The 288,358-nt window shown below is 45.6% G+C and overlaps 2 protein-coding genes and 1 pseudogene across 5 annotated transcripts in view; 2 read left to right on the top strand and 1 right to left on the bottom strand.

The window, feature by feature from the left end:
- Nucleotides 1-26,534, top strand: part of Pard3b (par-3 family cell polarity regulator beta) — a 1,086,921-nt gene extending 1,060,387 nt beyond the window's left edge. Inside the window, exon 23 of the mRNA XM_045147062.1 lies at nt 25,023-26,534. Within this exon, the coding sequence (XP_045002997.1) occupies nt 25,023-25,380 (358 nt within the window). The 3' untranslated portion in view covers nt 25,381-26,534. The remainder of the gene's footprint in view (nt 1-25,022) is intronic.
- Nucleotides 26,535-84,531: 57,997 nt separating this feature from the next.
- Nucleotides 84,532-208,046, top strand: Nrp2 (neuropilin 2). 4 transcript variants are annotated; one of them, XM_004653555.2, is made up of 17 exons: nt 84,533-85,322; nt 101,547-101,724; nt 121,417-121,598; nt 127,952-128,182; nt 129,042-129,197; nt 130,792-130,961; nt 133,436-133,591; nt 146,943-147,087; nt 150,056-150,405; nt 153,007-153,151; nt 157,010-157,126; nt 160,340-160,480; nt 170,418-170,680; nt 172,272-172,368; nt 173,488-173,508; nt 202,077-202,127; nt 204,685-208,046. In XM_004653555.2, exons 1-17 carry the CDS (start codon nt 85,250-85,252, stop codon nt 204,987-204,989), a joined length of 2,781 nt encoding a protein of 926 aa, XP_004653612.1. In that variant the 5' UTR covers nt 84,533-85,249; the 3' UTR covers nt 204,990-208,046. The 4 variants fall into 4 exon arrangements, with proteins under 4 accessions (XP_004653615.1, XP_004653612.1, XP_004653611.1 ...); XM_004653554.2 differs by having other exon boundaries at nt 173,488-173,523; XM_004653558.3 differs by lacking the exons at nt 202,077-202,127; nt 204,685-208,046 and adding an exon at nt 183,369-186,942 and having other exon boundaries at nt 84,532-85,322; nt 173,488-173,523.
- A 29,069-nt stretch (nt 208,047-237,115) lies between these two features.
- Nucleotides 237,116-237,242, bottom strand: LOC123460310 (annotated as a pseudogene).
- Between the last annotated feature and the right edge of the window lie 51,116 nt (nt 237,243-288,358).

The following is a 288,358-nucleotide window of genomic DNA, read 5'->3' as shown; positions in this document are numbered from 1 at the left end:
TCATTACAATGCTGGTAATTAAAGAAGACAATATAAAATTGAATAAGTAATCATGTTTCATCTATTTTAATAATTGTGCTTGAGGAAAAGCAGGTTCAATCAGAGAAGGAGGAGGAAGTAGCTGGAAGCTGTGTTTGAGGATCTCAACAAGGCATCTGGCCTCTGTCCATGTTGATGACTTTAGCTCCTTTGGGATATTCTTTTTCTTTAATAATTCCGTAGACTTGCCTAGATTATTGCCTTTTCCTCGGGTTGTTTTTGGCACTGGAACAAAGAGCAGATGGAACCAAGAGAAACAAGTAGAGGTTTTCTGGAGGTATATAGGGAAGTGGGAGAGGTAGGGAGGAAGGAGGGATTTGGGGGGGAAAAAAAGTGGCTTTGCCTCTGATGGAATTAGCTGAAGGACTTTATTTGTGACACTGTAGAAAATTAACCATGCTCTGCTCTCTGGCCAATGCGGGTGAGGTGAAAGAGGCAAAAAGATGGGGTGAGAGAAGCACTGCAGCTGGGGGAAGGGGTACTGAATCCAGGAGGACTGGGGGGTTGAACTGACCACTGCCAGGGGAGGAGGAGGCGAAGGAGTGAAGTGTGGCTGGAGGGGGCTGTGGAAGTTCATAATCTAAGCGTATAGAAGAATGATGTTATTATTAAGGAAGGTGGGGGATTCGGTTCCTTAATTTGTGTAGGAAAGAAAATGCACCCAGAACCTTCTCTCCGTGGATTGTTTCCCTTTGAGGAATGAAAATGAGAGCGTTACAAGGGCTTTGAGTCTACATTTGACCAATTCTAGAGCAATGTCTGTGTCATGAGTCTTCTGGGAGTAGATGGGAGACTCGAAGACGACTTACCTGAACAGAAGGCGCTGGTGACTGAGAATTAGATGATACTAGGGACCAAATGCGAAGAAGCCAGTCATCTCCCTCCTCCTAAAGTGTATGTGGGTGTGTGTGTGCATGCGCCTGCACAGCATAGACTATTCTAGAAGAGCTTGAGGACAGACATCATGATGATGGGAACAGGGAGGAGGAGGAGGACAGCTTGTAACTGCTCTTTATACGCAAAGCCCTATTCCAAAGCTTCAAGCCAATAGAGTTGGTTCTGTCATTTCTTCATTTTATGGCTGAGAAAAGATGTCCTCTTTAGTTTCTTGTCAAATTGTCACTCAGTAATCCCAAATGCAACCAAGGAATCATGCCTTCTGATAAAAGCGTGCAAAGCTGCAATCAGTGGATCAATTTGAGCCACCATGAAGTAGACAGAGACGGTAGAGCCGAGGTCTGCTGCAGCCTTGAGTACATTCTCTCTTCTTTCCGATTCCCTCTACCACTGCCACTTTCTAACCCCAGCTTCCTCTCTTCCAGCTGGTACTCCTCAGAACCCATACTGCACTGGTAGGAGCAGATTGCCAACCTTCTCCTATATCTTGCTTCAAATGAAGAACCACATTACCCTTGATAATCCTAAGACACCAAAGGACATTTTCAAAAGTTATATCTTTTAACTATTAAATAAATTAATATTAAATATTAATATTAAATAAATATTTTGGATATTAGAAAATATAAATCTAATTTTTGGAATATTGAGATATGCAAATTGTTTTGACTGCAGGTTCACGTGTTGATATGTTAAATACGACGGGTTAAGTAACACATTGAAATTAGCTTTGCTTTTCTTTCGAATGTGAGCACGAGAAGCACTGAGGTTAAATGTGTGGCCTCCTGGTTTGTTACTGGGCAGAAAGGCTCAAAGGGCAGAAACAATGAGGCTTCAGATATGCATGGCACTGGCATCGTGCTGAAAGCTTGAAGGGCACGTGTTCAACCTGAGCCTTCTTTGGGAAAAACACTTTTTCTCCCTTAAATAGTACATAATACCAGGCACACCTGGGTTTCTGGATAATTGCACCCACAAGCAGCTACATGCAGGCACAATTAGGTGCTTGCAACTTGTGTGAAGGCACAGGTGTCTAATTGCACCCACAAGAGGCCATTTGGCAGGCTCTACTCATTGTGCTCACCACTGATGATAGGCAGAAAATGGCAACAACCAAAAAGGAGGGCCAGGGCAGGAGAGGCATGGGGAGAGGTCATGAGTGACTCCACGGTCTTGGTAAGGGAAGCTTCCTTTCTGGATCAGTATTGTGTGTGTGTGTGTGTGTGTGTGAAAGAGAGAGAGAGAGATGTCCACAAAGGTATTTATGGTAAGAGATGTATTTGCAATGAACAGGCTGGAAGATGAAAATGTGTGTGCATGCCCTACCTCACAAAATAAATGCTATCCTGGGCTCTTAAGTAAATTGGGGGCTAACAAAACCCACATTGTCAACGTGAGTAGCCTCAAAAGTGGCTTCCGTCCTGCTGGGACTGCCTGTTTATAATGACTAAAAATGACGGAGTGTGTAAAAGAATCCCCAGGGTCCCTTTGGTAAATAGTAGATTTTAAAGGGTTAATCCAACTTAATGAATCACTTAGTGGGGATGGGAAGGCCAGAATGGTAGCCTCAGAAAGAATCACAAGCATTTATTTAAATGCGGAGCCCTGAGAAAAGGCTGAGGGGAATGGCCAGCCAGGAGCTAAGGTGGAGGTCAACATCCCCAGGCGAGGAGTAATTGATATCCCCAGCTTGGCCCACAGCTGAAACAACAAGGCTGGACATGGAAACGCACTCACGTACACAGATCCCAGTGCCCAGAGGAAATGTGGGCAGACACCGGGTCCTGCTTCCTGGACTTCAGGGCAAGTGTGGGGAGCAAGGAGTCAGCTCTTCTCCCGGTCCTGCCCAGAAAGGTCTCTGAGCTAGGTTTCAGCAGCTGTGTGGTCTCTCCCAGGAAGAAAGCCTGGCCAGCGCTGTCGACTGTAAGCAGTGTCACCCTGCAAACAACAGCAGCTTTGGTGACCATGGAAACCCTTGCTTTCCCAAAGCTGTCCCCCTGCGCCATCACCAATGTTCTGGGCATTGGTTACCCATCCAGGAAAGCCATGAATTCCTTGGACAGTGTTGGGAAATGCAAGCCATGACACTTGGGCTTGGTTTTTTCCAGGATGCAGAGATGTTTCTCCTAAAGAGTGATTTCTTTTAGCAGTGTGTATTTATTTGCAATATAAGTAAGTGCGTTGTTTACCCACCTTGACAAATTCTCTCTCTTAGTTCTTCATATCCGCTCATGTCTACTTTTTTTAAGCAAATAATTTTTACATGCAACAATTATTTTCTCTTTTTTAAAATTGTTTACTTTTATTTATTTATTTGAGAGCGACAGAGAGAGAGAAGCAGAGAGAGAGAGAGGAGAGAATGGGCATGCCATGACCTCCAGTTACTGCGAGTGAACTCCAGATGTATGTGTCCCCTTGTGCATCTGGCTAACGTGGGTCCTGGGGAATCGAGCCTCAAACCAGGATCCTTAGGCTACACAGGAAAGTGCTTAACCACTAAGCCATCTCTCCAGCCCTTAGGTTTACTTTTTATTTATGATATCTGCCTATTCTTGAATGTAATAAATCTCCATAAAAAGCCAATTTTCAGTTCACATCACTGCAGGCTGAATATAAGGAAGACAGACTGAAAATACATACTGATTGTCTTTCTTTAGAAGCTCCATGACAGGCTCAACTCAAAATTTCTTTCAGTTTGACTGGACTTCAACTCAACCTAATGTCAACTTACCATAATTCCTTTCTGTGGGTGACTATTATTCTATTATGATTTTTCTCTCTTGTCACCTAATATCCCAGGAGGGTTCTGTTGGTCAGAGATTACTGGAGAACTTTCTTCATCTTACATACTTCACCATCAATTCTTCTTTCCTTCTCCATTGTAAAGAGGCATTGGAAACTGTTCTGATTCTCATCGTTAACCTTCTTTATGTGTAGCCTTAAAATATGCATGAAATACCCATGATTTATTTAGGAGTTTGGCACAAGAATAAAAATGATTTAGATTTCACAATTTTATAAATTTTAAGCCACAGTTTTCTTCCATTGGACATGTTGCCTGGTATTTGATGCATAGTTATTGGAGTAATTTAGCCCTGGAAGGAACTACCATGGGACAATAGTTCTGTGTTGTACAGATGCAGTTGCCAATTTTCAATCTGGACCAAGCACCCCTGTACTTTATTATTATGGAAATATTTTTTTCACAAGTTATAAACTCTGACACCAAGTATTTCGTGTCAATTGTCCATCTGAGCCCTTATCAGTCTCAAATTTCTTAAATCTTTCTTCCAAGAAGTCAAAAGCAATGTGCTTCGGTACCAACATATTCCCCTCCATCCTTGGATCTCAAGAGGAGACCTCGCAGAGTTAAGCAGAAAGCTGATGGGACTGTTGGGTGACTGTGGAACCTGGTCATTAATACAGAACCTGTAGGTCTCAAAGGCCCAGAGTGGCCTTGGTGCAATCCACTGTGTATGGAAGATGCACAGAAGTGACTGTCCGAGAAATAAATGTGCATGCAAGCTCGTAGGAATTGTTTCCATTCCTTTACAAACCACAGTCATGCATGTGCTGATGGTTTGCATCTACAACTTTGATGAAAATGATTCAAAAAGCCTATTCTTCCTACTCCAAATGAGCATTAGAGTATATCGGATTTACATTTGGTGGTTAACCATCAGCATACCTGCATCTGTACTTAGTAGCCATCCACTCCCATGTTCTGGATAGCAGTCATGGACATCTGAAAGTCTGTACTTATCTCCAGATCTGTGGCATGTGAGAAATGTAGTCATTAGTGGGAGCTACTGGCACTTTACTGGGTTGGCATTGACCGATTTCCCCCTGTGGTTTTTTTTTCCCCTCATGTAGCAAGAACTGCTAAGGGAGGTCTCTCTTTTGCAGACAAGAGCTCAGGCACTGGGCTGATCTAGTTAGTTAGGTTGGCTCATTTGGTTGGTTGGTTGGGTGGGTGGGTGGGTGGGTGGTTGTTTTTAAGGAGGGGGTTGGCTTTTTTGATTTTTAAAATTAATCTTACTCAATCATGAGCCCCAGCCTTAAAATGATGGAAAATAAGTAGACGTGTCAATCTTCATCAAATGGAAAAAAATTACTGAGATACTGTTCTCCCTCCTTCTGGTTCCTTGTCTTTTCTCAGCTTCTCATTCACAGTCCTACTCTGCAAGGAGAATGACAGCTACTCTGGAAGTGTAGTGAGAGAGGGGTGAGTTTATGACCACAGAGCAGAGGGCATGCTCCTTAATTAAGGGCAGGACCTTGAAAGCAGGACTTTGCCTTATCACCTTTACGTCCTCAGCCTTGCATAACACCTGGCACATGGTGAGAACTCAACTAAATTTTTAAAAAGAAAAGCAAAAACACAGGAATGAACATGCAAGTGATGAGAAAAGTCCCAGAATTTCCACAGTAAAGGTATGAGAGAGAACTCTTGATCTATAGTCATATTGGGTGGACATGCCATTCTTATTAAGCTTCGTGGGCTTTCTTATTGAGCACTGAAAATTCTTTCAATAAAAGCAAATTCTTTGGGGGATTTTGTATTTTTGTCATTTAAAAAACACATAAAGTAATAGAATAATTGTGACTGAAATGACATGGCATGTTTTCTTTCCAAGGTTCAACTTTCAATAGTTTGTATCTGTCCCAGAGAATTCCTTCTAAGAGCTCAAATTTCTAATTTTTGTTATGCATCCAGACCTGGATTCCTAAAAATACATTTAGCAATTTTTATCAAACATGAGTGACTGGAGTTTTTCCAGACACATGTTTTTTTGAATTTTTTTGTTTGTTTTTATTTTTATTTATTTATTTGAGAGTGATAGATAGAGAGAAAGAGGCAGAGAGAGAGAGAATGAGCACGCCAGGGCCTCCAGCCACTGCAAATGAACTCCAGACGCATGCCCCCTCTTGTGCATCTGGCTAACTTGGGGTCCTAGGGAATCGAGCCTCAAAACAGGGTCCTTAGACTTCACAGGCAAGCACTTAACCACTAAGCCATCTCTCCAGCCCATGTTGTTTTTCTTGTGTGTGGGATTTTTCTTGTGCTCATGTCTTCTATTGAGCCATGGATGCAAGTCTTAAGGGTTGGCAAAGAAATAGGAGCAACAAGCAAAGCAGTAGTAAGAGCCTCTTGTCCATGGCTCTGCTGCTGGCTCAGCTGTGTGCAGTTGGAGACCTCAGGACTGAACACCTCAGTCGCCTGCATCCATTGTCTGTGGGCTATCTTTTCATGTTTACTAGAGATGAGAAAATGAAAGAGAGGTCGCTATTTCTGTGGGCTGTACTTGTCAGGGCATGTCGCAGTTGGGCTCAGGCCCTTTGGAAATCCTCCATTGCTGTGACCCTGGAGAACTCCCTCCCACTCTTGGATATCCCCAGAAAGCCCCGGTCCTGGAATGCACACAGCACAGAGCCCAAGCAAGCTGGATCCTTCTGCCACTCCTTAGAAACAACGTGCCACGTTTTAGGCAGCAGAGTAGTCTACTTACTAGTCAAATAAACATCATGAGTCTTAGTACCCCTCTTATAAAATCGGTAACACAAGATGCGATTAGGATCTCAAGCAAGTCAAGCTTAACAGACCTCCACTCCCCCAGCACCTCCAGACCCATGACCATGTCACATGGGGTGCATCAACAGCAGTCAGACAAAGGGGAGGAACTGATTCGGGATGCATGGGTCTGCCGCTCAAAAGGTGGGTGCAAGAGAAAGGTCATTTCACTAACTTCCTGGATCTGAGTTAAGTAGAAACCTTCCCTGACATGTTTTAAAGTTCCACACCAAATTGTGAAATATTTATACACTCCCATTCCTGTCACCTACATCGGATTTACTAACTGACTAGCATTTAAGAATATTCATTTCTTTCTTTTAGAAGTAGACTAATATAATTTCTTATGTTATGAAACTTCATTATTGGCACAGGCATATAAACCTAAATAAATTTGGTTAAGAACCAAAAACTCCACCAGGCGGGTACCCTTTTATACTCCAGGCCTCTTGTATTTCTCTATGCTCAAGACCCTACTTACCACAGGGAGGGGGAAAAAAAGTGATTCTAGGCCTCTTGCTTTTCACTCTTTCCTCTCTGGAGACGTGGGAGCTGAGTCCTGTGGAACCAGTATGAGCTACATGGAAGTTTTCCCTCCCCACATGGTTTCCAAATTGAATGACCATCTGCTCTAAGTAGCTCAAACCATGGTACTTGTATTCATATCAGTCGGTCCCCTTCTCTACATGAACAATTAAACAGTATTATTTGACCTTCATTCATGTTATACAGATATTATTATCCAGCTAACACTGGGGCAAACGTACCGTAAGTACAGCTTTTAAATAAGTATAAGAACAGATTGCCTTAGACTAGGCTCCTTAGAAGCACAGAGAAAGCCATCGGCACTTGGCTTCTTCCTCCTTACCCTGTGACTCTTCTCTATTGTATTGGCTCCAATCTCAGACCAGCTCTTCCGCCTTGGTGTCAACACCATGGCTCACAGAACCAAGCTTATCTCTTACCTTCTCAAGGACTCCACAAAATGGATTTTCTCATTTTACTATATCCAACAAAAGCCAAGGCCTTTTGTTTTAATGGGGGTATGTATGAAACCACCAACAATCACTGTGCCTAAGGGAATGAGAAGCTGTGATTCCTCAGGTTTGTGTCGCATGTCAGCTGTGCCGTGTGAGGTGGTGTAACTCCACCGGAACCTCCTAGACTGAGAATGTATGTGCATGGCTTGACTCCAAATAGAACCAAATGCTATCACCAGGATAAAGCAGGGCAGATGCAAGAAAAGCAAAACAGCAATTTTCTACCATCCAAACTCTGGTCACAAGGGGGAAAAGGAAAGGTGGTGGCAAGGATGAAGGGGGAAAGCCAAAGTTCTTTATTACTTACGAGCTTGTCACATAGTCACTAAAACCAGGATGAGCACCAGCCCTTCTACCTCCCTTCCCCCCACCCCCCCCAAAAAAGACACTCTGTCAGATTACTGAACACCCTCCTCTGCTTTCAGGTCTGATTGTCATATGACCCACAGACATAAGCCTACTTCCTCCATGTGTCATCCATGCAGATAATCCCACATAAAGGAGAAGACAAAAGAGACAAGGAATGTTATGTCTCTTCTGAGACCATGCCTGATGGTCTTTTGGCTGCTGGCCAACTTCCTCTGGGTTTGGACATATGCACCCATAACTCACTTTATAGCTGCACATGTAATTTTGTTTTCCTTTCCCTGAGAATGTGAGCAATCACAAACTCAAGTCCATCAGCAATTCTCTAAGATAGTGATATCAGTGTGAACCCACACATAAATAGTAATTAGAAATATAGCATATAAGTAAGACAAGGAAAAAAAAGAACAACTGTTTAATGTATACTTCTTAGTGTATTTTGTATACATTTTGTGAAAGAACACAGTCCATAAATTTTGGGAAAGTGGTGATAACTTGCCTCGTTTCCATCTGGAGGAAACAGATTTTTGGAGAAGAAAAAGACTTCTGAACATATGAGGATATTTGAAAGACTGAAAAAGCACCCAAGTTATGGAATCAGGAATAAATAAGTTAAAGGAGGTAGAATAATAATAGTAATGGCAGTCAACCTTATCAGTTGCTTGCCATGCCCAGACACTGTGGTGAGTGATTTCTACACATCCTCATTGATCCCTCCTAATCACCCGTGGAAGCACACAGCCTCACTTTCCCCATGTTAAATGAGGAAACTGAGGCCACGGTTTCGACTCTATGGCATAGAAGACTCACATACAGACGTGGAAGGATAGGATCAGCAGAGGTATGTCAAAATGAGATAAAACTAGCTATAGTGACTGAGGTCATGAGAGAAAGGGAAGTGAATCCAGTTTGAACTAAACTAAGGTCAGCTAGCAAAGAGGACTGCAATTTGAGAGGCAGTTTTTAAAAGACAAAGTTTCTTTTGGCATCTGGAAGGTCCCTCAGCAAATTAAGGTACCTTGCCATGGACATTAAGGCTCAAAGATAGGGCCTTGTTACTTGAAGGATGTCATTGAGTAAGACAGACTCTCAGGCCTAGAGAAAGTGGAGGGTTAATATTAGTAATACCCATTTCCTATAGCTGAACAGGGCTTGATGGGCTACACAGTGCTTTTCCATACTTGTCTAATTTGATCTTCTTCCAACAAAGGTTGTGAACCTGGCTTTATAATCTCCAGATTTTCTTTTCTTCTTCTTTTTTTTTTTTTTTTTTTTTTTGAGACAGGGTCTTGCTAAATAGCCTGGTAGCTGCAAATGCACAGCAATACTCATCCCTCATCCTCCCAAGGGTTGAAATTACAGATATAGCCATAATGCCTGGCTTAATATCACTTCACAGTTAAAAAATGGACACAGAGAAATGTCATTTTCAAAGCCAGTGGCAGGACTTGAACCCAGGTGTTTTGACTCCTGGCCTACTGCTCTTATTTACTATGGAGCTCTGAGCAGAGCATCAACTCTGTGTCATTTGCTGGAACAGGTATCTGTGGTGGAAATTTGGTCACTAGGCAACAAGCAGGATGCTGGATGTGGGGGAAGAAAGGTGTAGGGCTGCAATCCAGTGAGTGTTCAGATGAAAGAAAAGAGAAGCCTTTTTGCTACAACAGGACCCTCCAGACAATATTCATTGCTAATTACTATACTGAGTGATGCTATGTGCCAGCACTGGGGAGGCAACAGTGAACTCAGAGGCAGCCCTTACCTTCACAAAACCCACAGTTTACTAGGAACACACAAGAAAACAGATTCATATAGTGACTAATGATTTCACTGAAGCAGAAAGAAATTTTCCTCAACAAACACAATGACTACATCATGTTAGAGAGCTTGTATGATCTGATAGAATCTTAACATTTATTCTATCTGCACATCCAACCAATGGGGCTACAGGTACTATGAATGTGTCCCAACACCAAAATGTAAACTTAAAATGGTATGAAATTTGTATGTGCATGAGAGTTTTCTGATAACCCAGTTGTGAGGTTTTTGAGCATGTAATTTGTAGTTGACAATGGCCCAATGCATTTCAAATATTTCTTTATTTATGTATTTATTTTCAAGCAAAGAGAAAGAGAGAGAATGGGCAGGCCAGGACATCTAACAGCTGCAAACAAACTCCAGGTGCATGTGCCACTTTGTACATCTGGCTTTACATTGGTACTAGGGAATCAAATCCAGGTCATTAGACTTTGCAGGCAAGCTCCTTAACTACTGAGCCATCTCTCCAGCCCCATCATATTTTAAAAGGATGGATGAACCTGGATCATAACTTAATTTTCTAACATTAGTTACATGGCTCAATGAACTTATAGGAGGTGCATTTGGGAGAGAAATAAAAGATCTTGAACAGGTCACATTTGACAAAAACAAACAAAAAATCCCACTTCTCTTAGTGTATGACATTTACCCCCAGTATCAACTTTTCAGTTCGTCCTTTGTAGGGCCATCATCCCCCAGGTGTCTCTTCTCTCTATGCACAGTCAACAGATCCTTCATCAGATCTTATCTATAGTAGGTTTTCTATGGCACAAACTCAGCTTTGAGCATATGCACCCTGTTTTGCACTCACCCCTTTGTCTTTCTGCCCAGGTATGCAGCATGGTTCTCTGGGGTCGATTCTTGCTAATATTTGGATATTGGTTTATCACTGCGACCAATCAAGGAGTAAGATGGCCTTCTATGACAGGGTAACACGATGAGTTTCATCTGTTCAGATTTAGAACCACAAAGGAACAATGAGAGGATTATCCTTTACATAAACATGGGACTTCTAAAAGCAATTCTGACCACCTAACCCTGACAAATGAAGTAGGGCTTCCCTGAAACCACGTCTTTCTACCAGGAAAGGCACCAGAGAAGGTTCAAATTTAGTTATTTCTTCCATTCGGATTTTTCCCTATTAATTTTTAAATGTTTGTATTATGAATATTTTTTTAACCTCAACTAAATGTGTTCCACATTTACAAATGGCTTTAAGACTACCAAACTTCAGGTGGGTATTTTCAGCTTTTGATTGTACCATTGTAGTTCACTAAACCAGTCTTAAATTAATCAACTAAGTAGAGAAATTCCCCAATGAGATGTTAGTGAGGCATAAATATGTTGTAAATAAAACAATTAAAGAGCTAGTTCACACCTCATCAAATTGCTTAACAACCTGATAACAGTTAACTGCATACATTCCTCATAAAATCATGGAACAAGGAGGTAAATTAGAGCCCACCTTCTCAGAAGTGGGACACATTTGCCCTTTACTCAGGTCTGGTATTACCCTGCTGAGAGCAAGAGTGAAAATGCTCTAGTTATTACCTTGTTGGCTGTTAAGATAACCTGCATGAGGCCTCTCAATGGAGACTGTGAATTCTGATCTAGTAATCCCATTAGGCAAGGTAGGTTCCCTTCATAATTACACAAGTGTATTTAAGATCTTGGATATGCTTTAACCTCAGTTCCCTCCATTATGCTTTTACCCAAATCATTTCATTTGCTCTCCTAAGAAGAAAAGTGCATATTACTTTACAGATGGAGAAACCAAGGCACAGATAAGTGAAGAGGTCCAGTCAGGGTGGCCATTGCAAGGGTCAGGCTAAAAGGCAGCAACGTGAGCTGAGGTCATTTTGCACTGATGTCTATGTGGTTCCTGGCGGGGTTATGGGGTCAGGAAATGGTAATCCCTAACAACTTTTCAGAGGCCACCTATTCTACTGCCCTCTCACTTTACAGAGCTGAAGATAAGGCCTGAGAAAGTAAAGTGCCTTGTCTGAAACTCCCTGGATAAATGACTAAGTCTTTGAAGTTATGTGAAGAATGAATGGGGAATTTATTTCTAGTGATTTAAGGGTAGACTGGGTAAAATGATAGAATTTTAGTCTACCTCCCAGAACCCTCACTCCTTAAAGTGGAAAATTTGGATAGGACCCACCTTCAAATGGAGTAGGCAAACTTTATTTTATGATGTGGGAATGTGGAGTATGAACTTGAGTCATGTGGGCAGGGACTGCAAACCTAAATAGCAATAGAGGCAGGAGGGAAATACAGCAGCAGGCAGAAACAGGCCTGAGAAACATTAAGTCCCCACCTAGAGAGGAGGTAGAAAGGCAAGTCCTGAGTTTATAGAAAAGAAGAATTGTTACATTGAAAGGCCCTAATTTTTATTTACATGAAAGCCCTTGAATTTAAAATATTAGCAACTAGCTGAAAAAAAGTTAATCATATGGGCCTTTTGGTGGTGGTTGCATGTGTTTGTGTGTGTGTGTGTGTGTGTGTGTGTGTGTGTGTGTGTGTGTGTATAAAATGGACCTGCAGTTTGCAAAGTCTTATAAGATTTTCCTTGCTGACACATATTAATATGCAGAAGATATATAGAGTCTGTGCCACTTGGCCTTAAGAATTGGATTTGTTAACAAATTTGTTTGTTATTCTGTCTTTGGGCAATAACCTTAGACTCCAAATACAAGATCAAACTTTAGTATTTTTTAAATGAATGTGACTTTACATTCCACAAATACTGAAAATCTCAGTGTGACTGGTCTTTTTGCTTGCTTTTCCTTGGTCAGTTCCCATCACAGCCTTGCAAGGGGAGGAAAGGCATTCTCAGTGGCCCCATGTCCACACGAGGTGCTGAGGCCCAGGAAAAGCTAAGTGGGTTGCATCACACTCTGTTCAGTGCCTGACACAATCCTCTGCTCCCCTCCCACCACTGCATGGACATGTCCTGAAGTCCTTCAGACATTAGCTCTGAGAGTACCTGCCCACACCACAGGGCAAAAGAGCCCTAGTTCCCAATAAGCTAGTGAGTTTGGAAGCTTGAAGAAAAGCAAAGAACCCTATCTCACTGCAGCCAAAACACAAGCTGACATAGGGCAAATAACAAATAACATTTTATTTGGTAATGGCTCTTTAGTTTTAAATCACTCCATCATTTACTTTTAATTAATTTCTTTAAATTAGATGACTCATCCTTGTAAATATTTGCTTTCCTATGATAAGCTTTTATTTAAATTATTCAAACTGCAGTTTCATGGCTGATTTTAAGAACTGCAATTGCTACCGCACACATAGAGTGCATGTAATATAAAAGGGGGGCGGGAATCGTGTCACACTGGTACGTAGACCAACCCCAAATATGGCCAGGAGCAAAGCAATAGAAGGCAGGGTGAATTTTCAGGGTTTTTCTTAATTGTTCAAGGGATAAATCAATAAATCAGGGAGTTGGAGAACAAATGTAGGACAAAGTGACATAAAAGCTTGTCTTGCTGTCTCACTTTTGAAAGCACTCATCAGTGGTTCTGCACCTACATATTAGTTTTGCTGTAGGGATTGAAGGTGGAGTGTAGTGGTGGTTGGGGTGGGGGAGGCTTGACGAAAGACTCAGGGCAGTAAGTAACTGAACAAGAACATCAGAGACAAAGAGGAAGGAGTAATGATGAGTGCAGGGTAATTGTACAGGCTATCAATCAGTTTGGGTGATTATAAGCCTTGATTTGCTAGCTGCTCCAATTTGCCAGCATCTAAGAAAAGGATGGAACCTGAAGAAGCGAAGCTGATGGGTTGTATTATAGCAGAGGGAAAAATTGACAAAGAGAGCTCTAATTTCAATAAAGGAAGAATAGAAAGTAAAAGGTTGGTAACGATGTTAATAACTAGCCTGTACCGGTCATGCAGCAACGAGCCAGAGGATAGAGACGGTGGCAGGATGGGGGAGAGCGGTACAAGTCACAGGTACCTATGAATCTCTCAATAACCTTTATTATTTGTTGAAAATCATCCCAACAATTTAGTTCACTAACCTTTGTGCCATAAATCCATTTCATCTGCAGAGAGGAAGGATGAATAGAATGTAACATAATACAGAATCTCTCATACTGATGCTACCTCAATAGCACTATGCTAAGCTATGAGCTAGATTCTGAATGATAGAGCTGAGTTAGGTGTGTCCACGGGGATCCTGGATCTGGCTTAACATGGATGGGAAATGAAGGCTGAAAACTAAGCTCTATATTATGGTGAAATGATCAGGAGATACTCAAATTCCACATCACAAAATTAACAGAGACCAAACATGCTTCCATTTTTCCTAGTGCTTGTTGGAGGATAGGCCCACTGCTTTGATGACTGTTAGATTAAGGATCCCGAAATTCACCGAACTATGTTTGGGGCAGAATAAGGTATCAAAATCTAAACTCCTCCCAGGTGACACTGTGGGCCAGGTTGTGCCTCTTCAAATGCCTTGGGCCTACTGCTGAGTGTAGAATTGAGGTGTTTAGGTCACTATTGAGAGGAGAATTCTGGGAGCCCACTCCAGGAGAAACATGCAAAGAAGTGATATGGAAACAGTACTGGGAGATGTTAGTGTCAAATCCTGACTACCTAGAAGTCACCTGCACTCTTATTTTTCCATAGTTCCCTCCCTGACCCATTGGCTTTCAACTACTTTATCCCCATTAAACTAGTTGTCATACTGACATACTCATTTATTAGGACAGAGAAGGAGCCAAGGGCTTGTGAAATAATGTTATTGTAAACCTCACTTGGTCTTATAAATTTACGGGAAACAGACTATCACTAGATGTAAAAGGGGATGAGCTTCTTAGCAATGAAACTGCCAGCATTTAAATCTGTGCACACAACACATCAAAAACTGTACATTTTCACACAGAGACCAAAATAAGCTCAAACTCACCCATCTTAGAGGTCATACCACATTCTCATGCAAGAGTGCAGTGTGATCAAATTTCTTCAGAGCTTATGGCAACTGGCTAGATGGTTATAATATCCAACTGACCTTCAGGCTAACAGGCACTCACTCTACAGTCTGCATGGCTAAATTGCTCTCTCTAAAGTGGACCCACAACTTTGCCTGTCTGTGAATCCTAATACACTAACTAGTGCTATTACAATGGTGCAGCCAAAAAGAGATTTGAACATAAAATAGAACCACAGCAACAAGGCACAAATACTTAAGAGGACATTTGTTAAAACCTGATGTCTAGCTGGAGTTGGGGGTTGTGGGGGTACTGGGAAGGAGAGAATAGTCTGGATTTCTGGTGGTCTATTATGTCAATCATGTCATTATCCAAAGGAATTTTTGGAGGAGGCAGCATGTCTTTCAAACCTCACAGTGACAGTGAGATTCCTTGAGTCATTGGTGCCCACTCTATCTGCATCAGAACAGCCAGATCTCCTCTGTGGTCAAATCCATAGCATCTGCTTGATTTTGGAGGAGGAGTGTGTTTGTTTAGCAAAGACATCATTGTTGGGATGGAGAGATGACTTAGCAGTTAAGGCACTTGCCTGTGAAGCCTAAGGACTTATGTTTGACTCTCCAGGTCCCATGTAAGCCAGACACACAGGGACACAAACACACAAGGTCACACATGCACACAAGGGAGTTCACACATCTGGAGTTCAATTGCAGTGGCTGAAGGCCCTGATGTGCCAATTCTTTCTCTCCCCACCCCCTCTCATATAAAAAGGCAATCTGTTGGGCTCGGCTTAAATGAAAAAGACATCATTGTTATTATAACATCATTTTTCAAGGCGTTGGATCTTGAACATAGGCCTTACCAACAGAGCCATACAAATATACGTGTTGACTTTCATAAAAAGACTCTGCTTTCCTGTGACATAGGCAGCTAGGGACCCTGGGTGAGACTCCCACGTGGAATTCTGAGTGTGCTCTTCGGTGTTTCACTAGCACATCTAGGAGCTGCAACTTCTTGAGCTCCTAAATGCCAAAGCACACACTGGAAACAATCTCCTTTGTGTTTTCACACATTCGATTCGTTTTTTTAAGTGTGTCCAAGTCTAAACCATCTTCTCTCTCCTAGTGCTAGAACATCAGGAGCAGATGTGAAACAAAAGGGAGGTGCAAGGCTGCCTTGTCTAGCTCGGTGGTCAAGCGAGTGTCAAGGGTCTGTCTGTAAGGCAACCTGGGCCTTCCATCCCCCTGTGTGATTTTTGATCAAGTTACTTAACACCTTTGTTCCTCCATCTCCTCATCCAAAAACCAGGAATGACGCATTGTTATGAGAAATAAATAGGTTAATGTACAAAAAGTGCTTAGGATGGAGTTCAGCTTTCCTTAGACACTCAGGAAACAGCAATGTGCTCAGTGGGCTTTGAATCTTTGAAATTCTAAACCCACCACTTGGTGTGTGTTACTGAGCCCGTCAAACACAGTAGCATTAAGCCCAGTATTTACATTTCTGCTTCTAAATGTTGGAGGAAGACATTTGCAGTGCCACAATTTTCCTGTGTCCCAATGAAACCTTGGAATACAAGACCTCCCCAGTCTCTTCACTGATACAGCATACAGGAATTCTGGGGTGTCCTCTTTCAATACACTGATATATACCAATAATTCTGGGTGTCTCCATATTCTTGTCTTATGAATTTGAAGATTGAAACCCACAGACCAGAGGATAGGGTTTAGAAAATTTTAATATAGCTTAAAGCTTTAGGAGGGAGAATTTTAAAGGAAGTGGAACTTAAGGGAAGGAAGGAAGACATAGCTCTTGCTGGAGGAGGGCAAACAGGGCTTGAGAAGCCCAGAATTTAAGAGAAAGAAAGAAGGCAGAGCTCTTGCCTAGGGTTTTAAGAGGGGACTTGATAAGGCCACCTAGAGATTCAGGTTGAGGATTTTCTTTGTTGTTCTTTTGTTTTGTTATTTTTATTTATTTATTTGCCAGAGAAAGAAAGAGAGAGAGAGAGAGAGAGACAGAGAATGGGCACACCAGGGTCTCCAGCCACTGCAAACAAAATCCAGACACGTGTGCCCCTTTATGCATCTGGCTAACGTGGGTCCTGGGGAATCGGCCCTGGGTCCTTTGGGTTTGCAGGCAAACGCCTTGACTGCTAAGCCATCTCTCCAGCCCAGGTTAAGGTTTCTAATGAGCCCCATGGATGGGTGGTTGGTTTAGCCAATCCAGTCCTGACCTCAGGTATCTGGATTTCTGGAAAAGGGCAATCTTTCCAGAGATCTTAATTCTGTAGGAAGGGCCTTATCAGAAGGGCGTGGGAGATCAGACCCTCTAACATTTCTGACCTGTGGTAAAATGTAATGACCTAGATTTTCCACTTCCCACATTTAGTCAAGGAGAAAGCTATTCACTCTGGGGCCGTCACTGCTGAGCTACCTCCTCACCACACATGTGAAGCTAGAATTCCATACGCCACCTTCACTGTACCCCTTGCCCTTGCTGAGAAGGGATTAAAATGAATGCAGATCACTTACATCAGAATCTTTAGGGCTTTGGAAACTAATGGGAAGGGAAAGGAAGAAGTGGTATGTGCTTTATTTAATTTACCCTGATTTAAAACTTAATTGGAGGGATAATTATGTAGATGTATTAGTGACATAGTAATCTTTTCTCCAAAATATAAATTCTCCAAAATAAAAATTATAAATATAAATATATAAATTTATATATAATCTAAAATAGGTTAAGGGAACAGCCTTTGTAGTAGTGTATTTTGTATCTGGAATATTCTATCTCCAGGCAATGACCTTGGGCTGAAGCGATGTTGGGCTTCTCCTAAGGGGCAGCAAAATCAGCCTTTATAATTCAAGACCTTCCACTCCCCAACCTGTCAACCCCTAAGTCTGCCCTTGGACTGGAACCATTACCTCTTGCATGGCAATCAGATGAAATCCACAATGTTTAGATATTGAAATTCCAGGACCTCTCTTACAATAGAAAGAAGATGAGAGAGCGAGGACCTTGAACTTCAGTGGCTGATCAAGTTTTGATTTGTTCCTTTGGTTGCCATTCTGTTTAAATAAATCTCTCCTGTGGTTAAAAAGACCACAGAATAATTATCTAGCTGAATCATTCTCTCAATGGCAGTGGTTTTTCATGGCTGTTTTTGCAGCCCTTCGGGACAGCTCCTGGTTTCCACAAGATTTCCTCCTCTACCTGCGCTCCTCTCATGCTTGTTCTCTCTAGCTGTGCTAGGCACTAATGTTAGACAACTCTCACTCCCTCATAAAGGAAATTATCTTAACAGGACCAGAGGAGACTTTCCACCACCTGACAGGATGAAGCAATCTGAAAAGCCATTTTCCAAATCTTTTCTACCAAACCGTAACGTACAGCCTGAAGCGCAGCGTGCATGCAGCTCATCAGTGACGGGATGCTTCTGCCCGCAGTCGCTGCAGAAAGGCACCGAATAAGGAAGCAGATAGGGGGCAAGCGCAGCTCTGTTGTTTCAGAAATGTCCTTGGAGCCCTTGGTCATTGTCAGTTCTTCACTTTGACTGGAGACATTGGCTCAGTGTTAACAAGGATCACAAGCATCTGCCAGTACGTGCTCTTCCCATGCCAGTTCTTTGCGCAGAGCAGCACGGGCCTCCCTTCATAATGCACTGGGAGATGTGAGTGATGAAAGGAGGATTTTTTTTTCCCATAACCATTTCTATAGCATAGGCCATCAAATGATCATTATATTTTATGGTTCTGTAAAATGTGCCGAAATCAAAACTCTATAAATATACATTGCAGAGGGCTCTGTTAATCCCGACCAACCACAGTCGTGCCTGGACCTAGGATGAAGTCCTGGTAACTGGAAACCTGACCCTGAAGGAATTCCAAACACACACTAAAAGCATCTCTGTCCACATAGCATGGGTTGGGGAGCTCATGTGCTTAAGCTCATATGCTTAAGCATATTAGTCCACACTGCTGTTGTTTTTTAAGCTTTGTAATAGTTTAGGAATGGTAGGGGTAGGGGTGGCATGTTTTCCCATATCCATATTCTACCAATGGGGACAAGTACCTTTAATAAGCAACACCAAGAGGTTTGCACCAGTTTAATTGACTTCATTCTAACCCCAAATTTGGTTACAGTCAATTATTACCAAAAAAGGAAACCCATAAAGGCTACTTTGGAGGTTTAAAAAAATGCCTTTGCTTTGACTGCTAACAACACACACAGTATCTTACAGGAATTAAGAGGAACAAGACTTTGGTCTTTGGAAGTTTTTCCAAAACTGCAAAGGCAATGCTTGTGTTTAAGTTCGAATCCTCCTTTGCTCATAAGTGCCTTATGACTCTCACAGGTCCTCCTGCCAACCTTCCCTCTCTACCTGCTAGGCGCACCCCTGCTCAGAGCCAGCTACATTCACGGCCTTGTTCCTGTCTTGCTTACTTTCCCTTTCTGCGACTCCAGAATCGGTGATCCTTCTTCCCCCTGTGCCAAGCTCATTGGATGAAATACAGCCACAGGTCCCAAACCTGTCTTGAGACAAGTGCCTCGTGAGTAGCTCTGTATTGCAAAGATTTTGTCCATGACGTATGAGGAACTGAAGGTTACCAATATTTCTCTTAATGCATTGCAGCAGACTCAAGTCTTCCCCCCTCAATAACGCAGCTGTCACTCACACAAACCCTCTTGTTCTTTCTCTGTGGGAGGAAAGACTGTTGAATCACACCAAGTGCTAGACAGGTTTGCATAACCCTAGTTTCTGCCTCTCTTGGACACATGTGGTTGATAGGAAAGTCATCCATCATGTGCAGTCTCATGGAGGAAAGGGGAGTTGGAGATGGGACTGAGGGGTTCGACCCCACCTCCACCTCTTGTTTGTGTTCATCAACCAGACCTCAAGCTCAGGCCTTGATACAGTGGTAACTGTATGTTGGAATCCTACAGTGTACTGTATTTTGAGGCACATTCATCAAGATATTCCTATGTTTTTGTATTTATGACAGAAGCAAAGAACTTTCTTTGCCAAAATATCTAAAAAACATTCCTTAACTGATTCTTAAGTAAATATACATAACCTGCACTTGGTAACCCAGTCTATAGTTCATCCTGAGTCAAGATTGTTCTCAATTTTCTACATAGCATTGTGTTATGCTGACCTCACTGGTATGTCTAGGCAGTTAACTTCCAGTCCAAGATTTATTGAATACCTACTATGCTTCAAGTACTCTACAAGACAACAGAGATAAAACAATATAATCTTATTCTTGGAAAACAAAACAAATAACCTCTACCCTGATTATCTTTACAGTCTTGCTGTGTTGGACCCAATCCAGTGTTTTACTCAGGCCCCTGTTTTCCCCTACTCCCTTTGCCCTGGAAAAATTAGGAATCAATCTTACTTCAGCCATCATCAATCTCTAGCTCCCATTGTGTTTTCTCTCAGTCTTCGGCCCAGACCCTAGCCTTATGTAACCCTAGATGGCTACTGTGGAAATACATGCACTGCCTCTAGAAAAACATTCAGCACATATTCAATGTTCTGTAGACACTTGTGGAGCACCTATGATGTACCGAGCCCTGCGTGGAGCCAGGAGACTTGGGGCTGCCTTCCCAGATGTCCATACTCCAGTGCAGTATATGAGATACACTATGCTGGGTGAAAGAGAGATACAGCAAGAGTGATGGATTGTGGGACCACAGAGGAATGGTATCTCCTCTGGGAAGGAGGTGCAGAGATGGAAGGCCTGAAGCTCACTCATGCCCTTCTATACTTCGTGAATGTAGTATGCTATTTTCTCGTAAAAGGACAGGGATTCTGTCCTTCTAACACTGAGCTCTTTGCCCAAGTGGGATGGTGTCAGCAAACCTAGGAGCAAATCTTCCCCCCTTCCATGATGTGAAGAGAGTCAGGTCCCAGGGGCTGGCTTGCTGACCAGCTTAGGTTCTCATTTCCAGCTCCTTTTTGCTTAATGAAAAATAGTGATATCGGGCTGGAGAGATGGCTTAGTAGTTAAGCACTTGCCTGTGAAGCCTAAGGACCCTGGTATGAGGCTCAATTCCCCAGAATCCACGTTAGCCACATGCACAAGGGGGCACACGCGACTGAAGTTCGTTTGCATTGGCTGGAGGCCCTGGCATGCCCATTCTCTCTCTTTCTCTCGCGTGCGCTCTCTCTCTCTCTCTCTCTCCTTCTTTCTGTCTGCCACTCTCAAATAAGCAAATAAAAATAAACAAAAAAAATTTTTTAAGAAAATAGTGATATACTAAGGTGTTATAAAGAAGCAATCTTTGCCGGGCATGGTGGCACATGCCTTTAATCCCAGCACTTGGGAGGCAGAGGTAGGTGGATCGCCGTGAGTTCGAGGCCACCCTGCGACTACATAGCAAATTCCAGGTCAGCCTGGGCTAGAGTGAGACCCTAACTCAAAACAACAACAACAAAAAAAAGAAGCAATCTTCATGGAAAGAAAGTGATCTTTTGGGTTGTTTACATGTTAATAACCAGGCTTTGTCATGTTTGAGCATAATGGTTAACATTCATTATTTTTGTTATTATATGTGTCAGTGGGGGGGGGGGTAAGTGTGCCTCAGACCATTCTTAGTTTTCTAAATAAAACCTAAATCCTTCTGGTGTTTAGCAATAAGCCTACCCAGAAGTAAAACAAAGCAAAAGTTTAAAAAGGAATTTTCTCAAAAGTTCACTCAAAGTTACAAAGAAAATAAACATAGGCATGTTTCACTTTCCTTAGGAAAATATGGTTTCTGTGTAAGGTTTTTATATTGGAAAGGAAAGGACTTTTCTTTTAAGAAAAGTAATCACACGTACAAAGACTCATGAGGTCGTATGAAAAATGAAGGGTCTTGAAGTACTGATACATTTGTGATTTGGGTCCTTGTTTTAATCAGAGTCTCTTGAGGAAATGGCCCTGTATGTCTGTGCTTGGCTCATAGCAAGTAGCATCAGTCACTCTGATAGACTCCTGGTGGACTCTCCTTACCAACATTAAATTTCACACGCAGACACTGTGAGAGAAAACACTGAAAATTAAAAACAACTAAATCTCATTTCCTTCTTCTGCCTTCACTCAGTTCTGTGGCTAATGAGGAAGCTTAAAATTAAGATATCCCCCTCAGACTTAAGTGTTAGGACACTTGCCTCACAGCTGGTAGCCCTGGTTGCGGGGTTATAGAAACTAGGATATGTGGCCTAGCTAGAGGACATGGGTTGTGGGCAGCTGGCCTTAAAGGTGATGTCCACTTTGGGCTGACACCGAAGCTCCTTCCTGATGTCCTAGACAAATGAACTAAGCCACACACCTGTGGTGTTCTGACTAACTTCCCCACTGTAATGGATGGTGCCCTTTGATACTGTGAGCCACGATAAACTTTCCCCCCTGAAGTGGCTTCACCAGGTATTTTGTCCCTGCAATGATAAAGGTGACTAAAACAGGATAGCTTGTTCTCCCCTGCTTAAAACGCAAATATGTTTGTCTGAGCAGATTCATATGTACACACGTGCATAGACATCCATGGCATGATATTTACAAGACTTAGATGTTCGGGCAGAACGTGTCTGTAGGAAACGATTAGTTTTTAGCAGAAAAAAAAAAAAAAAGAAGCTACAACCAACAGCAACACATCAACCCCTAAAATAAGAGTTCTTCAAGTTCTTTGAACTTTCAATCGTGTTTTTGCAGGCCCACTCATTGTTTTTCTTTTCTCTGAAAAATTACAAACAATAACTGCCATGATGAGTTCTCTAGAAAAAGACAATTTCCATGGCATCATCTCTTGACAAAGAGCAGCCAGCTCCTTTGGTTTCGGCCACACATAAGCAAACTCCCTGACATAAAGTCTTCCCACAGTGGAAACCCTCTGGGACCACAGAGTTATCTTGAGGTCACCTCCTCCACTTGTTGTAACCCTCCCTCGCTCTCTTGGGAGGTGTAGAAGAAGAGATAGCAGCCGCCCCCCACACGTTCACTGGGGAGTCACTCAAGGTGGCTTCTGCCCCATCACCACTTGCTCTGGGTTGTCTCTCCAGATTTTTTTAAAAAAAAGTTAAAGAAAAAAGAAAAGAAAAGAAAAAACAAAGTGTGTCTGTCTTCTATAATGTTCTGTTTAAAAAAAAATGAGAAATCTCTAGAGAAAGAACAGGACCCTAGAAATCCAAGGCCTGGAATTCCTCCTTTCTCTCTTCCCATTTTAAACAGGAAACATTCACGCTAAGAGAGTCCAGAGGGAATGTTGGTTGTGTGTTCATTTTAAAGCAGATAATGTTTGTGTGTTGCAAATGTCAATGATTTATCCTGAGGGCTTAAAATGAGTGCAGAGAAACCACATGTTTCACTTCATGCAGAGAAATATCTCCAGTAGGTTGGAGAGAAAGCACAGGTTAAGGAGTTTTTTTTTTTTTGTTTTTTTTTTTCTTGAGTGTTTCTCAGCCAAAGGAAATAGAAATGAACATAGTGGTGTGTGGGGGGGCAACCTTTAATATTTTTTACAATACAAGGTATAATTAGTGCTGGAAGTTTTCTAAATCAAAAATGAAATTCGCAAGGAAAGGTATGGTGAAACCTAAATTCTTTACTTTGCAGGGCTGGAGTGACAGATGATAAGCAATGCATTTGTGCTCTATTTGTCATGGGCAATTTAAAACAGAGCAACACAAACTGCACTGAATAATAGCAGCTGATGCTATAATAACTTGTACACAAACAATTTAATTTTTTTTATCTGAAAACTCTCACTAACTAAATTACCCCAAGCTCGTGGATCTATCTTTCATTATTATACATAGCAAAATTAAGACCCAGGAAAAAAAAAAATACAGTGCAAAAGCTATTGTTCATTCTTATGGATGTGTTCACAGGCAGTTTCCCACGTGCCCCTGAGCGCGGGGCTTGTCAAATCTTCATTGATTTGGGGAGTGTGCAGAAGCTATTTTAACATCCGACTCTGCAGATTACAGGGTGATTTGACCCTCGTTGACAGTGCCTGATTAACCATGGGCACTGTGTTCTTACAGCCCTGTCATTTCTTTTCAAGTGTCCTAGCAGTCCGTACCCTGACATTGGAGAGCTTTTCAGTAATTATTATTGTTACTGTTTTTCTTTTTGAAAAAAATATAAAAGGTGGAGGGATAAGAAGGGAAAGGCTCTAGGAACATGAAGGTGTTGGTGACTATGTGCGCAGAAAGTTGATGGGTTTTAAGAGCTACAAACAGAAGTCACACATCTCACCCCAGGCTAGACAAGATGCCATCATCACCTGCACACCGTCTAGAGACACGCTGCCTCTGTGATGGCAAATGCATTAGACCACGCTGCTTGTCAGCGACAGTCTGGCAGGCTCGCTTCCTGTTACCGTTTGCTCCTGCCCTCGTCCTTCCGGTGTGCCAGGCCATTACCCAAGGCAACTTGCAGCTAGCTTCATTTCCCCCACACTGCTAATGACTATGTGATAAAAATAATTAATGGGGGCTGGAGAGATGGCTTAGCGGTTAAGCGCTTGCCTGTGAAGCCTAAGGACCCCGGTTCGAGGCTCGGTTCCCCAGGTCCCACGTTAGCCAGATGCACAAGGGGGCGCACGCGTCTGGAGTTCGTTTGCAGAGGCTGGAAGCTCTGGCGCACCCATTCTCTCTCTCCCTCTATCTGTCTTTCTCTCTGTGTCTGTAGCTCTCAAATAAATAAATAAAGAAATAATAATTAATGAACATTGGTGTTCTGGATGAGTAATTCACAGCCCTCCGCTGGGCACACGGTCCCACACCGGGGAGACTCAGGCCAAGACCCGCATCCACTGAAAGACCACCTCCCAGGTCTAGGAGGGAAGAGAGTGCAATGTCTGGGGACCGTGACGCTGAGGACCCTCAGCATTGCTGCTACCATATCTAGGATAAGTTTCCGAGACACAAAAGGGGGAGAAGGTCTAACAACCAGCTTAATTCATCACCTCATTAAGAAAACTAATTTGGCTACTGTAACAAGGCACACTATACTGAGGTGTAAGCAAGATAGAAATACATTGCTTCTCCTGTGTCAATCTGAGCGTAACAAGCCCCAGCGGATATAATGGCTCAGTGGTCTCAAGAGCCCAGGTCTTTGCACTCTTGCTATTCTGCTTGCCTCGCCTTGTGGTCTAAGATGGCCCCTCCACTGTCCAACAAGGATGGAAGGGAAGAAGAGGTTCCCTTTCTGGGGTTTAAAGGCACTGCTCCCATCTACTCATATCCAGGCTTCCAATTGGTGGCCGCAGAAAACTGCAGGGTAGCAGAAGCCTGGGGTCTCCACCTGGGGAGTCAGCGCGGTACCTTCTAATGCGCGTCTCTGCTCTTCTTCTCAGGGGAGGACCAGCAGACCCTGCAGACTACCTGACAGCAGCAGCCCGAGGCCTCTACAAGGAGCGGGAGCTTCCCTTCTACTCGGGGGCTCACCCTGTACAACCCCCAAGAGGGGGCTACCCCCGCCCCCCAGATCTGAGGATGGCAGATCTCCGCTATCCACAGTACTACCCACCTCCGCCTGCACCCCAGCACAAAGGACCCTTCAGACAAGATGTCCCACCTTCCCCTCCTCAGCACCAGAGGGTACCGGCCTATCAGGAGATGGGCAGAGCAGGCCCCCGAGGGGGCAGCCCTGATCAGTATCCCTACCACACCCAGGATCCCAGGCAAAAGAACCCCATGACTGCAGCCGTATAGCCGCTCATCACTGAGATCTGCCAAGGAAGGCACCGCCCACCACCTTGCCAGACCCTCGGGCCTTCTCCACGCTCAGATTCTCCTCAGTACAAGAGTAGCTTTTTCTCACTGAGGATGCAGCACTACACTGCTACTCAGAGGGGAAAAGAAAGGGTGGAAGTTTGGGGGTATGGATTCCAAAGAAAGAGGAAGGATTGGGGTCATAAAAACAGTATTTCCTCATACTTGAAAGGCTTGCAGGATTGAAGAATCGGATGAGTGTCAATTGAGTAATAGTCAATGCAGCTGTGCTACATGGTGCCCCTGGCTGGGTAGCACATGCTGGTGTGTAACCACCCTCCCACACAAGTCCCCATAGACACGCAGTACAGAGGAGGTCCCTACCAGGCCTGGTCACACATTCACTCAGAGGCTCTGCCTCAGCCCCTTCCTTGGAACTTGTAGGCCAGCAGAGTGGTAGAGTAGAGAGGCTGCAGGGACCGGTAGCTTCGGAAGCACAGTGTTTTCACAGAGGAAAACATCAATGGTGAACATGCCTCGTGTGACCTCCTTGAAACTCTGTGGACCCAAATGAAGACTGTGTTTCTTTATAATCTTTGTTGGGCTTCTGATACCACTCATATGATGTAAGCATTGCACATTTCCTTGCTTTTGCTACAGAAGTCAGTAAGATGTAAATGCAGTACTAGTATCCTGGGAGCATGGGCAAAGCTCATCCTCAGAGCTTCCAGAAGGAACATATTCCAAGGACCACAGTGAGCGGACAAGGAGAGTTGGCACTCCTGTGGTTCCCACCTTCCTCCATCCTATGCCCCAGGCAGAATCACTTGAAGATCTCTGGTTTCAGAGTCCTCCCTAAATGCCTGTAATTATTTTCACTTTAAGACTCCCACTAAAGTGTACTTGAAAACAAAATAGGAGGCCTGCTGGTCAGGCTGTCCGGAAAGCAATGCCCTAGGGATGTCAATTCCAGACTCAGTGCCAAACAGTACCCATCTGCATTTGAGGACAGTGAGGAGCTGGCCATGACCTTTAGGAAGTGATTGCTAGCAAGTAAGAGATAGAAGTGAGAGAGAGAGGGAAAGGGAGAGAGAGAGAGAGAGAGAGAGGGAGGGAGAGAGAAAGAGAGAGAGAGGGTGTGTGTGTGTGTGTGTGTGTGTGTGTGTGTGTGTGTGTTGAAATACATGTGATTACCAGTTGAGAATGGGAGATAAATGCTTTCTGGAAGTTGGACAAGGAAGGAGGCAGAGGAAGGGAAGGGAGAAGATGCATATGATTGAATCAGTCTGCAGCTGCTACGGGTCATTAACAAATGTCAGGCAAAGCCAACTCCACCTGCTTAAAAAAAATTAGTCTTATGGTTTGAGAAGCTAAAAACTCATCCTCAATTTCTTTGGAGCTTTGCAGCTATTTTCTACAAAAACAGACCATCTAAAACTTCCAACCTGACTCAAATGAGAAGACAAGAAAAAGACTGAGGAATAGCAAAACCCAGGCCCTACAGTCTGAATTTTTCAGTGGCTGTTAAAATACTCTAAGCTTTTCCACATTCCTTCGTTATTCGCTCCCCACAAAAAATATTAAGTTCAATTTAGACGTAAATTATAGGATGGCATTCTAGTGTCCTAGGCTGCATAGAGTAACCATCTGGCCCAGTTTAGTATTTTTATTATTTAAAATAGAATTTTGTTACCAAGAATGACGTCACCATTGGTTTTAGACATAAACAGGGTTGTTTGCTGGACTTCAAGAGAGATCATTATCTAAACCACAATTACTGTGGTCCTCTGAAAAATAGACTACCAAGTGGTTCTTGGTCCTCTGCCCTCACGCGTGAGCTGGCCACCTGTAGGTCATGGCATTTGTGCAGCCATGTTGAGGATCTCAGCCTCTGCTCACCAGGATAGAGCACAAGTAAGCACTAGGGTCTCCTGCCAACTTGCCGAATGCTGCCTCTCCCTAAAGCCAAATGCACTTGAAAGAAGGAGATAAAATGAGGGAAAAATTGGAACTTGTTTGAGAGCATTAACGATTCACTCTTAAGATGAGTGTGGTAGTATATGCCTATAATCCCAGCACTTTGGAAGCTGAGGCATGGGGAGCCAAAGTTAAGGCCAGCCTGGACGACATAGCAAAAGCCTACCTCAAAATAAATAATAAATAAGAAAAGAAAAAGAAAGATTTGACTCTTCAGTGCGTTCCATATTGTAATCAAATTTCTGGAAAATGCTGGCCATAACTAAGCCAGGGGCAACATAAAGTCATAAGTGTGCAGTAGAAAAGTGGCCCTTTGAGATGATTGCTCATGGTTTTATCACCGGTGTTGCCACCTTGGTGCACAATACTCCTGTGTGCAGGCTCCGGATAAACTGTTCCTGGCCATGGCTTTGTGTTGTAGACCCAGTCAATAAAACAGTTGCTAATCCTGAGAGGCACTCAGAGGTGTGAAGGTACTATTAAGGTGAACAAAAACTAGATTATAACAGCTTTCATTTCTTGCTTAAAGTATAGCACTTGCTCCATTTGAACCTGCCCTAAAATAACTGACAGATTTGTGACAGAGGCTCCAGCAAGCCAAGCAACAAGGAAGTACAAGTCAGATGTGAGCCCCACAAATGCCTGTGTACTCACCCTCCAACCAAGGTTACGGGACACTCTCCCAGCACTCAGGAGAGCTGGCTGTTTAGGGCATTTGGAAGTTCAGGCCATCATAAGCCAGTGCTCAGGCAGAGGAAACAGCTTTCTGTGTATTTATGGCTTTGGAAAAACTCAGCCAGGTGCCTTCTTATAGCTCAGAACCTGAAAACCCCCTGGAACGGAATGGCATAGCAAGGGAGCTACAAACCCATCACTACACACACCTTCATACAGACCTGATGGCTGGGTCACTGGAGACTCAAATGATGTTTGATCTCAAATCACTGGATAGCTCAAAGAGCCCTTTTTGCATGGATAAAAAGATGAAAGCGAGCCGGGCATGGTGCCACATGCAGGAGGCAGAGGTAGGATCACCATGAATTTAAGGCCACCCTGAGATTACACAGTGAATTCCAGGTCAGCCTGAGCTAAAGTGAGAGCCTACCTCAAAAACAAACAAACAAAAAAAAGGTGAAAGAGAGCAGACCACTGAAAATCTTTAGACTCAGGAGAACTCAGTCTTGAGAGAGAGAAACTTTGTTAGTCCATCACACCACTAGGCTGAGGCACTGTCCTGGGCTTAATACTGTTTCCCTACAATGCCAAACCAGTGGCTGGAAGGCAAGATCAAAAATGAGAACATTTTCCCAAATCATGGTTTAGTAGCAAACAAAGCTTGGAAAATTTTTCTCTGAAGCTCTTCTAGGTACATCCATTGATCTCACAGGACAGCATGGAGCAAAGGCCTTACAGACAAAAGTGTGGTAGAGAAACAAAGACCTGTAAGGCTTTTTTATGTTTGTACCATTAAATAAAATTAAAACCGGATCCATTACTTCTTTTAAGGAATCATGAAATTACTGAACTAAACCTGCATTGTTAAGGAAATTCTGACATTAGAAGGATCGCAAAGATTGTTTTTCTTTTCCCAGTATGCATAGAGATCAAGAATATTAAAAAAAAAAAAAATGGTGACTTGCTGGAACTATGGCATTTTGTTTGTTTGTTGGGTTTAATTGGAGGGATGTTGTAGCACTGTAAAATTCCCACCAGCATTAAACACTGAGACCCACAATGAATGGTTTTTTCAAACCAGCATTAAATTGGGTAGACATCCCACTGCTTCCTGAGTCCATGTGAACAGAAAGTCCAAGTTTTGTGCAATTAGGCAGGAAGAAGCTGGATTCAGAAAAGACCACACTAATGTTTCTCTGCTCTCTCAGTTCTTACCAGCTGTGAGAAATGATGCTACAATGAAACCGGGAAGGGGAGTTTCCGTAAGAAATCCTACAAAGTCACCTCTCTGATAAGAAGGAGAAATAAAAAGATACCTAAAATACTAAAATAAGCTGAGACTTTCACATTTAACTGACTTCTAAGTGAAACTCTTTCTGTCCCATGTCCTTAAATAGCCATACAGTCCCACCTGACTTATAAAGGCAAGCTCAGATACTGAGCTTAGAGAGAGAAGTGAACCAGCCCTGAAGACACTAGCCCATCTACCAACTTGGCTCTTCAGAAAGTAGTCTTAGCCATCTGTAGTGCTGTTTACTACTGGACATAAAACAAAACCTGTTGTTTATACCCTTGCTTTTTCTAGTCTTTCCTATGCTTTTACGATACCAAGTCTGTTCATATGTTCTAAAGATAAACTATGTGAAATCGTATTTTGGCATATGGGGATGGAGAGTGAGCTCCTTACAAACTTTTTAAGATGATCCCATTTATACCACAGAAAACATTTGGGATGTTGTTATATATGAGAATATAAATTTTTCATGTTTTATTTTGCATTAAAATAAAGCTTTATTCAGTCAGTAGGGTACCAGAGTCTTTCTTGGTGGTCACTGGTTTGGGGAATCGGATGAATGAGTAGGTAGACCTGGGCCTGGTCACCCTGGAGAAGCAGCCTTCAGTAGTCCAGTAGCTCCAGAGCTACATCCAACAGCAGCAGCAGAGTAGAACAAGAGGAAAGAGCATATGCTGCATGCTGGGCTCTCCAAGAAGCAGGAATTGCCCAAGCAGGCTACTGGGGCATACACTTGGATTCAACGCAAGATTGGGTGGAGAGAAGCTGAGCAGCCCAATACACTCCAAACATAGGCCTCAACCAATTATGCAGTAGAACTCTAGACAGCCATGGCGTTCAGAGGTGGCCCAAGTTGGGATGAGAGAGCTGGGTCATTATACTGCAGAGTTCTTCCCCTAAGAAAGACATAGGGTCAGGCAATTTTCTTCAGCTGAGGCAAACCTCAAATAGGACTGAAACCAGAACCCTATTTGGTTGATGTTCACAGCAGTTGGAAAATATCCTTTAATGAAGCAGCATCCAACATCCCCCCACAGCAGCCCTTCAGCATCCAACACAGTCGACCTCCTCCATTCCGAAGCCACCACCCCTGTAGCTATAGAAAGTTATCCTCCATGCCAATCATATCTTTCTCAAGTTTCTTTATTTCCCTGGCTTTTTCTCAGCCCTCTCCATTGTCCTGGTAAGTTCACACACAGCCAAGATTTCAGCTTCCACCTCTAGGCTGATGGCTTTAGCTCAATATTGTTTCTGAGTTCATAATTTCTGTTTCTCTTCTGCAACTGCATATAGGGATATTCTGTAGGCCTTTTAAAATAAACATACCTGAGCGTTCTGCAAAAACTACTTATTTTCACAATTCTGTCTTTGTCAATGGTACCACCATGTCCACAATCACAACCCCCCCCCAAAAAACCCAACTTTCCATTTGTAAAGGTCTTACTCACACCCACAATGAAATGAGAAGGGAGAAAACCAGTCTGTAGATGCTGTACAGAAATCTTCTCAAGCAGGCCCACACTCCCTGCTGCTGGGACATGCCTCATTGCTTGGCCTCATCAGCCCCCCCATCACCTTTTGTAAGATCTCCCCATTTCTCTCTGGACTTATCCCTCCAACCTGCCTGTGTACTCTCAGACTGCATTTATTCTCATTCATTTATATAATTGCCTAGAACTCTCTCATGCTATAATAGCAATCTACTCCAGCCAGAGGAATTTTGCTGAAATGGAGAACTGACAAGATTACCCTTCTGGACACAACACAGTCTTTTAAAATGAATATTCACTTGGAAATCTGGCAGACATAAATTTAAAACACTGATGTCAGCCATTGATTTATTGAGCAACCGTGGGTGAGATACTTGCAAAAAGAATTGCTCTGCATCTTCAGTGGTGGCTTGGGTGACAGAAGAGGCAGTTGTGTGGATCTCTTCCCAACATCACACTCGATGCTATCATGCTGGAGACTTGAAATGGGAGTATTTACATCACAAGAATTGGTACGTGTAACACATCCAACTGCCTTCTGTTCTGAAGAGGAAGTTACCAGATACTCATCAGCGCCCCATGGTAAGAGCCATCAAGAAAAATTAATCTGTTCCCATTCATATACATGGCCACATACCACATACATACTCCTACTTCCAGGCTTGAGTCAGAAGTCCCAAACCCTTCGTAATCAGCCCCCTGTGCCTTTCCTTCTTCATCTCTTATCGTTCCTGACTTTTTATTTGAGCTAATAATAAGTCAAATGTCTGTTATGGACTTCATTGGAACACACGTTTTCCCAGCTCTGGACCATGGCAGTAGCAAGAACTATAACTGTGTCTGCTTAAAATATCCTGTTATCGACTCTTTCACAGCCCAAGTCCTACTTCCACCAACTCTTTCTCCAAGAAGGCTCAAAGTCGTATTGGAGACCGACTTCCATCTTCTGAAAGCAGAGCTTCCTCCTGACTCGAAGACCACATTCTCCCGATGTCCACACAACCTGGGTTCCACATAAGGCCTCACGCTGACCAACCACTGAAAGACAGAGCTGAGGGCTAACCTTGCTTCTGCTGTACACATGGTCCCAGGTGGTTGGCTCTGCTAGAAAAATGCTCAGGCTGCAGCTTCCTGAAGCTCAAGAGGCTGTGTGATGATTGTCCACTGGGTTAACACATTGATCAAGAGTAGTCATCCCCTTCAGTGGGCCAGAACTGTGATGGTGTAGGGAACCTTAGTCCTAGAAGGAGCACCTAACACTCCCGTCAGCCCTTCTAAGAATCCAGTGAACACCTAACTTCCCATGTCCAACCCCCTTCAGTTTCAGCTAACTAAAAGAGCCTCGGCTGTCTGCAACTAAACCAAGCAAGGCATTTTCTACACCAGAGTTGGTAATTCCACGCTGTATGTTACCAGAATACTTTCTGCAGATCCTCAATAAAAGTTTTACTACCCATATTACAGTGATTAGTTTCCATGTCTGTGTGGCCTTCTGAGGTATATTTGTAGCACATTGCCTGGCTCCAACTATATGCTCAAGAAATATTTGTTGAATTCATTGGAATGAAGAAATGAGGTGTGAGGATTCTTTCTCTGAATTGCTGAGCTGCTGACATTCCACCTCCAAGCCTGTGTACTGTAAATCTCAAAAGTCATCTTGTTAAGAGATCGCCTGGTGTTACTCTTGAGGTGAAAGGTGTTAGCTCACGTGGGCAGGCCAGAGTCTAATTTAAAACACACACACACACACACAAAAGCAGGCCAGGAGATTGTAAATGCAATAGGTAATGCATTATTTAGAGGGTAAAGAGAGACTTAAGTAAAGAGAAAGTGTATTACTTACAACCCCCTAAGATGGAAATACTTTCAGTCACAGATGATTACTATTATTACTGTGTAATTCCTTGGGTTTTAGGCAAGTGCTTTGCAATCACTTGCATTACCTGTTCCTTTCAACAACTGTAGATGGTGAGCTGGAACAACGCGCTGACTTTCCATAAAGAAACTGAATAGTACATACAATGATAGTAAAAGATGTAATGAACACTGTTTAGACATATCCAAAGAAACTATAGGTTACTTTGTGTGTTGGAAATTGAAATTTTGCTTTGAATGCCATGGTTGTTTTTTTTTCTGACTAATTATTGTTTACCTACATGCTGAATATTTCATGATGACAGTGATTTGGGCTTCTCATACAAAGAACAGCAGGTTCATACTTACTTTGTATTTGAAGAAACTGAGGCATGAAGAAGCCAGTGTGTGGTAAGTCGGATCTGCACAAGGAGGAGAGTAAGCTGAATTCCTTTGTTCGGTAAGTGACTTTGAGAGCCTTCTGTGCCTCTGCCAGGATCGCTCGCCAGCATGAGTGGGTACTCTACTAGACTGTGCTACAAAATTCTCTGTCGTTTGAGGCCAATAAGATTCATACATGTGGCCTCCTAATCAGCTGGATTCACAGAGACCACTGGACATGGCTAAAGATGGCTCCTCTACCAATATTTCAAAGACCATTCCTATTAGTGACTCTTCTTGTTGCTGTGATAAAATCCCTGACCACAGCAACGTAAGGAGGAGAGGGTGTATTGTGGATCATGGTTTGAGGGAACACAGCGAGTCCATTATGGTGGCAGCTGGTCATGTTGTGTCTATAATCAGGAGGCAGAGAAAGATGAACGGTGGTGCTCAGATCCTTTGTCCACTTTATTCAGTCGAGGACTGCAGCCAGTGGGGTGGTGCTTCTGTTATTCAGGATGCATCTTCCCTCCTCAGTTAAACCTCTCTGGAAACAGTCTTATAGACAGGGCCAGAGGTGTGTCTAAGTGATTCCAAATCCAGTCAAGTTGATAATGAAGATGAACCACCACAACATATTATTTATTTATTTATTTATTTTGAGAGAGAAGGAGAGAGAGAATGGGCATGGCAAGGCCTCTGGCCACTGCAAATGAACTCCAGACACATGTGCCTCCATGCATCTAGCTTACACGGGTACTGGGGAATTAAACCAGGGTCCTTAGGCTTTGCAGGCAAATGCCTTAATCGCTAAGCCATCTCTCTAGCTCAGCATTTTAAATTCCATCCTTTGAACTCAAATCTTTATTTGGCTGGTTGTGCCTAATGTTCCCTACACAAGCCCAAAGTGTGTAATTTTGCTGCATAATAATGAATGTGTGACATTAGGAAAAAATAGTTTTAACTGAATCCTATCAGTCCTTGACTTTTGAGTTCTTGTGACTACACAATCTTATAAGAAATGTTAAGTAAGATGACAATTACAGCCCAATAGATCCCAGGTGTAGGCAGGCCTTGAATTCTATCCTCCAGGTGATGGGAGTTGAGTAGTAAAGAAAACCCTGCTCACAAACAGCAGAGACTCCCAGGAAGCAACACTTTACTCAGAAAACCTGGGAGAGGAAGGTTGACTTCATGCCTAGATAGTCAGGAAGTTCTTATGGAAGATGTAGCATCTAAAATAGCCTTCAAGACTCCACATGCTTGGGATGCAGATCACTGAGAAATCCAGCTGGCACTGAGCTGGAAGCTTCCTCCCTGTTGACTAGCTGTCAGGATACTGGGAAGACCTATGCAGCCTGCTGGGGAAGAACAGTCATCAACAATGTTAACCAGCTGTGGAATCTACCAGCTTCAGAGCTGGCCAGCTAGGCTAAATACACCAACCAGTGCAATGGCAGCATGTCTATTGCGGGGAAACCAACTGCTCTCTGATAGGACTTGAAGCTCACTCCATAGGAGTACTAGAAACCTGATGAAAAGCCTATGGCTGGAGTGGTAATAAGCCTAAAGGTGAAGTATTATTGTTATCTGGCTGTTCCTAAGAAACTGACCTCTAAATACTCACATTTATGCCCATATGTTAATGCTACTCTAATACTGGGTTCGAGAAACTCCTCTTTTCAAATGATGGTGTCCACTAGTGTAACTCCAAACTTGCCATAGTGCTAAGAGTGACAGTGGAGTGTTCAGCACTAAGTGAGATGTCTCTATTATTATTATCTAGTATTACCTATTAGACCCTAAGGCTCAGGGACCACTGTGGCTGAGGTGGCAGAAAGAACGTAAGATCAAAGGAAGGGGAGGAGTGCTTAATGACTGTCTTCTGGACACAAGTGGCCTTGATACTCACGACCTCACAGTGGCTGATGCTACCTACGCAAGACCTGCCTAACAGGAGGGAAAAAAACGACATTAAAATGAAACAGAAAGTAGTTGGAAAGAAAGGATACAGAGAAGGGGGGATTTGGGAGTGGGGAAAAAGAAGGTGATAGGAGGGGATTATGATCATGGCCTATTGTTTATATTTATGGTAGTTGTCAATAAAAAATTTTTAAAAATAGCCTACAAGGATAGGAGGAAGGTAAACAACATAAGCAAAAAAAAAAAAAGTTTTGGCTTTCCAGGACACAAGAGACTGGTTAGAAACAGGAGATCCAAAATGTATGTTCCAGGTGAGTACAGGGACGTTTGTAGGTTAGTAGTAACCACAGCTAATATCTTTTCAGTGCTCAATTAGTGAAAGAGACTGGCCTAAATGTGTCCTTTGCTTTAGCCCATTGACTCCTCAATTTGATGGGAAAAAAATAAATAAATAAAAGGCAGAAATGAATTAAGCAACTTGCCCTTGGGACTTCAGATCCAACGAAAGCAAGTTATTTAGGTACTTGAAATAACCCTTCATACAAATAGGCGCACCAATGAAATTGGTCTTGTGAAGGCACCATGCACATCGATCTGAAGGGCCTGGAAATCAGCTAAGCCTAGACAGAGGAGGGGGCGATGTACACTAAGTGGACAGGAGAGATGCCGGTATTTCCTCCACTTTATATATCTGGTTTTTGTGTCAACAGAAAAAAAATATAGAAAGGATCCATGGACTGTAGAACAAGCCATGGCTAGTGCAAATGGCCATGTTGGCTTCAAGTCCAGCTGCAACCCACGGTCCTCTGCGCCAATGGACGGTGGAGATTAAAATAAATCTGCGTCGCTGCTCTTAATTTTTCAAAGCTTACATCACAATTACCACTTAAGGTGTGTGCAATGTTGAAGATAATTCAGAACATGTAAATGCAGATTTTGACATTTCAGACTGGGGGAAACAGTCAGCCTTGTGTTAGTCCCACTATATATTAAATTATGATCTATGTAGACAGCAGTTTTGAAAGGTATCCAGGCAAAGAAGTTGTACTTCTGGCTGAAGTCAGACAGGTAGATGAAACTCTGATGACTTAATTCCCTCTAACGATTTAAAGGTATAAGCAGCCCAGGACCTGAGCTGGAAAGAGGCTGCCAGAAAATTTATTAAGAGCCCGTAAAGTGCAGGGCCATAATTTCAACAGGTTATCTGCTTCCCTGGCTAATTGTTTTCCAAGGTTTCTCAGCTCAGAACCATTCAGCATTCTTATCACCTGGGAAATGCGTGCAGTCTTTAAGATATTTTCCAGCCTGCAGCCACCTCTGTCCTGCAGTCACGGCTGTATTTTTGCTCAAAGAGCTGTCGATGAGATTTAAGGGCTGCTCCAGCCCCACAATGCGCAGTCTCGCTGATCTTCAGAGAGCGCGGTGGTGCAGCCCTTTGATTTATGGAGAGTACTGCTCAAACCCAGCCCTGTGCTTTATTAAAGCAGCTTTTACTCCTATTATGCCTCTCCCACCCCGAGGCTCCCAGGAGTTTTCTCCACCACCCAGCAATCAAAGTCCTTTGATAGCAGCATTCAGGCGACTTTGTTTTGGGCCTGCCCACCATCTTGCCTTGGTGACCTTCCAGATGTGAAATGGCCAGGGAGGGACGGAGCAAGACACGCAGGCACAGCCCTTCTCTGCAAGTGGCCTTTCAATATCGGTCCTCTGACCCCCGTGACCCTTTCAGTGTGGCAGTGTTTAGCCTGAGGCTGTACCTCTTCCCCGGCGCTTTTTTTTTTTTTCCATTCAAGCTTTAAAGGGAAGAGCTCACATTCACTAGACTGTGTTCCACAAAACCAAGTGACAGGATAGAGAACCCCAAGATCAAAAGACATTTACATATCTGCAAGGGAACTGCCTGTCACGTACAGAAACCAAGTGTGCAAACCAGGTTTTGTGTGACAGTATGGATCCTGCCTGTCTGTGCTGATTTCTCCTTCCCTCTCTCAACACACAACTCAGGCCCAAACGGGTGAGGCTGGGCTGGGGGAAGGACTGCTCCCTGCAGGTGCCAAGCCAGAGTTGGCTGAGAAGTGGCCAGGGAGGTCCTTCCCAGAATCTGTCATCAGGGCTTTCCCATCTGTCCTTACTGGTGTCCCCAGCTTTTTCTGAGAGGGACCTTCACCAAAATTTTCCTCCTATCAGTCAGATCCTGCAGGGAACGCCTTGGATTGGGTTGGATAAGCAGAGCCACCTTAGACCAAGTCAAGGCTTAGATGCCCCACAGAAGCAGCCTCCTCGGATGTCAACCATCCATCCAGAGTAGGCGCTGTGCTGGATGGCTTACAAGTTGGTCCTGGTATGGACAAGAGGAGTGACCCAGCTAGTGACTGAACATCTGTCAACCTCAGCTACCTACTCATCTTTAAAGTAGTGTTAGCCATGCTGACCTTATGATGGTGGGGTGAAGGCTACACAGAGCAATTAGTACATTAATTAGCTCATGAGCCCTGGGTGTTATTTACCATCATTAGCCTGGATGTTCAGGAAGAATCTGATCAAAGGTGATTAACACATACAATCACCGCGAGAAAGCTATTTCCTTTCAATTTTCTTCTTGTAGCAACTTGATGAGTAGTGGCCAAACTAATCTGGCCTTACCACCAACTTCTATGAAAGACTTAAATGCTAGGACATTTTCAACACCCATCTAAAACTTGCTGGTCTCTTCTATAACGGAGAGAGGGGATAGTACTTCTGTAGGCTCTTTTTTGAGTTTGGTAACACCACTTTGCCTTTATTGTATTAACTTAAATGATGCTATTATCTTCTACTTTGAACAAAAAAAATCTGGGTTTTTTTTTTTCCAGTTGCTATTGTAAGTTTCCATTAAAACTAAAATTATTTAGGTAAATATTAAATAAATAACAGTACAAACTGATATGATTATGACTGTGGTGTAGTCAATGAGTCTAAAAATGGTGCTGGAGAATTGGCTTAGTGGATAAGATGCTTGCCTACAAAGCTGAAGAACCCAGGTCCAATTCCCCAGGACCCATGAAAGCCAGATGCACAAGGTGGCGCAGGCATCTGGAGTTGCAGTATCCAGAGGCCTGGCATGCCCATTGTCTCTTCTCTCTCTCTCACATAAGTAAATAAAAATGTCTTAATGTGCTATGCCATGAAACATGCCTCAGACATCTCTGAAGCTTCCAGAAGATATGGTGGCTTCTAAGAGATGCAAGTTGTGGCTGAATTCTAGCATTCCAAGGGAGGGGCTAGGTGTGGGGGAGGAAGATAAAATGAGGCAAGAATGTTCTAAGGTGGTGGTGCTGCTTTCCACCTTTCTTGCTCTTATTTCCTAGCAATGACTGTTGGCAGAAACATTGGCTGATTCTCCTGGAGGAGCCAGAGAAGATAAGCTAAACTGTACCCAACAATACGGAGCATCCAATGGGGCCTTTTCCCTGGTCACCCTTCAACAGCCCAAAGCCAGAGACCACATTAGCATTAGAACAGGCCTCAAAGGTCATCTTCTCTACTTCTTCCAAGCATGCTTTGACCTTGGCCCATATTTAGACATACAGTCCACAGCTCAACCTATTGCATATATCCATTCATGCATAAAAATAGAGATGTTAAAATGGTATTGATGTATATGTAATATGCATACTGTATTTCATTTTTATCAAAAAGTGCCATAAAATTATTTTTGTGACCCATGCAGACTGAAACTTAGAAGTGAGACCAAAAAAGTGACTTGACCTGCTAAAAGTCACCCAGTAATGAACATGACAATTTTCAAGTACTTCCATGGTAAAGTATCATAAACTAGGTAGCTTAAAATGAAACAAATGTACTGGCTCATATACCTGGAGGCTGGAAGTCAGAAATCAGGTGTCATCAGCTGTGATTTCTTCTGGGCCCTCATAGGGCAAACCATTCTATGTATCCCTTCTAGATTTGGTCATGCCAACACCTGGCACTCCTTGATGAAAAAAGCTATGCCGCTCCAATCCCTGCCTCTGTTGTCACATGACATTCTGGGTGCCTGAATGTCTAAAATCTCTTCTTATTAAGATGCTAAGCATAGTCAGGAATGGTGGTATATGCCTTGCTATAGTCAGCTTCACATTGCTGGCAGAAAACACCCACCCAAGAGCAGCTTGTAGGAGGAAAGGGTTTATTTTGGTTTATAGACTCAAGCTCCATAATGGCAAAGGAAGCGATGGCATGGGCAGAGGGTGGACATCACCTTTTGGCCAGCATCAGGTAGAAAACAGCAGCAAGAGAGTGTGCCCAACACTAAAAAAAGGAAGCAGGCTAAACACCCATAAGCCTGCCCCCAATAATAAATACATCACCTCCAAGAGGCTCCAATTCCCAAATTGCCACCAACTGGGGACCTAGCATTCAGAGCAAATATGGGAGACATTTGAATCAAATGACCACATACTTGAAATCCTAGCACGTGGGATGTAGAGACAGAGGAGAGTCAGGAGTTCAAGACCAACCTAGGTTATATGAGATCATGTCTCTAAAATACAAAAGAAGCTAGACTTTCGCTTAGGGCTCACCCTAGTCAAATACAATCTCATTTTAACTAAATTATATTTCATATAATGTCACATTCACAGGTACCAGGAGTTAGGATTTAAGCATGCCTTTTGGGACAAAGCTATCCAACACAAGCATCTAACAACCAGAACATCTCTCCTGACGTCTGTATCCCCCATCAGTCGAACCTCCATCAATATCTGCACAGCATGCAGCAAAGACTCGACTTACTGACCTTGCCAATGCCTTCACATATTCCTCAAGGGCTTTGTTTGTTTGTTTTCCTTATGTGGTAAAAACTTTGCCATTTTCCTGTGGTGAGAGTGCTGGAGAAAAGTGAGTAAAGGGTGAGGACAATGTATGTCTGTCCATCCAGATTCTCCATCGTATGAAAACAAATCATCTTCTTCCCCTTCTGGACAGCATGGAAGGCTTAGAAGTGCCTGAGACTTTCTAGAAAGTGTTTTTCCTCCTGGTACAGGTAGAACACCTGCTTTCTGCTCTGCTATCTCTCCTGCCTAGAACCCACATATGACAGCTGCAAGCAAAACAGCCACCCGTGTAATGTCAAACAAAGCTACCAGGCCAAAGCCAACATGCTAAGCATGATGAAACAAAAATAACATTTAAAATAGTCAATATGGAGCATTTAATATGCATAAGTGCAGTTATGGGTATAGCAAACATATTAAGCCTATTAGCTGAGTATATTATTATGTCCATCTGTGGAGGATAAAACTTTTCATGAGGGCTGGAGAGATGGCTTAGCGGTTAAGCGCTTGCCTGTGAAGCCTAAGGACCCTGGTTCGAGGCTCGGTTCCCCAGGTCCCACGTTAGCCAGATGCATAAGGGGGCGCACGCATCTGGAGTTCGTTTGCAGAGGCTTGAAAGCCCTGGCGCGCCCATTCTGTCTCTCTCCCGCTATCTGTCTTTCTCTCTGTGTCTATCGCTCTCAAATAAATAAATAAAAAATTTAAAAAAAAAAAAAAACTTTTCATGAACCATGAACCCAGCTAATGCCTTTGGGGCCCAGGCTATTATTCACTAAGGAAAGTCTGTTGTCCTGGTGGCATCATTTAAGTGCTAGGTGGTTCGTTATTATTTTCAAAAAAAATCAGAGAAAATACAGGTTATGGATGGAGGAAAGCAACAACAATCAGTCAATGGCATCTAAATCACAGCAGTTCTCAGTGAACAACTGGGTTTAATGCTTAGCCATTTCAAGACGCAGAGTAATTAAATCAGTAATGTGGCAGGCAGGATAGATAGCCATTCCCTACGACAGACATGACCATCCTAATCCCAGGAAACTGTGACTATGTCATGTTAACCTTGAAAGGGGGACCTTGCATTTATGACTAAGATTATCGACCATGAGATAAGGAGATAAACTTGGATTAGCCAGGTGGCCCAATCCAGTCACAGGGGGCCTTAATGCCAGGAAACTTCCCCAGCACACAATTCCCATGCTCCAGTGAGAGTCAACAGCAGAAGGTCAGTGAGATAGCAGCAAGAGAAACATTCGGGGCTTGCCAGTTGGTTCTGAGCTGTAGGAATGTATGTGTGAAGACCAGAGGGAGGCCTCAGGAGCAGACAGCAAATGAGAAAACAGAGTCCATTCTGCTGCTTCCTGGAACTGAGCTCTGCCAACACCTGACAGAAAGGAGCTCTCCCCTGGAACTTATGGAGAGGTGGACCCCCTCAGAGCCATGCTGGACTTCTGACCTACAGAATGGGGTATAAGGCATCTCCAGTATTTAAGCTGCTAAGTATGTGATCATTTGTCATAGCAGCAATTAAAAGATCATGACATCAAAATAAAAGAGAGACTGATTGAGAGGGGGAGGGGATATAATGGAGTCTTAAAGGGGAAAGTGGGAGAAGGGAGGGAATGACCATAGGTTATTGTTTACAATTATGGAATTGTCAAAAAAAAAAAAAACTCCCTGAGGGTCAAAGAAGATGGTGCATTTGATAAAAAACAAAAAAAAACAAAAACAAAAACAAAAAAAAACACTTCTGGCACAATCACAAAAACCTAAGTACAATTCTCACATAAAAGCCAGATATGGTGGCACATACCTACAATCCCAGTAATGGGGAGGCAGAAACAGAAGGATCCCTGGGCTTCCTGCCAGGATAGTCTAGCCAAATTGTTGAGTACCGGGCCCAGTGTGAGATCCTGACTCAAAAAGTAAGGTTGAGGGCTGGAAAAATGGCTTAGCAGTTAAGTGCTTGCCTGCAAAGCCTAAGGACCTCAGTTCGAGGCTCGATTCCCCAGAACCCACGTTAGCCAGATGCATAAGGGAGTGCACACATCTGGAGTTCATTTGCAGTGGCTGGACGCCTTGGCATGCCCATTCTCTCTCTCTCCCTCTCTCTTTCTCTCTCTCTCTGTCACTCTCAAATAAATAAAAATGAACAACAAAAACAAAGTAAGGTTGAAAGTGATTGAGGAAGATAGCCTAAGTCAACTTCTGGCCTCTACATGCACACACACACACACACACACACACACACACACAAGCACTTGTATTGTGCATACACATGTGCACATACACATGAACATGCATATACATATGCACACACGTATACCACACCACATACCCACACCACAGGCACATAAAAAAGCTAGACACATAACAGAATGTCAGACATCGTTCAGAAAGTTACCTTAGGAAGCTTTCAAGAAGTGGAGGAGCCAGTTCTCAGACGACAGAGACTCGCACCAGGGCCTGGACCCACAAAGTTTCTTGGCATGAACTTTTCTTGTCTGATGTGATAACTAATCTTGCTCTACAGTAACGGGTAGGATTGCTCTAATATCCCATTTACTTAGCCCCAGGGGGTCATTCATACAGAACAGAATATGAATAGTGCCTCCTCAATGGGCCATGCAAAGGCTCCGCCAATTAGCAAGGGTGTGAGATCATAGTGAGGAATTGGCTGGAGCTAGGAGGACCCGGGTTAAACAGGGCAGCTGTCTGCGCCAGTATTGCACTGGAGCCTCTTAGAAAGCACCTGGCTTGCAGTCCAGTGATGTTGGTATTTGATAATGAGCACAAAATGCCACCTTCTAATGTCAAAAACTCCATTTAAAAGAGAAGCAGGGGAAAAGCTTCGTGGGATTCCCCCTCCGACTCAAGCTGCAGTCAGATAAGCCGGGGTCACTGCAGTCCTCGTGTGGCCCACTTGCTGTCTGTGTCGTGGCTAATGAGCTCACAATTTTATCAAGCCAGTCAGGTTTCAGTCTGAAGGTTAAATTGAGGACAAAGTTGACTCTGAGGTGACAAAGGTCTGTTTGTATTTTGAATCAAAATTTGGTACAGAAAACAAAAAAAGTTCCAGATCTTGAGAAACCCTTGTCCATTTTAAACATTCTTAGGGTAGGAATACTCTCCTAATTAGAGATTTGGAAAGCTGCTGAAGCCCATGACCTGCAGGGATACAGATTACAGTGCTGGCTTGTCAAACACACCTACATCTGCTGACAAAAGAAAAGAAAAAAAAAAAAGTTCTGTAAAGATGCGAGAAATGGAGATGCTGCACCAATTTTCCAGAACCAAATCTGCCTCTAAAAAGGTGTAACTTCATGCAAAATATTCTTGCTTCATCATTTGAATAACAAAATAAGATATGCAAAAAAATGATTCCTCATAGAGAGCTGTATTCATGTTGCGATGGGTACAAGCCACGGCATGAATACTGCTGGTGCTATATTTAAAAGGTTTTGTGAGAAAATAATGTGTTTTAGAAATGGAGCCGAGATAATACCAGAAACTGCTTTAGTGACTAGAAAGTAGGTTTGCAGGTAGGGTTTTTATTTATTAAATTTTTTTTTTTGGCCATTTTATTTTTGTTTCTTATAGATTCCTGGAGGTACTAGCAAAAGCTTCCATTAAAATTCATTAGATGAAAAGTAAAACTTATGTTGCAATCGATAGTGTTCTCCCCTAAATTGTTAGCCCTGTTAGTGAGACACCTCTTGTCAGCCAAACTAGGCCTGGTGTCTGTTGCTTCCTCAACAGTCTCTTGCATTTGAATCTAAGGAATGTTGTTCAGTGTTCACTTTCTTTCATGCACCAGCTATCACCCAGGGCATTCTGTGAGCTAACCCTCAAGAATCTTTTAGAAACATAATGCTGAGGTGGCAAGGAAGTTCCTCTGTTCTGAGCATCAAGGTTGGAGAAATTACTTAAGGATGACAGGAAAGGGTTTTTTATATGTGGCCAGTTATTAAGGACTAAAAATGGTAATTCATTCAGCTGAGAAGAATCTGCAAGCTTCCCTCAAGGTCCATCACATGGTCATCTGCAAGACTGCTCTTGAGGGCAAAGTAACTCCCAGTGCAGAGGTGGAGGTGAACCTCTGTTCCTGCGTGTGTTATTTTCAGGTACTGCTCTCGGACGACCAGGCACCTTCCTGCCACATCTTGTCCGGGACAAGAAAGTGCCACTTTGTATGCTGGCTTTAAAAAAACACATATACAAAAGTTCCAGCAAGTCTCCCAACCTCTGCTCCTCTGTCCCTCCCTTCTGGCTTCTCTCAACAATAACTAGGCAGAAGGTGGCATGTGGTATCTTCCTGTATTCCCAACAGTCATTCCCTAGAGCCATCTCCCCTGAGGAAGAAGCAAATGTCACTTGGTGGTACAGTCATAAGAGGGCATCCTGGTTCCATTGTCCTCAGATTTAGCTCTGGAGAAATCAATGTGAGACATTCTATATAAAAGGAACAAGAGTTGGTCAAGCCAGCCCCGGGTATGATGGTACACATGTGTAATCAGCACTCCAGAAACTGAGCAAAAGGATTGGCCATTTAAGGACAGGCTGAGCTATATATAAAGATGCTGCAATAGATAAATAGATGATATATGATAGCTGGATAGATAGATAGATAGATAGATAGATAGATAGATAGATAGATAAGAAAGAATTGATCAAACCAACTGACAGTGAAACCTGATGAGCTCAGAGTTGTTCTGTATTTGGAAAACAGTAAGTTGGATATAGATGAATCATTCCCACAAATCAGAACTTAAAGATAGTAAGTACTGTACTGGAGAGATTGCTCAGTGGTTAAACTCCCTGTGCAAAGATGATGGCCTGAGGAGGCATAGAGAGCACTCAAGTTTGATTCTAGCACCCACATCAACAGTTAGAAATGGTCACATGCATCTGTAACTTCAGTGCCTTAGGGGGGAGCAGAGACCAGAGAATCAGCAGAACTCATGGGGGGAAAAAAAGAACCAGCAAGCTCTGGGATCTGTAAGAGACTCTGGCTCAAACAAGAATGGGCATAAGAATGATGGAGCAGGGCATCAGGCATTCAGCTCCAGCCACCGCAGGGGAGCTCACCCTGCCACAGCACACGGGGCGCTGCATGGGCACATGCACTCACACACACCGCATTATCCAGATGCATAGGAGCAAAAAAAAAAAAAAAAAAAAAAAAAAACCACAAATAAACAATATAGTAAGTATTTTCTCCCCAGTGACACAGTAGAGAAATGTGGGCCTTTAACATCAACTTCATAGTGGAAATGAAATTGATTTAACATCTATTCATAACCCAGCTCTGAATCTCATCCTCTCAGAACTTCTAGCAATAAAAATAATAATAGTAAAAGCTAGAGAAGGAAGAGGAAGCAACCCAACTTATTTCATTACCTTGGAGTTTATACTTCTTGTTTGCTAGCTTGATGAGGGTTGCTACAATCTTTTATGATATCAATCTTTTATGATATCCTTTTTATTGCACTAGATGGCAGGGGAATTGCCCCAAATTAATAAAAACCATATGCTGGATTTTGATTAGAGATCACTTTGGAATAATGATTGATCTGGCTTGGGAATGAGACAGGTACTTTCCCTTCCTATTTTAATCATGTGCCTTTCAGAGTCCCTCTGGCATCTTTTCCACTAACCTGCCCCCCACCTTCGCCTTTACATACAAAACCAAGATAATGAAAGGTCTTACAAATCTCTAGTGTGTATATTTGTACTGTAATCTGAACCACTGGCCCATCCAATGCTGTCTCTCTTGCACTGGGGATTGCTTTCACAGCAGCACTGTATCTAGACAGATGACACACATGATGAGATCAGTCCCCTGAGCGTGTGGCATGTGACATTGGCAGGGACCGCTCCTCCAGTGTCCAGGCAAAGTGAGAAACTCTTCTATGGGAAGAATAAATGTCCTTAACTGCCATACCCTATTCTCCAAGCACAAGTGAGTCTCCCTTCTTGTGGGCCCCAACCCAGCTGGGAGGTGGTTTGCAACGTTTAACAATGCTCCTTTCAACAAGATGACTAACTGAAACCCAGCAAGATGGCCCATCTTTGCATAACCTTTCTTTTATTCCTACTTCAGAGTTGATCCAGTGAAAAAGATCACCTGGAAAGTAAGTTTAAAATGATGATTCCTGGGCCTCTGTCTCCAGAAAGACTCAGATTTGCTAGGGTTGGGGTTGGGCCGAGGAATCTTCTCTTGCATCAAGTGTGATTGAGGTCATTGTGTTTGGAATCAAAATCTAAGTTCAAATCCCAGCTTTACCATGCTCAAGCTATATGATTCTGGACGATTTATTTAACTGCTAACAGGGCTCAGTTTCTTAACTTAGAGAATATAATGGCCACATTACATGCTGGTCATGAGTATTAGACGGAATATCATATAAGTAATGTCCAGTACTTCAACTGCTAATTATAAGCATTCCACACCTAGCTAGGTAACTAGTCCTGAGGAGAAAAGGCTTCAAGGGAGTGTTTATGGTTTACATCTAAGTGCCCCCGACAGGCTCACGTGTTTGAACACCTGGTCCCCAGGTGGATGTGCTATTCCGAGAACTTATGCAACTTCCGGAATGCGGGGCCTAGCTGGTGCAAGTATGTCACTAGAATTAGGCCTCTGAAGGTTATACTTCTTCCTGGTTCTGGCTGGATTTTTCTTCTACTTCCTGGTTCATGGACACAACTTTCCCCACAAGCTCTTGCTGCCTTTGAGCTACTCCACCATGCCTTCTCCACCGTAATGGAGCAAATCCTCTGAAATCGTCGACCAGAATAAATCTTTCTTCAGTTGTTTCTGTCAGGAATTTTTCTAATCGATGAGATAAGTAGCTAATATAGAAATCATCAAGAAGTTGGCTTCTGTCTATACTTGGGTTGGTTTTCTATAACAAAAACAATGGAAACAAACCAAAAGGAAGCTTGAACAGATTAGAACTAGAAATCTGATTAAAACGAAGATTAGCAAATTATGTGCTATTAATAACAAAAGCAGGTAAGGATGGTAGAGCACAAAAATGATAAAGTGGATAGGGAAAAACTTCCTAACTTCAACTGAGTTCTGGACAAGCATATCAGGTAAAGTAGAAATATACTCTTGTCATTGTCATTTGGAGAATGTGGTTGTTTGAATTAGATTTCCCCTGTGGTAGTTTGATTCAGGTGTCCCCATAAACTTAAATGTTCTGAATGCTAGTCCCCCAGCCGGTGGAAATTTGGGAATTGGAGACTCCTGGAGGTGATGTATTATTGGGGGTGGGCTTATGGGTGTTACGAGCCAGCTTCCCTTTGCCAGTGGCATATTCTCCTGCTGTGGTTGTCTTCCTGATGTTGGCCAGGAGATGATGTCTACCCTCTGCTTATGCCATCGTTTTCCTCTGGCAACATGGAGCTGCCCCTCAAGTCTGTAAGTCAAAATAAACCCTTCCCTCTCACAAGCTGCTCTTGGTCTGGTGTTTTCTACCAGCAACATAAAGCTGACTGCAGCATTCCCCATGAACTCCTGTGTTCCGAATGCTTTCTTCCCAGCTGAAAGCAATTTGGGAGGTGGAGCCTTGCTAGAGGAAGTATGTTCCTAGGAGTGGACCTCAAAATTTATTAGCAACCAGTTTGCCAGTGTTGGGCTGCTGTTTTCAGCCTGCTGTGGGAGAGGTGATGTCCAGCTTCTGCTTATGCCATGCTTTCCCCTGCCATTACAGAGTTTCCCCTGGAGACTAAGCCAAAATAAAAGAAAAAGAAAATTCCCCCTATCAGCTACTTTTGGTTAGGTGCTTTAACCCAGCAATGTGAACTTAACTGCAACAGAGGCCACATGTGATTTAAGAGATGTGAAGTGGGGGGCTGGAGAAATATCTTAGCAGTTAAGCACTTGCCTGTGAAGCTTAAGGATCCTGGTTCAAGGCTCAATAACTCAGGACCCACAGAAGCCAGATGCACAAGGGGGCGCATGCGTCTGGAGCTCATTTGCAGTGGCTGGAGGCCCTGATTCTCCTATTCTCTATCCCTATCTCTCTCTCCTGCCTCTTTATCTTTATCTGTCTGTCGCTCTCAAATAAATAAATAAAAATATACAAAACAAAACAAAAAGATGTGAAGGGTGCTAAGCTGACAAGGAGAAGACTGTGGTGACACTGTGATGTGCTGACTTGGCTACACTACAGCCTCTAGTTACTCCGCTGCTGCTGTGTAATGGAACTGGCAAATAGAACTCAGCTGACCTAGGCTTAGAGCTATCTTGGTAGACCTGGGTTAGCACACTGGTAAAGCATGGAGCTTTCCTTAGAATAAGAGATTCCAGGTTGTGGACCACAGCTTCAAGCCTATCCCTGTGGGTTCCAACCTGCTTGTGATCGTCTTTTCCGATGGCCTGTACACAGATTTTGAACTTGCTTATCCATTTCAAAGTGTCTGTCTGTCTTCTAGATATGCATGCTTGCTTCTCTGCCTAGGCTTGAGTAACACATTTTCACCTGGTTCATGGGACAGGAGTCTCATGTAATGTGCAATTGAATTATATGACATTACTAGGCACCCTCTGTTCTCTGCTCTTTCACAGCCAATGTTATGCCAGTGTCAGAGGAAAGACAAGAAACATGTCTTTGCAAAAGCAAAGGGACAATGTTTAGGACATTCTACCTTCACCTTTAAAGTGGCCATTTTTTAAATATCCTTATACAATCATTTGAGACTCTGTGTCAAGTACTAAGGAAATAACAATGCTGCCTCAGAAATTTTTTATCATTCTATCAGTACTTCAGAGAATTGTACAGATTTTATTCTAATATCAGTCTGGAAAGATCTCTGCCAGTGAGTTGACAGGTGTAAATGGTCTCATCTTAGGTGAAGAACTGAAAGTCTAAGGGGGCCTGAGCTGTTCTTCTGACACTAAGCAAGTTACCATATGATACAAAAGAGGGGAGTGTGAATCCTAAACCTCTCACACCTGATTTTCACCTGTTTTGTAAAAGTAAAGGTTAAAAAAAGGGAGGAAAAGAGGAAGCTTTTGCATTACTTGAAGAAGCAAAAAAAAAAAGGGGGGGGATGTTCATGAACAGCAGATTTTAGAAGAAGGATACAAGAGACCCTCATTAAAATGTATGTTGAAGAATCTTAAGAGTTTTTCAATGCACTATGGACTTTAAAAAGATTTAACATCTGCTTTCTTCTTTAGGCTAGGAGGAGGATAAGGTACAACTTTCTTTTGAATCCAGGTTCATTTGACACCAGCCACCTCCACAATGCTGCCAAGTTCAATTTCCACTCCAATGAGATCGAAGTCATGTATCTCAGGTGCATTAGAGGGGAAGTAGGTGCCACATCTGCCTTAGCCCTCAAGATCAGTCCCCTGGGTCTGTCTCAAAAAGGGGGGGGGGGGGGGCTGGTGATGATGACATTGCCAAGATAACCAGTGATTGGAAGGGTCTGAGGATTACAGTGAAACTGACCATTCTGAACAGGCAGACTCAGATTGAAGTGGTACCTCTGCTTCTGCCCAGTCATCAAAGCCCTCAAGGAGCCAACAAGAGACAGAAAGAAGCAGAAAAGCACTAAACACAATGGCAGTATTTCTTGCAATGAGATTGTCTATCATAACCCAACAGATGCTGCACCAGTCTTTGGCCAGAGAACTTTCTGGAACTATCAAAGAGATCCTGGACGCTGCACAGTCTGTGGTGTACTTATGTATGGCCCCACCTACATGTCATGGTAGATGACTTCAACAGTGGTGCAGTGGAAGACTCAGCTAGCTAAGAAGCATAAGAAAGAAAATGTATTTCAATAAACGATGACAAGAAAGAAAAAGAAATTAACATTTAATTGCAATTATGTTCCACTTCCGTTTCTAAAATGCACAGGGAAATGTCTAAAGAACATATACCAAAATACTCACAGTAAATCCTCATTGAAGCCCACCCTGGTTTTACTTCTGTCTTTTCTCAGTTTCTCTATTGGAATATGTATTGCTTGTAGTTTTTCTGTTGTTTGTTTTTCTGTTTAAAATAAATTGAAGGGCGGAGGACATAGCTCAGTGGCTAAAGGCACTTGCTTGCAAAGCCTTCCAGACAGACACAATTCCTCACTATGATGGGGACATGCATCTTGAATTTGTCTACAGTGGAAAGAAGTCCTGACACACCTATGTGTTCTCTCTCTAATAAATAAATGTAAAAATAATTAAAATAATATTTTAACTTATTTATTTGAGAGAGAGAGAATGGGCATGCCAGGGGCTCTAGTCACTGTGAACAAACTCCAGATGCGTGCACCACCTTGTGCCTCTGGCTTACCTGGGTTCTGGGGAATAGAACCTGGGTCCTTTGGCTTTGCAGGCAAACTCCTTAACCACTAAGCCATCTCTCCAGCCCCTAAAAATAATTTTTAAGTAAATTAAATTATTTTCTTGTGGTGATTGTTGATATTCCAGAAAACAATGGGACCTGAGGACCAAAATACTTCAGCCACTGCAGTGACCCCAGGAACCCTCTGGGGAACTTAAACAGTGCCAAGTCACACCTACCCCCAACCTCTTCTGTCTGAGCAAAACTTGGGAGAATCTCAGAATCCACATCTCTAACAAGCCCCCAAGAAGACACTTTCACAACCAATCCAGGGACAACTCTTTGAGGAGCCATCTGACCAGAACTGCTCCTCACTGATGCTCAATGTATTGAATATTGGCAACCACAGAAAACAGTGTAATGCAGTAATAGAGGAGAATTTTGATATCTAAATGCAAAGTATGTGATTACTGATAATAATATACTGAACATTTCAAAAAGCTAGAAGAATGTTTAAAGGCTTCCCCATAAAGGTATGATAAATATTAGAGGATATAGGCATATTGGACTAGATTTAAACATTACCCTGTGTACACATGGATTAAAACCTCACAGTATACCAGGAACATGCGCAATTTTGATGTTGTTGTGTACCAGTCAAAATTAAGTTAATAAAAGTTAGAGGGAAAAAAAAAAGAAAACCAAGCACTACTTTCAGCCGCCTCCAAAGAACTGAAAGGTTTTTTATCTTTTTTCTTTGCTTTTCTTTTTACATTAACACTGCAGAACAAAGCTTGCCCTCCCTGCCAAGGCCTCGGGCTCCTGCTTTTCACTCCTCACTTCTGCTTTTGTGCTAAGCACATTTGCCATCCGAAGTGTCGTCACCCCACCCTCCCCCAGACCCCAACCCCCCACCCCCACCCCGCAGCAGCAACCTCTGAGCCCGTTGGAAATGGGGACTGCAGCTCCCAGCCCAGATCTGCACTGTACCAAGGTCGGGAGGCATCGACCAAGTCTCCCAGTTACTGTAATTCCCACATGCAAACAGACAGGACTTCCCTATGAGGACTGTCACCTCCTCACCCCGGGGCGAGCTGCGGGACTGGAGGGAGACCTCCTGTGGTCTGGGACCTGTAGGCCAGGTCAAGGCCACCCTTCCTGTGTGGAAGGGTCTATTGTCTTTGTCTCAGACCAGTGACGTCCTCCAGTGGCTTCCCTCACCCAACCAGCCAAAGAACACAGCCTAGAGACCCTCTTCAAAGCGCAGCCCTGTGTCTGAGCAGAGGGCCGGCTGGGCCCATTCATTTCCCAGGGCTTTTCCGCCAGCATCCTGGATCAAGCCAGACAGGTTAAGTCATCTTTATCACCACATTAGCAAATGCGGCAGCGACAGCATGAGGACTGAAAGACAGGAAAAGGCCAAGACAAAAAGGGAAAAAGCGAAAACTAATACACCCCGCCCTCCAGCCTCTGCGAAGCCGGATGTGCTTTTTTCTTGCCTAACAGGATGTAACGTCTCCAGCATATTTCTTCCCCTCCTATTTGTGCTCGTTTCTCTTTTTCCTTTTTCAAATGTCAGTGGGTGATAGTGAGGCCAAGTCAAATGGGAGGAGACCAAACAGCTAAAGGGTTTGATCTTTGCAGCGTTTCTTCAAGAGAGGCTGGGGAGCCCACCCTGTGTACAGAACTCCTGAACAACTCAAGTGGGTATTTGTTGTATTAACTCGGGCTTCCTCTCTGGTTAATCTTTATTTACAGACTTGAACCAAAATGGTGACAGGCTGAAAAGGAAAGCAAGCTTTCCCCTTCTCCCCCTTCCCCTGTCCCCAGAAGGCATGGGGGTGCAGCATGGCATAGGTTAAGTGAGGGAGACAATAAAACAAGGAGAATTCCTATCTAAAACCTGAGTGACTGACACCAAGGGGCAGCTCTGTGGCCCATTTTCATTTCTTTATGCCTTACTCCAGCAGTCCCTAAGAGACAAACTTAACCAAACCTGTCCCCAACTTTCCAAGCCAGCCAAATGGAAATCAGACTCCAAGCATCTCCTTGTCCCCAAAGGGTCCAAGGCTACTCAGGTATCCTCTCAGAGGCCCTGAATGTCCAGAAACATCCCATATTTTAGCCAAGTAATTCAGTCTTACTTGCCTAATGCCTTACTGAATCTTGTCATCACAGCAGCCAAGTAAAAATTATGTCTGCATGCTGTGTGGAGCCATAAATCCTGGGGCTGCGTTCTTAGTCATTCCATATTTCAAGGCAGGGAAGCTTATTTCTACAAGGCTGTTAATAACAAAAGTGAGTTGACAAGAAAGAGTAAAATTTGTTTCTACCACAAGCCCCTCATGGACCCAGCCCAGAGCCAGGGATTTGAGCCACTGTGTTTACGTGGGATTCCCAGTGGGCGTGAGACTGCTCTACCAGAATCACACAGGTTAGTGGGTACCTGGCTGGCTGGGAACAGGAGCTGCATGGCCCTCTGGTTTTAAGATGATCCTGGAATCACGTAAGCCTGGTGGCAAAGTGGAATGGCATGGAAACTATAGTGAAGGAGAGGGAAAGAAAACAGGGCTAGGTTTATCAAAGGAGACAAACCTGGAACTGAGAAGACACTGGGTCTAATGAAAAGACAGACACTTTTGAGTGAAATAGTGGGTAAGTCCAGGTAAGCCAGACCCGAATCTTGGACAAGAAGGGTCTGGCGTGACTTTCTAGTGTTCCCCAGGTCCCCTGTGGAAACCAGGGCCTCCTGCACCTGACTAGATTCCAATACTACTTGCTGTCCATGAAGTCTCTCCCTCCCTCCCTCCTAGATCCAAACACCCATTCATTCTACAAGATACTCGTTATATTCTTCCACCCCTTCAAAATTTCTCCCCACACAAGCTGATTTTGCTCTCCTCTGTATTCCCAAGGCCTCTTGTTAAATTCACCCCAGGGAGGCGGTCTAGGACCAACAGACCAAGAGAAGGAGCACACTGGAACTGCCGGGTCCAGTTTCCAGCTCTGGCTAGCCACTTACAAGGTGCACTGACGGGGGCAAGTATTGTAGCTTGCACCACTGTGCAATGGGACCCCAGTACTCTACCTCACAGGGTCGTTGTGAGGAAAAAAGGAATTAGTGTTTATGAAGAGTCTAGAAGAATGCTTTGTGTATAGCAAGCACTCAAGAAACATCCACCACAATCCTGTCTTGTGTTGTCCACCGTAACAGTAATGCACTCCTCAGTGGTAGGAGCTCTATTCAGCACCGCAATAATTGACACACAGTGGGAAATGAACATATGTGACTGGATGGTACCATGACACTCTGCTCCCTATTGCACATAGAAGAGTAATTGTGTTGCAGTAAAGATAAAATAGTGTTGTGCTAGTACATTTTAAGATGCCGGTCTGAATCCATGATCTCTTAATGTCTTACCAAGAGGAAGAGTACGGGTGATAGGAGACAACTGGGGAAAAGGATGGAGTGGGGACCACAACAAACAAGGTCCCACAGAGATTCACCAGCCACACCTGGACCCTCTTCTTCCTGGGAATGGGTGACTCAAAGGAGCAGTCGGGATGATGGTCTACCAATGGCTCTACCAAGCCATTTCTTGTTAAATCAATTCTAAGAATGAAGTTTCTATTGCCCACTTCAACATCCCCCAAACTGCTGATCAAAATGGGTTGACTTAGTCTTCATCTGTGCCATGTTGTCAGAAACTCTGCATTTCTCTAGTGCTGGAGATTCCTGTGCTGATGAAGAGAAGGAACTGAAAAGGCAGAAAATAAATGCTGTATTTTGTTCTCCTCTCCACACCTGGTGATTCGCAATGATAAAGTTTCTGATGTCAAAGAAGAAGGGAAGGGAGGAAGGAAAGAGAGAAATAATGAAAATTGAGAAAGAGAAAGAAGAAAGAGGAGGAAGAAGAACAGGGAGGGAGAGGGGATAGTGACAGAAACAGAGAACAGTAGAGGAAGAAAAACAAACCATGAGATCATTTTCCCCCTTGTAAGATCTATAACCATTCCGTTGAACTATGTGAGGTTCCAAGGAACACACATCAAAATCCATATTTTTCTCCCATTTGTTCTTAAAAACCATATTGGAATGTGTCAATTTTATTTTGAAGAGTATGAACATGTGTGTCTGTGTGTATGTGTGCCACAGGTTGCCTAGCTCAATTTCTCACAGTATCATGTCAAATGTTCCCATAACTGCTCAGTCATTTCAAGAACTGACTAGTTTATATGAAGGAATGAAACACATCAATTTATGTTAAGTTTACAACTCATTAATTAGTGATCCTGAATGCCCCATTTAACTTGTACATAGGCTGTTTTTTTTTTAAGCTAAATGTTTAATTAAAGATTTCTATCTTGACCAGAGGTATACCTAGGTCAGATATATTCTTAGCCTGGGATGGCAGACATTGACAGCTGGGACCTGGCTTCTTCCTGTGGGACCTCCCCTGGACTCCACCCCTCACTGAGATGAGAGCCTTGAGCACAGTCCCCTCTAGGGCCTATCCAGCATCAACAGTTAAACATTTCAAAACCCTTGCCATAGCCAACCTCACTTGCTATGATCTAAATATTTGACTTGTAAAAACGTGAACAGATTTCATTTACTAAAAGCCTCTAATCAAGACCAAAACCTTTTACTTAAACAATTAGAAAACAATTAGCCGGAGAAATAAAAACAATTTTAATTTGCTAAATGGGCTTCCTCCCTCCTAATAGATATGGACAAGACCCTAACGAATGCTTCTGACCACATGGAAACCACCCAGGCATCGCTGAGTCTGAGGAATAAGGTGCGGGTTGGCTCGATTTCCTATTAGGAAAGTGAAAGGCGCTCACATTAACCTCCAGCTTTCACAGTGATTCATGTTTAAACATGGGCGTAATGCTTGCAATGCTTAGTGCTCTCCCATCATTGATCTATTCCCATGCTGAGGCAAAGATGGATCCTGCACAAGCACAACATCAGACTCACCTTTGTCCTCACACCTCTTGCATGGCCAGGGATTGATGAGCCTCTTGTCCTGGAGACAAGATCCCCCTGAGCACAGTTTGAAAGCCTGTGTGGGGTTACCCAACCAGAGTCCCTCCTAATGACACATGAGAGCAGCTAGCCCAAACTCCATTAGATTCTACCTAGAAAATGTCTCCATTTTACAAGATGCTCAAGGAGATCAATAAGCAAGTCTTCCATTGTCACTGTTCCACACGAGCAGTCTGTAGACTACATTTAATAGATTGCTTTGATTTCATGGAAAGCACCCCTCTTCTTTGATAGCACAAAAATGGAGTACCCTCCATTCTAGGAATTCTTATAGCCAGATTCGTTTTAAAGTTCTCTTTTTCTTATCCTCTGACACATTTTAATCTTGAGCCAATTATTTCATTCCACTGCGTCTTAGTTTTGCATTCATCCTTGGCAGGTGCCTCGGCTAGCTTGCTTTCTTATGAAATGGAGCTGATTCTCTCAGAGTCCTTCGTGTGCTCTCTGAGTATACTAGAATGACTTTGGGGGTAGGTGTTGATCCTCAAGGACTCAAATAATGTAGTACCATGCTGGGTGATTTATTTTCTCACCGTTCTGTGGGCTAGAAGTCCAAAATCAAGGTGTTGGCACGTGGGCTCCTTCTGAGGGTGCTCTCCTTGGCGTTCAGATAGCTATCTCTCGTGCTTTGATCTGTGTTCTGCATGTCCTGAGCTCTCCTTATGAGGAAACCAGTTCTATTGGATTCCATCCAGCCCACAAACCCTAATTTTACCTTAATTATCTCTTCAAAGGTCCTGTCTCCAAATGTAATTATCACAACTTTAAGGCACTGGCAGATGGAACTTCAATATAGGAATTTAGGGGGTCATAATTCGGCATATTACACCAATTTATGGTTCTCTTTTCTCTTTTTGTCTTCTATCCTTTTCAGCTTCTGCTCAATTTTCCTCACCTTCTCTCCTCGCCCCTCTCCTACGTTATTTGTTCAGAAGTCAACACAAGGAGGGTGGAAAGGGTCTGCAAGACCCAGACCACCTGGATCTGAAAGCAGCTCTGTGGCTGACACCAAAGCCATTGAGCCATTTTCTTCCTCTTAAAATAGCAACGCCTATCCCACAGCACTCATGGGAGGATGCTGTGGTCCCTCAGGTGAAGAGGGCAGAACCATATCCTGCTCAATAAACACTGGCTTTTTATCATGCAGGTTTTCTGACTACTGGGCTGGCCATTCAGGAGTTAACGTGCATGAGTTAAGATTCATGACACATTCTGGTTGAGAGAGGCTGGGATGGGGCAAGAGGAGGTCTCTGAGGTAGGAAGAAAGCCACATGTCAGTACCAAAAGGATTCCCTCCATCAGCACCAAAGAAACCTATGGCAAGAGAGGATACAGCCAGCAATATATATGAGAATACATGGTTACCCCGTGAGGTTTCTTTGACTTAAGAGAAAGAATGTTTCACTGTGTTAAAGTACTGATTCATTCAGGAAAGAGACATGGACCAGTGAAACCTGGGTGATTAAACTTTGTGGTCCTGGGGTGCTGATGAACTTTAGGAAGCACATCAACACATACTTGATATCCATAGCAATCACCTTTCCTAAGCCAAATACAAGGATTATTGATGGATGACTGACAAAGTCAAATAAAGAATGGGGCTTTAAAACTGTGCCCCAGTCCGCTGGCTACAACTCCACCCTTGATCTAGGTGTGAGCAGTGGTAAGGTGTGGATATGGTAATGTGTTGAAGGCTTAGTCCCCAGAACTGCTGGGAGGTGATTGAATCACAAGGGTGCTAATATCATCAATGGATTGGTCCATTGATCAGTTCCTATGGGGATGAGCTATGAAGAGATAAGGATTGGCTAGAGGAAGTAAGTCACTGGAGATGTATCTTTGAAGGATGCATCTTTTTTTATTAAGTAGAGAGTTGTATGGATACATCATATGTTACTATCATTTCCCTCGCTGCCCCCATTCTGCTGAGGGCCATCCTCAGTGTGATTGCTGGTATTCACCATGGGGTTGTGGGTTATGAGATGTAAGAGCAGCAGTCATTGTAAGAGGTGGGAGCAATGACGCTGGACATTCCCTTCCACCCTATGGCTCTTACATTCTCTCTACACTTTCTTCAGCAAAATTCCCTGAGCCATGGTAGGTCTGTTTTAAGTCTACTTTAGTGTTGAGCTCTCAGCAGCCTCTGGATTCTGCTACAGTATGTTTTGAGTGTCCTCAGAGTCTGTCTCCATGACCCTGACACTGGTTGTCAGGCTCGCTATTGAAGCACACTCTTGCTCATCTCACCAATTCCTCTATGGTTACACCTGGGCCCTGGCTGATGTGTAAGGGGTGGTGGTTTATCTCCTCATTCTAGTTACCTTCTGAAAAAGAAAAACAAATTATCCAAAGGAGACTGCTGTCAGCTTAGGTTCAATGGCATAAACATTGTTAATTAAGAGAGATTTAGTTGGGTGTAGCCTCTCTTTATGATAAAGACTAGTGGGAGTTTCTTGTTGGAGTCTATGATTTTGGTCTCCTTAGGATTCTGACTTGGTTCCAAGTTCCAGCTAAGGACTCCTTTCCACTGAGTGGATCTCTTAGCCAGTTAGAGAGCCATCTTGTCAGGCTGGTTTCTTTTGTATAGCAGTGTCCCCTATTGTCACACAAGGCTGATGGACACTTTCCCTCATGTGCTTTCCAGCACTCTGCGGGCAGACCATCTGGGGACTGGCTTTGAAGGACATATCCTGACCCTGGCTCTTTCTTGTCATTCCCTCTCTGCTTCCTAGCCACCATGAAGTAAGCAGCTTAGCTCCACTGCACAAATCTACCGTGACATTTTGCCTTACCACAAGCACACAAGCTAAATGACCATGGAATGACAACTCTAAACTCATAAGCCAAATAAATTTTGCCATAGTAATGAAAACTGACTAATACAAGGAGGAATGGATAACTTGAGTGATGGCATGTAGAGAGACCCCTCGCATCTAGGCTAGAGCAGGGCAGATATATTAGTACAGGCAGTCAAGACTGAAGATGGAGAAGCTAAGATGAACACTCCTGAGTCCTTTCAAATCCTAAGTTAGGGACAAATGGAGGCCAGGAATATTACTCACATGAAACTTTCCCCACATGAAAGGGAAGAGATGAGGTGCTCCCCTCACAAAACCTCATCTAAGATTACAAACTGTAATGCTTTGGGGGTAACTGGATGACTATGGGTAGTGGACCAGATTATAAGAAGGTCAAGAGTCACAGAGACTTGAGAGTCTGGGACATGACGGATGGAGTGCCGAGGACAGAGGTTATAATCAGAGCGCGCGCGCGCGCGCACACACACACACACACACACACACACACGCACACACAAATGTTCCTGCCTCATCCAAAGGTGTAAACTCAACTCCTGCCAATAATTTCAGGACTGTGGAGCTGGGTGCTGGCCAAGATCCTGAATTATAATTCTTTTAGAAATGGGAAATGTGATTATTAAGTGACACATGGGGCAAGATGGCAGCTCAGCAGTAGAGAGCATTTACCTGACATGAGCAAAGTCCTAAGCGTAGTACCCAGCACTGCACAAAGCCAGTGCACCCCCCCCCACCCCAACATCCTATGAGGATGACTGATGAGCAGAACTGTGGTTGTGGAGATGGGGAACATTGTAGATTCAGAGCCAAATTATCTTGGGCTATTTTAGTAGCCATTTATGGGCCAGCTCTGTGCCTGACCTAGTTTTAATTCTTGTGACTCGTGGGTAAGCAGGGAAAACGTTTTTGGAATGTACTAACAGACCACTGCTTGGACCACCCCAAAGGTTCAGAAATGCCATCAGATAGCAAAGATCTCCCTGCTTAACTATAACCTGCCCACTTGGTGTTTCCACCAAAAGACTTGAAACGTGCCCTTTATTATTGTTCTCTAACTATAAAAACTTCATGAAAGTGTTAACATGGAATTTCGGGCAACCCAAATCTGTGTTCTTGGGCCACGGTCACTCATATTTGGCTCCAAAATAAATTATCGCTTATTCCCTTTGAAGTGAGAGCTGTGTGTTTTGCAATCGACACAAATAAATGATGTCACAGAATTCCACACCAAACAGCATGTGAACATCACCCAGAACTGCCTGAAGGCCACCAATTGTCACCCTATTGTCTAATAACCAAGTAAAGGTCTGAGAAGAACTGGATCGCCAAGATAATGGACAGCCCAGAACCACGGCCTTTGCTGCCTTACTTAAGGGCCAAGGACTACCTGGGAAGTTTTCCTTAATACTCCACAAAGGAGAGTCCCAGGGCTGGGGATCAAAGGTGCGGGAGGGGTTTGAGAGAATGCTTTTAACCCCAACTAGGGAATCACAGACCTTTCTCCATAAATACAAAAAGATAAATGGGTTCTCCTCTGGGGAAGAGGGCGATCCTGCCAGAAATGTGCCAGGTTCTCAGAGCTCACACCCTCTGTTAGCCCGCACCCTGTTCAAAGGCCTTAGGGTGGGCAGTCTGGAGCTGAGTCTCGCAGTCTGGGAGGTAGCTCTTCCCTCTTCCTCTTCCTGTCCTTAGGTCCGTCTGGGCTCACGGCATTGTTTGCAGGGCCCGTGCTGGGGACTGACTTGTCCAAAAGCCTGCTCTGTTCTTTCGCCACCGCCTCTTGAGCTTAATACCCATTCATCTGGAACTGGCTGTCCAAGGCCTACTAAAAGGGCCTTTCATCCACTCGTTACCCTGCCACCCAAGCCTCAGACGGGAAGAGACTTCAAAGTGCCACGGCCGGGTTTGATTTCCAGCGTGCGGCAAATCTCCCGACAGGAAAGGCAGGAAAGAGAGTGCACCCCGCCGTCCTCAGACGCCTCCAGTTCTGCTTCTGCCCACGGAGTTGTCATCTGCGCAGAGTGACACCTCGTCTGCCACGAGCCTTCCCTTTCTGGACCCCTGCATTCCTGTGACGGAGAGAGAAACCAAGGCTCGGGAGGAGGGCTCTCCCACATTTCTTGAACACCCTCCTGTGCTTTAAGAATCCCTTTGTGTGACATAAGCAGCAAGCTGTCTTGAGCTCCTGGTGGGTTGGGTCTTAAAACCCAGAAATCCCTGGCATCACTCCTGGCTCTTCCCATCTTACGATTTCACTTCCGATTAGAACCACATTTCTAAGAGCATACCTAATGAGGTACTTCTCAGCATGTAGGATGTCAAAATTGCATTTCCTCCTCTGAGACTTAGGTCATGCTAAAGCTACCTGGTCTTTTCTTTAAAAAAAAAAAAAAATGTGTGATTTTCCAAATTAAGGTTTTGAGATGAACTTTCATAGTTTATGAAAATTTAAACAATTTGGGATTTGGCCCTCAAGTCTCACCACAACCAAAGATTGAGGTTATTCCTTCTTCCCCCCACCACCTCATTTTCTTGAAAAATGCCCAGTTCATTGGGTAGAATCCATAAGTAAAAGTGTATCTTAAACCTGCCCAGACTAAGCATGAATGAAAAGCAGTAGTGACCAACTTCTGATCCATTCGCCCCCCCCACACACACACACTCTCCCATTAGTAATCGGAGAGCTGAGGGTAATCAATCGTTAGGGAGCTTATCATCTGCTCCCTGAACCAACGAGAGAATGAAGAATAAGTGCTTACCTTACTTGGCATTTTTGCTGTTTTTCCTGCCTTAAGTCTAGCCCTTACCATTTCCTCTTGGGAAAACAGCGTAATTGAGCAGCATGGCATGGCACCTCCTTGCCACTCCAACTATTAACTTCCAAAGGACCAAGATATCAAATTCCTATTTCTTGCCCTTGCCTCTCCCTTCCCCACTCCACCCACGTGTGTATTGAGCAAGGCCATGTAGTGGACACTTTGGCATATATGACATGACTTCATGTCATCTTTGTAACTTCAAGCGCTTTGTATTCACAAACTATGAAAGTTTACCCTGACCTCAGTACCAGCTCAAGTCCATATACTTTCCAATCTTCCACCCTTAATTGCAAAAATAAGAGCATTGACCTGAGGGGAGCCTGAGCTTCCACTGGTGATTAGTATATATATCCATCTCTTTACCACATGAGCCCAGTATTTCACCTCTAAAACACAGATGGTAGCCAGGCATGGTGGCACACACCTTTAATACCAGCACTCGGGAGGCAGAGGTAGGAGGATCACCGTGAGTTCAAGGCCACCTGAGACTACAGAGTGAATTCCAAGTCAGCCTGAGCTAGAGGGAGACCCTGCCTTGAAAAATAAATAAATAAATAAAAATCATAAAATAAAATACAGATGGTAAGTCTGATGTTTAGTGAGGGCTATAATTTTCCAAGGTCCTGCTACATGGAGCTTATTAGATACCTCTGTTGGTGGGCAGAATCCCCTGTAGTGGTAGGGGTATTGGTATTGGAGGCTAGCTGTTAAAGCTAAGCTATGGTGGACAGCTCTATGGCCAGCAAGCCTGCTCTGGCCTCCCTGATCCCCCTGCCTTGCCTTTGCTGAGAGAAGCCACCCTTGCATTGCAGCACTTGACAATGACTTCCTCGTTGGAAACAGCACTATGTCACCAGCCCTGGCTGCCCTCCCTCTCTGTTTTTCAACGTACAGCACATTAGAATTACGTGGGGAGCCTGCAGGAAATATCACTGTCTAGATCCCACCTCCCATTAGGGAAATCAAAGTCTCTGGAGCTTGGACATGAGTAGTTTTTAGAATCTCCTTTGCTCACATGAATGGGCAGCAGGCTTAGGAACTCCTGCTATGGTGATTAAGAGCTCGGTCTTTGAAATTGGACAGATTCATAGACTGTAAGGTGATGGGCAAGTCAGTTGAGTGTTTCTTGCTCTGTTTTAGATTTATTCATCTGGCGCCCAAGCAACAGAATAGCAAGCACTTCCCACCATTTGTCATGTCATGATACATGGAGAAAATACAAATATTTCTAGAGTATCCAAGAGTAAACAAATGAGGGCGGAGGACTCCCAGGTACAGAGCGGATCTATGCACTCTTGTATGTCTTTCAAGGCCTGCTGGTCAGGGGTTTTGCAAAGAGGGAGGAGCAGGGGAATTTATACCAAGCCAACCCATCATTGGCTAGAGGAGCTGACAGAGTCCCTAGGAAATGTCTCAATCTTCTCATTGCACAGGGGAAGCTGAGGCTAGCTAGGTAGAGTGACTCACTCAAAGAATGTGCCAGATTGGTATCAGCAGTTGCCTTAGGTTAGAACCAAATGCCAGGCCAGAAGGCTGTTCGCCTTCCTTTTGATCGGAGGTGGCCTTGAGAAAGCACTCTCGCCCCTCCTCGGGGGGTCTTGTGTCTACCCCAGGGGACAGCATATTGATTCATGGGCTCCCACACACTTGCAGCTCAGCAAGCTGGGCCGAAAGACAGCTGCCTTGGAGCCCGGGCACCAGTGGGGAGTGACAGCCAGCAAGTTTCTTTTCCTTTTCAATCTGGAAAGCTGCAGTGAGAAAAAGTGTGTGCAGAATTAAAGCCAGGATATGTGATCAGAGGCATCACTGGAGCGCCACTGAAGACCGACAGGCCGACCACTCGGCATGTTGAAGTCATTTGTCAGACGGAGGATCGTCTTTCCCCTCTAGGTCTACTTCAGTTGCAGAGTGGTTGGGGTTTCAGGCAGTGGTTTGGGTCCTCACACTCGGGCTGCTTCTGCATTGCCGATTTAGAACAGACCCTTCCTTCGTGCAGAAAGCGCTGGTGTCTTGTTTGTATGCAACCCAGACTCCATCCTTATCCACCCCCTCAATTCCATTTCCCCAGTGTTGCGTGGAGATAAAAAAAAAAAAAAACAGAATGTAAAATATAAAAATGTGCTGGTGACAAAGAAGGGCCAGGAAGCCACTGGTTCCATGGGTTTGAAAGTGGAAGCCAGGTGCATTCTCTCCAGTAAGGCTGCAGACCGTCTTTGAAACAGATGTCACCCACTCCCCAGCCATTCTCTTTGCATAGAGGAGGCTCAGAGTTCCAGAATGGGAGACAATAAGCATTAATATCCATTGGAATGACAGCTGTTTATGACTTGCTTTGCTCAGGACACGTGTCCCCCAAGCAAAATGATTAGTGTTCCAGCAGAATACGATATTTGTTGGTAATCAAAAGCGAATAGCAGATCATCCGGACTAATGGGAAGCAGGGTTCACATCAGCCTTTCTGGAAGTTCTCACTAAAAATAAATATTAAAGTGAGTTCTTAGCAGTAGCCGCCCTCCCACTCATAATGTGGTGAATTTGTTTAGTGTGTCCTGGGAAAACTTACCTGCCTTGCTAGGGTGTTATGAGGATTAATTAATGTTTGTAAAGTGCTTGGAATTCCACTGAAGAAATGTACCTTGTCGATGCAAATTATTATCATTATATAGTGCCTTTCATCCCAGAATCTCAAAGTGCTTCCCCAACAATTAATTAAGCCTCACTACACCCCTGTGAGACTGGAGAGCATCATCCCAGCCGCACTAACACAGCCGAGCTTGTACACCTCACTCGCAGAGTCTAATGTTCAAGTCGCCCTCCAGGTGGGAGAGAGACTCCATTAGCCAGCATCCCTAAGTGCTTCATAATGCATGAGTCACTAACAATGCGAAGCAAAGCACCATACTCTGATACCTATGGCCATAAGGACTTGTTGAATTGTGTTTGGTCTCTAATTGTTTGCTAGTTTTATTTTCCTCCCTCCCCTGTAGAGCAATAAGGTGCTTGTCAGATGAGAGCCCAATTAGCAGCTGTAACCAGTTATAGTCTACCGATGAGGACACCTTCTAATCCTCCTCCTGATCCTCTGTAATTCCAAACACAGATCACACCCTTCCACCACTCACAACCTCCCAAAGAAGTTAACTTTAACCAGGCTGCAGGGATGGCTTAGCAGTTAAGGCATTTGCCTGCAAAGCTCAAGGATCCAGGTTCGATTCCCCAGGACCCACGTTAGCCAGATGCACAAGGGACGCATGAGATCTGGAGTTCGTTTGCAGTAGCTGGAAGCCCTGGCGCGCCCATTGTCTGTCTCTCCCTATCTGCCTCTTTCTCTCTCTCTCTCTTTCTCTCTCTCTGTCACTCTCAAATAAATAAATAAAAAGTGGCCAGTAAGTTAACAAGGAGACATAAAGGGAAGAAAAAGGAAGGGAGGAGGGTACTTAATAGGTTGATATTGTAAATATCTAAGTACAATGATTGAGATGGGGAGGTAATATGATGGAGAATGGAATTTCAAAAGAGAAAGTGTGGGGGGGGGAGGGAATTACCATGGGATTTTTTTTATAATCATGGAAAATGCTAATAAAAATTTTAAATAAATAAATAAAAATAAAAAAGTTGGGCCAGGCTTGGTGCCTTTAATCCCAGACGTAGGAGGATTGCCGTGAATTCGAGGCCACCCTGAGACTACATAGTAAATTCCAGGTCGGCCTGGGCCAGAGTGAGACTACCTCAAAAAAAAAAAAAAAAAAAAAATGCTGATGGCATCACAAACTCTGGAGTATGCATGCTTGCCTCACACATGAACATCTCACTCATGTATTATCATTCTCTTTCCATGACTAGTTCAGTAATTCATAAGCACAAATCTTGTATTGAGAAGGAGCCTGAGAATCAAGTGAGCATGTGCAGCATTCCCATGGCACAATGTGCCCTGGAGACAAATCAGCACTTTGAAACAGAACTTTTTGGCATCTCTTCTGGACAGGTTTTAAGACAGGAATTTCCTTTTAAGACCAAATTTCTCATCATGAAAATCTGGGAGGAAAATCACGATCTCCAACTAATCCTATCTCAAGGGTTGAGTCACAGTGTGACCTCAGAATCATGTCCTAAGCTCCCATGAAGCTTCCTCTTGCTCATGTGTGTGTGGGGGGGGGGTATTCTTGGAGCTAGAAACAGAAGCAATAGGTTCCCATTTGGGTTGACTACTTGCCATTCATGTCACCTGGAGAAACCACTAACTCTTTAAGGTCCCATCTCTTCACCTATAAGATGGGAATGATGATGGCTGCCTTATATACTTTCCATGTTCCTGTACACATGGAGTATAATAATTTTTTATGTGGGAGTGCTTTGTAAATCATAAAAGCTATTCAGATGTAAGTGGTTGCTAATAGTAGGAGTCATGTCACCATGAGAACCCTGCAGTTATTGGAAGTCAGACTTCCTCATAGGCATAAATCACACTGAAGTAGACACCTGTAAGGTGTGGCATGCTTCTAATCTAGACTAAGAAGCCCTGATAAGGGAAGATGAAGAGCTAAGATTGAGAAGCTTAATTACCAGCTATGGTTTTGTAGGTCTAGCTGCTCCCCACCCCACCCCTTCTAGTCTCCTAATTCCTTTAAGAAATTCTTCCCTAATGTGCTTTAATCTTGGTTAGGCTTTTATGAATGGAGTTTCACCCACTTCCCCCAGATAGAGTAAGCATGTGACCAAGATTAGCCAATCAGAATGTTCCATTCTTTGGCCTAAGAGTATTAACTCAAGCCTGGCAGTTTGGAATCTTTTCAAAGACTTACATATGGATATTAGAAAGAAGTCTCATTCCCACTGAAATTGCTAAACTGAGAGAATGTAAGCTGCTTGCTACTTGACCGCAACCTGCTTAGGAATGTCACGGAGCAGAGACAAGCCAAGGCAGAAGCGATGATTACTCTGAGTGCGTGCCTACTGTGGAGCCCTGACTTAATGCTTTGACAGAACTATTTGTGTTCCTAGATCAAGCTGTGCCTGATTACGAGTCAGTGAGCTCTCCTGTTACATAAGCTAATTTGAGTTGCACATCTATTCCTCCCAATAGTGAAGGGCCTAACTAACACTGTCACAAACCAATGAACAGCAGATAAGATGTATCAGTTTCCTCTGGGGCAATGTAAATCACAGAACCCCAGTCCCCATGACTGGATGAGGCAGCTGCCCCGTGAAGCTTTCACCATCACCTGTGACACAGATAGAAAGTGATTTGAGACGTGCCTGCTTTTCAAAGGCAATATACAGTTGGCCTCCTCACATTCTGGGGCAACGTTAGAAGTCTCGAATACATTCCTTCAGCCTTCTTCTTATACTTAACCCACATTGTCACTTAGTAACTATTCTGACATTAGGTCACCTGCTCCAGCTTCTCCTTTTCTGCCCCCATCCCATTAGAAGTCTTTATTTACATCTCATCTCTCTGCCTCTTGCTCCATATGATTCTCAGTAACGTTGGCTGCCATCCCACAGATCGGATGGAAGCTCTTCAAAGACTATAGTTCTGAACTTTCAGAACTCTTTTTAAAAATATTTTAATGTGCCGGGCATGGTAACACATGCCTTTAATCCCAGCACTCAGGAGGCAGAGGTAAGAGGATCACTGTGAGTCTGAGGCCACCCTGAGACTCCATAGTGGATTCCAGGTCAGCCTGGGCTAGAGTGAGACCCTACCCCAAAAAACCAATATATATATATATATATATATATATATATATATATATATATATATATATATATGTTTTTATGATATATATACACACACACACACACATCATTTATTTGCAAGCAGAGAGAGAGAATGTGTGTGTCAGGGCCTGTTGCCATTGCAAATGAACTCCAGATATATGTGCCACTCTGTGCATCTGGCTTAACATAGGTACTGGAGAATCAAACCTAAACCATCAGGTTTTGCAAGAGAACACTTTTAATGATTGAGCCATGTCTCCTGCCCCAGAATTCTTGAATATTTAGCACCCCGATTATGTAAGTCGGTTTCTATTACTGTGAGAAAACACCTGAGGAGAGCGACTTAAAGGAGGACAGCTTGATTTTGACTCAGTTTTAGAGATTTTAGTTCCTGGTCAGCTGGCTCCACCAGGCTTTGGCCTGTGCCAAGGAACACTCATCATGGCAGACGATGAAAGCTGCTTACCTCCTGGAATCCAGGAAGCAGGCAAAGAGAGGAAAGGTTTGGGCACAAGGTACATTTGTCAAAGGCACAGCCTCAACCAGGCCATGCCTCCTAGTAGTCTACTTAGCCTTGAACGTATGTACAGATGAATCCACTGATGAGGCTGGCATTCTCATGACCCAGTCTCCTTCCCGTGGCGCCACGAGCTGAAGCCTAAGCCTCCAAAAGCTTTTGGGGACATCTGGTAACTAAACCATAGCACTGATCCATTGTGGGAACCTTACATTTGCTGTATTGGTATTGGTCGTGACATGCTGCTCACAAGACTTACGGGAAAGCTAAACTCTGAGAGAATAAACTTTTATTCTGAGGTAAATCTGGTTGGTTAGGACAACCAAAGCTCTCAAGTGTAACTGGTGTGTGTGTGTGTGTGTGTGTGTGTGTGTGTGTGTGTGTGTGTGATGTTTTAAGTCACAGTTTCTTTGTTGACTGCATTGGGGTACAGAAACAATAAAGTATATGGTTATAAGCTCCATGTACCCAGTGGCTTGGTGTGTGTTGTTTTAAGTCACAGTTTCTTTGTTGACTGCATTGGGGTACAGAAACAATAAAGTATATGGTTATAAGCTCCATGTACCCAGTGGCTTGGGTTTTAATCCTGTCATGTGTGTGTAGCTTTGGACTAACTATTACTTCTCTGTTTCATTCTTCTTATCTGTTAAAAAAAAGGGGGGGGGCAGGGTAAAGGCAAAAAAATAGGCTTTAAACATTATTGTAAAAACTAAACTTACACCAGTAGAATTCTTGGAGTGGTGCCTAAGTTGTAACAAATTTACAAAAGCTATATGCTGCTGTAATTATGAATGACATCTAGCCTACCAGACTCATTTAACTGTGGCCACGTAGCCACAGCCTTGATCAGCTCCTTGCTACTCACAAGGCACATTTCATATTTGTCTCCATTCTTCTGCTGGAGATCCTCGGGTGTCGTTTCTCCATACTGAATCACCGTCCCATGGGGTTGGGGGGTTGGGCAGTAGGTGGAATGCTCATGAGAGCCTATGGTTTTGTGTGACCACCATGGCAAGTCACACGTGGTGGCCTGAGATACCTGATGGGAGCCATCAAGGTGAGGCAGGGACATTGCTCACTCACCTTCGGTGAAGGACCACATCGCTCTCCTTTCTTTGCCTGTCAACAATGTTCTCCATCTTGTTACTTTGGGGAACGTTCACTTTTCCTTATCAAGTCCCAATGGCAGGTGTACAGGTTGTATTTTCAAGCATATACCTTTTTAATTTTCATCCAATTTCCTTCCCCCATCAGCCTTCATTTGATCTTCATTCACTTTCTTTTGCTTGACATGAGTGGCGCATAGAGGAAACGTCCCTCCTCACAAGGCAAGCTGATGTGTCTCCAACCCTCTCCCACAAGGTACCTACATGCTCTTCGTTCAGATAGCTTTGAAATCTGTTCAGCTTGCTAACAAGTCAGAGAGTATTTACAGAGCAGAGATGAGTCAAATGGGGAACATGAACAGATGGAGAAGAGCCCTTTGTTATGCTTCAAGTGCATTTCCCACGTTGGAATGTGTCAAAGCCTGGCGGTATACACTGCATGCAAGTCACCCAGATAGTATAAAACTGATTTAATTTACTACCAAGTGCCTTTGTTTTGCCATTACATAATCATAAATGTGCCCCAAAGAGGCACTATTAGTATGTAAGCCAGGGCAAGGAGCCAGCCAGGCGTGAGTTCTAGTCCTATAATACATCTTCCATGATCCTGCAAATCCACAGTGGCCTTTCAGATCCGTAACAGGGACACGCCGTGACGCCACTCTTGCCTGTTGGCTTGTCTTTGCCTCTCTGGTGAGCCATATTCCTACACATGCTGAGGAGACGAAGGAGGAGAACCGACGTTGGTGCCCTGAAGTGCTCAAGCAACTCTCAGCCCCACCCCAGCTCCTGAACCCTGCCTCCTCTAGTGAGATTGCCGCTCTGAAGACAGAACTCTGAACGAACAGCCTGAGAAGGGCCTGGAGAGGAGCTCTCACCCCATTGCTGGCCAAGGCCTCGCTCTTAATCTCCCACGAGCTCGAAGAGCAAATTGTCAGTGATCCACTTAGCCAGCTCTAAACACCTCAGCTGCATCCATCCAGATGCAGGAAATTGCTTTCAGGGATAGATGCATCTCAAGAAAGTTGGCTACAAAATGGATTTCTATAAAGAGAATTCCATTTTCTCCTGGCTTCCATTACAAAATTGGAAAATTTGTCACACTGGGGGGGAAAGAATCCTCTCAGGAAACAAAACAAAACAAAAAAAGTGAGCATTTGGGATGAAAACGAAATTAACATGAAGCCACAGCACTGGCAAGCTCTCAGTGGAAGGTGCCCGAGGCCGCGGGGAAGCCCGGGTGGCTCGCCGTGGTCTCCAGCATGTGGTAGGAAGTACGGGGACTCGCGGAGACACCTCCGGTCATTTTCCCTCTTCCCTCACAGGAGCTAGACCTTCCCTCCTGATCGAAAGTCTTCCTGCGATGTCCTCACACCTCACAAGCTTTCTACCGCGCACTCACAGGGATCTCACGCAGGACTGGACTCCCACATAACATCTCCTCCACTCACTTATTTATACCTCACTTCGTTTCTATAGAGGATTTGATGTTATTTACAGGAATAAACGAGATAAAATGGAGTGTATTTTAGACTTAATTCTAGTTGTTTCATTTTTACTTGTATTTCAGGTTTAATCCTAGTTTGCCTTAACTAAGTTGATTTTGACATCTTAATGCCGTGAGCCATAACATTAAACAATAAATATTAATCTCCTTGTGTTGCAAGAGTTTGAGAGGTCAGCAGCCCTACCTCCCACCACTTTCTGTTCCTACCATTCCTGGCTAGTACAATGGAGAACTATGTCTGCTTCAGCTCTGTAATGAACTACTGGGACAATGGAGAGGGGGGAGATCCTTTGTTTCATGTCATGGCTCATTAGAAGTCCCTGTTGGTGGCACAAACCTTGGTGAGTCTCCCAGTAGGTTTGAAACAAGTTCAGGTCTCTTCCAGAATCCTGTCATTTGTTACCTGGATACTCCCCTACTTAGCAGGATCAGAGGAAAAGTTTATTCTCTTGCAAGCAAGACCTTGGGCATCTATAGTTTATCTCTCAGTTTTTCTCTACAAGGTAAAAGCAGGAAACGCTGCCGTCGGAATCTCAGACCAGTATTATGCCGCTTCCCCACCTTCACGTGAAACCTGCTTATTCTGTTGTTAGCCACACTTTGAGTCAGTGGATTTCTTGTTTACAGAATGCCTCTGTCCTCAAACTTCCTTTCCTGTTGGTCCATGTCTGGTCATTTCTCCTTTTCAAAGACTTGGTGACCGTGAATAAGGCAATAGGCCCATCAAAAGGTGACCTTAGTTCTCCTTAGGGGAGGGGAAAAAACATGACCAAGGACACTGCTGGGAGCTTAGCTTAGCTTAGCTGACAGTCTGAACAGACTTCTGATCGCTATGGATCGAGGCCACTTCCTTCTCTGCCGAGGATACATTCTTCCTCAGAACTACAGCCAGTGTCACCAGCTTAGGCGGATGGGACCTCAAATCTCAGAGCACAGACGTCTCGGTCTCCCAGCGCATAGCAGCTCACCTGCCACCTGGTCCTGCTTCTAGCCACTTTTTTAGACTGCGGTCCCAGCAGGCGGGGCATCTCTCCTCATCACAAGCTTTGGTTACATGCAAATTACCTTTCTCTTATCCTTGGAAGATCCCTCTCCTCATCTCTTGCTTTCCTTCCCCAGCAAGTGGGTGAAGTCAGCTCTCACACGTGAAGACAATGGAATCCTCTACAGCTGTGCCATCCCCACCTCCAGCATTTCCCCTCACGTTTTCTCCTCTCTTCCCAAAGTGCTGCTATTTTTTCGTAATGCTGGGAACCACCCACCTACCTGTTCAGGATTGTGCCCATTCAGGTGAGCATTCCTATGCGCATCTCCCAGCATTACAGCCCTCCTCGGTTTGGACCTATGAGTTTTGTATAAGCTTCCATATATCTCAGGGCTCAAAGTCACTTGCCTGTGAGGCTATTGAATGACAGTCTTGTTTGCTAAGCCCCCCTCCTTGAGCTTAGCATAGTAATTTACTTTTTATTCCAGGAGATAACAGCCCACAACAAGATATTTGAAATATTCTGATTTTGAGAGTGATACACAACAAATAATGACATCTCCACCACCCCATTCAGCTAAGAGTTGGTTTATTGAACTTAGCTCCCATGAGACGTAGTAGAAATAACAGTTAGTGGTTCTCCACACTTGAGTACACCCTATCTGCTTGATCTTGGACAAGATCTGTGATGCCAATAGACTTGCTATCACTCAGGAGGGTGACCTTGCTGTTTCTTGTATACTGTGCCAGGGCCTGTCCCTCTCGTGCTCCCTGGTGTGCCTCTGAAGTATCTATGCTCACAGATTAACTAAAAGAGGAGATATCGCCTTGCATGGCCCAAAGTATGCCCATGAGCAATTAGGTGCTTAGTAAATGCTATTATAGAGTGACATGTTTATACTATGGTAGTGATAACTTTTGTTTCTTTTCTTTTTAAATCAGCAACCTAGTGACAGACCCCGGTTGGGCCATCTGATGCTAATTTGTGGTATGTTGCAAGACTTCTTCTGGAATCTATTACCAAGGTCTTTTACAGGCATGTGAGTAAATACACATGTAGGGAAATGTAAGTGGAGGTGGAGTTAGAGTCTGAATATTGCCCTGTGGTGAGAGAATAGAACTTGGTGTCAGAAGTTTAGAGTTTAATTTCCTGCTCAGCCAACAACTTCTTGTGTGATAAATAAACTGACATCCTTGTACCCATGGCCAGAAAAACTGTCTAAACAACTCCAGAGCATGGGGATCTGTTTATTTTGCAATTAGCAAAAGGGAAAAGGTCTTTTCTGAAACTTTTAGTTAAGACTCCTGACTTCATACTCCTTCCACTGAGTGTATGTGCCTTCAAACAAACCTGCTACCACCACCTTTTAGAAGGTTCTGAGATATTTTTAAGATTTTTCTAACAAATGCCACAGCTGTGTTTGTTCAATTCGACTTTCTGAAATAATTTTCATTGGATTTGAGGTCCCTTCCAACATATCATCTTTAAACACAAGGATAAAATAAGAAATCTATCATAACATTATTCTGATGGAATTACCCTTCTGAGTATTTTAAAAATAGTAGGAAGAGAAGCTTTGATTTTTCCATCACAAAGTTGTATAAGCCTAAATACAGCTTTGCATTTGTTTAACTGAGAGCTGCCATCACTCAGTGTTGGTTGATGTTGAGCTCAGAGTGATGAGCACAGTTAAGTTTAGCTACACCCCCCCCAATTCTTTTAAATTATGAGTCTTAGCATATCGTCACCAGTGTCATTATTAATATGATCCTCTAAGAGATTCTGCAGTGAGAGGTCTAAAAAGCTGGAGTGACTTATGGAGGTGAATGGGATAGGTTTGAATTTGACATGCATTAGATTTGGAAATGCAAGGAAAAGTATGACTGCATAAAAATTCTGATTAGTAAATCTTCACTCTAACAGGAGTAATAACAATCAAAATGATGACTGTAAGATGATACAAAGACCTTTCATGAGTTTTACATGTTTTTTGTCAGCAGTGGTTCAGAACCAATTCTTAGGAAACTTGTTTTGCTAGTTCCATGTCAATCTAATCTTACAGAACTGATCAGCTACAGACTATATTCACCTTAAAAACATGGGCTTCAAGCCGGGAATGGTGGCGCATGCCTTTAATCCCAGCACTCAGGCGGTAGAGGTAGGAGGATTGCCGTGAGTTCAAGGCCACCCTGAGACTCCATAGAGAATACCAGGCCAGCCTGGGCTAGAGTGAGACCCTACCTTGAAAAGCCAAACAAACAAACAAACAAATATATATATGGGCTTCCTTTCAGCAATGTCTTCTTTTAGATTATTTTTTGGTAATATTTTTTGATATATATCAACGTGATCTTCTACGTTAAATCTCAAGTGTGCATGCATTTATGCATGAACCAAGGTGTCATTTAATGGAAACATGACCTTGGCCATTGGCATATGCTGTGTGAGCAGCTATAAAGTGAATGAAAGCTAGCTGCCCAAGGTGTTTTCATGGTATATGTGTGTGTGCCCAGATTTAGAGAAGGCAGGAGAACATGATTACATAAGGTTGGCTACAGCAATCCTAACTCTGAGTCAATTTGCCTGACCATGGATTTTCAGGCAATTAAGGAAATGGACTTGAAAATTAACTCACAGGCATGTGCGTTGGGCTCTGGCAGGGGTCCATTGACTCCTGCCTTTCCTGAGGTGATGTATCATTGGCTCCTCAATGGGATCTCCAGGGTCCAGTTCTCCCTTCGCAACAGAGTCAACAAGGGTTCTCAGGATGGAGAGATGGAAGATTTGGGTCATCTAGTTCTAATCAAATGCATAATTTAAAAAATGATTCTGAGAAGGAGACGCTTAGCTATGGAGAAGCCAAACTAAGAGGCGAAAAGTTTGTGTGAATGTGAGATCACAACTCATGAGGCCAGGAGACTTTTTCAGAAGGCAGAATTATTTGGGTCCCAAGGACAAGAAATAGAAAAAAAAAAAATCCCTACTAATTCTTTTCTTTCTTTAAACAGTCTAAAGGGTTTAATAGATTATAGTTATAAGGAAGAAGAAGGTAATTTGCTTTACTTGAAGAAAAAGAACATTTTAAGTGCTTTATTTTTCTTCTAATCTTAACTGAGTTCCTGAGAATTCCAAAGAAAAGGTAACTTCTATCGTAAAAAGAAAGGTGAAAGTAATTGTGAATCTGGTTGGTAAGACTGGCATTTGGAAAAATATAATAAATTATTTTGATACATTGACTGGTATATTTTTTGATGATTCATGTAGGACGGCTGGGTTTATTATAAGACCTAGTCTATAAATCTCATTTCCATTAATATCAACAGCATTTATCAAGCATCAATCATGGTGTCTGAAACCAAGTTAAACAGTTGGCTTATCCGATGAGCAATACCATTTATTTAATAGTAAGAAAAATCAGACAAAAATAATGCTATTTTGGGCTCTTGCTATAAAAAATTAATAGAGGCCAGGTGTGGTGGCACATGCCTTTAATCTTAGCACTCAGGAAGTAGGGGTAGGAGGATTGCTGTGAGTTTAAGGCCAGCCTGGGACTACAGAGTGAGTTCCAGGTCAGCCTGGGCTAGAGTACGACCCTACCTCAAAAAAAAAATTTTTTTAATAGAATCCCGTAGAGTAGCTCTTGGCAGCTAATGGCTGCTGGGGAGAGGAACTCATGTTTTTCAGCAGTGTAGCCATTAGTAAAGATTCACCTAGCCCATGTTCATGCAAGAATCCCTAATTTAATTCAGTGGGTCACACACACAGGAAAAAAAAAAGACATGAAAGTAGGAAGGGGATTCATTAGGAAGAAGATGTTTAGTGGGAATTGGCAGTGGATATAAGAGGGCAATGTGCGGTAAAACATAGAAAATTGTCAAAAAATTTAAAAACATAATAATTTAAATTTAAAAATAGAGCCAGACGTGGTGGCGCACACTAATCCCAGCACTCGGGAGGCAGAGGTAGGAGGATTGCAGAGAGTTCGAGGCCACCCTGAGACTCCATAGTGAATTCCAGGTCAGCCTGGGCTAGAGTGAGACCCTACCTCGAAAAACAAAAAACAAAAACAAATTAAAAATAGAAGCAGAGTTTAAATCTTAAACGCATCTTAGAAGTTATGTAACCCATGGCAATCCATAAAAAGACCCAGAATTTATGAGTTTATGTGTATTGAGACATGTGTGTGTTTCCATATATCTTTAAACAAGTTCCATGGAAAAATACATACTCTGATTCTGAAGAGCTATGTTTTTAAGGTGAATCCTAATCCTCCAACTTGATTTTATAATCCACTAATGGATGTCAGTTCAAACGTTGACAAAACCATTGCTGCGTAAACCCTTATCGTCCTTGTTTATCTTCGGGGAGCCTTGGCTAGGAGAGGAGTTCAACCGGCTTTCCTATCTGCTGCTCTGCTCATCTCTGTCACATCCTCTTCTGTGATTTTCTCTCTAAGAACTCACTCTCCCTATCTGAAGTAATCCTGCTCATGGTTGCCTTGATTACTACCTGTCTCTTATCCTAGGAGGAGCAGCCCTTGACAACAGCTGTCATCTTTAATCTGCTTCCAGCATCGTGCTCCACCTGCGCAAGGCTTGGGATAAAGTACCCACTCAGTAAACACTTCCGAGCGAGTGAAAGCTAAGCTGGCCGCTGCCCTCCGCCGAGCGCAGGCTCACCCGAGCAGTGTGGAAGGGCCACTGCTGAAGAAGGACAGCATGCCGGTGAGGACCCAGAGCCTCGGAGAGAAGAAAGGCTTTGACGAAGGGCATGGCAGCGTCAGCATGGAAAACAGAAGCAGCCACTAGATGTAGAGACCTCTGGGATCTCACTCCATATTCTTAACCTAAGTCGCCCTGTAGAACGCTCCCTTTCCCCTAAAATGTAACTCTCCCATTTTCTGCTTTTTTTTTTTCTTTCCTTTCCTTTTTTTTTTTGTGGGGGGGGGGGCCTTCAGCATGTAATGTGTGTGTGTGTGTGTGTGTGTGTGTCTATGGGGGGGGTGAGGATGTTTGCAAATGTGTGTGTCCATGTGACAGCCCGTGCACTCGACTTGCAGTGGTCTGAGGGAAATGTTGGAGGTCCGGTTCCATCGCTCGTCCACGCATGGTTATTTGAGCCAGAGTCTCTTACTGACCCCCCCGAGCTTGCCATTTTTTATTTTTCACAAGTTCTGGGGATTCTTGAGGCCTTTGCTCCCCGACAAAACTGGGGTTACAGGCATGTGTGGCCATGCCCAGCAATGATGTGGGTCCTGGGGATGATTGAACTCAAGCAGTCTCCCGGTCCCCTCGTGCTCATACAGGACGCGCTCTTAACTGCCGAGCCGCCCCTCCAGCGCCGCTTTCCCATGTCCAAAGGGCTGGGAGGGCTCAGCGTTGCAGAAGCCGCGTATTTCTAACACCGTCAGTCAATGTAGCCTGAGGAAAACATACTTCCAGTTGTGCTCCAAGGTCAAACCTACACTTCTAAATTATGACCACATGGGAAATCAAATAGGTGCTCGGTTTGCATACTCCATCCAAAGTCTAACAAAGAAATAAAAAGTCAAGTAAATTTGTAATTAAATGTATGGGTACTTACTTTAATTTTTTTTTTTTTTTTTTGAGATAGGCGTCTCGCTCTAGCCCAGGCTGACCTGGAATTCACTATGTAGTCTCAGGCTAGCCTCAAAACCACAGTAATCCTCCTACCTCTGCCCTCCCCCCAGTGCTTGGATTGAAGGTATACACAACCAAGCCCAGCAAAAAAAAAAAAAAAAATGTTTTTTGGTTTGGTCAAGGTTACAGTACGAATTTGAAAACTCCTTAGAAACTAAATTCTAAGAATTTATGCCATAGTAAAAGAGAACTGCAAGGGCTTCTCACTTTAGGCTTTAGGCTTTTGGGATAATCCCCAAATTCTGAAAGAGGACCATTGTTTTTAAAAACTTACTTTGGAACTCACCTAATTCATCAGAACTGCAGTGTCCACTTGAGAAAACCCGAGCTTTATCTGGCACAAGGTTTGGGGTCCCTCATGACAGGTATATCACTGTCCTTGGATTCCAAGGTAACCCTCGCACCAGCTATGAAGGTGACTGAGAACAAGTGACTGGTTATCTGGGTTTTGAAGAACGGCACTGGGTGGAGAGTGGAAGGAGATCTTCAGCGTGTTCCGCCTTCCAAATCGCATGTAGCAAACCATAAACAGAGGAGACCCAAACAGTGTAACTTCCAATTTGGTGATGTTAGACTAGGCTTTCTCAAAGATTTTTGTATGGGGGAGAGCAAGTTTGGATTAAAGACAAGAAGACATTAACTAAAGTGATGGTATTTATTGCACTCTAGAAGCAAGTTTCTATTTAATATCATCCCGGCATAAATGTTGCCCCTGCATTGCATTCACAATGCAAAACATCAGGGTATCCAACTCCCATGAGGGCTTGTTTCCACTTAATGTGTCCTGGGAGTGGGACTAGAAAACATTAAAGCAGTAGCTAGGAGCTTTAATGAAGTTGACCTACTGAAACCCAGAGTTGGCCCAGAGTGCACCTGAAAGCACTCTGATTATAGCATCAGCTTCAAAAGAGACCGCGCCATCCTTTCTGATCTCTGCTGCACTGAGAAATAGAATTGCACCTTTATATTTGAGCTAACTTCACTGTCTTGCTAATGGCTGAAAGCATTTAGAAGCATTCTGAAGATGTGAGGGAAGGGGTGCTTCCCAAACCCTAGCACAAGCCCAAGTGGACAGTGGACAGAAGGTGCTCAGAACCCTTCAGTTTGAAACAGCTCTTGATAATTTAAGTCCAGCTCAGAGAAAGGTAAGCCCCCACTTTATGCTAAGGCTGAACCAATTCAGGTTCCACAGGTTTATTTTAAATACACACACACGCACGCACGCACGCACGCACGCACATACCTTGCATAATCCTCTTTCCTAACATTCATAGATATCCTTTAGCTTTTTAATTATCTCATTCTCCATTTCCTTTGATTTAGTAATGCTTTGTGTTTATTTACTTCTCTTTCTCTGTGACATTCTTTTCCTTTCCTTTTTGCATCTCTTCCTCTAAGATTTTAGATTTAGTTCATTTTTGTTTGTGGTTTTCTTTTTTGGTCACAGCTGCCCCCTAATGGTTGTTAAGATCATTACTGCTACCACTGGAGAAGGAGAGCCAGAAGAGGGGAAAGAGCCAGGGAAAGAAAACCAAAGAGAAACATCAAAGTGTCTTTGCTTTTCACTTGGAATATCGTCTCTGCAAAGATGACAGTAACCTGCACCAATGGGCGATGGCAGACGTGGCAAAAGTGTGGGGTTAGGTATCGAGTCTTCATTAAATGCCTCTTTGTGCTACTTGAGCTTGTTTTAAAATGTACATGTGCAACTTATTCGTTCTTCTGTAAATTTAGAAAAGAATGGAGTCTGATTCTAAAGGCTGAAAGGGAGCTTGCCCCTCTCTAAATTATTCTGCGGTCCCTGCCGAAAGCATGTTTCAAGCTCCCCCTGTCAGTGCGCTCATCCGGACACTAAGAGTTGATTGGCAGCTCAGTAAACTGTGTAGGAGTAAATATGAAGGAGGAGAGTGAGAACTAATGACTATGGTGGGTGTGAATTAACCCACCCTGGAGTACCTTCAATAGGAAAAGGTCAGCTCCCTGACTCCTGCCTTTCCCACATGACTTTCATGCTAAAATTAGCAGCTCTTGCCATCTTAATGTAACAGTCACCTGACATGTAGATGGCTAATTAAGGCACCTAAGTCACAGGTTACAAATCTGAAAACAGCAATACCAAACAGCAACAACAACAACAACAACAAAAAAAAACCCTTACAAACCTGTGGGGGTTTGAATAGAATATGTGTGCATGCCAATAAAAGAAAGAAAAAGTGCTCACAGGGATGCTAGGGTCAGTTTCTAAGAAAATTACCCTGTGAATTTACTATGAGAACTTTCAGCTCAAAATAGGATTTTCTTGATTGATAAAATTTTCATATTATGGGCTGGAGGGATGGCTTTGAGGTTAAAGCATTTGCCTGCAAAGCTAAAGGACCCAGGTTCGATTCCCCAGGACCCACGTTAGATAGATACACAAGAGGGTGCATGCATCTGGAGTTCATTTGCAGGGGCTGGAGGCTCTGGTGTGCCTATTCTCTCTCTCTCTCTCTCTCTCCCTTTTTCTCTGTCAAATAAACAAATATAAAATATTTTAAAACCAAAATAAATTAAAAAATAAAACAAAAAAAATAGCTGGGCATGATGGCGCACGCCTTTAATCCCAGCACTCAGGAAGCAGAGGTAGGAGGATCGCTGTGAGTTCAAGGCTACCCTGAGACTCCATAGTGAATTCCAGGTCAGTCTGGGCCAGAGTGAGACCCTACCTCGAAAAACCAAAATAAATAAATTTCATGTTGTAACCCTAAATTCTCTAATTACATAACATGCATGCTGCAGGATTCCAAGTTGATTTTTTTTGAAGGCCTAGGAAAAGCCTTTTTTGGGGGGGAACTCCTCTGAAAGCCTTGTAGACACACCTGACATGCTCACTGTTACCCACAGAGAACAGGTACCCAGTGCAAATACTGTACTGTTGGGATAGACCCGTTCACATATCAATGTATTAGAAATAAGTGATTATTAACTTCAGATCACTTAAGGTGGCCCATGGAATTTGAACTAAAGCCAGTTTTAAATTCATGAGTGAAGACAGGATTATGGAAGAGCTCTAGCTCAAATCCAAAACTGTATCAGAAAGTTTACAAGTCCTTCAAACCAATACCTCATTGGATAGGTGAAGAAACTGGTCCCAAACTGTTTAACATACTTTTAAAAGCCACCCAAAGCAAAGATCTCTGATCTCAAGGTTTCTGCGACCTTCTCCTGCTTCTCTGTGGTGGTCTCCACAAACAGGAACCCCAGAGAACCCTAGGAAGGCCCTCATTTCTCATGAGTACTCTGGAAAGGCCATCTAAGAGAGCAGAGAAAGGGCACAGGATGATAAGACAATACAAGCAGGACTTCTCTTCCCTAGCCAAAGGCACAGCGGTGTTTTCAACCCATACCTTTGCAGCCAGAGCTTCCACTGATGCCAGCCTTTCCTTCGTGGTAGCCCCAGATTCAGAAGGATGTGGAGTTCCATGCGTTTCTATGACAAATATCCATTCTGGGGCTTTTGGTTTTCAAAAGCTGGCCTGTCCAACATGTTAGGCAACATGAGCTAGTTTTTTTTTTGTTTTTTTGTACAACTTAAACATGGTAGCTCATGTGCACAATTTAAATTGAGATGCGTGAAATACAATATGCCATCCAAGCACTTGGTCAAACTAACCACATTTCTGAAAAGCATAGATTCTCCATCAGTGCAGGAAGTTGCAGTGGAAAACTGCTCAACACCAACTGGTTGGCTGGGCCTTCTCTTTTTTTCTTTTTTTTCTGGTGGGCAAAAATATGTAGATTGGTATAGCAGAAGGATTTTGGCCTCTTGCTGAAGCTGAGTAGAGGGAGAGATAAAACCTCTTGTGTGTCCTTTCCAACAATTATGGTTACAGGAAAGTTTGAACACATGTGACGCTTTTTTGCTGCTGCTTTTTTGTCGTTTTTATTAATGAGGTTCCACCCAGTTAGATTAAAGGCTGTGACTGGGGAATAGCTGGGACACATACACACAACTTGGAGTGCAAGAGAGTTCAGTACTGACGGAGATAGCCAAGGACTTGGGGAAGTCACCAAAGGTGATATCACATGGGCATTACTAGCCCGTGTTCAAGAATATTGGGAAAAAGTGTTGTTGTTGTTTTTCAAAGTGAGTGGTGGAGTTGGGGGTGGGAGGGTGAATTTTATTGGTCAGGACCTAAACTTCAGTGTCAAACAAAAGAGAGAATAAAAAAATGAGCACTTACTACATTTTAACTGAAAGTTTGCTTCTGAGACAGATGTAGCTAAACATTAACGAGGGCAGGGCGGTAAATTACAGATGAAGCCGCAATGATACTTTCTCTCTCTTTTCAGGGTGAGAACTTGTAGATGTCGGTGCTTCAATAAGGGAGGGAGGCACCGTATGGCAGGAGGCATCCATTGCGGAAGCATGAAACTTCTGGAGCTTTTAGAATCCGTGTTTCCAGGAGGCAAGACCTCCATGTCTGTCTTGCTTCTAAAACCTCGTGCATAGTCACGCACCCATGAACATGGACTAAGTTGAACACAGTGAGTGTGGGGGGGAAGAGGGGGTGCGGGAAGGGCTGCGTCCAGACGCACAAATTCTGCCAACACTGGTCCTTTGAACGTGTTGCTACAAACCTTCTGTATCATGAGGTGAGCTTTCAGGTGTTTTCAAACAGGCTCTGAGGCATTGCTGCGAAATGTCACAAGGGAATGCCGGGAAGCCTATTTGGTCCTTGAATGGATGTGTTCTTGGTAGTTTTCTCCAGAACCCTGACACATTTGCTCCCATTTGGAAAAATAAAGAAAAAAAAAAGAGCTATAAAGGAATATTTGTCCAGATGTTCTTCAGTGGAAGAGCATTACTGAAGTATGTGAGGAAATGTAATACAAAAGAATTAACATGCAATTGGCCTGGGGGGGTGTGCATCAGAATCACCTTAAGTGTGTGTGTGTGTGTGTGTGTTTAAGATTCCCAGACACCACTTGAGACCTTAAGAACCTCAGCTGAAGGAAGTTGTGTCCCCCCTCCCCGGGGGTGGGGTGGGGGGCTTGGATTCTTAGCATGATTCTGATGCCCCTCAAGTTTGGGATCATCTAACTGGGAGCACCCAAACTTTCCACTGGGGCGAGGCTGAGGAACGGCTTTCTATTAGCATCATTTACAAACTTGTTTTATGTTCCTCCACGTCCTTTCTTGTCAAAGGAATGGAATGTAGGATGTGATTATCCATTATTATTTCACAATTAATGATAATGACATGAGACATCCTAGGTGTGTGAGTGATGTGGTTAGGAATCCAAGCCTCCCTTGTTAGCTGTTTTCTGGCTAGTTCAGTAGCCCATTGTTTCTGGAACTGATTCTGGTCTTTCAGAAGGTGGGCTTCCCCAAAGGTCAAGGATGTGGAGCTTACACAATACGGTGAAGTATGGTGCCGATCTCTTCACCACCACACCTCTGGTTAAAACCAAACCAACACTCTCAGCTTCCAGTCTAGAAAAAAAAAAAAAAAAAACAAGGTGAGCACGTCTGAGCCAGCCCCAGTCTGGACAATCTCCCTAAAGATTCCTTTTCCATGTGGCACATATGGGATTTGTGTTTCGTTCCCACGAGTCCTTGGAAGTCCTGAGTTAAAGCGGTGCTCCTGAGGCCACTGCGGAGGTGTGCCGAGGGGACAGGAGTTAAGGAGCCGGTTCTGAATCTCCCCTGGTTTGCTGAAGCCCTCTGAGCTCTCGGCAAAGGGCACCGACCAGTGCCTGCTCTTCGACGCTGTAGGCATTATTTATTGAGTGCTGCCCCCTAGAGGGCTGGAAATTGCTCTGGCTGCTTGGAATTCCCTAGGCTCAGGCCAGCTGCAGGAAAGGCCTTTACCCCAGCGGACCGCTGAGAAGTCTTGCTGGCAGGGGTGGAGGCAGAGGCTCCCAGGAAGCAAGTTAGCTCCCCCTTTAGGACACCTATTAAATACAAAAATCTATAATGCCGGAAGCAGGATCCAAGAACACCAAAATTCACTCTGCCTTCTCCCAGCAGCACAGAGGCCCTGATGAGGTCCTCAACCCTGAAAACCCCAAGGCCAGCTGGCCAGAGTTGTCACTCTTGTAACTTCCCAGTGGGCTTTGCTTTCCTTTTTTTCCCCCTCCCCTCTCATGTCTTTGCTGTGCCCTTCACCTAAACTCTGGTTGTAGTATTTCCAGAAGCTTCTCCTAGATCTGGCCCTTCCTGCTATGCCTACAATGGCCAGGAGAGCGGTGGGGGATGGTACACTGAATAACCCTTTCGGGGCAGGGACTGTAAATGCAGATAGCATTATTTGTCCTTAGATTACCATTTTTGACAAATTTGTGCTTGAGGGTCTGAAATCCAGCCCGCCTTCATCAAATATTTGGGACTGAGAGTCGTTCTTTACAATTGAACTTTTAAACAGGAAAAATATGTCTGGAGTTTTTTGTAATATGGATGTGCTCTTAAACCTAGAAAAGAAAGAGGGAGGGAAAGAGGGGAACGGAAAATGAGCAGAATGAAAGGTAGGTAGTGTGTATGTGTGTGTGTGTCTGTGTGTGTGTATGTGTGTGTGGAGAGAGAGAGAAGAAAAAGGGAGAAGGGAGGGAGGGAGAGAGGGAGGGAAGGAAGTTGGGAGAAGGGGAGGAAGAGAGGGAAAGAGATGTTCTCTGGAAGAACTCCTGAGGACTCTTGACACCTGCCTTTTGCAGCTAGGCATCTGAGATTAACCATGTGATAGCCTGAGGGTCCCCACTGTAAAATCCCTCTATGGCTTGGCTCAAGCAGTTGCAAATCACTTCTGATTCGGTTTTGTTTTGGTTATCTCCGTGTAAATAACAGTTAAGTGGGAGTCACAGATATTCCAAGCACTAACAGTGATAGGCAAAGCTAATGGCGAGTGCAGATAAGGGGGACCACCGCCCAGAAGAGTCCACAAGTTCAAAACAACAACAACAAGAAAAAAAGGTATGGTAATCAGACGTGTGTGTCACTTATCACCCAAACTTTATTTTTCTTCTGCCGACGGACAGAAAAAGAATCAGCCTGAGTGTCAGTGGGTCTCGATCACAGCCAAGTAAGAGGTGCCTAGTGTAGCAGGCATCCACAAAACCATCCTCAGAAACAAAGATTTGTCTCCCCAACTGTTAGCTGACAGATTCTTTAAGCAGTTTTCAAGCTTCCACTTCCAAAGGAGTTGGCATAATGCTGTTTTCTTTCTGTCAACGTTGTGACCACATTTCCGTGGGGGTATAATGTGACCAGAAGTGGTTACAGCAGCATTCCAAAGAGAAGCTTTCAGGTACCTATACTTGGGCGGAGAATCTTGGCAGGGCGCGGGGAAATGGGGGGGGGGCATTTAATTAAGTACCTGGATTTTTTTTTTTTCACTGAATAAAACCTTTTCCTCAGTCTTAGGATAGTTGTAAGAGCGCAGGGCTAAGTGAATCCTCCCCCAGAGAGCAGAGGAGGCTGTTTGGGACACAACAAAAGATCTGAGTTGTAAATGCTGGGAGTATTGGGGGGTGCTATTCAGCCCCGGGCTGACGCGGTGTGTCTCCGCCACGCACTGTCGCCCCTGCGCACACATGGCCTAGCTACCGCCCTGCAACCTGCCCCCAAGTCCTCTCGCCACGCCATTGCGCGTGGCATTGTGTCGGCTTCTGCGTGTGCGGCATCGGAATCACGGGATTGCAGGGGAACTAGGATTTCCCCACTCCTCCCCCCCCACACACACTCATACACCCCGATTCCGTGGAGTTCCCCTCTGGCAGCGGAGCAGCGGCCAAGGGCAGCGCGCCGCCCGGGGAGGTGCCAGGGGCGCACCCTGGCAGCCCTCCCCCCCACCCCCAGGCTCACGGCGGGGAGTGGGCGAGGGGCGGCGGGGCTCCGGCTCGAGACGCCTGAACTTGGCTCGGGGAACCGCCGCCCGGGTGCGGGGATAGCCAGGGCCGCCCCCGCCCGAGCTGGGAGGCGCGGGGCCGGGGGCTTGTGCGCCGCGCTCCTCCGCGGCTGCCTCTTTAATCAGGAACACAGAAGGGGCGGGCCCAGAGCCGGCGCGTAATCGGATCGCGGTGCCGCGGCTCTGACATCCACATGCTGCTCGGCCTGAAAAGGCGACGGGGGGAGCCCGAGGGGAGGCAGAGCCGGCGAGCGAGGCAGCAGCAGCCCGCAGCCCGCCCCCGGCACGTCCGCAGACGCGCGCACACACTCGCCGGCCGCTGGGCGAGGTGGAGGTGAGGGCGGGCGCCGCGAACTCGGACTGGGGGCTCGCTCGCTCGCTCGCGCCGGATCCCGGCCGCCGCGCCCGCAGCAGCCGCCGCCTCCACCGCCGCAGTTTCCTGCCTCGTACTCCCCTCCCGAGGCTGGCCGAGCGGGTGTAGCCGTTTCCCCCCCACACACACCCGCCTCCCCCGGGGTGGGGAGGCTCTGGCCAGGGGAACCCGAGCCGGACCACAGCAGAGCCACCGCCGCCGCCTCCCGCTGCCGGCTGTCCAGCGGTTGGTGCCTCTGCCTCCGCCCGCGTGTGCGTCCCGAGTGCCGGGAGGGGAGGATGTGTGACAGTTTGCGCCTCTGAGATCACACCGCTGCCTAGGGGCTCTGTGATGCCCACGGCAAGTCTTGCTTTGATTTTGATTATTACTATTATTTTAAGCTTGGCTTTCGGGAAATCCGCGTGATGTGTTGTGGGATAAAGGAAATGACACTTTGAGGAACTGGAGAGAACATAGATGCGTTTGGGTTTGGAGAGGAAACCAGTCCCCTCTCCTCGTGCCTGGTTTCAAGAGCTCTCCTCCCAGTGAGCTGGGGGATTCCAGCCAGAATAAAGGTGAAGACGGAGCCGCCGGGACCCAGGAGGGAGACGCTCACCATTTAGAGACCTTTGCAGAAGACACTGAAGGAAGAAAAAAAAAAATAATAAGAGAGAGAGGAAAAACACAAAGACTTATAATTATCCAAGAATCCTACGAACCCAGCCCTGGAGTGAGCCTCTCTCTCCACCATGGATACGTGCCCGCTCACCTGGGTTTTCTTAGCTCTCTACTTCTCAGGACATGAAGTGAAAAGCCAGCCAGGTAAGCCTTTCAAAGTTTTTTTTTTCTTCTTCTTCTTTCTATTCATTTAAACGTGGTTTCCCCTTTAAAGGCGGCTTCTAAGGCTAGAAAGCCTCGAAGACCAACTCAGGAGGAGGGTCTCTCAATAATTTAAAGAGAGATCTCAGGCAGTCCCCCCTACATCACCAGGGCTGCTAAACCCAACTTTTCTCTCCTGCTAGGGTGTGTGTGTATGTGTGTGTGTGTCTTGTAACAGAATTTGGCGGTGTTCAGATGTCACATATGGACTGAATCAAAGGTTTAAAAATACTACAAAGCCTTTGCATTACAGTTTTTTGGGGATTTTTTTCCCCCTGTCTTGAAGCAGAACACATCTCCCTTGAGTTTCTTCAACCTAGCCAGTGAAATATAAATCATTTGCATTCCCTCCGCTTAGCTACATTGAGCAATGTTAAGTGAAGGGCTTGGGAAAAACAAGAGTGTCGTTTTGGCTTTCACAAGCTGTGGGTTCTTTGCAGGATGGGTGGGTATGCCTCGCAGCGATGGGGCCGCGGCTGGTGGAGCAAGTTGGCTAGGGGCAGAGACGGGGCTTTCTGCTGGAAACCCAGGCAGCCCAGCCCCTGCGTGGTCCTTGCTCTTTCCTGCTTCCATGTGTTTTCTGGGAAAGTAAATCATACGGTCCTTTGGAAAATTATTATGAGATAAACTGCCTGGCTCCCGAAGGCCTCTCACTCTTGTGAAGTGGTTAGAAACTTTTGAGTGGAATTTGTTCTCTGTGACTGCCAAGGAGGGTGTGTGGACACACACTGCAGAGATAGATGAGCGCGGGCTGGGGCCAGCTTGGGTGCAAAACAGGCAAAGGAGAGCCCTGAAGGGGGCTCTGAGGTCTCAGGGAATCCTGTTCCGTGGGGCTTCTCCTTCCTTTCCGAGACGTCTCTCCTGGGTGAGCCCCCCTCTGCTAGGACAGTGATTGGACTCTGACAAAACTTAGCGGCTGCTACAGGTGACGGGAAGGTGGGAAACCATCCACGGAGGGAAGGGGAGAGGAGGAGGAGGAAAACCCCCTTCCAGAAAGACACTTGGAGGGTGACAGCCGCAGTGGTGGGCTCAGTTTCCGCAGTCGCCCAGGCGTCGCTGCGCAGAGGCTGGTGGGTCCTGGGCAGGAAGGAAGCTTCGCCGGTTCGTTCCCCTTCTGCAGTGCACACCCCGCGCCGCTTCAAGCGGGGTGGATAGTCGGGGACAACCCGCGGGGGTTCGGTGGTGGTTGTTTGAGGGGAAGATTGAGGAATGCCCTTGGCCACCTGAATCCAACCATTCACTGTGGCTACGGGCGGTTCCATATCTTATTCAAGCGATGAGTTGCAGGTCCATCCATAGCGAGGAGACGTTCTCGACCTCCCCCCCTTTCCTCCCTGCCTTAATTCTAAACTCCCATCTTGAAGCGGAATTCAATTACCTCCCGTGGATCTGAATGCCGCGTGAATTATGCATGTCTGTGTGGTTTGCAGTGTGTGCGTGCGCGCGCTCGCGCCGGGAGAATGCCCACCGTACGTTCCGTGTGCCGGCGCGGACTCCCGCGGGCCCCGGCGTGCGAGCGCGCACCCCGGCCCACACGCCGCACACCCGCCCCGGCGCGTCCGCGTGCAACTTCAGGTTCCGTGCGCTGTGCCGATAGGAGGGCTTGTGAACACTCTGGGACCAGCTACTCTCCCAGCTGTTCGCACATCTGTCCCCGAGAGCTGCGTGCAGGGTGTGTAACTGTGTGTGTGTGTGTGTGTGTGTGCGCGCGCGCGTGTGTGCGCGCTCGGACCCACTCCCGCGCTGCCACCTGCCTCCGGGCTCTCTGCAGAGCCCCCTCCCATCCCAACCTCTGCTCGCGCTGCGTCACTTCCAGAGAAGCTACGAGGCTCGGAGATCGAGGCAAGTCACCCGCTGCTACGAGGCCGCGGGCAGCTTCGAACCCGGGGTGGGACCTGCCCAGAACTGATAATTCTCCAGCTACCCGCCAAAGGCGATCGCCAGCCACGACTTTCAGGCTCTCTGCCAGAGCAACTGACTGGCACCAGGGGAGCTGGCCGGGGTGGCAAAGGGCGAGGCCAAGCTAGACCTCTGACTCACCCAGTGTGCGCCCTCCTGGAGGTTAGAAGTGGGATTGGATTGGCTGGCCTAGACACTCACGGCGATTCCGAGAAGGAATCGGTGATCCGAAGGCGGATAGTTTTAACGTGGCGAGCAACCTAGCAAACACCCGCACTGGCACAGCGCGCGACTCCGAGGGTCCTCCGTAGCTAGCTGGGAGGCCGCGTGGGCGCCGCACACCAGGCTCCCCCACCCAGCCACCCACCCCCGCCCCCCAGCCTCGCCGCCCTGCAGAATCTCAGCATGGTCCCCACTCTCCCCCACCCCCCCCCCCGACCCTGGGGTTTCCCCCCCCCCCCCCCCGGGCTCTCGGCTTCGGGCCGGCGCGGCTGACCCTGCTGGAAGGCTGTAAGCGGCCCCTCCCGTCCCCGCGCGCTCAGCTCGGCGCCGCAGGATTGCCGCTGTCCGGGGGGGAGGGGGGAGCTGGCCGTGAAGAGCTACCCCACCCCGCGCCGGGGCCTGGAGAAGATCCCGGAGCTCGCCGGGCTGGGTGGCAGAAAGCCCCGGGTGGCTCTGAGAGCGCTCAGGGCGGAGAGCGGAGGTCGGGAGCCGCGGGGATGCGCAGCTCGGCCCGCGCCCCGAGCAGGTGAAGAGCACGCGGCGCTCGGGCATCCACGTGGCGAAGACGCGGGCACCCCACCCCCCACCCCCAGCTCCCCTCCCCGCCCCCCAGCGCCGTCTCTAACGCCGCATCGATTTGTTTGGGCGACGCAGCAGAAACAGAGCCGGGCGATCCATAAACATTCTATTAGGCAAAAATATTCCCAGAGAAAGCAAGAGGGTAAAGCGTCCGCGAAGTTGGCCGCCTTGGACTCCTTCAGGCTTGTCCCCTCCTCCTCCTCCCGGCGAAGGACACCCCCACCAGGATGCCTGCGGCATTTCCTTGAAGCGGCCCCAAGCCAGAAAGTTCAGCGGAGCCTGCGGTTCGCCTCGCCCGCAGCCTCTGCAGTAATGCGCGGATCGCACCCCCCTCCCCCGCAGCTCGGCTCTTCACGAGTACACGGGAGAAAAAGAAATGAAATACGCTATTCACGGCCGCTGCTTCATTTTCACTGATTGATTTCTTTTTAATATCAACAAGAGTTAAAGGAGGCCAGGAGCGCTGTGATTAAAGGGCTGCCCCCACCCTTCGCCTCCGGCGGTCTGCTCCCGGAGACCAGCCTTTCCCACCACATCCCAGCGAGCCCGGGATGGGTGATGGGGTGGGGGGTGGAGGAGACGACACCCGCAGAGCTAGTGTCCTGAGGTGGACGTTGGAGGGGGTGGGAAGGATGGTCTGGTCGACCCTCTGGGAATCTCCTGGAGCTAGGAGTCAGGGAATCAGCTTTGCAGACCAAGCTTAACGGATCCCTCTGGGCCGCTACTGCGGCTGGGTTGAATTTCTTCTGCAAGGATAGAGGCTCCACGCGGGTTTATTGGCGTGTGTTCTGCTGGGCTCCCTCCCTCCAGCTCCCTGCCTTGCAGTTTCTGACTGAGAGGAGAGCCCCCTGGCGCTGGCCATTCCCCCAAGCAGCGCCGGGCCACTAAATTCCCTTTTGCTACAGTTAATCATCGTGATCCGTGGTGTGTGTGTGAGGAGAGGTGAGGGGGATTTAGGGGTTCCTGGCAGTGGGTTCTTCATAAGGTGGCAACTATCAGGTTAAGCACTCCCCCCACTCCGCTGCTTCACCACCACCCCCCCCCCCCAGCCAGACCTCCTAACATCTCCCATCTTCCCCCCTTCCTCCCTTCTCTCCAGGAGTGCTTTGATCTGTGCGGGGCTTTAACACCATTGCCATGGACACGGACTGACTAGGTCAATTCAACCTTCCGTCGGGGTTGGGTGATCAGATAAGAGGTGTAAATTGGTTGTGGGGGACAGGTCCTCGTTCAAACCAATCCTGAAAGAGTGGCCGTGATGCTTAAGTGCCAGATAGGGATTTGATGAGTGTTTTAGACTGTCTCCCCAAAATGTGAGATGGCCATGGGTGAGGACGGTAATTTAAAAGTAAAATTGCATTACAGCTCATCAGTGCTGTACAGACAGACTGCCCTGGGCTCTGGGGACTAGTCTCATGCCCACATTAAATAAGTGCCCAGTCACCTTTTCCCCAGAAGCAGGCGCTGGAGGTGGAGGTGGAGGCGGTGAGGCTGTTACTAGTTGCCAACCAAGCACCCAGTGCCAAACAGTGGAAAGGGGAGAGCGCCCCGCAGGGCTCCAAAGCAGGCCCCTACTTGTCCAGGGTATGCCAGGTAGAATTGAGAATGCCCAGCAGCTCTTGGGTTTGAAGTTTCATGTCATCCCATGGAGCCCTCAGAGCGCTCAACTGGCAAAGTGCAACATTAGAAAGCGGCAGGAACAGCAGCCTAAGCTCTCCAGGCAGGACTCCTGCTGTCCACCAAATGGCACTGATCCCCTGCTGTTGAATGGAAAGTCCACATTCTTCAACAGTAAGACAAGCCCCTATCTCAAAGGCATAGGAAAAGTGAAGAGTCCAAACACTAGTTCCTATGCAATGAGGCATTGAATGCAAATAATTTAAGGATGGGGGGGAGAGGGTCAATGGGGAAAGAGGCCTAGACCTGGTGATTCCAAGGCTCATGGAGCTCTTCTCAGCCAACTGTTCATTAAAACAACCCAGAATGAACTAACTTGTGGTTTCCTTGGCGTGAGGCATTTCTAAGTCAACAGAGTTCAGCAGCCAGTAGTGCCTCTCCGGTCCCTCCCCCCCCTAGTTTTCAGAATATGTCTCCCAAAGATGAGGAAGGAAAAAGGTTGGAGATCAGAAGTGAGATGTGCATTTGTAGAAAGACAGAGCAAGGGATGTTAAGTAAAATTGATAGACCATTGTTTCCAGCTAGCCCCAGCCTGTACTGAACCCCAGAAGACCAGACCAAACCAGAATGTATAGGCCCTTATGCTAGGGGCTGGGCACCATGTTATCAAACTGAACTTTGAACTGATTCAGTTTTCCCAAAAACAAAACATCAGAAGAACCACAACAGCCAATGGGGAGCCGGCTACCTAAGCCAGCACAATAGGAAGTTGCCTCTGCTTTAACCAGATAAGGAAAGTAACTCTCTTTTCTGTTTCCTGGGCCCTCATCTGTCTGTAACAGCCCCCTCCTCTGCTTAGCTTATGAGAACCTCATCTAATTTTAGTAAATGCCACATTGAAAAGAAAACAATTAAACCTATAACTAAGTGTGCTTTGTTTTGTTTTGTTTTCTGGTTTTGTGATGGACATAACACACCTGACTTTTATTATTATTATTAGTTCTGTACATAGTATATATACAGCCATGTCAGTACCATCATTACCTCCTCCCCTCTCCTAAGGGACCCTCATTGGGGAATGTGGGTCATGCATTGTGGGGTAAACCATCAGTTATGGGGAAGAGGCAATGTCTCTGTGCATAATGTCCCAATTTGTGGCTCTAACAATCTTTCCACCCCCTCTTCCGTGAATTTCCCTGAGCCATGTTGGGTTTGTTTTAGGTCTACTTCAGTGATGAGGTCTTGGGAGCCTCTGTGTCTCTGGATCTCTGGTTTAGTAGGAGTTGAGTGTTCTCTGTGTCGATCTCCTTCACCCTTGTGCTGGTACCAGGCTCACCAAGAAAGTAACCCCAGCTAAAATTTCTTGAACTACGAAGACAGGACTAGAACAGCACCCTGTGAGCAGAGGTTCATGGCATCATGAACATACCTGAGGGCTCATCTGACCACACCCTGTCAGATGACACATTCACCTTGAGTGGCAGATGCATGTTTTGATCCCAAAAGCTAGTCTCTGTACAGTTTCTTCCAGGCAAGGACTCCAACCAGTTGGTGGCTTCCAATGTTTAACCTATTTCTGAAAGATACAGAAGTCAGAGGGTTTCTTTTTGCCTGTTTTGCTTGTCTGTTTTCTGACGTTCCTACAACAAGGCTCTACCTGCCTTGATGAGAAAGGGCCCAGTGCTTAAGGGCTTCATTGCCTAACAACCTAACAAGGTTCAGTGAATTGGATTCCAGGACATACCGGCCATGTCCTGTGGCTGGCCCAGGAGAAAGCTTCCAAAGGTTTAGGAAGCTGTCAGGTTTAGATAAGACTGAGCTCCTATCCTATGGGACCTTGGCTGTATTAATAAGGAGAAATTAATTTTTAACCACTGGGAACATTGCCAAATTATGTGACCTTTGACAGACCAGCTGTGCTATAAAAATAAATCCCCCATTTCTGAAAATACTGCTCCTCTCCAGTAGAACAATAACAATGTGGCATTTAGGACAAGGAAGAGCAGCTTGAGAATAAAGGAGAGAAATGGGTGTTGACAAGAAAAAAGAAAAAAAAAAAACAACTCTGATGCTGTGATACGTGATTTCAGACTTGAACACTCTCCCCACCTTCCCCCAAACCTCACTCAGGCTTTCCAGTACATAGGAAAAAGGAGCCCAAGTGACAGGGAGCCAGTGTCTGTGTGTGCAGGCAACGGAGAAGGTGTTAAGTGCTTCCAGCTTGCCCACACCCCAGCCTTGAACACATCCCTCATTGTTCACACTGGGCAGATTACTGGCATGGACAGGGAACAGGGAGTATTTAAGTGGACAAAATATTTGTTTCCTTAAATGCCACCAAGTAAGTGTGTCAAAGAAGTTTGAGGGCTTCGTTACTTCTACCTTCTGAATAATAGGAGCCAGACTTGCTCTGGGGTTTAAGATCCAGCTCAGGGAGTCACCAGCTCTGTGATTTAAGTACTCTGTGCCTCAGTTTCCTTATCTGTAAAATGTGCGTGATAACCACAGTACCTACCCCTGAGGCAACTGTGCTATGTCAAATTCCAAAGTAGTGATTGAGCCTGTTCTGAGCCAACAGCTCCAGCAGGCTTAACCATCTCTATCATAGAAAGCACTCTCTAACCATTATGGTGAGTTTATTTTATTTTTATGAGACGTATTCATTCTCAGCGGCTCCCTCCCTAACCCTTTGTCTGCGCTTTAGAAGCGCCAGGCTATCTCTCACCACACTGTTCTTCAGAGACGCTGTGCCCCACTGGATTCTCCTCTCAGACTTATGTCTCCTCGGCATTGTTTTTTCTTCCTTGTTCTGTTTTCCGTGTTCTTGCCTCCACTTTTTTTTTTCTTTCAAATCTCACTTTTTTCTTTCTTTTCCTTTTCCTGTCCTCTCCTTCATGACTGAAAGTGTGCTCCCAGTTTTCACAGGGAGCACTGTGTTTAAGGCTCCCCCCGCGCGCGCCTCTCTCTCTCTCTCTCTCTCTCTCTCTCTCTCTCTCTCTCTCATTTGTAATAACTTCTACTCTGGCATTAAGGCCCCTCAGCAGCTCAACTCAAAAAAGTCATCAGAAAGACAAAATAGCTTTTACCCAGCAAGACTCTTAATAATCCCATTTCCCTCTGGGTCTTCATAAAAGAGTCATGACCTAACTAGGAAAAAAAAAAAAGCATGGCGGGGAGGGGCTGGGAATAAAAAGAAAAGAAAGCTCTCCCCACTAGCTTGCAGTGCACGGGGGCTCCTGTCCAGTTGAGTGCATATGTGTGTCCCTGGTGCCCTGCTCCCAGCCTCCAAAGATGCTTTGATAACCAATGATCAGGTTCTGGAGAGTCTGTCCTCAAATAAAATAAAGAGAATTGCAATTTACTGGGCCAAATGATAATGATAATAATAATAGTAGCTTGAATAAATGGGGAGAAAAATAAAACAGACACACCCTAAGGGCATATCAGGAGCCAGAGATTAGGGACATAAGGACAGATTGAAAGAGAGGTGAGCTGAAGTCAAACAGAAGAAAATCCAGTGCTGGCAGGTGCTTTAGTGAGTAATGAGACTTGGGATCTTACAATCACTATTCAGACAGACCTTGCCTGTGGGAGCACTGAGTAGAACAATATCAACAACAACAGCAAAGCTCAGAGAAAAATCAGTTTTGCTATTGCAAGAATGAATGTGCGTATCCATTTAACTTCATCATTATCTAAAGTTAGGGTGTCCTGCAAAATCTAGTTCACATTAAGTTCACACCTTTGACTGGGTTTTATTATCCCAAACAAGTTAATTAAACTCTTAATTTACCACTTTGAAAATCTGCATTTAATCATAGCTGTGAAGAGGAAAGAAAGGGTGAAGTAGAACAATTTGTGATAAAACTGAATTTTTGGTATTTAGTGATACTCTTTGGATTACTTTACTTCAGTCTATATTTGTTAATTGGTCAAATTTCATGGACTCTGGCGTTGGGAAAGGCTCTGGGTTTGCTCTCATAAGGTTTGCCCAAGATATATAAGGAAAGATTGCCGTCTTCCTCAGGTGACTGGTGGTCCAGCCTAGTAAATAAACTTCTAAACTCCCATGCTCCTTAGGAGAAGATACTGGAGAGCTTCAGCCTTTAAGACATAGGGAGGGGAAGATTACCCCTGGTGCCAGTCCTGTGGGGCTGAGGAAAGGTAGTACACAGGTGAGATTTACAGCAGGGAAAGTGTTCAGGGGAAAGGGAAAGTGGGAGCAGAGATACAGTCTCTGGGTCGTTTAGGGAATGCTCAGAAGCTGCAGTGTAGGATAAAGTTAGAAATAATCACTGGGGCTCAATGCAGTGTGCTAACTACAAGACCAAGGGTTTGAGTTTCACGTGCTAACCAAGGGGGAGCCATTGACTTTTCAATGTAAGCTTTAGTTAATCAAAATAACTGAAAAGGATATATCTTATTACCTTTTCTCCCCCACTTTCCACTGGATTTAGGAGAGATCTCAAAATTCTTCTTCTGTTTCCTTCCCTAAATGTCTCTTAAAATGGTCAGGATTTGTAATCCCAGATCTCTCATCAATGGCATCAAAATTGCATTTGCAATGAGGGCTGGAAAGGAGCGGACATAAATACACACTAATGATATTATATCGGCTGCCCTATTGGAATTGCATTTGTTTATGATATAAGATGACAAATAACAAAATTACCACAGGTGGCATGAGTTGAGGTCAGGGGAGGTAATCACATCAAACTTACATTTTACCAATTAAGTGAAGGTTCATTTTTAGCATCTAGGTTGAAGAGGAAGAAAGGCTCCAAAAGGCTCTGTTTCCAGACCCAATTTCCAGCTGTGCACTGTGCCAGTGAGTTGAAGTTCTGGAAGAGTTTCTTTCAGTTCCCCTTGCTTTCCAGGCACATGTGCTGACTTCCTCTCGTTGGACTCTTTCTCTTTTCTCCCCTCCCAGATGGTTCTTTTATTCAGATTTTGAACTTTATCACTGCAAAAACGTCATGGGGATTTTCATTTGCGGTGCCTTCAGGAGTGCATTTCTTACCGCCACTCAGCCCCATAAATTGAATAGATTGCTGTCCCCTCCTAGTTGCCTTAGGAAGCGGTCAAATAGCCACATTCCTGGCCTGATGGATTGGCTCATTTCTTCCCAGCTTAAGCCAAGATATGGATTTTATGAGACTGTCTTGTGACAGGCTGAAGTCACTTCGAATAAAACAAAATCCAGCCTCAGCTCACAGAAATAACTCTTCAAAGGCAGCTTATCCTGGGTTGGAGAGCAAAATTTGGTTAAAACCCAGAGCCTAGGACTTAGAAGGCCTGGGTGAGGGATTCAAAAGGAGATGCTGTTGGTCTTTCTTTTCATATATCCCTGTTGTTGATGTGCTCACACACAGAACTGTGTGTGCACAATATTTATAAATACACGGCCACAGACCCAGTTAAGAAAAGGAGTGCCTGTCAGCAGAGCTAATGCGATTAACAGAGACAGTTGAACTCTTTATAATGCAAGACAGTCATGTTCATCCCAAGAGCCCAGAGTTTTGTTTCAGCCTTGCCAAGTAAACAAAGCAGGGATAACACCTGAAGAAATGTGGTATTATCTAAGAAGGAAGAGAATCTTTTGAATTTTTCCATCAATCTCTAGGTTATAGTCTCTTCCTTACTTCATGATAGGTTTGAATTTGGGAACTGGGAATAGCCTATAGGATGAGAAAACAAAGTCTCAGGGTAGTGGACACACACTTGTGAGTGGTGAGACTAGATTTGATTCCAAGGCTTGTAATCCTTACCCAGTGGGACTTCCAGTCACTGAAATAGTGAATGAAGTGGCAAGGTGACAACTTTCTCTCTTTCTAAGTGGACGAACGAGCTTTTTCTGTGCTTTGCTGTTAACAATTAAATGAATATAGCATTGTGAGATCAGGGACAGAATAAGGTTATGACTAGTAAGGAATAAAATTGTAGGGCTGGAGAGATGGCTTAGCAGATAAGGTGCTTCTAGGGACCCCTGTTCAATACTCCAGGTCCCATGTAAGCCTGATGCACAAGGGGGCGCATGCATCTGGAGTTCGTTTGCAGTGGCTGAGGGCCCTGGCATGCCCATTCCCTCTCTCTCTCTCTCTCTCTTTCTCCTTCTCTCTGTCCTAATAAATAAATAAATCAGAGGAAAAACATAGCTTCAAAAAAGAATACATTGTAAAGAATAAATTGTAAAGCACATTATTTTCAAGGGAAATACAACTGACTGCCTTTCCCCACCAAGTATCCTCAGTTGTACAGTAGTCCATCTCACTTGTGAGAAGTAGTTCCAAGCCCCCCAACAGATGTCTGAAGCCTTGAGGTGTACCCACTCTTACATATGACTGTGTTTCTATTCCTATGTATCCTTCCTATGTCCTTGTGATAAAGTTTAATTTATACATTAAGTACACTGTGATTAACAATAACTAAATATAGCAACTGTAACAATATACCGTTATAAAAGTTACATGGGTGTAGTGCCTTAGCTGGCTGTACTGAATGTGCTCCACCCCTTCTGTGACGGTGGGATGCACTGGGGTGGAAGGAGGTGAATAATTTAGCATGGCCATGTAGTATTTGGCTACCATTGACCTCCTGACAATGTGTCAGAAGGAGGATCATCTAGTTTTGGCAATGCCCTTGACCACAGGTAGCTGAAACCACAGAGAAACCACAGAGAAGTAGGGAGTACTGCACATGAGAGAGCGCTGTCTCTAATCCTCCCTCTGTTCTCCACGGCATCTAAAGTCACAAGGGCACTGAGATGCAGCTCAGTGGGTTTCAAACAGACCCAGGAGGCCCCAGGGTACGCTCAGAGAAGTTCCTGGGAGATGACGGGAGAGTCTGAGGGCCACAGAACTCTTGCAGGTTTCCGGCTCCCTCCTTCACAGCATCCAAGAATTCCACTTCCATTTGCTATGTACATCAAAGTTCTTGGAAAAGAATTGGTAAGAAGTGGGAAATGCCACTTCTCAAAATAAATAAATAAATAAATAAATAAGGTACAGCTCTACATCTAATGCAGTCTACTTATTGAATTATGTGTGTGAAGTTAAGACCAGGCAAAGCTCTGCTCAGATAAGAACCAGTGTTTTTGGCCACTATCAAGCTCTTCCCCTTTCCTGGTAACCATCACTCCTCCACACATACTCACATGGTCACGTATCTTTGACAACTAACTCCAGCCACCAAGTGTCCCTGTTTATGCTTTCAGTTCAACCATACCATGGTAGTCTGACTGTTTTTCATCTATGGTCATGTGGCTCTGGCTGTTGAAGCAGGCCAACGAAATTCGGATTATTTAAAAGTCCTCAGGCTAGAGAGATGGCTCAGTAGTTAAAGGCGCTTGATTGCAAAGCCTGATGGCCCAGGTTCAATTCCCCAGCATCCACATAAAACCAAATACACAAAGTGGCACATGCATCTAGAGTTCGTTTGCAGTGGTAGGAGGCCCTTGCATGTCCCTATTCTCTCTCTATCTCTCTCTCTCTCTCCCTCCATCTCAAATAAATAAATAAAAATATTTTTAGAAGTCCTCACCAATGACATGTTTCCATTTTAGTAAATAGTATTATCAAATCTGGACCATACAATATTTCTTTTTAAAAAATATTTTATTTTGTTTTCCCAAGGAGGGAGAGAAGGAAGAAGGAAGAAAGAGAGAGAGGGAGAGAGAAGGGCATGTCAAGGCTTCCAACCACTGCAAACAAACTCCAGATGCATGTGCCACTTCATGCATCTGGCTTTACGTGGGTACTCGGGAATTAAACTTCAGTCGTTAGGCTTTGCAGGCAAGCACCTTAACCACTGAGCCATCTCTCCAGCCCCATACACTATTTCTTTAAAAGAACTACAATTAAACTTACTTAGAAAGCAGACCAGATTTGTAAAAGCTCTTCTTTTACTCCTCAATACTTCCTAAAAATCCAATGTTATTACCAATGAGCTAGAAATCTTTCTTAAATTGGGTTCTCTAGGAGGGTGAGTCCCTAAGTGAATGGGTAGAAAAATCCTTTTATCTTTTCAGGGCCAGGATACCCCTAGGCAGTATCAGGCTGCAGTAAAAGCAAGGAAGCATGTGCAGGATTGGGCAAGGGGAGGTGTCAGTACCTGCTATTTTATATTTAAAATAAAAAACCCTAAGTACTCCCTATGAGGAAAATTGGAACCTTGATGACTTCAGAAGTTAGTGTTCTCGTTACTTGAAGTTACGCGTGTAGAGATATCTCATCAGGTCTTTTACCACCTGACCTCTGACCTGCCCTACTCATCCCTTAGGCTTCTGCTCCCAGAGATGAGAGGAAACAGCTGTGAACATTTTAGGACTGGGTTTTGAGGCTTCTCTTTGGGAAATAAATTTGCCCCAGGTGAAAGGTGTTCACAAACTAGTTGCAGTAAGAGGTCCCCCTTTCACCTCACCAAACAGGCTCAGTGGTGTAATTCAGCAGGGTCCATTTCCCCACTGTGTATGCAGATTGGCCTGAAGGGCTTTGCCCTTGAGTTCAACTCTCCTTCAGCTTGGCTTGGCTCCTCTGAAACAAGACAGAAAGCATTTATGAAGTTCGCTTTGGAGCACAATAAAGGCCAGCAAAGTGACGGATGGTTTAGCTCCTCACAAGAAATTCTAGCTAATTCCTATTGGGGCATGTTTGTATTTAAGAAATGGAGAGCTCCCGACCCTGGAAATGAAAAGACCAATTATCAACAGGAGATGTAGAAGGACTAAGCATATTTTCTTTATGGTTTTTACTGATGTCTTTCAGGAATTCTGTTCTCTCCAAGAAAAATAGAAACCGAAATTCTAGTATTTATCTCTGTGGACATATGTCTGTGCAAATGATTTGTGATATTTTTTGAGAGGGTGTGAACGTGTGTACAGGACTAAAGTGTGAATTACTGATACATATACAATGCAATTGATGCATCTTCAGTATCTCTGCTTGTGTGTGTGTTTCTGAGTGTGAATGCAATCCAAATACGAATGTGAATGTATAAGTGTCTGGGTACTAAAAAGGTGAACCACACACAACCAAGGCAGATGTTTTAATGCATCCTCAGCTATTACAGTAAGTGCCTAGATTTTCTTCAGATAAAGGACAGAGAAAAAAGATGAGTTATTCCTTTTTCTTTTAGTTAGTAAATTTTAACAGCAGAAAATGTGGACTATTGGCTCTGACATCCTACTATACAGTTAAAGAACAAATTGGGGGCTGGAGAGAGAACTCAGCGGTTAGGGCACATGTCTGCGAAGCCTAAGGACCCCGGTTCGATTCTCCAGGTCCCACGTTAGCCAGATACACAAGGGGACGCATGCATCTGGAGTTCGTTTGCAGTGGCTGGAGGCCCTGGCACTTGCGTGCTCTCTCTCTCCCTTTCTCTGTTTCAAATAAATAAGTAAAAATAAAATCTCTGAAAAAAAAAAAATGAGTAATTAAAAAACAATTGGCCCTGCATGGTGTCTCACACCTTTAATCCCAGAACTCAGGAGGCAGAAGTAGGAGGATCGCTGTGAGTTCGAGGCCACCCTGAGCCTACATAGTGAATTTTAGGTCAGTCTGGGCTAGATTGAGACCCTATCTCAAAAAACCCAAAGAAATTAAAAAAAAAAGAATTGCAGGGCAATGATTGCTCCTAGTAAAGATGCAAAATGAAACCTTCTTGGGAGGAAGTCCCTTTCCTGTCTTTTTCGCAGGTCGGGGTGCATGGTCTAATTACTGAATGCTCAAGCCTGGGGTTCAGGGAATTGATGGGAGCAATTCTTTCAAGAGTAATTGGAGAGCAGCAGGGAAGGGTAAGGAAGGAAGGAGAGGGCTCGGGTGATGGGGAAACCATAAGTGTCACTAAACAGTAGCTCAGCTCAGGTTTCCTCCGATAAGTTCCAAGGCAGAAAGTGTGGTTTGGCATAAGGTGGTGGCAGGACTGTCGTTTTCTGCAAAATAGCTGGCAGAGGTCTGAACCCGGTAGAACATTCCCTCTTCTGCTGGTCTGGCAGAAGCAGCTGGTAATGCAAGTGCCCACACCTCTGCCTTGTCCGAGAGCTCCGCCCATCTCCCTTTCACATGTGCGAGTCAGGATGGATGGGCCACCCTATGACCAGCTGGAGGATGCTGGTGCCCACTGTGGGGAGGACTTACTGAGAAAGCCTTCAGAGCCCTCAGGCAATGGCCACAGAGCGCTGGGGGTGTGCATCTGGGTGGGAGGGATGGCTCCATTGTCCTCCAGGACCGGGAAGGATGCAAGGTCATTAGGTAGAGGGTGATATGGTGGTGTCTGCTAGCCTGAGGAAATAGCTTGCTTTTGTTTTCTACCCAGTAGGAAGTAGACCTGAATCCATTAGATTCTGGGCAGTTCAACCCAGCACAGTTTGAGCCCTTCTAGCACTTGGAGGCTAGATGCCGAAAAGGCTACTTTGTGTGGATTTGTGTCCCCACCGCCATTGTATAGGCCTGCCCATCATTTATGCATTTAAAGCCTGTCAGGCTGGAGATCTGCAACCGAGCTCTGGAAGACGGTAATGCCAGCAGACACAGGGGATGGTAAAGTGCACCTGTAGAGTTAAAAATGCATGACCCCATTCCCTCTTTGAGGGAACAGAGGAGAAAGACCCCATCCTGGAGGGGGGCTGCTGAGCTGTAATACATAATTCACGGGCCCATGCTGCTCCATGCAGATGGCGATATTAAATTGTGATTGATGCTCAGAGACTCACACATCTCAGGAAGGTCTCCAAGAGGCTTCAGAATACTCCATGACTCTTGCGCCTCTCTGTTCTAACTGTGGCATTAAGCAACACCCCACTACCCCACTTCCCAAGAACCCCTGCTAAAAATCGCAGAACTTCTCTCCCAAACAGATGAGATTCTTCAAATGTCATCGCCCACCTTTTCGGCCTTTGAAGGTCATCCCTTCCCTCCTGGCCCACTGAGGCTGTTTATTTCCAGCTAGGCTTTGCTGGAAGGGGGCGTCAGAGCTTCCAGCCTCTGCCATTCAGGCAGCTGGTCATGGCTGGGTAAAGTCGCAGCACTCTCTGGTGGTGGTGAGAGAAGGGACAGTGACAGAAAGCACAGAAGAAGCAAGCACATCACTTCAACACAAAGCACCTTTGTCAAAATCCTGAGATTAGAGTCACTGAATTCTCCAATACAGATTTTTCCACTGGGTGTATAATGAAATGATAAATCAAATTTGTGGTGTGTATGGAATTAAATGTTTGGGGGTTTTGCTTTTTCTTTCTTAAACAAGAAGAAGCTGAAATCACCCTCCAGGGCCTGTTCCAGCCCAAAGCTGAAAGTGCTTCTTCTCAGCACCACATGTAATTGTTGCCAGGCTGCTGGTGGGGCAGTACCACAGAAACCACCACTGGCAGTTCTAGGAGCCCGGCTGCTGCCTGATGGCTGCCTGGGCTGGCCTAGGAGTCACTGAATAAAATGAAGGATTTATGAGATAAAGATAGAGATGGGAGGGTGGAACGAAAAGAAGAAGGTGGGCCAAGAAGGGGAGACAGCAAAAAAGCAGGGAGCCTTGTTAAGTGTACAGTCTTCTTGTTTTTATAATCTCCAGCCGTGTAATTGGGAATATTTATGACCACTTTCTGGAATAGGAGCATGTGTGTGTGTGTGTGTGTGTGTGTGTGTGCGCGCGCGCGCGCGCGCGTGCGCGTGTGTGGTTGGTGGGGAAGGGAAGGGATGAGCTGAAATAATCTCTTCCACTGCATGAGTAAGTAGGTTAGTCTCCTGGACTGCCATAAAAGGTCCGTAAAGTTGTGCTCAGCTGCTGGGGGAGAAGGGAGGCAGGAGGGGAAAGGCTGGTGAAGCCTCTCTGAAGTGCTCTGGGCGTTCTGTTCTCTTGTAGACCCACCCTGTGGAGGCCGTCTCAATTCCAAAGACGCTGGCTACATCACCTCGCCAGGCTACCCCCAGGACTATCCCTCCCACCAGAACTGCGAATGGGTGCTCTACGCTCCTGAACCCAACCAGAGGATTGTCCTCAACTTCAACCCTCACTTCGAAATTGAGAAGCATGACTGCAAGTAAGCACCACCCTGCTAAACGTGGGGATACCCCTTCTTCCCCCCCCAACATCCCTATGTTTCTGTCCCTTCTGTCACTGGAGGACAATAGTGGGTCTCAACCCCAGAGGGACCCCTGAAGGTGACTTTATCTTTCATGGGAAGTAAGGTGAAAAGTGCCGAGTCCATGAGGGTGAGAACTTGTACTGATTCTTGGGGCAGCAGAGGCTGGTCTCAAAACTGCTCTAACGGATGCATTCCACAAACACTGTTCTGATGGCTTTACAAGCATTATGAATCTTCTTGTTCTCCCCATGGCCCCAGGAGCTGGTGCCATTATGACGTCCATTTGGGAGATGAGAACACTGAAGTTCAGAGAGGTGAAGTGTATCACCCGAGGTGACTCACTCCGATGGTCTTACAACAGGACATCAGTTCAGTCACCTTGGAAACGTGTGGCTTGGGAGCTACAGGGTGAACATTTAGACATTTGTGAGTGCTTTTGAAATGCATGTAAACACTGGGGTCTGAACTGAGGTAGGTAAGCAGGCAGGGTTGCAATGTCAAGAATGCAGGTGTAGGGCTGGAGAGATGGCTTAGTGGTTTAGTTCTTGCCTGTGAAACCTAAGGACCCAGGGTTGAGGTTCGATTCTCCTGGACCCACGTAAGCCAGATGCACAAGGGGTGCATGCATCTGGAGTTCATTTGCAGTGGCTGGAGGCCCGGCATGCCCATTCTCTCTCTCTCTCTCTGCCACTCTCAAATAAATAAATAAACAATAAGAAAGACAATTTTTAAAAAAGAATGCAGGTGTATACGGGCTGTCAGGTGTGCTATTGTAAGTACTTTCTTTTTTATGGCTTTTTTTCAACTTTTTAAAATTTTTATTTATTTATTTGAGAGTGATAGAGAAAGAGACAGTTAGAGAGAATGGGCACACCAGGGCATCCAGCCTCTGCAAATGAACTCCAGACACATGTTCCCCCTTGTGCATCTGGCTAACATGGGTACTGGGGAATCAAGCCTTGAACTGGGGTCCTTAGGCTTCACAGGCAAGCGCTTAACCACTAAGCCATCTCTCCAGTCCGTAAGTACTTTCTTCATTGAAACCAAAGTGATTATTTTCAGTGCAGCAAACACAGTGCCAAGGAACTCACTGGTCTTCGGACCATAAGTTTTCTGATAAGTGTTTAGTGCTCATGTGTCGAGTAAACAATCTGAGCATCCTTGTAATCTGATTCCTGAATAACTAATAAGGGGACAGCTGGTGGCCCAGATATAAGGGAGCAATCAACACTCCTGGCCTCCACTGCAGAGCAGACCTCAGTCCAGGCCAGTGCTTCCTCATGAAGGAAACGGGCCCCTCTGGAACAAGCATTAGACCCTGAGGCCCGGTGAGTTGAAGTCATTATTATCCTCCTAAGGCCACTTTGCACCTATGGAATGGTTTCCTCCTAACAAGAGGTAGTCCGTGTTGAAAACCAAAGGGCTTCCCAGATGGATGTCGCATGTGACCAAGAGTCATAGGGTGGAGTTTCTAATTCCAGGGCCACTCTTGGCTGCCTGGATGACATAGTACATCAGTTCCCTTTTGCGTTACAAGCACACATGGGACATGCTGACTCAGCATCTCAAAGCTTCCACTTCCTTGACAGTGAACTTAACCAAAAATGTGGATTAGAGAAGCTTCTTTAAAAGGTGTTCTGGGTCCTGCTGCCTCTGGCTTGGCCGCAGAAGGTTGGCATACGCTGCAGAATAATGAACAGAGAGCCCTTGGGCCTAAGCTCAGAGAAATTTGACTAAGCATCTTCTCGGGATGGAGGGCCAAATTCGGTTCTGCTGATGCCAGCAAATCTCCAGGGGATATTGCGAAGAGGCTGTTTTATGTATATTCACAGTGCCAGAGAGAAAGAGCCCAGCTTTTTGGAAGGTTGAATTGGGGTGCTAGTGAGTTATATTTGGCTCCAAACATACTGGGAAGTACTGAAAGGCCAGGGGACCATGCTCCAGCCCCTGGGGCGCAAAGAACTCACTCCCTGTCCAGAGCCTCTGGCAGTAAACGGTGCCAAGACAGGCCCTGCTCTGGCTGGAGTCTCAGGAGCAGAAGCAGGCACATTACAGGCTGTCTCTTACCTTCTCAAGCTCACTAAGTAACTTCCTGTTTTCTTCCCCACTCCCCCAGCCATGCTTCTGGCTTCTCTACCGAAAAGGTCAGGAAGGTCAGAAAACAAAATCTTTCTGGAATCTGTTTTTCAACCCCAGAACCCACTTGTCAGAAAGGCTCCGCTGGGGTTAAGCCTCGTCCAGGCAGCCTTGTTGGTAACTCTCCTCCACCCAGCGCCACCATATGGTTCCTCTGTGTCCCGTTCTCCTTCTCTCACTCATCTTTATATTGAGCCTCTCACTTCAGGTATTTTGGATATTCCTTCTGCTCATTTCCTTCTGTCTTCCACTGTCTTGCTTTGCTGTCTTATGAGAAACTAGATCTTGGTTATTATTAAGTTCTGGACGCTATGTCCTTACGCTCTTTTCTTTCCCCTCTCTTTCATACTTCATTTTTGTTTCAAGAAGCTGCTAGGTGTGCAGAGCACTTACAGTCAAAGGGAGTCAGCCTCCTCTCCCTTTGCGTCTCAAGGACTTGTTCCAGTTGGATTCAGCTCTCAAGGCCTCAACGATGGCTATTTCCCAAAAGAAAGTGGCCTCAACTGTCCCACTGTGAGTGGGCAGCACAAGCCCCCTAGCAGAAAGAGGAAATGGGGAGTGGTGGTGCACGCCTTTAATCCCAACATTTGGGAGGCAGGGGTAGGCGGATCGCTGTGAGTTCGAGGCCACCTTGAGACTACATAGTGGATTCCAGGTCAGCCCGGGCTACAGTGAAACCCTACTTCAAAAACAAAAAAAGGGGGTGCTGGAGAGATGGCTTAGCAGTTAAGACTCTTGCCTACAAAGCCAAAGGACCCCGGTTTGATTCCTCAGGCCTACATAAGCCAGATGCACAAGGTGACGCATGCATCTGGAGTTTGATTGCAGTGGCTAGAGGCCCTGGTGCACCCATTCTCTCTCCGATTCCTTTCTCTATCTCTTCCTCTCTCAAATAGAAAACTAAAAAAAAAGAAAAGAAAAGAAAAGAAAGAAGAAAAGAAAGAAAGATAAAAGGAGGAAATGGGAGGGAAAGGCAGAAAAGGGGCATTCCTGCATGCCTGCCTATGTGTTTTCTCTTTTGCTTTCTGTGCACAAGATTAACTGCAAAGCCTGCCCCTGACCTGGGGCCTGGGCCGTGATATGAAGGATTCACCTGACCTGTGGCCTTTAAGCCCTTGCCTGTCTTTGTGTGTACTTTGAAATCTCCATCCCAAAGGTCGAGGCTATTGCTGAACAAGCCCCAGACAGATCATCCCCCCCATCACCACTATAGCATTTTGTTCCACTGAAGCTTGCTGTCTGCCTGGAAAATCTCACTCACAAGCCTCAGCATTGCCTGCAACAGTGCTATCCAAGGCCACCCTCTCTAGGAGCTTCCCCTGACTCCTCCCTCGGGGCCATCCACAGGGAGCCAAACCCTGAGCTACCACATGCTGTCCTGGCGACTGGGTAGCAGCTCCAGGCAGAAACAGAGGCATCTGTGGCATTGCCAGGTATCATGCGGAGGGACAAAAGGACAGGACTCAGAGGAGGGGACAGTCTAGGCAAACAAAGACAAGCCTCTTCATCCCATGGGAGCAGAGGACACCAGAAGGCTGCAGCCTGGGCAGACAGAGAGAGAGGCCTTTCCTTTGACTCATCAGCCAATGGGTTGGATGTTATGGTTTTAGAAAGACACATACAAAGCTGAGTATTTTTCCATTGCTACAGTTTGAGCAGTATGTGTTTTTAAAAGCACTCACCAGCTTATCATCCCACACGGCTTGTTCGTGAGTCCCCAAGTCGGCATGGTGGGGGCCTAACGAACCACGGCAAACTAAAATCAAGAGCCTGGGTCCTCTTAACAACTGGCCATTTCCAGATGGATATCTTGAAAGACATTTTCAGGAGATGAAAGGTTATGAGGAAGACTTGGAAAGTTACGTATTCAGGCCAACACATCACAAGTAAGTTAGGATTTCATCTGTTAGGTTCAGAGCAAAGTTATTTATTTCAAAATTATCACTATTATCAAAGAGCGATGTTCCACTTTTGTGGATTTCCAGCTACGTTAGTATATTTAGCATATTCCTTTAAAGTCCCCAAAGTGGTTTTAAGGGTTTCTGGGAAAGAACATTCCAAATCACATGACACATTCCATGTCTTCTTAAACAAAACTGACACTTAAGGGGAGTCTGCTCCATTCTTGATGATTCAGGAATGGAATTCTAAACTTTATATTTTTGGTTTTTGGAACTGAGACCTGGTAACACCATGCTAGGCTCCAGTTTAGATTTAAATATGTGTTAACCTTTTAAACTTCTAAGTCCTCAGTTTCCCCCCCCAACACACACACACACAATTGATGTACCTCATTCACATAGCTGCACACCAAATGACCGAATGTGTTAGCATCTTTGCACCCGGGAGAATTTGAGACCGTTTCCTACCAGAACCCTGGCTCTCACTTCCTGCTGGAAGTGAACCTCTTCCTCCAGCCTCCCTCTTATTTAACTTATTTTTGCCTGGTTGCTACGTCAATTTTCCTTGGGAAGTCTTGCAGTCTGTTAGAAAGTCTTGAGTTCCGGTTTCCAAGCTTTGCCTTAAGCTGGTGCCATGCACGGCCAGAAAAGAAAGTCTGCTTCATTCAGCTGGTGTCACCGCAGGGGAAGGCCCACGGAGCAACTCCCAAGTGACCATAAGGGAAACCGCACATGCGGCTTTCAGCTTTGGTTCAGATGTTCAGAATCTTTTCTGCTGATCTTCCCACCGCACCCCCCCCCCCCCGCCCCATTGAAGAACTTGTATGTTTGGCCTCTGGCCAAGTGTTCTAGATAAACAAGATGCTCTTGTGTTGACTTACAGCAGAGGGACCCACTCAGACGTGTCTGTTTCCCTCACAGTAGGTGACTGTATCGTAAGACGAGGAGCAGCTTTCTGGATTGATAAATTAACCATGGTAAACAGAGGAGAGGAACCAGACCTCAGTAATCTGGCCACCTCCTAACGCACCCAGCAAACACAGCCATCCCACAGCCAAGCACACTCTTCTACTGACATGAGTGTGCCTGCGTTCCCTGCCTCTGACTCTCCCTCCTTCCTTGCCTCCTCTTCCCTTGGGCTCCTAGTTCCTCCATTTCTCTTTTATCAGCCCCTGCTCCACACCCCAGAGCGTTTTATAGCACCTGGATTTGCTTGCTTCTGCCCCTAAGTGAATAAGCTCTCCAAGGGCACAGACCACCAGTTAGCTCATCTCTGAACTCCTGCAGCACCTAGCCTGGGATGGGTGCCCAGTACGTATGTATGGGGGTGGTTTGCTGATATGTTTCCACTGGAGAGGCAGGGCATAGGAGAGCCTGAAGGTATGCCAGTGCTGAAAGACACACATCTGTTGTTCCCACTCCTGCATCTGAGGTTACAGTACTGAATAAAAGAGGACAGAATCCGAGCTATTCATGTCCTAACCTCTCTGGAACCATGGGCTGTTCACGCAGCCCTCTGGAAGTCATAAGCACCTACTGCGAACCAGTCACAACGCCAGCTTTGAGAATGCAGGCATAAGAAAACTGTACTCGCTGCCCCTTCAAGGACCTGAGGGTTTAGGAGAAGGGGGAGCAAAACAAGGAGATGATGGAAAGCTGCCCATGCTGGAGCAGCACCTCTGAGCTTGACACCACTCAGAACACGTCATCCTTATCTTATTTAATCCTCACGACAAAGCCCCATGTCCGCTCCTCTTCCTACCTTATACATGAAGAAACTTGGTCTCAAAAGGTTTAAGCAGGGCTGGCTTAAGAGGTGGCTTAGCAATTGAGGTGCTTGCCTGCAAAGCCTAGCGACTCATGTTCAACTCCCCAGATCCCATGTAAGCCACACAAGGTGGCACATGTGTCTGCAATTTGATTGCAGTGGCTAGAAACCCTAGTGTGCCAATTTTTTCTCTCTCCCCCCACTCCCTCAAAAGAAAATTAAAAAAGAAGGAGGAGGAGGAAGAAAAAAAAAGGGGGGGTTAGGCAACTGGTGTTCAGTCCCACTCTCTGGAGCAGCTGAGCAGAGTCTTGAAGCCACAAACCAACTTTTCAGTCTTCAGCATGCTCTCTGCCTTCCCCTCCCCGACACGATGTGCTATGGCTAGGACATGACAGAGGCCCCTTATATGAATCTCAAGCATCCAGATCCATCCTAGGCTGGGAGACCCAGGGAGGCTCCCTGGGGGAGTTGATGCCTGCCTTGATCCAAGCAGAGCAGCGTGTGCATAGCCAGAGGTCCGGGCCGAAAGCTCCACACCAAAAAGTGAGAAGCGAGAAAGTTCTTATGGCATTCTTTGGGAAGCCATCGTGGAATGTGCCCGAACTCCATTTCCTTCCCCATGAGCACTGTTAAGGGTGGAAGCAAGAAGTGTCCTTGTGACTTGATACAAACACACTTCCTGAGAAAGAGGGCCTGCGCAGTGTGGCTTAGTTTGATTTCCTGGCCAGGCGACTTCCACCACCTCCTTAGCAGAGGGACTAGTGTCAGGAAGCAGGACAGACTGAAGTTATGGAGACTCCGCAGCCCACCTTCCCTGACCACCATAGCGTGTTACAGCCTCATTCCCTATGCCCGGGAACCCTTAGTACAGTGTCTGAGTGTGGGGTTCATCTTGGGAATGTTCAGGTAATGAGCAGGATTAAGCTCTTCTCATCAATTCACTCCTACAGACTCTGAACCTCTTTTCTTTCCTGTAAGTATAGGGCAGGAGGCCAAATTGCCCAGCTGGAGGTGTGGCTTCATGGGGGGTGGAGGGGTCTCAGAACTCAAGGCCCAAGTAGAGAACTCTGGAGCAAGAGCGTGTCTTGTACTCACTCAGGAGGGATCCTCAGGTTGATTACTCTTGACACGGTGACAGATTTCCTGCCTGCCCACCACAGAAACATTCCCATCCCCGGGGAACCAGTGAGAGCAGTAGTCCTTTTTCTCGAATTGCAACAGTGACAGAAACAGACCCACCTCCAGGTACCTGGTGCAATGATGGGACCAGCGCTGCTAACCCAGGCCCAGCTAGCTGCTGACTCACCCCTGCTACGTCCATTGAGCACGCCCTCGGCCAGAGCCTCGAGCTCTCCCAAGAAGCAGGAGATTGTTCTCAGCCTCTTACTAAGGTTAAAGAGCAGTTGGGACAACGGTTATTTTTGGCCTTTTGTTTTTAAATATGCAATGTTGCAATCGTAACTCTTGCCACTGCAAGCTTCACTGTGTGCATCTTTCCTAGCAATTCATTTTAGCTTCTGATTGATAAAATCACTGGAGATTTTATCATACACAACCCCACTCGTTCTGCCTCTCAACTCTGGCACCTTCTTGAAACCCAGAGATCCCAGTGGGCCAGCATCTCACCCATGTAACTCCATGTAATTCTCCCATCTAATTACACCGGCAGAGTTTGTCTTGAGAAATTCGGAGGGTCTGAGAAAGGGATAAAGGAATGGAGGGGATAAAGCAGAGAAAGACACCAAGTTAAGACATGAGCATTTTCTACAAAGGGATTTGTGTGTTTTCCTGTATTCGTGAGTATTGTGGGGGGGGGGGGAACTCTTTGCTGTCTGTGGAATGAGATTTAAACCTGTGGATGAAGAGAAACTCAAGAGATAACTTAATTCCAGTTTTCTACTCCTGCCTAGATAAATCATCACAGAAAATAAAAATAGTTATGCTGCCCTTGTCTTTTCTTCGAGAAAAAAGCTTTCGTAATCGTCCTTCATTATGGGACCTTGTGCCTCACAACTCATTTCAGTTGATTGCAGGATAGATGGTTGTATTCAATTTACATAATCAAATTTTTTCCCCTACAAGGAAAATCCCTGGAAAAATGTTAGCTAGGTTAAAATTAAATTTAAAAAGAAGAAGAAGAAAGGGGAAAAAGAAATAGGCATGGGCTTGGCTTGGGTTGGGTTTGGGAGGGTCACATGATAAAAGAAAGCCCGCATGATTGCTGAATGCCTTTTTCCCTAGCTTTGCAGCCAAGCATATTGGCAGGTGTCAAGTCCTAACAGCTCTGCTGTGTTAGGGACTCAGCTGTGTGTAGGCCTCGTGAGGAGGTTGTCAGTTAGACAATGGAGACATTTACGGAGTTTTTGAAGACACCAGGTGCTGTCTTACCTCCCATAGAAACCTGTGGGGCTCGGACTAGTATTATTCCCATTAAACAGAAGGAGCTAGTGAGGCACTGGGAGAGCACACCGGTAGTAAGAGGAGTCTGGTTTGAAAGCTAAGAAGCCCAAAGCAGCTTCCACAAGCCAGTGGGTATCAGTGTGGTGACAGACAGCTGTCATCTGCCATCCACTACCAAGGAATTTGGGGCCTCCAATTCTTTTAGATAGCCTGAACAATCGATTTCTTTTCCTTTCATCCCTTCATTCCTTTGCTTTGTGTCTTCCTGCCACGTGGTCACTTGTGGATGCCAGTAGGACAATCAAGGAAAGAGAGATCTTTCTGTGTCTTTAAGAACAAGCTGGAGGCCCGACTTAGTCTCTATCTGCCCCTCTCACCCCATCACCCACTTCCTACTCCCCTGGACAGCTCTACCTCCGCCCCCCACCACCTTCGTCAGATGCCTCCCACCTTTCTTCTCCATCTGGAATTCGAAGATGTGAAGGCCAGTAATGGAGTGTCAGCGGAAGTAATTGATTCCTCACACACAGAGAATGCTCCTGCCTCTAGTGTCAATGGAGCTGAACCGGAGTCTGGGTGGTGAGCGAGACGTGTAAACAGTCCGTGGCTGAGCTGTCAGGGCCAAGCCAGAAACACCACAGGGTGAGCGAGCAGGAGAACGGTGGAACAAATAATTGTTTTATTGGAAAGGAAAGGAGTAAATAATATTTTAGCCCAGGAACTGGCAGTTTGAGAGGGATGGAGGCAGGCTGGGAGCAGAAGGAAACATGGTATGGGTTTGCATGGAAGAGTGTTTCTTGGTCTCAAGGTAGGAAGTTTCATCTCACCCCACCCCCTCCCCCATTATCATCATTATTATCATTAAAATAATTACTGTAACAATTACAGTTGATGAGACCTCAGGTTTATAAGAGCACCTTTCATCTGAAAGTTCAAAGTGATTTATCTGTGTGCCACCCCTTTGAGAACAGCAGGAGGGTAAGCAGGTATCATTATTATTTGGGAAATGCTCTCATTGGGAAACTGAGGTCCAGAGAGATATGGGATTTGGTCCACCATTTTGAGAATGGCTGCTGGATTAAATACTGGGGAACTGACTTCTCTTCTGGGGGTCTCCACCGTTAGACCCTTCCCACTAGGGCTTTTATTCCCATGTCGCCCCTACAGCTCATTCCTGGCACTAATTCTACCCCCATGTTCGTCATGGCAATATGGTGACCACCCGGCCAGCCAGCAGCTCCATGCACAAAACAAATAGCTTGCTGATGGCTTCAGGGTAGCTGGAGGTCCTTCAGGTCTGACTCACTCTAGTCCCATCCTGCTTGGAGACTTCCGGCAATCAGATTCCCTTCTTACAGAAGCTCATTTCCTTTGTAGACATATTTCGTCATGGTCTCATGGGCTTCAGCCCAATAGCACCCAGTATTCCTGATCCGGTACTTCCATATCAAGCAAACATTGAACTTCAGTGCAGAGGGGACATCTCGATGTGTAACAAGGCCAGGGGCGGGACACACAGTGCCTGACCTACACTGGGTATAACCATAGTGTTTCAGGATGCTGCACTGGGGACCCGGGGACCAAGTGGCACTTTGGGAGGAGGAAGCAGTTCCAGCTGACCAGCCACGAAGAGCTATATTCAGAATCTCTATCTTGGCGTGGCGACAGCCCAACCCCCCCCCCCTTCCTGCTTGGACATTCATGTGCACCTGTCATTTCCACACCCTGGTGCTTTCCACACAGCAGTGACAACTTTGCCCCTGAAACCAGGAGAAGCTCTGAGCTCTGTAACCTGAAGCTCTGAGAGAGCAGGTTCCAAAATTGAGCTGTCACATCTGCCACCTACTTCCAAAGTGGCCTCTGTTTGGATTTCTGCACAGCGCATGTTTCTTAGACAAGTTCCTGACTTCCAGGAGACGGGAGGCCAGCCAAAGGGTGTAGAAAAATGGCTGTGAAGCTGACGACCTGGGACACCAAGAGGACTTTTTGAAGCAGTGATTGGTTCCCTGGTGCCCACCGCCCCTGTCCCCAGCGGGCTCCCCCCCCCCCTTTTTTTTTAACAGATAGGGAGGTTAGGAGTTTGCTGTCACAATTGGGTCCTCCGGGAGCCAGAGTTAGTGGATGCCTGACCCACAGGGAAACGTTCACTCAGCCAAGTGGAGGGAGGCTGCCAGCACACTAAGGCCCAGGGGTGATGTGCTCCACTTTTCCCTCAACGACTGCTTTATGTCCCTTGCACCCCATCCCAAGAGGCAAAGAGATATGACCCCTATGTCCAGTTACGAGGTGAGGCAAACAGAGGGAAAAAAGCATGACAGAACCAAACCAACAGGGGACGATTTAGCAAGTCTTGGCTCTGCTAGGATTTACCTTGGCTATCCAAGCAAGAGCAGCTTCTATCACCTCTATGGAGAAAGAAATGGATGTCAACTGTTACCCACTTTGTATTCTGGCTCCACACAAGATGCTGGCAAGGGGCTCTTGAAGTTGACGACAGAGGGTAGATAGTGAAGACAGAAAGAAGCTCTGACAGTTGTGCTGAAAACACAAGCCTTCAGCTGTCCCCAGACCTTCAGCTTCACACTGGCACTAGTTGCCTAGAAAATCAGCCCTTACATAAGCAAACATGTTCCATCCAAATAGCCTCCAGAGTGCTTGCTGGCCCAGGAGTCCAGCAGATCTGTGGCCATGTGGCCTCAGGAATGTACCTCACTGGGGAGCCGGGGCAGTGAGGGAAGCAGTGTGAGCCCACAGGGTCAGAGCCCAGTGCTGGAGGCTTTGTTATGTGCCCTTAGTCCTCTTGAAGGTTCACCCACAGGGAGAGTTATCAGACACCCTGTCTGGAGCGGTCTCCTTCCTCACGGTGAGAATGTTCTTGGCAGCCAGCTACTGGAGGAACAATGAGCGCGTAGGTCCTCTCCATCATCCTGGGGCTTCTGAGGAAAAACAAGCAATGATTATAAATAGATATTATTAGTTAGTTTTCCTTTTTTTTTTTTTTTGCCTTCAAGTTTTTTTAGAATAATTCCTCCAGTTTGTTTTGGGGTTATTCTCTGTGCATACTTCCTTTTCTGGGTGGTCAGATTTCCTTCCTTGTAAAGAGCAGCGGTGACCCTGGCTGTGAAGGAGCTGCAAAGAAAAAGCTGCAAATATTAGGGATATGTGGTGGGGTGGGGGGAAATGAAGAAAATGCAAGTGCAAAATGGCCCCAGGCACCAATGCAGATACACAAACAGCCGTAGATATGTGGAACTGTTTGGGGCCTTTGAGGCAGAGAGGTAATGACAGTTGTAGCAGCAAATACCTACTCAGTGCACACTGACTGTGTCAGCCACTGAGCTGTTGTCCTGAGCAGTTCATGTACCTTAGCTCATCAGTGGTGGGAGAGTGTGAGCCCTGCCAGCCACTCAATGCCCAGCAAATGGAAGAGAAGTGGCTTTGAACTCATTCCTGCCCAGCAGCCTGGGGCCCAGAAGCTGGGCTCAGAACCACAAGACTGAAATAAAATCTCACAACTCAAGTACATGGATTTGTGTGGGAGCGGAACTTGTAGAAACCCAGCCCCAAGTTGGCAGCATTGAGACTGCAACTGTGGCTTTTCATGTAATCGTCCAGTGTCTCTGGCATGCTGTGTGTTTAACTCTGCTCTCCCCCAGATTCAGCACAATGGTGATTGTAATAAAAAAAAAAAAAAGGGCTGGAGAGATGGCTTAGCAGTTAAGATATTTGCCTGCAAAGCCTAAGGACCTAGGTTCAATTCCCCAGTATCCACATATGCCAGATGCACAAGGTGGAGCTTGCATCTGGAGCTCATTTGCAGTGTCTGGAGGCCCTGGCACACCTGTACTCTGTCTTCCTCTCTCTTTCTACCTCTTTCTCTCTTAAATATATATATATTTTTTAAATGAAACCAGTCTCTCTGGCATCTGGCAGTGTACTGGGCCCAAGGGTACCTCAGCAGTCTTTCCACAATCCCCAGAAGTGGCAGCTGTCACTTCCATTTTATAGATGAAGAAACTGAGACTCAGAGAGGGTGGGCATCTTGTCCATAGCCGTGCCACCTGCAAATGCCACAGGCTAGTTGTCTCTTTCCACAAAGCCCACCCATTATACTTCCCACCCCCTCTTGGATATGTATTTACATAATGTAGTTTCAGGTTTGTTGTGACACAGACCCCTTCCCTTGGAAAATATGCACGCATAGAAAGACATTTCAGCATGTGAACACAATGTCTCCCCAGCCCAACTAAAACTCCTTTGTGGACCCTACTGGAAATCTGTGGACCTCAGAATATGTGGCTGATACGTTAAGTGCTTATAAATACACTGCATTCTATTTTCTCACTCGATGAGCCATATGTTCGCATGCGGGTGTGCATGCACTTATAAAAATACTGCGTTTACAAAAACTAATATGTTACCCCATCTGAACACTTGCAAGCTGCATTTCTACTGGGCAGATCTTGAAACTATGAATTTCAAATCTGCCCACTACTCCCAGTCGTGATTTGTCTATTAATTTGGGCATGTTCTCAAAGCCTTTGTCTAATCTGGACGACTGATTAAAAAGAGCCAAATCTGTGAAGTCTCCTTCTTACTTATGCCCATTCCATGGAAACCTGAGACCAAAAGGTACCCTCTCACCTGGTCCTGCTCATGCCCTTGCACTCTGGCAGTCGGGTTTTTCATTCACTGGTGACAGAGGGAGATGAGATCTTTGTGCCCAGAGTGAGGGCACCTGGGCTCAAAACCCATTTCTGACCTTTCCTCGTTGTGACCATGGGCTGTTAACCTCTCTGAGCTTCAGTCTCTGCATCTGCAAATGAATGGCCATCATAACAGAGCCTGGTGTGTGTTCAATTAGGATTAAATGAAATAATACCTAAATCAAGGGCCTGGCCCCATAGTAATGGCTCAATAAAATGCAATCACTCTCCATTGCTAGACCAGTTTCTTATTAAATGCATGGTAACATAGAAAAGGAAAAATTCAAGGAAATGAAATGGACTTTAAAAAAAAAAAAAAACTAATCCCATCTGACAGTGAGCCAATTTCTCCATGAAGACGACACCGAAAAGGCAGGCAGGTGGCCTGGCATTGGGCCTGCTCTGGCCAGAAACCTATGCACTGTGCAGACCCACCTGCAGCCTCGGCATGTCTCAGGCAACTTCTTTGTTGGAAGTTGCATGCGACTGTGATGGTCTCTCCTCCAATTTTCTCGGCAGATTCTAATGTAGGGATTAATAAGACAGTGTCTGTAGCACTCTTTGAGCTTCCTAGAAGAAAGGCACCCCAGGAGGTGGCAAATTCTCTGGCCTGGATAATCTACTCATGAAATATGGAACTTTGAAAGTGTGAGAAAAATCTCAAATCACTTTGACAGCATTTTAATTATAGTTGATTTGTTTGCCGCTAATAGTGAAAATGCTGTCAGCGGGATTTGAGATGTTTCTTCCCCACAGAATGTTAGATTTCGTGTTTTTGTGTCACAAAGCAACATTTAGATACAGCCAGAATAGCTCAGTGGATGTGTTGGGGCACGAAGACAGAAGGTATACCATGGGCCAGCTCGCCAAGCCCTTGGGAAGACACCCCACACTCTACCTCTCCCTAACATGCAGTGGTCCAACACCAGCCCCTGGTTGATTTATTCACTCAACACTCAGTGCCAAGTACCAAGAAAATATTACCGACCCAGCAGAAAAGAGGCACGTCCTGGCCGCATGCTGCTCCTCCTCTAGTATAAGAGGCAGATCTTAACAAATGCACAAGCATGCTGGCTAGAACGTTCCATTGGATGGTGAGATAGAGAAGGGGGGTACAGTATGCCAGGTGAAACTGAGCGCTCAGAGCAGGCTTTGCAGAGGAGGTGACATCTGCATGTCAGCCTGAAAGACAAGGAAGCAGCCAGCCACGGGGACAGAACTGAGGAAGAGGACAAGAAGCAGAAGACAAAGCAAGGGCAAAGGTCGGGGTCAGGAAGGAGCTGGCTCTGTGTGTGACGTCATTAACGCCCTCTGAGACAAGCGTCACAACGGGAAGCTTGGCCAGCAAAGGTTATGATTTCGGGACTTGGGTGCAGGACCTAAGGACTCCATTTTTGATACGGAAATCCTCTCACGCGCACCCAGAAAGGCAGAGGTGGCCTGGACTGCGAAGTCTTCATCCTGCTCGGGGTGAGGGCTTCAGCTTGAAGACTTCCAGCACAGGCAGCATGGGCCAGCGGAGCCCCAGGGTCCTGCGGAGCCCCAGGGTCCTGCTGAGAAGAGGCGGTCCAGACACGAGGGATGATCTTTCCACGTTTGCAAAGTGATGGGAGGAAGAGATGAAGCGATTACTGTTTCATCTCTCTCCTATGGACTCCAAGAATTAACCCCACCATCAAGATTCCCATGCCCCCAGTATGAGTTTAGGCAAAAGAAATTAAGACTTGGAAGCTGAGAAATATCGAAGCACAAACACTCCCGATGCAGATGTGCGCCTCTGGGATCCCAGTGAAGGGACACTCAACTATGTTAGAGAGAGAAGAAGAATCAGGTAGAGATGGCTATTTCTACTCAAGGAAAAATAAAATAAAAATAAACAAGTAAAATAATAAGAGCTAGTGTTAAAGCTTTGAAAGGAATTTTTCATTTGAGAGAGATTATGAATAATGAAATGCAAACACTGTAGTTAATATATCTGTTAGTAGTTAATGTTGGCTTCCAGAAAATAAGTAATATGCTACTAAGAGGAGCAGCTTTCAAGTCACCCCACTTGGCTGTCCTTGGGGTGAGCTTTAAGTCTGTACCCCAGATTCCTTCACCAAACAAACACTGGAGATTTACTCGAGGCTGGATGCAAAGCCTGTATTTATCCCAAGGCCACAAACTTCCTGAGCCTCCACCAAGCTTTTCACAAATGAACCTGACAACATTGAAATTTCTAAGGAGATTTACTCCAGCTGTAGCAAATCCTTAATAATAATGAAAAAAAAAATTTCCCCAAATGAGTCTGTCACATGGGGGGTAAATGAGACATTCTGTATGAAATCAGCATGTCTCTTGCAGTGTGCCCTTTATATCAAAAGCCCAGCCGGAAGGCCACGTGGTTAAGTGGGGTTTGTCCACAGGACACAGAAAGGACCTCAGAGGGAGAAGGAGTTGAGCAGCCAAAATGTAACTCTTTAAGTTGCTTCCCCCTCAAGCAAACTTGATTGGAAAATCAGTTTTCCTCTGAATTTCAAGAAAGGGCTGATTATTTACTTCACAGAAAGATTCACCAAAGGTGGGGGGGGGGAGAGGGAGGGAGCTTAACTAACAAGCTCAGAGATAGAATTTACACACGATTGGCTTATGGGACCCTTTTCTCAAAAAGGCAGTTCCTTCACCATATGTGTGGGGGAGGAAGAACGTATTTGTTGCTGGCCGGCGATCTAGTCATTGAGTAGTAAGTCGAGGCAAGCTTGCAGCCATGGCCTTTGCCTTTGCAGGAGCCTGGCCTCCTGGCTGATTCTGCTAATCCTCTAAATGACTCTACGGGTGATTGGGCAAGCTGACAAAAAAACCCTCCACTGCTGAGGAGCAGCCTGGGATAGCAGGGCCTCTCTTTGTCCTAGAGAAATTGTCAACACAAAACCGGGGTTTTTTTGGTATTGTTTTTGTTTTTGTTTTGTTTCTTGGCTTTTATTTTTAATTATTCATTGAGTATGGGCCATGGCCCCAGTGTTATTCTGACGTACCATGTAGGCAATCTCGCTTCTTTCTGTGAGATGGATGGATGGTGGTGGTGGTGGTGTGATGATGATGATGATGATGATGAAGTCACATCTTCATCTGCTATGCTTTTTGTTTGTTTGTTTGTTTTAGACAGAGTCTTACCATGTAGCCCAGGCTAGCCTTAAACACATCATCCTCCCGCCTCAACTCTAAGTGCTGGGATTTAGGTGAGTTCCACCATGCCTAGTCTGGCTAAATCTTAAGAGCTTACCTTCCTCAGCTGTTCAATTTTGAACAACACATTGAAAGAAGATTCATTTTAAACCTTTTAGTCTATTAAAGAAATGCACACTCAGAAAACAGAAAAGAACAAGGCAGGTAAAAAGCCACCACTGATGTCTCTCTGTTAATTTTTTAGTATATTATTTTTCATGTGTTTTCTGTATACTTTAGGCAAGGAAATGTAAACATACTTTTAAGGTCTGATATTTTACACTGACAGTATATCATTTTTTCTTTTCTATAAAAACAAATCTAGACCTGCAGCACTGTTTTCTATAGTGACAGAATATTTCTCTTTATAAACCAACCAAAATTGATTTATTCACTCTCTATGGTTGGGTTTTTCAACATGATGCTATTTATTAGCAAAGTATCTTCTCGCTTTTCACGTTTTTGAAAAAGTATACAGAGATTCATGTACATCTTTACCCCATGGGGGAAAAAAAATCTGACAGAAGGACTTCTAGATTAAAGGCTATGTACACTTTTGTCACACTCTGCCAAAAATGCCTTCCAAAATGTTTAAACAGATTTACATCTCCACTTTTACTAGTACTTGCTCATTGGTGTCCTCTCCCTCTTTCTCTCTCTCTCCCCCTCTCTCTCTTCGGGCAAGGCTCATCTACTCCATAGCTTAACTTGGTTGTCTCTGAAATGGATGTGAAAATATGAAGAGCCAGTTAACTTTTTTAAGTATACACTGAGTGTCAGGCAATGTAATATTCTAAATTCAGTCATGTGAACCTTATAATAATCCAAGGAAAAAGGTCCTAACATCCCTACTTTTATTGTTATTTTTCTTGTTTCTGGGACTTAAAAAGATTCAGAGCTTTTTTTTTTTTTCAGATATTTTTCTCATTTCTTTTTTAATTTATTTATTTGCAAGAAGAAAAAAAAAAAGAGGGAGAGAGACAGTGTGTGAGTTGGGAGCCCCAGGGCCTCTTGTTGCTGCAAGGGAACTTGAGATGCATGGGCCCCTTTGTGCATCTGGCTTTATGTGGGTACTGGGGAGCTGAACCCCGACCATTAGGCTTTGCAAGCACGCACGTTAACCACCGAGCCATCTCTCCAGCCCCAGAGCTTATTTTTCTCAGCTTTTCTACCTTGAAAAAAAAATACTAAAAAGAGCTTTATTTAGCTTATTAAAGACACATAACACATGCCCCCAGATAAAAGGTAGTCATGGTGCAATCCAAACCAGTGCTGACTACTTCTGGCTGGGACTCCTGCACCCAGGGCCTTGGGTACCTTCCTTCAGGTGAGCTGTGGAGTCCCTGATGAGTGAATAAGGGTATCAGGGCTGCTTGACCTGGGGTTACCCTGCTGGGGAATCACCATTGCTCAGCAGGCTGGGACCGCTGGGCAGAGCTTACCTCAGCTGGGGCACTTCAGGGAGGGGCTTTCCAGAAGGGATGGGGAGTTTCCCCTGGAGTTAAATGAGGATGTTTTTTTCAATCTTGTTTTGGAAGCCAGGAAACCTGCTTTCCAAGTCAGCACCATCTCCCACACAGCAAACCCCAGACCTGAGCCCTGAGCCCTCACGCCGGGGCCTTCTTGATCAGCTCATGTCTTCAGAGCTTCGGAGGAAGCTGCCATCTCCACCTCTCCAGAGAGGTGCAGCGTCAGCCAGGAAGCCAGGCCTTCAGCGGCAGGAACCTGGTCTTCGGCGTCTCAGAAGGAAGGAGCGGTTACTGGGAGCACTTGCCTTCTTCTCCCTGCACAGATCTGTCTATTCAGAAGTAGCTGTGCCACCTGAAATAGGGCTCCCGGGAGCTGAAATGCAGCCTCAGGGGCCTCTCTAACTTACACCAACCACTTCCGCAGGCACCCAGTTGTCACAGACCTGTGTGTGACAGGCACATCCCACGGAAGGCCACATTGCCAGCCCCTCTTCTTAACAAAAAAGGGACATTTCTTGGGCTGGAGAGATGGCTTAGCCGTTAAGGTCTTGCCTGTGAAGCCTAAGGACCCCGGTTCGAGGCTCGATTCCCCAGGACCCATGTTAGCCAGATGCACAAGGGGGCTCATGCACCTGGAGTTCGTCTGCAGTGGCTGGAGGCCCTGGTGCGCCCATTCTCTCACTCTACCTGCCTTTCTCGCTCTGTCTGTCGCTCTCAAATAAGTAAATAAATAATGAACCAAAAAGGACGTTTCTTATGTGTTGTTTTCTTAGGTTGATGCAAATAAATAGGGGAAAAGAAGGAGGGAGGGAGACGGATGGGTTTTGGAAGAGAGCTGGCTAGGAGGAAGTTTCCCATGGATTAGCCAGAAGCCTAGAAAGGAGCTGTAGGTACGGTGCTGATTGCTGGAGCACACGCCTCAGATGAAAACGGTGGGTCTGTCAGGATGAAAGTAAGGACTTCGCGTGTGCTCCAGCCCATAAACCTGGCCAAGGAAGTCTGTGAGGCAGACAGAAATCTTTGCCTGACGCCAGGCCAGTTGGACTGTGTGGAAGGAGCAGAGGCCTCTGCCTGTCCAGGGAAGGCATCGCCGCCTCTGAACAGGCTACTAGTTATGTGCTCATCAATGTGGGTCCCCAGGAAATCACCAGGCATTTGGAGCAAAGTTTGCATTACCTTATCTGATTTGATGCTTAAATCTGTTTATGAAACATGTTGTGGAACTAGACAGACACTGCTGGTGTGAACCTCCAAGAGTCATCTCAGGCAGGGAGGGAGATTTTTGTTTACCAGTAATTAATAGGAAGCAGCCATCATGGAAACAAGAAGGGGAGGCAGTGAAAGAAATGCTCTGGAAATATCTCCAGTGGGCCAGCCATGGTGCCCAGCACCTACCATATAGCTTGTCATTGAGTTTCCTTCTCAGTCCTCTGGAGTGAGTATGTTTCTCCTCCTATCGTACATGAAGGCATGGACGTTGAAAGGGTTTCAGTAACTTGCAGTGACACAGAACTAAGTACAGACTAAGATCTAAAGAGGTCATGATGGTAAAAAAGAGAGAGAGAATGAGAGAGAGAGAGATGGCACACTGGTTAAAGGCGCTTGTCTGCAGAGCCTAAGGACCAGAGTTTGATTTTCCAGTACTCGTGTAAAGCCAGATGCACAAGGCAAGAGGTCTGGTGTGCCCATTCTCTCTCTCTCTCTCTCTTCTTTTTTTTCACTCTCAAATAAATAAGTAAATAAAATATTTTTTTTAAAAAAAAATGTAAAGGGTGCTGCCAAAGACAGAAAACAGTGTTTGTTTTGAGGTCTTTGATAGAAAGATGGAACCGCTCTTACATGAACAAGAGATAAGGCCTCCACCCCACTCACTCACTCACTCGCTCTCTGTGGCTTTAATAAAGCAACTTCCTGCGTCTGTGTTGGCGGTGCCCTTTGTTGATCCCTCCACAGCACCCGAATGCCCATCAATGAATGGGAAGTGCCCAGAAAGGACAATGGTCCTCCCCATCTCCTCAGAATGATCTTTCCTCATCCGTGGCCTTTGTGCGCTCCCCGCCTAGGTATGACTTCATTGAGATTCGAGACGGGGACAGTGAGTCCGCAGACCTTCTGGGCAAGCACTGTGGGAACATCGCCCCACCCACCATCCTCTCCTCGGGCTCGGTGCTGTACATCAAGTTTACATCCGACTACGCCCGGCAGGGGGCAGGCTTCTCCCTGCGTTATGAGATCTTCAAGACAGGTCCGTATGCGTGTGCGGGCATGGGGTGGACGCCGGGGTGGGCATCTTACAGAGAAGGTGGGATGGGGGTGGTGGTGGTTGAGCGGGGTGATGAGTTCTGTGGTCACCTGGAAGAGAGGTCCAAGGTGAGCCTGAGGGATACCCTGGGACCAAAAGCCAGGCCAGGCTTTCATCCCACTTGAGAGGACAGCCGGATCTCCACCAGAGTGGGAATCTCCAATAAAGGTAACAAGGTTTCTTGAAAGAACCTGATGGTGTGTGTGTGTGTGTGTGTTCTTAAAAAAAAAATCAAGCTGCATGGGAAAAAGCAAAACCTGGTTGAACTTCTGTTCCAATGACTTCATGGTTTTTAATGTTGCCTTTCTCTGGAATTACATGGGGCTGCAGGACATAATCTTTTCATTGTTTAGAGTTTCTAAAGACCTCACCATGACCCCCCCCATATAGGGTCAGCCATTGCTTTTCAATTAAATTATGACTGCTAAAACTTCCCTTTGGCAATCCATCTCACCACCCTTTCTCACTGAGCCCTACTTTGCAAGTAGACAACCCCCCCCCCCACCAAAACCATCAAAAAGTTAAAAAAAAAAAAGGCAGAAAAGGTGACAGGGAACATAAGGCTTCTCTTGAGTTGACTGCTGACTGTCCTTAGAGTCCCCTAGGCCCTGAGAATTTGGGCCAGTGCTCACTTTCAAGGCTGGGGAGAGCGGGCTCCCATTGGCAGGACACTGCTTCAGTTCCACACACACGTGTAGCACGTGCTTTCTGGCATGGGTGGCCCTCACTATGTAGGGGCTGAGGGAGGACTAGCCTCCAGTTCTCTCTTGCCCCACCCTCTCCCCGCCTCAGTGGCTCCATTCCATCTTTGAGTACTTCCTTCCTCTGGTAGCCCATGTTTTACAACTCCGACGTGGACGTGGAGTCTGATTCAAGGCTAAGCTGTTAGCCCTGTCATCGGGAGGCCCAAGTCCGGCGCCTGTCGAGTTCAGTGAGAGGGGAACTATTCATATATATTTTCTTTTTCATTAAACAGTTTTTGAAAGGAAGTGGTAGCTGCTGAAAGCACTTTTTATATCCACTCTGTCTAAATATTTGTCGGATGTGTCTGCCTGAGAGGATGGAATCAAATGAAGGGATGGGATCAGGAGTCCTGTGTTGTGCCAGAGTGGGAGCCCAAGCTGTCACGGGGCGCAGGCCAAGGGTGCCCCATCTGCTAGGGGTTTTCATGCTTCTGGCCACGGTGAGATCCCATCGACTGTTTTGTGTTTCTGAGACCTGTTGGGGTTGGGGGCTGATGGGAGACCCCCGAATAACTGGGACCACAATACCTTGGGTCCTTGCAAGACTCAGAGCTAATGAGCATCCTTCACTAGGAGCAACGCAGAGAAACAGAAGAAATAAGGCAGGATTTTTTTTCCCTCCGTTTGTGGGGGAGACAGGTGCATGCATCCTTATCACATCAGCATCGCTGGGTGATAGTGAAAGGAAAACTGCACAGTGAGTAAATGCTCAGTGAAGGTACAGACCCCACGCGGAAGTTCGGGAGGTGACAGAACAGTGGGCGGGCTCTCTGGCATCTACGAGGAGACACGTCCCTCATGCTGGAGCCTTCTCTCAGCTCCCACTCCCTTAAGCATGAAAGAACAGCCACGCAAGATAGCTGGCCAAGGGAAGCGAGAGCAAGGGTGAGCTGGGCCCCACAGCTCACGTCTGTTCTCATGACTCCTGTCTCAGTGCTCAGCCCAGCACGACACCCGTGTTCTCCAGAAAGCCACAGCAAAGGGGAAAGGGGAATGTTAACTTCACCCATCGTGCAAGCTTGAAAGGAGGATATTGAAAGATAAAAACACACGAGAGAGTATCATAATTCAGCCTTGCTATTTTGGTGACATGCTTGAAGTAGAGTCTGAATGAAGCAAGTGTGTGTACAAACAAGCCTTCAACAATGGTGCCAGCCACGGAAGGTGGGCAGCTCGGGCCTGGAACACTGGGCAGCTTGCTTTAAGGACTAGGGTTGCCTCTGGAAGAGATTGCTGCAGCCATGCTGTTTACTCTGCTGGGAGTGTGCAAAGACCAGAGCCCAGGAGCCTCCCCAGGGCCATCCGTACCTGCCCTCGTGCCCATCTGGAAGAGCCGCTCTCGGCATGGAAGTGAACGCTACAAAGATAAAGCACAGGCGTGTGCGGAGGAACAAAAGTCAAAACCGAGGAGTTTAGGAAGGTGTGCGTTCCGCTAGGTGCCTCAGCTCACGCCCCTGTTTCTCTGGTTGCAGTCCTGGGAGAAAATGCACAGCTTACGCCATCCACAGAACATGAAAGAAATGGGTGGTCCTGCTGGAGCAATCCAAACAAACACAGCTATGCTTGCCAGTCAGATTCATGAAAAGAAAGGGGAAACTGTAAACACAGATACACAGACAGCCATACAGAAGGCTCTGGAAGCTTTACTTTCTCCGGGCTGTGTTACATAATGACGCTGGGAGACATAAACCTACCATGCAGAGACAGATGGGGTATGTGGCTGGAATGTGCGCCCTAAATGAATAGCAAAGACTTGCTATGTCATCACACCATCCACCCATAAAAAGAACAGCAAAAACAAGTGGCAAACTTCGAAGATCTCAAATCACCAAATTCCGTGCAAAATAGATGGGATTTTTTTTTTTTTTTTGGCAAAGAATTTGAAAAGTGGTGTAGAAATAGAATCCATAGAAAATGTGTGGTGTTATTTATTTATTTTTCTAATGTTCTTTTGACTGAAGTCCAAGTTAATTTTTTTTCTGTCCTGATATCTGATTTTATTTATTTATTTATGTATGTATGTATGTATGTGTGTGTGTGTGTGTGTGTGTAGTTGTTTTTTTTTTTTTTTTTGAGGTAGGGTCTTGCTCTAGCCCATGCTGATCTAGAATTCACTATGGAGTCTCAGGGTGACCTGTAACTCACTGTGATCCTCCTACCTCTGCCTCCCGAGTGCTAGGATTAAAGGTGTGTGCCACCACGTCCAGCATTGGCATTTCTGAAAGGAAAATTTGGAGGATCCTTCCCAGATAGAGGATCCCTACAACTTGTAGTGACTGTTCTCTACCCCTGAGTTCACCACTGGTGATTAAACCACGCTCAACTCTGGACAAGTCCTCAGTGTTTTCATACCTTCATGTGCCACTTGCTAAGGTATTAGGAAATATATACCAAGAAGATGCACTATGGGTGTTGTTGTCTTGTGGTATGAAATCACCCACTGAAACTCAAATCTCCCTCCAGCTTTAAAAAAAAAAATTGTCTCATTCTATAGCCCAGGATGGTCTGGAGCTCAATATGTAGCTCAGGCTGGCCCACAACTCACAACAATCCTCCTACCTTCGCCTCCTGAGTGCTAGGATTACTGGCATGAACCAGCATGGTAACTCAAAGCTCCACTTTCTATGGACAAACCTCACATGAAATAGACATGTACATTTTAAAAAATGTTCTTTTATCATATTGAAGATCAAGGTCTGGGATTAGCCAGATTTCGGCAAGACTCAAATTTCTGAGACTCTTGGTGATCTTGAATATTCAGCTTTTGCACGCTTTGATCATGGTGTCACTAAAGACAAATGTATGATTTGTTGTTGTTGTTGTTGTTTTTCAAGGTAGGGTCTCACTCTATCCCAGGCTGACCTGGCATTCACTATGGAGTCTCAGGGTGGCCTCAAACTCATGGCGATCCTCCTACCTCTGCCTCCCGAGTGCCGGGATTAAAGGCGTGAGCCAACATGCTTGCTTCCCAATGTATGATTTTAATGGGCAGGTTTGATAATTGTTTTTTATTCTTCCTGCCTGCAAATGATAGTTTCCTCATTTCATTCAAAATAAGCCTGAGAATGTATCCATTCTAACCATGTATCAGATATGCAGTGTTTTCTTTTTTATTTTTGGGGGGGATGAGGTTAAGTACTTAAGATTGAAAATTCTCTCCCAGTTGAATACAGCCCCTCAAATTAACCCTGAAATAGGATAATTTAGAAGTTCACAATCCTGAGGCCTGTCTTTGGCTCTTTTTTAAACATTTATTTTTATTTTTTGTTTATTTTTATTTATTTATTTGAGAGTGACAGAGAGAGGGAGAGAACGTGTGCGCCAGATCCTCCAGCCACTGCAAATGGACTCCAGATGCATATGCCCCCTTGTGCATCTGGCCAATGTGGGTCCTGGGGAGTTGAGCCTCGAACTGGGGTCCCTAGGCTTCATAGGCAAGCGCTTAACCGCTAAGCCATCTCTCCAGCCCCTGTCTTTGGCTCTTGATGTCCATTGTGGAAGCACTTGTTTCTCACTGATGAGAACAGAAGTTCCCACCATACATCCCCTCCTCCCAGCACGGGCTAAACCCCAACACCCTCTAAAAGAATAAAATAGAGCAAGCTCTAGGAGGGTTCTAGATGCTTCTGCTCCCCTCTCACACCTGCTGCGAGTAGAGTTAACTCCCAGTGGCCCTGGGTGAGACTAAGTAGCCACATGAAGAAGGCTGCAGAACAGCCTTAAACTCTAACCTTTTCAAAAATTCCGCTTGACTCCCCCACCCCCGAAGACCTGCCAGCTGGTTTTGCCTTTGCCAAATTGCATCACCCCAGCGCCACTGAGGGAAGCTGTCAGGAGTTTGAGGCCTAATGATAAACAAAGCTTGAGGAGTCACCCCAGCTTATCCCTGGTAGCTGCCCACTCAAAGCTTTGCCCTCTCCTTTAGCCAGCCATGCATCCGAACGATGAAGTGGGCAGCCTCCAAGGTGGGCCACTTGGAGTTTCCCAGGAGCCTGTCAAAGTTAGCTCTCGCTCCTGAGTCCCTAGTTCTCACACTGGCAAGGCATGACTCTGGAAGGGGGGAAAGAGGTAACCAATGGCTAGGTACAGGTTATGGAAATTTCCTACCCTGCCCGAGTTCTAGAAAGTTGCTAGCCCCTTACCCCACTTGTTTACATGGTTCTTTTTCCAAGTCAAACATTCACAGCTTTCCAGAAAGCCATCATCAATAAAGAGACTTGCAGAGGAGCCTGCTACGGGAGCTGCAGATAAAGACATCGCTGCAGGCTAAGATCAGCTGTATTGACATCCCATAGTTATATTTCAGTGCAGACCCCAGGGAACACATCTTGCCAGTAAACACCTGGTTTATTGAGTATTTCTGTGTTGTTGTTTTTTTTCCTCCCACTCATGCTTAAAGTGTCTATTATCCTCCTCATAAATCCCACTTCCTTTTCCTATTTTAAAATCTAAACGTGGTGATTGAAATCAATTGTAATTGCCCAACATTTACATCCACCTCATTAACTTGCACCCATACTTGCTCTATATACATCCTGGGTCTCCACGCTCCCAGGATCCATTCATGGCTCTACCTTAGCAAATGGTGGCTGGGTTAAAGCATGAGGGGCTCTTTTCAAGACTCCACCTAGAGGCATTAGGAGCCATGGTAGCTGTAATCCTCTTACCGCTCCCGCTGCTGTCCAAGTTGGCTGCGGGCTGCCAGTGTGTGCCACGTTTCATCAGGATGCATCTCCAGAAAGCAGACCCTAGAGCTTAGAAGAGAAACAAGGCCAACCCCACCACAAAAGAAGCAGAAGCCTTCCAAATGTCAATACACTGCTGCATTTTTCCAAACTTGCCGCCCAAGAGGCCTTTAGCATCCCCAACGCCCCGCTGTGATCCACCGGCTAAAAACCAGCGATTGTTAATTGTCTGACCAGTACAGAGCAGCTCGTTTTAATATAGTCAGGACATGAATGAGACTCAAGCTCCCCTCTGCCCCTCCCCTGAGGCACCTTGGAACTGGGAGGGAAAAGGGGCACTTAGCTGGCTGTGGTACAATAGAGGCTAGTGTTGAGGTCAGCAATAAATAAGGGCTAACATTGTTTGCCCTGCTGGCAACCAGCAAGCCTTCCTTAAGGATTGAAATAACTTACATTTCTGGAGTGAGCAGCTGAGTAATTGAGAAAGGAGACTCTGTTCTTCATCTTTCTCTCTCTCTTTCTCTCTCTCTCTTTCTCTCTCTCTCTCTTTCTCTCTCTCTCTTTCACACACACACACACACACACACACACACACACACACACACTCTCATATTATCACTTACCTCTTAATTCCTCAACTGGTGCTCTTACTCTAATAGACAAAGCAATTCTTCTTGCCTCTCTAATTTCCATCCCAAAGAGGGTCAGGAGTAAGAGCTTGACATGTGGAAGGGAAGGGTGTGCTGCACCCCCCCCCCATGAGTAAAGGGATTTGGGTCCAAACACTTAAAAGACCCATGTGGCAGAGGCAACCCAGAGAAAAGCTGCTTCTTCATGCCATCCTTCTGTCTCTGTCTCTGACCCACAGGCTCTGAAGATTGTTCTAAGAACTTCACGAGCCCCAATGGAACCATCGAATCCCCTGGTTTTCCAGAGAAATACCCACACAACCTGGACTGCACCTTCACCATCCTGGCAAATCCCAGGATGGAGATCATCCTACAGTTCTTGACCTTCGACCTGGAGCACGACCCTCTGCAGATGGGAGAGGGGGACTGCAAATATGACTGGCTGGACATCTGGGATGGAATCCCACATGGTAAGTGATGTCACTGTTGTCGCTTGGAAGTGACTGGGATATGGTCTATTTTCTTGTAGATACTTCTCTGGAAAGAAGATGGGAGACAGTAGATTCTTGGACAAGGAGAGCAAAAGTACAAGGGATATTCTTTTCCATATCAAGTTACAGAATAGAAAGTGACTCCTTAACCAAACCCTCGGAATATAACCTTGTGACTTAAAGCCACACTGCCTGGACTTGACCCGGGCTATGCTGGGCGACCCTGACAAGATAGTGAACTTCTCTGTATCTTAGCTATAGAATGTTGTTATCATTACCATAACTTCATCATCACTAATATCATTCCAAGCCAAGAGTAATTTGCGTGTCCCAGGTGAAGACCAACATAGATCTTGGGCACAGTCAGTATGGGAAGGAAAACATTCTATAGTTATTCTTAGAAGTTTCCAATATAAGGGAGACTTGATGGTTAGGCAGAGAACAATTTATTCTCCTGGGAAAAGCATAAGATTGAGACAGGAAACAGGAGTTTGGGTCCCAGCTCTGCTATTTTCTAGTGGTCTGAACAAGGAAATATCACCTGACCTCTGAAACTCAATTTCTCCCTCCGTAGAGCAGGTATTGAAATGATACCTTCTGGCTCATCTCCCAGAGATGGGAGAATAAAATGAAGCCAGCTCGGGGAAAGTACTTTTTAATGTGCAGTACAAAAACATATATCAGACATTGTTCTTGAAGCACGTCTTCGGGTTTTTATGCCAATGCATCTACAGTGAGGCCTGACTGACTGGCACACAGCGGTGGGAAGGGGGAGAGCAATGACATCCCAGCTTGAGATGCCCATGTCTTCTGTCATCTCTTTGTCTCCTGTGTCCAGTTGGTCCACTGATTGGCAAGTACTGTGGGACCAAGACACCCTCTGAACTCCGCTCATCAACCGGGATCCTCTCTCTGACTTTTCACACGGACATGGCGGTGGCCAAGGATGGCTTTTCTGCACGTTACTACCTGGTACCCCAAGAGCCACTAGAGAGTGAGTTGGTCATTTGGGAGCCCCTGTTCTGTCCTCCTATCAGGCCATGAGTGGATATAGTAGAAGGGCTGACTTTTGTGAGAGCAGGAAATAGAAATGCTGCAGAAGTCACAGTAGCATCCAAGTCAAGGAATGGGAGCCACATCCTCTTTCCAGGTGGCGATGGATAAGAAAAAGACCCATCTCCATCTCCTTTTCTTTTTTGAAAAGATGTGCACCAAAAATGAGTTACTACCAGAGAAGGTCACAGGACTATCTCAAGCCTCTATTCCTTTATGTCTGGGTGGGAAAGGAGGATAGTTGGGATTATGTAGATAAGTAATAATGTTTTCTAATCTGGGACACATTTTCTCTGTTGTCCCCAAATCTGAGAGACCATTGTCACCGAACTGAGCTGTATTCACCTCTCTCCTTCATGTATTTTGACGCTAACCCTCCTTAGCCCTAGGGAGGTGATACAGCTGCCCAGGCTTTCACTTCCCACTTCCAAGAAATATAGTTTAAGGGGGCTTCTACCATGTGCCAGGGTCTGTGTGCAGGGCATTAAAAGCTGCTGTTCTGGGCTCAGCTTCCTGGACTCTGCTGGCCCCAAGCTCTATCTCCAAACCAGCTGCTCCCAGCTGTGCGTCAGAGGCACCATCCTGGCTACTCAGAAACCCAATGGTCTGGGGAAGGAAGAAAGAAGCACTGTGAGGCTGGTGAGAGCTGAGGAACCCTGGCATTTCTGTGGGCAGCCCACCACCTATGTAACCACTCACAAGCAGCCCAACCCTCCTGAAGCTCCATGGGCGGCTCTGCGTTTTGCTTTTGCTTTTCATCAAAGTGCATGCAGTCCGCGTGACCACGAAACAGTATGGAGCACTGTGGCTGGGTTTTTGTTGTATAGTTGGCCAGTGTAGTCATAGAGTTAAAGAACAGTTTGATACCCAGGAGAGATGGCCGCCCCTTATCAAACACGTGTGGATCAAGGATTGACCGGTGTCCACAACATTCATGTAAAGGACAGCAGTTTAGCTGAAGGCCTGAGACCAGAGTGAGCGACTTCTGAGTCTCTTTGCCCAGACAGGTGGTGCAGGGGACACAATGTGACCTGCATGTGCTCACAGAGAGGTTTCACAGAAACAGGTATTTCTGCTTTAGAATGTCTGTCTCCTGTGCCAGCACTCAGAGACATGCCTAGGTGCCTCCTGGGTGTGGGTTCATAAAACCAGGCTCCCCACGATGGATCAGCCCACCCAAACTGCCACGACTCCAGCTCATGACTACCTGCGCTGCTGAACCAGGGCATCTGGCACCCGCCAGCACCCGTAGCCTGCAGCAGTGATGGTGCTTGTGTGTTAGATGGTATTTTTTTTTTTAATTTGCATGATGTTTCTTATTTATCCATCACCTAATTTCTTTTAGGTCCAATTTAGTTTCTTTCAGACCCCGAGGGGTTGTCAACTGTGTGACTTGGTATAGTTGTTTTCAAAAGGCGAGCATGTAATTGCATTCACGATGAGACTTGTCCCTAGGAGGGAGCCATGATTGCGCGGCCCCAGGGGTCTAAGGTTGAGAAGTTGAGCTATGCCCTTGACTGTCTCTTACTCTACAGACTTTCAGTGCAATGTCCCTCTGGGAATGGAGTCAGGCCGGATCGCTAATGAACAGATCAGTGCCTCATCCACCTTCTCTGATGGGAGGTGGACCCCTCAGCAGAGCCGGCTCCATGGTGATGACAATGGGTGGACTCCCAACTTGGATTCTAACAAGGAGTATCTCCAGGTACTTACTCAGCTGTCAGGAGTGCGTTGTGTGTGTGCGCGCGTGCACGTGCTGATTGATCAGGCAGCATTGTAGCTCCTCAGCTAGAGTGGACAAGGAACACCAAGGAAATAGAACACTTCAGCACTTCAACCAATCATTCATTCATATATCCAAGCAAAGGACTATGCCAGGCACTGTGCTCTGTGCAGGATAAAGTGATGAGGAAGAGGAGTCCTAGCCTTGCCCTTCTGTAGATTAATCAGCCTGGGAAAAGTTGCTTGGCCAGGATGCCGTTTTGCCCTATCTGTACCAAAGGAATGTTCTATAGATAGTTCCAGATCTTTTTCATTCTTGGCACAGGGCAGGGGCACCAGAGACGTGGGGAGAGTGTCTTCCGAAAAGCAGGTTTGTTGGGTGCTAGCTGAACATGCCAACTTCTCCTGATCTTTGCTGTTTGGAGGGAGCCTGCCAGCAAGGTTTTGCACATAGCTATCAGAAGACACATGGGAAAATGTCACTAACTCAAGTTACCCAGATGCTCAGCGGCGTCTTTTCAGACTATTGTTTGCTTTCTTCCTGAGCAAGTCTTGCAGCTCGTGTGGAATGATGTTCCCGCACTGCAGACAAGTCCAGTTCTTTATCCCCTGGGAGGAAGCAAGCAGCTAGTTCTATACCAGAGCAACGTCTGCTTTTATGACACACAGACAGCCTTGCGACCCACTCACAAGCCTGTCCTGGCTCTGATGTGACATGGTGACCTCTGTGCTAAGAAGAAGACTACAGAGCAGATGGAAGGAGGGAGAGAGAGAGAGAGAGAGAGAGAGACTACTTAGAAACTCCAGGGAGCCACAGAGGTTCTAACAGCACAACCTCAGGCCATTTGTCACTGTCTTTCTCCTCTCTGCCTCTCCAAAAATCCTTTCATCTTGCAAAGCTTCCAGAAAGTACTTGTGGTTACAGTCTCTTGAGTATACCCCTTAGCTTTGGTCCTTCATCTCATACCATTGTTACTGCTATCCACCTGTTCTCATACACACACAAGGCACTGCATGCTCTTTTGATTACTTCATAGTGCTCTGAATGTACCAGCTAGCCAGTGAATGCTTGCTGAATTGGGTTTTACCAGTTTGTAAACGTTAAGTTTTGGTAACATGGAGACTGCCATTTAGAAACGCCATGGCCAGGAAAGGAACAACATCCCCCTCCCCCCTGGCAATTTCCAAATGGGTTTGGCATTGTCGGACAGGAGGTACCTTACAATGCTGGTCATCCTCCTCCGAGAGCAAAAGGTCAGGATTTGGTGCATAAGCCTAATTGCTCGGGCAGACTCTTTGTGCCCTTTGACCCCTTGATGACCTGAGCAACTGAAGACACAAAGGAGTGAGGGAATGCGGGGAGGGGAGACAGAGATGGGCTGTGTGGCTATTGCCACGTCCATTTCAAGTGGATTAGATTGAAATGGACCACATTGGAGTAGAATGCATTTATCTACTCAATGCTCCCTTAAGATAGCATCTGTTTTCATAATCAGAGGAGACCATGGGTAAGGAAGGAGGCTTCATAATTCTAGGTGTTCAGCAGTTAGGAGGAATTGAAAATTTTTCATTTAGATTTGCCAAAAAAAAAAAAAACAGCAGAAAGAAAAAAATAATAATCCTTTTCTGTGTTTATGTGTTGGGTCAATGTGCAAATGTTAGTGTATGTGAGTGGGGGCATGTGTGTGCCACAGCGCATATGAGGTCTGACAGTCTGAATACAAGTACCCAAACATGCATGGCAAAGCGCTTTGTCCACTGAGCCATCCGCCCTGCCCCAAGTTTCATGTCTTAAAGTGGCCCATCTGGTAGGAAGTCAGTTTGAGTTTAATTGTCCAGTGGAATTGCAAAATGATGCTAATTACAAGTATGCCCCATGAATCCCAGACCCAGATTGTGAGCTAAGTATGGCAATCATTTTTTAAATTTTTTTTGTTTATATTTTTTATTTTTATTTATTTGAGAGTGACAGACAGAGCAAAAAGAGAGAGAGAGAGAATGGGTGTGCCAGGGCCTCCAGCCACTGCAAACGAACTCCAGACGTGTGCGCCCCCTTGTGCATCTGGCTAACGTGGGTCCTGGGGAATCGAGCCTTGAACCTAGGTCCTTAGGCTTCACAGGCAAGCGCTTAACTGCTAAGCCATCTCTCCAGCCCATCATTTTTTTAAAGGAAATGTCAGGGGCTGGAGAAATGGTTTAGCAGTTAAGGTGCATGTCTGCGAAGCCAAAGGATCCATTTCAATTCCCCAGTACCCACATAAGCCAGATACACAAGGTGGCGCATGCATCTGGAGTTTGTTTCCGGTGGCTAGAGGCCCCAGTGCACTCATTCTCTCTTTCTCTATCGATTTCTCTCTATCTTTCTCTCTCTCAAATAAATAAATAAATTTAGAAAAAGGAAAACCCAGATGTTGTCGGGAGGAGTGGTCCTCTAATTTTCTTACCGTCTCTTCGCAGGTGGACCTCCGCTTCCTCACCATGCTCACCGCCATTGCCACGCAGGGAGCAATTTCCAGGGAAACCCAGAGAGGCTACTACGTCAAATCTTACAAACTGGAGGTCAGCACGAACGGTGAAGACTGGATGGTATACCGGCATGGCAAAAACCACAAGGTAGATCCACTCCCCCCTAGAAAGCACACTATGGGGGGCAAGGAGGGATGGGACAAGACTAGCTTCACATTGACCCCCATACTGGGAGGAGCCCTTGATTAGTGAGGCCCAAATAACTGCTAGATGCTAGGGCACACTGGCCCTGCATATTTTCTTTCTCATACTAAAGTGATTAGAAATCACCATTTCTCCAACAGCCTGGCTGCTGTTGCAGCTTATAGAGAAAGAGAGAGTGAGAGAGAGTGTTCTCTCACTGCAAATGAAGGAGCAAATGCGTGCCCCACTCGTGTCTCCCTACACAGGACTCATTGAGCACTTATGGCCCGAATCCCTTCCACATGCCGGGTTAACAATCACAAAACCACATGAAACTGTAGTCCAGGAGTAGCCGAGGTCTGGAAATGAAAGGGCACAAAATCCTGAGAGGGAATCACAATGTCCCAGAGAAGAAAGAGGGCAATAAATAATGAGAAGTTCTGTGTTGGGGATGGGATCTGAACGAGCCATCCAGCCTTGGCGGTGAGGCATTGAATTCTCTCTGCTGGTGCCTTTAGTGTCTGGGGCTCCCAGACGCGTGGTCCGTGTGGGTGATACGGGGCTTTTGTTGTACATGAGAACGAGTGCCTGACACTCAGCTTTCCTAAAACACATGACGTTCTGCTTCGGCAGCTGGCGATGAGCTGCGTGCGTCGTGTGTTCATTCAGCAGGCGGAAGGGCTCATTGGAAACAGCTTGTCTCACTCATGTGGGGACAGGGGCACCTCTGTGATGGGAAGCACAGTCATGGTGACCCCTGCAGACTGGTTGACTTTCAGGTCAGGAAGATAAGTGGGACGCCCTGGGGCTTCCCAGGGGCTGCCGATCCTCCCCTGCAAGGGAATCAGGTGTGAGTAAGGCAATAGATCTACCTCAGTGCCCCAGTCCAGCCAGGCCCTGGTCTCTGGAGTTGTAAGCTGTTAAAATAGAGCACCTGTGCTCACAAGGTTTTTCCAAAGGAGGACCCCTCTAGCCCCTGTCACTGTCCCAAGGCAGCTTTGCTCTATAACTGCTGAAAGTCTTAGACCCAGAAATTCTGCCCTTTAGTGTTGGCAGTCTCACTCAGGAAATGTGTTTTTGAAAGGAGTGAATTTAAAATAAAATCACCATAGTAACATAGCACCATTCATATGAAAATCATGGTTTCTAGATATTACCAGGTACCTCTCTCTCTCTCTCTCTCTCTCTCTCTCTCTCTCTCTCACACACACACACACACACACACACACACACAGAGAGAGAGAGAGAGAGAGAGAGAGAGAGAGAGAGAGAGAGAGAGTTCCTCATCGCCCCAGTAAAGGAGATCCGTACAATGAAAAGACATCCCCCTTGATATGTGGGCCTCGTCTTGTCTCCTATCGCCTTGGTTTCAGGAAAAGTGGCTGGTGGCCAGTCAGAAGTGGTAGCTGAGATTTCACTGGGGCCTGGGAACTCCTAGAGTTGAGTCTTCATCCCACCCCATTCCCATTCCACTCGTCTGCACTCTTCATCTTGTGTTCTGTAAGAAAGTAGAGTCCAGGACCACAGGTCACAGGTGACAGCCAATTGCTGGTAGGGTGGGCCCTGGCGGAGAGACACAAGGCTCCCTTGACTGCCTGCTTGTCCAGGTTCAATGACTAAGCAGCACTGGTCAGAGGAAAACTGAAGCATAAATTTCCTTTGAAAGCACACACATGGACCGGGATGCTATTTAAAACACCATTTGTAGGAAATCTGCTTTAGGAAATACCTTAGCCCTGCATGTTTTGATAGAATGCTGTCCACCTAGCTTTATCCCTGCTATTCTTTTTTTTTTAATTTAATTTATTTATTTGAGAGTGATGAGAGAGAAAGAGAGAGAGAGAGGGCAAATCAGGGCCTCTAGCCACTACAAACGAACTCCAGATGCATGTGCCACCACTGGGGAATTGAGCCTCGAACCAGGGTCCTTAGGCTTCACAGACAAGCGCTTAACCGCTAAGCTATCTCTCCAGCCCTATCCTTACCATTCTTCCTGCAGGGAAGTTATGCCTGAGAATTGAATTCCGCTTTCTGGTCTGCAACATCATCCTTCTCAGCTTTGCCATAATGAAAACATCTTGGCTCTCTTCAAAGTCCTCTTTATGCCCTTGGCAAAATTTCTCCTCCCCAATAGCCAGTGGGTAAGCTGGCAGGGGGGTGTTTTGCTGTAGACCATCAATTCTACCCAATAAAGGGAGATGGGACATTTTAGACAGTCACCCTCCTGACACTTAAAACAAGGCAGCAAAAACGGAAAGCCAGCAAATTAGGCTTCTCCTCACTCTCCAGCTCCCTCACCCTGCTGCACATGGCAGGAGACCAACAGGCCTTCCTGTCCTCCCCTGCTATGGTGCTCCCTGCTGGCCCTTCATTAGCAGGTCTCCCCCAGATATCTGTGTTTAATGTGCAGCTCTCCAGGCTGTTGAGGTTGAAAGAGTTGAGTGAACCATGCCAAATACATTTGTCAAGTCTACCGCAGCTTGATTTGTTGCCATAAGTGGGGGGGGGGCAGGGTGAGGAGAGGGCTTGAGGGCAGTGAGACTGTGGGGAGGAGTTTGTCCACCTGCTGGCATTCTCTCTGTGGCCTCTGGATGCTGGGCACTGTGCCAAGTTCACTGGTGCTAAGTGGTGGGCTTGGAAGTGAAATTCAGACAGCAGGACCTCAGGAAACAGCAGAACAGAGAGAGAGAGAGAGAGAGAAGGGGCAGTTTGTTGGTCGCTGGAGTACATGGAGAGTTTGCAAATGCCTTCCCAGTGCACACAGAGCAGGGAGGGTATTGTGACGTTTGGGGCACAAATTTGGAATCAGTTTCAATTCCCTGATCATTGTCGACAACAACGCAGTCTATCAAAGACTAGGGAATCAGGGCAATTGGAGAAAAACAAGATTAATGAGCACTCAAGGTGATGAAGGACAGCTGTGCTATGTCCTTGCAAAACACTCCCCACACTTTGCACCCGGGCTGGGCGAAGCATGGTCTAGGCTAAGCCTATGAGCAAGTGACTTTAAAGAACTCTTTCCTGGCCTCCACAACCAGTGAGCAGCTTCTCCTTGGTCTTTCTCTGTTCAGCAGGCACTCATGAGGTTGCCTGAGAGAGACCCTATCCTGCTGTCGCCGGGCATCGTGAATATCCTCCCGGCAAAACGTAGCCTGGTCACGCAGATCACATGCATAGCATGTCCCCAACTCCTTGTCCAGTTCCACATGCCATAAATATGGAACCCATGATTTTCAACAGGGCGGGCCCTCCTTTTGCATATTTATGGTGTAACCACAAGGCAGGGATCTTGTCCGCCTGATGGAACCCATTCCCAGCCCACGAGCTCCCTTAGATTATGCAAATGACTTCACATGCGTTTCTTCAAAAACCACAGCAGGAAGTACTGCTTTTGGTTTCACCAGCTGTATGCGTAACAGCCCAGACACACACAATGTTGTCAATACAGTGGAGAAAGGTGTGTGTGTGTGTGTGTGTGTGTGTGTGTGTGTGTGTGTGTGTGATTATAAGCATAATTATGCACACACATACCAAGAAGGGTTCATGAAGAGCAACAAGAGGCACTCAAAGGCATAAGCCCTTGGCCACAGACCTACCATTGTCTGAGATTCTGACCCCATGAGTCTGTACTGGAGAGACAGTCTATGCCTGAGAAACTGGGTTACGACCGGTGTTGGCACAGTAGGACAAAGGACCCCGCTTTTCATGCTTAGGTAAAAATCCTTGCCTTCAGTTCTCCTTTCTTTGTTGGGCAGTTCTGTGCTCTATATCTGGAAAACAAATGGGCACAAAAGGTAGGGGTAATACTCCCTGCTATCCAGGGGCATGGAAAGTTGAGGATAAGGGTAAGGTAAAGGTTTGGGCCTACAAACTTCCAGAATCAACCAATAACTGGCAGGGATCCAGTGAGCTCATCATATCAATGTAATGATGAGCATTAAGGGGCTCTGTAAACCCTGAGGCACCAACCTTAGTTGCTTCAGAATTTCATGATGTCCCATGGACTGTGGAATTGTGGCTCTCATAGACTAAGCAACTTGCAGCAGTGACAGAGACATCCTGGAGTCCCCTGATCACCAGGCTTCGAAGCTGGCGCTCTCAACGGTCTGCCCCAGGCCCTGTTCCTCATCTTGCATCCACACCACAGGGGCATTGACTTTCTGTCTAAGGGCTGAGACGCATGCACAGCCCGGAGTGCCGAGCCTTTGGTGAGTAACGTGGTTCAGAAGCCGGGGCTCAGCATCGCCGTGGGGGTGTGGGCTCCGTCCCAGAGCCGTGAGGATGGAGAGTTGAAAGAAGCTACTATTTGTGTGACTTGGCCACATCCCTTCAAAACAAAGGCCCTACTTCAAAACTCCTCTGCCCTATATTTATTTTCTAAATTAAAACAAATCATTTTTTTTAAATCAGAGACTTGAAAGGAGAGAGTACTGTCAGAAAATCAAACCCTCCAAATCGGCTGGCTAAGAGTTGGAAGCATGAGACGTCTGTTCTCAGATCTTCTGAGAGGATGCGCTGAGTGGCTTTGGAACTTTCCTCCCTAGTCCTGTGCCTCAGTGTCCCCAGCCATCCCAATGGAATAGTGCCACAGCGGTTGTTGGCAGAGCACCTGGCACTCTGCAGACAGAAGCCCTCTGTAGATACAATCAATGGATTGGGCTCACACAGCTTTTCTCCAACAGAAGCAAGTTGTCAATTTAAAAAGTAACAGGGCCCCGTGGGATATTTATCTGCCTCTTTTAAAATCATAGGCCTGGAAGGTACTGTGATAAGTCATCTGATCGGCCTGCGTATGAACTGTCTCAGATAAATGTGCCCATCCTAGCTTCACTGTTGGTCAGGAATACAATTATTCCTTTAAATAATCATTTGAGTGTTTTCTAAGTCTCATCATGGACACCTGACTTATATGTAAATAAGACTCACAAGCTAAGAGAGGGCACCAGCCTTCAGAAGGGGTGGGTGGGATTGCATGGGCTTACCCAGGATTATATGTGCTCTGAAAAGGGCCCGTGCCCTTTCCAAGTTCAAGTCCCTCAGTTTTATCTGTCTCCCTCCATTATAACTGAGTCCGGTGTACTTGGTAATTCAGTTTGTGCCTTTTATCTGCCACGGGATGAGCTCAGATCTTTAGCCTCTCCGCTCAGGAACCCCCAGGGAAAATGCATTATATATGCACTTGAACTTTTCTCTGTCAAGTCACTGTGGCCAGTTTTGCCCAAGTTCCGTGGGCACTAAATCCAGCCTCCCTGGCACTGCCAGCCTTGAGCTGAATTCCTCATGCTCCTAGGCCAAGATTGTGCTCCGGGGTTCTGGGAAAGAGGGCAGACAGGAGGTCCAGAGAGTGCCATGGCTCCTCAGCCTTCTCCAGTGAACCCAGAAGAACATGGAGGTCTGCTGGGCTCTTCACCGTCACTGCTCCCTGCTCTGTGGGTGCAGAAATGCCACCTGGGAAGAGTTGGGGGAGGTGCTCTGGAACCTCAGGCCTCTGTTTTTGTGGCTCTCTTCTGCCCACTTGGAGTTAGATACACTCAGACTATCCTTAAGGGGAATGAGAAGATAGCTTCCAAACACAGGTGCTCAGATCTGAAGGGTCCATCTTCTCCAGCTGCAGTGTCTACATTCCTCCCTCTATCTTTCCTGGATGGTGTTAGCCAGCCTCTTCTGGCCCACTCCTAGCTCTTCCCCCAGCCCATTTCTCCACCAGCCAGGGTCCCTGAGCTGTCCTCCTCTCTTCTCCTGTCCTCTCCTCCACTCCCTGATGCTTTCCTGTCTCCAGTTCTGAAACCCTAATCCTGTTAGTGGGCTGTCTTCCAGGGCTCAGTGTCTCCATGGGGGTAACATAATCCTGCACTAAATGTAGGCCCCACAAGGCACACACAGATGGGGATGCCCATATCCCACCCACCCCCAGAAATCAACTGCCTGATGACAAAACCAGCCCCACGGTGGAGCAGGAGGAGAGCAGAGGTCATCACCATCATAAATGAGCATGCTAAGAGGTTTCTTCCCCCTCCCCCCACCCTCCCTTACACTGATATCTCTCTCTCTCTCTCTCTCTCTCTGTTATATGTATACACACATATAGACACATCCTTCTGATTCTGTACCTGGATAAGTTCCCACACCTACTAGAATGAAGGCAGCTGTAAAAAAAAAAAAATTTATAGTCTTTAAGGAGGAGCTTTAAGAGAGAAATGTCAAGACTGTGATTTACAAACCGGGCTGGGGGGGAACCATTACCTTAACATTATTTTCCCCCAGTGCCACAGCCCCTCCCTCTGCCTGTTTGGTACAACAAATTAATTAAACAGGATGGCATTCATTGATTAACCATTTATTTTTATGTGCAGACCCGATGGCGGGCATGGGAGGAAATGTGAGGGAGAGGGGCGGGGGCGGGGGGACCGGCTCTGGGTCTCACATGGGGATGAGTTGGTACAAATGTTTCCGAGACTCATTTCCTAACCATGACAGTGGCTTCCCAGTTTCTGCCCCGCAGTTCCCATCACCCTTCTTTTCTGCCTGCTTTGTTCTCCTCCTCCTTGAGGAACTGTGCCAAGCAGATTGAAAAGGAGAACTTAAGATGCAATGAAACATTTATTAGTGGAGAAAAATATTTATTTCTTGTGAAAGGAAGAACATCTCCTGCACAAGTTTCTACCTCAGGGCTCCAGCGTGGCGTCATCTTTGAAAATTTCTCCTGCTTTAATTTGTAGTCCTTGGAGTTGGGAGAGTTCATACATTTACATCCCACAAAGATGTAAACAGTGGGTCGCACCTAAGTAGTGAAGAGATAGGTGTGTACACGTGAAAAACAAAAGCCCTTTTCTAACCAGACCCAGTACTCATGTGAGGAGTGACTTGTCCACCAAAGGACCTACCTTACTTAGGCAGGCTGAATAGTCTCTGGGTCTGCTCAGTATTTCTGTTCCCAGGAGCTCCAAGACTTTGCCATAGTTTTTCCTTTGTCCCCTGAGACAGGTGGGAAAACCTTTAGCGCCTACACAATCCTGGGCACATGGGCACTAGTAGCAAAGACTGATGATGTATAAGATAGAGGGGAACCAGGCAGAAAACCCTCCTCCTGAGAGCCTGGGGAGCAGGGCGGCCCCCGCGCGCACTGTGCTCAACAGAGCCGGAGTCCTTGCCTGTCCTCAAAGGAGAGCCAAGGAAGTCCAGCGAAAGAGAGGTGGCAAAGACTGAAAATGGAAAACAAAGAAAGAGGACCTCAAATGCCATCAGCGAAGCTATCTAGCTAGAGGACTGGATGTTGTTTTAATATTCTTATTTATTTATTTGCAAGCAGAGAGAGATAGAAGAGAGATAGAAAGAATGGGCATGCCTACACACACACACACACACACACCACACCCCACCCTGCACCACACACAGAGTCTGGGGAAGTGGGGATATGGCTCATGGGGTAAGAGCGCTTGCTTCTTGAGCTGGGGGCCTGAGACCACCTGAGTTTGATTCCCTGGGACCTACCTCAAAAGCTAGGCATGGCTACACACATTTGTAACCCAGTCCCATGGGGGCAGGAGACCAGAGAATCACTGGGTCTTGCTGACTGAAAAACAAACAAACAAACAAACAGCAGCTCAGTGTTAAGGGAGAGACCCTATCTCAAGAAAACATATGGATAAGTGATAAGGATGAGTTGGCACAAATGTACAAACCTTTGGCACAGAGGTGTGCATAGGACACACGTCTATACAGAAGTGCATGTGCCACGTACCACATCACACACAACATACACACACACACATGCAAAAAAAATTATATAGTCCATGTAGTCGAAGCCTTGTATAGTCACGGCCATGATCAACACATCTACTCGTCTTCTCCTGGGGGTGCAGATGAAACCAAACTAGCATGGCAGGCAGCAGCTGGTTGACTTGGCAGAAACCTCCCCTCTCCCAGAGGTGCAAATCAGAAAATCCGTGAAATACTGCTAGTATTCAGATTCCATTTTCCTGAAAGAAAAAAAAAAAAAGGCCTCAAGAATTAATTGAAAATGTTGGATTATGTTCAGCATTCAGTGAGGTACCAGATGGATTACCGAACCACTTTGTGCCCTGAATTGGCTTTTGAACTTGGTTTAAAGAGTTACACTTCAAGAAATCTTTCTGTTCAACATAGATTCTTTGCTAATAAACACATAGATAATATTTAATAGTTACAGCTTTGTAATCTTCTCAGAGAGCTAGGGTCTGCTTGAGCCCACTCTTGGTTTGCCTTTGGGTAGTAAAGCAACCATATTAGTATTTTTCTTTTAAAATTAATAAAATATATATCCTTTCCAACATCTAGCTTTTAAAGCAGATATTAAAATTCTATCATTCTGCTTGATATAATTATATCTGAGATATAAATAAATATATATATATAATATTTATATAATATACATATAATATACATATTTATCTATCTATAAACATATATGTACATGTATATACAATCTGTTGGCTTTTCTCAACATTATAGACTCCTCACCACTTGGGCTTGACTCATTTTGGCCACAGATGAAACTTGGGAGCGAATATCTTTTGGAACTTGAACTCTCTCAATTGTCCAAAGACTCATTTGTTACTTCTGACTTAGCTTCCACTCCAATATTTGGCTTGGATATTATGCAGCCATTGGAGCCAGTGGAAAGGGCTGGCAAATTTTAGTGTCTATCTGCAAGCCTATAATTGACTTTATTTTCCTGAAGGAGAAATGAAGGTATCTCAGGTATATTGATTTGCCTACAGTGATTCAGTAAGTCGGCAGAGAATAGGGAATAAAACCAATTTCCTGGCATCACTTCCCAGGCACACACAACCCCTTACCTTGCATTGCCTAGACTGGAAGCCAAGAATCCATCTTAGGGAATTTGATCAGAAAACATATGAAGGGTGATTCTAAAACCACAGAAGCATTGAGAAAGTCATAAAGATGTATAATATATGATAGCATTTACCAGCTATAAATAGGTGAGATGCAGTGAGAAAAATAGAGACCTTGTAAATCCATTGGGTCAGGAGAAATAGAAACTGCTTAATATTTCATTAAAAATGGATTTTCATAAATTGCACTTTGATATCTTTGGGTGAAAGACAATATGTAAGGACTAAGGCGTTGTTATTCATTACTCTTGGTTATTAATAATTTGAACTGTTATTGAACCGACACATCAACAAGGCACAGACTCCCTGTGAATGGAGCACTCTCTGTGTGCTCCGGGTACTATTTGAAGTGTTTTAAAACTCCACAGCACTTGTCCATAAAAGCACTTAGGTTCTAAGGGACAAGGGGTAACTCAAATGCTCTTTTACAAAGTGAACATTCTTGGAGGAGTTCAAGCCACGAAAACTGTTGTGGAAAAAGGCTTAGACCAGAGAGGACCTAACAAATCAACTTACGCAGTCCCCTCATTGAACAGAGGAGCAAATTGGGACTCAAGGGAAGAAATGATTGTCCACCTTCTGAGCTAATTAGCAGCCGAGCCTGGCTCCAGGCTCCTGATGAAGTAATGGGTTTTGTTTTGTTCACATTGTCATACTGAGAGTCAGGAAGGTGTATGGAAATGTTAAGAAAGGTGCTGTTCCTTCAGTGAAGGGTCTGATAGAAGCAGAAGGTAAAAGGTAAACAGAAAACCAGTAAGGAACTACTCTTGCAAACATAAAGAGTAATTTAATGCTACACTGAAAAGACACTTTATTTGATTCCAAGCGTGGGGCAAGGAGCAAAATGGAATACAAAATGAAGTTTCATGTTAGTTGCACATGGAGGGCCTGGGAGACATCAACCATGCCCTTGCCTCTCTTCCTCACAGATGCCACTGTGGGCAGGGGTTGCAGGGACATTCACCCAGAGCCTGTGGTCACATGCACCCACGGGAAGTTCAGACCCTTTCTGGCAGGGGCACTTGAGTGTGTGTAGCCCCATGCTCACATGCAGCCCCATGCCTGCCTGGACTGCCCACCACAAAGCTAGTCCAGATAGTCCATGGTCACTTCCTTAAGGAGGAAAGAGGGTTGGGGAAATGCTTCAGTGGGAAAAGTCCTTGAGACACAAGCATGAGGACCTGGGCTCGGGTCTCTAGCAGCCATGGAAAAGCTTGGCATAGCAGCATGCACCTGTAATCCCAGCCCTGGGGAGGCAGGGACAAGAGGAAATCTAGAACTTGCTGGCTAGCTAGTCTAGAAGAATCAGTGAGCTTTAGGCTCAGTGCAAGACTCTCAAAAACCCGCTTAGGAAGACACTCAGTACCCACCTCTATCCTCCATGCCTACACACACATACACACACACACATACACACACACACACACACACACACACACACACACACACATACACACATACTCACATACCATAAACACAAAGAAAAGAGAAGTACATGGTGGGCTGGAGAGATGGCTTAGTGGTTAAGGCACTTGCCTGCAAAGCCAAAGGACTTTGGTTCGATTCCCCAAGATTCACATAAAACAGATGCACAAGGGGACATATGCATCTGGAATTTGTCTGCAGTGGCTGGAGGCCCTGGTGTGCCCATTCTCTGTCTGTCTGTTTTTCTCTTGCTCTCTCTCTCTCTCTCTCTCTCTCTCTCTCTCTCTCTCTGATTGCAAATAAATGAATAGTTTTTTAAAAGGGGAGGCAGGAAGAGAGTCAGGCATGGTGCTGCATATGTATAATCACAGCACTTGAGAGGCTGAGGCAGGAGGTCACAAACAGCAGTTCCAGGCCAGCTTAGGCTACAAAGTGAGACCCTATCCCAGGAAAAGTGGGAAAAAAGGAAAAAGAGGAAAGAAAAGCTTGCTTGGGGTTGTCTGCCAAGGCTGAGAAATGAAGATGGTCAGATAAGACAAAATTGGATATTAAAAACACATAAGCCATGCTGTGTTTCTAAATGGTACCAGCATGGTGTGTGCATGCTACAGATTAGCAGCTGAGTACAAGTTCAAATCCACTCAGTTCTCCAGTTATGTATTTCCACACCAACTAAAGCCCCCCTCCCATATGGGCCCCTCAGCATCTCCTGGTGGAGGCCACACACACAGTCACCATCCCCATCTGCAGGCAGCACCCAGAGGTGGCCCCTGCTGTTCACAGCACCCGTCTGCAATCAGCAAAGCGCCACATTTGCTTCTTCCTTGCCCAAACAAAACAAAACAAACAGAAAGCTCTGTCTGTCTCCTGCTGAATTCTAGGAGAACTGATTCATCTCTTTTCTCTGGATTCAGTTTCTCCAGCCCTTTCTCAATGCCGTGGAGCCTTTACCTCACCAAGGAAGCCAGGAACGGGAATGGCGAGGCCAGTCCTTTCCTGGAGGCTGTTCTCTCAAAGATTAGGAGCCAGGGCCTTTCTCTTTCCTTGCTGACTTTGTCTTCTCACTGCTCATCCTCCCTCACCGTCCACCGGGAAGCAGGATCAAACCTGGGCGAGAGGAGGGGCCACCAAGCCCTCCCCTGTGCTCTCTGCTGTCAGCAAGGTGGCCATGGGGCGGGGAGACGCTGACAGCCTTTAGGGCCCGTGTGGGAGGGCTCTCCAGGAAGCAAAGGGCACAGGGAGCCGGGTGGCTGACTGGGAGCCTCTCGGATGAGTTGGTTTTCACACTGCAAGTCAAGCAACAGTAAGTTGATGAATACCAGCTTCCTTCTTTTTCTGACTCAAACAAGTCACTTCCCTTCACTGGGTGGCAAAAAAAAAATACAATGTCTGTTAACCTTTATCCCACTACCAGTGGTGTGTTCTTAACTAGTTCTCACTTTTGACCTTAGAAAATGGGAAGTGTGGAGGTTTCAAGGTTGTCAAGTAGTGGGGTTCATAGTTCATAAGGAAAAAGGAAAGAACTACATTGTTTACTGCCTCTAAACTTGAGTTCTGCACTTTGCTGTTACCTAAAGCCATTATATGGTGGGATTATAAACTCACCCTGGACTCCCATCACTGGGCAGCGGTGACTCTACTTCCGTTCAGCTCATGATCAGAGGCCAAGCTTAGCCACCATGCCTGCTGGCCATCACTATAAATGCTGCAGATGCAGCAAAATACATGTTAGCCGTGGAAATCACAGGCTCCAAAGCCATGGATCCACACAGGTATCTTGGAACCTCAGTTCCTTCATCAATAAAGTGGGGATTGTATCACTTGTCTTTTAACACTCTAGCCTAGGCTGACCTGGAATTCATTATGTACTCCCCGCCCTGTCTAGCCTCAAATTCACAGTGATCCTCCTACCTCTGCCTCCTGCGAGCTAGGATGAAAGGTGTGCACCACCACGCCCGGCCCCCACTTGTCTCGTCCCGGTCCTGTCCATGCCCATGATAGAGGCAGATCCTAACCAATGAGAGTCAAAGGATCTAGTTCCCTTGCACAAGAGAAAGCACCGGTTATCAGAAAGACTGGTCATGAGTTGATTTACAGGGTCTCTTGTTTGTTGTAGCGTGACAAGCATGATTTAGAAATAACAGTTGGCCGGTTGGTTCCCCCGCCCCCCTTGTCCAGGGAAACCAAGAGCAACTCAAATATACTTGCTCTAGTTACTTCTCATTTTAACGGACAGCCCAAAAAAAGCATAAGGTCCAGATGGCAGTTATTGATTGGGGCCATCTGGTAAGCCAAGGCTTGTGCCCACCATGTTGGATCAGAAGTCTCTCCAGAAAGCCTTTCCTCCCATAAGAGACACTTTGTTCAGCTGGGGACAGGGATGCATTTCACTGCAGGATGAGGACTACAGCGAGAGGAAGTTAGAGCCGAACTCTGAGGAGCTGCCTGCAACCCTGACCCTACAACAAAGAACAGAGGGAGCTAAGAAAGAAGTGCTGACTGACAGCGGCCCCTCCCTCTCCCCAACCTCTCATTCACTCATTGTGGAGCAGGAAAGTGTCTGAGGAACTAACACAAACATCCATGAGCAGTTGATAATTACGCGAGGTCTTGTAAATACTCCTATGTGCCTACCACGTAAGGACGTGGGGGTGTCAAGTTCAAGGTAACGTGGGAGGCCTGCTGGTCCTACAAAATGACACGTGCATCAAGAGGTTCTTTTTACTTTCTAAGCTTCTGGAGGCTCCTTCCTCTGCTTGCTCTCAGCCAGAGGCAAAATATTCCTTCCCTCCAAGAGGTTTTGTGGAGTATGTTTGTTTTCAAGTTGGGGTAGTATGAGATTTTTTTTTTCCACAGTGTGGCCTAAAAGATTCAAAACAACCACCCCACTGATTATTTTAAGCTGAAGGAATGTTGTCACCCCTTTCAGGGACGGCTCGAGTGGCTACTCTCCGAGCAGGTGTTGCGGTAACGTAGTTCTATGTCTTACGTTGCAGGTATTTCAGGCCAACAACGACGCAGCCGAGGTGGTTCTCAACAAGCTCCACACGCCCCTGCTGACGAGGTTTGTGAGGATCCGCCCGCAGACCTGGCACTTGGGCATTGCCCTCCGGCTGGAGCTCTTCGGCTGCCGGGTTACAGGTGAGGGGACCTCCAGTGAGATCGGGGAGGCGGGGAACCGGCCTGGGCTTCCTTACCCTTTCACACCATGTGTGATTGCATCATGTGATCTTCCCAAAAGTACTAGCTCAAGAGCTCAAGGCCTACCAGACTTCATCTTTCACGCATTCATCTATCCCGCAGGTTTCTTGGTATATTCTTTTACATTTTATGGGATTTTTTTTTTTTTTTGCTTGTTTGTTTGATTGTTTTGGTAGTTTGGGTCTCATGCATCTGAGGCCTCAAACTCAATATGTAGCTGAGAATGACCTTGAACTTTTGGTCCTCCTGCCTCCGCTTTCTGAATTCTAGGATTCTAGGCACTCACCACCACATCCAGTTTGTGTGGTGGTGGATATAGAACCCAGGGCTTCTTTCATGTTAGGCTAACACTATACCAACTGAGCCACATCCCAGCCCTGCATCCAGTATCATGTCTTTTCCAGGCTTATGATATTTCTACTAGCTAACATTTCCTGAACATGATTCACCTAAGATGTGTTATCTTTCATTATACTTACGGCTTAGTTTTTATTCCCCTCACTTTACAGATGAGGCATTAACCAAGAGTTAAATATGTAGGCGAGTAAATGGTGGAACCGGACTTTGATTCCAAGTAATTTGAGTCCAAGGCCTCTGTTCTCAAATAATAATCTTTGCTGCCTCCTGTAAGCGTGGAGAGCATTGTGGGCACAATGTGAGAACATCAGACCCAGTTCTGCATGGGCATATGGGCCCGATGAGCAGACAGATTAATAACAAGCAAGATCATAAATAGATGTGAAGCCAAACCTACATTAAATATCTAATAAATATCTGGGATCCGGACTCATGATGTGGAAGTTCGTTGTAGAGGGCTTCACCCAGCCTAGGGGCCAAGCAGAACTTCCTCAAGGAGGAGACATTGAGGTCAACTAGCAGAGGAAAAACAAGCGGCACCTCATGAAGAAAAATGGGAAAATTAGTCTTTTTGTTTGTTTGTTTATTTGTTTCGTCTTTCCCGAACTTCCAGGTCCCTGTTCTGGCAAGCCCCTCTCATCTCAGCCCTGTTGAGCTGAGGTCGGGGGGCACCCCGATTCCTATGTAGGCTCTCTCCCCCCACCTGCCTTCCATATGGTAGGATCTCTCTGTACTTTTCTTCTCTTAATCTAGTAAAAAAGTCTCTCTAAACCTTAAAAAAAAAAAAAAAAAAAAAAGCCGGGTGTGGTGGCGCATGCCTTTAATTCCTGCACTCAGGAGGCAGAGGTAGGAGGATTGTCATGAGTTCTAGGCCACCCTGAGACTTCATAGTGAATTCCAGGTCAGCCTGGGCTAGAGTGAGACCCTACCTTGAAAATTCAAAAAAAAAAAAAAAAAGTACTTGGCAGTGGTCATGACTTGAGGCTAGTTGAGGGACCATAATGACTGGACTAGCAACAGTCATTTATGGGCAGCCACTACTCTTTGTCTTTTGACTCTACTCAGAAAGGCAAGTTGCTTCTTTGACCTGGAAGCATCTTCACTGGCCATCCATGTGTCTGTCTACGCCAGCTCGGTACAGAGGGTGCCACAGTGAGACCCTGTTTGAGTTTCTAGTTCAAACATCCTATATTTGTACATTCCCTCTTTTTTTTTACATCCCTTTTTTTTTTTTTGTCTGTTATCTTGCCTACCCTTTATAATATCTGTGTAAAATGAAGCCAATACAAAACCTGAGACTCAAAGAGGCAATAATTTGACCAAAATGACCCAACTAGGAGATGGTACCCAGAGTTTAGTTTCCGTACAAATTCTGTGCTCATTACTTTTCTACAAAGGTCTGGTTTAGAGGGTGGCTCATCCTAATCTCACCCAGGGACTGTCTTCTCTCTCTTCTGTGTTGCTGTTCCAAGCCACCAAAGGCTAATAAACAAGGATTTGATTAAGACATTTCCCGAAAGATTTAAAGAAAAGAACCATTGAATTAGAAGAAGGGGGACAACCTGAAGAATCCTTTTATTTTATCTCCATCTCATTTGCAAGACCCCGCCTTGCCTGACACCAATCAGTGTATTCCTGACCCCCTCATTCATGCCACCAAGTGGGTGTGAGGCCCCACACTGGGCCTTTATCTCCATAAATAAGAGAACAGGAAAGATGAGGCCTCTGTTGTCCTAGAACCTTCAGACTAGTGGACAATGGAGGGGGCTCTGACACGTGACTGACAAGACCTAAAATAGTGTGGACTGAAAGTTTGGGAATATTCTGATAATGTGACCCTCACACCTTTGGGTGAGTAAATCTAGCAATTAAAAGAGAAGCATTTCAAGTGGTGGAAGCAGCATTGGGGAAGAATGCAAGGCTGTAGAGAAGTATGATGACACATGTGAAAATGAAGACCTGGTACTGTCCCAGGAAGCAGTCAAAATGGTCTCCCGGGAAACCATTCATCCAGTCTAAACCTGAGCTCCCCGGCTCTCACCATCCTTGAGAGGGTCAGTGAGGAGAGGTGTCATGGATGGATGTTCAGACACACGTTCCCAGAATCCTTAGCTAGAACTGTAAATGCAAATGGCTAACAGTCACTGGATACTTAGGTATGCCTGCAGTATTCTATAAGGCTGTTCTCTAGTAACTGAGTCCTCACAAGACCCAAGAAGTATGGACCGCTATTAACTCCCCTTTAGACTCTGGAAAACAGAGGCATGCAGAAATTAAATGATTTGGCCAAGATCATCTGCATAGTCGATGGCAGAGTAGCCATGAGCCCAAACACTCTAGTTCCAAGTTCAGGCTGTGAGCTACAGTACTATGCAAACCTAAAAAAAAAAAAAAAAAGAAAGAAAGAAAGAAAGAAAGAAAGAAAGAAAGAAAGAAAGAAAGAAAGAAAAGAAAAGCATTTGACCTAAAGATTCCACAGCTGGTTAATGGGGAGGGTGTGCAGTTAGTGAGGGTGAGCCACGACAACTCATGTTTTCCTTGCCTCTCGCAGATGCTCCCTGCTCCAACATGCTGGGGATGCTCTCGGGCCTCATCGCTGATACGCAGATCTCTGCCTCTTCCACACGCGAGTACCTCTGGAGCCCCAGTGCAGCCCGCCTGGTTAGCAGCCGCTCAGGCTGGTTCCCTCGGATCCCTCAGGCCCAGCCAGGTGAGGAGTGGCTTCAGGTGGACCTGGGAACACCGAAGACGGTGAAAGGTGTCATCATCCAGGGAGCCCGTGGAGGAGACAGCATCACTGCTGTGGAAGCCAGGGCGTTTGTACGCAAGTTCAAAGTCTCCTACAGCCTAAGTGGCAAGGATTGGGAATACATCCAAGACCCCAGGACTCAGCAGCCAAAGGTAGGCCGTTTCTGGAGAACTCTGTTACCCCAGACAGAGGTAAAGTGGAGTGCAGGGAGTGGAGAGCTGATTTCTCATCTAACCACTCTCACCAAACCCCAACATCCCAATTAAACAAGTGTCAGTTCAGAAACTGCTTTGTGTTAGACCCAGTACTTAATAGTTCACTTAGAGCCCCTCTTTTATATTTTATTTCATTTTATTTTTATTTATTTATTAGAGAGAGAGATGGGGGGTGGGGAGGGAGAAAGAGACAGAAAGAATGGCACACCGGGGCCTTTGGCCCACTGCAGATGAACTCCAGACGCATGTGCCACCTTGTGCATCTGGTTTATGTGGATCCTGGGAAATGGAATCTGGGTTCTTTGGTGCCTTAGCCACTAAGCCATCTCTGTAGCCTGAGTCCTTCATTTATTGGCAGGTGTGAATGTGTGTGGTGTGTAAGTATATGCATACCTGTTTATATGTGTGCGAGCACCTGTGCATGTGAATGCATGGGCACACATGTACACAGGTATGTGGAGGCCAGAGGCTGGCATGATTACCTTCCTCAGTTGCTCTCTACCCTACTGTATGGAGGCGCGTTCTTCCACTGGACCACAGAGCTCACGGATTTGCCTAGTCTAGCTAGCCAGCTTGTCCCCGGAGTCTGCCTGTCTCTGCCTCTCAGCTGCTGGGATTACAGGAGAGCAGAGCACTCCCACACCCTGGCATTTACGTGAATGATGGGGATCTAAACTCAGCCCTCACCTCCGTGCAGCAAGCACTTTACTGCCTGAGCCAGCACCCCAGCCCTAGATGCCTTCTTTTTGTTTTTTTAACATTCTGCTATTTTATTTTGTTTATTTGAGAGAGAGAGAGAGAAAGAGAATGGGTACACTAGGGCCTCCAGCCACTGCAAATGAACTCTAGATGCATGTTCCACCTTGTTCATCTGGCTTATGTGGGTCCTAGGGAATCGAACCTGGGTCCTTAGGCTTCACACAGGCAAGTCCTTAACTGCTAAGCCATCTCTACAGCCCCTAGATTCCCTTCTAATCCCCATACCCTCCTTAAAAGGCCAGTCCTTTTGTCACTCCCATTTTAGATGTAATGGAACTAAGAATTACTGTAATAATGGGGTTGTGATGTTTCTTGGTGGTTGAGCCATGATTCAGAAACCAAAATTCTGACTCCAAAACGCAGACACCTAACCACTCTTCAACTCGGCCTGTTTATGAAGTTCAACACCCTGTACAGCCCCTTTCAGACAATTTCCTTGAAATTGGCCTGACATCCTAAGGGGATGTGGTGGTTGGAGGCCAAACTATAAGAAAGTAGGGTTTACTTCCAAAAATAACTGATTTTTCTGAGTGGTGCTGCTCTGCTTTGTATCTTCTTGTCTTCATTGCTCAGAACCTTCCCACCTCTCATACTGAGGCTGGAAGAAGCAAGAGAAACTCACTTATGGGCCAGAAGTTCAGGCTAGGGCACCCACCCCCTGCCGTCAGAGGCTGGCCTCCAACCCAGAACTCAGGAGCCCCCAGGAGGAGGGTGGCAAGATTCTGCCCCTCGTCAAATCCACCTTCCGAAGGGCCGGGCTGCCTAGTCCTCCCTTGTAAGTGAGCCCTCGCTGTCTGTAGACCAGGGCTCCGGAAGGGAGAGGAATGTTGCCTGCCTATAGCACGCAAGCATTTGCATTCCTGATGCCAACTCTCAGCTCACAGTTCCAGGGGCTCAAAAAGGCTCCAGACCTGGAAACCAGACCCCGCAGTGGGTGCAGCAGAAGCTGGTCCACAGACTTCCACAGGGACGGCTGACCCCGGCTCGTCTCGGGAAAGGCAGTTATCTCGGTCAGGGTCAGGGCCTGCTCTGCCTTGCCTGGACACCTTGCAGAGTGGCTGACCCCCAGGCTAATCAACCATAGCACCTAGCCACACCAACACCTACCCATCTCGTGGATGAGTGGCTCCTGGCAAGGTCCCCACCAGACTTTTTGCCCAGTGTTTCTAGTTTTATGCATTGAGCATCTAAGTGAGGCTTCTTTTGGTAAAAGTGCAGCCAATAAGCAACCTCAGGCCATTGATGTGTGACCAGGGGATGATGTCATTAGCATACAGACAGGAGTATTCATCCTTTCTTTAGGATCTCAGAAAACTGAATTATCTATTTATTTATTTTGCTTCACTCAGGCAGGCTAAGTGCCCCACCAACTGCCAACTAAGCTACATCCCCAGCCCACTCAAGAACTTTCTAAATCTAGACTTACAAGCATTAGAAAAAGAAACATGACTTTCATACTATGGCAAGGAATTCCAGAGGATCAAGACAGCCAGCCCTGCCTTCCCTTTCTCTCTGGCCAGGGTCCGCTTAAAACACATTTAGAGCCTGGCTCTTCCTGAGTTCTCAGTGTGCAACCCAGGATAAAGGACAGCCCCTGACAACTGCCGCTTTGATGCTCCCTGATTTCTGTATTTCTGGGTCTGAAAAGGAAGCTCGCATGGGCCGTAAGGTCACACGACTCAGTTGGGAAGCTATCGTCTGGATGAGGTGTGGTGGGCAAAAAGGTGAATGGGGAGGCGTCACCCGCAAAGTGGAACTGAGCAACCTGTCTCCCTACAGCTGTTCGAAGGGAACATGCACTATGACACCCCCGACATCCGAAGGTTCGACCCCGTTCCAGCGCAGTATGTACGGGTGTATCCCGAGAGGTGGTCACCGGCAGGCATTGGAATGCGGCTGGAGGTGCTGGGCTGCGACTGGACAGGTGAGGCCACTTTGCTCTCCGGGCCTCACTCCCTCCATCTTACAACCTGGGATGCCCCGGAAGGGGGAGCAGGGACAGCCCTGTCGTCTTCTTAGACCACCTCTGTGGAGCGGTCTGTCGAGGAATGCGGGCTGTCCTTTATAAAAGATCACTTCAGCTCCTCAGCCCGGCTCTCTCAGAAACAAGTCATGACCACACAGCACACACCCACCCAAATTCAATTAGACCCTGACTCTTCAGGCCGGAGGGCCGGGGCTGTTGATTTAGGGGAGAAAAGACCTCTCGTGATAATATAGTAATCGGTTTATGTCAGAATCTGGCCTCCAGATGTCAGGAGCCCGCAGGCGGCGTTTTCGTTTCGAAGCCACATCTGTAAAAGGCATTGCGGTGCTCGGGAGAGACCCTGGTGGGGTGGGTCTGGTGGAAAGCAAGGCCGTGGCTGCTTTCCAGCCGCGCTCCTTCCTTCCCCAGCCAAGTGGCCGAGGCCTGGGGCAGCGCCCCAAATCCTCGCTGAGAGGGTAAGGCACGCTCCCCCCTCCCTCGTTTCTGGCCGAGGGCCCCGCCCTTCTTAGACCCAGCTGCCCTCCGGGTACTGGCCCTGCTTCCTCCACAGAGCTGGGCACAGCCTGCCAAAATGAGTTCTCAGGAGCCACCCGGAGCTCAGGGCCAAACCCAGTGCCAGCAGGAGCAGCCAGTAGGCCGAGCCGTCCTGCCCCTCCCCAACAGGGCCCCAGGTATCCCCATTTTGCTGTCTGCCATAACTGTCACCAGCTCACGCAGCAGGCTGGCATGAAGGATTAATAAGGGCATGTCAGGGAAGTACTTTTGGCTCCCAGGGAGAAAAGTGCTGCCTGTGTGCTGTCTGAGAGCACACGCAGGAGACCTGTGGGGCGTGCAGGTCGGGAATCAGGCCCAGGTTAGCCTCTGTGGCCTTGGCACTGAAGAGAGTCGCAATGAATATATCCTAGCAGGAAGACTGACTGCCTTTGTAAGGAAGAGGCTGAGGGGGTCCCTTCAGTCTGTGGGTCACCTGTGCCTCACAGGTGCTGAGAACCCCACCTTCTACCTTCGTTTCCAGCCCTTTAGACTCAGGGGTTTAGGCGGTAGAGGATCCAGGAAATGTTAGGCGAGTGGTTCCCAAACATGCGAGACCAGGAGCCCCCGTTTAAAATAAGTCTCCGCCACAGTCCTGTTCATCGACAGGCGCGCACGCAGACGTGTGAGCGTATGGAAGAGTGCGTGAGCAAGGGCTTCGAATCCAGAAAGTTAGACTGCCAGGTTCAAACCTAGCCCTCAGCAGCAGGAGAACCCAGGACAAGCGACTTCATCTCTCAGATGGCACATAGGGTTGTGGGTCTATCTAGATGCCCTACAATCAGAAGGATGACGCAAAGTAATGACTATGAGATATTTAGTTTGCTGCCTGGCACCTAGCAAACCAATCATAGGCAAATGTAACTGAAAGGAAAGGGTCCCCCAGTCAGGTGACCCCAGTGAAATATCACAGCTCACACTTTAAAAATGATGTCGTACATAACAACCCACAGCCACAGAACCAAATGCCTGTCCTTTTGCATATAGGGAAACTGAGCCCCAGAGAGGAGCAAGCCGCTTGCCAGAGGTCTCTCAGCCACCTCGGAACCAAGTCACACTTCTCTCGCCCTCCCTGGCTATCCCTGCTTTATGACCAACTGGACAGTTGCTAATGACCTCTTCCCCCTCATTGTCCCTCCAACCCCAACCTGCCCCAAATCGCACTGGTGATAGTTAGCGACAGGTCTCCCATTTCAAAGCCAGGCCTGACTCTCGGAAGATCAGAGTCAAGGCGCGTTAGCCTCTGCCCAACCTCCTTTCTCTTTGAAGTCTCTCACATCTGGTTTCAATTTTGGAGGAACGCTGCTATTCGGTGAGCAGTTACCTCAGAGTGCCCAGCACAAACAGTGGGCACGGAGGAGGCTGTCTCCTGTTGCTCACTGTCATTTCCACGCCCTGTCCTCTTGTCACCTCACCAGCCCCACCCCCTTCCCAATGCCCCTGGATGTCACTTTGCCTCCCACCCTCCAGCTGACTCAGTTTGCCCCCTACCACTTTAGGGACAGTACTTAAGTCACGGGTTCTTGATTTTTATTTTATTTTTACTTTTCAAATTTCCATGTGTGTCTGCGACTCGCCCTTGGTACATGTCTTCATCCTCCCAAAAGGCGAAGAGAAAACTCTCAAGGGCTGGCTTGGACTTCTGCAGCGAAATGATTTTACAGGGCCGCCTCACCTGTTAGCCAGTTTGTTTGTGTTTCAAGTGATTACTCCTTGCCTTGCTGCCCATAGTTGGCCTCACAATTGAGTTTGAGATTCGATGACGCAGTGACAAATTTGAACTTACAAATTAGGACACTTCGAGGTTATTTTGCTATTTCCTGTGAGCAGGAGGCAGACTCGGGCAAAGGGAGGTTACATACATAGTATTTAATAGCAGAAAGGTGGGAAGTCAACCGTGAAAAAGCTATTCAGCGTATTTAGCAATTTCCTTCAGCTCCTGGCTTTATTAAATGGTATCCTGAAGGGTGCCCTACAAAGGCGTCTAATCACATACAATAGTGTGAAGGAGCAGGTATAGAAATGGGAGGAACAATGCCCTGACTTCCAGTTGGAGGGCAGTTCTGCGATGCCCGCACCACCCCACAATCCACAGGCCTGAACATCAGTCTCCAGAATCCTTCCCACCCCACCCCAGGACCTGAGTCATAGCCCCATTCATTTCCCAAATGGTTAAGGAATGAGTGACTGGCATTAGCAAATAAACAAGCAGATGAATGGATCAGTGAAACACTCACCTAGCGCAGGTTAAAAAAAAAAAAAATCCAACTGCCTCCAGCCGGGCCTGGCTTAGCCAGCTTTTTATTGCATGCTCCTTGTTATAACACTTTTAATAAGTTGCCAAACATTTGCAAGCCTGGAGATTGTATGTAGGGATTTGGGCTGGGGCGGAGCCAGTCATGGTGCCCCCTTTGGGTGAGGCATGCAAGATCCTCTCCTCTGTTATTTCCACCACTCCTGACTCCTCCCAGCCCTAGGAGCCTTCCTTGGAGGTATTTGGATTCCGGAGGCACTGGAATTACTTCCACTTAGTCTGAGTCCCTTTACATCCGAATTCCCATTTGTCCAGGTTTGTGCAAACACAGTGTCTGGAGTCGGGCTTCCCAAGCTGCTGGTTCACTGACGGCTTTGGTGACAAAATGGCTTCTGTTTCTGATTATTTTATTGCAGGTAGGCCCCACAGGTCAGATCATTTTGTAGGGTTAGCTTTGGTTCCACAAAATCCTGTCTAAGCGAGTTAAAGCTGCAAAGGAAAAGTCTGTTTTGTAAGGAAGGAGGAGCCAGCGGCGACGCCCGCCAGCGCCGCTCAGGCCCGTTTCCTGCATAAGGGAAAGTCGCTGCAGTAACCACGGAGCTTCTGAGAGCGGTGTTGGCGAGCACCGGTCCTGTCCCTTGTGAGCGTTTTCCATGCATCTGTCGTAAATCGAACGTCCAGATGTAGATTAACCCTGCCTCGGTGTCAGCATCGCCACAAATGGCGTTTTGTGCTGAGCTTGGGGCCTCTAACGTGGAGTTAGGAGCACGGGGGTTTCGGCCCATGCCTCAGTTGCAGCTCTAGATTGTTCCCGCGTGACTGAGGTAATGCTCTTGGCTTCAGTCAACAATGCACAAAGGGGACGTCAGAGTTTAGCGCACAGGTGTGGATCTCACTTTCCTTTTCGCCAGCCAGCTCATGTTTTGAGGTCTTTTTTTAGCATCTTACCCCCTCTGGGCTCCAGTGAAGCCTGCTGTAGCATTCTCTCCTCTTCCTTTGCCTTTACATAGACTCAAAGCCCACAGTGGAGACGCTGGGACCCACCGTGAAGAGTGAAGAGACCACCACCCCCTATCCCATCGACGAGGATGCCACGGAGTGTGGGGAGAATTGCAGCTTTGAGGACGGTAAGGATTAAGGTGGACATCATATTACAAGTGGGATGGCATGGGCATGGACCAGTCAGGGTGAGGGGCTACCCACTGACTGGTCATAGACTTGAGCCTCCTGGGTTAGACGTCAATGGGGTCTCAGAGAAGGGGTCAGCGAGTTGCAAACACCCAGAGGCTTGGGGTAGGAGCTGTTTACAACCCTTCTAGAAGCATTCAGATATTGTAACATGGAGCATGGCCCCACAGATGTGAACCCTCTGCAGAAATCAGGGTGCGCCCAAAGGGAAGTCCCATGGCTGACCCCTCGCTGCCTTGTTTTTCCTGAAGGACAGCCATCCCCAGCCTTAGATTTCATAGAAATGACAGTTTCTACTGTGAAGATGTGTCCCCATGGGAGTCCTGTGACCATCTGGTGTCATTTGGGTGGTTTGGTCATGAAGAGTATGATAGTCAAGTTCATTCAGCAGTCAACCATGACTGAAACTTCCCTGATTTGAGAAAGTGTCACAGGGATAGAGAAGATGGCTTAGCAGTTAAGGTGTTTCTCTGCAAAGCCAAAGGACCCAGGTTTGATTCCCCAGGACCCACATTAGCCAGATGCACAAGGTGGCGCATGCAGCTGGAGTTCGTTTGCAGTAGCTGGAGGCCCTAGTGCTTGCTCTCTCTCTCTCTCTTTCTCAAATAAATAATAAAAAATAAAATATATTAAAGAAAGTGTCACAGGGATGTTTCTACAAGACAGCATGTCACATCCTCTATGACTTAGCACAGTATAGGGCCAAAGGCAGAAATGTGAAAAGGCAACCTCAAAACCCAGGGGATCCTCATTTTGGATCATTTCTTCACATAGGAAATCTGTACTAGTTTCATGTTCCCTTCTAAACATATCCAAGCTAGATAAAAATGATAATGAATGAAATTGTAAAAAAGTGAAGAAAATGGTCATTGGCAAAGCCCAAAAGTAAGTCATATTTTAAATTACACTACTAAGGTCACTATGTATTTGGACATTCCTGATAAACCACAAATTTTGGAACACCTGGCATTTTTGGCTGGAACTCTGAGTTTGACAGCCTCAATTTTTAGTAAATTACTTATCATTATTAAATGTTCATTAAACAAAATGTGGGAAGATTAGTGGACAGACTTGAGAAGGAAGATAAAGATATAGGTTGATGGTACCATCTATTGAATCTGCACATGCAGCCATCAGGTAGCAAGAGGACCTGCCTGGAGCAAATAGATGGATCAAAAAGGAAAAAAAAAATGGCTACTAAGAAGAATGGGAAGAAAGCCAAAATTAAATGCTGAAGTTGTATGACTGAAAAAATGATAATTTAATGCATATGTTTTCGGGAATGCGCTTTTGTATATTGTGTGGGTGGGGGACACTAGTGGTCAGGGTTAGTTGAATACAGCATCTTGACATTTTAATGAACTTGTTTTTATTTCATAAAGAGAAGGAGAAGTCGAGAATCTTCCAAGACATGTCTAAGACAATTTGAAAGCCAAAAAGGGAACACATAGGGAGTTAATATATTAGATTCACAAAGCTAGCTTGTTGGGGAGTGGGGATTCCATCTAAATGGCAATCCAAATGAAAATTTAAGGGTACTGCTGCAAAATTTCAGAAGTTTATTTTTAATATAATTTTACTGTTTCTAGTGGTTTGTTTGATTTGAGGTTTCTTTGATGGTTCCTTCCCTTCTCTCTGTCTCTTGTTTTTTGTAAAAGATTTTTTGTGTGTGTGTGCGGAATTTGGTTCCTGAGATACAGTGTGCATATAAACATTAGAGAGGAATTATGGTATATTGAATTACTCTGTATTTTTGAACGGAAAAATAGACCTTCAGAAATTGCTAGGAGAGGGGATGGTGAGTACGAAGGACTGACTTTCCCAAGCCACAGGTTGATGCTTCTGTAATAGGCTCCATGTGTTTCTTCTCCACTCAAGCTGACTTTGGCCAAGGGTGGGCAAACATTAAGCGCTCTCTCTTGGGAAGGGCAGGCACAAGCAGGGTCTGCTGACAGCCGGCCTCCTGCTGCCAAGGTCAGCAGCATCATGGCCTCCGAGACCCAAGTCTTTTCCACCCCACAGTGAGCAATTTGCTCCTTCCAGTCTTCTGTTCCCTCAGACTTCATCCTGAACCTTCCCTATGGAAATTTCTCCATGGGAACCTAGAAAGGGAAGTAAGGGGGCCAAAGACCTCACTTCCTCTCTGCTGCCAACATAAGCCAATACTTCTCTGCTGTCTCTAGCGAGTGTTCCTATTCGGGTCCCCAATTTCTCTCATTCTCCACCTCCAAACTACCTCCGCTTAATTGTGTAGCTGGTACTAACTCATACTGGGATGTTAGATCCAAGGTGGAACCTAAAAGAAACCCTATCTTTGGGCTTAGTAGATAAACCTCCAAAGTAAGCAAGACAAGCCTAACTATGGGGTCACCTCTTAAGAGTCAATGGGAAAAGCATTCTTCCCTGGTACTGGGATCCTGACCTACGAAATGTCCTCCCAGGTAGCTGCCGATCACGGGCTTGAGCCACCAGGTCCAGCATGTAAAAATACCCTCCCTACATCTGTCTCATCACAGAGACTGGTGGCTCCTGGTACAACCCCTTTACTTCACTCCTAACGTATCAAATTGCCCACGTGGCGATGTTGAACTCTCCTTGTCTTCTGAAATAAGAGATGTGTCAAAGAGGAAAACAATCCAGCCTTGTTTTTGAGGTCACTTTCTTTGCTCTGGCCAGAACCTTCCAGGCATTCTGGCTTCTCTGATGCTAATGGGCTGCCCCATCACTGCTGAGAGCCAGGCTGGCAGGAGATGAGATGATCCTTTTAGGGAGCCAGCCTTCCATGGAGGCACTGGGGAGACATTCTTTTCTGGCATTTAGGGAACAGCAATGTTCACATTTGTCTGCTCTCCGAGGTAGACAGAGGAGGCTGATTAGAGCCCGAAGCCATTTGGTGGCCTCATTTGTAATTGCTTACTATGGGAACCACTGGCAGACTTGGCTTTCATGCCTGGGAAGGATGAGACCAAAGCCTGACCCGAAAGCCAGCGATCTCCAAGATGAGTGAAGTGAATAAGCCAAGGGAGCCCCTTCTTTTCTCTGCTCCCCACACAGGCCTTGCCAGCCATTGACATGACCCGGCACCACTGTGCCTCTCCTCTGAACCCCCCACTCATTTGCCTGCCTTTGGGTTATTTTCTCCCCCCTCACAGACAGAGATTTGCAGCTCCCTTCCGGATTCAACTGCAACTTTGACTTCCCCGAGGAGCCCTGTGGTTGGCTGTACGACCATGCCAAGTGGCTCCGGAGCACCTGGACCAGTAGTACCAGCCCCAACGACCGGACATTTCCAGGTAAGCCAGCTGAGGGGTACTGTGACATGTGGAAGGTACTTGACTTTCAGCCTCACCTCCCTTGCAAGATTTGTAACTTCCTACCACAAAGCAACTCTGTGTTCTTTGCCCACAAACCACCAGTCTTTGCTCCAGACGTCACTGCATAGGCCAGCCAGGCTCCCTCGTGTGATTATAACACAGCTTGGAAGCTGGAAGGGAGGAGAGGCCAAGATAAAAGACAGAAGAGAAAGCTAGAAGGAGCCACTGAGTGGTCCTAGGAGGCCCATAGTGTCCTCTTGTTCCTCTAGATACTATCTACGACTATCACAGAGCACTTGTCAGCTTCAAGCTGGGCATGATTTAAAGTGGCCCATTGGGAGAACCCTGCCCTTGATTCTGACTCACAGTCCTGAGTACCACCACTGCTGAAGCCAACCAAGTCCAAGGACTGAAATGCTGCCATGCCCACACCTGTGATACTCACAGGTGTGTCTAGCAAAGTGCCCGGCCCTTGGTCTAAAGAAGAGTCTGGCTGCCAGACCTTGAAGTATTTTTATACCCACCCTTGGGTTTTCGGTGAGCCTTAGCTCTGAAGTCTGCCCCTGGAGCTATTGATGAAGATTGTCTTTAGCCCCTGTGGGCAAGTAAAACCCAGGGCTCACTGCTAGCTCCCCTGCTTCATGCTCTAGTGGCCTTCTAGAGATGTTTAACCACAGGCTTTGCAAGGATCTGCACAAAACCCCAAGCCCACTGAGTAACACGTGCCTCTTTCGACGGTGTAAAAACACCGTGCTCAAGCCGGGCGTGGTGGCGCACGCCTTTAATCCCAGTACTCGGGAGGCAGAGGTAGGAGGATTGCCATGAGTTCAAGGCCACCCTGAGACTACATAGTTAATTCCAGGTCAGCCTGGACCAGAGTGAGACCCTACCTCGAAAAACCAAAAAAAAAAAAAAAAAAAACACCGTGCTTCAGTTTGAGTTACAATACATCATGGAAGGCAGAGTGCAGAGGTGGAGCTGGAGATCAGGGGAGGATGCTTCCTCACCGTACAGATACAATTAATATAAATAGCCTCCGGAGCCAAGATACTGGTGGAAAATTTAAACTGATTAGGAAGTGTTGAATTGAGTATATTTTCCTTTCTCTTGAAATATAATTTACTGTAAACTTTATGCAATTTAAATTTTAATAATGGTTTCAGTTGACTGTCTTGCAGAGTTCCAAAAAGTGTAACAGGTGGCTCTCACAAGCCAGCACACACTCATTAGCTTTTGATTACCCCATTCCTCCCACATGAACCTTAGACGTCCATAAGCATTTGAGAGGAAAGGGGTTAATTTTGGAAATTTAGTAGACCAAGTGTTGCCAAGATCCACTGGGGGAAGAGCTAGAAAGTGGAAGGGGGAGGGACTCCCCTATTACAGGCTTCCTCAAAGCTGTTCTGCTGCCCCTCACCCCAAGGGCTAGTGATGCTCTCAGTCCCCAGGGAACAGCAGTGGGGCAGGCCCTAGGACAGCACTTGGGGCCAGCCTCCTGCCTCAGCCGACACTTGCTTTCCTGTAGGGTCACAGCATCTGCTCTGGAGAAAAACATTTTCATATTTCAAGTGTTTATCTCTTCAGCATTTGAGTGCTAGCTCAGAGAGTAGTATCTGCCCATCACCACAGCCTCGGGCCCAGGAGAGAGCACTTACCCCGTGCCAGCCTTGAGCCCCCTCCCCCTCCCATTCACTGTAATAATGTTTAATTAATATAATGAGCCTCTTGCACGTTGGGAGAAAAATACTGATTTTTATAACCCAGCCTGGATTTTTCATTTCATTTCCTCTCCTTTGAGAATGGGTCCAATTAATTGGTGGTTTTTCCCAGGCCCCGACCTTAATCTAAACATAAGAAAGGTGAGCGAGGTATTTGTATGTGCATAGTGTACATGAGTGTGTGTGTGTGTGCATGTGTGCGTGTGTTGTAAGGTATAGCGTGGCTGGTCAAGGCACTTTGAATAAGGGCTGTACAACACGGGCTCTCTGCAGGGTGGGAGGTCCACCAGCTCCTAACCATAGTCCAGTTCCACTTCTTTCTCCGCATTCTAGCCATCCCTGCCACCCTTCTAAGCAGATTTCTACTGAGGGTGCCTGAGGTCAGCAGTGGCTGGCTAGAAGACCTCCTGCTCACAAGGCATTGGAAGCACTTCAGTCACCTCCCCCTGGCCTGTACCACTGCTGCCCTGTGCCTGCACCCCATCTTCGTCCACTCCGCACCCTCACCTGAGTGTCTGCTTCCTTGACCCTTGGTACTGGTTGGCAATGCCAGTCTTGGTCTTTCTTCTTGTGGATTCATTTCACCCTGCAGTTAGGGAGGGCTTTCTACAGCAAGCTCACAAAGCCGGCAGAATTCCAATGTTTGGTTGAACGGATGGGACAGGAAGAAAATTAGGGCCATAAGGAGCTGCTAAGAGCTAATGCTGTTCCTCCCTTAAGATATTGAGAGGAAAACAATTATTTTCCTTTTCCAGGACGATCCCTGAAGTTTGGAAAAGTGACACTTAGAACCTGCCTCCAGGAAGCAAAATCATAATATTGTTCTCAGAGTCCTTCCCTCTATCCTCTGGTGATTTTAAACCCCATTCTCCCTCTATTTCCTACTTTCTTTTTGCTTACAAAACTTGAAATTGGGTGGTAAGCAGAAGATAGAATGCCCTTTCTGTTTGGGGTGTTCCTTTCTTCTTAAAAAAAAAAAACTGGGGCCCGAGGGGAGCAGTTGCGAGAAAGGAAGCAGCTGGGCTTAGTTCAGGGCAGGGCAGATGCTAATGGGTTCAGTGGCTGGCGCCAAGAAGGCAGACCCGAAAGGCACCACCACGTCACCCACACTTCACTATTCCGCAAAGAGGAGATCGCTGGCTTCTAGAAAGGAAGCATGCCACAGAAGACATTGCATTTCAGAAGGGAGGTATCTCCATCAAGAGTTTGAGGGAATGGAGATGAAGGGAAGATATAGCCATGTTGAAATGCCATAGAGAGGCAATTTGATCAGAAGTGTCTGCGGAAACTACTTACATTGCTTAGATATTTTCTGATTAAGTTGTTTTCTCATAGTTTCTCCCCCTTCCCCCTCCCCGCCACCTCTTTTAAGTCAGCAATTAGTTCTGTTCTTTTGGCTAGTGGAAATGGTTGCTTGAGGCTGACAAGACACCCACTGGTTTCATTCCACTGTTTTTGTTTTTCAACATAAGTCTTTCAAGCCACTCAGAATGTCTTTTTTTAGCTCCTGTGGCTCAGCCGCCTGGAGTGTGTTCATACCAACCCCTGGGGACCCGGCTCCAAATTCGTTGACCCCTGGTGGTGGTGGAGGAGCTTGCCCCACCCTCTCTGAGAAGCAATTCTGCCTTTTCTCAGAAGCTACAATGACATGGTGTCACCCTTTACTGAGGCTTCGATCACACAGCAGTGAGGTTGATCAGTGTTGGGTCTTGAAAGAACGAGGCAACACCTCTTGATATGATAGGGTGGGCTTAGATATCCAGACCTCCAGCGTTTAATGCAGAACCCCTAGCCACATGCAGCTGTTTCTGTTTTCATTTTGATCAATTAAAATGAATACAGCCAACGCGTCATTTCTGCTGCCACACCAGTCACGTTTCATGGACACAATAGCTGCCCTGTGTGGGTCAGCACATGCTCAGAGCATGACGTCATCCCACAGTGCCACCTTAACATGAGGGCAACCTCGGGCCCTTGCTGATGCTCATGTGTTTTTGTTGTTGTTGTTGTTTGGTGTGGTGTAAACCAAGAAGCAGGACTTAGGGGGAAGGTTCTTTTCAATGAGCCCTTTATAGAAGTGTTCAGTGGCTGGTGATTATCAAATTGTTTGTGTGTGTCATCCTACTTGACTGTACAACCAAGTAAGAAAGTCAAATAGTATTAGCATTTTGGATAACCTCAGTAAGTACTAAATGATATCAATCATAATGTTGGGTGTTATTGTCGTTACCATTCCTATCGTCAAGAAGGAGATGAGAGCCAGGCCTAGTGGCACAGACCTTGTAATCCTGGATACTCAGAAGGCTGGGACAAAAGGACTGGCAAGATCAAGACCTGCTTGGGCTACAGAGTGAGTCTGAGTGCAGTCTAGGCCAACTCAGTGAGACCTTGTCCCGAAAGAAGAAAAACAGAGAGCTGAGGACATAGCTCCGTGGTAGGGTGCTTGTCTAGCATACATGAGGCCCTAGATTCAATTCCCTGTATGAGAGAGAGAGAACAGAAGTAAACAGGACTGTATCTAGCTGGCTTCCTGGTTCTCCCCTGTGTGATGCTCCTGCATGTGTGTTCTTCTTTCATGCATTGGTTGGTTTTGTGAGGCACGATTACAGTGCCTCCTCACTTCAATAACTTCAAGTCCTGAAGTGATCTAAAAAAAACAGGCCAAGCCTGCTTGGAATAGGACATTGTTGTGGAAGGTCAGATTTGCCCAGCTTATGTAAGGGATTGAGAGAGCAGTGCCTTTATTCTGAGTTCAAAAGCAAGCTCAAGTGGGAGTAAGTCGGGAATTTTAACATCCAGGTTTTACATATGTCAGGCAGCCCTTCCATGTAAGTAGTATTAACTTCTCTTTGAGCTATTTTGATGTGGACTAGGCACTGATAAACTCCAGCCGAGTGGGAGAGAGAGCTGTAATTCACTTGATGCATGTAGAAGAAGCTGGGTGTGGTGGGTGAATGGTCATGAAGCTATCAGAGAAAATAATTGACAAGTGAACTTACTTAATGATGGGCTTGATTTTTGATGGTGAGCTATCACTGACCCTGAACTAAGAAGCAACTCTCTGAGCTCAAGAAATCAGGTGACAGCCAACAGTTCAGGCATTGGCCGTAGATGGGGTTGCCTTCAGAAGGAGGTAGATGTGGTTTGGCTGGGGCACAACCCTTGCAAATGCAAGGATAGAAACTTCTCAGGCTATGGACCTTGACTGACAATGAGACCAGGAACAGCCTAGCTAGAAGTTAACCAATGTCCAAGGAATAATTGCAACTAGAAAAAGAAAGAATTGAGGTTCTTCTTTAAAGGATGGAAAGAAAATATTCAAGAAAAGTTGTTATCCCTTCTTCTGAGCAGTATGTGGGTTAATAATGAAGGGGAAGAATGATGGAAAGACTCAGGAATGGGAGAACTTTACGTGGAAGCTTACATATCAAAAGGCAGCTCCAGGTGAACATCTGCAGAGACGAGACCAGAAACCATGCATGAATGTTCCTTTGTAAACCTTGAAAACATCCTGCTCAGCTCATCCAAAGTCAGTGTTTCCCTTAACTGGTTATTCATTTGAGGACCTTAGCAGAGATACACTGACCTTGGGAGGCCAGCTGAGGGGGTGACTCATGTTTTAAGTATGACCTGTTCTAAGAGCCTACATCTCCTGCAGCACTAAACATTCTTTCAGATGGCGGTTCTAGTAGGAGGTCAAGATGCTAGCCAGGAGATGTGGTGGGCGGGGGCGGGCGGGGGACAGATGGTGTGTTTGGCTTTGGGTAGCCAGGAAGATCAAACTGGTGATTTATTTCAGGGTTTGGTAAGGTATCAGAGACACAATTGAATCCACAGCAGTTGGGCCCATCACAGTCGCATGTCCACAAGAGACTTAAGCAGCCGAAGCCAGATGGGGCCATAAATTGCCAGGTGAAATATTAAGAGACCTTCAGAGACGGCAGCAGGTTGAAACGCCTGAGTGACCCTGTCCTCTGCACTACCTCTCTGCCCTTTTGAACTCCTGTTGTTAGTTCCCATGTGATTGTTTTCCCTGTGTCATTGGCAACCACAGATGTTTGGAGCCAAAGGCCTAGCAAAATGCCTCCCTGATTTCCCAGGTCAGGAGGAGGAGGATTGTATCTCAGGGATGTTATTTCTTCATTCTCATTCAGCAAATGAACTTATTTCCTTTCCATTGTCTTTTTGTTGGAAGCTATCCATTACCAGCATTGCAACCATCAGCTATAAGAATAAGAGTCGGCTCCCAGCAAGCAAGGCTGGGTCTTAGCTGGTCAGTTGTCACTTAGGGCAAACTCTTGACAATCCAAAGGGCTGTCCCTTCAGGTCCAAGTCAATTCATAGAATAGCCCTTTCCCCACTCCATGTCAACCGTTCTGTATCAGGTAATCAACATCCTTCATAGTTTTAGAGCTTCGTCAGTGACTGGTGGAAGTGGGCCACAGATTGGAATAATCTAAAACAATCTCCACTTCCGTGCCCGGCTCCCAGCGTCTTACGTATGAACGCCCAGACGTAAAAGAGATGAAGCACTGAGCTTGTCTTGCAGACATTGGTGGAGGCTCACTCCTGCAGCCAGGTTGTGCTTTCTGGGGAAGCATGGGTTGGAGGTCTTAGTTCTCCAGAAGTGAGAGTGTTTCTAAGTTGGAGGACAGGAGCTGGCAGCCTTCCACGGGGCAGAAAAGGAGGAAGTGTGTCTAATGACAACAGGAAGGCTTAAAACTGAATTTAAGAAGTTTCTGACAAGAGCGTGTCCTGGAGAGCACATGGTCAGTGTGGCCTGTGGAGATTCTTTCCCTAGATGTTTTGTTTTCACTTGCTGCCTCTGGGAGGCAGGGTTGGCCCACTCTGTGTGATCACTGGAGGTTCCACTCTTGATCCAGAACCATGTCGCATCCCATTTCATCTTCTTCAGACTGGCCCAGAAGACACACGGTAAACAGCGCATGATGGAAAGCTTGGAAGAGGCTGGCCTCGGGGGTCAGGCCAGGTGGGCTCAGCTGCTTATCCAGAGAAGGCCATCCCTGAGTTTCTTTTGAGTGTTGGACTGACTTCGGCAGGTTCAGCATGGTCTTTCTGTCCCTGTCTTTGTCAAGTAAAGGCCCTCATAAGGAGGCAGTGTGCATATCGGCAGTAGTGATTCCATTGAGCTCTTCCTGCGTCCCTGTTCCTACACAAAGCACTTAATACAGCTCATTTCCACAAGCCTATGCAGTAGTATGCCATAACTGTGTCCAGTTTTTGGATAAACAAACTGAGGCATTAAAAAAGTTAAGCAGCCTCCAGCCAAGATTCCACCCCAGGTAGAAGCCATGCTCTGTCTCAACAGTGTTCAAATCCTTTTCCCATCACCCTCTAGTGGCGGTCTTGGCAGCATGATTTCATTTCTCTGAGCCTCAGTGTTCTTTTTCATAAAAGTGCAGAAAACAAGCTGGATGTGGGGCATGCACCTATAATCCCAGCGCTTAGAAGGTATGGGAAGGAGGATCACAAATTCAAGGCCAACCTGCAGTAATAGTAAGACCCACAGAGGGAGGGAAACACACAGAAAGAGAGAGAGAGAAAGAGAGAGAGAGAGACTAAATAGCCCTAGCACAGCATGATGTTCCATGAGACAGGGTGGGTAAAGCCCCAGGGCACTATCTGTCCCGTAGTAGCTTCACAGCTTGCTCATCCTCTCCCCCTGCTTCTTTCTCTCCCTTTCCTTGTGTTTTTCCAGGTCTAAGTCATTCCTTCACGGTGTCCCTGGTTCTAATCAAGCCTCTCTTAGTGACAGGCAGGGATGTTTTGCAGCTCAGTGTCCCTCTGACTGATGTCGACTGCTAATTCCTTAAATTTACATATCATCTTTCTTCCCTGGAGCTCGTAGCACTTAACGGACAAGTGGGGCACAAATGATTTAACTAAGTGAAATCCAGAGGCCCGCTTGTCTGGAGATTCTGCAAACCAGTGGATTAGCTCAGATGTCAGCTCTGAATTATGATCCTTCAGCTGCTCGTGCTTAGCACGCCACTGGAATTAACTCCCCGGTCTTGCCGTGGTCCCTGTAAATCATGCATAGTGATTATCATCCCACTGTGAGAGAGGAGAGAGAAAAGAAGGTGAGAGAATGAGGAGAGGAGAGGAAAGGAGAAGAGAGGAGAGGATAGGAGAGAGAGGAGAGGCACAGTGGGAAAGTATTCGCCTCAAACAGAGTGTGGCTGAATGTATGGACTTAGGGCAGCGGGAAATAAAGGGTTTGCTGTAGAAAGATAGGAAGCCCCTCAGTAGAGGCCCAGATCCACCCTTGGACCCTCTTCCTTAGATAAGTCACTCGAAGCTTTCTATGCCTTGTATTAGATTAGTCAGTCTTAGCTCACAAGTGCATGGCAAGGGTGAGATGAAATAATGCATAATCATATGCTTTGTGACTTGCCAAGCACCATGCAGTTATGAGTTGCAATTTTCATTAATAGTGGTAGCAATAAGATCTGATAGGAGAAGCATAGGTTTAGAAGATCGTCGAGTGGCTGGTTGTAATATCAGTAGCTTCTCTCTCAGCCAATTCCCATCTGTGAGATTCTCTTCTGGGTATGGCTGCCTGTTCATTATCTGCACTGACTTTGGCCTTGGTGGACAAACATGGCTATGTATATAGCCAGACCCTGCATTCTAAATTAGTCTGATTTGACTTTGGCCAGAGAGGGTAGCTCCCAGCAATAACCCCAGAGTCTGACTGCTGCAACGGTGTCAGAGAGCCAGGGAAGTGGGCAAAGTAGCCAGGGAGTTGAGGAGAAGGAGAAGCTGTTTCTGTCTGTCCATCACAGGCTTAGCTCTCCCCTGGAAAGATGACGTCAGCAAAAGTAACAGCAGCAAACCAGTGACCGGGCAGGCTGGTGTTGACTCAGCACTCTGGAATCCTAGTCTGTCCTTCCCTCATAAATTCAAGATGTTCACGGCCCCTAAGACTCAAAAAACTCTATGCACATGTCTCAGACTAAACATGACACTATGTTACCAAGACCCCGAGGTGTCTGACCTGGCCACATTCCATGCTGGATAGGCAGTGAAAATGTGAGTACCCTCTTTACAGAACTGTTCAGCGTACTAGGGCCCCTGTGTCTTAGGGCCCAAAGCAGGTGAGGAGAGTTCCTCCTTAGATGCTCCTTGCTCTGTGCACATAGCTCAAGGGCTCGGGCACACCTGCCCAAGCTGGAGTCACAGGTGCTGCTCTCTGCACCTGTTCTTGTGTGGCATAGGGGCTGCCAACTGTAACAACAGCCCAGTCTTCCACCTAAGTATTGGATAGATTGAAAACCAGTGTGCCAAAAACAATGACCATTCTTGAAGCATTTGGTTAGGCAAAGCCTTCATTTTCCAGAGCATGTATATTCTCTGCTAAACACGCAGCCTTTGTTCATGATAATGACTGCACCTTTCTCACCGGAGCTGCGTGTGCCTCGTTGCTCGAGGAAGGCCAAGCCCAGGCTTCCCCCCGGGTGCATACAGAAGGGGGCGGAATGTCAGGCTGCTCAGCTAGAAGCGCCAGTCATGCTTGAACCTGATGCGTGTGTCCAGGCTGCAGTCACTGGGGCCCAGGCGTCACCTGGCAGCTCTGGCAAAAACAGAAGGTTTTCGGTGTCTTCCATTTGGACAGTGCCCAGCCAAGACAACAAAAGCTGAAAGCCCCAAACCACCTGGCCAGAGTCACCTTCCAATTCAACAGCCACCTAACCCCCTCGAAATGCTTTCCTTGTAATTCAGTTCATTAGCTTTCATTGGTCCTTCGGGTAACCAGCGATGAATAAGATGTGAATCAAGCCTCTTAGGATCTAGGGAGAAGAATCAAGCTGGTATACCAGCAGCCAAAGCTTCAGATAGCCCATCCCAGGAGCTCCATGTGAAGAAGATAAGAAGCAAGCGACCCAAAGTAATAGGGAGGGTCCAGAGGCCACGGCATTTGAGTTGAGACTCTGAAGGGACCTTAGGAAGGGCACATAGGGAGGCAGACATTATGATATTTCTGGCACTTGGTAGGTGGAGGCAGGATTGTGAGTTCGATATCAGCTGCTCTACATAGGGAGACCCTGTCTCAAAACACCAAAAAAAAAACCAAAAAGACACAGTCTCAACTGGAGGGTCTCTAGCTGCAGAGTGGTGTCTTTCCTCCGCACTTACGAAGCCCCCCCCCCCCGCCCTCTTTGGTTTGTCTCCCCCAGATGACAAGAACTTCTTGCGGCTGCATAGCGAAGGCCGGCGAGAGGGCCAGTACGGGCGGCTCATCAGCCCCCCGCTGCACCTGCCCCGGAGCCCCGTGTGCATGGAGTTCCAGTACCAAGCCACAGGCGGCCGCGGGGTGGCGCTGCAGGTGGTGCGGGAAGCCAGCCAGGAGAGCAAGCTCCTGTGGGTCATCCGCGAGGACCAGGGCAGCGAGTGGAAGCACGGGCGCATCATCCTGCCCAGCTACGACATGGAGTACCAGGTGGGGTAGCGAAGGGAAGGGACTAGGAGATCCAAGGGAATCGTGGCGATCCGTATTGCGATATTTCAAGGAGCTGTGCCCATTCATCATTAGGGGACACGGTTAAGCTCCGCTGTTTTCATTGTGTTCCTCGCGTCGCCATGGCAACTAAATGACACTCTTATTTGTTATTCAGAATGTGCCTATCTCTTCACCCAGACTTGGTTCTTTGTTCCTCCTATTGCCTTTTATATTGCTGAAATCTTCTCCAACAAATGTTTCTTCTCTCCATTTTATTTTAGATTGCTATCAGGTAGGCTGACAAAGGGACACAGGAACCTGGGAAATAAACACAAACAAACCCTCCACAGGCCAGGGAAGGGACAGTGGAGCCCTCAGAAGGGAAGAGGCAGTGGACATACCCTCCCCTCCCTGCCCCAGAAAGCCTGAATCCAGGAAGGGGCAAAAACTGGAGTAGGGTTTACACTCCACCAGCAGTAGACCTGAGAGAGCTGTAAACAAGTGGCTTCTCTCTCAGCTCCAGGAACTCAGTCCTGTTGTGTCTGTCTGTCTGTCCCACGGAACCAGAGACAGAGGCACAGGTGGACACCCGCAGCTGTAGCCGCATCTGGGGTAGGACTAGACACACTATGGATGAGGTGACTGCAAACCAGCCAGGGCATTAACCTGCTCCTCCCCAGACGAGGAGCAGCAACAGATGGCCAGTAAGGCAGCCAACTGCTCGCTCGGCTTGCCAGAGGACATGTGCTCGTTTGCAGAGAGAGAACCTGCGGAGGGTGAGAATGAGGAATAATCAAAGACCACAGAGCCCAGGGGCTTCAGTGTGCAGCACACAGAGCCACTTTTGCTCTTGAGGTGCAAGGCATCCTGAGACCATCGTACCCCCACTTGGGTTCCACTCATGAACTTTAATGCAGGTAGCAGAACCTATTTGCATTTTTGTCTCCCCCACTAGAAGGTGAGTGTCTCTGGGAAGAGCTCCTCTCTCTATATTTTGTTATTGTCCTAGTGCCTGGCGCCCAGTAGGTCCTCAGGAGAAGAGCACACCATCTCCTTGTTAGCTGTACTGATGGATCCCTAAGGCAAATGCGATCGTCAGCCACAAGGAAAGGTCACCCACGAGGCACTCTAAACCCCGTGTCGTGTTTCTCTCATTACCCTCACCTGCCTCTGTCCCCTAGAGCTTTCAAATACCTTGGTTGGGCATTTGAAAGATTTATGAGGAAAAAAAAGAAGCTTAAAAATAGAGAAAGAAGTTTCAGCAACCCCCCTCCCGCCCCCCTTAAACATGCCTTGATTGTGGTCCTTTTAATCAATACATTCTAGTTACTGGACAATAATATCCATCACCTTGTTATATTTTCTTATCCTCTCAAATATGCACTTGATTTGAACCAACTCTTTTTAATTAAGATCTCAAGAGATGTAGGCATGTGGTACGCAGATGTGTGCCAGGTGCAATAACACACACACATACACACACATACACACACGCACACACGGCGCTATAGTTAACAGAAACTTGGAAATCTTTGCACTGTTTGGACCAGGAAGCTCAGTTAACCAATGGCTCTTGTTCTCCTGGCTCTAGATCGTGTTTGAGGGGGTGATAGCAAAAGGACATTCAGGAGAGATTGCCATCGATGACATTCGGATAAGCACTGACGTCCCACTGGAGAACTGCATGGGTACGTGACTACATAGCTCTTTGTGACTTTTTCAAATAAGACACCAGGGGCTAGGATATGCAAGAGGAAGCAACAGGCTGTCTTCAAACATGCTATCCCCAGTGGGCTGGGGAGCGCCAATCTGCACAGGAGATGCTGTGTGGGTGTAGTTGTATCTTGGGGATCAGTAGGGGAGGGGTGTGAGATAGGTGAGGTTTATCCGCGTTCCCAGTCCAAAATAGATTTGCAGTAAATATATGAAAATTCAGGGTGCCAAGACCCCATCATCAGACTCCAGTTTTTAGCAAAGGAAATGCTAGAGGGTGTGAGCACCTGCCAGTCAGAATTACATGCTGGAAAGATTTGATGGATTTAATGGAAGCCTTCAGTAGTGAGCAAAAATAGTACCCACGCTATATAGGAGTGATAACACAATTACCCAAGCAGTTCTTTCACATGAATGAATTGCAGGGCACATTAAGGCATAAGAAGCAAGACGTTACATTTTGTTTTAAAGCTAATGCCTGTAATACCCAGGATCCTGCAGTCATAGGATTAGATATTGCATACCAGGGGGCCAGCATGGGAAGGGCAGCCAAACTCCCACCTGGGTCACAAGCGAGTAGCCAGTCATCCTGAGACACACACGTTTTCTCGTGCATCAGAGGCTCCCCTGAGCATTCCCTGACCATCTCCCATGAGAGCTGTGGAGATCACCCCCACCCCCAGAGCGAGAGGCAAGTCCTGAGAACTGCTTCTAGTTGGCAGAATGGCTGTAATAAGTCACCAAGTACTTTTCTTGGCCCGTGAGTGCCGGCTGTGATGTTAGAGACAATGGGGACTTCTCCCCCATTCCCTGAGAAACTCTCAGACCCTAAGCATCTAAAAAGTAGTCCTGGCTCTGAGAAAGTCATCAGCGGTAAAGTGACTGATGACAACGCTCTGGAGACCTATTACTCTATGAAGGATGTTTTTGTTCCAAAGCAACTTTAAGAATCCTCTGCACTAACCCCAACTCCGTGACTGAGAATGGTTGGGAAGCACAGTTTAAACACTCGGAGGATACTGGGCACATCGTCATTGCTATTGGATTCGTGTTACTTAACTCAAAGCTTTTTTTTTTTTCTCTTTCTTTTCCAGAACCCATATCAGCTTTTGCAGGTGAGGATTTTAAAGGTAAAACAAGTTTTTGTTTTGTTTTGTTTTGCATGGCTTTTCCTCCTCCCATATGCGGTGAATTTGCTGGGGATGGGGGCTGGGAGGAGTAAAACCAAATTTGGCAGAGCACACAAGGAAATAAAGATGCTGTGCTTTCCCGCCACTAGATGGCACCAGCAACACCTGAGATGTCCGGATTGAGAGCCTCACTATCTGTTTAATTAAAGTTTAGCAACCTATAACAGAGACAAATAGGTTACAGATAAGCCTTTCGACCTCACACTGTCCAACAGGGAGCAATGAGGCTAAAAATTCAGCAGTGGTGAGAAAGAAGAGGCTGTGGAAAGACTGAAGAAAAAAAAACTTCTTAGTAAATTAAAAGTGAAATGAGGTGGCAATGATTTATTTTAGCCTGAAGACGATTTCTTCCCAGCTTCAGGGTACCAAGGCAGTGGTCTCATTAGCCCTTAGTGAGGTACAGTGACAAGCAGTCTTGTGAAAGGAAGGTGTTGGGGAAAGACCCAAGGATGGATGATCATTATAGGAGAAGCTATTGAGTTCCGAAACTGGAGTGTGGTAAAGGAACTATGAGAAGGTGACTAGACTTATAAGACTTTCAAGTCAAGGCTGAAATCAAAAAAGGAATTTTTTTTCTCTAAAAAAGTAAATAGGGAGCCCCCAAAGAAGGAAGAAATGGGGATGCTTGTGTCATCTGGGGGAGGGGGAAGCAGCCTTGGGTGATGGCGGTTTGGTCCTTGCCAATGCACTGGATTGTATATCTCACTGTCTCTGCAACCGGGTTGTTAGGGTGGCCAGCCAGGGTTCTAATGCTTGGGGGCCACTTTCAAGGCTTCCCCACAGGTGGCCAACTATGGAAACATGCTCACAGACACTGAGCCCCGCCAGTGGCAGCCAATCTTCAGGGCCTATCTGGTGCCAACCATTTAAGGGGCTGCTGTGCCCTGTCTGTGTTGACTGGGTTTAACCCTCTAGGTGACAGCATTCCCAGATCAAGATAGCCATTTCCTATCACACCTACACTTGTTATCTTGGCTGTTACTCACCTGTCCAGCTCCTGACTGGACATCAACATGTGCCCCCCCAATTCCAAACCATCTTGCCTGTGTTGCCATTTGTGCCCCACAAATCTAAGATAATCAGTGAGGGTGAAGTGGCAGAACAGAGCAAGTGACCCTTAGTAGAAGATGTTCCCTTCCTTTCTTGCCCTTCCTTGCCTCTCCCCACTCCAAGTCACTCTCCATTCCACATTTGAAAGTATTGAATATTGTGAATGTAATGTGCTCTCTGGGTATGAGTTGTGTGACCACAAATCCAAATGATGGGCAAAGAAACCAAGGTCCAAACCTTCAAGACCCAAGGTAATGGTTACACGGGGGAAGTGAAACCTGCTGATATGGTTCACCTGACTTGGGAGGTTGTTGAGTCTCAAAGCTACAAGAAAGGCTTGTTCAAAACTTGCCTACAACTGCCCCAAATGCTGTGCGCACACACACACACAGCATGTCAGGTTGGAAATGACAAGTCCGGTGGCAGAGGACTTTGCTTCCACAAGAAAATAAATAAACCAAGCACATGTGCTCTCCTGGAAGCCATGCGCACCACGTGGCCGCAGAGCCCAGTTCTGTTCTCTTGTAAAAATATACATAAATAAATTCCCATCTGAGTGGCAAGTGTGCATTAGGCAAAATAAACACAGGGCTTAGTGGCTTGAAGGTAAGACTTTCCAGAACACTTTTGGTGGACTGCTCTGGGGTTGTGTAGAGACAAGACCTGAGTCACAAGGATTTGCCCCACAGCTGCTGTCGTGGAGGGTAGCAAGGGTCTTTGGAAAGAGGAAACCAAGTCTTGGAAAGTGGAGCCTTGGCCAGGCGAAGCTGAGTCAAGAGCAGAGTGGGCATTGAGAAGGCACAGCCTCAGTCACGTTGGTACATGTTTGATGGAACTCTCAGGTTGGAAGCCAGATGAGTCTAGGGCCAGGCCCGGGGGTGGTGGGGGGTGGTCTCCTGTCTGGGGCTGAGGGATGATTGGCCACACCATGCCTCTGTCTTTGCCTAAACAAATGTGCCCACTTGGAAGAGGAAAGATATCTGGCTGTGTGCTTCCTGGATCCTAGTGATATGCACTCCATGCTCCTTTCCTGGGCAGAATAACAGGAGCCTCTTGCTCAAGGCACAGAATAAGTCTTTCAAAATCTTTCATAAAGCAGAAACAGAGAGAAACCAGTTTTGGACAAGCAAGATATGGAAAGTTGATGCTGAAAGGATAACAGGTATCTGCATTGCTGTTAGGTTCTCTGAATTAGGGCTGTTTTTCTTTCCCGTTCTAAATTAGCCATGCAACAAAAGTAATCCCATTCATTAGGAGAGATCAATGTGTACTTGGTAAATCTTCAGAGAAATGCGGTGCAGCAGCCTCTGGACTAGGGCCGATTAGGAATTCTTGTCCTTCTGTAGCTTGAAGTGTCTTTCGTTTTCGGCCTTTTACTGATTTCTCACCATGCAACTTTGAGTTTGTATTGTTTGGGGCTTTCTGTTTCATATACGCACATAGATGGTGTACCCTGGTGTGAGTTAGTATGAAAGAGAGCTGTGTAGAGAAAAAGGCAGTGAGAGTGAATCAACTATGTTGTCATTCAGTTCTTAAAAAGGTCTTTTTGTTGTCGTTATGAGTCACATTTTAAACAATGCAGCCTGGGTGTGCATTTTCTTCCATTTTTTATAAGCAGTGGCTATAAACATAGTGTCGTCATATATCTTTTTTTTTCTGGGATTTGAGCTTTAACAAATGGAAAAAATGTGTATAAAGGGAAAAACGTACTGAAAAGTGGTGTAATTAAGGTGATGGATTATTTCCTCTTGCCCAATACTTTCTTTTTTTTTCAATAAAAGAAAAAAGAACAATAAAGAAGCCAATAAAAATATATAAAGCTCATAATCAGAGGTGTGTGGCTGTTGATCAGGTGGTTATTTTTAGTGTCTCACAGTAAAGACAAGGGGTTTTTACTCCTGTTGGATGCTGTGAGTTTTAAACGCAGCAGGCGCCGAAGGACCAGATCTGCTTCTCTACCTGTTAAAGACCTGTGGAGGTCCAGGCAGGAGTGTACTGTGGATGGTGCTCTTGGAGTGGAGGGCTCTGGACTGCTCTCTTGCACTAATGGCTGCTAAAAGGGACATACGTATATCCTGATGCTTGTGAATGCCTCTCAGACCATTTTTGAGGGGGAGGGATGTGTCCCAACTTTTAGGTTCCACTGGATGCCTTACTGCTGTCCCCACAACTTACCTCCAGATACATCCAGGAAAAAAATGAACATCAAAAGTTATCTCATGGGCATGGATGGGAGCCATCTTAACAGAGACAAACACGGGTAATTTCAGGGCTGGCCGGCCCCTGATACATGCCTTATTAGCCTTTGCGATCTGCTTATTTGGCCAATCTACCATTTGGTAGGCCTGTCTCTTTTTCCATCCCTATCTCATCTATCATAGCCTGCCTCTCAGAGGCTTTGCCTGCCGTGTGACACCCCCATCCACAGGCACTGGAAGGGGCTGAGCCCTCAGAAATTGCCTTTCTACTTAGAGTCCTTCACCCTACGAGCACTCTCTCTTTGAAGCATTTATGAGATGCAGAGAGGGTTATATAGAATTCTTTGTTGGTTGGTTGGTTGGTTTGTTTGCTTGTGTTTGTTTTTGTTTTTCAAGGTAAGGTCTCACTGTAGCTCAGGCTGACCTGAGCTATACAGTCTCTATGTAGTCTCAGGGTAGCCTTGAACTCATGGTGATCCTCCCACCTCTGCCTCAGGAGTGCTGGGAGGTATGTGCCACCACGCCCTGCCTACATAGAATTCTTGCATATAATCCATGGGAAGGAAAGCAGGAAAGTATTCCTAAACCCTGCAGGATTCCAGATAGGCAGCTGTGGATGAGAATTGTCCTCTGTTGTCCTCACCCTCCTCTCTAGTGACCAGATCAAGGTCAGGTGTTACAGAGTAGAGGAAGAGGGAGAGGGAGAGGGAGAGGGGGAGAGAGAGAGAGAGAGAGAGAGAGAGAGAGAGAGAGGAATCAACAGCGTGGCTACTGGCTTCCATCCTTGCCTAGGGGATGCTGAAGCAATATTTGTGAAGCTTGCTTGTACCCTCAGCCTCTCCTGTCACAGGAGCCAGACACGTGCTGTCCTCACAAGTTAACTGTTCATCTAGACAGCTGCCAGGCCACTTTGTCTGAGGGCTGAACAAAATGTTTCTCACCAACTCCATCTCTCTCCAAGAACACAAAGTGACAAGCCTTAGTTTTAAACGGTAGCCTCAGTGCCACCAAAAAGATCTGAAGTAACTGAAACTTCAGCCACATGGGGAACTGAGCTTGGAGGCATTTTAGATAGACACAGCGAGAGGAAGAGTGGGGCCCACCGCAAATGCCTGATGACCTCCCTCTTCAAATAGAAGGATCATTTCTCAGGCTGCTGTGGACTTTCCACACTGCTCAGGGAAGGTGGCCACCTTCTTTACTACTATCTTCTGTAAACTTTCTACCGGACCCAAAAGTTTTCTGTTCTTTGATTAATCCCACAAATTCAATAACCCCTTTATCTGAAATGTCCCCTCCACAGCACTTCGTTCCAACAGGTAACAAGGGGTTCCACACAGGACAGGTGTTGAGCACCTGTAGGTATAAAGAGCCTTTTCTTCTAGAAGAGAAGACTCACTTTGGTGTCTTTTTGAACATTTCGTTGGGGAGTCTGGGCAGCTCTTCCAGGTCCCTGTAAGGCTCCATGGATGTAGCTGTAAGAGGTGATTTCTGTTTTCAGGGATTCTGTGCGAACCCGGCTTGACTCAGCCATGTCACTCCTTGGACAGGTTCAGACAGGTTAGGAGCCAGAAAGGGAGAGGGGCTGCTTCCGGTTTTAGCCCTACTCTGTTTGACCAGGGTCTGCAAATGTGTGCTATGAAAGACCAGATAGAAATATCTCATGCTTTGGAAGACATACAGTCTCTGTTGCAAGCACTCCACTTTGCTACTGTAGCAAAAAGGCAACTCCTGGTGATATGTAAACAAATGAGGGTGGCTACATTCCAATAAAACTTTATTTATACAAACCAGTTAGTGGGCTTGATTTGACCCATTGGACTGAGTCACTTAGCTGCAGTATGCAGTTTTCCTAATTTCCTGATGGCTCTGGGTGTCATCTAGGTTTCCCTAGAGTTCCCTCCTCCTAAGTTTTTCTCTAAGTAAAGAAGAAATTACTTATCCTCTCATGTCTTCATCACCCCTCCCCGCCCCCTGACACACACACACACACACACACACACACACACACCAGTGGCTAACATGCACACATAAACGCTACTTCTTGTCACTATTCTTACAGCCACATTCCCTAATTACTTATTAAATCGGTGACTCTATTTACAAACAGTTTGCGAGGAACATTACCTAATAGGTAAATTCTATTCTATCCCACATATGGCTTCACAGAATTTATTGTTTCTCAAAATTTAAATTCTTTGCATTCACACTGCTTTTCTCCTGGGAGTCCAGAACTTTTACAGATGGGAGCCTGCTCAAATACACTGCTTGCAAATACACTTGGAGGTACTGACTATTTAAATATCTGTTTCTCATTATCTCAAAGAATAAGACAAGTTTGTGGAGAATGGGAGGGGGTGGAATTAATGAAAAAATGGTTGAGGAATTGAAAGCATTTTCCAACTGAAAAGAAGAAAGATATGGGAGTAAGTGGTAGAAGTCAAAACAGTCAAAGGGAAATTTGGGTCAGTACATCACTAACTCTGGGCAAAGTTGAAACCTCACCAACATTTTTCTCCCAGCTTGGGGTAACTAGCCCAGGCTTCTTTTCTGTAAAGCAATGGCTTGGCCCATAGGGAAAAGATGGCAGGTGGCGCTAAAATCCAGCTCCTCGTTAACCCAGGCATCTGATGCAGGTAGCATGAGCCCAGAGTGGGCACCTTTTGTCACTGAGGCGCTGGACAAGTAGGTTGTATCTCTAACAACTACATGAAATGTCAGTGACATCAACATTTTCCAAGGGCTTTGAACACTTGTCCAAGATACATACCTTTATCCATCTATCTGTTCATCTGCACATCCATTTAGCATTCATTGGATTACTACTATTGGTGAGGTGATACTTTAAATACAGAGTTAGCCCCAACAGGTTCATCACCTTCTTTTTCTGAAAGTGGCAAAACCATACGTCAATAAGCATATCGCCCTGCAAGGCTGGGGCAGAACCGGATTCCAACCCAGCACAATCCCCCTGCCTATGTGCATTGAGTCTTTTTAGCTGAAGAATGTTCTGAGAAACTTCTAATCCCCAACTGTAAGCTATGCCAAATTGCTTATTAACACATGAGGAAGGCATTGTTAATCATACACTCTCTTTTCTGGCTCCCTAAGCATTAAAAGCATAAATTCACATAATACGTTTTCTCATTTTTTTCCAAGCACACATCCAAGAAAAATGGTTAAGGGGTCTATGCAATGTCTCCAAATGGCTTTTGTCACTCAAGTGTTTGTGTCTTAATAATTTTAGAGTGGGGCATTGGTAGGAAGGGAGAGAGAGCTTTTGACTAATGGTGGAGTCTGTCTTCCAATGGAGCTCTGAGGTGGAAGCTGTGTCTCTGATTCCGAGTACTCCTCTATCCCTGTGGGTTTAAAAAAATATTTATTAAAAGCCGGGTGCGGTGGCGCACACCTTTAATCCCAGCACTTGGGAGGCAGAGGTAGGAGGATCGCCGTGAGTTCAAAGCTGCCCTGAGACTACAGAGTTCCAGGTCAGCCTGGACTAGAGTGAGACCCTACCTTGAAAAAAACCAAAAAAAAAAAAAATTATTTACTTGCAAGGAGAAACAGAGAGAAAATGGGCATGCCAGGGCCTCCTGCCACTGCACATGAACTCCAGATGCATGTGCCACTTTGTGTATCTGGCTTTATATGGCTACTGGGGAATAGAACCCAGGCCATGAGGCTTTGCAAGCAAGCATTTGAACTGACTGCTGAGCCATCTCTCCAGCCACCCCCTCCCACCCCCTGCATGTTTTGATTTACTCTTCCTCAGGCAAGAAGGAACATTTTCCCTACTGTGCTCCAGCTTTTTCTCTCTATTGCTGGAAACACTTTGACAATAGCATTCCTCCCTCCCCAGACCCAGCACCTTGAGCCCTGGGAATATAGTTGATGCTGGAATCTAGCATCTGGGAAGGAAAGCAAATCTTGGAACTGAGACCGTGTGCCGATGGAGCGTGGGTGGCTGAGACCTTTGTGGTGTGGTCAGGCACTTCATATGGGGCTTAATCACTGTGAAATCTACCGCCTTCTGTCTCTCTGATGGGTGAGCTGCAGCCTCACGGCAGGATGGAGCTCACTGTAGAGCAAAACCAGACGGAGAGGCACACCCAAGGACAAGAGAAACAGGGTGACTCTGAGAAGCCTTGGGCCCACCTGTGCACTTAGTCATTTCCTGTGCAGCCTTGTGAGCTCACATGAAAATCCAGAGCCAAGCTGGTTGCCAGGCAGCAGATGCTCTTAGTGACCTGAGTCATGAGTTGATCCCAGCGCATGGTGACTCTCAAGCTGGCCCCTGCAGGGAGCCATCCCCAGCACTTCGCAGTCTTTTTTTTTCTTGGTGTTTATGAAAAAGTCCCAATCTGACCACCAGTAAATGGAGAGACAGAGGGCGGGGACTCTTTCTTCATTACAGCAATGAAGTTACTCAAAGACAGAAATAGGAGCTGAGCATGGCGGCTCACACCTTAATCCCAGTACTTGGGAGGCTGAGGCAGGAAGATTTTTTTGAGGCTAGTCTGGCTTACATGGCGCGTTACAGTCCAGCCTGGACTACAAAATGAGACCTTGTTTCCAAAACCGTAAAACTAAATAATAGATAGGAATAGATTTGGGATAAAAATTTTAAAGCAGACTATGTGGTAATATGGGAGATGAGGTTACGCACATCCATCTTTGGGGTCCTGGGAAACTGAGGTCCTTTCTACACCAAGGATGTAGATGTGATTATCAACATGCTGAGAAGCCCATCCCCGTCAAAGCCCCTCATATACTGTGGGACGCTTTCTGATGGCTGACAAGGTACCATGAACCGGCTGCTCCTCGGGGAGTGGGAACAATGACTGAAACCTAGCAAGTTGGACAAGCTGCAAAAGATTTTTCAAGAAAATCTCTCTCATTTTTCTTATCACTCGAGAAGACATTAGAAGGTCTGACACACCTCTCCGTTTTTCCCTAAGTGAAACTGAGACATTCAGGCTACAGGAATGGGAAAACACTGACTCGGAATGGGGAATATAAACTGCAGGATTTTAAATTTTTTTTGTTTATTAGAGAAAGAGAGAGAATGGGCACGCCAGGGCCTCCAGCCACTGCAAACGACCTCGATTTATGCACCAGGTCCACTGGGTACCTTCTTTGTACATGCGCTTAGCTGAAATGAAGATGAGAGTGACTTCCTGTGCTCAAGGAGCTCTGCATCTCATGGGGCTGGGAGGGCAGAGATGAGGAAGGAGTCTGAGCGCACCCTGCCTGCCTGCATGGTGAGCATGTCCACAGAGAAGGCGCAATGCTGCATCAGGCAGCACCCCCACACACACACACACACCCCTCCCCAGCATAACCTATGAGTAAAGGACGCATCTTTTTGGCCACCAGCATGTGATGCAGGCAGCTAGGGAAACATCCTTCATAGGTTAAGCATACATCATTTTTCAGAAGTAAAGATCATGTCTGCTTTTGGCAAGCTCAAAGGCTCCTAGTCCCTTTCTGGGCCAGATTCTCATCTGATGTAAATCTTTGGGAGAATCGAGTTGTAGCACTATTTTGCATGGAGTGGGACTCAAGCCAGTCTTTCCCCAGAGTTACCCTGAGCTTAAATCTACTACAGGGTCTCCATAGCAACCAGAGGCTGGCCAGTGAACGTGGTTGCCTTCTAAATCCCCTGCTCGCTTCTCCTCCCTCCTCTTTTCCATGATTAAGAATCATCTGCCTCTCCTGCTCTCACTCAGTCTCTCTCACATTCACGTTACCCCCTTTTTGCTTTGTGCCGATATTTTATTGTTGCCACTTTCTGTCCATCTGCTCTTAAAATCCCCCATCCAATTAAAAAAAAAAAATCAAGATGGGTTAGTCATTGCATAACAGTGGTAATTGACCTGTTTAGACAAGACCAGGCTGATTTCAATGGGCACAGAAGCCTTGGCAAACCAAAGTGGAATTTACCTTCAAGTCTAGCCAGCCTAATTAATGCATTGTTTGAGAATGCTGGCTAGCCATACCGAATATGGTATTTCCACCCAGCTAGAGAATTCACCTACCTGAATCCTAGCAGTCCTTGTGCACCATTTTCTTGGCGTGTGAGTGTGTGTGTGTGTGTATGTGTGTGTGTGAGAGAGAGGCAATTATAATGTTTGTTTATATTGTAAAATAATTGTACATAGGGAAAAAAAGAGAACAAAACAGCTTTGCCATGGTAGAACTCTTGGTTGAATTGCATAGTTATGACTCACTAGCTGAATAACCAATGTTGATTGAGCCTCTCTCAGTCTGTTTCCTCCTCCGTAGAATGGGTGCGAAGTGACCTATCTCATAAGGGGGTCAGAGGAGATAGCTGTATTCTAAAGTGTTTGGCATATACTGAGAACTGAGTACAACCTTGGTCCCCATTACTGTACACGTCCCAAAGCATGTGCATTTTTCTCTCTTTTCTTTTCTTTTCTTTTTTTTTTTAATTCTTTTAATTGATTTTTTTTTTTTTTTTTTGGATGAGTCCGCATGCTCTCAGCCTAGCAACCCTCTTCTGTGTCTCTCCCCCAGGGGGCACCCTCCCGCCAGGGACCGAGCCCACAGTGGACACGGTGCCCGTGCAGCCCATCCCAGCCTACTGGTATTACGTAATGGCCGCAGGGGGCGCTGCGCTGGTGCTGGTCTCCGTCGCGCTGGCCCTGGTGCTCCACCACCACCGGTTCCGCTATGCGGCCAAGAAGACCGATCACTCCATCACCTACAAAACCTCCCACCACACCAACGGGGCCCCTCTGGCCGTGGAGCCCACCCTAACCATTAAGCTAGAGCAAGACCGCGGCTCGCACTGCTGAGGGCCGCCGAAGCAAGAACTGCACCCAAACAAGACTGCAAACACGTTGCCTCGATTTTTGCACTTTTTCTCCTCGCCTAGTCTCTGTGTAAACTCTCAGACATCTCTCCGCAGGGTCCTCAACCCTGAGCGCTCTTTTCCACCCCAACCATTCTCTGTGGTCCTTGGATTCTGGTTTCGTGTTTTGTTTCATTGTGCCTTTTTTTTTTTTTTTTTGGTCCTTTCTGTTTTTCTTTCTTTCTTTCCTTCTTTATTTTTATTTTCATGATTCCAAACCAACAAAACCCAACTTTAATGCTGCATCTTGGAATACCAGAAGAGATCCACCCCTAAGCACTTCACAACTCAAGGCTCAGCTGGTTTTGTTCCAGAGACTGGTTCTCTTATTTTCTCTCCTTGCCTTATCCCATCCCTCCTCTTGGTGGGCAGGCCGCCAGGTGTCTGAGGGGAACCTGGCTTTGTGTGTATGTACATAGTATAAACTCGTGTGTGGAGAGGTGTGTGTGTGTGTGTGTGTGTGTGTGTGTGTGTGTGTGTGTTTGCGTGGGGGGGAGAGACTGGCTCACTGTGGGGGGAAGTGTGTGGATGTGTGTAGAGAGGGGCCCCTTCGCTTTTGTGTTACTTCTCCCGGGGTACATTTGACAAGGAAATAATATACTGTATAGATTTTGTTTACTCGGAGAAGAGACTGACGCTTTTTGTTGCCTTATCTAGCTCTGGCTGGGTTTTTGTTGGCTGTCGTTGTCATCTCCAGGTACCTAGAGAAATACTGGCCACAGAGAATGCAGTGTGGCCCCATCCACCCTTGGCCCTGCTCCCCAAACCCACCTGACCCAAGAGGATGGCTCCCCAGTGCACTTCAGACATGACCTCCTGGTCCATGTCTCCTGGTGTCTTTGAAATCACAGCAGCCATTGGGTGTATGGAACCATCTCTCCTTCCAGCCCTGAAGCAAATGTATCTCATGTTGCCTTATGAAACAAAAGAAGTTCATAATGAATGTTTAGCTCTGATGGGTCAAATCCAACCGTGGAATAAGTCATAAAGAATAACACATCTGGGATGATGTAGAAAACACAGTAGTCTGTTTAAATTGAGAGCAGGAAAGGGGGGATTGAAGGGAGGAGAGGGAAGGACTCAAATGCTGTCTTTTCAGAAGTCTCTTAACCCCTTGGGGATCACTAGGCCCAACGTGGAATGGGGTTGAGAGAGAAGGCGTTCTTTGGTATTATTTTGGTCATTGTACTGGCATTTGCGAAATACAGAGGGAATGGGATCATTTGCTTTCCTTTCTTGGTGTTAATGTGTGCCTGAATTCATAGCCACTGAAATATAAAGCTGTCCACCCTAACTTACTGAGATATTATGAGAAAATAGAAAGTAACCATTTGCTACCCCCAAAGTATTCGTGGCATATACATCTCCCCCCCCCCCCCACCGGCCCGGCTGACGCAGGTGCTGCCGAAGCGGCGGGGGAAGGGACGTGCTGAGGATGCCGCCGCCGGCCCTTGGCCTCTCTAGGCCATGCAGAGAGAGTGGTGTTAGGGAGCAGCTGCCGAATGGTACTGTGGAAAGGACGCATTAAGTAACAAAGTCAATTTCATTGATAGAAAATGTGTATTTTAAGATTTCCTGTGTACTAGGGCTCAGCCTTGGAGGCATTTTGTTTCCACCTTCCTGCTGGAAATCCTCCAGGGTAGTGTAAAATTCTCTCCAAAGATAATTGCCTGCCCAGAAGCCTCTAGGTACCTTCTGAGGACAAAATACTAATGACGTCTTTTTTTTTTCTTTCGGTTGCTTGGGAGAGAGCCTTTTAGCATTCTTTCCGAGTATCCAGATAGGCAAGGTGCCTACAGCTCCCCCTCAGCTCTTGCGTCTGGTCCGTTTCATCCTCCCGAAAGGCTGGTGCTCTCCCAGTCTTACTGTTTCAAAGCACTGCTTTCCCAACCACCGCGACCCTGCCAGGGAAAGATGAAAGGCTAGAGTACAGCTACCTTGACATTTCAAGAGGCGTCTGACCCCAGCTGAAGACGCAGAAGGAAGTGGGAGGGGGTGGGAGGACCATAGCACAGAATGCCCTAACTTGCCAGTCTCTGAAGGCTTTTTACGGTGGGTGTTCACATTCAGTTGAGAATTTGGGGACCAAGCATTCCCTCCAAGTGATTGACATTCCTACAATTACCCCAGTAAGGCATCGGGAAACCTTATCTGGAAAATCAGCCAGTGGAACAAGTTACAGTATGATTCCCCCTTCTTTAAACAAAGATGGCAGCCACTTTCTGAACTTGGCTCTGTGCTCATGTGATGCTCGACTGTGGCACCCTTTTCACATTCATGTCCCAGGTGAAAATATGGTGAATCAGGATACACTTCAACTGAGAATATCTCTCTCTTTCTCTCTCTCTCTCATCTCTGTCTTTCCTGCTCTCTCCACCCCAGGAACTTTCATAGTATTATCTGGGTACCATGCTAAAAGAGAGTTTTTCTATAAAATATCATGCCTTACAGCTTCGAAAAAAAAAAAAAAAACCCACAAGAAACACAACCCTAAATTCTATATTCCATTGAGTGAAGAGTCCTCTCTTTTAATAAAAATGGACTGGACAGATGAATGCATGCATGCATGTATTTACAGTTGCTTCTCAGAAGAAAAAGCAGTGATACCAATGGCTAAAATATGAACGAGTGGGTGAATGGGGTGAAGGACTAGTTGGGGCTGGAAAAAGCTTTTGCCTTACTAAAGGTTTCCCAAGAACACCTTCAGTAGGGAAGGCCTTATTCCTGGGTAAAGAATCCCTTCCTTGAGGGCATACTAGCAACTGCTATCACCTAATTGCTGGAACAGGGAAGGAAAGAAAAAGAAAGAAAGAGAGAGAGAGAGAGAAGGAAGGAAGGAAGGAAGGAAGGAAGGAAAACATAGCCTTGCTATTGACCAAACAGATGCTGAAAATAAAGTAAAATCATCTTTTCTCTTGTCTCACTTTTTTGGGAGTAAAACCAGAATAGGAAATCCAATATTTTTGAGGTTGATAGCCCATCTTTTAAAAGTCCCTGTCTTTAAAATAAAACTAGCAGGCAAACAAACACCTAAAAAAGAAAATCAAAAATTACCAAAGAACAGCAACAAAACAAGGAAACCTAAAGATTTTTACTTCCTGTTCTTACCCCTTCTCCCTGTGACTGTGACATCCCTTGCATTGCTCAGTTGCCTGTGTGTCAAAATAACTCGTGGACGTTGGAAACTATTTGAAAATGTATTGTGTGGAATGTAATAAAATGATATTTTTATACAAACATCTGGGGTTTTTTTTTGTTTTTGGTTGTTCACCCTTTGCCTGCGAGAACAAAGTTGAAATGTAAGCTTTGAACAAATGGATGTTTCCAAGTGTACACGCTGCCTTCTGAGCTACAGGGCATTTCTGTGGGAGGTACGTGGGTTTTCTCCTTGAGACTGGATGCCAGCTTTTCCTTCTTTTATTTTTATTACTGCTTGTTAGGAGTTTTATCCAATTTGTGCAGCTGAGCCAACTTTTATGATTGGTGTGGGATTTTGTGAAAGTTAGTGCTAAATTGCTAAATGTGATTTCACAAAATTTCTCTTGATGGCAAATCCCTGAAGATGAGCATCTCCTTTCAAGGACCCCAAGGGGGATTGGGCCCAGCTCCACAGAGATAGGTCTCTGCCTTTGGAAAAGAAGCAGTGACCTTTGGCCCCTCATCTACCAAACCATTGCTTCCAGGGAACATTGATGTCCAACATGTAAGTGATTTCCTGGGGTGGAGGCCGGTGACAGAAAGAACAGGAACTTGTGGTATATTCAGAGCACCACAATAGTCTAGATTCCTTTTTTTTTTTTTTTTTTTTTTTTTGAGCAGTTAATATAGGGATATGACTATTGTGAACCTGGAACTATCAGAGTGGGATATTGCTAAAAGGAGCATTCTGGGCTGTAGAGATGACTTAACAGTTAAGGCATTTGCCTGCAAAGCCAAAGGACCCCGGTTCGATTCTCTAGGACCCATGTAAGCCAGATGCACCAGGGTCACATGCATGTGGGGTTTGTTTGCAGTGGCTGGAGGCCCTAGCACACCCATTCTCTCTCTTTATCTTTCTCTCTCTCTCTCTCTCTCTCCTACCTCTTTCTCTCTCCCAAATAAATAAATTAAATAAATAACATTTAAAAGGAGCATTCTATAAAAACTTTGTGCTGAGAGAAACTCATTCAAAAGTCTGATCGTGTTTGACAAATATTATCTTTAGTCTGCTTCTTTGAGTCACTAGTGATCTTGTTGGAGTGGATATTTTAATCAGAATGAGACAGGGAAGAAAAACAAACTAGGTAGGAAAGGCAGTTTCCTGATGTCACCAGGTTTTAGACAGGAGTCAAGACTTGGTCACAGAAGATTTTGCACCTCCTTTCGTTCATGCGAAGTATTCCATCAATTCCTACGAGATCCAAGGAACATCATAAAAGGGCCTATGACAAGTAACTTGGCCAAAGGACCCAATTTTTGCCAGGAGCATGCTTTTCTAGATCCCATCCAAGCCTAGACCCAGGAAACAGTGCTTTCAGAACTAAAACCTGCCTGAGTGCCGTTGAGAGAAGCCAGGATCCTGCTCTTTGGATCTCAGAAACCTGTCAGTACAGATGGCTCAGGGTGGATGTCATTACCTGGGCTCTGCAGGAGCATGAGCAGAATGGCCATGATCAGAGCGTTGTTTGTTCCTCCAGTGCCAAGCAGTAGTACCCATTTGGTCTCAATAACATTTGGCTTGCCTTAAAAACCATTTGTTCCCATTAGTAAAAGATAAAATGAAAGCCTCTCCTAAGTATTTATTTCAAGCAAAGACCCAGGCTCAGTCAACATTTTCCTTTGATGACCGGGGACCAGAGTTGCCAGGTGGAATTAAATTAGCAAGAATTCAGGCTTTGTTAACATTACTAATGTCTTTGGAGCCACTTTTGGAAGGTATCCCACTTTCCTTCTGGTGCCAAGCTTTATTTGAGGGGTGCTCTTTCTCCTGGAAAAGGACAAAGACTGCTAGGGTTCCAGTCTTACATGTTGCACAACACTGTTACCAGTAAACAATCCTGAGTACGTCTCAGATTTAGCCGAAGCATAAATCTTTCGGAAATTATGTTTCCCCGAATCACATGTACCAGATGCCAAGGGCCAGCGTGTTCTGGTTTTGCTCCTACCTGGTCCATTCTGACGGTATTTGCTTCAGCCACGGACCTCCTGGCCCAGATAATCCAAGCCCAGCCAAGCAAGTGTGGTGTGGAGTTTGTTTTCCTCACGGCGCGTCACTGCCTCAGCAGTTGTTTTGTCCAAACACTGTGGCCCCTTTGTAATCTGTGATGAAAAGAGCTTCATTTGGAAGTTTTGATTTGTCTGCATTGTAGGCTGCACATCTGAGGCAAGCTGCAGACGGGTAGGTGCGGGCGTGTGTTTTCCTCTTTAATTGCGCAGAGCACCGGGGATCTCACAGCTGTAATTTACCTTTCATCCACTTCAGTGATGGCCCAAAGAAAACACCAAACAAATCCAGCCAGAGAAAAAGGAGAGAAGGGAACGCCAGCTGATGAGTTTACAATCTGCAGGGGGTGGGGACTTGCCTTCTGCAAACAAGTGTGAAGCTAGGAATCGTGCAGGACTGGATTAAGCCTCCTGTCAGTCAGGTATGCGTGAGCATGATGGGGTCAGCTGGGACCAGATACTGGCCCCCTAAAGAGACATCAGGCCGCAGACCTCAGCCAGAATGCATGCGCACTGTCTCCTTGGAGGTGTCCTGTTTGGCACCAGACCTAACTGGAAATGTACAAAACTTGGGAAATCTCCCCAACCCCAGTCAGCAATGCTTGGAGCAACGGTGAACCTAGGAGCTTCCGGTGACTAGCAGAAGCCACTCTGGCCACAAGTCCTATAAGCTGGAGGCCTGTAAACATCTTATCTTCTGGGCAAACTTACTGCTGTAGGGATTTTTTTTTTTTCATTGACCTCAAAGAGCCCAAACTACTTATAATGCATAATAGCAACCTGATGTAAATTCCCATTGGCACTGGACCGAGAAATGAGAAGTCTGAAGAGTCAGAAACAGAAATCCTCGAGGCAGCACCTGGCGTTGGGTGGGAAACACTGCCAGAGTGCTTACTGGAACTGAACAAGGTTGTCGGGGAAGGTTTTAAGATAGTGCCTGTCTCGGTGAGCTAGCTTCCTCCCTTCCCTTACTGTAGCTCCCCTCCCCTCCCCCCTCCTCCTCTCCCACAAGTTAGACATGACTACACTTTCAAAATGCACAAAGTCCTTTTTTACCGCTGACCAGGCACACCCCCCCACCCCAGCAGTGGCGGGATGTCACTTCTTCATACCTTTATATCCTTATGTTCAGATGAAATTTTGTGATTTACCTTGCCTGGGGCTTGTGTTTTTTACATACACAGTGACACTGTGTCTCTTCTTTTTACTGGCTTCTTTTCACTTGACAGCTTTGAGGATACCTCAGCGCATGGTATCAACTTCACGCCATCTCTGCTGTGGCATAGTGTTCCGTGCCATGCAATCCGCCATTGTTTATTACCTGCTTCCTCCTTCACTCATGGGAACTCCCATTCTATCTGGGTTCTGTTTGGTTTTCTACTGTTATAAGCAATACTATCATGAACACCCTAGAAACTGACTTTTTGGTCATATGTTTCTCTATGATAGAATTTCTAGGTTAAAGGCGTTCCTATTTTCATCTTTAAAAAAAAAAAAGAAAAAGGGCTGGAGAGATGGCTTAGTGGTTAAGGCACTTGCCTATGAACCCAAAGCCTAAGGATCCAGGTTCAATTCTCCAGGTCCCACGTTAGCCAGCTGCACATCGTGACACATGCATCTGGAGTTCGTTTGCAGTGGCTAGAGGCCCTGGTGCACCCATTCTCTCTCTCTCTCTCTCTCTCTTTCTGTATTTAATAAATAAATAAAACAATTTAAAAAAAAAACAGAGGGTTGAGGGCTGGAGAGATGGCTTAGCAGTTAAGGCATTTGCTTGCATAGCCTAAGGACCCAGGTTCAATTCCCCAGTACTCATGTAAGCCAGATGCACAAGTTGGCACGTGCATCTGGAGTTCACTTGCAGTGGCTAGAGGCCCTATTGTGCCCACTGTCTTTCTGTCTGCCTCTTCTTCTCTCTTCTCCTCTCAAATAAATAATATTTTTTAAAAAACAGTACAAATAAATGGCAGAGGTTTACTCCTTAAAAGAACCTGTTTCCACATTCCATTTGAGAGAATATCAGAAACTAGGAGACATCCTGAATTGCTGTCCCCTGCTACATTCCCACAAGCTGCTCATCTCTGAACTCTGTCTAAAGTTGGTATTTGCAAGAGAAGACCCTGGACAACTTTAGCTGAAAGTAATTTGAAACATTTTAACATTCCATCGTAGATTGGTGGAGGGCAAAAACGATTTCAAAGTAGAAGAGGGTCTAGTTGGAAAGGAGAAGGGGCTCAGTGGAAGGGGGATGAGAGAAGGAAACAAGAGAAGACAATGGGAGGGAATTACCAAAATACACTAGGTACGTGTATGAAAATTGTCAATTAAAAAAAGTTAATTTTTAGCCGGGTGTGATGGCATATGCCTTTAATCCTAGCACTCGGGAGGCAGAGGTAGGAGGATCACCATGAGGTTGAGGTCACTCTGAGACCACATAGTGAATGCCAGGTCAGCCTGGGCCAAAGTGAGACCCTACCTTGAAAAAAAAAAAAAAAAAAAACTTAATTTTTTTTTTTAACTTCCAACCGGTGGAAAGTACAGACCTGGCTATAAGTGCAGCTGTGGCACAGGAGTTAATTCTGCCCCTGGGTTCAGTAGACAGAATCCTGTTCTCCATGATTAATGAGTTCTACTTGATTTCTCCAAAGAGTGAGGGCCTGTTCTGTGCCTCGCTGTTACTTCAAATGTTTTCCTCGAAAACATTCATGTAAGAAGACATCCCTTAAGGTCATTATGCTGTAGACCAAATGATCCAGGTAGACCCACATTCCAAGAGAAAGTGTTCTATCTTTGGGAGCCCCCATCCTAGCTCTGAGAGGAGCAGTCATTGTAGGCTAAGAGGATGCACCCTGCTCCCTTTCAAGGAGGCTCAGGGTTATGGCCGTGAAGGAGAGGTACCGACAGCAGCAAGGGTGTTCTCTGGTGGGATGTTTCTACCCAATGCATAGGCAAATCTGCTAGCCCCGCAAGTCTCCAGAAAGAATAGTTGCAATAGGAGAAGCCGAGAGACCTGAGTCCAAGACTAATGAGAGGAGAGACAACAGCGTCATAGTAATGGGACTGAGTGTAATGGGTAGTGCCCAGGGCCCTGGGTAGGCTTTGTGGACTTTGTCTTACCTGCCAGAAATCTAGGGCTGTGGCCTCACAGGCATGGGACCTGAGTGTGTAACTCAGGTAAGAAAGCATCCTGAGTGTGCGGTCTGATGGGCTTGGGATGTGAACCCCCACACACAATACCTTGCTTTTGTTGTCTCTGTGTAATGGCTCACAATTGAACCCTTTTCATATCATTAACTAACATTCCCCAAAGCAAAGGTTCTGATCCAGAGCTGGGATGAGAGTCTACTAGGCCTTGGCATTCAACAGTAGCAATTTCTTACTCATTACTAGGATGCCTGAATCAGGGTTCTCTGTGACCTGTTAACTGCCAGTTCTGGTGTTGATGGGAGTATGGAGAGCAATTTGAACTGTAGATGCCAGGCATGTGGTGGCACAAGCCTTTAATCCCAGCATTTAGAGGCAGAGGTAGGAGGATTGCTCTGAGTACAAGGCAACCTGAGATTACATAGTGAATTCCAGGTCAACCTGGGCTACAGTGAGGCCTTACCTAAAAAAAAAAAAAAAAAGATCCAAGCGTGGTGGCGCACACCTTTAATCCCAGCACTCGGGAGGTAGGAGGATTGCCATGAGTTCAAGGCCAACCTGAGAATACAGAGTGAATTCCAGGTCAGCTTGGACTAGAGTGAGACCCTACCTCGAAAAACCAAAACAAGAAAAAAAGAAGCCTGAATCAGAGGTGCCCTTGACCAAAATCTTGTTCTTAGCTGGCCTATTAGTTATTGAGGCTTCTTTTTGTGTTTTCTCATTACTGAGCTGGGAGAGGGGACATGAGGATGGGGAGGGGTTGGTGTACACCTCTCCATTGCTTCTTTAGCAAAATCCCAACATTTGCATTTGAGGGAAGGAGGGTAACCATTAGGACCTAGACCAGGCCCAAAATGGACCTGTCAAAGGAACCCCAGAGGTGCCATATTAATCCAGGCCAACCATAGACCAAAAGTGTGAGTCGGGGGCTGGAGAGATGGCTTAGCGGTTAAGTGCTTGCCTGTGAAGCCTAAGGACCCCGGTTCGAGGCTTGGTTCCCCAGGTCCCACGTTAGCCAGATGCACAAGGGGGTGCACGTGTCTGGAGTTCGTTTGCAGAGGCTGGAAGCCCTGACGCGCCCATTCTCTCTCTCTCCCTCTATCTGTGTCTGTCGCTCTCAAATAAATAAATAAATAATTTTTTTTAAAAAAAGTGTGAGTCCACCAGTCGTAGTGTTCACAGGAAGCTGGGGAGGGGGTGCCTTATCACCTTCTAGCTCTGCAGTTCCAGAATGGACAGCCCTGATACCCATTTCCCCAAGAAGGACTTGGTATACACCCACCTTCGTGCCAGATACAGTTCATCTTCAAACCAGTCCCTCCCCCTTCTGCAGCTTCCCCTGCCATAGTGGTCTCCTGCTCTGGAATCTTTCTACTCTCTCTACTCTTCTTCCACTAAAGCCTGCTCTCAGAACACAAGAGGCCAGGCTCCTTCACTCCTATTGCTTAATTGGCCACTCTGAAGAAATGCAACTTCATGGGAGACCAACTCTAAAGCCAGCAGCATCATTCGATTATAATTACAGTTGTTGGCATCAGCAAGCACCTAGGGAAAATTATCTTCTGAATGGGTTAGAGTGGTATCTTTCTGACCTCTATAAAATCATATCACTGAGTCATTCATTCTTGTGTGATTAAACAGAGCCCAACATTTAAGTATTGTAAATTGTCTTGGTATCATGCATGAGTGGGAACAGAGGTAGGTTTTTTTTCCTTAAAAACAAAACAAAACAACAACAACAAAACCCTGCAAAGCAAGAAGGCCAACCTTCTTACGAGATACTTTTTCATAATGGACGTTGATACGGTTTTGATTCTTCAACTCCATCCTCTCAGTTGAACAAGGATGGACTAAACCACTCCACCCCAATGGTGTTTCTTGTATATGCACAGTTATAATTTGGACATAAAATGTCCCCAACAGCTCATGTGCTGAAGGCTTGGTCCACAGTTGGCAGAGAAGTACTTGGATAATTAGGATGCTGACTTCATCGCCAAGTTGAGCAACCACTGATAAGTTGCGTGCTGAATGGGTGATTAGCATACGGGACCTTGTGGGAGACAGTAGGTCCCTGTGGGTGGCTTTCCTGGCTTGCTTGTTCTCTGCTTCCCAGCACCCACCCCAGGGTGAGGAGCTTTGGTCTGTTTTTCCCTTCTCATCATGTTCTGCCTCACTGCAGGCCCATAGTGATTGGGTCTAGTGGCTACAGAGAGAAAGCATGGGCCAAAACGAACTTTTTGTCCTGTAAGTTGCTTTTCTTGGGTCTTTTGTCCTTGTGATGATAAACTCACTGACACGGTCCCTCTTCAATACTGGACCTCTGTGAAATGAGGAAACACAAAGTCCACTAGGAAAACTTTCCTGAGATGTAAACCTAGATCTCAAGGAAAAATATTCATTGGGGGGGGGGCATGGCATTTAGTCCCTGACATTTTCTGCGTCATCCCTTTCTTCATACCTGAACAGAGAGTATCCAACTGAGAAATACAATGGGCCTATCTCTCGTTGGCACACATGCTTTTGGAGAGGGGGCCTATCGAGATTTTCAAAGACTTGGGATTTTAAATAAATAGAAAATGTTCTTCCCTTAGTATTACTGGGTCGGTCGGTTGGTTGGTTGGTTTCGGCTGCACAATTGTGGAGTCTATCTTTACAGCTACATGTTTCTCTGGCTGCATTTTTCTTATTTTCATGCCATTGTAAAGACGCAGTGGAGACTTTCTGGCCCCAGTTGCTTATCCGCCTCCACACTTGAATGTACTATTAGGTCATTTCACAGCCTTCTCACTTGAAGTCAGTATCTCTGGATCCTTTAGGTAAAAACTAGGAGGACATACTAAAACGTAAGAGCAAATAATAACTAAATTCAAAATCAAACTCAGAATAATACCAAACCCCTTTGTCTTGTGCTGATTGGAACCACATGAAACGTATTTGTTCCATAACCATACCTAGATTTGGCTACAGCCCACGAGATAACAGTCCATCATATGGGATCTTTTGGTAGGTTTCTATACTCAAGCCAAACTCAGCAAGGGATGAACGACTCTCAAGTAGCCTGACTTTCTAACAGAGATTTGGCAGTTTTGATCAACATCTGAACTTCTGGCTCCTTACTGCAACTGGGGATGAACAAACTGAATTAGGGAAATTAAGTGTGGTGGGGAGGGAGAACCTTAGCCAATACTAAATGTTAAAATGAATTATACATTTGGAAGTGCCAAGAAATATCTCCTTAGTCCTCCATTATTTCTGGTTTATTGAGATCTCAGTGTTGTGTTTCCTGCTGGGATGAAAACAGAATGGCTGGAAGAATTTTCTAAAACTGAATGACCTATGGCTTTCGCTGACTGGTGGAGGTTGTGGGGGGGCGGGGGGCACTCAAGAACTTGGAATCAAATTCAACAAAGGCTCTAAACAGCCTAGCATGTATCTAAATAAATCACAGGCCCCAAACAAGGTGTTGAAAGTCTACAGCTTGCCCTCAGTTCTACTGCGGATCTGTTGGGTGACTTAGTATATTTTTCTACCCTTCCTCCACTTCATCTTTAACGTAGAAGTGATAATACCCGGTGCCTGTGGGGAAATGAATGAGTCTAGAGATTTTCGGTGTTTATGAGGCTTCACTTGGATGCTCTCAAAGCTGCTGGAAGCTTGCTGGTCTCAGTCACCAGGCTATGACCAGTTTCCCATGAGGTTTTATCAGCCCAGCTTCAGTGAAGGGTGGAGGCTTCAATAAGGGTACAAGTTGCCCGTTTTATCAGTTCTTGAGTCTGCAGTTAATTGCACTAGGCCCTAAGCCAAACAAGCGCATTCTGAAAACTTGGTACTGAGTGGTTCCCATTTCCTTGTCCTTGTCTGTGCCTTCAGATACGTCCTTCCCGGAGCCGGGGTGACAGATGAAACAGTGGGCAGTGTAGCATGACAAAGCTCTTATGTTTTGAAGTCCCCTTGTGTACCTCGGCCAGTATCCCTCATTAGAAAGGCTAATGACTGGCCAGGGGAGATGACTCAGCAGTTACAGGCTTTGGCTTACAAAGCCCGTACCCAGGTTCAATTTCCCAGTGGCACGTGTGTCTAGAGTACGTTTGCAGTGGCAAGAGGCACTGGTGGACCCATATTCTCTCACTCCCTCATAAGTAAGAATACTTTTTTAAGGCTGATAGCTGAATTATGCCGGGAGGCTAGAACTGGTGGAGACTTTCACACCTGGAGGGAGACCCAAGAGGAGGGGCACATGTTCCCGCAGGTCCCATGCTGCCTTTTTTGCCCTTCAAGAGTGTCCCTGCCCCACATTCTGGATGGCAAACCTGGCCTCATTAACCCACTACTCAGTTTTGGCATGGAAGGGTCTCTTCAAAGAAAGCCAATGCATGTCAGTGTCCTAAAATGATCGCACAAAAGTGACCCACGAACAACTGTCTTAAATCATTTATTGAAAAGCAGCCCGTGGTTTGGAGCAGACTGCTAACTCCCCAGGCAAAAGTCTCCTTTTACAATGCACAAAGCACAACAGAGCGCTGTCAAGGCCGATAAACTCACAGTCGACCACGGTATAACAAGTGGTGAGAGTGAAGGTTGCAGATTTCCTGTAAGAAACTTCTGGAAAGCAAACTAATGAAGAAATGCTAACCCCAAAGCACCCTAATTTAAAAGAAGGAAGAAAATGGGGCTGAGAGGAGAGAGAGGTTGAGTGTGTGGACAGGTAGGCAGTGTTGGAAGGAGAAGGAAGGACTGTGGGAGAAGCATTCTTACAGGAGACCTAACTCACACTCCGTGGGGGTTTCCCAGCTGCAGGTTGAGTGTCCTGGGGGTGTTTCCCTGACAAGCATGTGTGGTCTCACAGCGCCAGGCAGCGTTCCAGAACCTTTGTGGAGAAACACATTTCCTTAGAGGAGGCTCTGTTTGTGGCGAAGCACGGCTGTTCACCATTTGCGCCACAGTGTTACAATCTGCCGAGCAAGACACTAGAACACTTGAGTCCTTCGGGATGAGGGGGGTCCTGGATCAGTCCACACAGCCACAGGAGATGGGCGAGACCTTGCGTCACTTTTGACCCTATTCCTACCGTCTCTTGATCCTACAAAAGTAAGGGAGCACAGTAGTGGTAGGAGGGGAGGGGATTGACAAAGGGACCCTTGGGCCTTAGATTTCCATCTCAACATGAAAATGACCAGGACTTTATTAGTTAGGAGGTTTTGTGCTAAGCTGTGGTTGCCTTGCCCACTTGCTTACTCTGTCTCTAAGTCCTCCCCAGCGCTCTGAGTTCGCCTCTTCCCATCACTGCTGTGGCTGGTCTTCAGCAGCCGGGATAGGGGTGGCAGAGGTCTACCTTGCATGTAGACCAATGCAAGGAGAAAGGTTTGTGGGGAGGCAAGGCAATCTCTTTGAATTACTAGGCAGGTCTGATACCAAGGAATGCCAGCAAAGTAAACAAGAGAGGAGTGTGGGGGGTGGAAAAGCTGGTGCTTCATGTTTGAAAGCATTCGAAACCTAACAGTTAACCAGATAAGGAACCAGAACTCCCTCAAGCCCACCTTGCAGCCGCCTGAATTCTGAAAGCATCCTCCTCTCCACTCCCTTACTTTCCTTCAGGATGGTGGCCCACGATCATTTGCCTAATCTCTTCCCTGGGCTTGGGCAGTGCATGGAGTCCCCTCCACAAATGACCTGCTCTCTTTTATGCTTCTCTGTCATCAGGGACTCTTTGTCTTGAAGGTAAACACCTGGACCCATACATCCTGATTTCCCTAAATCCTCAGTGCGTTTCTGGGTGGCTGGTAAACCCTCTTCATAAGTGATGGTTACTTAACTGCTTAGTAAAGGGTGCCCACTGAAGTATGGTGTGATTCAGCCTTCTCTTTCTGGGTGTTTCTGGTCATGGAAAATTTGAAGCCCCAAATTTCAGCTCATACATGAGAAAGAGTTCCCACCAAAACGATGGGTCGGTGATCCAAGCAAACGGCCAGACTGAGCACTCAGTCCACTAGGGTCCCAGAGAAGGCAGACATGTGGTTTCTGGTAGACTTGAACGCTAGTGGCAGTGCCCTGCCCACCCAGAAAAGTTGAATGAGAGTTTGCAGTCCCCATTAGCCCAATACAATTTGAATAGTCATGGGCCCAGGGTAGCCATTGCTTAAGTCCTTGAGAGATAGCAGTTGGGCTTTGGAGGCAGACTGGCCTGAAATTGGCTCTACCCTGGTACCCCTAAATAAGCACAAAGGTTGGAAGGGAAAGTCTAGTGGGTGGTAAGATCTATTCCCGATATATATCCTGTGAGGTGTGATTCATTCCCGTTATCACTAGTTGCTCCCACACTTACAAACACACTCTTCCACTGACGCAGTCTTGAAATGTTTGCTCCAAGTAGTTCCCCACTGAGACGAAATTCTAAGTCCTTGTCATCTCCTGAAGACATCTCCAGCCCGCCCCGAGCTTCCACAGCATCTGTGGCTACCACTTCCTGTTCTATGCACGTGCTGCCTGACTCTCTGCCTGGAAGTGCTGGCTCTGCCTCTTCCCCCTGCCGGTCATGAGAGCCAGCGCCTTTCCTGATCGACTTCCTCTTTCAGCTGCCCTGCCCCACCTTGCCATCTGTTTAAAACGCTAGAACTTCACAGTCCCCCCGCAAGAACTATATTCCTTCTTGCCAGCATCCAGAAGGACTAGGCTGAGAATCACCTAGGGGGCTCAGCAGAAGAGGAGAGTGGTCAGTGAAGGGAAGACGAGGCTTTTGAGGGAGAAATCTCTTAATCAAACACAGATATCGAGAATATGAGCAAAGGAGCTAGAGAAAATTGCTATCAAAGGAAAGTTGCTTTTTTGTAATGTTCCTTTTATTTGGGTTTTCCCCAGTGTGCTATTCTTACTTTAAGATTTGGTGAACAGATGCGCTTTTGAAAATGTTGATTAACTTATCCTTTTCTCGACCCCTTCCCACTCCCTCAAACTCCTGGGAACAGTGATTATACAGAACTCGAGTCAAGCTGCGCACGTGCTCCTCCTCACCTTAAGTGGCCTTTGATTCTCCAGGTGCAGATTCCTCAGCTGCGCTGAGCAATCGATTCCATTGAAATTTAGAAATGGGCCGGTGCCTGCGAAGTCATTTCGTCCAGTCCTCTGCCTCCCGAGACGAGAGGCTGTGAGCCCCTGGAATGAAATATTCTCTCAGTCATTACCATCCACTTACCAGCTTGCCTTCACCATCAGTACCACATCTGCCCCTTTCCAGCATATGGCCAGTGGTGCCCTCCATCTTCTTCACCCAGGGAGGTGGGCGGGGGGGGGGGGAAGATGGGGCAAGGTGACAGGATGGCTTCCAAGAATTCTTCTGCTGGTAGAGACCAAGTCCCTAATCCCTGCATGCAAGTATGGAATTTGGCCCAAAAGTCATTGGCAAAAGCCCCACAGTTCTTGTCTGAGTCTGAGTCATATGTTCTTTTTTTTTTTAATTTTATTTATTTATTTATTTGAGAGCGACAAACACAGAGAGAAAGACAGATAGAGGGAGAGAGAGAATGGGCGCGCCAGGGCTTCCAGCCTCTGCAAAGGAACTCCAGACGTGTGCGCCCCCTTGTGCATCTGGCTAACGTGGAACCTGGGGAACCGAGCCTCGAACTGGGGTCCTTAGGCTTCACAGGCAAGCACTTAACCACTAAGCCATCTCTCCAGCCCCATATGTTCTTTTTTAAAAAATATTTATTTATTTGCAAGCAGAGAGAGAGAGGAGATAGGCAGAAAGAGAATGGGCACTAGCCACTGCAAACTCCAGATGCATGTGCCACCTTGTGCATCTGGCTTATGTGGGGCCTGGGGAATTGAACCTGGGTCCTTTGGCTTTGCAGGCAAGCACCTTAACTGCTAAATCATCTCTCTCATATATCTATATCTATATCTATATCTATATATATATATATATATATTCTTATCTGATGTTCTGCATCTGTTAATCACGAGGATGTTAAGACACGTGAGCATCCCATCGAAACAATTAATTATCAGAAGTGTGACAGAGTTTTTTCTTTCCATGTTATTTTTATAAATAAGGTTATAAAAAACCTCTGGGTTGACTTTCACAAACTCAATTGGATCTCTGTGACAGACACCACCCGCCTCTTGTGGAATCATGTTCATATCTTCATTCCAAGGAAACAGCCGGCTTTGTAGAGGCCTGGAGGATAATATAGGAGATGGATATTGAGGTGGGAAAGCTGGCATGGCTGGCAGGTACCAGTTGCTATGCTAAAATCATGCCAGAAATGTGCTGGATTTATAAAGGGTTGGTGCCACATGGCATTGGTCCTTTCAAGTGGGGTCTTGGCAAGTTGTCCTGTGTGTCCCTAACTGGAGGCTAAAAGAATGAGAATGTGCTTGGCCAAGAATGGAGAAGACTTCTAACATCGCTAAAAGCACCACCTCCAGAGAAAGAGTGGCCTCCAGGAATGACAGTGACGGAGCTGTCCTCAGCTCAGCCTGAGCTCAAGGAGCTCTCCTGAGATGCAGCGCTGATGAGCAAGACAGTCTGTGTAGTCCAGGTCCCCTGCTTCCTCTCTTACAGCAATTTAGCTATTGGGTTTTGTTGTTGTTGTCTATTTTTATTTACTTATTTGAGAGCTACAGACAGAGAGAGAAAGAGGCAGAGAAAGAATGGGCACGAACTCCAGACGCATGTGGCTCCCCCACCTTGTACATCTGGCTAACATGGGTCCTGGGGAATTGAGCCTCAAACCAGGGTCCTTAGGCTTCACAGGCAAGCGCTTAACCGCTAAGCCATCTCTCTCTAAGCCCACTATTGGGGATTTTTAAGTGTCGTCTTCTCAGTTCGTCATGTAACTATGAGGTGAGCAATGTACAACAGGGCCACATACATTCACTTGGGCCATCTTGAGCTGAAGCCATGCAGGTCCTAGTTAACTTGAGACATATAAGAAAACAAGAAGATCCTGCTCTTTGTTACATATTTGATTTTCTTTAAGTGTTTTGCCATTGTAGATTGGCAATGCTCACTGCTCTGGTTTCTATAAGACCGACAGTATTGTGAATCAAAACACTGATAATGCTGTCCCCAAGTAATCAAAACAGAAACAAAATGTAGGCAGTGATAAAACTAGAAGGAGTCAGAGTAAATTAACTTAGCTCTATTCATGCCTGGGCCAGTCAGGTTGCATGTTCATGTTGGACCCGTTCTAAACTATGAAGAAATAGTGGGCAAAATAGCCTGGGAGAACAGACCAGCAATCCCAGCATAGATGCATGAAGGGGAACAAGCATGCTTCCCATTTCTGCTGTTCTATTAAACCATTTGATGACGCAGCGTGACTTCCTTCAATTACTGTGCGCTCACATGAAGTCTAGAGAACCCGGTGCTTTGAGTCCATGTAGTTGCATACATGTGGGGAGATGCGGTGTGCTATGCTAAGTCAACATTCTGTTTTTAAAGATTTTATTTTCATTTATTTATTTATTTATTTATTTATTTATTAGAGATGGGGGGGGTAGAGAGAGAATGGCCATCCCTGGGCCTCTAGCCACTACAAACAAACTCCAAATGTATGTGCCACCATGTGCATCTGTCTTATGTGGGACCTAGAAAACCGAAGCTGGGTCCTTGGGCTTCACAGGCATGCACCTTAATGGTTAAGCCATCTCTCCAGCCCCTAAGTCGACATTCTTGGAATGGCAAGTGATGGTGTTCATAACAGCCACTGATGGTATCTTAGGAAAGGTCAAACCTAAACTGGAAATGAGTAGAAGTGGCTATAAAGACACAAATGACAGGGGTTTCTTGGCATGGAAGGTGGGCCTTTCTTACTATTTCTATTCATCTGGTTGTTGTTGGAAGTAGAGACAGATCATTTCAGAAGACACGATCCAGGAGTGTACATGCTAAATGAGCTAGGAGTGGATGTGCTTCTCCAGCTGTTCACCACAATGCGGAGTGAATTTCACAAAATGCTGGGTCTTTGCTTGTTAGTTATGGTAATAGAAACTGTGACAACTCGGTTTGTTTGTTTTTCCTTTTGTTACAGTGGACATACCAGACATACATGGGGGAGAAGGCTATGAAGATGAAATTGATGGTGAGTAGTGCTATGATTTACCAGATAATCAGGAAATTCAACTTCAATTATAAAGATGTCAATTTGTAATGCCTGGACTATTGGAGGACCAGAATTTAGAACTATCAGTCACAAATGTAAGTGAAAAGAGCCCAGAGAAGAATGAAGAAACCATCATTTACTTTGTCATGGTCAAGTTTAGTGATTTAGAAGGTTTATTGAATTCCTCCTGCCTAATCTGAAACAGGCCTATTTCAGGCAACTTCCTCTATCAGTGGCCTTCAAATCTGGATAAACCCTTTAGAAGTGAAAAGTGAGCTTTTCTGTACCTGCCACTGCTTGAACCCTGTTACCTCCTTCCTAAAAGCCCTGAGTAATAATCAGAATGTGAAAACTCTCAGGTGACGGGGTATCTGGCTCCCAAACTTGTGGGGAACCTTTTATTTTTTACTACCTGGGACTCCAAATCCTGCTTACTGAAGACTTAGGGGTTTGTTCACCATTGCCATCTCCTATTTAAAAAACATATATATATTTCAAGCTTTATTTTTGCACTTCAAGTATATACACTGCAAAAGGCTGAAGGAAGAGCCCTAACCGGAGGGTGGTCGAGCAAAGTTCTGCCTTTGATGAGCACAGGTCTCCCTGGGCTTCTCTGAGTGCCAGGCCTAGCCTCTGAGAAACTCACCAGCAAGATTCTGCTCAAAGCACAACTTCAGACCAAGACTGAGGTATTTAAGAACAGTTTACAGAACAGCTGCTTTTAACCCGACCATAATCAAAAACTGCACGTGTCGTTATAGAAACTGGGGTGGCAAACCCAAACAGTACCTTGTTAGCTGGCTGCAGGCTCTCCCTGCAAAAGCCAGTCCAACTCTCCTTTTATGGGAAAAAGTGTACAACTGGCCCCATGGACAGCCTGCAATGGATCAAGCAGCCAAAACACTATAAAGAGGTACAAAGAGTGAGGGAGGAAGCTGCAGAAAGTCTCATTCCTATTCCTGTTTTAGCTGCCTGCTGACCCTCTCTGGAATGAGTTACCTGGTCACTTAGTTTCTTTAAACCAACGTGCGGGGTGGGGGTATAACTATGTATGTATTATATGTATATGTGTATATATATATATATATATATATATATATATATATTATGCATGTGTATATTATATATACCTGTCATTGCTTAAACCCTGTTACCTCCTCCCTAAAAGGCCTGAGTGAATGATCACAATGTGAAAACTCCCTCAGGTAATGGGGTATCTGGTTCCCAAGCTTGTGGGAAACCTTTCTTTTACTATCCAAGACTCCAAGTCCTGCTTACTGAAGACTTGGGGATTTGTTCACCATTGTCATCTGCTACTTTCATATTTCTTTCAAGCTTTATTTTTTCATATACTATTTATAATCACATCAAGGAAATGGTCCTGCAGTGGTCATGTCTTGGTCCCACATTGGACATGTAAGACACTCATTTCCTAAAACTGTTATGGTAGGGCCACCACTGGTTGTCTTCACCACAGAAATTTATTTTCTCAGGGTTTTCGAGGCTATAAATCCAACACTAAGGCCCCTTCTCAGGGCTGTAAGGAAGGCATCTCTCTCTGGTTTGTACATGACCATTTCCACATTTGCCCATGTCTGAATTTCTCCTTTTCATAAGGACACCAGCCAGATTGGATGAGAGCCTGGCCCAGTGACCTCATTTTCCCCAGATTCCTCCTATAACGACTTTCTCTCCCACTGAGACACTGAAGTACTAAGGACTTGAAAGTCAGCATGAATGGTCCATTTGTCCTAAAGCAGTTTTAAGAAGCTCTAGTAGCTGGAAAGAAAGTATTTGCTGCCTATGGCCAGGAATGCTAAGTGGAGAAGCTTGTCATAGGAAGAGTCCCAACATGATCCTTGGATTTAACTTGAAGCAGCTGCAAGTAAGGGATGAGGAGGCAAAGAAAGAAGGATGCCTGGAACATATGGCCACGCAGAAGGTTCTAGTAAAACTTGAGAGTTGGATATGTAACTCAGAGGTAGTATACCTACCTACCGTGCAAGAGACCCTGGGTTGATTCTCACTGCCCACCCCCCCCCTCCTTGCGCGCGCGCGCGCGCGCGCGCGCGCACACACACACACACACACACACACACCACTGAGCTTATATGATATAAGTCAAATTATTTAAACAGCAAATATCTATTTCTTTTTGTAGTCCCGGGGAATCAGACTTAGGCTCTCAAACATACTAGGCAAGTGCTCTACTGAGCTATATATATCACAATCCTTTATACATCAACCATTTGGACTTTGCTATGTCCCAGACACTAAGCACTTAACAAATACTAGCTCATTTGATCCTCTTAACAGCCCAGTGAGTGCTGTCAATTTTACTGTTATGCCCATTTTACAGCTGAGAAAATGGAATCAGAGAGAGGTTGAATCACTTGTTCAAAATGCTGGGCCGCAGCAGGGTTTCTGGCTGCCTGCCGCTCACCACGCTGCTCTAACGCGGCTCAGGGGTGGGGAAGCTCAGCTGTTTGGCCATGAAGTTGGCAGTGCCTACAACCTTGTGTGCTTTGTTTGACAGACGAGTACGACGGAGACTGGAGCAACTCTTCTTCCCCTACGTCAGGGGCAGGAAGCCCCTCGGCTGGCAAGGAGAAGAGCTGGCTGTACACCCTGGACCCCATCCTCATCACCATCATCGCCATGAGCTCGCTGGGCGTCCTCCTGGGGGCCACGTGCGCGGGGCTCCTGCTCTACTGCACCTGCTCCTACTCGGGCCTGAGCTCCCGCAGCTGCACCACCCTAGAGAACTACAACTTTGAGCTCTACGACGGCCTCAAGCACAAGGTCAAGATGAACCAGCAGAAGTGCTGCTCCGAGGCCTGACGGATTGCACGTGAATCGCATCTGACATTTCATTCCGGTGAGAGGGGCCAATGAAGATCACATTTGTTTTTCTCCCCCTTTGGAAACTGAATGCCATAATCTCGATCCAACCGATCCAGGATACTGAAGGTATGGACAGGACAGTCAGGCCAGTCTAGGGAGGAAAGGAGATGATGCGCAAAGGGGATTATTGCCCACCCAGGACTGTGGTGGCCGAGTTATTGCAGGAACAATGCCATGTTCTCTGCTGGGACTAGACAGGTGCTTATCTCTTTTTGGAGTCACGGTTCTCTTTTGTTTGTGGGTTTATGATTACTGTTGTATTTTATTTCTTTGGTCTGTGAGCAACTCAGAGGCAGAAGAGAGTAACTCTCCACCGGAGAAGTGATGCATTGATCACCAATCTCCGTCACCTTCTCTTTCTGATCAATCCCTGAAAAGCAAAGGGTCTTTTCAGTCTTTCCATCTTTAGAAATGAAACTTTGAGAGAGAGAGAAAAAAAAAAATAGAGCCACCCAGCTTATCCCATGCTTGGATGGTCTCACAGCTTAAGAGACTTGCTGTGGTGTGGCCAGGTTCTGCCAACCAACTCCAGGAGCTGCCGATCCCAGTCCTAGCATATTCAAGTAGGATGTTGTTGCCTTTAACTTTTTTTATCCAGGGGAAAATTGCCATTTTAGGGTCAGCTTGAACGGCTCTTTCTTATATACAGTTTGAAACAAACCAGAAAGGAAACTTTACACGTCAGAACCCATAGCCACGCGCCTCCCCCATGGTTAGAAACAGACTAGCCTTAAAGTGCTTTGTGACTAGGAGCCATTCGTTTATCTAGACCCAGAGTTTGTGGCTGTGGGGTGTCCTTTGAGGGGCCTCTGCTGGTGGTTTTGCCTTCTGTTTTCCCTCCTCTTTGTTCTTCTAACACACATATATAATCACATATGTGTACAGTGCACAAACACACACACACACACATTTTGCAGGTCTCTAAGTGCCAGAAAATACCACCATTTGGTATTCTCAGAAGCAGGGTTGGAAAGACCAGGCTCTTAGTCTGTTTCCTCCTGGCCAGTGGATGTAAAGGGGAATAGAGAGGAAGGTAAGGGGCCCGGCCTGTGTGTTCACGTGCTGGCAGAAGCTGCTCAGTGTGGATGGAGACACTTTGATGACTCAGTCTCCCAGATAGTTTAGTAACTGTATCTCCTTTGGGGAGTTGGTTACAACTCTTCAGGTGACTGAGAGCAAAGATGCAAATGAGCTGCTTCTATCCACAAGTCTTCAAATGCTGTAGACTACGCAGCTCACCCTACTGCTTCAATCCCAGAAAGAGTTCTTATTCGTACACATGTGCACGCGTATGCACACGTACATGCACACACACATACACACACAAAATAGTTTATCTGTTTTTTATTAAGTGCCTTGAAAATAAATGAAGAAAAATGTATTTTCCCTCTATGTAGGAATCATGAGTATCTTATAAGTTAAGGCATTCCTCCTTCTCTAACCCCAGTGGCTCCATTCCCCCCAACTCACTGCTGATCCCACCAGCGGAATGAGCCCTCTCCCTGGGGGTAGTCAGAGCGCTTTATGACTCTACAAAGGAAGGCATTCAGAACAGAATGAGACTGTATTAAGGAAAAGATTGTCCTCATAAGATCCAAATCTTGACTTTGTATTAACGCTTAAGGATTGCCTGTGTGCTGGAAATATGTTCCAAATCCAACCAGTATGCCCAGCTTATTGCATATCAGTGGTAAACTGACCGTTTTTTGCTGCTATGGTCACCCATGTTTTCATTTGTCATACACCCAGGTGGAAGGGTTAGGGTGAATGGAACTGGCTGGTTCCTTTAGATGTTAACTTATGAAAATACTAGTTCAGTTGGTAATGTCACAGTGTTTTGTATGCAGAGAAGGAACATTCATACCAACAGCTATTTATTCACATGTGTATGTGTGTGTGTGTGTCTTTGCGCGCCTTGAGTTCTCTGTATCTACTGTGTATGTGAGTGGTCACGTGGGACTCGGTGGTGTTGTGACTTTGACCCAAGCGTTACTGCTGATCTCAGCACTCGTTGGCACAGTGGTAGAGGTGAAAAGAAAAGCTGACAAGCTCCAAGGGCGTAGTGTTAAGGACCCTCCAAGCTAGGCCTACAGTAGAAGCAAGTCTGTAATTAGCTCACCCTCTTCTTGACTCCCATGCACCTCAGCATCCAGAAATCTGGACAGTACTAGGGACTTCCAGAAGTAGCCAGTGGAAGAAGAGATGTTCAAGAGCTCACTCTGGGAGCCCTGGCCCTTGCCTACTGGCTGGGTCCTTTTGCTATAATTCCCCAAAGACCAACCCTGTCTCTGGCCTGCAGTTCACCTCTAAGTGATACACAACTCAACCTGCATCCTTCAACAAAACCTACATCCATTTTCATGATTGGCTGACTTCAGGCCCCCAGTGGGCCCTGAGGGCTGAACAAAAAAGCAGGGTCCCCAGGGCTGTGTGTAGATACCTCATTGAGGCTGGAGGCTGCTCTGTGGTAAGCTGTGAAGAAGAACACTTGGGTCTGAGTCTAACTTGGCCAGAGGGACACCTTGGTGCATTGGTTATCTTCATCTGCAGGAAAGCTAGCTGACCTATCTCCTATCTTCCCTTTGGGAAGCCCAACTCACAGGATTGATCTCCTTTTTGCCTTGTACTGAACGACACGTTACCTCCATGCTCTCCCGGACTAGGTGGTCCACAGGGTTGCTTTCTGTCTTTGGTGGGGATGGGTGGTTGACAGGGGTGAGGGTCCAAGGACTGAGCACGAATGATAAAAAAAATAAAATAAAATAAAATAAAATAAAATAAGGGGAGAAGTTAAGCTGTCACAGTGCAGGTTAGCTTTTCCAGGGTTTGCAGTTGAAGTATTCAACCATTGGCTAGCTGAGCCAGGTCACGGGAACTTGAGAGCTTTTACTGTGATTCTTCAGTGTAAAAAAAATAAACAATGTCTAACTGTGTTTATATGATTTGTATAAAGCCTTTTTAAGATGACTATTTAAATAAACATTATGCCAGAGATATTTTCTGTATTGTCTTCATTGGAGACAAAGGGATTGAGGCTTCCGTCAACCAAATCCTCTCAGTGTGCTGGATTCTTTTCTGAGTCTCGGGGCTGAAAGTCTGTGTCCTGGGAAGCACCCTGTGTTAGTCAGCTTGGGCTCCTACAGCAGGATACCACAGAGGAGGTGACTTCCACACTTATTGCTCACAGTTCTGGAAGCTGAGAAGTAAGTGCAGGATCAAGATATCAACAGGCCCAGCGTCGGGTGAGAGCCCTCTTCCTGGCTTGTTGATAGCTACCTTCCCTCTTTGTGCTCTCTGGCCTTTCCATGGCAAAGAAATCTGTCTTCTTCCCATAAGAGCACTAATTCTAGGCTGGAGGGATGGCTTAGTGGTTAAGGCACTTGCCTGCAAAGCCTAAGGCCCATGTTCAACTCTCCAGGTCCTACATAAGCCAGACGCTCAACATGACACAAGCACACGGGGTGGCCCATGCATCTGGAGTTCAATTACAGTGGCTGGAGGCCCGGACGCACCAATTCGATATCTCTCTCTCTCATAAAACATGGCCAGTCTGTGGGGCTTGCCTCAAAAAAGAAAGAAAGACAATGATTGTAATGGGGAGGTAATGTGATGGAGAATGGAATTTCAAATGGGACAGTGTGGGGGTGGGGAGGGAGGGAATTACCATGGGATATATTTTATAATCATGGAAAATGTTAATAAAAATTAAAAGAAATTTAAAAAAATTAAAAAAAGAAATTAGAGAGTTCAAAAAAAACAAATAAATGAATAAATAAGAAAATAAATTTGGAAAGGGAAAAAAAAAAGAAGGAAAGGAAGAAAGAAATGCTAAGTCCATCTTTGTAACCTAATCTAAGCTTAGTCACCACCCAAAGATCCCACCCCTAATACCATCATGGTAAGAGTCGGGGCTTCAATGTGTTATTTCTGTGGAAATACTAAACAACTTTCAATCCTGGGCCAAATAAAATGGTTGATCATACCCTAGGGACAATGTTTCTCCACCCTGGAGTTTGTAGATTGGTTAGCTGGTTGGCATTTTATAAAATGGAAATGAGGGCTGGAGGAATGGCTTACCGGTTAAGGCATTTGCCTACAAAGCCAAAGGACCCAGGTTTGGTTCCCCAGGACCCACATTAGCCAGGTGCACAAGGGGATGCATGCATCTGGAGTTCGTTTGCAGCAGCTGGAGGCCCTGGCATGCCCATTCTCTCTCTCTCTCTCTCTCTCTCTCTCTCTCTCTCTCTCTCTCTCTCCCTCCCTCCCTCCCTCTCTCCCTCTCTCTCTCTCTATCTCTCTCACACACACACACACATAAATAAAAATAAATAAATAAAATAGAGATGAGGGGGATGTGGGAATTTTAAAAAAGGTTATAAGGATCAATAAGGAACCATCTGGACAAGTGGACTGCTTCAAGTCTTGTCTGGTAGACTGCAGAGGCTATTATCCCCTTCCTCCTCTCAGAGCACTCCAGCTTTAGACTCCTCCTCAAACTCTTGATTGTCAACCTCTCTGGTGACCCCAAGGCCTATTCAGAGTATCACTAAGCATGCTCCTGGACCAGGAACATTGGCATCATTTGGGAACTTGGGCTCCATCTCCTTCCTGTGGGGACAGGGCCTAGAGTTCTATTTCAAAAAGCTCACCAAAGAACTCTGATACTCTTTCAACTTTAACAACCATGATATAAGAGTAATGAACATTGTCTTGGCATCACAAGTGATTCAGGGAGGTTTGTGTGTGTGTATGCTCATGTTGCAGTCAGGTTCACATTGCTGGCAGAAGTCACCCAACTAGGAGCAGCTTTGGGGGAAAAAGGATTTACTTTTGCTTACAGACTCAATGGGAAGCTCCATGATGGCAGGGGGAAACGATGGCATGAACAGAGAGTGGACATCACTTCCTGGCCAACATCTGATAGCCAACAGCAACAGGAGAGTGTGCCAAGCATTGGCAAAAGGAAGTTGGCTATAATACCCATAAGCCCAAAAATACACTGCCTGCAGGAGGTGTTAATTTCCAAAACTCCATCAGTTGGGGACCCAGCGTTCAGAATAACTAAATTTATGGGGAACGCCTGAATCAAACCACCACATTCTGCCCCTGGCCCACATAAACTGATAACCATCCATGATGTAAAATGCAATCTATTCAGTCCAACTTTAAAAGCACCCTTAGTTTTTATCAATCCTAATGATGTTCAAACATTCCCATAGTCTGAGATCTTTTAGCTGAGCCATGATACCAAAAAATGCTCCCCAAACCCATAATGACACAAAATAAACTCTCACACTGTAAAAGATGGCAATGGGCAAGGAAATGCTCAACCAATACAGTATTTAAATAGGGCAAACATCAAACTCTGTAGCTCCAAGCTCAGCCACTTCACTGGCTAGAATGACAAGTCTCTAAGTCTGAGAATTCTAACCAGCAACAAGTCTCTGGAGTTTCAATTCCACCCCTCCAGCTAGGCTACTCACAGTTCTAGAAAACTTCATCCAGAGCCAGCAGCTCTTCTTAGCAGCTGTCTCGTGGTCCCAGTATCTTCACTGAGTTTCCACGGCAACCCATGGTCCATCCTCATGGCTCCATCAGGTCTCCATGAAGGCATCCAGCAAACCAGCTTCACACTGCCCATGGCAGTTTCCAAAACACAAGGCTGTGTTGCAAATTCAATGACCCTCTCTTTCCAGCATTTCTATACTCCATAATACCAGGTGGGGTGCCAACTCGTTAATCCAGAGGGGAGTAAAGCAGACTTTGAAGAACAGGACACTCCTTGAGCATTCAGGCCCCTTCAAAAGATTGTGTTCTTTCGGCCCAATCTCAAAGGTTGTAATCCCTCAATTTCAGTTTAACAGGATGCAATTTCAGCCCAAAGATTTTTTTTTTTTTTTGTGCCATATCCCTCTGCTCACACTAGTCCATTTTTACACAATGTAACTCTGCACAAGTTCTCAGTACACAGGCGTAACAGCAAGCTTCTCACACAAACTGCTTCTAGCCCAGTCGTGTCCAGGCAAAGCTTTTTCTCACCCTCATTTGGCAAGCCTCGCAGTCCATAGTTCTTACTGCATTCAGGTCTTTCAACTCTGACGAGAATACACCATCAAGCTATACTTATAGCACTGCAAGGTATCTATTAGGCCAATGTTTCAAATCCTTCTACATTCCTCTTGAAAATCAGCTCCAAAGGTCAAAGCCACACAGTCAGGTGTCCAGTAGAAATCTCATCCCTCTGGTACCAACTTTACTGTTGCAGTCAGGTTCACATTGCTAGCAGAAATCTCCCAAACAAGAGCAGCTTTTGTGAAAAGGGGTTTATTCTGGCTTACAGACTCAAGGGGAAGCTCCATGATGGCAGGGGAAATGATGGCATGAGCAGAGGGCGGACATCGTGTCCTGGCCAGCACCAGGTGGCCAACAGCAATAGGAGAATGTGCCAAACACTGGCAAAGGGAAACTGGCTATAATGTCCATAAGCCCGCCCCCAACAATGCACTGCCTCCAAATCAATTCCCAAATCTCCATCAGCTGGGAACTTAGCATTCAACATACCTAAGTTTATGGGGAACACCTGAATCAAACCACCACAGCTTATTTGTTTGTTTTTTGGCTTATTGGTTACTGGATTCAAAACCAAACACCTTAACCAGTGAAAGCAAAAGGAAGCCGTGTGTGCTCTAAAGTTACGTTCCCATGGAGGGAGAAGCTTTTCTCTAAATCTGTCCCATATGGAAGCTATGAACCAGAGCTAAGTGTGCCCCGTTCTGCGGCTTTATTCACTCTAAAATGGAAACTTGACCCAATCATTTCATTTGAGAACTGTTGATGAGTTCTCCCTCCTTGTACACTCCAATGGGGAGACAAGAATCAAACAGCCAAGCACAGAATCAAGACTGGCTGCATGGAAGGCAGTGGTGGCAGCTCACAGGCAGCACTAATAGAAATCACTAGAACCACTCCCTCTAATAGGTCGTCAGGGAAGGCCTCCCTGAGATGATGATAGTTACGTTAACTCCTGACGGGTAAACTAAGCAAAATATCCAGGGAAAGCTTTATTTATTTATTTATTTTACTTATGGACATACTTAGTATGGAAACAACACATATTGGTACCATCCTTGCCCTCATCCCTGCCCCTTTTCTGAAGGGGCCCTACACATTGAGGTCACAGATAATCCCTGTGGGGACTGAGGATTGTGCACTGTGAGAGCAGCAGTCAGTTATTGGGAGAGAGGCAATGCTTCTGGGGCATAATATCCCAACTTGGGTCTCTAACAATCTTTCACCCCCTCTTCCACAAAATTCCCTGAGCCATGGTGGGTGAGTTTTAAGTCTGCTTCAGTGATGAGCTCTTAGGAGCCTCTGGATCTCTGCTAGGTGTTGAGTGTCCTCAGGGTCTGTCTCCTTCACCCTTGTGCTGACGTCAGGTTCACCAAGAAAGCAGCACTCTTGCTCGTCTCCCCATTTCCTCTGTGGTTTCCTCTGGGGCCAGACTGAGTGTGAGTGGTCGTTTATCTCCTCAGGTCCTGCTCCCGCCTGAAAAAGAGAAGCAGATTCTCTAATAGTGAAGTCAGCACAGGTTAAGTGAGATAAGCATTATTAATTTAGAGAAAATTTAATGGGTGTGAAGGGGGATAAAGTTGGGGTTCCTGGACCCCTGAAGGTACAAAAGGGCAGGAAAGTTTTTCTTATCTCTTGTCTAGTTCCAAAGAACTGTTTTCCCACAGTCAGGACCCTTCCTGGGAGGGAGTTCTTAGGATTTAAACACTGTAGTTGGTCAAATTCAGCCCCCAAAGATAGCCCCTAGCCCTAACCAAAAGACAACCCACCACTCTAAGGGAGTGTAAGGGGAGGGCAGGCTCTCTGACCACTTGGGAACTTCCAGCTGTGGATGAGTTTTTCCCTAGGCTGGGCCTGGGCTGGATCTGCCTAGGCCCTAGCCCGGGCCCAGCCATGAACACCTCCCCACTGCCCAGCCCTTACTCTCTGCATGGGTTCTCTATCTCCCCCAGCTCCCCACATGGCAAGAACTCCTTGAACTTTCCTTTCTCTTTTCTTTCCACACTCTCCCCCGCAGTTCCCCATCTGGTCACATGGACTCCTGAGCTACACTGGGCTTTTGGGCTCCACAGAGTGCACTTCTTCCCACTTCGTTTCCCCTTACCTCTCAGCCTTCCCCTTCCCACACTCCTTTGTAAAATCTAAATAAAATTTATTATTTTAAAAATCATTCTTTAAACCCTGGAATTGCCAATGCTTTGGTTAGTTTGCAGATATGAACTCAGGGCTTGGGGTTCCAGAAAGAACCCCAGAACCCCAGTTTCCCCATTACAGGTATAGCCCCTCTTTTAGCCCAGGATTAGTGGGAGCTTGATATTGGAGAGGAAAATCATTGTCTGAACATGACTCTGACTTGTTTCCCAGTTCCAGATATGGGTTCCTTTCCAGTAAGCAGGTCTCTTAGGTAATCAGAGGGCTATTGGTAACCCGCCAAGGCTGTGTGCCACTATTGCACTTGTGTGAGTATGATGTCAGGTTGTTTGCTTCTGAGTAGCTTAGGCCCCAGGTTGTTCAGTCAGATGTTGGCCACTTTCCCCCAGTAGCTCATGTGGCACCTTCCAGCACTAGAAGGACTAACTGTCTGGGATCTGGCTCTCTTCTGCATTCCAGCCAGGTCTTTCTGTGTTCCATGCTGACAGCATATGGTATCTTCAGCAATAGGATCTTACCATTAACCTCAGACAGGTAATCAAGTGCTTTGACAGAAGTCTGTCTTGTTTTGGGGGACCTTGTAGGTCTCTCCAATCAGCAGCTCATTGTGGGTGTTAACTGCATTACAGGGAAAGCTTTGCAGCCCATGCTGTGAGAAAGAGGCTGATACATTCCTAGGACAGAAAATAGTTTGCGTCTGGTCACTGAGGAAGATCACACATTGCCTGGAGACCAAGGTGCCAGCCAACCTAAATAGGTCTACAGCTTCCTTCAATTTATAGAATGGGCAGCCACCCACCCTCTCCTCCCCAGCCCAGAGGATCACCACAGACAAGTCTACAACTTCCCCTTTTGCCCCCTCCTGTGATCTTCATGGGATCTCAGGTCTCCAGAGATAGTCAACAAACAGAGATTAAAATGAAAGCACATTTCTTCCTTCCTATTTTTGAGCTTTAGGGTATTTTTAAAGTCTTAATAAACGAATAACATCTCCTGGTCCCTAGCCATCTAGTGTTTACATAAGATCTTTTGAATTTTTTTTTTTCCTTATCTGAATCCTTCTGGAAATGTTTACAAGATCCTCAGGGAAGACAGGCCAGTGCAGTGTGGTTGGAACAGGCCTAGGCTTGAGGAAACAGGACCCATCTGGACACAGACGCTTCCTCTGCCCTTCCACATTGTGGGTGGGCATGGGCTGGGGCCACGTGATACTGCTCCATTGCTCAAAGGTTTCAAGCTGGAATCTCTGGCCGAGTTAAGAACTCCTGAGAAAAAGGATGTTCAGGGGCGAGGGTGCAAGATCGAGCAGGGAGGAGAGGGTCAGAATAAGAAATACCACTACTTGTAGGTCCTCAGAGCTGCCCTGCTGTCGACCCAAGGACCTGACACTAACTTGAATGTAAATTTTCATCAACAACAAAAGGCGCAAGGTCCTAAGAGCCAAATGACCACTCCAACCTGAGGCAAAGGCCAGGCTTAGCCCTGAACTCCCACTGCTCAGCATTCCTAAGCTTCCCTCATGGGTTCCCCACCTGACTTCCTAAGGCTGGTCCTCCTCATTCCTGAGCTGCCTTGGTGACCCTGAGAGGAGACTCCCCACAGAAGAACATAATGCCTTCCTTTGGGAGTCCTCCCCGGAGACCCCAGCAAGAGACCGCCAAGTGAGCCATGGCCCAGATTGTTTCTGCAGCTCATCTGGAGGATGACACCTGCTTCCTGTCCCTTCCCTGCCAGAAGAAAAAAGAAGTAAAAGAAAACCTGGAGCTTGTGGGATATGTGTGTGTGTGTATGTGTGTGTGAGAGAGAGAAAGAGAAATCGCTTGGGAGTATTCTTCCCATCCCTGAAAGTTTACACACACTGTAAAAAAAAAGACACCCCTTTTGTCAAGGAAATACGAACCTGAGCCATTCTTCATCTCTCTTTCTGGCACTCCCAGGTATCCGTGTAGCACCCCTCCCCCCTTTCCATAGAGGACCTAACCCAGCTGAGCAGGGCCACACAGAGCAAGAGGTGCCTGCGGAACCTCAACACAACAGCCCTGACAGTCCTGCATGCCTTTCTGAGTTGACTCTCTCTTGTTTTCCTTCTCTTCCTGTCCCCTCCTCATCTCACCTCTCCTTTAGCATTCCAGTTTCTCTTTCAAGCCAACTATGTTTAATAGCCATGGGAGTTTAAAGAACGTCCCAAAAGGTTTTGAAATTCCCAGTGTTCCACTGCCCAGCACGCTAAGGAAAGGGAATCCACTGTCCTTGGCATCTTGGGAGACCACCGTCCAAAATTCAAATCTTCCTCTAACTGTGTGACCTTGGGAAGCCACGACACACCATGGCCTTCTCATCTGTAGACGGGGAGCTCAGGCTGAATGGATTTTGAGCCCTGGCATCCAGGAGTGGCTGTTTGAGTGTCTGTTGTACAAACCAGCGAGGACAGAGCTACACCAAGGCTGCATCCCTCCGCCTCTGGCTCCCTGTGCACAGCTCCCACCTGTGGGCTTGCTGTTACTGAGGAGCGGCCCCCACGCCGGGCCTCCCAGCAGCGGAACTTTTCCCAGCGTGAAGGCGCTCCTATTCCCATAGACACTGATAGCCTTACTCGTCTAGCTTCAACTACCTCAAGGGAAAAATGTGGGCCTACATCCATTCGCATAAGCAACATATTTTATATTAAGTGCCTATGACGTGCCTTGCCTGGTGCTAGGAGATAATGGATGATAAACAGAATGGCCTGGCCCCTGGCTTCAGGGACTGCACACACAGTGCAGAGAAAAGGCCAAAGGGACACAGATAACCAAGCAAACATTTCATAACACTTAAGAGCTGCAAGTGTGCGAGAAAAGATCTGAAGTGTGGAGAGCTACGACTGTGCAAAAAAGGGACTGAGGAGGCTTGTGATTGTGTAAGAAAGGATCTTAAGTACAGGCAGCTGCAAGTGTGCAAACAAGGGCATAAAGTTCAGGGAGCTCCAAGTGTGCAAACAAGGACATGAAGTGCAGTGAGCTCCAAGTGTGCAAACAAGGGCATGAAGTGCAGGAAGCTGCAAGTGTGCAAACAGGCATGAAGTGCAAACAAGAGTGTGAAGTATATAAAGCTGTTAGTGTGCAAACAAGGGAATGAAGTGTGGAGAGCTGTGAATGTGTAAGCAAGGATATGAAGTATAGGGAGGTCCAAGTGTGCAAACAAGGGCATGAAGTGCAGGAAGCTGCAAGTGTGCAAACAGGCATGAAGTGCAAACAAGAGTGTGAAGTATATAAAGCTGTTAGTGTGCAAACAAGGGAATGAAGTGTGGAGAGCTGTGAATGTGTAAGCAAGGATATGAAGTATAGGGAGGTCCAAGTGTGCAAACAAGGGCATAAAGTGCAGAGAGCTATGCGTGTGCAAACAAGTGTGAAGCACAGAGCTGTGAGTGTGCAAACAAAGGCATGAAGTGCAGAGACTATAAGTATGCAAACGGGTCTGAAGTGCAGGGAGCTGCAAGTGTGCAAGCAAGGATCTAAGAATTGTGTCCCTTGGGGGCAAGTCCTATGGGAGCTGCCTGAGCAGAGGGTGGGAGCAGAGCTGATGGTAAGAAGGGCTGATGTGCAGAAAGCTAGGGGAAGCTAGGGAGACCTGGTTAGGGTAGAGTTGGGTGAAGGGACATGGCATTCATGTTTGTATCCAGGTACCCACTCATACCTGGCATCCACATGCACACATAGTGTTTGTTGAATGGATGATGTTTAAGTTCCTCTTCAAAGCATCATTTGAGTTCTTACTTATCGCTTCACTGTAGTAGAAAATATGTAAATCGCTTTCTGAGAATCTGAACTGAGAAAATATGTCTACACGTTCCAGGAGATGGGCACTATTATTTTCTATTTAAATATGATAATTTAAGCTAAGTATAATGTTCACATTGAAATTCTATTGAAACAGCTGGAGGGTTGCCAGATATAGCAAATAAAAATGTCCCAGGCAGCCACTATGGGAAATAGTATAGCAGTTTGTCAAAATGTTAAACATAGAATTGTCATGTGATCCAACAATTCCCCTTCTAAACATATTCCCAGAAAAACTGAGAGCAGAGATTCAAGCAGATCCTGTGCGTCAGGATGCAGGACAGCGCCGCTTGCTATGGCCAAAAGATGGAGACAACATGAATGTCCATACCGATGCAGGAATAAACAAAAACACACTACAGTCAGTGGCATACCATTCAGTCTTAGAAAAAATGAGACAGCGGCCACTGAAAACTCCTCAAGGCAGAAACTCAGAGGCAGCAGCGAGTTCAACACTAAGTCAAGCTGCAAACACGCCCAGCAAGGCTCAGTGAACTTGGTAGCAGAAAGATGGTAAGAGCCACAGGGTGGGTAGGAATATCCCAGACAAGCCTTTCCACCACAGAGACTAACAGAGGAGTCATGACCCCACAGTGAATGCCAATAACTCCACTGAGGAGAGCCCTCAGTAGAATGGGGACAGGAGACCACTAGGGGATTGAAGAGTATAACCTTTTTTAAAGAAATAAAGAATTGGGCTGGAGAGATAGCTTAGCAGTTAAGCCACTTGCCTGCAAAGTCAAAGGACCCAGGTTCAATTCCCCAGGACCCACGTAAGCCAGTTGCACAAAGTAGTACATGTGTCAGGAGTTTGTTTATAGTGGCTGAAGGCCCTGGCATGCTCTCTCTCTCTCTCTCTCTCTCTCTCTCTCTTTTTCTCTCTCTCAAATAAAATAAAATTTAAATTTAAAAAAAGATTTTTAAAAAATAAATAAGTAAACAAGGGGCTGGAGAGATGGCTTAGTGGTTAAGGCACATGCCTGCAAAGCCTAAGGACCCAGGTTCAATTCTCTAGGTCCCACATAAGCCAGATGCATATAGTGCTGCATGCATCTGGAGTTTGTTTGCAGTGGCTAGAGGCCCTGGCGTGCCCATTCTCAATCACTCTCTCTCTCTCTCTCTCTCTCTCTCCTTCTCTCTGTCTCTAATAAATAAATAAATAAAAATTAATCTTGAAAAATTTCATTAAAAAACAAGGAAGGGCTGAAGGGATGGCCTGGCAGTTAAGACACATGCCTGTAAAGCCAAGGACCCAGGTTCGATTCCTCAGGACTAACCCACAAGATGACGCATGCATCTGGAGTTTGTTTGCAGTGGCTGAAGACTGTGATGTGCCCATTCTCGCCCTCTATCTTTATCTCTCCCCCACTTTCTCTCAAATAAATAAAATAAATAAATTTTACAATAAAAATAATGACATTTGGATGCATGTGACATTTGAAAGTATGCTAGTTGAATAAGCCAAAAGGATGAATGTGTGTGATTATATATATAAAGTATGTAGGCAAGAGACAAAATAGAACTTAATTGGGCTACAAGGAGGGAAGAATAGAGAATTAGTGTTAAGGGGAGAAGTCTGAAAATGGAAAGTGGCTGTACAGCACTGGTAAGGTACTCATGACCACTGAATTTCTATATATATATATTGGTTTTCTGAGGTAGTGCCTTGCTCAGCCCAGGCTGACCTAGCATTCACTTTGTAATCTCAAGGTGGCCTCAAACTCATAGTGATACCCCTATCTCTGCCTCCTGAGTGCTGAGATTAAAGGCATCTTCCACCATGCCCAGCTGAGTTATATATTCTAGAATGGTTAAAATAATAACTGGTACACTGTGTGGAGTTTTCTCTTTGTCATGGGCTTCAATAACCTTCCCGGATTTTGGAGCCCATATTTTCCAAACCAAAAACTAGTGCTTATGGTCTGATAAAAATGAATGTACAGGGGGATCAGGCACAAAAGAAAGTGATGGGGAGGACTTAATAGGATGGTATTGTATATATGTAAGTAGAAGAACAGATTAATGGGGGTGAAAAGGCCTTAGTGAGGTCAGGGGAAGAGACTGAGTAAAGGAAAGATGGAAGGAGGGCTAATCAAACTCTAAGAGGGTATAAATAAATCATACAGAAACCTACTTTTTTGACAGTGGAACACTCAGAAGCCATAGATTGCTACTAGAAAAATTTTCAGTGCCAGGGATGGGGTACCTTCCAGTGAGTTGTTGGCCAGGGAGATCCCTGGTGCCCTCAAAACATTACAGGCAATTGCCAAGGCCCTCAGGAATAGATGGTAAGACCCTATTGCTGAAGACTCCACATACTTAGGCTTCAAGGCCACTGAGAAATCCTGCTGAAACTGAGCTGAAAACCTCCTCCTTGTAGACCCACTGACAGAAAGCTAGAAAAAGACATACTGTATGCAGCTCAATGGGAGAGAGAGAAGTCACCAGTGAGGATACTCAACAGTGGACACTGTAAGCCTTATATTTGGCCAGCCAAATATAATGAGCCAATAGGTGCAATAGTGGCATGTCCATTATGGGGAAACCAACCGCCCTCTATTTTGACTGGAGGCCTGCTCCATGGGAGGGAATGCATCCCTGATACTGGAAACCTACAACAGAGGTAGTCATGAGCCCTAGGGGTGTAATGTCTGCTGCTGACTGGCTAAATGTATATACTATGCTCATTAAACTGCCTGGTAAACACTTCTCTTAATGTTCATGCCTATGTATATTAATGCTACTCTCACTTTTTTGTTAGAAAACTTTCTCTTTTCAGATGGCAGTGACCTTGGGGATGACTCAGAAGGCATCACAGTGCTGAGAAGAAGTAACAGAGGAGTGTTCAGCACTGCAATATCTCTATCACACCTTCCAAGGCTCAGTGTCCATTGTGGAAGAGGTGGCAGAAAGAATGTAAGAGCCAAAGGAAGGGTAGGACTCCTTACAATGTGCTTCTCCAGACACAAAATGGCCTGGATATCCATGACCTCACAGTGCCTGACACCACCTACACAAGACCATCATAATAGGAGGAAAAGATCATGACATCAAAATAAAAGACAGACTGAGAGGGGGAGGGGATATGATGGAGAGTGAAGTTTCAAAGGAAAAAGTGGGGGAGGGAGGGAATTACTATGGGATATTGTTTACAGTCATGGAAGTTGTTAATTATAAAAAATTTAAAAAAGAAAAAGAAAGTGACAGGAGGGATAATGATCAAAATACCTTATGCACATATGTGAAAACTGTCAATAATTTTTTTTAAAGACTGAATGCATGAAACAGTAGCAGAAAACCAGAAGAATAGTGCCTGCCCTAATTATAGAATCCACCACAGAGAGGCCACAAAGTGACTCCCTCAGCGAAGAGGTGGAGATTAAAAATCTTGGTTGGGTTTCCCATCTGTTGTTTAATCATCTTGATCCACAAATGCAATAAAAGCTGGTTATAAACCCCTTCTTACAATTGACCACGTGGCCAGAATTACAGTTGCAGATGGCGACAACTCACACACGTGACTCAGACGATAGCCTTGTCCCCTGCCATCAACGGTTCTTCACCCCAGAGTTGGTAAGAACCCATGGGGTGCCCAGATGCCTAATTGTACTGCCATTTGCACCCACGCCTTCTTGCAGAAAGAAGCTCACTGGGCTGCTGGAAACCGCAGGTGCAGAAGGCAGAGGCCACTGTGGAGTCATCTGGACCAAACGCCAGGGCTTAGGGTAACAAGAAGGCCACAGACTTGGTGGGTACGTGCTAATCTGCCTGCAACGTGGGCAGGGAGTCACAGCACAGCCTCAGAGGTGGCCGTGGCTGCCCGCCAGGTGGTCCCACCTACTTCTCTCCACCAATTTGAAAGGCAGCTGGGGAGGGCATCTCTCCAAGAGATGGGTCGCATCCAAATCATTTTTTCCTAGGTGCTGACAAGTCATTGCAAAAGTCTGGAAATGTGTGGAGCACAGCAAAAACACACAGGTCGTGATGCACTGGTGAATGATTACCAGAGGAGAAATTCATTACACGGGAGCTCACAACCCTGATCACGTAAGGAAGTGTTACATTAACAAGATGGAAGGCTCCTACAATCCCCTCCCAACAGCCCCCACCGCCACCCCGATGATTTCAATTTATGTTACACGGCTGAATCAGTCTCCAAAAGCAGAAGTTAATTCAGCTATTGCAATAAAAAAGAGGGGTCCCCGGCTGCCAATCCAAACTGCACATAACAAGGGGTTCTTCCTGTTGGCCAGCTCCAGCTATGACCACAGAAGTCAGCCCCCTACTATGAGATCCAAGCAGAGAAGGTCTTTTTGTAGCTGTTTGTGTAACGTGCTTCCCATCCAGGCTACAAATGCCTCTCTGGAGTTGAGGGCACACAAATCCCCTGGGTATCATTTTTTAAATATTTTATTATTTATTTATTTGGGGGAGAGAGAGAATGGGCACACCAGGGCCACTGAAAGCGAATTCCAGACACATATACCCCCTCGTGCATCTGGCTAACATGGGTTCTGAGGAATTGAATCTGGGTCCTTTGGCTTTGCAGGCAAATGGCTTAACCACGTGGGAATTATTAACATTAACAGCAGCATCTTTGTGTGTCTGTGTGTGGTGTGTGTGTATGTATGTAAGGAAAGACACTTTTGTTTTGTTTTGTTCTGTTCTGTTCTGTTCTGTTTTGTTTTGTTTTCCGAGGTAGGGTCTCACTCTAGCTCAGGCTGACCTGCAATTCACTATGTAGTCTCAGGGTGGCCTCAAACTCTCGGTGATCCCCCTACCTCTGCCTTCTTAGTGCTGGGATAAAGGCGTGCACCACCACGCCAGGCTGGGCAGACACTTCCATGCCACAGTGTGTGACAATTCCCAAGGTCAGTCCTCACCTTCCACCTTGCTTGAGTCAGGGGTTTCTTACTGGTCACCACTGCGTACAACAGGCTAGCTGCCTCTCAAGCCTCTGGATTCTCCTGCCTCCATCTCACATCTCACTACAGGTGTGCTGGGATTACACACTCACTACTGTGTCTGGCCTCTATGTGGGTTCTGGGGATCTGAACTCAGGTACCCACATTTAATCAGCAAGCACTTTAACCAATGAACCATCTCCCCAACCCTCCTCTGGGTTGATAACCTTTTCTTATATAGATGTAGGACCACAGTAGTTGCCTACATGGAAACTGCTGAGACTATGAAATGTCAAAGATAAGAAACACATGCCAGCTTTGGATTTTTCTCTGGGCCAAATTCTAAGGTGATCGAAACAGTCTCCATTTGGGGGTGACTAAAGGGATCAAGGGACTTTGCATCCTCGTTACTCAAAGCCTCACACAAATCTTTGTCTCATTTTTCTTTCGAATCTCTCTGCTCCAGTTACCCCTCTCCACATGGAAGAATCCCAGGCCACAGATGGCTGGTTAGCCAAGAGGCAACCACATGAGACGAATGGGTCACTAGTTTGTTTCTTAATGGACTTTCTGCTCCTTCAGGGTACCATTCACATGCAGAGGGGACAGGCAGAGGAAGCCACTTCACAGTCAGATGCTACCTAAAAGAGGGCCTCCAACAGGTGAGTTCCCAGGTAGACCCAAAAGCCCAAAGCTAGCCTTGCCCCTGTGTTCAGCTTCTCACCTCCAAGAGGCCCGGTGGAGCGGCCTGCTGTAAATGTCACCCTCAAGCAGAAGAGCCGAGAGCTGTCACATTCACCAGCCAACACAATGTGAAATATTAAACCTCCCTGATACCTGACTGGGGCAGAAAGCTGCCATTTTATCAGGAGCTTTCTCTGGGCTTAGGAAGAAGGGAAGCACACCGTGGAGACCTACCCTCGGCCTGCTTAGCGCTGGGGAAGCCTTCAGAGCTGGTTCAGTTTGTCTAAGCCCCATCCATCGTTAATGTCACAGTCTACATTTTTCCTCTCTTTCTTTTTTTATTTTTTTTTTTCCAAAGCAGCCAAAAAAGAAAATGTCACTGCATTTGGGGCCAATTCAAAAAGCCAGGCTTAGACAGAAGTTCTGTTTCATTCTCGCAGGCTCCTGTTCCGATCTCCCGGGGAGCTTTCAGGGCAGCGCTCAGCCCTCCCACCCCTGGGTTCCTCTGACATCTTTACGTCTCCCCTCAGCTGCGTCCTTCCCTCGCCCCCTTCGCAGAGTCCTTCGTGACCGCGGCACCACTAGGAGGCCATTACATTGATCCTTAGAGGGGGGAGGGGATGTTATCAGGTGAGGCTGTCACAACTTTGTGACAGAGACCGTGAAGCTGAGCAGCTGATGCAAGCACATGCCCCCCCCCGTCTTGACTTTCAGAAGCTATATTCCCCAGATTTGCCCAAAGCACACAGAAACTCCCCCCAGCCATGGTAGGCATTGCTCAGAGTGCCGTGGGCCTCCTCCCCACAGCCCCCCGCCCTTGTGTGGGCCTCGGAAAGACCCGTTAAGCTGGACAGGGCCAGGTGGCAGCTTGAATGAAGATGGCAGTCAGAATGCATTTGTGACGGCCTCCAGGTCAGCCAGGAATGAAGAGCTGGTGCTCTGACGGGTACCTGAAAGGGTGGCTGTCACCAGAGAGGACCCGGGAGAGAGAGAGAAGGGAGTCCATCAATGTCAGACCAGGGCCCGACAAAACACAGCCATAAATCACTCCGGGTGAAGACTCTCAACTGCTAAAGTGGAGAACAGCCAGCAGGGAAGTCAGAGAAGAAACCGAGCCTGCAGCTGTAAGGCTGGACATCTCCTGGCCTTAGCCCTGGCGGGCGGGCGGACACTGTTCGAATTCTGCCCATCCATTCCCGACCTTCGGGAGGCTCAGCATTTTTCTGTTTTGATTACACAGGGTTAACATTTAATCCAAGGTTCATTCTGTGGTTTGTGAGCCATTGCTCAACATGAGATACACACACACACACATTTCAACCAGTGGCCCTGGATGGCTGTAATGGAAATCGTCCCTCCCTACTCTCCCCCACCTCACAAAGACGGCTGTGACTGTTCATAGCTTGTCCTTACTCACTAACCTCAGAGGTGCAGCTCATGGCAATGTGTGAGGAAAACTGACTAGGAACGTTTGCTCCAATCTCAAAAGCCCAGGATCTCTTTCAGCCACTCTCAACCATATTGTGATATGATTATTAGCAGTCACTAAGCCCATTGTAGAGATTGTCCTTACAGTATGTTAGCCATACATTCAAAAATAATGACTTTGTTCTTTTGTCCAGGACACAGAGATTCTTAATGCAAATAATGGAGGGATTAGTGATTAATTAATTGTAGCAGGTACGGGGAGAAGCCATCTATGGATTCTTAGTTGTTCTATGCCCTTCTCTCCTAAGATCATTCCTTCTTACTTTAATTAATTTTTGCCATCCTAGCACTTCTCTTATCAACTATCCTTATAAACTAAACAAACAGAGTGCACCGGAACCAAGGTGCTCAATATGGTGTTTAATTGGAATTGTAGCCTGTTTTCTCCCAGTGGACTTTCACGATACCTGGAAGCTTTCCCTGGCAGTGGAATTGGACTCCAAAAGTGCATTTTTAGCATATAGATAATCTTCCTTTCAGGTGCCAAGGGCACGGCTTGGTTGAATAAAGGGACTGTAAGTCACGGGGGCGGGGTGGGGGGGTTGTGGCTTCTCTTACCCGGTGAATACCAGAGCAGATAACAAGGCTTCTGCTCTTCCCTCCACTATCTCTGCTCATGAGCCTATGTGGTGCCCAGTCCAGCTGTTGGATAGCCAGATCTGACAGCCAACATGTGGCTCCCGCTGCCCACAGTTCACTGAACTGGGCAGAAGGACTGCCTTTGCCCAGGCTCCTCACAGGGGTACAACTGGGTCTGGGGTAAAGATTCTGCATCTACGCATTCAAACCTAACCCTAGCAGAAGAGGGGACAGCCATGTTCTGGTCATGTATGAGGCCCTCAGAACTGGCCTCCTGGGGAATGTGGACTCTACCGTCTATCCTTCCCAGAGGAATATCTTCAGAACGCCATTGTGCAGGGCTGCTCCCAGTGCACAGGACTGCTTCCTGAGTGAGTGGGCAGCTCGTGATACTTCAAGAGAGACTTTGGGGACATGGGTCTGTCACAGAGCCAGAGCTGATGGCTGCTTCAAAATGAGTGGCAGGTTTTAGAACATGACTCTGGTACCTTCCGACAATCAGAAGATTCCTCAGGGTAGGGAGGGCCTCCACTATCTTCTCAAAAGAAGCCAAATTGCTGAGCCATGACCATAGATTTCTCCCAAAATGATGATTTGTAGGAATGAACAAGGAATGCAAGGGTAGATTTCAAAATGGGTCTCCAGTGGCCATTTTGTCATTCTGCCCTAGGCCGATTGAGGCAAAGACATAACTGGTCTACTGTGACTGATGGAGCCCAAATGATATCTTGCAGCATCTCAGTGACAAAAGACCAAGAGGTGCAGCAGTTGCCAGGTGGGGGGTGGGGGTGGCAGGGATAAGCCCTGGGCTACAGGCTCATGGCAAGTCAGCCAGCTAGGAAACAACAAAGGCTGCCCGGGGGCTTCTAAAGGCATGCAGGTGGCTAAAGGGAGTTGGGCAGATGAAAGGTTTTCTCTCAGGCTTTTGCTCCCCCACACTTGGAAACATCAAAAGGCTAGAAAACTGGGACAGGAATTACCTGGTACATTCCTAAGCTAGCCATGGATACAGGTTTTTAGATTCTCAAGAACAAACTATTTAATAGTCATAAATATTATGAGAAAACTCTTCATATACAAACATGAAAAGATCTTTAAGACACATAGCTAAACAAAAAAAGCCAGGTGAAAACTAGAACATATAATTTGCAGGATCCAAGGGAAAAGAAATTCAAAGTTGATTAAGAATTTCACGGGCTGGGGAGATGGCTCAGCACACAAAATCCTGCAAAAGTATGAGGACCTCCATTCAGATCACCAGCACCCATATGTAAAATGCCAGGTCTGGTGGCATGAACCTATGATTCCAGTGTGAGGGAGATGAGACAGATGGATCTCTAGAACTTGCTGGCTAGCTTGTCTAGCCAAACCAGTGAACTCCGTGTTCAGTTCAACACTCTCTTTCAAAAGAAATAGTGGAGATCATTTTGAGAAAGACGTCAATGCAGACTTCTAACCTCCACACACATGCATACACACATCATGCATGCCTTCACCCACAAATACATATGCACTCACGTATATATGAACATGCATACATACCTGTACATAAACCACAAACATGCGCGCAAAAATAAATAAATAAATAATTTTAAAAGAATTTCAGTAGCCAGGTGTGGTGGCTCATGCCTGAGAGCATCCAAGAAGCTGAGGAAAGAGGATTGCAAATTGAATGAGAAAAAGAAAAGACTAGAAGCCAGGTGTGGTGGCACATGCCTTAAATCCCAGCACTTGGGAGGCAGAGGTAGGAAGATCATCATGAGTTCTAGTCCACCCTGAGACTACAGAGTGAATTCCAGGTCAGTCTGGGCTACAGCGAGACCCTACCTTGAACCTCCCCCCAACCCCCGCCATAAAAAGAAAAGACTATCAAGTGAAAGCAAGCCATTAAATACAGCACATTCCATGCTCCCAAGAAACCAGGCCTACGCTCTAGCTACCATTGTTGTGAACCTGAAATATTACATAAGTAATAAAAAGGTTCATCAATGAGTAGGAAAGGTGAGGACCAGGAAAACAAAGGATGAAAAGAAGACAATTATTATATATAACTACTTGTGGGGTGTTTTTAGTATTTATAATGTGTGAATGAATTATGTACTTAAAAACTAAAAAAAAGGGCTGGAGAGATGGCTTAGCGGTTAAGCGCTGGCCTGTGAAGCCTAAGGACCCCGGTTTGAGGCTCAGTTCCCCAGGTCCCATGTTAGCCAGATGCACAAGGGGGCGCACGCGTCTGGAGTTCGTTTGCAGTGGCTGGAGGCCCTGGCGTGCCCATTCTCTCTGTCTCCCTCTATCTGTCTTTCTCTCTGAGTCTGTTGCTCTCAAATAAATAAATAAATAAAAATTTTAAAAAAATTTTAAAAAAAGTTATCAGGGTTCTAGAGAACCACATGTAGGCCCTAAGCAAGACATGAGCTCTAATTCACACTCCTAGTATGTGGGGAATCCTGTACATGAAAAGACACTGAGAAAAGAAGTATCAGATTACAATGCCTAAAAGCAACTGTGCTCTCACATGCGGCCACTCACTTATCAATGGATGTAGATTTCTAAGGAGCCAAAACAAAATAAAATAAAATAGAAGTATCATCTTGCTCTACATTCCCAGTTAAGCTCCTCTCATCCCATGAACTTTGCTACACCTCAGGCGCATGGACCAGTGCCCAAGTTCATTGATGCACAGGTTAATAAGTGCTACTCTGGTGACTCCAAGTCTTATTAAATGCATGAGTTGGATAAAGTATCAGAATCAGATGCTTCTCAAGGCTCAGGGAACATTGCAGGAGAGGTGGTGGAAAGAATGTTTAGAGCCAGAGGATGGGGAGGAGTGCTGTGGAACATGAAGTAGCCACTGTGTTTAGGATCTCACAGGGGCTGTCATTACCTGGACCCATCAACATTGCCATTATGGATGATGGAGTGAGGCAAAAAAGAAAAGAAAAGAAAAGAAAAGAAAAGAAAAGAAAAGAAAAGAAAAGAAAAGAAAAGAAAAGAAAAGAAAAGAAAAGAAAAGAAAAAAAGAGCCTCTCCCCAAATAACATTGAAATAGAAGAGGGACTATCTGGAAAGAGGAAGGAATTCAGTACAAGGAGTATGAGAGAAGGGAACACAAGAAAGCAATGGGAGAGGATTATGATTGAAGTACATACATGAAAAAATGTCAGTAGAAGTTCTTTTTCTTAAAAAATTCAAAAGCTAAAGAGATGGCTTAGCAGTTAAGGAGCTTGCCTGCAAAGCCAAAGGACCCAGGTTTGACTCCCCAGGACCCATGCAGGCCAGCTGCACAAGGGGGTGCACACATCTGGAGTTTGTGGTGGCTGGAGGCCCTAGTGTGCCCATTCTCTCTCTCTCTCTCTCTCTCTCTCTCTCTCTCTCTCTCTCTCTCTCTCACACACACACACACACACACACATAAATAAATAAATACATCAAAATAAAATATTTTTTAAAAAGAGGGCTGAAGAGATTGCTTAGTGGTTAAAGCACATGCCTAAAAAGCCTAAGAACCCTGGTTGGATTCTCCAGGTCCAAAGTAAGCCAAATGCACATGGTGGCGCATGCATCTGGAGTTGATTTGCAGTGGCTAGAGGCCCTGGCATGCCCATTCTCTCTATATCTGCCTCTTTCCCTCTCTCTAATAAATAAATAAAATATTATTTTTTTAAAAAAATTAAAAATCTAGCCAGGCATGGTGGCGCATGCCTTTAACTCCAGCACTTGGGAGGCAGAGGTAGGAGGATCGCCATGAGTTCAAAGCTACCCTGAGATTACATAGTAAATTCCAGGTAGCCTGGGCTAGAGCGAGACCCTACCTCAAAAAAAAAAAAAAAAAAATTAAAAATCTAAAATACTGGAAGAAAAATTTTGACTAATTTTTTAAATTTTTTTTTAATTTTTACAAATTCAATAGCTAAAGTAGTATAGAAAGACATAAAGGCAACAGAGGGTGGTGCTGTTGCTAATTTAGTTGGAGAAGCATTCACTTAATCAAACCAATTCCTCTGCAAGGTCTGGAGAAGCAGTGGTAGAAGGGAAGGCCTGGCGTAGATGTCAAGAAAATATTTTCCTCTTTTGGGAAAAAAATTGTTAATTTTATTCAGACTGACATGTGGTTTGCACACACACACACATCTTGCTTTCAGGGTGATGAAACACAGGAAGCAGGAAGATGATGGGAACTTTTATGAAACTGATAACGCTTCGCTTTCTTAGGAAAGAGACTAGCTGAACCTTGGCCAGATGAATTGGGAGGGTCAAAGGATTTAGGGTTCCGATAAAAGTCACAGGATGCCAAAGACTGATAGTGACTTAGGAAGAGAGACCGAGAGAATGGGATTTTCAGACTTTTCACAGAAATTGAAATTGTGCAACGTTCACTTGAAGGAAAAGTAGTTACCTTTAAACAAATAATCAATGGCTAGTCAACTAAGGAGATGAGCTTGAACATAGATTTTCCTGCAGTATTCCACTGTATGTTTTTGTAAGTTGAATATCACCTCTATAACATTTTTCCTATTTTAAGAGTCAAACTTAGGTTTTTTTATTTACAATCTATTTTTCTAAAATTTGAATCTCAAGTATGATCCTCAAAACTTCATCTGGATCAAAACTCCTGAAGAATTTTTTTTTTCTTTAAAGTGGAGATTCCTGAACCTAGATCATCTAAATTCATGAATATAGAATTGGAAGGAATCTATATTTGAACAAGCTGAAGGTCTTAGGTCCCAGTTAGTTTGATGTGGGTAGGTCACAGATCTCTTCTGAGAATCAGCTAACATCCTATGGCTGGAACAAGAATCAAAACCTAATGGAAATTTACCAAAATTACGGGGGGCTCTCACAAGTCAGTGTGGTGATTTTGTTATGGAGCTGTGATGTCAGGTAACCACTCAGTTAGGGTTCCAAGGCTCACTTCACTGGTTCAAATTTAAAACATTAAGAAAATTAAGGATGGGTATGGTGGTACACACCTCTCAGCACTTGGGAGGTGAACACAGGAGGATCAGGAGTTCAAGGCTAGCCTCTGCTACATGAGAACCTGTCTCAAAAAAAAAGATGGAGCACAGAAGTGAAGGAAGAAAAGAGGGGCAAAAGTTTGGATGAAACATGCAATGGTTTTGTTTATTGGTTAATTTCTTGCAGACTGAAGAGCTACAAGATCTGTTTTTAGTATTTGCAAGGTTTTTTGTTTGTTTTGGTCTGTTTTGTTTTGTTTTTGAGACAGGGCCTCATGTAACCCATTCTGGCCTGAAATACACTATATAGCTGAGGTTAGCCTTGAATTCCTAATCCTCCCGATCCTCCTGCCTCCACCTCCTAAGTGTCAGGTTGACAATTCTTCCCCATTCTCCTGCTTTTTTAGGTAAGGTGTGTCCACATCTGCCTCACTGCTCAAGGCCTCCCTTCCTTTTGGGGAAGATATGGAAGAAAGCTAAACTGAATGCAAAGGAGTCCAGCCCTGAATAACATGTTGCCCCTTCCCAAACATGCACATGACAATCAGACTACAAGCTTTGGATGACCCAGCTTCCCGTCACAGGGCGATGTTTGACTTGGAAAGTCAGAGACTTGCTTCCACACCACCCTCTCATCTCTCAATTCCTCAGCAACAGCAGATGGCACAAGGCATCAAACCCTTGCAGGAAGCAGCTGCCTTAGCATGAGAAAGCATGGAACATTTGGCTTGAGACAGTAATTTGCATGACCAAGGGCAAATAGCAGAGCATATCTAGGCATCATCTTCCTACTCCATTAAAGGGACATTCCTACCTTCTGGGGTTGTGAGAATCTGAAATAATGTATGCAAAATGCCTAGGACATAATAGGTGTTCAATAAATGGTAGTCATTATTTTATGCATGAGCCTCAGGCTAATGTATGTATGAACATTTAGTTATTAATTAGAAGGTAAATGAAAGCTGGCTGGAGGGAATTGCATTTGACCTTTAGCAAATTATTTCATTTAGATGCGCTGATGCAAAACTATCACATCTTATGAAGAAAGAAGAAAATAAATCGGGCTGACAAAAGATATTTTAATAAATACTCAATCTCCTTCCAACATCTTCTCATCCCGTGGCCACCCCACGGTAATTTATACGCCGTCTGAGGAAGCTTTTGTGACTTGCTCTCTGCTGTCATAGTCAATCACGGGCTGATCGGAGGCCAGATTCTGCTCTGAAACCCCTTTTTGAGCACCTGCATCTAGTGACTGCTTCAAGATAGGAACTCTTCCCTCTGAATAAGCTTGCCACCAAATCAGCGAGGCTACGTCTCCTGGGGTTGGCTGAATCTGTCTGAATTGTTCCTAGGCTAAGTGCTGCTCAGCTGGTGTGACACGATGCTTCTGCCTGATGCGTTTGTCCCTCCATGTGCCCACTGTATTGGCAGGCTGAGAGAACCCACTGGACTCCGCAGGAAGCAACTGCCAGGAGGCCCTGTTATGAGTCACTTTGCTTGCAGAACCGCGATCACTCACGGGGAGAGCCACGCATCTGCTCCAGCTGAGGAGAGGAAAGAGAGAAAAGGAAGTGGCAGGGACTTGCTACAAACCAAAATGAGAAGAGATACACAGCCACATCATGACCTTATTTTGAAAATGTCTGGACTTTCACTTAGGAAATTCAAGAGTCCTTAGTCTTGACAGCTGTATTGGAAATGCAGGAAAGGGGTTAAGGAGAGGGTGAGGCTGCAAAGGCACTTCAGGAGCCGAGAGCGATGCACAAAAGGAGTGGTGGTAAGCTGCAAGGGGTCACAAGGAAATACAGGACTGGGGCCAGACCTTCACGGAAGAAAGAATGGGCCGGTAACACTGGGGAAGAAACAAGCCAAACCCACTGCACTTTTAAAAAGAGCTAGGAGAGGGGGGAAAAAGGAAGAGCTGAAAGAGGAAATTACTTGGGAATACTACCCTGTTGGAAAAGATCACAGATCCCACAACTCAGAGAAGAGATCTGAGTTTTCCACATCACTCTCACCCCAGTAATGCGGGGTAAGTGATGCCATGGGGGGCGGGCAGGGCTCGTCCTCAACATCTCTGCTTCTCATCCCACCTGGGATGAGGATGTATTAGAAAATCCAGCCCAGGGAACTTTGCAAAAGGACTCTGACTAGCTCCTGAAGACTCCAACTGTGACAGCAGCCAATACAATACGCCCACACCTTGTGACTGATCACCCCATCCCAGCGCCTGCATATTTCCCCCTTCTAATGCTCACAGTGGAGTGGGGAGAGGAGTCAGGCAGGCACCTGCAAGACAGGCTTATTAAGTTCCCACACCAGCCATTGCCCATTCTGCTTCCTGAGAAGCCATCAAGCCCTTTGAACTTCACATTTTCATTAGAAACCATCAATTTTAAATAATGATACAGTGAATTTTCGGTCTGCCTTTTATCCAAGGACTTCACAATACGTTACTATTGCCACTGATGCTCAGCATTCAGTAAATAGTATTCCATTAATTTTCTAGGTGGTTAAGCAAAAGCACCTAATGGAGAAATGCAAAAGTCAGCTGCACAGGCAGGAAGAGTTAGGACTCCGAATAGAGCCTTCGATCCACATGACTTAGGCGCACTGCATCCATGCCGATATCTAGTGCACACTTGTGAGCAAGGAGCAAGTGAAACGTTACTGCTGTCCACTTGTCGAGGACAGTGGTCATGTTGGTGGCATCTTTTAGACCTGCTCGATCTGTCTGGGGAGGAGGAGTTTGTCATCCTGGTCTCGCCTCCAGCAGTAGTGCAGCAATCACACACATGGTTGGAACCAGCAAGTCTCTTCACCTGTGAAGTTCATGGTCCTGAAGCAGTGGCTTCATCGTGAGACCAACCGGACGGCACTGCTGCAAGCACATTTCTAGAAGGTCAACCTCTGAGCCTGGTTCTTTGGCCATCTCCGTTGATTGAGGAACCCTGCAACTTCTTTTTCTTAAGTATTTTTATTTATTTGTAATGAGAGAGAGAGAGAGAGAGAGAGAAAGGGCATACCAGAAGTACAGAGTGGAAACAAAGGATCACTGAGATGCAGGGGAATGTGATGATGGTATTACCCATGATGCCCAGGTTTCTGACTTGAGCCATTGGGGAGATGGTAAGTCTGTGCCTGAGATAGCCCTGGAAGAACACTGAGTTTGGCGAGGTCACTGTCAGCTCCATCTTGAGCCTGGCCAATCAGGTGCCTTCAAGGCATCCACAAGAGAATGGCATATTATACTTTGAGATCCAAAAACACACTTAATAGAAATCTCTTGCATAACAAAAGTCATTGCACCAATTAAATTTCTTAGGGAATAACACAGTCTGGGGAACAGAGAAGACCTTGAACTTGCTTCTGGGGAGTATAAATTACAGAACTAAAAACGAAGGAGCCACTTGTCACTAGTGTGCCTATAGAACAACAAGGTGAAATATGTTAATCCACGAAACAGATCTTGATTCCCAAACTGAAAACTCCTCTACAATGAGGATCACATGCTTGACAGCCTAGCCAGTCTACGTACTCAGGTAATTGGGCCAAGTAGGGCCTGTGGCACATGGGAACTCATGAGTCCTGCCTGGAGAGGGTGGGTGAGTCTAAGCTCAGGCCAGTCATTCCCAGATATGACCCCTGCATCCCAATCTCTCTATTTAAATCCCTCACTATTTGAAAGGACCACTGTGATTTCTATTAGCCTGAATGGTCCTCAATCAGATTGAAAGCCAGAGCCTAGGGCTGGAGAGATGGCTTAGCGGTTAAGCACTTGCCTGTGAAGCCTAAGGACCCCGGTTCGAGGCTCGGTTCCCCAGGTCCCACGTTAGCCAGATGCACAAGGGGGTGCACGCATCTGGAGTCTGTTTGCAGAGGCTGGAAGCCCTGGCGCGCCCATTCTCTCTCTCTCCCTCTACCTGTCTTTCTCTCTGTGTCTGTCGCTCTCAAATAAATAAGTTAAAAAATTTTTTTTTAAATATTTAAAAAAAAAAGTCAGAGCCTAGTTCTCTGCTTCTGATGTATAGATAATCCTCCATTGTCTTGAACTATTTTCTCCTATAAAAACCTGTTTTCCTAGTTCCCGAGACACTGACACATTGTAAAAACTGTCCTTCTATTCCCAACACTTTCTGTAGTTTCTTAAGCCCCTCCAATATCTAACCACGGTGATCTCAACCATCAGATTTCCAGCCCCCTGTTACTCAAATGCAACTTAAGAAAAGGGTGCTGTACCTGTATTGTTTTGAGAAACTGAGTCATATAAAGGCAGCCCAAGAGATAGGATGGAGAATCAGAAAATTTATTCAAGGACTCAGGGAAATAACTTTCAAAGCCTGAGTGATGAGTTTTGAGAGCTCAGAAGTCTCATAGACAGTATGGCAGGCGGTTTGACATCATCTTGACTTCTCAGCACTGTTGGTGGGTTAAACTTCTAAGCTAGGTGACTGGAAGCATGGGCAGGAAGTGATAAATGGCCTACAGATGCAAGACAATAAGCTATTAGCTCAGAGTACAGGGTTTTTGCCTATGGTTTGGTCTTATAAAATATTTAACTCAGGGGCTGGAGAGATGGCTTAGCAGTTAAGGCACCTGCCTATGAAGCCTAAGGTCCCATGTTCCATCTCTCTCCAGATCCCATATAAGCCAGATGCACAAAGGTGAGGCAAGCACAAGGTTGCACATGCCCACTAAGGTGACTCAGGTATCTGAGTTCAATTGCAGTGGCTGAGCCCCTGGTGCACCAATTCCTCTCTCTTGCTCTCTCTGTCTCTCTCCCCAAATCATATATATATATATACATGACTCAGGACAGGACACAGTGACACAGTCATACTAGGTCATGATAAGAATAAGTTTGTTTACTTCTTTTTAGCTTAGAATCTAAGGTGTTTACAAAACATTGCTCAGCACAGAAAGGGGAGAAGGGCTTTAGTTCAATCAAAACCTCCACCACAGCATCAGTCAGGGTTCTCTGGGGAACAGAGCTGACAATATGCATATATATTAGAAGGGGGATTTTTTTTTATTTGCTTGCAAGGTACTCTTGGCAGTGCAACGATAGCTATCCACAAGCTAGAGAGTCAGAGTATTCTGGAGCCGCCCAGCCCATTGGGGCAGGATGCAGGCCAGGTCCCAGTGCCCTCAGCCTAAACTCGTGCGCAAGTGAGTAACAAAAGGAGCCAGGCAAAAGGAATGTGGCAGTGAGTACCATGGGAAGCTAGACAAAATGAAAAGCAGCACCCAGAGCTTTACTATATATAGTCCCCTACTGGAAGGGCTGCCCACTCTGAAGGAAGTACTTCTGCGGTTAATCCTTCCTGAATATACCATCATCGACCCACTCAAGAGACACACAGCTCACTCAGCTCCTAATCTGATTAAGCTGAAAACACAACCACTAGAGAGCTAGTCAGTTCTTTTTTGTTTTTATCACTGTGACAAAATACCCAAGAGAAATGGCTTAAAGGAGGAAGGACTTATGTTGGCTCATGGTTTCAGAGGTTTCTGAGCATGGCTGGCTGGCTCTATCATTGCTAGGCCGTGGTAAGGCAGAACACACTGGTGGGAAGGAATGGTGGACAGGAAGCAGAAAGGAGATGGGAAGGTTAACATTAGGTTATATCTTTCTAGGACACACTCCCAATGACCCACTTCCCACAAAAAGGCTCCGTCTCCCAGTAATGCCAGCAAATTGTGAATCCAACAAGTTATTAATACACTGACTAGGTCAGAACTCTCAAGAGTTGATCACTTCCCAAAAGCCCATCAGCTAGAAACCAAGCCCATTGTCCCCCTCCCCCCTACAAATGAGCCTATGGTGAACAGCTCAGGCTGTAGCTGGTATTCTGGTTTCTGAGCCCATGGTGTGAGTGTCAGGATAAGTTAGCAGCTAGCACACCCTTAGGAACCCAGAAAGCAGTACACAGGAAGTAAAGAGATAGTCTCTTAAAGCCAGTGACGGGATAGAAGGACAACAGCGCTCTGGAGCAACTTTAAAGGTGCCCTGGGGCACAGGAAAGAAAGTGAGGGGGGTAAACACACTAACAGGGGGAGCAGCCAGCTCTTGGTGTTAGTTAATTCTGGGCTCTGAGTATTCTTTTCTTCTCAGCATATTTTCAGTATATTTTCTTGAAGGTCTAGGAGATATTTTTTCATTATTTGCATTAATATTTTGGGGCCTTCCCCATATTCCTCTAACCAGTACATTGCATGTCCTAATTATAACTGCCAGCCATTGACTAAATGTTACATGCAGTTAAACTAGGTTTATTTCACTTGGTATTACAACTCACAAACATAATCAAGTCCTTCTCACCACTCCACCTGCTCCAACCTTGAGCTACAATTATTTAAACAAAAGCCATAACACAGCACACCACCGACATGTGTGTGGTAAAGTGGATATGGGCACTTGCCCCTGCCCCAGCACCCACTGAGTGAGTCAACCCTGTGCTGCAGCTCCAAAGTAAACATCTTGCAGGAAGCGTGACACCACACCTGGAGAGAAATCATGGTTAAAAATCTGCAGTGCTTTCTGCAGGATCTTGCTTGGCATAAGAGCTTACTCCAAGAATTCCTTTTCTGTTGATATTTGGCAGGACTTCTGTCAACAAAAATTACATCAACCAACACCTAGCAGAGTGTCTGGTGCAGGGTAAATACTCAATATTTGTTTTCAAAAACCTGAAGAAAGTTAAATGAAAATGAACCATATCTAATCTCATAATGAGTCAATATGGTAGTTAGTGACAGGCACATGGCAAATGCCATGTAAATATGAGCTATTGGTGTTCTTACCGTCATCTGAGATGCTTCTTGTTCATGGGCCAGGAACCCAGAAGGGCTTTTCCCATGTCTCCCTCTCTCACCTTTCCTCTCTAACTTGCATCCTAGCACAGCTTTCAAAAACAAAAAAAAATTAACCATTTCTTCCTCTCATCCCTCTCCTCTCCCCTCCTCTCCTCTCCTCTCCTCTCCTGTTCTCTTCTCTCTCTCTCTCTCTCTCTCTCTCTCTCTCTCTCTCTCTCTCTCTCACACACACACACACACACACACACACACACACACACGGCAAGAGAGCATGGCTTACCTCTCAGGCATTGCTTATAGGAGTCAACAGAACTCCTACAGAAGGAAATTTGAAAATATCCAAATGACATTCACACACATACTTTCCAACCCAGTAGGTCACATTAGAGAGTTCATCCTATGGATTAATTCATGCACAGGTAACATGAAATAGGCACAAGTTTATTCACTGCAGTCTTGTTTGAAATGGAGGAAAAAAAAATAAGCAAACTGTCCATGAATAGGGAACTCAGCAAATAAACATTAGCATGACACAAAATGCATTACTATATGATAATGAACCAAATTTTCAGTGAGGAAGATTTCCATTTACTTATATTAGGAAATCTCAAAATTTCATTGATAAGTCTAAAAAGAGCAAGAAGGACAGTATATCTAGTGCATTCTAAATTAAACTGATAAGAACAAATACTACACTTGATCTTAGCCAAAAGGCCGAGAAGCAATGCATTCTAAATTTTGTCTAAAAGGGTGGAACAAAAGATATATGTATGTGTATATATATGTTCATACATATATATACACATATATATATTCATATATATATATATATATATATACATATATATATATTCCTCCTCTGTATCCATGGATTCAACCAGCCAAAAATCAAAAATATTTATAAAAAGTTATATCGATATTGTACATACACAGGTCTTTCCTTACTATTATTTATTTATCTTCTTTATCATTATTCCCTAAATAATCCAGTATAATGATGATTTAGTTACATTGTATTATGCATAAGTAATCTACAGGTGATTCAAAGTATATGGGAGAATATGCATGACTATATCATTTTATACACAGGGTGGAGCATGAATTTTGGTATTCATACTAAGTCCTGGAACTATCCTGTGGTCCCTAGGATAAAGGCATCTCCAAAATCCTGCTTCTAAAATAGGAATGTACTTTCATTTGCTTTACATTCAGAAACTCCAGAAGGACATGCAGGAAACTAAGAGGAGCAATTATTATTGCAAAAAGTGGAAAGTAGATGGGCTGGGGCAGGTGGCAAGATTAAAATAACCCTCTTACCATAAAACTTTTCATTGTCTAATAATAATAAATGACACAAAAAGAAAGGATGAATGAATAGAAAAAAGGTAGCTAAATAGATAGATTGATACATAGATGATATATACATACTCACCTTTCATTCAAGGAAAATTAAGGGTAGGGGGTAGAAAACCTAGCCTTTAGACATCAAGGAGCTTATTTGGGGGACAATGCTCTGCAACTGTGTTGATTTGCTCAAGTCCAACACCTTGAATGTCCCTGTCCCTTCTCCATGCTTTATCCCCCAGCTCCAGTGCCATACAGTCTAGTGAACTGGCTGTGAAATGGCCAACTAAATGCAGTCTGCTGAGCTATAGCTCTGTTTTTGCATGTATGTATTCCTCTGGGGCACAAGAGCATAAATTTTAAAAATCTCTTGGGTCACAGAGTCAATAATATAACTCTTCATTTCTTTGCTCTCATCAGTCTAAATTCAGACATCTAATATGATTTGCAAGTAGGCTTGTTCAACATGATTTTAGAGGTCAAGGAACTTCTTAATCCATCTGAAACCACATAAACACACTGCAATGAATATCTATTAACAGTAGAATAGCTAATCCTTTATATGGGGAAAATAAATAATTCACCTCAAGGTCTCCAACTCTAAATTAGCTGTACCATTACCAAACACCAATACAGGCACAGGAGAGCCAAGTAGATGAATTAAACTTGATAATTAAAAAAGAAAATAGAAAAATCACCTTCATTTTCCTTATTGTAGTTTTCTAAACAGACTACATAATGAATGAGCTAGAGAGGAGCTAGTAACTTCATTCCAATTCTGATTTTAAAATACTTACCTTCTTGTGACTGGAAAAAGACACCTAAACTTATGGAAGGAAAGAGTTTATTTCTGGCCTGCAGTTTCAAGAAGTCTTCTCATGGTAGAAAAATCATAGAAGGAACAACTAGCCAATGTCACATCTTCATATGAGCAGTAAAGTAGAAATAGAGAAAGTAAGCTGTTTATTACGGAGAAGCTGGACTAGACTATAAAATCTCCAGACCTGCCCCCAGTGACATACCTGCACCAGCAAGGCTCCACTTCCCAAAGGTTCTACCAACTGGAGATTAAACATAAGGCTTAATTACAAACACATGAAGCTACCTACATAGGATATCTCACAGTCAACCCATCACATTTTACCCCTGGCCTCCATGGCTCATGACCATCTTATAAAGCAAAAATGTATAATTATAAAAGTATATTTTATATACTTTTATTATAATTATAAAAGTCTCTATAGTCTTTGTCAGTCCCACCACTATTCAAAAGTGAAGTCTAAAGTCTCATCTGAGACCCAAGACAGTCTAAGTGTGAGCCCTATAAAATCAGAACACAAATTACACAGTTCTAGCACATAGTAGCACAGAGTAAACATTTCCACTCCCCAAAAAGGGAGAAATTGGGGCATATCAAGGAGAGAGTGAACCAGTGTAAGATAGAAAACAACAGGGGAAACATTAAACACTGTACATCCATACATGCTGTATGCTTCATAGCTGGCATCTGGGACTCAAGATGAAGTCTTCTGGGTTCCAAAGGTTTCAACAGTTCTGCTCTTCCAACTGTGGTGCTTTTGTCCTGGACAAAATCCACCCAAATCCAGCAGCCTTCCATGGTGCTTCCCCACATTCCTAGCATTTCCAAAATCCTGAGCTCTCCACTGTAATCCATGGTTCATCTTCAGAGCGCCATGCATTGGGCCCCATGGCCTACATGCAGGGCCTTTAATTCTGTCTTAACCTCACCTAAGCTAAGTGACCATGTGCACTCCATGACCTTATATTTCCTGCATCTAAACAATTCCAAAACCAGTACCAAGTGACATTGCCAAATTTGTTTATCCAGGGGGGATGAATCCTGACTTTGAGGAGCAGGAAATTCCTTTACTATTCTTCCTTCAGGACCCCTCCTCACAAAAGAATCAGTGATCCTCCTATTGTCCTAATGCAGAGCAGCTAGCCCATCCTCAATAGTGCTAATCTCTTTAACAAAATCACAGCTGAAGCAACTACAGCCTCTGGGCCCAGACATGGGCCTGTGCACATTACTTCCTGGGCCAAAATCCACATCATTCCCATCCTTCTGCTTTGTACGTTCCTCTGTCAAACACACCAGCCTGTTGCTTTTGAATTCAACTTTGGTCAAGTTCTCAAGAAATTGGCAAAGCAGAGCCAACCTCTTTGATAGAATGATACAGTAACTGCCTCTAGCCCAGTTCCTAACAAAGTCCTTTCAATCCCCTCAGAATCCTCTTAAGTTGAGCCTCCACTAACCATACTTTTTTCTGAAGGTTGTTCTTTCAAACTCTCACTAGAATGGCCCATTACACTCTGTTATAGCATTGTAAAGCTTATCTAGTCCAATGTCTCAAATCCTTCCATATGTTCCCCACAAACCAATCCCAAAAGACTAAAAACAACATGGTCAAGCTTACCTAAGCAACAGCCCCACTTCTCTGTACAAATTTTCTGTAGCAGATATTTTTGGGGGGGTGGGTGAGCAAGCTGGAGAGATCTTTTAATGTTTAAGGCACTTGCCTGCAAAGCCTAAGAACCCATAATCAATTCCCCAGTGCCCATGTGGTCCAGATACACAAATTGGTGCCTGCATCTGTAGCTCATTTGCAATGCCTAGAGGCCTAGAATACCCCTTTTCTCTCTTTCTCTCTATCTATCTGCCTGTTTCTCTCTCTATCATAAATAAATAAAGAAAGAAATAATTTCAAGGGGAAGCTTCATCATGGCACGGATAAATAGGGAATCATTCTTGGGACAAGCAACCACACCATACTTCCTCATTGAAGAGGAGTTCCTCAAAATGCTGGCTCAGTGATACCTTAGGCCATCATAACCAACAGCGAGGATCAACAGAATGTGAAGAAGAGGCAAGCTTTATTTAAATTAGCTGGTGCCACAACAAAGCTGCATGACCACCTCAAAACCTGGTGGCTTTTGTGGGGACTCTGGGTATGCACACACAAATACACTTTCATGCCTGCCTCATACCACATGCAAAAATTAACTCAAAATGAATCAAAGACCTCTGCATGTAAGCAAAAACTAGAAGGCTTTAGGGGAAAACACAGGTATTTGTTATAATTTGGATATAAAATGTCCCTTAAAGAGGTTTATGTGTTGAAGGCTTCATCCCAAGCTAGAGGAGCCAATTGTTGAAAAGTGATTAGATCCTGGGGTCTCTGACCTAAGCAGTCTGTTGAATCTCTTAATGGATTGATAATACAAAGATATCATGGAGAGGTAGGCCCTAGTTAAAGGAAGCAGGTCACCAGGGGACATACCTAAGGAAAGATACTTTGCCCCAGTCTCTACCTGTTCATCTCTGCTTCCTGACCACCATACCATGAACAACATGCTCTGATGCTCTGCTTCTCCACAGCATAGTCAACTACGGGCCAGAGTCTGACTGTGAGCCACAGTCAACAAGCCCTCCCTACACATTGTTTGTTCTGTCCCAACAGCCAACTAACACAGGCCAAATCTCCATGGTCTTAGATGCAGCAGTAAATTCTTAGGTATAACACCAAAAGTGCAGACAATTACACAGAAAAAAAAAAAAATGGACTTCATCAAGGGTTTTTAAATTGTTTATCCAAAAAGAACAGCATATGGGCTGGAGAGATGGCTCAGCAGTTAAGGCACTTGTCTGCAAAGTGTGATGACCTGCATTAGATTCCCGAGTACCTGTGTAAAACCAGCTGCACAAAGTGGCAAAGCCTAATGACCCAGGTTCAATTCCCCAGTACCCACATAAAGCCAAATGCACAGGGTGGCACATGCAGCTGGAGTTCGTTTGCAGCAGCTGGAGGCTGGCATCCCCCCCACCCCCATCTTGCTGCTTGAAAATAAATAAATTAATAATTTTTTAAAAAAAAGAATAAAAAGGCATTAGGGCTGGCAGTATGGCCCAGTAGTACAGTGCCTGCATCGCATGTGCGAGGCTCTGGGTTTAAGTCCCGGCACATTTTCAAAACAAAGCACAGCCAAAAGATGCAAGTCACTTGTTGGTGGGAATGTGAGGGCCTCCTCCCTCAAGATTCTACAAACAGAAGGGAGCCCAGGACTTTGCTTGACTGGGGACACTGGAGGTGGGGATAGCAGAGAGCCTCCCTTAACTACAAATGACAACATAATCTTAAACATCAGCTTGAAGGATGGAAAGCCTGCACAAAAACTTGGAGGGAAAGTATCAATGACCCGAGAACTCCAGTTCCTGGAACCCAAGTAAAATGGAGTGAGCTCTTGAAGACAGATGACATCCAATGACAAAAGCCTTGACCTCACTCAGGCCTGGCCTGTGGAAGGAACACTTCCATGTGTGTTACACATTTCAGCATTCCACTAATGGCTTGCTCCCTGGACACGTACAGTCACCCTGAATAAATTCAAGATTGAGCAGGCAATGGAACCAAAATGATTTGGACACATAAGTCCTCCTACCCTTTCTCTCCCGTTCCTTTTGCCAACTTTCCCCCTCATTATACCTGCCCTGAACCACAACCGAGGAAGCCAGGCCAATGCTGCTGTTAACACCTCCAATGCTAGTGGGAGGCAGACTGAATTCAAACACCACACTTCCAAAGCACTCATGCAGGGGCCCTGAGCTAGCAAGCTCTTCATTTTCCTGCCATGACCTTCTCTTCTCCCTGAAATTTCTAGGCGGCTGCCGTTTCCACCACTCTCAACTGGGGGCTTTATTATCTTAAGGTGAGAAAAGTTTCCTCGGCAGAAGTCTGCCTGGGAGAGAAATCAGAGTGATTTAAGCAGTGCCCATGTGTGTTGGAAATGGAAGAGAATCCCCAACTGACACATCAGAGGGGAAAAATGTAAGCTCAGATGCATTTATTAAGGGAGGCTGACTATCTGCTCACCAACACTCCCCCAAGTCTCAGATGCTATTTTAATGAAAAGCAGCACAAGTCCTCAGCACATCACAGCTTTGAAGGAAAAATGTCAATCCCTATCAAACCCTGAAAAATTGTTGGAGCTGATGGAAATCTAAATGCCTCCACTAGTTCCCCTTTTCCCCTCCCTCTGTCCCTCCACACCTGCTCCCTCCTCTTCCAACTGCCCTGAAGTGCCACACTGGAGCTGCAAATCAGTGTCTGGGGACATATCCTATCAGACAATGGGAAGGTCTGAAGAAAGGTTAAAGCAGAAAGGAAACGAAATTTATAGACTTAGCATTAAAATCTTAAAGGACCTTAGGAACAGCAATGAATCTGATGCTAGGAAAGGCAGGGCTGTCAGAGGCCACGGCAGGAAGGCCTGACAAGGGCCATAAATCTAAGCGAGGAAGGGAGGAAGAATGGGTGTCCTTTCAGACTGAGGCAACATGATGAAAAGATTTCAACCTGGGCTTAAAAGAGAGGCAAGGCTGCCGAGGCATGGTAGGGAAGAAGCGGACAGGGGACTGCAAATAAAGAATGAAAAGAGCTGGATGCTGGCGGAGGGAGAGTAGAGAGCTGGACCAGCAGAGGCCAGCAACAAAGATGCCAGCCATGTACTTTCAGTTTGGGGTGCGGGGGCTTTGGAACTGACCCACCAAGAAGGACAACAACAAAGATCCTCTTGCTCCTCGCTTGCTGTATGTGGAAGACGGAATGCAAAGTAACCATACGAGCAGTCAGAAGCAGCAAGGAAAGCCGGGCAGCCCAGGGCAAAGAAAGACTGTCCGCGGGGTGCTAGGAAGCTCTGCGTTTAAGAAAGGCAGCAGTGCCCAATGGTTAGAATACAAATCAGAACCCAGGAGCCTCCGAGATGGGTTTTCGTTTTACAGTCACCCATTGCAGATATTTGAAATTTTGTTTCTTTCAAGAAAGCCTCCCCTAGAGTCCAAATGAAATATGTTACAATAAGTAAGGACACAATGTCATCATGGTTGAGAGCTCTTGCTGCTTGAGTCTGATGACCAAGAGTTCAGATCCAGAGCCCACGCGGAACCAGATAAAAGGGGCGCACTCACCTGTCGTCCCAAGGCACCCAGGGCAATGGGAGGTGGTCAAGATGATCCTGACGCAGACGTCCCTGCCTTGAAACAAGGTAGAAAATGAGGACCAACGCCCTAAGGCTGTCTTCTGACCACCATGTGCACGCAATGACACATAAATGACCCCACACACACACAATATACACACATACACATGCAAATAATAAGTAAAATATAAAAAGTGACGATTAGCCAGGCGTGGTGGTGCGTGCCTTTAATCCCAGCACTCAGGAGGCAGAGGTAGGAGGATCGCTGTGAGTTCAAGGCCACCCTGAGAATGCAGAGTGAATTCCAGGTCAGCTTGAGCTAGAGTGAGACCCTACCTTGAAAATCCAAAAACAAAAAACAACAATTAGAAATAATAGAACATGAATTATTATTAAATGGTAGGCAGGCCCAATTGGGAAGGCAGGATTTTTTTTTTTTTTTGAGGCAAGCCCAACAGTCTGGCCTTTTTTTAATATGAGAGTGAGAGCAAGAGTAAGCAAGATTGAGAGAGAGAAAGAGAGAGAGAGAATTTGCACACCAGGGCCTCCAGCCACTGTCATCGAACTCCCGAGATGTGTGCACCACCTTGTGCACATGTGTGACCTTGCACACTTGCATCACCTTGTGCACCTGGCTTACATGGGACCTGGAGAGCCGAACATGAGTCCTTGGGCTTTGCAGGCAAGCCCCTCAACTGCTAAGCCATCCATCCAGCCCAAAGGCAGGATTTTTTTTTTTTTTTTTTTTTTGCCAGAACTCACACCACCTCACCTGCATCCTAGGGTAAGGCACTGTTTTCTGCTCCCCAGTTTCCTGCAGCAGAAAAGAAGCCTGGGGGTAAGGCTTCATTGAGTTAATGTCACAGTGTATTTCAAAGCCTGGAGACTAAGTCTAGTGATTCACACAGAGATAATGACATGCTGTGTGGATACAGGTATTGCGTCAACAGTGGTGGGTTGTATATTGCAGATCTACACACCCACTCCTGCGTGCAGCCTGTCCAACTTACTAAAGAATGAAAGCCAGTTCCTCTTGGCCATGTGTCTTCCTCACCTCACTGGCTTTCTGCATCCTGTTTCTCTTCGTTTTCCCAGCTGCTTTACCCTTCCCATCAAATCTCTGTCCACTTCCGCTCCCAAGCCCCATCTTCTCCCTCTTTCCCGCCATTGTGACTCTGCTGCCGCCCACATCTCTCATTTGCTGTGAGAACCAGAGAGTGCATCCATGTGCAGTGTCGCTTCATAGGTGAATACATATGGCCATTAATATTCATTAGCTCTCTTTATCTCTTTTCCTTCTAGTAAAAACGGGGGCTTGGCAAATGCTACCTTTCCATGTGTCAGACTGACTAGCAGATTCCACTTTGAAAGCATCAAGCTTCTCGTACTGTACAGAGCTGGCAGAACTGAAAGCCCCAGGGTGGCTGATAACTTTCCTTGGACCAACCGAGGAGAGGGAAATTAGCAATGCTGAGAGATGATCTTGAAGAAGGAATTTAAGCCTCAAAGTGAAAAGTATCATTATAACCTTCAGACGTGAATTCATCTAGGGGTATTTCCCAAAAACCATGATCACTTCTCACACCCTAGACTCATCAGTCTATCAATGGTATTTCCCTGAAAAGTTAAAAATCTTAGATTCCAAAGCCCATTAAGTGTCCTACAGTGTTTTCCGTGGCCTAGCAAAAGTCAGTGTGGATCAATAATAACTGCCCGTTGTGACTCAGACCTAGCATACACACCTTAATTCAGGGAAGAAGGCAAAAATATCTTTATAAAAGATAAAGGATGCATAAAGAGCAAACATTAAACAAAACTAAAAGAAAAGTGGGCTGGGAACATGGCTCAGTTGTTAAAGTGCTCACCAAACAAGCATGAAATCAAAATCCAGATCGCCAGAACTCACATAAAGCCACACATACATCCATGGTGACACAGACCTCTACTCCCAGCCCCCTGTGAGAAGGTAGAATGTGGCTCTAAACATTTGTTTATGCCTATATATTAATACTACTCTCACTTTTGGTTAGAGAAGTTTCTCTTTTCAGATGGTAGTGACTACAGGGGAGACTCAAAACTCATCAAAATGCTGAGAAGTGGCATTGGAGCATTCATCTCTGAATGAGACATCTCTGTCACACCCTCCAAGGCTCAGGGACCACAGCAGAAGAGGTGACAGAAAGAAATTGAGAGCCAAAGAAAGGGGAGAAGTGCTTTGGAATGCTGACTTTCAGACACAAGGTGGTCATTGCATTCATGACCTCACAGTGGCTGACACTTCCTACACAAAACCTATACAATATGAGGAGGAAATAATGATATCACTATAAAAGAGAGACTAGTGGTAAGAAAAAGGGTCAGTGGAGGAGCAAGGGAGGGGGTGTAGAGGAAGATGGTGGGTGGGGATCATGATCTGGGTGCGTTATATATACAAATGGAGGTTGTCAATAAAGTTGTTTTTTTTTTTTTTTTGAAGAAGTTAGGAGATGGAGTCAGGACAATCCCTGGAAGCTCCATGGGTAGCTAGACTGTCAAACACAACAGTGACCAAAAAGAGACTTTGCCTCAAGGTGGAAGGTGAGGACCAACGCTCAAGGTTGTCCTCTGACCTGCACTCAAACACGATCTCACACACACACACACACACACACACACACACACACACACACACAGTAGGCAAAGTAAATAAACACTGCCTCATATTTAATGAAATTCTGATACTATCATAAGAAATGAGTTTTTGGTTTAAGTCATGGGATCCATAGATAAATGGACTTAACCTTACTTCTTGCTCATTTGGTGAAAAGCTAGTGCACTAGAAGTTTATTTGCAGAACTGGAGTCTTTCAGCAACTCAATAACAAGCTTCCTGTTTGACTTTGGGCAAGTTATTTAACTTTGCAGAATCTAAAGTTACTCGTGTTTGCCATGAGTAACACAATATGATAGCCATGTTATTTTTGGCACTCTAGCTAGCCCCAACCAAGAATATGTAACTGAATCTCGCAGAGAAATTCCACAGGATTAAGGACTATCCACAAATACTGCAAGACCTCGAGTTAGATGCTGACCTCATGGCCAGATCTCATTGCCTGGCTCCCAGGTCATCCCTCCCTCTTCTGTCTGCTGTGACCTCTCTGTGTTGAAGGACTTATCCCTCTATCCCCTACCACAGCTGTCCAAAGAATCTTGTTATCTGTGACGTGTCCCTTCCACCTCCTTCCTTCTCATTCTGTAACCTGGTTTCTGTCTATCACTCGTTATGGTTTTATTGGTGTCAAACTCCGCTTGGCTTTCACGTGCAAACTCTCCTACAGAGGTGAGTGTTCTTCCCCCAGATTCTTTCTGGTGCTGTGACGGATTATGTGGAGACATCAATGATGCCGCCACATAGCAGATCACTGCCAACCTTTTTGCGTTACATTTTATTTTACTTTTTATTAATTAGAAACTCTGTATGGACAAATTATATGTTGGTCCCATTCCCTTCCTCCCTGCCCCCATTCCACGAGGGCCTTCCTCAGTGGGGTTACTGGTGTTCATCGTGGGGTTGTAGGTTATGAGTTGTGAGAACAACAGTCAGTCATTGTGATGGGGGGGAGGGGCAGTGCCTCCGGATACTCCTGTGGCTCTTACAATCTTTCTGCCCCCTTTTTCACAACGTTTCCTGAGCCTTGGTGGGTGTGTTATAAGTCCACTTTAGCGTTGAGCTCTGGGCAACTTCTCGATTTCTGCCTCGATACATTTTGCGTGTCCCTGGTGCCTACCACCCTCAGCCTGGCGCAGCCTCATCAACCTTCCCGAGAACTCCTTGGCAGGGTTTTCTTTCTCTTCCTGCCCAGTGCTGTCCCTTCTACTTCTTCTCCAGTGGTGATCTGTGTAATCATGGCATTTCCCATCAACAGAACACGTACGTTCCAGGTTCTACTCGTTTCATCTTTCTGATGTGTGACATGGGGCAAGACACTTAGGTCAGGCACCCGTTACCGTGACAGCGATGCATGGCACGCGTTCTGCGGCAGATGCCTCCAAACTGAAGAGAGGAAGGAGGCTCTAGGGATTAGGAGCTCATATCTGGGAGAACTGAGTCTGAAAGGTCCCACATCCACTCCTCAGTGTTACCTCCACTGGAAACTGAAACATCCGTGCCTGGGGCGGGGAAGCAGGAAGGGAGTTCCAGAGACTCGGGAAATCAACAAGTCTGGGGAAGGGTTGCCAGACCTCACCGAAGGCTTCACAAAGGGGAAACCAGCGCTTAGGTGGAAGAGACTCAGCTAGAGCTGCCTGCAGGTGATGCAGCGAACCCCAGAGATGCAGTGAGCTTCCCTGCATCCTCACCTAGGCCAAGGTGGGATTTCTTCGGGCAATGCAGCCATGGGAGGTCGTCACCTAGGATGGGATGAGATTTCTCACAGTGTGGCTGTGTTCCAGCTTCCTATTGATCCTGTAAGCAACCCGTCGCTCTGCTCTGTAAGTAATCCCAATAAATTCATTGGTCCACCAAACTGGTTTTGGTACCATCATCCTTTGGTCTGTCATCTTTGTCCTACCTGGGGAGAACACACGTGTTTACATCACCCCGGGGAATAGCTTTCCCGTGTACAGCACACCACCTTCAAACAGTGGTTTAAAACCGTAACCGATTGTTCGTGCTTGTGAGTGTGTGAGCGTCTGGGGTAGTTATGTGAGCTGGGCCTGAGTAGACTGCTGAGTACGCGCGGGTAGGGTAGCTGGGTCGCTCTGTAGATCTGTAAGGACAGGATTATCTCTGGCTGCCTTAGCAGGGACAACTGGTCCTGGGGTTTTTTTCTTTTTAATCTTCCTGAAGGCCAGCCTAGGCTGGACCCCATGGTATTCAGACTCAGAAGTAGAGCACTGTTACTTCAACCACATGATTCTCCCTAACCAAAGAAAGGTACGTGAGCAACTCAGATTCAAGGGCTGAAAGAAAAGTCTTTCATCCTGAGGGAAGGAAAAAGCACAGCCATAGTTTAAGAAATATGGGCTTGTTCCATCACCATTCCATCATGGATGAGGAGATCACAAGACCCCACTCCTCCCAGAGGAGCCATTGGCAATTAGTGGTTGCTGGGGGAGAGAAGTCGTGTTCTTTGTTTTTTATTGTTTGTTTACTTTTATTTATTTATTTGAGAGTGACAGACAGAGAGAGAAAGAGGCAGAGAGAGAGAATGGGCACACCAGGGCTTCTAGCACTGCAAACGAACTCCAAACACATGCGCCCCCTTTTGCATATGGCTAACATGCGTCCTGGGGAATCAAGCCTCAAACTGGGGTCCTTAGGCTTCACAGGCAAGCACTTAACTGCTAAGCCATCTCTCCAGCCCAGAAGTCGTGTTCTTTAGTGGTGTAGTCACTGGTGAGGTGATGGTGCTCCAGGAAATGCCACTTCCCACTCATGCAACTCAGTGGGGGAGGGGGTAACAAAAATACTAAAGTAAGGGGTGGATTAGTTAGGAAGAAGGGATTTAGCAGACATGAGAGGGTAATAGGGGTGAATATGATCAAAAATAATTTTACACATAGATAAAATTGTCAAAAAGAAGGGCTGGGGAAGCAACTCAGTGGTTAAAGGCACCTGTAAGCAAAGTCTACTGGCCCTGGTTTGATTCCCCAGTACCCACATAAAGCCAGATGCACACAGTGGTGTAGGCATCTAGAGTTTGTTTGTAATGGCAAGAGACCCTGGTATGTCATTCTCTCTCACTCTCTCATGTGTACTCTCTCACACTAATAAATAAATGATTTTTTAAAAAAGCATCAAAAAAAAAACAAAACATATGGGCGTGGGGCGAGGAGATAGCTCAGTTGGTAAAGTCCTTGTCTGGTAAGCCTGGGGACCCGTGTTTGATCCTCGACTGTACATGATTAGCAGGGTGTGCCTGTAATGCAAACACTTCAGACAGCAGGAATCTTAGAGCTTGCTGGCTAGCCAATCTAACCTGCTTTTGTGTACCCCTGGCCAATGAGAGACCCTGTCTCAAAAAAAGGTGGGCTGACCAGGAATAGAAGGTAAGACCTTATTGCTAAAACCTCCACATGCTTGGGCTGCAAGATCACTGAGAAATCAAGATGGAGCTGAGCTGAAAGCCTCCTCTGTGTAGACCAACTGACAGCTGAAAATACTATACTGCATGCAGCTCTATGGAAGACAGAAGGCATCAGTGACTACTGGAATGACCCAAAAGGCACCGTAGTGCTGAGAAGTGACAGAGGAGTGCTCAGCCCTGAAACATCTCTATCACACCTTCCAAGCCTCAGGGTCCATTGCTGAAGAGGTGGCAGAAAGAATGTAAGAGCCAAAGGAAGGGTAGGACTCCTTACAATGCAAACTTCCAGACACAAACGGCCTGGATATCCATGACCCTGTAGTGCCTAACATTACCTACACAAGACCATTATAACAGGAGGAAGAGATGATGACATCAGAATAAAAGACTAATTGAGAGGGGGAGGGGATGTGATAGAGAGTGGATTTGTGAAAGGGGAAGTGGGATAGGGGAGGGAATTATCATGGTTTATTGTCTATAATTACGAAAGTTGTCAATAAAAAAAAAAGAAGAGGTGGGTTGGCATTCCTGAGGAATGCCCTGTGAAGTTGCCTCCTGGTCTCCACGTGCACACTCATGCACGTGTACCCACACCTGCATCCACACGCGCCCACCACACACACAGACAAAAATAAAATAAGAAAGAGGGGGCTGGAGAGATGGCTTAGCGGTTAAGCGCTTGCCTGTGAAGCCTAAGGACCCCGGTTCAAGGCTCAGTTCCCCAGGTCCCACGTTAGCCAGATGCACAAGGGGGCGCACACGTCTGGAGTTCGTTTGCAGAGGCTGGAAGCCCTGGCGCGCCCATTCTCTCTCTCTCCCTCTATCTGTCTTTCTCTCTGTGTCTGTCGCTCTCAAATAAATAAATAAAAATATTTAAAAAAAATAAGAAAGAGGTACAATGGAGGTTATTTTTCCAGTCATTTTACCACAACATCACCACATAAAGGTCCCACCACTCCATATACAAGCAAATAGCCAGCTAATGTCCTTCCCTGGCCTTGTCCCCAGTGTTAAAGCTAAAATCACTGCTCCAGCCTTCTTCAACATCACAGAATCGCACAGCTCTGTCATATTCTGCCTAAGCTCTGGAGATCCTTTCCTGGCAAACGCCTGCATTTCCAGCGATCCATCGCTCACTGCTGGTTCTCTGCAGCCCCTTCCCGTGAGGGCGGCTTTAACCCTTCCCACCTTCTGTAGCGGTCTCCGCGCCACGTCCCTCCACAGACCCGACATATGTCAACAGGTCTGTATGTCAAGTTTTCAAAATCAACAATAGATGAGAAGATTATTTTTTATTTAAAATAATGAAAAGGAATCAAAGTTAATGAATAATGAAAAGGGAAAAATTAATGTTCCAGTAGTCAAAATCCAGTTTATCTATATCCTGTAATTAATCCAAATCCTGAAAACCTCTAAAGATGACACATTAATATCTTCAATCCACTCACTCATGTTATATATCCATCCATCTCTGACTATTTATAATGAACATACTTAATTGTTGGAAAGCTCATTAATCCAGGTCTTGTTGATGTGGCTACTGTCAAAATTAGTTATCTCTTCTCAAGCAAGGTAGTATTTTCTTTGTTAAATTAATTAGAGCCCATGAGTTAAATAAAGTGCACTAAGATTTCCAAAAGTATTAAAGGATTAAGATTTAAATTTGGTCAATAATTTATTTTTTCTAAAAAACCTGCAATTGAGATATAAGTCTTATTTGGGCTGAAAATTAGAATCATTTTTCAAAAATTTCATTTTCTTAAATTAGTGCAATTATATTCCTGTAACAAAATATTTGAGACTGGGTGATTTATAAAGAAAAGAGGGTTATTTTGCTCACAATTCTGGGCATCCAGAAGCCTGGTATCAACATTTTCTTATGTTCTGGCATGGCATGGGTCTCATGGCAAGAGGGTCACAGAACAAGAGAGTCATCAAAGTAACATGTGGGTTAGTACAAAAGAGGCCAAGACACAGTGCTTTCTAACAACTTGGCCTCTCTTGTAACTAATGTAATCCCATCAAATGAAATTCACTCCCTGGAGACCTAATCCAAGCACTTGAACAATACATTAATCCATTCATGTAGGAGGACCCACCAAGACTTAAGGGTCTCCTAAATGTTTCCCAGCCTCTCAACAATGTTACAATGAAAATCAAATTTCAATGTGAGTCCTGGTGGCAACAAACCATATTATAGTCACAGCAGCTCTTTTACTCATTGCTTCAGTCAGCAGACAAAATAATCAGTTTCCATTGTGACACTCTCATATATATATATCAAATATATATCCTTGTACCTTACTCATATTGGGCCCCTCACGGTTCTCCCTTGTCCCTCCTCACCCCATCTCATTTGTCCCCTTTCTCTTCCCAAATAGTTCCCCTTCTGAAACCATAGTGACTCTTAATCCTTGCTTACTATTCTGCCAAAAAAATGTGCATGTCCCTATCTCCTCTTGTTTCTCCAGTTTCTAGAGGATAAGGACTTTGTCCCCACCACTTGTCTCCAAGCTTTCCCACGTTGCTTTGGCAAAGCGTTAGAATGCAGTATTTGTTCTTCATGGCAGAAGTATGGCCCCGTCTCCAACGGACCACCCCTTTATTAGCGGACTTCACAAAGGCACAGGCTTCAAGTGGGAAAGTGCAGTCTTTTGAACATCTGGAATGAATGCCAAGACCCTGGTCAGAAAAGTCTTCCCTGGAGATTCCAAGTTTGCCTTTTCGTCTGAGTGTGTGGGGGTGTGTTTGTAGCTGTTGCTCCCTCGTGGCTTCTTCGTTGGACTCCAGAATAATAGCCTTACACTGTACACCATTGCCCTCTGTCCCCTTCTGGGAACTTCGACTCCTTTTTGCTTTTTCACTCACCCTGCCTCATTTAGAACTTTCTTTTAGAAAAATAAAATGTTTTATTTTTATTTATGAGAGAGAAAGAGAAACAGAATGGGCACACCAGGGCCTCTACCCACTGCAAACAAACTCCAGATGCATGTGCCACCATGTGCACCTGGCTTTACGTGGGTTCTTGAGACTCGAACCTGGGTCCTTCAGCTTCACAGGCAAGCGCCTTCGTTGCTAAGCCATCTCTTCAGCCTTCATTTAGAATTTTCAATTCCAAGTCTCAAGGTCAACATTGGAGGTCCCTGGAAGGAAGCTGCCTCATCCCTCTAATTTGTTGCACATAAGTCTATCTCTTTCGCCTATGTTTTCCATGGTGTAGTCGTTACCACTGGCCGTGTGGAATCTCAAATTCAGGTAGCGTCTGCCCCCCTTTAGGTATCCCATTGCTCACTCTCGAGTCGCCGCTTGATCCTCCCAGGTCACTGATCTCCATTTTCCCTTCCATTGCCAGTATGAAACACAGCAAAGCAACAGATCCTCACGGGCGCTGGGAGGCTAGGAAGGGGTCAGGGGAGGCAAGTCCCTGTGTTGTTCTTCTTTCCACATGCCCTCTTTGTTAGGGACACTCCTAGCATGCTGTCTTGAGCTGCACACTTGACAAAGGTCCCTCCGACACAGTGCACCTCAGCCCTCTCCTCTTCTTTTTCCCACAAGCCCTTGAGGCCTTCTTTCAACCCATACAGACAAGCAGTTCCACTTATTAGTTTGATTCAGTGCCAAGTTACTTTTCTAAAACACTTTCAGCCTGCATTATAAGCCAACACTCCCACGAGAGCTGGCCTGTTTCCTTCCCACACTGATGGTGTGGGGGGGGTGAAGGGTGGGGAACAACCTACACATCAAAGAAAGATCCTACTGATGTCTATCATTCATTGACACACAATACAGGGCTTGGCCACCATCAGCTGGTCAGCTTTCTCTTACCACCCCCCCACACACACACTTTAACCTACAGAATGGAATAAATGATCAACAGGAAAATTAAGAAAATCAAAAGAGATAAATTGAACAAGCTTGGCCTTTCCACATGCTAATCTGCATGATGATGGGATGGAGAGAAATTTTAGATCAAGATGTGAACAGTAGCCAAAGCTATTAGTAGGCTGGGAAGCGGGGTGTACCAAGGGTCAGATTTATAAAACAGTGCTCTTTAGCCAAACCTCTGAAATACTACGCAAAAACAACACTCAGATCCATTGAAAAGACCAAACCCAAAGCATCTGGTTTCCTTAGCTGGTGCACATAGCAGGAGAAATGTTGGCAGAACATTTGATTACCATAAAAGAGAGAGCTATGAAGAAACCACATTAGAGTAAACTCAACCAAAACAAAGTCAAATGTTTGAACTGTTTTGAATTGATTATAGTGGAGACTGGAAAAAGGGTCTAGCCTGGATTAATGAGAAATGCAAATGAACTGGCTCTTGAAGCGAATGGCTCCCCCTACGATGTGACCCTCCTCCCCTCAGATCTGAGAATGAAGTAAATACTTCTCATCTACAAGAGCTGCTCAGAGGCAGCTCATGTCCACACGACGGGTAGCTCGAGGCAGGCGTGTTAACCATTTGCAGAGAAGTGATACGTCAGCCTGATGCCAAAGCGTGTCCGCAGATCCTTGCTGCCAGGCCCGCCCCCTAGTCTTTTCAATGAAGAGCTTCAGGAGCAGCTGGTTTTGATCATCTGTCCATGGCAAAGACTGTGAGAAACACATTTATTTTGGTAACACGCAGCCATATATATATTTACACATATATATTTGCACATGTTTTTTTGTGGCCTGTATATATGTCTATCGTCTGGGGTTGGCAGTAACCTTCAATCTGTCTTTCAGGGTGTCCTCTTATGAGCTGTCAACAGAACCTTCCCTAGTTTGGGGTCTTGGCAGCTGAATCCACCCACCACTGGAAACCAAACAGCCGGGCTTTGGAAAACCCAATCCATCCATCTGGACGGGCCTTTCTCTAAGGGACCCTGACCTCCCCTGGAGACCCTCCCCTCTAAGCCCCTTATAGCATTACTGTACTAAACGAGGCTGTCAAAAACTAATATTAGCCTGAGAATACATGAGTGGTTCTTATTATATGCTCCAGACCCTATCTGGAGTGAGAGCTAAGCCTCAGTGATTTGTAGGCTTTGAGGTTCAATGAATCAGGGAAAAAAAAATCCCCCAAACTAATGTTAACGAAAAGAATTGGGGAGAGTGTGAAATGAGGTTGACAAGATGGCTGGGAGGCTTGGTTATGGCTCCGTTTTCCCGTCAGGGGAATGAGCTTGAGTAATAACCTTGCTGATAGTGAGTTATTTTCATGAGGACACTTTAACGGGCTTCTTCTCCCCAGATAGCCAGGCTGTTCATGCCAGGGAAGGAGCCAGCACCACCCCTGTGGCTTCTGCTGCCCAGTGCCTGGGGTTGAAAAAACGCGAAGCAGCTGTGGGAGATGCGAGCCAGGCATCCCTCTGTTTATTTGTTTAACTGTGCTGGCCTGGGCACAGTCACGCAGTTACCATTGACACGATCTGCTAATTGGGATATCGGTACATGCCCAGCCTTGATCCATTGTGAGGGGCCCTAGACACAAGGGTTGGCTATTTTATTCCAAATATGCCCCAGGGGTAAAGGTATCCAGGCAAAGCATCTGTAAATAATGTTCTCCATCTTCAGTCTGCAGCCACAGTCTTAGGGCAGCCACAAAGACACTGATTCAGCATATATCTGAGGTAACAAGCTGCGTACTTAACAACAGACTGTTGCTGCATGGAACACGTTAAAAAGTGTTGGTCTGGGGCTGGAGAGATGGCCTAGCACTTGCCTGTGAAGCCTAAGGACCCACGTTTGACTCTCTCTTCAGATCCCACGTAAGCCAGATACACAAAGGTGAGTCAAGTGCAAGGTTGCACATGCCCACTGGGTGGCGCAAGTGTCTGGAGTTTGCAGTGGCTGAGGCCCTGGCCCATCAATTCTCTCTCTCTCTCTCTCTTTAAAAAAAAAAAGTGTTGGTCTGTAAATGACACCTTGACTGCCTCAAAAGGAGGGGCTCAATCAGATGACATCAGAAAGCTATTCTTTCTCTTCAATCAAGCCAACAATAGTGTACATTGGAAGTTAATTTTCTCCAGGCAAAAAGAAGGGAATCCGTGGTGTTTGGGTGCAGATATCTGTCCTCCCACTTCCCACTGATGATCTAATCCTTCACATCCTTAAGGCTTGGCTCAAGTCCCTCTGGAGTCTCAACCAGCTCTTCCAACCAACACTAACATCTCCCTTATCTGAACCTATGCACCTCAACAGTGCTGCCGGCTTTTGTTCTTAATTTAATTGTTCCTTGCATGTGAGTTTTGTCACAGATCTGAGCCCTAATGCAGTTGGACAAAAGCCCTCTCAACACTCCCGGAGCTAGGAGTAGGCACCAAATGTTCTTCAAAATAAATTTCAAAGATCAAAGCAGAGCTAAACCAGTGGCCTTTGAGTGTAAGAACAGGTAACAGAGAGCTGTGGTCATAAAGGAGGCTTCCGATCAACACATCACCATGGCATTTTGACTGTGCTTCTAAATTTTTTGTTTGAAGTGGCTGGCGCAAGATAAAGAGAGACTCTGCTATGTGGAATATTAAGTGACTTGCTTTTCCTGATTTTTTTTTCTAGACAGAAAGCTGTTCAAACTGTTCCCAAGGTGCTCACAGATTGGATGTTGCTGCACGAAGCTGATTAAAAAGTGATAGGTAGGGACTGAATTTGGAATGGCAGTATGGGATGCATGGCAGGCCTTCTTCAGCTAAATGCCACTTAGCAACTGGAGGTAATAATGACAGTATAAGACTTGTATAATTACAGTAAGAACTATGCAATCACTAAGAAAACAATTTAATGAATATAATTTAAAATTATTAAAGATTATAACATGTCCCCTTAGAAAATATGCAAAATAAAGAAGCAAAGAAGGAACAGAGAGGCTGGAGAAATGACTTAGAAATTAAGGTGTTTGCCTGCAAAGCCTAAGGACTCAGGTTTGATTCCTCAGTACCCACATAAGCCAGATGCACAAGGTGTCACACGTGTCTGGAGTCCATTTAAAGTGGCTGGAGGCCCTGGCACAACCATATCCTCTCTCTCTCTCTCTCTCTCTCTCTCTCTCTCTCTCTCTCTCTCTCACACACACACACACACACACACACACACACACAAATAAATAAATAAAATATTTTTAATAAATAAGGAGGGCTGGGGAGATGGCTTTGCAGTTAAGGCACTTGCCTACGAAGCCTAAGGACCAAGGTTCAATTCCCCAGTACCCACATAAGCCAGATGCACAATGGGGTACATGCATGTGGAGTTTATTTTCAGTGACTAGAAACCCTGGCATGCCTATTCTCTCCCTCTCTGTCTCTCTCTCTCTAATAAATAAATTAAAAAAAGAATAACTTTTAAAAAGGAACAGAAAAACAAAGGCAGATGAGATTTACAGGGACAAAAGCAAAATGGCAGGTACAAATCAACCACACCAATAGGAATGCTGAACATAAGTGCCAATCACAAAGAAGAGGTTACCACGCTGCCAAAGAAGACACGACGATGCAACTAAAGGCTGTCCACAGGAAACACATGTTGGATTCAAATGTGCAAATCAGTTGAAAGTGAATGGCTAGAAAAAGATATGCAAATATCAGCCATAAAGAACTGGCCTGAAAATAGTGAAAACTGTCAAAATAAATAATAATAAAATGATGTCCCTGGGAGGAAATTAAATTAAAACGTAGGCCTAAAATACATGAAACAAAGAGAATGAAGGGAGAATGTCCATTCAACCATAATAACTGAAGACTTCAATATCTTAAATTCAATAATAGATAAGACATCTAAGGGCTGAAGAGATGGCTTAGCGGCAAAGGAACTTGTCTGTGAAGCCCTAATAACCCAGATTAGATTCCCCAGTACCCACGTAAAGCTAGATGCACAGTGGCACATGCATCTGGAGTTCATTTGCAGTGGCTAGAGGCCATAGTGGACCAGTTCTCTGCTTCTCTCTCTCTGCCTCTCTCTCTCTGTCTTTCTCTCTCTCTCTGTCTTTCTCTCTCTCTCTCTCTCTTTCTGTGTTCTCTCATACACAACTAAATAAGTAAATAATTCTTTTTTGAAAAAAGACATCTAAAGGATATACCACCTAATGAGGGGTTGTGGGAGAAAGATAAAAATATGCCACCCAATAACAGAATATTCTCCTCTACCACATATGGAACTATTCTCCAGGGCAGACCACATTCTAGGGCACAAACAAATCTCAACATATTTAAGGGGATTGACATAATGTAAATTGGAGATGGAGAGATGGCTCAGCAGTTAAGACACTTACCTGCAAAGCCTAACAACCCAGGTTCAATTCCCCAGAACCCACATAAAGTGGCACATGCATCTGGAGTTCGTTTGCAGTAGCTGGAGGCCCTGGCACAACCATTCTGTCCCTCCCCCTTCTTAGCTTGCAATAAACAAATAAAATACTGGAAATAATGTAAATTGTTTTTCCAATCAGAATGGAATTGTTAGAAACCAGTAATATAAGGAAATATAAATATGTGGAAATGAAATATATTTGCCTAATCAACCATCAAACAAATCATAAGAAACAAAGGATATATTGAAATGAATTAATATTTAAAAAGTGACATTCTAAGACTTAATGAGGAGCATCTAAAGCAATGCCTTAGAGTAAACTTATAGCCACAAATGCCTATGTTAAAAAGATACAACCCAAAATTCAATAGCCTCGCCTTCCTCATTAAACTGGAAAGGAAGAGAAAACTAAACCCAAAGCAACCAGAAGCAGGGAAACATAAAGAGTACAACAGAAATAAATGAAATAAAGGATAGGAAAAAAAAAAATCAGGAAAGCCAAGTTGGTCCTTTGGCAAAAACAAAATTGATAAGCCTTTAGTCAAATACACCAAGGAAAAGGGGAAAATGCATAAGTTAAATGAAATCAGAGTTTAATAGGGCATTACTACTTGCCTTACAGAACTGAAAATAATTATAACTTTATAGTATGTTACATCTTTGGTTATTACTTGTTTTTCGGTTCCCTGTTTTTCCACTCATTTTTCTGCCTGCTTTTGAGCTTGAGATGTTCATGTTGACCTACGTTCTAGCTCATGGATTCTTTCCTCAGCCGTGCCCAGTTTACTGATGAACCATCAAAGGCATTCTCTGTGTCCATTATGGGGATTTTTGTTTTCATTTACAGCATTTTCTTTTGATTCATTCTTAGAGTTTCCACCTCTGCTTATATTAGCAGCTGCCAGTTTGTATCACCTACTTTTTTCACTAGAGCCCTTATTCTGATAATTCCGAAATTTCTACCATATCTGAGCCTGGTTCTGATATCTGCTGTGTCTCTTCAGAACGTGTTTTCATCTGTTAGGATGTCATATAATATTATTTTACTGATAAAAATCCAGATAAAATCTACTGGTTAAAGGACTGGAAACAAGCAGGCCTTGAGTACAAGGTTTATATTCATCTGGCTCGAAGCCCCACTGAGTTTCCTGTCTGCTGTGGATGTGTCAGGGGCTGATGATCTTGGGGTGCTCAGTCATATCTGAGTCTCCCTAAAGTAGACTCTGAGTCTTATAGGTGGTGATCACACAAGAAACCTGGTTTCTATAGTGCATTCCAGGAAAGCATTCCAGGATCCCATGATTGAGTCTCTGTCTATGGTCACATGTCTCTGAACTGTGACCTCATAAGTGTTTTTCCCTTCTTAGTAAGACTAGATGGAGCTGGAATTGGGTTTCGCTCATTCTCTGGCTCAGAATAAAAATATTTCTTTGGGGGATGGAGAGATGGCTCACTGGTTAAGGCATTTGCCTGCAAAGCCTAAGGACCCAAGTTTGATTCCCCAGTACCCACATAAAGCCAGAAGCACAAGGTGACACATGCATCTGGAGTCTGTTTCCAATAGTTGGAGGCCTTGGCATGCCCATTTTCTCTCTCTCCCCCGCTAAATTAATAAGTAAAAGTTTTAAAAAATATTTCTTTTGAAGGCAGATTTTTGTTAAGGAGACAGAATTCTCTGTTATACTTCAGAATAGTTACTTTTCTCCTACTGTGAGAAGCCCAGTAAGATCCTATAATCTCTATCCCATGAGCCTGGAAGGGTTCCTGAGGGTAAAATTCATAAAGGTATAAAGCCTTTTCTTGGTTGTGCCCACAGCAACTCATCAAGTATGGCTCAAGTTTTCTGAGCAGTGCTGGCCTCGGCACCTGCTCTTCCTCCTAGATAGGCCCTGCTGGCTATGACCCTTGGCATCTATCTCTCTTTCTAGGATTCTGGCCAGAGTTTGCCCTGTTCCCTCAGTTCTCTGGAAAAAGTAATACAAGATGTGGATTTTTTTTTTCAGTTAGTTGAACTCTTCTGATGTTCTGAGGACAGCAAGGACACCTACTATGATCTTATATATGAGATCAGAAGCAAGAAGTTATTAGGAAATATTATAATCAAACATGTGCCAAAAAATTAGATGACTTGGACAAAATGGACAAATTTCTAGAAACAGATAAACTATCAAAACTAACTCAAAGAAATACTCTAGATTTTCTATGACGTGTAGAAAACTTGAGCACATGTTTGTATTAGTCCAGTCAATATAGTTTCCCTGGTGAATTCTACAAAATAGTTAAAGATTGAATGCCAGTTCTTCAGAAACTTCCAAAATTGGAAAAGGGGGGGAAATCATATTTCCATGATGTAAAAGCAGGTAAAAGTCAACACTAGGAAGGATAAAGCAGCAGGATCATGAGTTCAAAATCAGCCAAAGTAACATCATCAGTTCAAGGCTAGCCCATGCGACACAGCAAGATCTGTCTCAAAAGCAAACAAACAAATGAATAAGATTACAACCAAAATGCACAGAGTAATAATCCTTACTAATATAAAGATTCTGAGGTTAGAGAAATAGCTATGTTGGTAAAGTTCTTGTTTTACAAGCATGAGGACCTGAGTTTGATCCTAAGAATCTGCGTAAACACGTCGGGCATGGTGATACCCATTTGTAATGTCAGTGTTAGGAAGGCAGTAACAAGCAGACTCCGGAGCTTGGTGGGCCTATGAGCCAGGCTAGCCTGGACGCCAGGCTCCAGGCCAATGAGGGACTGTCACAACAAAAGTGAGCAGTGCTCCCGAGAAATGGTACCCAAGGTTGACCTCTGGCCTTCACACACGGACACGCACACATGCTATCTCATATACATGTTTCACATTCAAGAGAGAAAGAGAGATTCTTCCAAAATGTACTAGCAAACCGAATCCAGAATCCAGCTTTGTATAAAAAGAATTATGCACCATGTCCAACTGGGATTTAGCCCAAGAATACAAGGTTTGTTTTGCATCTGAAAAGCAATCAGTGTAATACACTGTGTTAATAGAATAAAAGACAAAATCCACATAAGTGTCTCAGTAGATGCAGATAAAGCATTTGACAAATCCAAGATCATTTAATTTAAAAAATAAAACACTCAGAAGACTAGAAATAAAATTTAGAAAAATCTACAAAAAAAACACAAGTAGCATCACATTTAATGATAAAAAATCGACTGCTTTTCCCATAAGACTAGGAACAAAACAAAGATGTCCATTTTGGCCAATTCTACTCAATACCATCTAGAGGATCCAGGGCAATTGGAGCAACAATAAGAAATAAAAGCTATTTAGAGCAGAAGGGAAGAAATAAACTGTCTCTATTCATAGATGGCGTATAGAAAACCCTATAGTGCGCACACACACGCACACACACACACACACACACACACAAATAGGACCAGTAACAAGTTCAGCAAGCTTTCAAGATATAAAACCTCTATATAAAGGGCTGGGGACATGGCTCAGCTGTTAAAGGTATTTGCTCACAAAGCCTGCTATTTCTGGTTCAATTCCAAAGCCATCCACCTAAGATGGCACACACACACACACACACACATAAAATAATAACATAATTTTTTTTTTGTATTTTTGAAGTGAGGTCTCACTCTAGCCCAAGAAAACCTGGAACTCATTTTGTAGTTTCAGGCTGGCCTTAAATTCATAGTAACCCTCCCACCTCTGCCTCCCAAGTGTTGAGATTAAAGGCATGCGTCACCATGCCTGACCAAATTAATGTTTTTTTTTAAGACCTATATATAAACTATCAGCTATAATTTTATATAGTAGCAATGAGAATTCCAGGAACAGAACTGAGAAAACAACTTCCATTTGTAATAGCACCAAACCATAGGAAAAAATTCTCAAAATACTTAGGAATAAAAGGCACAACAGTTGTGCATTGAAAACTATAAAACATCGTTGAAAGAAACAAATGAAGGTCTAAATACACAGGGAGTGACCCCATATCTGCAGAGAGGAAGATACAATACTGTTAGGACTGCAATGCTTCCAGATGATCTAAAGATATAATTCTAATGTAATTCCAGTAGAATGTTTTGGGGAGGAGAGAGGGATAGGATTAGCAAACTGACTCTAAGCTATATATGGAAATGAAAAAGACTTAGAATAGCCAAAACAACCTTGAAAAAGAAGAAGAAATTTGAAGGACTCCCACACTTCCCAACTTCAAACGTTGTCTAAAGCTGTTCTAATCAAGGCTGTGGTACTGGCACACTCCATTGGCATCAACATAAATGTAACAGAATTGAGGGGGAAACCCTATATTTATAATCAATTGATCTCAAGCAACAGCACCAAAATAGCAAAATGAGGATAGAATAGTTTTGCAACAAGTGATGTCAGGACAATCTTAAGTGAACAAAGAATGAACCCCTTCTTCATACCAACTATAAAAATTAACTCAAAATAAATCATAGATCTACATGTAACAGCTAGAACTGTAAAAGCCTTAGGAAAAAAAAAAAAAAACCACAGGAATAAATCCCATGACCTTGGACTAGGCAATGGTTTCTTAAATATCACACCAAAGCCCAGCAATAAAAGAAAAATAAATCACACTTTATCCAACTTGAGAATTTTATACTAGAAATGATAACATCAAAAAAGCAACAAGATAATCCACAGCAATGGAGAAGTACATCTAATAAAAGACATGCTCAAAAAATAGGAGAAGGGTCACGTACAACTCAATTGACAAAAACAATTAGGGCTGCAGAGATGGCTTAGTGGTTAAGGCATTTGACTGCAAAGCCAAAGGACCTAGGTTCCATTCCTCAGGACCCATGTAAGCCAGACGAACAAAGGGCATATGTGTCTGGAGTTCATTTGCAGTAGCTAGAGGTCCTGGCATGCCCATTCTCTGTCTCTCTTCTTTCTATCTCTCTATCTCTATCTGCTTGCAAATAAATATGTAAATTGTTTTTAAAAAGCAATAAAAAAAAGTGGGTTAGAAAGCAATATATAGATTTAAAGCAATACCAATACAAATCCCAACATCTGTCTTCACAGAGATTTTAAAAAAAAGGTCTCAAAATGCATATGGAATGGCAGAAGGCCTCAGATATCCAAGCATATCCTCAGCAAAAGAAACACCTCTGGAGGCATCACCATACCTGATCTGAAGCTATACTACAAAAACATAGTAATAAAAACAACATGGTACTGGCATCAAAACAGGAACATAAACCAATGGAACAAAATCAAGGACCCGGACTTTGAGTCAAGTAAGTACAGCTACTTGATATTTGACAAAGGCCCTAACAATGTAGACTGGAAAAAAGACAGCATCTTCAACAAATGGTGCTGGACAAACTGGATATCCATATGCAGAAAAATGAAACTCAATCCACACATCTCACCATGCACAAAAATCAAGCCCAAATGGATCAAAGACCTCAATATAACACTGGAAACTCTGCTACTACTGGAAGAAAAAAATGGGAGGAACTTTCCATGATATAGGAGTAGGAAAAGATTTCCTGAACAAAACCCCAGTAGCTCAGGAAATTAAATAATCACTCAACCATTGGGATTTCAGGAAGCTGACAAGCTTTTTCACAGACAAACAATAAGCAGAGCCAGTAGAGTTCCCACAGAATGGGAGAAAATCTTTGCCAGATACATATCGGGCAGAGACCTAATTTCTAGAATCTACAAAGAACTCAAAAAACAAAACAATAGAAGGTCAAACAACCCACTCACAAAATGGGGCAGAGAACTGCACAGGGAATTCTCAGAGGAAGAAATACAAAAGGCAAACACACACCTAAGAGAAGGTTCATCATCCCTAATCATCAGGGAAATGCAAATTAAAACAACTATGAGATTCCACCTTACCCCAGTAAGGATAGCAAACATTAAAAACTTTAATGACAAAAAATGCTGGCAAGGTTGTGGAGAAATAGGACCCCTCATTCATTGTTGGTAGGAATGCAAGCCAGTACAACCACTATGGAAAGCCATATGGAGACTCCTGAAAAGGATGACCATAGAGGTACCAACAGACCCAGTTATTCCCTTACTGAGCATTTACCCTAAAAGCTTCAAACCCCAACTCAGAGAGATTTGCTCAACCACGTTTATAGCTGCTCAATTCATAATAGCTAAGAGCTGGAATCAACCCAGATGTCCATGAGTGGATAACCAAGATGTGGTATATCTTGGAATTCTATGCAGCAGTAAGGAAAAATGACACAATGAAATTTGAAGAAAAATGCTCAAACTTGGAACAGATCATTCTCAGAGAACTCACCCAATCATAGAAAGATAATCATCACATGGTCTCACTCATCTGCGGCTCCTAACCTAAATCTGCTGGAGATGCTGACATACCTAATAAACATCTCAAGGACTGGACAATAGGGATGGTGGGGTTAAAGGGGAGGGTAATGGGGGGGGCAAAAACTGGACCCAAATGGAAATGGTACTATAAAATCCTACAACCTGAAAGACATTACCTTCATCAGGTGCTTAGAGAAAATACCTGATTCACAGGGGCCTGGAGAGTATATGATAAAGACTAGCCTCAATCTTCTCCTGTTTCTCACTCTCTCTTTCTCTTTCATATTTCCTATATTTTTCTTCCTTCTTCTCCCTTGGCACTGACCTGTAACTCCCAGTACCAGCACGTGGGTAACATCCACAACTACCTGTGGATCAGAGAGCCCTACAGGGTTTCCCAAAAGAGGACAGAATTCTGTCAGAGTACTTGATGACCCACCAAAGGGTTAATGGTAAGACACTACTGCCAAAGACACCATATGCTGCTGGGATGGAACATGGAGCGACCTGGCTGGAAACTGGAAGAGAGTCAATCCCCAGACAGTTAACTTGTCTAGTGCAAAAAGGTGCTACATGAGCTACTGAGGGGAAATGGCCAACATCTGTCTAAGCAACTTGAGGTCTAAACTACTCAATAGCAATCAACCTGATGTGATGCTCATACAAGTGCAATAGTGGCACACAGCCATGGTAGGTAACCAACAACTCTTGATTTGGCTAACAGAACAGCTCAGTGGAACAGAACCCACCCTGGAAAGGGGAAACAAGTCAGAACCATATCTAAAAATGAACCTGCTCTCCAATATCAAGCTCCCACTAATAGTGGGCTACAAGAGGGCCTACCTATTAAATTCTCTATAAGACAATAATGGGTATCCATGTATCTTGTACTGACCTCACTCTCCATCAGAGAATTTGCTTCTCTTTTTCAGGTGGATGCAGAAACTGAGGAGAGAATCAGCCCATCGCACCCCACCTGGGCACCAACTGAAGTCATAGAGTTTGTGGGGTAATGAGCAAGAGCTGCTTTCTCAGTAAATCTGGTACCAGCACAAGCATTAAGGAGACAGACACAGAGAATACTCAACTACCAAATCAGATATCCAGAGACACAGAGACTCCCAATACCTCATCACTGAAATAGACCTAAAATGAAGCCAACATGGCTCAGGGAAATTCGCAGAAGCGGGGGCAGAAAGGTTGTTAGAGCCATAAGTTGGGTCATTATGCAGAGACATTGCCTCTCCCCAGTAACTGAAGGTCACTCCCACAATGCAACACCCACAATCTGCACGGGGGGTGACAGGGAGAAGGTTAACAATAGCGCCATCATGACTGTATACTCACTATATACATAACTAATTTAAAAAAAAGATTTTTTAATGGGGGTAAAGAAGGGGCTGAAGAGATGACTTAGCGGTAAAGATGCTTGCCTGCAAAGCCTAAAGACCCAGGTTTTATTCCGCAGTACCCACAGAAGCCAGAGGCACAAGATGGCACATGCATCTGGAGTTCATTTGCAGTGGCTGGAGGCCCCGGTGTGGCCATTCTCTCTCCCTCCCTCCCTCCCTCCCTCTCCTCCCTCTCCTCCTCTTCCTCTTCCTCCTCCTCCTCCTCCTCCTCCTCCTTCTTCTTCTTCTCCTCCCTCTCTCTCTCTCTCTCTCTCTCTCTCTCTCTCTCTCTCTCTGTCAAATAAATAAATAAATAAATATTCATTATTTTTAAAGTGGTAAAGGACCTGAGACATACAAATGGTTGGGAAGCACATAAAAAGATGTTCAAGTTATTAGTCAATATGAAAATGTAAATCCAAACAACGCTATGCCACTTTGCAATCACGAGGGTCGCTAAAGGAGACAATGACAAGTGTTGACAAGAATGTGAAGAACTGTCAGGCATAAGGGTACTATTGGTGGGAAGGTAAAACCATTTCCTCTTTGGAAAATAGTTTTGCAGTTCTTCACAAAAAATTTACCATCTGACCTAGCAATCTCACTCCTAGGTATACACCCAGGAAAAATGTAAACATCTGTCAGCACAACTGTTCATGGACATTAAGAACCACTGTAGCCAAAGTTCCATTTGCAGATAAATAAATGGATGGCTAAAATGTGTGTGGCATGTCATACAGTGGAAAACTATATTTAGGTTAAAAAAAAGACAACTAAATGAGGTTCTGACAACATGCTATAACACGCCTGAACCTAGAACATATACTACCAAAGAAAGGAGTCACAAAAGGCTCCATACTATTTCATTTACATCGTATTCCATTTGTATTAGATGGCCAGGACTGTCAAATCTATAGGGATAGAAAGGAGATTAGTAGTGTGTGGGGCTAAGGAGGGGCTAGCCACCTATGGGAGTGACTTCCAATGGGCAACAGGGCCTCACAGTGGTTGTGGTTGCTTGTGTTTCTTTGGCTTCACAGTATCAAACCCAGGCCTTCAAGTGTGTCAGGTTAGCCCTCTCCCACTGAGCCATACCACCCCGTCCTAAGAGTTTCTTTTTAGGGTGAAGAAAATGTTATAAATTTAGATTGTTGAGGCTGAAGATATGGCTTAGCAGGTAAGGCACTTACCTGCAAAGCCTAAGGACCCAGGTGTGATTCCCCAGTGCCCACATAAGCCAGGTGTACCTGGTGGCACATTTGTCTGGATTTTGTTTGCAGCAGCTAGAGGCCCTGGAACACCCCATTCTCTCTACCTGTCTGTGTGTTTGTCTGTCTCAAGTGAGCAAATAAAAATAAAAACTATTCAAATTTAGACTGTTGTAGCTATTGCAAAAGTCTGTGAATAAATCCAGGCATAGTGGTGTGCACCTTTAGTCTCTGCATTTGGGAAACAGAGGTAGGAGGATTACTATGAATTCAAGGTCAGTCTGGGGGTGCAAAATGTGTTCCAGGTCAGCCTGGGCTAGAGTGAGACCCTGACTCAAAAAAAAAAAAAAAATTGTGGCTCTTGTAAGGATCCACTGCATTGGTGAAGTCAAGAGACCGAGCTTAAGGCTGAAACAAAGCCCCTTGCCTTTGCAAAAATAAATAAATTAATTTATTAAGTTAAAAAATTGTGAGTATACTAAAACCATTGAATTGTATACTTAGATGAACTATATACATGTAAATTACATCTCATTAAGAGCGTTTTAAAAATTAATGCAGTGGAGAAGCCTGGAGGACATTATGTCAAGTGAAATGGGTCAGACATAGGCAGACAAATTCCACATGTTCTCATTCATGTGTAGAAAAGTAGAATACAGTGGAAGCTACCAGAGGCTAGGAAGGCAGGGAGGGCAAGAGGAGAGGAGACATGTGGGCACAGCTGGAGAGAGGCATAGTCTGGAATATTCTGTACCCGTAACAGAATAGGTAACTATAGTTGACCACAATTAATTGTACATTTCAAAACAATGATTAGAGAGGATTTTTTTTTCAGGCAAGCGCCTTTAACCACTGAGCCATCTCCTGAGCCCCTTAGAGGAGATTTTTGAAAAGTCCCAACACAAAAATGTTTGAAGTGGTAGGTACGCCAGTGACTCCCATCTGATAGCTCCACACTGGACGTACATGTGAAGAATCACACAATCTCTCATAAATATGTATCATTATTGTGTGGCAATTTAAATTTTTAATGTGTTTTTTTTAATCACGTAGTCAGTGTAATAGCTCAGGAGCACCCCCTTCCACAGGCAGGGTGGTGGGGAGTGAAGTTCACTGGGTCTCTAGACGTGGTATCCAGTCTCCACCAGCACCGCCAAGCCCCTGCCCCGCCGCCGCCCCATGCCTCTGGCAGCAGCCTCTGCTGCTCCCGAGTTGGCTTTTGCCTGTGCTAACCTTGCCCTCCGAGCAGCCGCAGGCTCACAGGATGCAGTCAGCAGCCTGGCTACAACCGAGAGAAGCGCAAACTCCAGGCCTCTCCTCATTGGCCCGGTTGGGACACTGATCACTAATGAGCTCCTCTTTCTGGCCTGGGAAAGCAGTTCAATTGATGTTTGGGTAGATTCAGCAAACCTCACCTGGTGTTCTGATTTGGCTACAAAGCATCCTCCGGAAAAAGCCAATGTATTGAATCTCTATACCCAGTGTTCAGGAGTGGGGCTTTACCGAGGTGATTGGATCTTGGGGGGCTCAGCCTTTATCAATGAATTAACCTATTGATGGATTCAAAAATCTGAAACAGAGGTTGGAGAGATGGCTTAGCGGTTAAGGTGCTTGCTGGAGAAGCCTAAGGACCTAGGTTCCATTCTCCAGTATCCACCTAAGCACAAAGTGGCGCATTCATCTGGAGTTTATTTACAGTGGCTACAGGCCCTGCTGTGTGCCTCTCTCTCTCTCTCCCTCTCCATTCCTCTCTCTCTCTCTCTCTCTCTCTCTCTCTCTTTCTCAAATAAACATATCAAAGTATTATTTTAAAAATCTGAATGAAGGGCTGGAGAGATGGCTTAGCAGTTATGCGCTTGCCTGTGAAGCCTAAGGACCCCGGTTCGAGGCTTGGTTCCCCAGGTCCCACGTTAGCCAGATGCACAAGGAGGCGCAGGCGTCTGGAGTTCGTTTGCAGAGGCTGGAAGCCCTGGCGCGCCCATTCTCTCTCTCTCCCTCTATCTGTCTTTCTCTCTGTGTCTGTTGCTCTCAAATAAGTAAATAACTAATTTATAAAAAAAAAAATCTGAATGAAGCTGGGCATGGTGGCGCATGCCTTTAATCCCAGAACTCGGGAGACAGAGGTAGGAGGATCACCATGAGTTCAAGGCCACCCTGAGATGACAGAGTTAATTACAGGTCAGCCTGGACCACAGTGAGACCCTACCTCAAAAAAGCAAACAAAGCCGGGCGTGGTGGCGCACGCCTTTAATCCCAGCACTCGGGAGGCAGAGGTAGGAGGATCGCAGTGAGTTCAAGGCCACCCTGAGACTCTATAGCGAATTCCAGGTCAGCCTGAACTAGAGTGAGACCCTACCTCGAAAAACCAAAAAAAAAAAAAAAAAATCTGGATGAGGAGTGATACAGCTGTGGAAGGTGGGGCTTTGTTACAGGAAGTGAGTCTCAAAGGATGTGTCTTAGAAAGATGTACTTTATCTTCGGTCCGTCCTGTCAGCCCATGATTCCCTATCACCATGGGGTGAGCAACTCTGCCCTGCCCACCCTTCTTGCCACCACAGTATTCTGCCTCACATCAAGCCCCAGCAATGGAGCTAGATAACAATGGATCCAAACTTCTGAAACCATAAGACAAAGTAAATCTCTCCTCCTTATAAGCTGTTCACCCAGGTCCTTGTCACAGCGACAGAAGTCCAATTCAACTTGTGACAGCATCTGTGAGTATGCTGTTGAGTTCTCTCCTATGAGTAGAAGGTAGAACTTACCTTCTGAGCGTAAGGGAGATCTGCTATGATCCCTGGAAATTTTTAACCCATCTGAACAAAGAAATGGCTGTGTCCGTGGTTAAGTAGTGAGCTTTGATTGCCTACCCCATCCACATGGACGATGCCTATTGGGAATTTTCTAAAAATGATAGCAAACAGTCAATGCTTTCTATGCTTCGACAGATCCAGTCATTAGGATCCTACAGCCACCCTCGGCACAGTTGTGACATCTATTCTTGCTGCAAGTGTCTTTTCCATAATCATGCACACATAAAGGTGACTTCAAATACTGAAAGGAAGGGCTCAGAGACCCAAATAGAATGGCATGGGGACAATGACCAAGACATGAGAGGTTTTAAGGGTACTATTTGGCACCGTCGCCTCGTGTGTGAGCTTGTCCTCGCCTGCTCAGGGTGAGCTGCAGAGCCAACTTGCAAGGGGGCTGAGTTTCAGACTGGCTTCCACAAGCATAGCATCTAATCTTTATCATCTTAATAGAAGACTTCCAGGAAAGGGGATTTTAAGTTGCTGGGGTATAAAAAGCACACGCACAGATCCTGGCATAGCCTGCTGTCCGGGCTTTCCCATAGCTTGGCTTCTTATGCCTATCGGTTTCCCTTTGCAAATGGAGACCAGACAGTCTCTTGTGCTTCCACTTCTCGCTTAGGTGTCAGGTCTGCAGAGTAAGTGTAAAAGATTTTTTTTTTTTTAATCTGGTTAGTGAGAATGCTGCCTTGCTTGGTAATAGGACTATTCACTCCTGCTAAAATTACTAAGAAGCTAATATCCATTAAGCACTTACATGTACTAGCTAATCAAACCCTCCCAAAACTTTTTTTTTTTTTTTTTTTTTGGTTTTTTGAGGTAGGGTTTCACTCTAGCTCAGACTGACCTGGAATTCACTATGTAGCCCTCAGGGTGGCCTCAAACTCTTGGCGATCCTCCTACCTCTGCCTCCCAAGTACTGGGATTAAAGGCGTGAGCCATCACACCCCGCCCCTCCCAAAACTTTTACCCCATGTCTCTGTGGCTTAGATCCAGGACAAGCCCTGCCCACTCCAGCATGAGGCCTGGTTACTACAATGGCTAGAAAGACTCCTGCCTGAAGCCACACGCTCACCCACCCAGCCGATCACACACACCCAACACACGCGTGCACGTGCCTCTGCGGCCTCGCTCTCTAACCTCAACGTCCTCCGAAGGCGGCCAGGTGGGTCAGAGAAGGAGTCAAAGGTCTGTTCCATTTCCTTCCTGGGCGACACTGGGTTGCTGGTGTGCCCCCCTCCCGTGTTTGGACTTAACGTCTCCATCCTCGCTGAGTCCCTGCCGGGCTTAAACGCATCTCTTTTGGAGCCGGAGAGCTGGGGGCTCTGCATTGGAGGAGGCTTTTAGGTCCAGGTTCCTTTGTAGGTCCCAGGCCCCTGGCCATCACTTCCAGCACCCTTGACACTCAGTGCAGCTATAGTCTCCTGGCTCCAATGCCTCTAACGAAAAGGATGTAAAAAGGTTTGAAAGTCTAAGATTGGGTCCCCTTACACCTCTCTGCACCAGCCTAAAGGGTTACCTGCAAAGCTCTTTCCCCTGCTCAGTGGGTGTTTTGGATGTGAACATTAAACTAATCACTAGTGTCCTTGACAGCTCACATTCCGCAACGTAACAAGTTGGTGGAGCCACCAGTTGAGATCTGCTCCTGACATTTGCAGGTGACGGAAATGACCCCATTGGAAGAGAAAGGTCTGCATTTTCCAGGGCTGAGTTCAGAAGCAGCCCACAGGAAGGGGGCTTGGAAGACAAGGCATAGACTTCAATGGAGAGACGGCTGATCAAGTCCCCCACCCCCACCCCAGAGACTCACTCTTAGAGGCTTAAGGAGCTCTGAAAGAGGCGGAAGCTGAGATTGGTTTGATGGCTTCTGAGTTCTCAGGGTTCCCTGCTCGTCCAAATAGCAAGAAGTGAGGAAGGAAAGCCACCCTAGGAAGAACAGCACTGCGGGAAGGATGGAGATGGATCTGCCTCTGCGCGTGCGTCCCACAGAGGTTGCGGAGGATAGTGATGCGGTGGCACACTTAACAGACACCTGAGGCGTGGGCCAAGGAGGGCAGACTTCAGGGAAATGCAGTGACGTGAAGCCTCTGGGCCGGGCATGGCTGAAAGATGTGATCCCGGTTTGCAAAGCTTGGAAGATGTGAGCTCCATCAATGGTTCCTCGGGGACTAGCTGGATATTGTTTGCGGATTTTGTTTGGTTTTTGTCCTTATTTGCTGTTTTTTTTTTTTATTTCTGTTTTTACTTATTTATTAGAGACAGAGGCAGAGATAGTGAGTTTGAATGGGCACGCCAGGGCCTCTAGCCACTGCAAACGAACTCCAGATGCATGCTCCACCATGTGCATCTGGCTTACTTGGGACCTAGAGAATTGAACCTGGGTCATGAGGCTTTGCAGGCAAGCACCTTAACTGCTAAGCCATCTTTCGAGCCCTTGTTTGCTGCTTATGGTCCTGGAGATTGAACCTAAGGCTTGGCATATGCTGGGCAAGAACTACTACTGAGGCACACACCGAGCCATTTGTTTGTTCGATGGTGGGAATCAACCCCAGGGCCTCATCTATGCTGGGCAAGCGCTCCCTCACTGGGTTACAGCTCTAAGTGCCTTTTCTGAGTTTTCCATTTTGAGGTGCTTACTAAGCTGGCCTTGAATTCAGGTAGATGCTGAGTTTATAAATGTGCACAGTTCTTATCACTACCTCTATTCAGAAATATTCTATATTCCTCATCTTCCTTCTCATTCTCCACTGTCTGTCTCTCTTCTAGATGTCCTGCTATCGTCTCTCTGGCCTCTCCTACGTCACCTTGTCACTCCTCCCTGTGCCCACTCCTGGGTCTCCACTCTCTCCTCGTCAGCCCCTGCATGGCTGCGGCTGCACTCGTCCTCACTTTACCTGATACCTCCGCGCCCAGCTCCCAACCACCCAGCTCAGATCTGAGCATTTCCTGAACACGAGGCTGACAGGCCTGTTATCAACGTAACATAAGCCTCACCTAGGTCATGGATCTCTCCTACTTACCCTGTCCAGATGGGAGTCTGCATGACTTGTTCACCAGGCGAAAGCTTCAAGGAAGAAAGCCTCCTGGAAGGACGTGCATTCTCCAGGCTTGTAGCGCCTTTTGCTGCTCTCTAATAGCTGTTTTCTTCATTACTACTGTTCTGTTCCTAACATATGACAGCAGCATGATGTCCTTTCACAATTTAGTAACAATTAGATATGGAACAAGTTTCCATAAAATTGAGTCATCTGATGGTGTGACGCTTCCTCCCGCTGTTGTTTCAAGCCATAGTCAGAATTCTGAGGACCAGAACCAATCGATAAACCATTACCTTATACAGGAGTGTATAGGAATAGGGATATGTTAGTAAACAATGGTGGGAAGCATGTTTCTTGGTAATCTTTAACTTTTGTGGACAGACTTGCTAGGTCGAAGCCACCTTGGTGCTTCCTTACGAAAGCACAAAGAGAAAACATTAGGAAACAACTTCCAATTATGAGAAGGCAGGCTTTAATACACCTACATTTTTATGGCATAGTTCAAGGAAGAAAGTATGTTAGAGTTATGAAGTCGCCCTGTTAGAATTTTTGTTAAAAATACTTGATGCTTGAAGCAGGCTCAATACCAAACGTCATTTGTAACCACTGACTGTCTAACACTGATTTTGGGGAGATGTTAACTATTATATTTGTGATTGTAATCTTTACTCAATGTATTTGTGCCTCTCCTGGAACAGGCTATTCATAAAGATTGTACTGCTTAAATAAACAAAGGCTAAGCTTATGCAGCCAGAATTGTATATAACCTGATGCTCCACTTCAGTAAAATACACTCAGATACATTCACTGTGTGTGTGTGTCTGTTTGGCACTTCGCCAACTCCTTGCCCACCTCCCAAGGCCCTGTTCTCCCTCGGACTGGTGGCCCTGGCTTTGCCAGACCGCGGCAGGAGCTCAAATATTCCTGGCAGCTCTTCATCATCTTCCCACCTACCCACCTGCCAGCCCAGCTAGTTGTTTAATCCCAAAACTTGGAGGTAACCTTTTAAGCATCCTTCCTCCTCACCCAGCACCATCAACCCATTACCAAGTTCTCCTAGCTCTCCAACACACCCCTCCATGTGCACACTCGCCATCAGCCCACATGACCCTTAACTCTCCGCGTGCACACTCACCACCAGTCCAGCATAATGAACCTGAGTTCGAGTCCTCAGCACTTATGTAAATGCCAGGCTGGGGTGGCACACACCTATAATCACACACTGAAGGCAGATAGACAAATCCCTGGGGACAAGATGTCTCATCAAATCAATGTGCTCTGGGTTCAGCAAGAGACTCCATTAAAGTGGAGAGACAAAGAGGGAGACACTCAGTGTCAACCACTGGTCTCCGTATGTACATGCACACGTTTGCATGCACACCTGCACACACGTGTCCATTCACATGAACAGGCACACACATACACACACAAAGCCCTTTTTTGCTAGCTGCCCATTGTACTTAAAACAGAGCATTACCGGACCTCTGTCCCTTCCATGATCACTCTTGCCATCGTCTCTTGTGGCACTTTTGGTCTCAGCTACAGTGATCTTGTCAGCTATAATGAAACTTTTTCTAGCCCTGGAGCCTGTGCCCATCCCTTAAATGTACTTTCCCCTCCTCTGCCTTCCTCAGAGGAATCCTTCCAGACACCTCCATCAAAACTACTTTTTCCACATTAGCCAGATGCACAAGGGGGCGCACGCGTCTGGAGTTCGTTTGCAGTGGCTGGAAGACCTGGCACATCCATATTTTCTCTCTCTCTCTCTCTCTCTCTCTCTCTCTCTCTCGCTCGCTCTCAAATAAATAAGAATAAATAAAAAATACTTTGAAAAACTACTTTTTATAGCACATGTCACAATTTATAATGCAGCATCTGTTTGAAGCTCAGTCTCTAACGTTCACCTTCCCCGCTAGACTATAAGCTCAGTAAAGCCAGGAACCAAGTCCACCCTTGTCACCAGTGTTATCACAAGGACTAGTGTGGCACCTAGCACATCACAGATGTCCAAAGAAGTGATGAGCAAATGAACGAGTAAACTTTCCAGAACAGAAAGAGGGGAGACAGTAACTCAGCCACCTGCTACTAGAGAGCCTAACCCAGAGTTGTTGAGATGGACGTACGCTCTCATTTACCCTCATCATCACCACTGTCATCAACAGTGGCTTCCTGCTGGCCTAATGGTGGCTGCATTGTAACATCCTCAGCGGAAAAAAAGAAAAAAGAAGAGAAAAACACTTTCTGGGTAATTCTAGTTCTCCTCCTACAATTTTCACTCCAGGTATTTGGAAGCTAAAGGCTAGCCGTCAGCCCCATAAAGAATGATTGCAGGGCAACAGGGAGACTGTGGGACAATTTTCCAGCTTCTCTCTTTCTGTTGGCCAAGTCACCCTTCCCACACACGGTGTACTTCACCAGAGCCAAAAAAAAAAAAAAAGAAAAAGAAAAGAAAAGAAAGAAAGAAAGACCCTCCCCCTGGCTGTTCCTCACCATCAGGACAGAAGAGAGAATGCAGAAGGATGGGTCTGCTTTAGGGGAAACACCAAATGTGGACCATCATTCATTCTCACCAACAACAGAAGCTTAGCATCCACATGATCCCTGCAGGAGGCCAGCCTCAAAGACCACCAGGGAACCTGGACCACACCTCGAGAGCATCTTTCTGAAAGGGTCTGAGCATTTCCTGCTACCTCCCCGACTCTATTATTGTGGTTCGGGACGAGACCAAACCCAGTTGAGCGAGCCTCATTTTTAACTGAGAGCAGAGTGCGGGCAGCTCAGCACCCTTTGTCTGGCCACCCCACCAGCTCTGCCTCCATTGCCTCTGTCAGTTGGCACCGTCTTCTTCCTCTTCTGATGTGGTTCCTCGTTCACACATGTCTTGTTCTCAGTACATCTGGAGCCAACTAGGTCCATTAATAGGAGTGCCCCGGGGCTCAAAGGCAATCAAAGGCCACAGGCAGGTTTTAGAAACAATGAGGGACCACAAGTGAGGTTTCAGCGTGCATCATGGCCCCTGCTCACTCCTGACTGTGAGTCTCATGTCCCAGAGAGCATGGAGTGATACATCCAGCTAGTCCAGAAACAACTATTTGCTGAGTAACACCCCATACTAGGCGCTGGCTTGGGGACAGGGGGATAAAATAGTGATGGTGATAAACAAACCATTACATTACATTACAGCTCAACAGACAGCTACTGCGAGAAAGACAAAGGAGCCTTTGGTAGCTCAGAGGAGTAATTACTCCCTAAGACTAGGAGGAGGAGGATGGACGTGGCTGCCTGACGGCAGTGGATAAGGAGGGTGAACAGTGTCCAAGGTGGAACAAGCCCAAGATCACAACGTTCCAGGGTCCCGACCTGAGGGGAACTTGGGGCCCTGCCATAAAGCTTGCTGAGCAACACGCAGGAAAGATGGTGCTAGAGAGGAAAGAGGCAGCCGGATCCGGAAGGCTCTTGGAAGTCACTTCAGGGTTTGACATTTCACCTTTGAGTTTTGAGAGGAAAACACAGGTTTTGAAACCAGGGAGGGGGAATTCTCGCATTTTCCAAAGATGTGTTTGACAGTTATGTGGACAATGTCATAGAGGTGAGGGACTGAGGATATAGAATAGTCCAAAAAAAATTTTTTTAATTAAAAAAAAAAAGCCAGAGTGTGTGGAAAAATGAAGGCAGTGTATGTAGCAGCCAGAAGAGCTGGTGCCCGGATGGATGGGGAATTGAGGGAGAGACGGGTCCTGATGATAGTCAGGGTCAAGTAGAGAAGAGAATGCTCACGAGGTGCGCAGAAGGAGAGCCCGGGAAGGGGCAGGCTTGGAAGGCAAGAACGCAGCCTGCACCTGCCGTGTGGACAGCTCAGCGGAAAGTTGAGTCTGTGCGCCCAGAGCGCGGGGAAGAAACAGGGCTCTGGAAACCCACTGGAGAGTTGAGAATGCGTGTGTGCCCTCTGAAGCCATGGTAGCCAGCAAGTCATCGCCCTTGCTAACAAAGGCCCTTAGGGAAACCACTTCCTGGTGGGGAACAGCGGAGGGCTAAGTGTGGAAGAGTGGGAAAGGGAAGCCTTCAAGGCAAGGATTGGGGGGCATGGGAGGGAGCAAACGAACTGAGAACATCCGGGGAACTGAAAGGAGACCGCGAACGAACTGAGAGCATCCGGGGAACTGAAAGGAGTACGTAAACGAACTGAGAGCATCCGGGGAACTGAAAGGAGAACGTAAACGAACTGAGAGCATCCGGGGAACTGAAAGGAGAACGTAAACGAACTGAGAGCATCCGGGGAACTCAAAGGAGAACGCAAAAGAACTGAGAGCATCCGGGGAACTCAAAGGAGAACGCAAAAGAACTGAGAGCATCCGGGGAACTCAAAGGAGAACGCAAAAGAACTGAGAGCATCCGGGGAACTCAAAGGAGAACGCAAAAGAACTGAGAGCATCCGGGGAACTCAAAGGAGAACGCAAAAGAACTGAGAGCATCCGGGGAACTCAAAGGAGAACGCAAAAGAACTGAGAGCATCCGGGGAACTCAAAGGAGAACGTAAACGAACTGAGAGCATCCGGGGAACTCAAAGGAGAACGTAAACGAACTGAGAGCATCCGGGGAACTCAAAGGAGAACGCAAAAGAACTGAGAGCATCCGGGGAACTCAAAGGAGAACGCAAAAGAACTGAGAGCATCCGGGGAACTGAAAGGAGAAGGGCACCGCGAGGGGATAACGGAGGCAAGGCCTCATAGGAATGCCAAGGTTTAAAGAGCAAAGGAGACCCCGAGATGCAGGCAGAATCCACCGCAGTCAGGAGAAGCAAATAATTTTTTAAACAATTAGAAAGTCAGGAGAGGTACCTGGTGCCAGAAAGTGAATCTCCAGTGCCAGAACCATCACCTGGGTCGAAGAACTCCCGCAGTTGCTGAATTAAATTGAGTTACTTAATTTTATTTTTTTCATTTTCATTTTTATATTTATTTATTTATTTTTGGTTTTTTTTCAAGGTAGGGACTCACTCTGGCCCAGGCTGACCTGGAATTCACTATGTCGTCTCAGGGTGGTCTCGAACTCACAGTGATCCTCCTACCTATGGCTGGGATTTAAGGGGTGCACCACCACGCCCCACTCCATGAGTTACATTCTTGTTAGTGTCCACTGAATTTAGCAGTTGAGCTCATGGTCTAGAGAAAGAACTTAGATGGAGACCAGGTATGGTAGGATAGGGAATGAATATAAGGTAATAAAGTTGATGTTGACAGCCCTCCAAGATCTTGAGCTAAGTCCCCAGTTAGTCTCACCTCTATCTAAAGGGGCCCCTGTCCTATCCCACCCTTGCTTAGTGTGGCTCAGCCGCACGGTCCTTCCTTGAGGTCCCCTTCCAAACTCAGGGACCATGCCTTCTAGTCCTTCTGCCTGGAGTTCTGCCTTCCAACTTGTTCTTACCCCCCAAGGCTCAGCCGAGTTGGCATGCCTTCAGTGGAGGATACCTACACGCTTGTCCGCTGTCCAAACTCCTCTGGTCTGCTCTATTCAAACATGTGCAACAAATTATTTCTGTCCTCGCTCATTCTTATTTGGTCCCCACAGCTAGTTCCTCACTATAAGCAACTTGAAGACAAAGGACTGCATATTCACGGTGACTGACCGTAGTAGGCACTTGACAAGTACTGAATGAACAAATGAATGAGTAAACAAATAAGACAGTAATTGGTAGAAGCTTAAAAGATCAAGGAAGAGGTTCATGACGATTAATTTTTATTGTCGACTTGATGGGATCAAAAGTCAAGTAAACCGGGCGTGGTGGGGCGAGCCTTTAATCCCAGCACTTAGGAGGCAGAGATAGGAGGATCACGATGAGTTTGAGACCACCCTGAGACTACACTGTGAATTCCAGGTCAGCCTGAGCTAGAGTGAGACCTTTCCTCAAAAAATAAAACTACTACTAATACTAATACTACTACTAATAATAATAATAAAAGAGTCAAGTAAAAGACAGGCCTCTTGGGCAGGTCTATAAGCACGTTTCCAGGAAGGAGTAGCTGAGGGAGGAAGACCCTCTCTCTGAGTCGGTAGCCCCTGCAATGGCTCCCATAGGTAAGGAGGTTCTAGAAAAAAGCACTGCCTTTTTGCCTGGCTGCTCTTGCTCCTCACTGGTGAGTGTATCTACCCTGTTGCTGCCATCCCTGAAAGACATCAGAACCCAGCTTCTTCAGCCTTCCAGCATGGACTGAAGGCCAGCAGCTCTCCAGGGATCCTCTCTGAGAAGCCCTGTGCACCAGCCTGGGGCCATGGAGGCATTCAGCCCCATAGACTGAACAACTGCCAGTTTCTTGGATTATTGAGCCTGTAGACTGTTGGACTGCCCAGCCTATGTTGCATAAATCAATCTAATAACTTCCCTTTATGACACATATGAATTCTTCTAGACAGAACTTCTGTTCCTCTAGAGAACCCAAAATAATAAGAGCTCTAAAAATTACTAGAGATGGTTACCCATTGGAAGGTTCAGGTGAAGCACTCAGCACAGACAGATGACAGAGGATGAAATTGCCAAAGAGGCTTAGAAGGATGACAACGGCTGAAGAGTTAGTCCTCCAGGGAGAGGCAATCCACCTTTGGCCCAGAAGTCCAAAGTCAGCCAGGGGGTAGAACGGGTATGCCTGCAAGTCAAGGGGCCAAAGCTGACAAGGTGCCTGTCGACGACACATTTTCTTCTGTCAAATGAATTTCAAAACCACAGTTTCTCCTAATTTTAAACACATTATTTGAATAGTCCCTTCAAAGTTCCCTTTGAGAGAGGCACATTTTAAAAGTGCCACACAAGCAAAAAGGTAGAAGTGGGTGGGTTTGAAGTACACGGTGATGAGTTAGATGTGGGAAGGATAAAGAGGGAAGCGTCTTATTTATATTTTAACTCAGCTCTTGTCAAGCTTTTTATAATTGCAAGTAATGTGAAGGACAAAATTATTTTAAATACTTGTGTTTGTCGCAAACAGCAGGCTGTGACCATACTCTCCTTCCCCAGAGGCAAATAGCTTCAATGCTTTCCAACTGGTATTTTGAATGTTCATATCAATAGATAACATGTGTGTATTCCTAATTCCTGGCTGGTCTGTTTTACTTATTATCCATGGCCTTCCCACTAGAGAAAGTAAGAATTTAATTCTATTTGGCCAAATCCTTCCACCTCTACCACGCACAGTTCCTCTTCCAGTCTCCCCTTCAGTCTTAGAAGACCGCATCACGTTGTTAAATATTAATATCCTATGTTTAGGTAAATGTTTGTTATAGAAAATCATGGACTGTTGTGGTGTCTTCAATCAAATGTCCCCTGTAAATTCTCGTGAGTTTTGAATACCTGGTCTCCAGCTGGTGTGTGGTTGGGGGCAGGCTTTGAGGTATTATAATCCATCTTCCCTCTTGCCAGAGTTCAACTCACAGTCTTGCTGCTTTGTGCCAGCTACTGTGGCCAGAAGTGATGTCCAGCCTCTGACTACCATCCTTTCCCTGCCATGATGAAGCTTCCCCATCAAGGCTGTAAGCCAAAATACACCCTCCCCTCCATCAGCTTCCTGAGTGTTTGGTCCGAGAAACACAAAGATAACTACACAGCTTCCCTCTGAACACTGTACCTTGCCTGTACACTTCTTTAATCTGGAGTTAATAGTCATCTTATTACTATTATTTTTTTAACCAATATTGCTCAACCACAAATGCAACCTAGGCTCCCCTCCTCTCAAATTGTTTGAATTCAACTGAGAGATGCCCTCAGTTTGTTTCTTGTTGAGTATAATCTCTCCTAGGTCCTCCTAACCTGACCCGCTTCAGCTGGGCCTCAGCACCTTCGTCCTAGGAGCAAGGCGGGCACGATGAGCCTGGCATGCACCGCTCTGGTTGGTTGGATCTTTTACTGCCTGTCCCCTGTGACTTCTTTCTTACCACTGTCCCACCCTAATTTAGTGGCGTAAATCCTCTAGGTGCTTCCTAAAAATGTAAGTATGCAAATTAAAATGGCTGAGACCTTGTCTGACCTAAAATGTCAATCACACCAGACTGAGGTAAAAGAAGATATAGACCTCTGAACAGTTCAGTAAATTCAAACAAGGCACTTGTAAAATATAAATTCATGATTTAAAAAGAAACTCTCATTAAAGAATTTTTCACAAAAGCCAAGAGACAGAAACAAGCCAAGCCTCCATCAGCAGTCGAATTTATAAACAAACTGTGGTGCATGCACATGATAAAGTAGTCTTCAGAAACAAAAGGAGTAAGATTAAATAATCAAATGAAATGAAATTTTGGGAACTGCTTCAACATGGATGAACCTCTCAATAAGTATGTTCAGTGAAATAAACAAACCCCAGAGACCCAATACATGATCTCATTTTTATGAAATAGCTACAGTAGGGCAACTTGATACAGAAGTATATTGGAAGTTACTGGGGCCTGGAAGGAAAGGAAAAGGGGGTCGTGCAAGTTTTGGGACTAGATCATGGTGATCGTTATGCAACATTTGTGAGGAATATTCTCTGCCACTGAGCTTTACACTTCAAAATAGTTAATAAATCTTTATTATATGTATGCATACATATGTGTATGTGTATATACATATATATTACATATATATACATATGCGTATATATATTACATATATACACATATGTGTATATATTACATATATACATATGTGTATATATATTACATATATACATATGTGTGTATATATATTACATGTATATACATATGTGTGTGTATGTGTGTATATATATATATATATATATATAATGCTATTATTCCTTTCTTAATTTCAACAAAGTTGAAACATGAACTAACATGAACTGAACCAGAAGCTTGCTCCTTACCAGGTAGCTTTCTTAACGCCAGAAAGTGCAACACAAACTGCTGGGAGAGAAAAGTCATCCACGATCCTACCAGGGACCATGACCATCCTGCCAGGCAAAAGTGTCCGTTTGTACAATAGTGGCATGAGAATTAAGGGAGCAACCACTTGCTCTCTAATTGGCATTGAGACACACTTCACAGGAGGGAAATCATGCCTGGTACGATAAATCTGGCCAGAAGTCTATGTGTAGGGATTTAGGTTCCAGGAAAGAGCCCAATGCTGTGGTTCTCCTAACCAGACTACTTGACTTCACAGAATCTGTTTGTTCCCATAGGCTGGTGCTGCTGGCAGCCTTGAACACAGAAGTTTCTGTCTGCAATGGGCAGAGGTTAAATACCGAGATGCAAAGATGGCAAAGATACCAAGAATAAGTGATGAATGTACGCTCACCTAAGGCATACCTTCCAAGATTCAGCAAACTTCATGGAAGAGGGGGCAGAAAAATGTAAGAGCAGGAGGATTGGAGTCAGGACTGCAGAATGCTGTCTTTCAGATACGACAAGTCAGCTACACTCATGAACTCACAGCAGATGTCATTTCCTGTACAAGATTGAGCCTGTCACTATTTCATCAGAAATGAGAGAAGGGTCCATGAGACCCCACACCCCTCAGAATAAATAGTGAAAATCGATGATTGCTGGGTGATGGGAAGTCATTTCCTTTAGGTACAGCCACTAGAGGACTGTTCAGTCTCCAGGAAATAACCTCCTACTTAGGATCTTGTAAGCAACCTTAATTTACCTTGGTGGGCACAAGCCAGGTGTGGTGGTGCATGCCTTTAACACCAGCACTTGGGAGGCAGAGGTAGGAGGATCACCATGAGTTCAAGGCCACCCTGAAGCTACACAGAGAATTCCAGGTCAGTCTGGGCTCAAGTGAGACTCTACCTTGCAAAAAGAAAAAAAGAAATGCATGATGCTAGGATGGAGATCTAATGGGAAGAAGGGTTTCAGTGGGATGGGGACAGAAGGTACAGTATTTGGGGGAACAAGATCAAAATGCAACATATATGTGTGTGAAAAAAATAATTAAAAATGCTAACATACATCTTCATGGAACTTGATAAGCTGGTCCTGAAATTCATATGAGTGAAAGGGAAAACGTTAGCAGGACTTTTATCAAGAGGACAAGCATCAAGGGAAGATCTGCTTCGCCAGAACACATGCTTTTTTGTGAGACTGCTGTAATTAAGACAGGATGGTATTGGCACTGAGACAGGCCATGGAATAGAGAGCTCAAAAGCAGACCCACACAGGATGGAACTTTGGTGCATGACAGAGACCGCCTGCCAGAGTAGTGGGAAAATAAATACCACTGCATAAAAAAGAAAGAGGCTATCCATACAGAAAAATATGAAACTGGATCTCTACATCACACCATTCACCAAAATTCACTCCAGATGGATTGAGGGCCTAACTATAAAAAATAATAAAAATAAATAAATCTTTAAAATTTTTAGCAAAAAAATCATAGGTAAATTATCTTTTAGATTTCAAAGAAGGGTAAGGTTTCTTAAACAATACTTTTTAAAAGTGTTATTTTAAAATTGACACATTTGACTATGCCAAAATATAGAATTCTATTTGTTAAAAAAAAAAAAAAAAAGTAAAGGGCTAGAGATACAGCTCAGTGGTTAAAGGCACTTGCGTGCAAAGCCTGATGGCACAGGTTCAAAGCCCCAGTGCCCACGTAAAACCAGAAGCACAAAATGGCACAGGAATCTGGCATTGGTTTGCAGTAGCAAGAGGCACCTCCATATCAATTCTCTTTCTGTCTCCCTTCTCTCCCCTTTTCTCTATACTTGCAAATTAATAATAAAGTATTGGTTTTTAAAAAATTGAAAAACAAAATGACCTAGAGTAAACAGAAGACAATCTATATCAGTTTCTCTGATTCTTGGACAGCAGGAGGTAGTCTCTGGAGCAGCACTTCCAGTGAACACTTTGCCTAGCCCAGGTACACCTGGGAACGCCTACAAGAGCGCGCACAGAACACGGCTCCGGGATCAAAGCCTGGGACCAGCCCAGATGCCCATCAACGAGACAGCACCTGGATAAACGGTGGTGCATCCGCACAGGGGCACACAAGGGGCAATTAACACAAACGAGAGATGGCTATACAGAGTGTAAGTCCTAACCTTGTAAAGTCAAGGTAAAGAAAAAGGAAGAAATCCCAAATAGATACACACAGAATGATACGGTTTCTATGAAATAAAAGAGTCATTTTTTAAAAAAACTTATTTTGCTTATTAATAAAAGGTTTTTTTTAAAAAAAACTTAACTTTGTAAGAATATAATTGGATAATTATGGTTAGGTTTCATGCAATGGAGTTATACCACATCAACTTAGCTGAACTGAAACTACGTTTCCCAGAATGGCCTTTCCTGTAGTTCCGGGTTAGCAAGGGCCTTGGAAAACACTTTGCACAATATTTGAAAGGTAGCCTTTTCCACCCAGTCTTTAGAAGGTGGACATCATGGTGCTTGTCCCCACTGACTAGTTATCATGGCAGAGGAGGGTGGGCGCAGTGGGTAGATCCAGAGCAGCTCAGTCTCCCCTTCAGCACGGCAGAGCCCACGCCAGGTAAGGGCAGAGACTAGGTCAGCAGCCAGCCCCACACTTCCTCCGCTCCCTCAGGGTCTCCTCCTTCAGCCCAGTTCCTGGGTTTCACTGATTGTGGAAGCTACAGGGAGAGAGCTCCCTTCCATAAACTCCATATTCCATGTCATTTCTGTTTTCTGTCTCCGTGGCCCAGTCCTGATTGATAAGAGATTAAACAACCTGAAAAGGAAAGGAAGAAAATGATGAATGTAAGATTTGAGATGCTGGTTACTTGGGCTAGGAGAGAGAGGGCAGGTTAGACTGTGAAAGGCCCACGTAGTAAGTGTAACCTTATCATGAATGTTTCTAGTTTTTGTATTGAATGGTAAGTTGTTTGTTACTTAAAAATATAGTTAGCTGGGGCTGGAGAGATGGCTTAGTGGTTAAGCAGTTGCCTGTGAAGCCTAAGGACCCCGGTTCAAGGCTCGATTCCCCAGGACCCACATTAGGCAGATGCACAAGGGGACGCACATGTCTGGAGTTGGTTTGCAGTGGCTGGAGGCCCTGGCATGCCCATTCTCTCTCTCTCTCTCTCTCTCTCTCTCTCTCTCTCTCTCTCTCTCTCCCTCCCTCCCTCCCTTTCTCTCTCTGTCACTCTCAAATAAATAAGTAAAAATAATTAACTATATATATACATATATAGTTAATTAGTTGGAATAATGGCTATTAATGGGCCAGTGAAGGCTTATGAAAAGTCTAATTGTGAGAAACTAAGGCAAATTAGAGTAGAGAAGGAAAAAAGGAAGGTTAAGGTAAAAGAGAGAAAGCAGACAATTTCTGCAGAAAGGACCTCCATTCCAAGTTATGTTATCTCTTTCACTTCTGCCTCCAACCTCCACTGATTCAAACTATTCGGCTGGAGAACATTGAGAATTGGATAGGGAAGTAAAGAACATAGGCTATGGAAAGACAATGAGCAGGCTCTGCTCCAATGGGGGACTATGGAGACAATGGCTTCATAAAGGAATCTGAAGACAAAAAAACCTCTAGTCTAGGATGAACAGGTGTTAAGGGGCACCCCAAAAACCAATGTATGAAAGCAAGAGGGGGGTAGGCTAGTGTTGTGGACTGATTCTCCCTAAAGACCCCTTCCCGAGGCCACTGAAATTTCCCTTGGCAGAACCATTTCTTCCCCTAACATTAGCTAGACTCTCAAGAACTATTTTCCCCTCATCACGGTACTAGAAGAGCGTGGGGTTTCCCATAAGTACACCCTAAGACATTTGGGTAGGTTGTAGTTTGGAGGTTTATTGGTTACTTTTCTCCTTGCTGCAGCGAAACATCTGACAAAAGCAACTTCAGAAAGGGAAGGTTTGTGCTGGCTGGCACTAGGGGTGCAGACGTCACGGTGGGGTAGGCATGGCAGTGTGAGCAGCTCCAGTGTGAGGCAGCCGGGCACAACGTGTCTGCAGGTGGGGAGTAGATAGAGGCGAAAGAATGCTGCCTGGCCCTCTACTCACGCCTCCTTTTTATGAGTCTGGGACCCCACCCCCACCCTGACCCGCCATGGAGTAGTGGATTTCCACCATTCAGGGTGGATCTCCCTCCTCAGTTAAACCACTTTGGAAACGTTTTCACAGACGTGCTCAGGTGTGCATCTTCTAGGTGATTCTAAATCTCATCAAGTTGACAGTGGATTAACCATCACAGGAGGTGATCCTAGGAAGAAATGGGAAAAAAAGAAGTGTCAGGGGAAAATGGCCCATGAGCACGTGACGGCTCTAACCACAGACAACACTGAACATTCCAGAGCACTTTCCAGGCAGAGACATCTGCTAAGGGAGAGGATCCCTCATTGAGGGTCTCTCATTGAGTCATTTTAACCCTTCTGAACTACCCTACCACGGGCCTCTGGCACGAGGCACAAGGAGCTCTCAGGGCTGAGGGAACCTGATGGACACTCGGGTACAACTGTTCCCCAGCAAAACTGAACAGTGATGCTCAGTTGTACGGTACTGAAGAGTCAACAGAAGTGCATGGAGATTGAAACAGCCAATGTACATTTGCATCCTAACAGATTGCAGACCCTCCACATCTGTCCCCTTCTAGCCTTCCAAAAAGGCCTTGTGTCCGATCTATTTCCAGATCTAGCTCTTCGGGTTCCCTGCCATTTCCAGAAACCTCTAACACCCTTTCAATCAATATTTGCCAAAAACTTCCAGGGAAGTTTTCCCACATTGGTTTCTATCATTTTCATCTGAATTACGTAACTAGTACACCTGGACACCCCACCCCACACACCTGGGGCCTGGGACACCTGGAAAGTACCAGCGCTGACCTGAGTGTGAACGAATGTGATCATTGCTGTTTTCACTTCTATGTCATCACCCACAAAAGGAAATGATAGAAAGACATAATTTCCAAGTTTCCACTTTATGGTAAGATCTGTAATTCAATTTTGGCCAAGTTGATGTTCAAACAAAGGAAACACCATAAAACTCATTCCTATAACCTCACTTCCAAAGTTCACTCCATGCCAACTTTATAGATTTGTATAAACGCTACTAGAGTCATTGTGGGCTGACTGTGCACGAGAAAAGTAGATGAAAAGCCGCAACAATGCGCAGGGGTGGGGGTGGGGCGGTTTTGCCCCTGCCCTACATGGAAGATCAAAAGAAAATGAGGAAAAATTGCTTGTCTTTATCCAAAGGAATTATTGATAGGTAAAGACAGGCTGCTCACAGAATCCCAAGCACACTGAATTCCCAGTCCATACAAAAGTAGGTTTCCCTCTCTCACACCTCTCACCTCACCCCCGGAAGGTCGGATATGGAAACTGGCACACACTGTGCCTTCTACTGCGTGGATTCAAAAGACAATTGCCAAGCCGGGCATGGTGGCACATGCCTTTAATCCCAGCACTCAGGAGGCAGAGGTAGGAGGATCACTGTGAGTTTGAGGTCACCCTGAGACAACATAGTGAGACCCTACCTCAAAAAAAAAAAAAACAGAAAGAAAGAAAAGAAAAGAAAGACAATAGCCAAAGTCAGAAAGAGGCTGAAGCTGCGGGTGGGTTATCACCTCCCAGCTAATGATACAGCTGAGCGAAGGCGGCAATGTTGCGGAAAAGGAACGGATTCCGGGCTGACTCTCCGTGAAGTTATGATTTCCCAAGACATGCAGGGTGGGGCAGAGATGCAGCCGATAAAGGGCATGGCATGGATTGAACAGCATGAAGAAAGCAACTGACTGCAGCTGTCTGCGATTTGGCAGCCCGCAACTATTCAGACAACCCTAAACAAATCACCACCCCTGGCTTCCTGATGCCTCCAGGAAAGTCCTGCGATGACCGCTGCTCTGCGCTGGCCTCGCGGGCGGTGGGGGAGGGAGGGGAGAAGAGAAATGCGCCGATTCCACAAGTTTGGGAGCTTTCCCAGGGCATCTGTTCCATGCAGCAGCTGCCACTCCTCGACAGCTTTGGCTGCGTTCTGCAAAATCCACGTTTTCATTAAGTAATCATGCATTTGCAATGCTTCCCACTGAGCCCACAGCCAGCACGGTGGGCACCAAAAGCCCCGTTCACCCCCAGAGTCCAGCTTTACAGACCTCAGCACCCAACAGGTAGCCCCAGACAGAAGTGGAATTGACCCTCTGCCCACCTAGCTAGGCCTCTCCAGAACCATGCCCAGAGCTGGAATGGGGGCCATGCATCTGGCTACCTGCTGAACACACACCTCCAGCCTCCCCCATTGCTCCCATAACTCTGGTATAGTGACCACAATCACCCCACTCAACACATTTTGCAAGGGACTGATGGCTGCAGCTGCCCGTCTTGTCCTAGAACAGAATATGGAGTGTAAGAGAAATTTTCCCACGGAAGTCCCTGATAGATAAAGGAAAAGGGAGCCCCATGAAGGCAGCAGGCTGCTTCTGTGAGAGGCACTGAGACAATTTCCC

The sequence above is a fragment of the Jaculus jaculus genome, chromosome 4, assembly GCF_020740685.1.
Source record: "Jaculus jaculus isolate mJacJac1 chromosome 4, mJacJac1.mat.Y.cur, whole genome shotgun sequence".
In the NCBI taxonomy this organism is placed as follows: domain Eukaryota; kingdom Metazoa; phylum Chordata; class Mammalia; order Rodentia; family Dipodidae; genus Jaculus; species Jaculus jaculus.
The sequence above is the reverse complement of the archived record's forward strand: the minus strand, read 5'-3'. Positions and strand labels throughout refer to the sequence as shown.

Bases quoted from the DNA above. Each gene is read 5' to 3' on its own strand.
- Nrp2 (XM_004653554.2), top strand. From the start codon at position 85,250: ATGGATACGTGCCCGCTCACCTGGGTTTTCTTAGCTCTCTACTTCTCA. The intron at 147,088-150,055 runs GTGAGGGGACCT...TGCCTCTCGCAG, and splicing joins CTTCGGCTGCCGGGTTACAG to ATGCTCCCTGCTCCAACATG. The intron at 172,369-173,487 runs GTACGTGACTAC...TTTCTTTTCCAG, and splicing joins CCCACTGGAGAACTGCATGG to AACCCATATCAGCTTTTGCA.